The following is a 288,358-nucleotide window of genomic DNA, read 5'->3' on the forward strand; positions in this document are numbered from 1 at the left end:
ATCTGGACAACACAGTGCAACTCAACCCTGAAAAATATTTAATGGATGTAAATTGACAAAGTATAGACATAGTTAATAAAAATGACAGAAATAAGAGATTTGACTTTATTTAATGCCATTTGTACAAACAATAGCAAATATAAAACATTATATTAATATAATATAGCTAATATATGTTACCAGTAATTATTATCTGCTGTGCTATCTCTGTGTGATGAGTCTGGTAACGGGGTTATAATAGTTTAGCATTTTAGTTTTTAATTCATTTTTACCTTCAGTTTGAAAGTTCAGTTAATTTTAAATGCTTTTCGAGCAGGTTTGTTAATTTTTATTAGTTGTATTTGGGTTTTTTTTCAGAATATGTGTTGTTTTGGTATATTTTTATTAGCTTCAGTATTATTTTTATTTTTTATTTTTTTATATATGGAGTATTTGTTGGGTGCAAAAGCATTTTAGTTTTTATTTCATTTTGTTATTTTATTTTGCTAACAAAAATGTTTTTTCAATTTTAGTTTTAGTAATTTTGTTAGTTTTCGTTAACTATGATAACCTTGTCGGGTAATAAGGTGCACACATGTGTACCTTCAGGCCAAATTGTTATGTGTGTTTTGGGATGATTATATGTGAAGGCTTTTTTGTTCTGTCATGTGGAATTGTGCATAGGCCAAACAAGAGTTACAGAATGACACTTTTGTTAGTACGTTGAGGTTCCTATCCCTTCTCTTCCATGCAAGTTGTGTTCCATGTTTTGTGGATCTAGCCAGAGGTTTCTCTACATCCAGTCCGATCAAGGTTCTTAGTCAAGTTTTCTCCATCAATTATTTTCAAGTTCAAGTTTCATCGAGGCCATCAGAATCCAGCCCTGCTCTCTGTTGCTACTTTGATATTTTTGTATATGAAGACAATTTTTTCAGTATTTGGGTACTAAACACACGCGCACAGCAGCAACAATTCATGAGCAGAATTAATTATATTTTGTTATCATTGTGTTGTATTATTATTGTTGTTACCACGTCATAATCTCACTGACTTGCAAATCAATATCCATGCATTCCTTTTCCACTGCTATCCCAGGAAGGCTGAAGCCTATCCCACGTGACCTTGGACAAGCAGCAGGTCACTCTCTATCCCGAGACGGGTCGCCTGCCAATCATGTGGCTGATACTTCATTTATATCCTCATCAAGCTGCAATTAAAGGTGTTCAGTTTATCTTACACCCACGTTTTCAGACGGAGGGAACAAGAGATATGATTTACAGTACTAATCTGACTGTAACACAGTTGGGTCAAAAGTAACCCAATTATAGATCAAAAATGGACCGATCAACTTTGTGGGTCACTTTGACCCAACTTTCTGGGTTGTTTTATACAAAATGACCCAAATTTTTGACTCAAGTAGAGGATCGATCCATTTTTGACCCATAGTTGGGTTATTTTTGACCCAGCTGTTTTTAGAGTGTAGAGTTCAATTTGAATGGGAAACCTGACTTTAAGTGGAGTCTAGTCCAGTTTTCAAACCAACCTTGGGAGAAAAAGACTCAGTCGTCAGTTAGAAGGACACAGAGGAAGGAACTAGGGGAATAATGAAGGGTAACTTCTTACTTTTAGTTAACGCACACGCCTTCATACGCAGACACACAAACATGCAGAGAGAGCACTTGGTTGCCCCTGGTGAGATGCAGGAAGGTGGTGTGGGGGTGAGGGGCACCTCCCAGGGCCATATGGCAAAGACACAGAAATTTACATAATGTCATATTTTATTTAATTAACCATTCTAAATGCAATCAAAAGCTGATGTGGGCTTTGAGCGGCCTGGCTGATTGGCAACATGATAGCGCTCTGACCCCAAAACACAATCTTTATGCATCCCAATGATACACAATTGGAAACTACTCAATTCAATTCCCACATGTAGCTTGTGTGTAGTGTATGCAGGAGAGAGAACGAGAAAGATGCTCACGGGTGTCCATTGTTTTGTTGTATATGCATGGCAGAGGAAAGTAACTGTCAAATAAAGTCTCCAAAGACAGACACATACTTGCCATCCATGTAAAAAAAAAAAAAAAGACTCATACACTTTGTAAGATAGTGTAGTGACCAAAATGATTAGAGACAGCCAATAAGCATGGCTCGTGGTTCCTGGTTGAGGGTAGAGAAGTCTGGTTCCACATTAACTCATTTGATCCCAAAAATATATTAAAACGTTTAGATATAGCCATGGTATTTATACGTTTTAATGTTTTTTTTTTATGCTAGAGCATACAGAAAGCTGTGATGCAGCCTCTGACAGTGTATACAACATGTTGCAACAAGCTCTTTTCCCCAGTGTTTTCAAAAGATTTGTGATTAATGATGAAACTTGGCTATATTCTAATGCTAATTGCTGCAAACCGGAAACAGACACTTTTTTTTCTGATAAAAGAAGAGACTCTAATCTTTCTTTTGGTAGGTTCCATGTTTATAGCAATAGAACACAATATTCTGTGAGGCTTGCAAAATCTGTCCAAATCCAGTAAACCAGCTGGGAGCGAAGGGGGTTGCTTCAGTTAAAACGGCAGGGAGTGAATGAGTTTTAAGTGGTATTACTCTGGTTGCTCGGTTAGTAGCAAAAATATATACACTAATCAAGCTGTATTCAGTTGTCATTCTCATAAAGTGCTAATTAACGTGTGATATAAGTGGCTATTCAGCTGTTGACTCCTCTCGAGTCCTGTCTCAACAACCACAGCACTACAATATCATAGCTACTATGTAAAAAATATCTATTTTAGTTTACTGTGTGTAGTGATCGTCCTTCAATAATATATTTGTAATACTTCTGTAATAAGACTGTAATAACACAAAGAGGCGAATTACACGTTTCTAATATCACTATAAATCAACTGTATATAACATGGTTTGGATCATATTTGGCTGCAGCGGAGAATGTGTTTCTGAAAATCAGGAACTTCAATAATAGAGTAGTCCTTTAGGAGCACTGTATCAGTAACATAGGCACACACACAATAACACACACAAACTGAAAGTTCCCTCCCTGAGGAGAGGAGCGTTGGTCGGTCAAGGGACCAGATCCCCTTCATCAGGAAGGAAGGAAGCAATGGCTGCAAACCATACCCACACATGCACACGCACATGCACATGTAGGAACCATTGGAAGGTAATACACACAAATAAGAGTTCATGGGTATGTCAACACACTCACTTACACACACACTTGTTTTTTTCCCTTAATAGGCCAAAATGTCAAGCAGTTCGTGATCCAGACATACTCTATCAACTAGTCCTGCTTTTACATAAAATGTAATGATTCATTTTGATGGACACTGTCAAAATGGTATTTTACAGAAGGTAAGAAAAATCTTACAGCATTATTGATTGTACTTGGAATTTTGAGTGTTTTGACTTTGAATTAATTCACATTCTTCTCAAGTCCAGAGATTTAAAAACAATCCACTTATCCTTTTCCTGACAATCGATATACAATTACATTGTCGAAGCAGCAGGGAATATGTGAGTGGCAGTGAGTAGACTAGCAATAACTGGTGTGGAGAGGACTTAAAATCCAGATTCATCATTGAATATGCCATCAAAGTACAACTTAACTGCCCTGGTCTAAAGAATGAAATCTTCACATTCTCCCTTTCGTTTTAGCTTCAGCACATGTAAACAAAATACAAATACTTTTGTTTAAAACTACAGAGACATTTACATAAATACTTTTTGTGCAGCCCCACTAGTCTAAACACGATATTCTGATTAATATTGTGTATGTAGAATATGAATTATGCAACAAAATCCATACCTTTTTTTTTCCCATCAATGGCATTTTGACACTTGCCGTTGCCTGAAAATGACATCAGTGTCAAAAGGCTCAGCTTGTGACTGTCACATGACCAAATGATGAGCCGTGATTGGTCATTTGAGAACTGCATGTTATGCAAAAAGTACTGAAACGTGCTTTCAAAAGTTCAGAGAAGGTCAAATTAGGTTCACCTGTAAAGGTTTAATGCATTGTATACGTTGCAAAAGCTGTCTGGGTGGCTGGTCCCAGGCAACCTTTGGAGGTAAAGATGTTGGATTTGAAGATCCTGAAGCCCATTATTGTGTCATTATTTCACACCCATCACCTCATGTTGCAGCATGAGAAGGCACGGCCGCATGTTCCAAGGATCTGTACACAATTCCTGGAAGCTGAAAACTTTCCAGTTCTTGCATGTCGAGTATACTCACCGGACATATCACCCATTGAGAATGTTTGGGATCCTTTGCATCATCTTATTACGACAGTGTGTTCCATTACCCAGAAACTTCAAACAGTCATCAAAGAGGAGTGGACCAGCATTCCATGTGCCACAATCAACAACATAATCAACTGTGAATAAAGGAGATGTGTTGCACTGTGTGAGGCAAATGGTGTTGATACCAAATACTGACTGTTTTTCTCTCCCCCCCCAGGTGATGCACCAGGTGGAAACACTAGAAAATGACTGGATTTCTTAACTACCTGGTCCACCTTACAGTAAAAAAAAAGAAAGAAAAAAGAATGCGATAATCATGCTGTCGAATCAGCATCTCGATTTTCTGCATGTGAGGTGGATAGATTATTTCAGAGGAGAAGCGCTCACTAGCTCAATATTTTAGAGAGCTCTGCCTATATATATATATATATATATATATATATATATATATATATATATATATATCAAGTTACGGCGGGTTCCGTTCCTACGCTGGCGCTGTAACACGAATTTCGACTTAAGTTGAATTTTCCCGCTAAAGTCGATATTCAAATCAAAATACTTTGTACAGTAATTTAAAAAAACATATTTGTGCGACCCGGAAGAGCCGGAACCAATATTTCGTGTTTTTCCACACGATGACGCGCCTGATGGCGAGCCGACCTGCTAATTGACGCCCGTTGCTGGAGGTAACAACAACACAACTTTAAATTACTTTAAAATGGCGTGAATACTGTGGGAAATTAACGAAAAAGACGGTGCTACGGATGAGTCACGGGCGCTGCAAAGTCAAAATGATGTATATATATATATATATATATATATATATATATATATATATATGTGTGTGTGTGCTGTCAAAGTTAAAGTGTTAACTAATTGATTATTCTTCTTTTTTTTTTAATAAATGTATATAAAATCACATAAAACTCGGGCCAGTGTTGCAAACAGCTGTTTGACAAATGACTTGATAAATGGCTTTCATCTTTCCTGGCTCAATCATCAATCCAACATATGTAAACACACATAATCTCTAAGGTTGGCTGTGTTTTATATTGTTTGTGAAGTCGTCTTGCTCTGGTCATTGTACTCAGAAAGGGGGGTGGAGGTATTTAGGGTCGGAGGATTGTCTGGTTAGGAATTGATTCAGTCTGGGACTGAGACAGGGGTGGAAGGTCACAGCCTTGATCATATATCCTTCAAGAGAGTGATCCACCTGGTATACACAGTTTATTTATCTGCCAGTTCCTAGACACAATTATATCAAGTAAACATATTGATATATTGAATGTGAAATTATACGAAATGAACTTGCAAAATATTTATTGTATTCTTGTTTTGTGAGAATGTGCGCATGTGTCGGTCCCATAACGAGGCGTGTCTCGTTAAGCCAAGGAGGAGGTGTAGGGTCACTCCGAAGGGAGACGGGAGATCGATCAGGAAGTATAACCCCCGCCTGGACCTTCGCCAACGTTCGTCACATGCCATACACAGACACACACACACACAAGCAGTGTGTGTGTGTGTCTGTGTATGGCATGCAACCTGCAAACCTAAATCACATACAAACTTATAACTAATTATAAATAACTCTCAAACAAGGTAGTTAAGTAGTTCATCAATTTTGATCAGAAATATAAATTACATTTGTAAATGACACAACGTCCTTAGTTTTGCAATACCTCTGTAATATGATAGACAGGCACAGTAAAAAGTAAATGAATACACAGTACAGTATTACAGATATAGGCATACGCTGAAGGACAAACTGTGCAAAATGACCTCAACATTCACTCACACACACCTCAATCTAAATTAGGGGTGCAAATTGGGTGAAGGGGGAGTCGCAGAAGGGGGTGAGGAGTGACTGAAATGGAAGAACCGAACTGATCAATACTCCCAGAGATTTGCCTCCCTCCACTCTCCTCTCAATTGTCATGCTACCTCCATGCAATTAAAGGCTCCCATTCTCTCCTCCTCACTCTATCCTCTTCTCTTTCGTCTTTTTTTTTTTTTAGTTTACACTGCCCCTTGTTCTATCCAGGTTTACAGAACTAGCTCTCCTTGATGCTCTAGTATTGCCTAAGCTATTTCTTTCTCTATTGTCCAGTTTGCCGTTATTTTAAATGAAAAGTGTTGAAGTAATTGGTGTACATTTCTATACTCACAATATTGCAAATATGTTCATGACGTGTATTGTGTGCCAGCAATTATTTTGGCTCAGATTGCGCTTGATGGTCACCTGAAATTTGAGTCATAGTCAAGATTAATTTGTTATTCAGTTTAGTTTTATGCCATTGGTTGTGTCGTGGTTCACATTCCACTTTGATACAGCTTGAGTGGGATCATTAACCACTTAAAGGCACTCTCACAATCGCCTTGAGATCGTCATAACCTTAACCCCATTAAAATGTGTAATTTTCTAATACAAGCATCCAGTACAGGGGACATTGGTTAAATGAATGATTACTACTGTGTTTCTACACAAACCGATCTAATATGAGAATATTTTTTTTTTCATAATGAATGCTAAGTATTGTGTCATGATGAAGTGTAATAGTTATTGCAGAGTGGACTGGCAACTTAATTGCATGGATTTCAAGGGCCGAGCATCAGCATTTATGCCTTACATGGTCAAGTACAATACCAAATGTCAGATGCAGTGGTGTGAAGGTGTTGTTACTGGACTCTGGTGTTATCCAAACCTTATGAAATCTACATTTGGTAAACACTACATAAATATTGCCCTGCTGACTGTGATGTGGAGAAGGGATAGTTTTTCTTCTGGGTTTGTCCAGCTGGAGGGTCCTTTTTGCAGTTTAGAAAATGGGGTTACTAACAACAACTGCAAAACACATTGTTGGCTTGTTACAGAAAATAACACGAAAAGATGGAGTCTGACTCTTACTGTATTTGACAGCTCATTATTTTCAAAGGAAACAATTAATCTTTTATATTCTGTGAATTCCTTCTAATTCCACCAATTGAATAGTTTTCACTCTTGTCACGCTGCCATTATCTATACTGCTTGTATCAAAGGCTGAACTGTTCCAACACACTATAAATCAATGCTGTTTATTCGGAGAAGAGTAAAATATATTTACCCAGCAGTGCCAATTTTACAAACATGAATTTTATCTCATAAGAGCAAGTAATTGGCTCTGTCTGTATGTTCAACAAAAGATAATAGTTTGTGCAAAATAAAATGATGTTTTAGAAAAGAGCTCTTCCACTGTAGCCTGCTAAATTGCTTCACATATGGAGTAAAGTATGCCAAAGAAATTCCTATTGATTACTCAGAAAAGTAATGTATACCCCCCTTTAAAAATTTTTTTTTAAAATTCACATGCACATGGTAGGCCCGGATATACGCGGCAGGTAAGTGATGACTTGTCGCAAGTCAGCTCAGGTAATCTATCCCTCCATTTTCTAGAACCTTCTATCCTGTTCAGGGTCACAGGGAGCTGGAGCCAATCCCAACTGATTTAGGGCAAAAGGCAGAGTACGCCTAAGACTGGTTGTCAGTCAATCACAGGGATTTGGTAGGTTACATGAAATGAAACTCATGCATGAACACTCGTGATTTCTCACAATGCCAGGCTTTTTAGCTAATAGTAAATATAATGTACAATATTTAACAGAGGGCAAGCAATATTTGATATTTAAATGGCTAACTATCTTGAGCAAATCATGCACCATATAATACATTGTTGAAACGGTTATGTGTGCATTAGTACATTTCATGCAGCTTCTGTGGCTAGCGTGCTTATTAAATGTGAAACGTAAATAATTTATTCTCCCATGAACAGAGATCAAAAAGATAGTTAACTCTAAATATAAGTAAAAATTACAAAGTTTTTATAATTTACAGAAATATGTGGAATCATCATTATAGCCGTTTAAATACTCCAAATGTGGTCAACTTTGGTCAAGTGGTTAACATCAGCACCAGACAATAGGTGTGTTTCTATTACGCTCAGATTTGGGAAAAATGCAAACTGGATTTACCAAAAACTCTCAAATGTTGCAAAAAAGGTTTTGCACTCTCATGAGGTGGTTGTTGAGCAAGATCTACGAAAATTTGGAAGTATATGAAGATCTACAAAAAACTCTCTTGGACCTGTATGCTAAAATGAACAGGAAGTGAGCTACACATTTTTGAATGTCCGATTTTTGCACATTTACAGTATACAATACTATACAATGTAGTATCAGGGTGGTTGTTAGCTGGCATGTTTTTACCTTAAATTACTGACACATACTTATGCATACTCACAATAAAGATCACCCTTCTCCGTCTGGGGATTATGTGAATATTCATGAATAATACATGAGTCTCTCCCCTCCCCCTACCTCCCACTGCTGCCTCTTATTGGCTTTGGCAGACCGCCACTCATTCAGTGATTTGGGCAGACCAGTCTGTCTGTCTGTCTGTCTGTCTGTCTGTCTGTCTGTCTGTCTGTCTAACTATGAGACCTTAACACAAAATGTGTCTCCAAGAATCAGGGCTAATTTCCCCCCCTTCCCAAAAAAAAAGACAAAGATCAGTGAAGACCCCTGACAACAGCAATCACATTAACAAAGACCTTTTTTTTCTTTTCTTTTTTTCTTTTTTAATGGAAATGCCAAGTTCAGGGGGAGGGTGAAATTTGGGGGAATATTCAGTCACTCAAACTGAATGTGGTTTCTTGTTATAGATATTTTACCCTGAGATTCATGAGTTACTGGATCTTACATTTTACCATAAGTGGGTCGAAAATGAACGTGTTTTATGTCATTTTTCTATGAATCATCACATATACTGTATTATACAGTATGCTGCATTACAGTACATTACAGTACAGTCTGTTCTTATGTTTAAAATGTTTGTTTTTTTACATTCTTAAATATTTGTAACCTAGTAATAAATACATGCGCTCAACATTTTGAAAGTTGAAAAAGAGCCATATCCAGTCGAACCGTTGTTATGTTGTGGCTTAAGTGTTTTGCCCTGGCTGTGAGTTAACTCCCTCCATGACCCATTATGGTGGGCTTGTTTTAGACTTGACTTTGTTCTTCAGACTCAGAAGACTTAGAAAAATGTATCTTATGTGTCCATAGTATCCTGTTGAATTAAGTTTGCAGGTGCATATCAACGCCTCCACCTTGGACCAATGTCTGGGTTCTTATTGTCCAATATATCTTCTTTAGAGTTCAGTCGGTGGCTCTTCAAACAGCGTCTGTTTAACAATTTCTTTGCTGTAAACTGTACCTAGCAGCCACGATATCCTGTGAGACTGAAGAAAATGATGTCAGTTAAAAAAAAATTAAGATCATAATTGAAAGTAATACTTACATGTATTGTTTTTATGTGAATAATAGAGGTGGTGTAAAAGCTGATAATTCTCAAACAATTCAAAGATACCTGCCAAATTCCATAGAAAATGAATGCGGGTCAGATCAGCTGATTTATAATAAATCCAAGAAAGACCACGCCCCCTATCACCATATGACAGTTGAGTACAGTACCTCATGTCTACATGGAAGATTTGAGGCCAAATCACCACTGTGGTACTGTAATAGGTGAGTTAGGGTCACTGTGTATGGGTCTTGTGTGCATCTAGACTCGGGGGGGTCGAGAGGATAACACAAGCCAAGCTTGTGTACCATACAAGAATGCACACACCCAGACTATTTGCCCGTTATCTGAGGCTGCAGAAGTTAAATCAGGTCACCTGTGTGACTGGGGTTGGACCAAAGTCTGGCATCTGAAACAAACACATACAACTCTCTCTCTCTCGTTTTCTCTCTCTCGTTTTCTCTCTCTTGTTTTCTCTCTCTCGTTTTCTCTCTCTCATTTTCTCTCTCTCTCTCTCTCTCTCTCTCTCTCTCTCTCTCTCTCTCTCTCTCTCTCTCTCTCTCTCTCACTCACTCACTAACTCACTCTCTCTCTCTCTCTCTCTCTCTCTCTCTCTCTCTATATATATATATATATATATATATATATATATATATATATATATATATATATGTGTGTGTGTGTGTGTGTGTGTGTGTGTGTGTGTGTGTGTGTGTGTGTGTGTGTGTGTGTAAAACCTATTTGCCTACTAAGCGGACATAATTATGCCACAGGATCCATTTTCTGTTGACAGAATCATGTAAAATACATGGCGCTTGTCTTGGCTTAATATATTGCTGTGGAAGGAGACCAGCCTAATGACCACACGGATTCATTATTTCAAATATTCATGCAACGTCCCTCCTTTTTGTCTCCTGCACATTACAGAGCAGTGCACTATCATGGCTCCCCCGCTGTTCAACTACCGGCATTATACCGTCTACTCTATGAATACACTTTAACGTTCTTTATGCGGGTCAATAGAACCAATGCGATCATTTTAAAAAGGGTAAACAAAACTAGAAGAGCCTGTTAACACACAACACTTGCACCATCCTGTAGGACCTGTTGCCAATGAACAACTCATAGCCTGATTTGCTAAAGGTTTGCAAATAGATGTGGAAGCGGGAGAGTAACTAAGCACACCCTGGATTGTACTGTATTCTTCATTTCAGACTCAGAGGAATCCATATGATTGTGTTTACCAAACAGGCAATATTACCACAGCCCCCTGGACAACTGGTGTAAGAATTTGGTCCATATTGCAAGCAAAACATATTTGTCTCCAGTGCAAGTTGTACTCCGCCAAACCTACTTTCAATGCACATAACTTTATCAACTTTATCTTCCTCTTACTCTAGGGCCTGGAAGCTCCATCATCATCACACTTCTACCAATATACTCGCTGGACATGCCCTAAGTCTACTTTTCTCTAACTTGGTCCCCAAAACATCTAACCTTGCCAAGATTACCTTGGCTGTCCTTCTGATGAGCTCATTTCTCATTTCATCATCCTAATCAATCCCGGTAAATCCTAAAGAGTACCTCAACGTCTTTGTTTCCGTTACCTCAAGCTCTGCTTCATGTTGTCTTAACTTATATAACTTGTTGTATAAACTTACCCTTTCATCCTAGCAGTGACTCTTGTATCACCCAACAAATCTGACACTTTCCTCCAACCATTCCAGCCTGCTTGGAACTGGTTCCTCACCTCCTAGCAGTATAATTGTGCGCATGGGTGCAGTTTTCGTCTTTTTTTTTTTTTTTTTCATGGACACAGTTAGAAATTGACGTTAGTGCCGTTGTGGGAGTGAACACAGCCTACTTGATTCACGGTCAATCGAAGCCACTACTCTTATACCCTTTAACTTCAGGAGAGGTACACCCTCTGCAGGGCAGACAAATAGTGGACTCACTGGAGTTCATACAGTCGATCGGCATGGGCAAAAGTACCTTTATAAGGAACTGCAAGAAAATATCCACTTCGGATGACATACAGTTCGCTGCTCTGAAGTGGGCACTTGGAGATTGCTTCCACCACTGATTGTGAGCCCTTAGTATTTAAAGTCCCTGTTCATAACCTTTAATGACTGAATTTCTATGCATAGCTGGGGCTGAGGAGGTGGCTTGGGGATCTCAGGATCTCACTGGATGAAGTGGCTGTGGGGATGGAAGTATGGACACAGGCCGCTGTCCCAATGACCCGACAGTGTGGAAGAAGATGGATGGATAGGTATGTACTTTAAACATTCTTTGTATTAGTAATTTCTACTATTTAATCAGATATATTACACTACTATTTAATTATATATAATGAATATATTTATATTACTATATAATTTCTAATAACTTTTTTTGCTATTCTTTCTTGCATTTCTCTCACTGCATGAGATTATTTTCTCTTTTCATTTCCTTGCCTGCAATACAGATTCATCACATTCTGTGCTGCCACACATTCATTTGCACATGGATGCCATGTGCATGTGAATGCACGTTTTTTTTTGCAAACATGAGCTCACACTCTGTCACTGCACTTGGTACGGTCAGGAGACTGTGAGTGACCTTTTCACCCTATCCCATTATTAGAGAAACTCACATTCAAATATTCACAGCCTGCAGGTCACTGATACCCCTCTAAAAATGTGCTCCTCCGAATGCACTCTGAATGACGCACATAGTGTTTCTGTACATGTGCATATTTTAAATGTGTGTAACTTTCTGCCTATAATGTGGTTATCATTCATGACATATCCTTGCATATAATGTGCACGTGGGGACTTGGTGGTATAAGATGCCAAGATTAAAGTCATGAATCATGTAAAAACTCGATGAGTTCAACACACAAACCAGTCTTGGAATGATAGGCACACTTGTACTTGTATGACCCTTATTTTGTGCAGTTGAGCTGCACAAATATCAGTTCTCCTTTGATGCACCTGAGTGTGTGTGCTTGCTGAAACAAAGAGCCTTCTAGAAGGTTCGTAACACTTCTTGCATTTGAGTGTAGATTAGTCGATAACAGGTGTGTGTGTGTGCGGGCGTGTGGGGGTGTGCGTGTGTGTTGGCTTTTTGTTGGCCAGTAAAACAGGTCAGCCATATGACCGTGTGTGCGTGTACATCTCTGTGGACACGCACAACACCATGTAAACACTTTGTTTTACTCTGACAATAGGCCACAAGATTAGGGTTCGTATGAGAATAAAAAGTCAACCTTTTTTTAAAGGTCAATATGTAAACATTTGCCTATCATCAGTGTTCGAACATAGCACTGCATGCATATGTTTTGCATGTACCACAATAATTTTGACAAAATACAACTGCAATATGGACATGAAAGGAAAGTATGCAAAAATTAACGAAGCTCAACAAACTTCAGCCTAAGGGCTTTAAATAACGCAAATGTGTCATTATTCCCTCTCTTTTCCACTGCCACTTCATCGGGTTCTCTGTAATGTAAATCATAAATACACTGTTGAAACGGCAGGCCTCATATATGTTAGCCATTTTGAACAGACAATTGCATTTGACCTTGTTTCGCAGCAGAGAAAGCAGTTTCAATGAAAGAAAAATACCAAAGTTCACAAAATGCACACATGAATTTCAGTCATAGAGTAATCTGTTTCCACTTGACATAGTAAATCTATATTTTGCTAAATCAGTGATATTAAGATAAAAAAAAATTTTTATTTAATGTGTTGGAGTCAGTTAATTTCAAGACCCCACCCCCCCCCCCCCAAAAAAAATGATTTTTCATTTGAAGTTACTAGTGAAGAGTGGTTCAACTACCGGTAACTATTTCTAACCAGTATTTGTTTTTTTTATAATAATAAAAAAAAAAACATGACAATTCTGCTATGAAATTAATTATCAAATCTATCTGATATTTATATTTGTGTTAGTAGAACCCATGTCAAAATTTGTTAAATTTAATATATTTTCACAAATCTACATTACTGGTCAGTTCACACATTTGGGTTCTATTTTTTACAAGTGATTGACGAAGCTAAAGTGTTGAAAATGGCTTGCTGTCTTTGATGATGCAACGTTATTTGTATTTATTTTTTGGATCTCCTGAAAAATGATGATATTGGAGGTATTACAGGATTCCGCCCTACACCAGTGATATGCAAAAGCATGCTTTTAAATCTAACTTAAGTTAAATCCTTAATGCATAATAACCTAGAGGGCAGTTTTTATAGCAAAACAATAGGATTTGACAATAGGCGATGAGTAAAACTGACTTAGAGACAACATGCAAATCACACCCATACTTTATCTCACATACACACTTAAGCTTCCCCTATATCCTGGGGTGAGCAATAAAGGTGTTCAGCCATGTGAAACCCAACTCTCAACTGCACATTGACCTTTGAACTATCACCGACAAATATATGCACAAAGCAAGTGTTGAGGGGAAGATGAAATGAGAGGATGAAAGCAGTGCTTGCATGTGTCTGTATTGTAAAAGGTTTGAAGGCAGGAAGGTCACAGCAACACTTTGCTATCAGACATAACAAAACACACAATGTCCCATAGCCCACGTTTGTCTATCGTTCCTTCCCACATGCACACAAAAATGCTCATAAACACAGGCACCTCAGCACGTCTGGAGTTTTTTGCAATGTGCCTTCTGCTATCTTTTCCCTCACTCTTTCAATAAAATAGACCCATATCCCTCATCTGTCTAGCTGAAATTAACATCCCTGACCTCTGTGAGTGGGTATGTGCTTGTATCCGAGACTTTTGAACTTGGTAACACAAGTCAGGCAAGACACACATACATGCACACGCACGCACCCCCCCCCCCCCCCCCCCACACACACACACACACAGATAATCCATGTCTTTCCTGGACATCCTTTTATCCAGCTCAGGCCTGAGGGATTTTCGGTTCACCCAGCCCGCCACGAGGCCTCTTTTTGGGGTCAGAGATCAGAGTGATGCCCTTCATGACCCTGGAGGTTCGAAACAAGACACAGCCCGCACAACCTCCTGTCTTTGTTGAGTTATGAGGTCACAGGGTGAGCAGAGTCACAGCGGCTGATATAACACAGGATCGTCTTGTACAGTAACTTGTGCTTGTTTCGTTCTTCAGCTACATTGTAGAAAAGGAAATAATGGACTGTATAGTGTACCAGCACAACAAACAACAACAATAACAAACACATATTTTGATTTAGAATCAACATCCTTATAATACTTGGTCTGACTTAATGGAGTTATTATTACTCAAGGGGCATTTTATTAAATAAACAATGATACTGATAGGGTAAGACTACAACAAAGAATTACAGTAATTACATTTATGTGTGTGTGTGTGTGTGTGTGTGTGTGTGTGTGTGTGCGTGCGTGTGTGCGTGCGTGCGTGCGTGCGTGTGTGTGTGTGCGAATCCATGAATGAATCCATGCGATGAGTTGCTCAAATCCTTCCCTTTCTCTCCCCCATTACCCCATTCATTCAGTCTGTCTATTATTCATTCACGTTCACTCTGACAATGAATTTGAACTTCAGACTTGAACCAGGATTGGAGTTCAATAATGAGATGGGAAGAAAAGGCGGTTCTATGATGTTTTTCTTATTGTACGTTCACATTTGACCCCAAACGGGGCCTGTTCCGCCTGTTAAGTCAACTATTCACATTTTTAGTTCCCTAATTACCGAGAACTCTAAGACGCTTTGGAAACGCAAATTATAAATTCCCTGCGGAACTCTTACAACCAAGAACTCCCTTTGCTCAGAACTCAAAGATCCTGGGCTTGTTGGTGGAAAAGCAGCTATTTTCTTGAACTCAGTCCTCTCTCATATTATTGCACTTCATAATTACCTATTTTATTATTCCCTCTTTACTTACTTTACTTCATTTGTTTCTCTATTTTTACTGGATGGTCTCAATTCTTCTTCTACATTATAATTCTTGAATGGTTATAAGACCCCTCGAATTCCATTTCTTTATGAGACTGTAATTCTATTTTGTTACTTCTTTTCCAATTGACCTTTCACCTCTTTAGTTACTTAGGCTATCTATTGACTTTATAACAACAATTACCTCTTCTCCACATATGCTTCATTTTCCTTTTTTTCCACACTGTTCCTTATTTTTAAACATGATCAACATTCCCATCTCGTTCGGGAATACCAACAAAAACGCGGACATCCATTTCCATGAACGTTGTGTGATTGTCAACTTTCTACTAGTGAAAATACTAACGAAAATGTTTATGATTAAAACTGGTAAATTAATTGCTATGATGACTTTGTGGAGGCATGTAGTTTACTTTGCTATTTAAAGTACACATTACAAATTACAAATCTGCATTATCAGCACTTACATATTCGACATTGGCAGCAGTCTGTGTTTTCTTTGTGCTCGTTATGATTATCTGGTAATTGCAGCTTCATGGAATGTCCACTATAGTATCAATCATTTACTTTCCAGTGAGTTCCCACATACCGCAGTGGTCAGCCACTATGTATTCAATTATAGAACTACTCAATAGGTTGTCTCAGACTAAATGAATTGTTGTGGCATTGAACACTATAGGCACATAATATACTGTAGGTCACATACGAGGAAAAAAAAGATGGACAAAGTACATACATATTTCTCTCGGATTCTATTAGAACTGTGTTGCATCAAGGCCATACACAAAAGCAGTGTGAAAATATAGTTTCTACTGTAAGTTCAGAACCTCCTTTAGTAAACCCTGCAAGCCAAAGACAAATGCACAGGCAGTTACTGGAGACTGCAGGTCATGGTTGTATACATTTTATTACAGTGACAAATGCATTACGCTTCTCATATAAAACCACAAAAGGATCGCCTCGATGAAAAGCCTGAATGCTTTGGAGGTTTATAACAATGAGCGTGTCGCAAAGTCAACTCGAAAAATGTACAGAGAGAGGCAGAGAGAGAGAAGGGAAAGTGAAAAAAAAATGTGGTGCTGATTTGTTTTATTTGCCCAGGTGGTGCAGCCAGTGGCTAGTTTCATTGTTTAACGCAGAGCAAAGCGGAAACTGTTGACAATTTTAGGTCCCGAGGTGACAAATAAAGCTTTATTATATATTATATGTTCATGTCCAGCACACCTGAACCTCAAAACCATTGGCTCTTAGGGCTTCAACTGTGTTTGCTAGACTGATGAAAGACAAAGTAGTTAGTCAACTGGAGCGTATTATATGTTCTATGTGACATTTTCTGGTTTATGTATAAGAAGTGTTACATCACCATCTTTATTGTCAAATCCACTTCCACTACGGTACTGTTTATGCGAACAGATTAAAACATCCTGGTTGTTTTGGAGGCTTGCTTCACACTGAATTTGATATTAAAGAACAATTTGGGCCGCTAATTAGCAACCCGCCAGGCTTCCCGTTTAAACAAGTTGTAACCATTTAAGTGACTTTTGTTGCTGTGTATTCCTGTGTTGTGCAATGACAACACATATTCATTCATGTCAATTCAATTTGATATCAAGTTCAATGTTGTTCATTACCTCCGCGATTGTTTGCTGACTAGTCCAGGGCGAAAATATATAAATTGATGGATGTTGTTCAGTATTACTCTGTTTGATTGGTTCAATATAGAATTCTAATTTAGTACTTAATAGTCGAAACTGTTACAGTTTGAGTAGTATATAGTCCACGGTTTGCTTATTAGGACCAGGTAAAAAAGTGGTTATCAAGGGGAAGGGCCAAAGTCAGGGCAAAAACATAAACCCTGTCCAGTGGCAAGTTGAATGTGAGTTCAAAATGTAGTTGCTCTTTTCATGCTTGTTTTTGTTCATTTTATTTTACTGTCATCACTCCTTAAAGCAAGTGAGACAAACAAGTTAAGTCTAAGGCAGCAATTATAACCACAGAGGACAGACACATTAAAATAATTAAATGTAGTATTTTCACATTTGGACCAATTCATCTACATCTTTGGGGGGTATCGCATATCAGTTAGTCCAATATAAGCCCCACTATCCATTGACACACATAAAATTTGAAGATGTATTTTGGACCATCAGCATATTTATTCACATATGTACATGATGCAAATATAGAGGGGGGAATTTGCCTATACCAGAAATTAGAATAAGTAGAGAAATCTTTATAGTCTACAACAAAATTGTGCTGGATTGGGATATAGGGGCATAAAGAAATTTTTGTTTTGGATCTGTATGAAGGTGCATGATTTCCTTGTTAAAGAAGCATTGGTCATGTTTTTACTCGTGACTGCCACCTCTGGCCTAAAACATCACTGCAACCTCTGTGTAAAGCTCGTGCATGGCGCCACTCCACCCCTTTAAGAAACTGACGTGTCGGAGGTGAACACTCCACATTAAAGGAAAGATACAAGCTGACAGGCTTTTGTTGAAAGGCAGGGGTTTTTTTGTACTCATCTGGGCATTAGTGAAGCATGCATGATGTAAAAAAAAATCTTTAATATTACCTTTTTGAACTGCACAATGCACCTTTAACCTTATGAGGCTTCTTTTTTTTTTTGCAATCTCAGTTACTCCTCATCAATCTTGACGAATTGAGATGAGCGTGCGTAAAGAAGTTGAAGTTAATCTTTATCCAATATTGAGATCTTACAGCCTTGGCAGAGGTCTGTGATCGACAACGTCCTATACTATTTTGTCGAATCTTCAGTGAAGGTTTTCTCTGAGTGGTCCAGTATCTATTCACGTCTTTGCTAAAGAGGCTGAAGAGTGTGTAAGATGAGTCGAAGGGTGCGGTGACTGGAGGACATGGTGCTGATTGATCCTGACAGCTTTATGATGCTTTGTGACTACTGAGCAAACTGAGGGACATAATTATATTTGCTTAAGGACATACTGTGAGAGCAGGCCATTTATATGTGTACTCATACTGTTAGTATGTCAAGTGAATGTCGGTGCACATGTGACTATGAGTATAGACGTTATCAGCAGCATAGTGTATTGGACTTTAGAGTGACGTTTACGTCTACTTGCATATATAAAATTAGCTGTACATGTGTGAAGAGTACTGTGTCTCTGTTTTGCAATAATTTTGGGATCCAGAACAAAGGGTAGGATTAGAGTTTTTCTACTTCTTCTTACTCCCTGTGATCTAAGACACCTAGAGATGATCTTTTTCTTTTTCTTTTTAACCAATTTGTATACATTTGTTTAGTGTTTATATCTTCAATAAATCAATCATCAGTTAATACACAGGCAATCACGCCCTCACACAGAACAATAACAAGGTCTAAAAGACAGCAAACAAATACATTTTTACATGACTATATCCATAATTTAAAAATGTGCACGTCATTCTCTTTATATTGATTTAGTATGTAAATATTCAATACGCAGCTGTAGTCGTCAGAAGTATAACAATTAAATATGAGAACATGTATAGTGTGGTAATGTTTGTTGTGAAGGTGAGTGCTACGGACATAGCAAGAAGGGAAAAAATTGAGATGGTACAAACACAGTGAAGATAATGGACAAGTGTCAATATACTTTCATTTTTTTTATTAACTGTTTTTTTGATAAAGGGACAAAATGGGTGTGTGAACAGGATTATGCAGACATCTGTCAGAAAACACAGACAGTGGTTTTCTTAATACAACTGAACAGGTACTACATATACAACAAAAATTGATAAAGAGCTTGATTTGTCAAATGACCATTGGCCACAAATACAAAATAACTGATATTATACTCTGACAAAAAAAATATAAAATAAAATTAAATCAAAACAAGGATCCATCCCATGTCTCTGTTTTGAACAGAGCATATAGGTGATAATAAATAGCAACTCCCATTGTAAAAGATAAAGTTCAAGTTCAAGTTACAACAAACAGCTCTCAGAACAGGAATAGAAAAGGCTGATAACAAAATATTCCGCATTGCCATTTACAAAAATTCTTAACTTAAGCAGGCTTCTCCACGTCTCCCAGGTCAATTTTAAATATGCTTGGCATATGAATGTGTACCGAATTCTAAATAGAAAGCACCATTTTGTATTTGGCAATGAAAAATAAAACTGCAAAACATTGAATTATTTTTTAAACATTTTTATTTTGACACTTTTTTTTGTACTGCTTGTACTGCATATGATTAATTTTTTTTCTCTCTAGTTGTTGGAATGTTGTCAGGTAGGGTCAGAGAGACAGAAGCGCACAACAGAACAGGCCAATGTCAGCTTGTATTACTGCATACAAGAATGGCAGCAGGATGGAAGGAGGGTCGGAACCAAAAACCAAAGAAGATATGTACAACGACCTCTGTGGACAGGGAAAAGAGCAGCGGCCATCATATGACCTACAATGCCTCCCAATGCCACACGCTTTAGCTGATTTTTTGTATTAGGTTTTTCATTTTATCTCTTTAAACATACAAATAATTTGCACTATATTATCCTGCCAAATTAAAAAAATATACCGTGGCAGCTTGGGATTTTTTCCACTACCAAAAAGGTATGGTACCTTTAGAGAGAACAAGCAACAGTTAAAAATACGAGCCTCAATATAAATACTATAGTGCCTACTCTAAGTGAACATTGAATTCAAATACAGTTCTAGAAATACAGAAAAATCAACCATAAATGTGTTTAAGCATAGGAATTGACATGTATGTGCATTTTCCTATATTTTAAGTTCTTTATATATTCATATATAATCTTAGTCATTTCCCCAATGCAAATTGTATTTCAACCTGAAGAGTTGTGAAGAGCCAAGGCAAAATAAAATACAAAACCATCACAGATTTTTTTGTTTTTGTTTTTTTCTTTTCTATTTCATCATTTCATATATACTGTGATCGGAGTCTTGAACATTACCAAGACACTGAGGAAAAGAGAAACGACAACAAACTCAACAGCTTCCCCTAAAAGACAGTGAAATGTTATTTCCGAAAAAATTGTATTTCCATACCAATAATTAATGGAACATTTATACAAAAATGTGAACAACAAGTTTTGTGTGTTTATCGTCCAGCCGACAAAGTCAGAGATTATCCAAGACAAAGATGGCAAGAATGAAACAATGCAGCTCTTCTCCAAAGTCATCATTCAGGACTACAGTGCGCCAGTGGGCCCAGAGTCCTGTAGTGCTGTACATTAAATGTACAGACCTTGATGAAACACGGATTTTTCTTAGCCCAGTAGACACGTGGACAAAATATCAAATGTAAAATGGCAAGGGGGTGAAGATCAATTATTATTAAATTGCTGTCAGCAGACTATTTGACTGTTTTTACAAGTGGGACCCTCTCCCCCCTTTTGCGTAAACTTTTAAACTTGCAATTTGAAACCGTGCACTTTCATGTCTTTTAGCTAACAATGTAGCATTTAGACTCAAGCCTGACCACTACTGCAAATGTGTGGAACAATGCAAGAGAGATGATGGTACTTCCAGGTTGAATGACAAGTGCTTGACTGGAAACAGTTTATAAAAGACCTCTCCTCTTTGTTGCAAAGCAACAAAACGTGTGCTCTCCATTAGCCTATGCGTACTGATTAAATTATCACATTTCACTCTTTTTAAGAGCCGGTGTGTACTGATGGATTTCTTCTTACAGTTCGTTTTGCTGGAGATCATTGTTACAGACCCTGTTTTGAAGAAATGAAGAAATAATTGCCTCTAATCCCAATCAATCACACACACTGTATGTACTGTATATTCAAGTTTGCTGTAGCTTTCTTTCTGTCTAGCTTCAAGGTATTTCAATGCTCTCAAGTCTCTTTTGGAGGTCACATATTACTTACTGTGTCGTTCCAAACAACACAAATGAAAGCAGCGTTGTAGGTTTGTGCTAACTCAGACAAATATCACTGGTATCCCTCAAGTTCAGGATTGTACATTACAGATGACCAATTTTTTCCTTAAAAGTAGCTCCTGATCAGAAACAGAACTACACATATTCAGATATCCACAACACTGGTCGTACCATGCTCCTTATAAAATCCACATATGAAGATAAGCCCATTGAACATGTACTAGGTAGCTAAATGGTAATTGACTAGAAAGTGAATCTTTGATTATGAGGTGTCACAGTTCAGTGGGGCAGGCAGGTGCTTGATGCAAGGACCTTTTCTTGGTGGTTTCTTGGTGCCTAGTGTGGCCCCCAAACTTATTCCAGATAAGATTATGGCCAATGTAGTCTTAAAATATCAAAGGCACTCTTTCTTACTTTACCAAATGATAGTACAATTTTAAGTCTTTGCACACCCTTGTGTTATTGAAATTTGACCGTCATTACTATTTATTTTTACTCTTCAAAGCTATGAAGTATTTTTTTCAACCCTGTGTGAACATGGCATCTTTTACAAAGATCCGGATAAGTGCATTTCCAGGGATTCCAGAAGTGAGTCATTTTCCATGTAACAACACAAAACTGTACATGATATGTGTTACAGGGTATATGCAGCATGGGTATACTGTATCTTTCTTGTCTTTTCTCTTTTTGAAGAATAAAAAGAAAAAAAACATAACAAGAGAAAAAACAGCAACACATTTACTAAACAAGTAACCAACCAGGGACAAGTTCTTTTCTTTTTTCATTTCTTTTTTTGTTTTGTTTTTGATTAACAAAAACATACTATGCATGCTGACAAATTCTTAAAAATGAAAACGTAAAATTCCCAAAATAAAATAGTACGCAACATGTAATTTATTGCACAAGAAAAAGGCTCGAAGTTTTGCCTCAATGCAAGAATATTGCCCCGATACAGATCATGCATTCAATGGGTAATGAACACGGGGTGTGCTGGTGCAGAGCACATGGTCTTCTTAACTTTCCACCAGCCTGATGAAAGTGGAGTTTTGGGGCCGGGGCAAAAAACTGCAAGAGTCTTGGAATAAACAGGGAGCTAATGGCAGACAGCTGCAGAGAAAAGGTCCCATTGTTCGGCCTTCTACTCTGACTTTATTTCGGTACTCAAAGGACGGTCACTGTGCCATTTTTTCATGTGTTTCTCCAAGGTGCTATAGACACTGAAGGGCATCTGACAGATTTCACACTTGTACACATCCTTGCCCAATTGACCGTGGGTCTTCATGTGACGAGTAAGTTTGGAGCTCTGGGCACAAGCGTAATTGCACAGGTCACACTTGTATGGCCTCTCCCCTGTATGGCTGCGCCGATGCACAGTCAGATTACTACAGTTCTTGAATATCTTGCCACAGTACTCGCAAGTGTCACTCCTTCGACCGTCCTTGGAGCTGGGCCGCCCATGACCGCCGAGATGAGGTGTGCTGCCCCCACTTCCCGTCCCACTACGACCTGACATCCCACCGTCGAGTTCCCCCGGGGGAGTTGAGAATCGCAGACTGCCGTTCTCTGAGGAATGCTCGGACGAAGAGGCGAAGGGCGATTGTCTGGAGTCCCCAAAGTTCAGAAAAGGATCCTTGAGCTGTCTAGATGCAGCATAGCCGGCAAGCCACTGCGAATAGACATTTTCCGTGTTGGGGATTGTGGGAGTGGGCAGGTCAAATTCTTTTTCCAGCTTGATGCGTTTGGAAAAAGGACTGAGTGGACTTGGGCTACCCAAAAGCAGTTTTTTAGAAAGGCAGGCAGAGGCGGATTCATTAGGGGATGCTCCGCGTCCGTTGACAGTTAAGAGTGAGCCCTCCTCGCCACGATTTGATTCCGGCACTGAGTTAGAATCGCACATCTCCCGATTTTGTGAATGTCCTCTGTTAAGGTGGTGGTGGAGGTGGTTCTCCTGGGCGATTGCGTTTCTTTTGTGTGCACTGAGGGCTTCGCTGAAATGCTGCATGCTGGCGGCAAGGCCCATTCCCTGCATTACCTCTGGGAGTGAACGAGGAATGGACCCCTCATCAGTCATCCCTCCCAGTCGGGTTCCGATACCGCCATTGTTTTCATGCTGACGTGCGGCTTCAAGGTTCAAGCCAAAGTGGTAGCTGTTGTTTCGCCGAGCAGCCCTCTCTCCATTCTGCACTTCCTCCTCCTCTCCTTCTTCTTCCTCCTCCTCCTCCTCTTCCTCCTCCTCCTCTTCTTCTTCTTCTTCCTCCTCCTCTTCCTCTCCATTCTCACGTAGCATTCTGTTGTTTTCACATTTGAGCTTGGCCACCACCGACTTAAGGGCATTGCTGGCACTGCCCATGTGTTCACTGGTGCCAGGCTCTGGAGAGGAGGCAGTTGAAAGTCCGTCTTCTGACTTGCCTGTGTTTGGCGAGGAGGATTTGTGCATGTGAGTTTTCATATGGCGCTTCAATTTACTTGCCTGCGTGCAGGCATGGTCACACAAATGGCATTTGTACGGCTTTTCTCCTGTGTGGCTGCGCCGGTGCACTATTAGATTACTCTGAAACTTGAAGGCTTTGCCACAAAACTCGCAACACTTGGATTTCAGCGGCGTGTTGGAGGAGGGTGTTGCCCCTGTGGAGGGAAGAGGAGTGGTAGGAGTGGTCTGGGAGCCCACAGGGGACTGCATGGAGCCTGGCAGGGGCGGTGGGGTTGCAAGAAACGGAGTTTTGTTGCCACCTCCACCTCCCGTTCCTATGCTTCCCACACTTGTTTGGAATGGCTGGAGTAAGCGCTGCATGGGGCCAGGCCGGCTGGGGGATAGAGGAGGAGTGGACCCTGAGGTGTTACCCGCCAGCTCCCGTAACCGCCGTGAGAAGTCCATTGTCGGAGGGGGCTCCATGGGAAGAGGAGGATTGAGGCGCAGCACCCTGTCAAAGGCACTCGGGTGGTGGGCTGCCAGCGCCAGTTCCTCTGGGCTCAGGTGGTGGGGGTCCAGGTGGTTCCTTGGAGGGGGGCTGAAGATAGGTGGGGTGGGAGGAAAACGCTGATGATGGAGCCCACCACCAATCCCAAGTGTACTTCCTGCTCCCACACTGTCCCTTCCCCCTGAGCCTGAGCCTGGGATTCGGAGGAGATTGAAAGGGCTTGCATCAGGAGGCAGATGGAGGCCGTGGAGGGGAGGGTGCGAAGGACAATTTGCGCCCCCGCCCAGGGAGGAAGGCCCGCCCATTCGTGGGGTGAGAGGACAGCCATGTTCACTCTCCAGGTAGATACGGAAACCATGGGAGTTCTGGGCGTGCTGCAGCAGGAACCAGGCACTGCCGTATGACTGCTTACAAGTAGTGCATGTGTAGGTTGTCGGTTCTTCTTTGCCTATAGTGACAGAAAAAAGAACATGTCAGATTTGAACTTCAATTAAAGTATATTTACATTTATTGACTCCGTAGAGAAAACTATGGTTTTAAACCTCCAGTTCTGTTGGTTCTTCACCATCAAGGCTATCACTGTATAGAGACGGTCATTATTTTGTCCAGAATAACAGGCATGAATAACTAAGACTTGGCTGAACCAATCAGTTTTTGAAACCTTAGGCTTAAATGTTACAGCTATTAAGAGCAGTTGGCACATGGTGTTGCAGACTTTGCAAATACAACAGTACCTCTTATTGAGGTCATGCCCCACATGAGTTACATGTGAGAATATACTGTGCATGTTTTTTTCAGTGTGTGTTGTTCTTCTCCCAGACTTTTCTGGAACAAAATGTTTCCCTTTGGAATAAATGTTAGTCCTCTGATGTCAGCAGCAGAACAAAGAAAGCGCTATCCTGGCGGACCACCTCTTTCTCTTCCCATTGAGCCACCAAAACAGTGTGTTGTTCACAAACACTCATAGCCAACAATAATTACACCAACATATGCATGAGGGGGAAATGTAGCATTATTCATGATATTAATGAAATGCTAAAGATATCTGTGTGCATCTTGCCATTGAAATGAGATATTTCAGATGACAAACAATTGAAAATACTGAAAAGTTAACTGGTACGTAACACAGTTATGTTACATTTTCAGACTGACTCAATTATAAATACAGCATGCTATAGCAAAAAAGTTTGCCCCTATAATCCCCATGGTATGTTTCCATACAGAGTTATTCTAATTTAATATTCACTATGTGCACATGTTTACATTATATGGGAGCGCCTCAATAAATTCAAATATCTTACAACAATGTATGCATTTCAATACAGAAGTTCAATTTAAAAAATGAAACTCTTTATATAGATTTATCAAACAGATAAGAAAATAATGGAAAGCCAATTGCAATCAAATATCTACAGTGACAATCATTCAAACCTAATTTTCTTGACAGTGAATTGTGAGTTTTCATTCACTGTAAGCTTTAATCACGGAAATATATATATATTTTTTTTAAATGGTGGACTGAATTGCTCAATTAAATGACATTTTCTACAATTATAATGTATTCCGATGCAATGCACCTGTACTGCACTTTCCATGTTCACATTGCAAAGAAACTAGATAACCCAGGATTCAACTGGATAAAAGTACTTTTGTTGACCACAATTTATGTTCCTGCAGCAGAAATTACTTAATAATAGTGAGACAGGATGAGATGAACATGCAACAAAAACATTGACTTTAATTTGCCTCATCAATAATAACCTTTTGTGCCACCTACGGTATCATGCACATATAATCTAATTACGGACACGGTCGGACAGACATCAGTTTTATTAAAAATGTTGGCAACAAACAAGACCAGGTACTGCCATTTAGATGATTTTAAATATAAATCAATGTGACTAAACAACTAAGTTATATTCTTCTTAACTAACTACAAGTCAGAATTCTAATCTTAAATTATTTAAAATAGGGATCCAATTCGCGGAGATAAACTGTGCATTACTCCTTAATAGCATAAAAGTTCATATTATATTTTATTTTGTGTCTTCCAACCTTTATTGAGTCAGAGCACTTTTTTTTTTTTTACATTAGAATCATCATGCAGTGAAGACAAACCTATTATGCTGTTGTATGCAACAACTGTCTGCACAGGTTAATGGTAGCTTCAGCCATCTAGTGGAAGAGCCTTAACAGTTCCGCCTGTCACTATATGTCGCTGGCATGGATAGCTGAACAGAGATTTCAGATGAATTCATAATTTAAATTGGATCATTTCCCATGGTGTACACACACTACTGTTCCATGGCACAGTAGTTGGGAACACTGGCTTTACGACACATTCAATAACTGTTACACGTTGTGCAGACTTAAGTCTGGGATTGATAACGATATTAATCGTAATCAATGTATATGACTGATGCGTATAGTAAGAATCGATGGGGATGGGTTACTAATAAGCCATGGCTTCTACCCGTCAGCATTTCTTTCGAATGTCAATGTTGCAAATTATATTATGTGATCGATGTAACCTGTAATAATGTGTCCGAAAGGAAAAAAATGAATAAAACAAAACAAAACAAACAAAACACACTTTGCAAAAAACTGCTTAGAAAACAGTGTAATAATCAGCTTTTAGACATTATGCTAATAACCTTATTTTAAAAGATACAAAGACCACAAATACAAATGCAAAGACAACATGTATGTATTGTAAACAATTGCTGTGTGCAGTTGTAAAATATGTGTTAAATGATGTGTACAGAGTGGCACATTCTGTCTTTTTGTTTCACTGAAATGCATCTCCTTTTTGCCAGTCTCTCCTTTCCAACACACAGTTGTCCCACATGACCAGAACAGGGGCTGCTAAATTATGGATCATTAAAATCGGCACAAATTACCACTAATGTGGCCACCTGCATCAGATTTAACCTCTGAATATAATTTGCATTATCAAGACTAGGGATGGTTAATTTTATTCAATCATTCATTTTTCCTCTTGATGAACCGGTCAGTCCATTTATTAATTTAGTCAATTCTATTTTGGTGATGCAGGAATTGGATGATGTGGCGGTCTGACTCCTGCGGGTTAGATTTGATGCATTTTTCAACAACATAAGTGTTACTGCCAAGAATAATAAAAAAATAAATAAAAATAAAAATCTGGCTGCAAAACATTCAACAAACAGATTTGCTCCATTTAAAATGCTATATTTGCCCTCAAAACCATTTTGCCTTATAACTTCCATTAATAATAATAATAATAATAATAATAATAATAAAAGAAAAGTTTATAAAGCATCAGAGAAATCAGGGTTTGTTTGTTTGTTTGTTTGTTTGTTTTTGTAATTACGGGGCAATAGTTGTAATCTGAAATCATGAGTGTGTGCAGCACCATGGTTGCATAAGATTAATTTCCAACGTGTTAACAAAATATAATACTAATACAAATTAAGTGAACAGAGTTTTTCTCTCTAACTCATATATTCCTTATACACTGCTAGGTACGACTTGTTCATGCACAGAGTGAAACTGTAAGGTTAATGGATTTTAGAGTAGGCGACTGCTCCACTCTGTCTCTCTGTAATATACTCCCATCAACCACTTCATTAGGAAAACTCTCTGCCACTCTGAGGTAGAAAAATTAAGTGAGAAAGTGGAATGGAGACAGAAAGATGAAGGCAAGGGGATCGAGGTGAGAAAGGTGAAGTAATACTTTCATTTAATATGAATGTAGAGACGACAAACATTCTATAACTAGTTAGCTGGAGTGCAGCAGGTGTATTAGCGGTTGAAAGAGGAAGGAGAGGGAAGATGTGCACGGGGATGATTGTGTGGGATTCTTTACTCGAAGCTAAATGTCAAAAGCTCCTGGTGAGACTCTGGAGAACAGACACTCTCAGTTTCACAAATGTCCTAACACTCAATACCAGCCATGCTACAGTGACCAGCTCAGGCATTACACTCTATTAAACCAAGGGCATTGCCTGGGCACTTAAGTGGTGCTGCATGGGAGAGGGAGGAAAAGTGGGAGATCAAGGCGGCTTCGCTTGTGTTACCCCCTCTCTGTGTGAGGAGAGAGCGAGAGAGAGAGCGAGAGAGAGAGCGAGAGAGAGAGAGAGAGAGAGAGAGAGAGAGAGAGAGAGAGAGAGAGAGAGAGAGAGAGACTTAATACCTGACTGACAGTGTCAGTACAAATGTTTTTATTGTTAATATTTGTGTACTTCAATCGACGCAAAATAAAGCCAACATTGTTATTTCAAATGATCTTTGGACTGTACCACAGAATGCCCGTTCTTTGAAATGGCTGACTTCAGTCATCCTGTCCTATAAATTAGCTGGATTGCCATCATTAAATCTTATTAAGAACATCCTTCAGAGAAATACTGATGCCAAGTGTTTGCCACCTCTTAAATTATACTGTCCATCTTCTTTTTTTTTGACTGACACAAATTTGATCAATTTCTACAAATTTGTCTTCTCTTTGTTTACGAGATCTTTTTGTGGAGTCTTTTCATTCTGTCTTCCATCTAAACCCTTTGCTCCTCCTCTTTCAACCCGTCAGTGTTCTTTGCAGGTTGTCCTTGGCTGAGTCCACCTCTAGGTGAGACGGTAGTAACTGACATGATGGAACATCACTAAAACAGGATTAAGAACATATACTGGGAGTGAGGGACAAGGACTCTTGTAAAATTTGGGATTTAAATCTGAGCCTCAGCATTTTTTACTGCTTATACGAGGATTACTAGTAACCTTTCATCACCTCATTTTTGACCTTAAAGAAATTTTAAGACATCGAATTTATTGCTGGTAATGAACAGTCAAGTTATTGTATTCTCCTTTTGATCAATGATTCCCATTTAGTAGTTACTTAACTTTATCACTGCAATTTTGTGAAGAGCCTGTCAAAATGATTATGTGTGCTTCTTTACCCCTATTTAAAAACAATAAAAGTGTTGATTAAACTTAAAAATGTATTTTGGTCAAGTTCAAATCAGTTCTGTTACAAAAGTGTGAACAACAAAGTTATTGAGAAAAACATTTGAGCATGTTGATGTGGCTTTCTGTTAATTTATGGCATCTGTTCCTCAAAATCGGAGACATTTTTCTCATTTCAAGCCAAATTCCAGCAATGATTTATCCAGCAAACATATTCCTCATTTTTCGTCACTTAGTCAAGAGCAAACAATTGCGACGAAAAAATAGTCGGTCGGTGTCATCTCAGCAGTCAACTGACTTATATGAAGAAAGGCCCCATGCAGATTTTTATTTTCTAGAGCCCAGCACCAAAGTTTAAATCCATAAAGAAAAGCAAGTTAGATACTGTAAGGTCTTGAATACATATCAATTTGTCCGACAGCAACAAACCTTGGCCTTAAATTACTTTCAGTCCTCTCTCGCCTTGTGAGCAAAAAATATCAATATCGTCTGTCCGTGTGTATGTGTGTTTGTGGAATATATCAATACCTTCTGTCTCTGTGTTTGGAACCCCTGCCGGGCTACAGACTGTGGCATCCGCAACTCTCTCACTTGTAATCGAGTGTGTGTGTGTGTGTGTGTTTTTTTGTTGTTTTTTTCCCCTTGATGTCACACACATGCAAACTATGTCACCCATACAGTAATGCATCTTGTAAAGGCTGTTCTAATGACAAAGCCTGCACCTTTAAACTGTGTTTATACACGTAATTAAATGGAGGTGACCTTTGGAGAAGCATCCAAGTGCGCTGTGGCAGTATGCTTGTCGTTGTGTACAAGTGAGTGCGCGTGTCCATGTGGAAGGCCGGCACCCCTGATCGCAGCGACAGCCTCCACTTAACCCGAAACCACCATAGTGAAATTACAGAGCAGCCAAATTACAGCACTTATGTGAGCACAGAGAGGGAGAGAGAGAGAGAGAGAGACGGGAGGGAGGGATTGAAAGACAGAAGGTGGTCCTCAATGTGTCTGTGCTTGTGTTGGAAGCTTCTGAACTTGGTTACACAAGAGTCAGTCTTGAGTCGACGGCGCGCACGCGCACACACACAAAACTGGGCCTGCATGTGTGGCCCCATCCCAGGATGCAAACTCTCGCTTTCAACTCTTGATCTCTTGCCGTTTCATCAGATTTAATTCGATCGGTCCGAGTTGGTTTGGATTTTACTGGGGCTGAATAATTTAGGCTTTTGATTGATTGCACACAGCTGACTCTGTTTGACATGCAGGACTTGTACTTGGAGAAGGAAAATGAACAGGGGGTAGTTAGGTGTTTAGTTATGTCTCCACTACTGCATATATAAATGATAAATACACATCTATGCACAACTTCTGTCAATGGGATTCTTATTTGTAAAAACTAGCGAGGGGTGTCAAAATAGTGTGTTAATTTTGAGTTAAAGTTCCTTTAACGTCACTCATTTTTTAACGCTTTAAAAAAAAATATATATATAATTAATTGTAATTAACTACAATTTATTTCTGTACAATTACTTGAAAAGCCTGTAGTGTAGGAATTCCAGTAGCATACACGTCCACGTCAAAACATAAGCAGGAATACATTTCATAATAATGCATATATTTGTGGAGTTGTATATTAACGTTTTAAAAATGTGCAGAATCTCACATGTTATTTCATGTTAAAGAATAGATAGCTCTTAATATGAAAAGAAAAATGCACTGAGCTGTCACCAACATCTTACAAATGTAATTATGCCATCTGGTAGCAGAAAAATGACCTCAACACAAATCAATAGAGTTAATATTTTTAATTTTAGCTCAATTTGATGAATTATTATGGAATGATTGTATAAATGACTAAAAGATGCAGCCATATTTCTATTAGTTTAACATTATTTTCCACTTCTGTGTCAACAAGAGAATGAAAACTAAAATCGTTGTACATTTTATTGTACATTTATATATAGAAATATATATATATATATATATATATATACAGATATAAAATGTGTGATTAATCGTGAGTTAACTATTGAAGTGATGCGATTAATTACGATTAAAAAAAAATTGAATCACCTGCCACCCCTAGTTATAACATTCTTCTTTTTTATTTTTTTATTTTTTGAAAGATCCGTAGCCAAAATGCACTTGCACTAGGAGCGCGCTGAGATTTTCATTACTTGCCATAAGTGGGAGAAGAAATGAGATGGTCACAAATGACACACATGCACGGGCTAGTATTGAACGATCTGCAGAGACCTGCAACAGCTGCCAAGCACGGCAATTCAGTCATCAGTGCGAATGTGTGTGTCTGTCTTTGTATGCGTGTGTGCTTTGTGCGTGCTGCAGTGACCGCGCTAGGAGATCACTCTGAGCCGAGCAAACACCTCAGCTGGACGGAGGCCCACACACAAACACGCACAGCACTTTGCTTCCTCTCCTCATCTAATCCCTCCTCCGCCCACTTGACTTCATCCCTCCATCTGTCCGTCAACACTGCATACAGGTGGCTGTCTTCTCACTCGCTGTAGTCTCACACTGAATTCAGTTGTCCGTGCCGTTGTTCTCATCCATGCCCTCCCCGGCCTTTAATCCATTAACAAGTTTAACTTCTTATTGCCTTGATGTTATGATTTCACAGCAATGCAAAGGAAAAGAAGAATCATAAAAATCCAAAAGTGCTAGTCTTACATATTGTAACCACCCAATGTTTATTGTAACTTCAGGACAAGTTGCAATCTACGGAAGCATGGAAATGCCAATGTGGACTAAACATTTGTATATTCATGTTTAAATGTACTTGCAAAATGTGTTTAAAAATATTTGCAAATAGGTTTGAATGTAATTGCAAATTCAATGTACTTGCAAATATGTTTAAACGTGTTTAAATACTTTCAAACGTACTTGTAGGCTAAATGCTAAAACAATTACATTTTATATGATTTATTATTTGGTCTGCGGTGCATGATTTTCATTTGGCATTTTCTCCCCACGATGAGACAGGGTATTGATTTGGTATTGGTATTGTTTTTTTTATTTATTTATATATATTTTTTAGATTTTGCCTACAGTATACCAATGCATTAAAACATGTAAAAATTTCAAATTTAAATAAATTAAATGAAAAAAAATAAAATAATAAAATGTAAGTAAGCAAACATTGTTTATTCCTCAGTTTTGTGATTTGATCATTTTTACGATGACTTGTGCATGTGCATACTCAGTGGCATTATGGGAAAAAATGTCAAATGGCACTCATGCACTGCAGATATAATAATGATTAAAAAAAATATGAATAAACAATGTTTATTTACTTAATTTTTTAACGTACTGATATAATGTGGGCCAAATGGTCAAAAAACTTTTGGTTTTGTTTTTTCACTTGCGCATGTGCAAGTCAATGACATTATGAAAAAATGAGCCTACAAATACGTTTAAACATATTTAAATGTGTGGAAACATATTTGCAAATATGTTCTAACATGTTTGCCGGACAAAAATGTTTTCTCCACATTGGCACTTCTGTAGCAATCCACCTCTCAAAATTGCACAAATATATCAACAAAAGGCCACTATATTTAGAATTTGCATTAGTACAAGACTTAGCATGAAGACTTTCTAAACGGTTTTGGTGTCTGTGGGGATTTGTGACCATTCATCCAGAAAAACATTTGTAAGAGCAGAGGTCAGTGATGTTGGTTAATGGAGCCTGGCTCACAACCTCTGTGAAATTAAATGCTTGATAACGTTGGGGTGAGGGCTCCAAAGCTTTCCTCACCAAACTTCTCCAATCACATCTCTTACGAAAATTGCTTTGTGCTTTGGACATAGAATTGTCCAAACGGTCTTTATAGAACAATGAATGAATACATTTTTCTCAATACTTAACTCCATCCAGCGTTTTGATTGCGTGAATACAGAAAATCAATCCCATCTTTCTTTTTCTGTCTATTTGCTTACTCGTTTTCTTCCGGTCATCCCTCCATTCTCCCAGGTGGGAAGCACTCAGTGCCGATCTCTTTAATTGTGTTCATTTAAGGCCAATCGATGGGGGGCATATTTAATACAAATTTATGACTGCATGCCATCAGCAATAAAAAGCCTTTGCCTTGCAACACAGCTCAAGCTTGTGGTGACAGAGTGAATGAGAAGAGAGGGGGAGGAAGGAGAGGAAATATGTGCCATCCTGCTTTTAACACAAACAGCCTCCCACAGTCTCACTGTCGACCTTGGAGAGATAGAGTTTAGGTTGCAGCAAAAACATTCACATTCAAGATACCCTCCCGCACCCTGCCCCGCTACTTTCAGATGGGGCCACAACTGCAAGTGGGTTTCAGGTGTATTTTGAAAAAAAATAAAAATAAATAAGCATTTTATTTTAGCAATCATTTTCCAAATGGGCTTCAAGTTGCACTCTGAGAATAATTCATTAGAAATGATGATGTTATGTTAAGGATATAGAGTGATTTTAAGGGGGTGAGGTACGACTTCCTGATCATTTTAATCAGACTTGGCTTGGAAAATCAATGGTCATGCTGACCCCAACAATCAGCCAATAAGCATGGACACATCTCATGTTATAAGATTGATTTAGATTGTGATTTTTCTGTTTGTATTTAGCACTTACAGTACGTCATCTGTGTTAATACGCCTGAGACTCAGTCATTTTAATTTCACATGCATTAAAACATGTTTGATTACACTTTCATATTCCTGCGCACAAGGTGTGTGCACGTTACACGGGGTAAAAAATGAAAAAAAGGAATTGGATCCACAGAGAAAACTGCAAGCAGAGTCTGTGTCCGCTGTGTTCCTGCAAAGACGGCAAATTAGTGCTGAAGCCCATTTCTGACTTGAGCTTTCAAGAGTTCCCCTGCGATCCTGACTATGGTTTGGAGCTACAACCAGAACGTCGAACACATGGATCAAGTTTACAAAAGGTCATTTAAATGCTTGAAGATAGCCAGCATGAAGAGAGTTTATGACTAATTCATATAAAAGGATGTTAGAGGTTGTGACAAGTTTGCCTGATAACATATTCACATATTTGCTCTCTTATGTCTTTTTGGCACTTTTCTGCTTTTCTTAGAGATGTTCGATACCACTTTTTTCGCCCAGACCATACGAGTACGAGTACACTGTTCCCTCGCTATAATGCGGTTCACTTTTAGCGGTCTCACTGTTTCTCAGATTTTTTGGGTGCAATTTTGCATGTTTTTTTTTTTTTTTTTTTTTAATAATGTACCTATTTTACAAAAAAGTATGAAGGTTTGAACATTGGGAATGTTTAAAGAGAGAGAAATGAGAGAAAATGTAAATGCCTTGATGAGAAAAGTGGATAAACGGCCTTAAAACATTTATAATAGATAAAAAACATAAAGCTAACTACTTCGCGGATTTCATTTATTGCGAGTATTTTTTTTAAAGCTAACCCCAGAGAAAAACGAGGGAACACTGTACTCAACTCTTGAATATTCACCAATACCACTACATAAAAAATCCCCCAAAATACCATCCATCCATCCATCCATGACAGATCATTCTGAAGAAAGACCTTTATATCCCAATATAGTATTTTTCCTTAAAATCACATTTAAGTTTACATGAAAAGTGTTTAGTCATGTATTGTACCATAATAATTTGCTTTTGATTATGTAACATATAGTTAGATATAAACATGCAATTACAGAGTCCCACCTCTGGTATTTATGTATCCGTTTCCTGTTGGAAATGCACATACATCGCCTTTTGTATTGTATGTATTCAGATTATAGTATATAAGTATATTTTATTTTATTTTTTATTTCTATGGAACAAAGCAACTGTGTGATATAATTTCAGTGACTTGCTGCCTTTCCAGATAATATTTATTGCCACCAAGTTGTCCGAGGCAAGCCTATATGTTCTTTAGCAGACTCACATCAACATCAAGCATTGTCGTGATGAGATGAAGCTCGAAGACCAACTCCCCTCCGGCACTCCTTCCCTACCTTGTCTACTTAATAAACACCGTAGGCTTCATTCATTAGAGCTGCAGTCGCTACACCCTGAGAGCCCGATCGATCCCCCAGACGTTTTATATAGAGCGGGGAAAAACTGAGAGTAGGCGGGGCAGGTAAAAGCAAGCAAGACAGGCAGAATATATGGCTGTGTTAATATGAAATGAACAGCAGTTTACCTGCCTCTTTAACTGCGTACGCATGTGTGTGCGTGTGCGAGGAGACTGGGACGGCTCTCGCAGAGTAAAGCCCAGCGCTCGCTGCCAAAAGAAATCTCTTTTCCTCCAAGAGAAACAGGGTGTGCAACATTAGAGCCGCAGCCAAGATGATGGAGACAGGTTTTTGGTTTGTGTGAAATTTCTAGAGTAGACAGATGTATTTGGCAGACATCAAGCGATAATCCTGCAGAACTTCTTTTTTTTCTTATTTTGCTTCACGATTAATTTGATCATATAGGGGATATACTTTGTAAAATCCGTTTTACGGTCCGTGTGTGTGTGCGTTACAGCCTGCTACTGCTTTAAAAGTATGTGACACTCTTTTATTGGATGAGGGGAAGAAAAACTGATCATCACTTCAAACCCAGCGGCAACAGTTGTTCCATGTGGCATAACAAAACTGAAAACACATGGTCCTTTGTGATGTTATGTAATTTCCTTTTTCAAATATCACTTCAGGAGCTCAATCTTCATTTTCTGATTCCGTACTGTAGTCCATATGGACTCTCCGAGGAGGTTGTTAGTTCTACTTGTCCGGATAACAGAGAATAGTCAAATGAAATAATCAGTTTTGCATTCTCACGATTGTGAATGCTTGATTTACTTTGACGTGTGTCCAAAAACAAATCAATGAACGTCTTATATAAGTGAGCAATTTCTTTGAGTGTAGAATTTCTGCCTGGCATGAATAAGTCTCGATACATCAAGCGGCACACATTTTCAACATACATTCACCAGTAAAAAGTCTGACGTAGAGCGAAATGAACTTTGTGTTTGTGGTGAGGAGAAATTGTTTTCTGTGCTTTTGAAGGGCTGACGTCTCGCAGAGCATATGGTATAGACGGTTTGGGAGTGACAAAAAGGCTCGTGATGGATGTGAAAGGCTCTTCTGTTGGTGTGTGAAGCCGCATTCAGTTCTGCACACACACTGAACCATACGCCTGGACACCAGCAGGGAACAAAAAGGCTCGTAAATAATTTAGAAGTGAGAACAGCAATAAGACGAAAAAAACTGAGAATGATAGATATTTTAACAGCTGTACGGATATCTTCAATATCCAGGTAAAATAATGTAGCATGTCAAATACTTGTGTCTGCAGGCATGTGGTAAGGTGTGTGTGCGCGTGCGTGTGCGTGTGCGAGCGTGTGTGTCCAAAGATGCTCCATTAGTGATTTTGGGAAGTGGTGTGGGGGGCCTGGCATTCCCATCAGGCCCAGTATGGCTTAAGTGCTGCACCACATACTTCTAAACCCCAACTAACCCCACCCTCATGGGTACTGCATGCATTCGGCCTCTCCCCACCCCTCAATCCCACCTAAGACGACCTTACAGCGCATCTGTCAGCTGGTTTCCAAAATGCCTCTCACACACACACACACACGTGCGCACACACTCATGGTCCACTAATGACCAAACCCAAACAGCTCCCAAACAACTCTGAAAAGCTATTAGGAGAGGGCTTTTTGACAAGGAAGTGATTTTTTTTTATACGCCATTAAAAGCCATGGATAAAATGTGTGTTCGCGTAAATACAGCCACAGGTCAGAAGTAGCGCCAAACAGAGATAATTGAGAAACCAGACTTCCCCCTGAGATAAAGGTAGAGCAGTATCCACGTCTGGCTTTATCAAACTGTAGCACATGTAGAATACATTTCCAAGGAATGTGCTTTCTTTTGCTGTGAGTTACATCTTTTTAATGTTTTCTTTTTTTTTCTGTGGCTTGTAAGTCAAAACTTTGAATTAATCCAAATGAATACAGTTGAGTGTCCATTTTGTTTGTTGGTCAAAATGCTGAAGATGTTTTACAGATTTTTGGTGCAGTGTCAGAAAAAGTAGAATAGATGACATGTCGGAATTATTGCAATGAAACAGAAAAAAAAGTCAGTTGTGTCCTAGAACTTTACAACAGTATGTAACAGATACTACAGTAGATACATTTTCAATTTCAGTAGTTCCTGATTGTAAAGCAGCCCCAAGAGGTCGACCGATACTGATATTGTGCGTCGTCGCGAATACTGATACCGTGAAATAAGGCCCGATACTGATACCTTTTTAACATTTTGACGAAGGTTCCATGTCCAAAATGATTCATACTCTCTCAAAATTCTTAAAATAATCGTAAATTTTTTAGTTTTTTTGGGGAGGAAACACAAAAATTGTTTACCATTTGCATCATGATTTAGGCAAAAAAATATTTTGCAAAAAAATGACTTAGGCTATTATTTTAAGAGGGTAACGATAATGAATATGAATAATGTATAATAGAAGTCTGTGCTCAGAGCTAACAAGATCCTTTAGATTTACGCAAAAGCTTATGTTAACGTTAACTCACATGAATATTAGGCATATGAAAAACGATCCAAATGGAGAAAACAATGTAAATGAATGGTACTACACGCATATTTCCAACCAAACTTCTTGAAGTCAGTTCTCACTTCCTTGTGAAATTTCCATCTCAAACATCCTCATTCGACACGGCATTGGTGTGTTTGGTACTTTTTTTCCCCCCTGACAAAGCCTTCTTCACAGGTTTTTGCCTTTTCAAATTATGTGATAGTAAAACTCTTTTGTCACATTTCAACTATTTTGTTGAATGCTGCGCTGTGATAAAATGCAATGACGACTGTAAAATCGCTTGAACGCAGTTCTGAATAAGCTGTACGTGTGGAATTTTAAATCCTGAGACATGCGGCATGAGCGCACAAGGGGCTCTTGACACGGAGAACATACTGTAGCTCTGGTTCCAGGGTAAACAGGATCCATTCCTTGCAAGTGAAGAGTCACTAAGATTACCGTCAGGTCAGGTTCAGGCACGAATACACACTGAGGCAATATTTTCCTCGAAAGGGACGGTGGCTTCTAAACCTGCTTATTATCACTTTTTTTTGTTACAATATTCCCCTCTTTACCTGTTTTATATATCTGTCTTAAGGCAGGTAATGTATGAGAGACAAACCCTAAAGCTATTCTTCAATACATGCGCTCACACACTCACAACACACCTGGCTTGCTGTTACTCATCGTGAAGAGCAAGTCAATCAGCACTGTGGCATGTCTGTTAAAAAGGAAAGTAGAAACACAAAAGGAAACCAATACTATAGAGGCCCCACACAGACACCACACCTTAAGTTTAGCTTAAGACTTTAAAATGACTGTGTGTAATAAGTGACCACTAGATGCTATATCATAGAATTTCAAAACACGCACACTACGGTGGCTAAGAGAGACCACACTTCAAGTCTACCACCAATTCTTATTTTGCGTGAGCGAACGAGCATCTCGGCGAATGTGGCAGCCGGTGTGAAGCCAAGCAAGTGACGCAGAAAGATCAAGTGATCTGGAATTAGCCGGAGCGGCTAGCGGGAGAAGATAGTAAAACATAGAAAGCTAGTAAAAGCTTGCGAGAGCAAAGCAGAAGGTGACAAACGACGGGAGCCCGAATCACGGGACTCAGCAATGACCACCTGCAGGCCCCAACTGTGGAAAGTAAGCGACGGTCGACCCATTGGGGCCGACGCTCGATGCAAGCGTCACCAGAGCCAACTACGTTTGCGAAGTTGTCCTTTGGACATCAGTTGGCAGGAAGATGGCGGCGAAATTTAATGAATTATTAGTTCACCACTAGAGATTATTCACTGTCACTTTTAGGCTCTTTCGAAAACACAATATTTGTAACTGCTCTTAGACAATCTTGAGAAAATTATTTCTGATGAGGTCACTCAGCTAATTGGACAAGCATGGCCATGGGAGGCGGGGAACAAAACAAGTGTTTATGCGCTGATAGATTAGGTGGCGACATGCAAAACAAGTGAATTCACTCAAGCAGATTAAATGTAGTCGTGTACTGATAATGAAACCAAAGATCTAAGAATGTATTGAGGAAAGTGACGCATAGTGCACTATTCATTTCAAATAAAAAATGTTAGATGACTTTGTACCTTTTTTTTTTTTAGGCCTGAGAGGTTGTTGGACAACTTTGTGATGAAGTGATAAAAGCACAGACACCATCGCATTCATGTGTATCCATTTATGGATCTGCATTGGCTTTCAGATGAGCTTTTATTCTCTCCGTTTGTGGAATATCATTCTCTGCCATCCCCAAAACCCTCTGAGTCACATCATTAAAAGCACACACATGCATGTCTCTCCAAAATCATCATCCCAGTCATTCGGAATGATCTACAAAGAACATTATTGGAGTGGATTTCCAAGGGAGAAAAAGTCCCTATAAAATAGCTGACAAAGCCGTTTGGGACGGTACGCTCTCAAATGTCTTCTATGGAATGTATGTTGCAGTGTGTCAGATGCACAGATTAATTCCCACAAAGCACACTTCTCCTTACAGGGCAGCGACTACTGGACCTCATAAAAACCGGCAACATTTCTGTTTTAAACAGTTATACGGTCACTATATTTCTTCTACTCCAGACCGACTACTTGTAAACTACACTGCCCCATTTCTCTCAGTCCATCTATGTCTCCTGCCCTTTTTTTTCTTTTCTTTTTTTCACTCCTATTCCCTGCAGCTGAGCCCTCTAAATCAAGTTGAAACATAGCATAGCTGCTTTTCTGTGTATGAGTGCATGTTTGTGTATGTGTGCACGTGTCCCTGTGTGTATGCGTAGGTTCTATATAACCATTACCAAATAACATGTCCCAATTGTAACCTTCCCACACGACCTTTCTTTCCCTATACGTCTACCTATGTATATAAGGGTATCGCGTGTGTATGCATGTGTGTGAGTGTGCTTAATATGGAATTTAGTGGTATCTGTCCTGCAGGCTTATCTCATGTGGTACGGAGCAGAAAAGTTCTTCACGCATGACTTTCTTTTTATACACTAACAGTGTATGTATTTAACACTGTAACACGTTTGCAAAGCTTTGCATTATTTTATTAAGTTTATTATTAATTATTACCCATTAAAGCAATCCTACTTTGGCAAACATAGTGAGCAGAGTTATTCATTTATACATTTGAAGGTTTTCTTACCTACGCATTGAATCTGAATTAGGTGGCCATCTGTGAGTGTGAGACTAAGCAATTTTTTTTTTTTTTTTTTTTTACAAATCAGTAAATATAAAATAATAAAGAATCGGGATGGGCGAGTACAGATACCAGTATCGGTATCGAGCCAATGCCCGGCCCTACAGGTACTTCAAGTTATCAATTTTCACAACGATTGGCACTCGTACTCTTGTGGACATTTTACGGTCAGGAACTGGAAATTAGAAAAATATAAAATTGCAATTAAATAATTTCATGCATTTTTTTAAGGAAACAGGCTTTATTGGGATACATAGGTTTTTCTTTCAAATTTTCTGTCACTGTACTTTTTAAAAAAAATTATGTAGGGGTGGGGCTGATTTTTTAAAATATATTTATACCAAAAGTAATAGTGGTATCGGGACTTTGTATCGACACCGGTGACAACTCAAGAGTTGAGTACTCATATTGGTATTGATCTGGAAAAAAAAAAGTGGTATTGAACATCCCTAAGAACAATTACTAGGACACAATGTGACAATATTGTGTTCAAACGTGCAGTTATTTTTTGTATACAGTACAAATAGTTTATGCATGGGTCCAAACAGTGTTTCCAATTATTAAAAAAAAAAAAAACACTGAAGAAGCTAGTTAAATCCATACAATATATTTATGTAACATAGGTTGCGAAAAAGTTTACATTTGAATATGTTGAAAAATAAACACTGAAGAATAGTGTAACGCTAGATTTGTAGTGCAAGACTGATATGTCATTTTTAAATGTTCCAAACCTCAGAGACTAAACAAAGTTTTGCTTTGGTCATCATTTATCAAATGCCAGTAATAACAGTGCCAATAACCATTTATTTTCATACAGTCACCAGTATAAGAGACGTGAGTCACAGTTAGTTTTTCCGTTACTGTAATTCAATACAAATGTACTCCTCAGAGAAAGCAGACGAGTGATCTGATTTATTGCCACTATGTTGGACCACAGTATGAAACAGAACTTTTGTTGTGAACAGCATTTATGCCGACGATTTTCCCCCCTCTTGTTTTCCAGAAGCCGCGTGAGAAGGGGCTGTGTGAGTGAGGGTGGCAAAGTGTGCCATATTTACTCCAGACTGGCAAAGACAAGGACTTCCTGTTGCTTTTCACACATGCACAAGTTTTACCATCTGCCCTCGTCTTCCTCACCGAGCGTCTTCTCTGTCATTGCTTCCTTCAGCGTGGCTCATACTTACTCTGATATAACCTCCCGTCACCTCCTCTCTGCCTTTTCTCGCCATTAAACGTGCCTCAACTTCTCAAGCCGACAGTAGCACGCCTCACACGTCTTGCCAAAACCCCCGGCGGCCATCACAGCTCTGCACTTGCCGTTTGCGCCTTGAAATGGCTACCATTTAACTCTTTATCACATTTTAATATTAGAGGCTGTAAATCTTTGTGGCAATATGTGGGCTGGCGAGTCACGACAAGAACTACCGTGAATCACAAATGTAGAGGACACGCAAATATACACATGGGGTAGAATCACACTTAAATTAAAAAAAAAGAAGAAGAAAAAAAGAGGACATATACAGTAGTTGAACATTGTAGACATTTGTAGCAGTACAGGCATTGGAGCGTGCACTTTTCAAAACTTTCTTTCCAATTTCATAATGCATCGTTTGAATTTGTGTTTGGGATGTCAAAGGTTGCAAGAGTGTGTTGTAGTTATCTCCAAAAGTATTTGATTGGTTGAGGTTAGATACATTCTTCCACACTGAACTCATCCAAAAATTTCTTTCACACACTTTTTCCACAAAGTTGAGAGCATACACTTGTCCGAAATGTCTTGGCATGATTAAGAAAAAACAAATATTTAGCCATGATTTATATTAAGGTGACCAAACATCCAGTTTTGTCCCAAACATGTCCACTTTTTTTACATCCAGGCGTCCAGGTGGGGTTTTATAAATTCATGAAAATGTCCGGTTTTCATTTTCATGGGACCAACGCACCATGTTGCTGCTGTAATATGTGATCTACATGTGTGACATCGAAACCGGAAGAGAAGGCTTATTAATATAATAATAATAATAATAATAATAATATTAATAATAATAATAATAATAATAATAAAATTAATAATAGATAATAATAGATAATAATAATAATAATAATAGATTTATTTATGTAGCACCTTTCAAGCAATGTATTTCTATTTGTTTGCTATAAAAGCAATCAAACAGGCATAAGGAAGTTGGACATAAAAAAACAAAGATTAATAGAATTAAAAAACATACATAAATGTAAATATAGTAATAACATAGAAGAATTTCAACTGTAAAATCAGTAAAAGAAGCCTAAAAAATTATTTCTTTAAATGTCACTTAAAAGATGTTAAAGGCTCTGCATTTCTAATGTTTGGGAGGCTATTCCAGAGTCTAGCTAGCCTGGCAAGACCCACTTTCTTGAAAGAAAAAGTGGGTCTGGACAGGCGTCCATAGAAAGCAATTCGGCACCGACCGAAAACAGACCGGCCAATCAAATTCGTCATTTCACTCTCCGGCAAAACCACGAGTGAGTCTGGATTTAAAGGCTAGAGTCTAGGCGCCTTAAGAAAAGCCTCGATCACCCCTTATTTTTAACCTTGACTGTAAAACAGCCAATAAAGTTTTGGTTAGCAGATCCGTAGAGTGCTTTGAATGTTATTAATATTGTGGAAGTTAAGACAGCCACAATAGATGTTTCGATACGTGAGTGCTAGAGAAAACAGTTTTGCTGCTGAAATGGGATGTAATATAATAATAATAATAATAATAATAATAATATGACATCTCGCCAAGAGGTGAGTTATGTTACCAGTTGAACAAGCCAAATACAACTGCAGTCAGTTTGCCCCTGACAGCTCAAATAAGGTGCTGAGCAACATCTCAGGCCAGATTATTATTATTTTTTATTTTTTTGTAATGTTTTTTTTTGTATATATATTTTTTTAATTTCTTTAAAGAGCTCAGTATTGTTCATTCGGTAATGTCATCATCATTGCCCAGGCCAGATTTTTTAGCTCACTGGTAGCATTCTGTGCTCCCAAACATGACATGGTCACAGCGTGGGTTTGATCCCGAGTTAAGTGGTCGAATGCTTGAAAAGTAGATCTTGGGGCAAAACAAGTTGGGCACATTGTGATTATGTATTCATTTTTCAAGTAAGACTTCAAAGAGAGTTGTTGTTGTTTTTTCTACCCATACAGAGAAGTTAAAAATAGTTATGATGTATGACTTATTCGAGTAAACTTTAAGTATCATTTAAATATCTCGAGGTCAGGCCAAGTGTCCTCTTTTTTGGAAATCACCTTAATTTATATTATTTAATAACCCCTAACCCTACAGTCTAGTACATCACAACATATAAACACCAGTGACAAAAAAAATATGTATATACTATTTATCAATCATGATTGTGTAATACGTACCGACGCGTTTGACTACTGGTTGTACTGTAACCCCGGCCGGAGCTCATCGTCCCTCCACAGTGGGAAAGTCAAGCACCATGTTGCGGTAATTAGCCCTGTTAATCTAAGTGGCCACTGCTTAAGTGTGTGCGCTTGTGTGTGTGTGTGTGGCTGTAGCTGGCTAACCCCGGCAGATGAGCCCTCACCCCATCACAGCCCCCTTATTTGCTGGCAGTCTGCCGTCTGACTTGGCAGACACACACTCGCAAGGGGTCTGGCGTGCACGTGCGCGTTAGTGGCTGTGTGCGCACACGCATGTTCGTTTGAGCTTGTGTGTGATTTCGCAAGAGAGGGAGGATTATAGATGTTGAACATACACAGGCAAATGAGCACAGGGCTCGACTGGTGTGCATGGTCCGTGTGTCTGCGAGTTGTAATAAAGCCAACAGCGCTTTACTAGCCCGCTGACACTACGCACAAAAAGATCAGTGGGCCAAATCCATTAGTGGTATAATTGCATTACATGGTAAATATTCCTAAAAGGTCAATATCTCCATCATCGGAGAGCATTGCAGTAAAAACAAGAACTCTGGGATTGCTCTCAGGCATCTACTGTAGCAATAGTTCTTTTTCAACCTTGTCCACTTTCATATTTCAAATTAATATGATCAAAACCTGAAAGGGTAACAAAAATTATGCCTATAGTGTAATTTCCAAAGGTTAGAGCTGGACATTCAAGTTAATGATAGATCTTTGTTTTTATAGAATAACCACTCTGAAATAAAAAGAACACAAAATACAACTTTTCTCAAACATATAGTAAACAAACAACTAATATATAATGCCTAATTGTTATCTAACAATGTAGCACGACTATTATGTCATCACAATTTACATTGACAGTTATCAGGTATAGGTTAATATTTAGGTAGGGGGGAAAACATGCTCAGGATTTACTAATGTGGCTGTTAAATAATACGATTAAACTAAGCAGGAAATTTAATAAATAGGTGCAGTTTAGATATCATGGAAGACAAACTACAAACTTTTAAATAAGGGACAAGATGCAAGATTAAAATAAGATAAGCGGGGATGTTTGGATCACATATGTATTTTTTATTTTGTTTTTTAAGATGCCCAGCCTTCATCCACAATTTTTTTCTGTTCTTCTCAATCTTGTGTTAGAGTCAACCGAACATGATAATTAAAGTAATAATAATAATAAATAATAAAAATAACATAATAATTACCAATAAGGAGGCTAATTTCATGAAATGTGTAAAATCAGAAATAGAAGACTACATTAAGGAGGGGACGTGGAATCTCCTTATATACAGTAAATGAATTGTGTACAATTATTTGCCGTTTAATTAGCACAAAGCTGTGTCCCATTGAGTAACATGGTGCATACACTCAGAATTTACAGAATTAGGAAGTAAAAACATTTTATAGGGTACTAAAATTGTTTGACGTGCGGAAACCTAAAGGGGGTTTTCATCTTGACTGCTCAAACATGCTGCCTCATTTTACTGTGATATCAACCCAGGCACTCGTTTTATTCCAGGTTGTTTGGCTCCGGCCATACTGTATGTAATGGAAGGGATGTTTTTGCAATACAGAGAAATCACTTCAAGTAAGCGTTGTTGGACGGCTTGTTCTGCATAGATGCGTTAGATGTTAGACATTCATAAATGTCTGGGCCCTTGTAATTCACTCCAATTTCAAGCAGCATTTAGTCTAAAATTGGTTGTATAAAATGTCCAATTTGTTGTTTTTCAGTGTGGGTGGAATAAAGAATTGAAAGCAGGGGCATATTGCTTTTCTCAATTGATGTGAACGATCATGTGGCATACCAGTGGTTGCAGCTGAGCATATAAAGAAGCAAATATCTAATACACGGTAGTTGTATCGCTCAAGAAAAAGATTGAGGCTAAAAGCATTGAGGGAAACCAAAGAGCGGAAACACTCAAACACAAGAGAGATACACAACCATAAACACACACACACACACACACACAGCCTCCAGGCTATTGTCCTCCAAATTTAGGTCAGAGTGAATCTAACGGTTACATACACACCCCAGGAGGCTCTCCTCACCTGCAAAGAGGCCAGTTTGGACACAGTGTCAAAGATTAAACCTGTTTTATGTCAGAGATGGGAGCCTGCTCGGGGGAGAGTGAGTAAGAGGGTGCGTTCACTCAGTCCTTTAAACCGGGGGGCAGAGGGTCACTGGGGAATACACTTTTCTTCACACGTCTGCGCACCCACACACACACACACACACACACACAGCTGACCCTCTCTATGTGCCCGGTCAAGTAGAAAGGTGGATCTGTGTCAGGTAGCAAGGGTATTTACTGTTACTGAGACAAGCGGGCTATGGAAACACAAACACAGCAAAGGGAGGGTTAGAAGAGACACAAAAAAAAAAAACCAGACAAAACAAGAAGGATGTGAGACAGCAACCCAGCAAGTGTTGTGAGACCTTGCCGGTCGTCAGAATGCACACGTGATGTCAGGTAACCCATAGAGTTTCTTTTAAAAGGCACACGCTTTAAGACAACAGGAAAATAATGACGAGAACGACCACCAAGTGTTAATCGAACAGCTTTCAAGCCCTACTCTCAAAATTCAAAAACTGGGACTACCGCACTAATTCCACTGTTTTGACCTGCTTTTGCTTTACGCCTAACATGATTGTCACCACAAAAGATCATCAAAGTCCAAACACGGCTACTGGCTAGGGTTGAATTTGTGCTTTGCACCGGAGCTTAAGCAGATAAATTCAAAAGATGGTCTTTGACATTGTCGGCATGTCTACGTAGTGGCTAGACACAGAAAGAGCTAATTAAACAACACTGGTAAAACTGTAAAGATAAACTGTTGATTTCAACTGACCTCAAGCATTTTTGAAAGAAAAAAAGAAAGAAATAAAGAAAGAAAGAAAGAAAGAAAGAAGAAGAAGAGTAAACAATGTCTCACTCACCGTCTGCCATCTCCGTTTGCACCAGTCAAACAACAAACCGGTTCAAAAGGTTCAATCGGCTCTTAATAAAGTTCATAAGCAACTAACAAAAGCAGCAGAAAGATAAATTGATCCTGAATGTTAAGACGGGCGGGCGTCTTATTAGTGTAAAGGATTAACAACCCAGAGAGACGCTAAAGTGTAGACAGAGCAAAAGAGAGACACGGACATTACAGCAGAAGATGAAAAGCTTGTTTGATTCCTTCTTACCTACTTTAATAAATTTATTTTTGGGGGTAAATTTGAGAATTATTTATCATCAGATTAAAAAGGTGATCAATTAGCAATGATGATGATTATTATTAATGTGCAAATATAGCCTTGTGAATGAAGATAATTCTATTTCTAAGGTTAATAATTTCCTGTTATGAATGTTTTCATTTAGAATGCAATGGATTTAGAATAGTTTGTATGCTTTTGTTTTTGTTTTCCCTCCCATTCTTACAACTACAATTTACAATTAAAAAGTAAATATATTGAAGTAAATGCAATGAACGCAGTTACGAAAATGTTGTTGTTTTTGTTTTTTTTGTATGACCATAATATGAACACTGGGGCATTTGTTCCATTCTGGGGAAAAAAAACGCAATTTATATAAAAAAGTAAAGTAAATCTGAATAAATATGAAATATCACATGAGGGGATAAAATGCATACAGGAATAATTCCCAGAGAGGCATGAACGCAATAGCCTGAGAATGTCGTTCTATAGAGCAGTCCTTTTCAAACAGATACACGGGGATACACGGTGTGATGCCGGGGGGTGACGTGTGGCCCTACGAGCATCCTTTTTTTTTTTTTTTTGCCATAGCAGAATAAAGTGTAATTGCATAACCACTACACTAGGTGGCAGTGACGCTCTCGTTGTCAAAATGCGCACTGGCATTATAACCAAAACACAAAATGTTATACAGAAGTGTATTTACGACAAATTTATAGACAATTGATACCATTTCGAATTGCAGTGGAGATTTTTTTTTGGGGGGGTGGGCAATTTTTTTCTTCTTCCTTCGGGGCATTACAGATAACTCAGAAAGAAGCACTACTATAGACACCTGCTATTTATCCATTAGGTCTGATTTATTTTTTCTTGACAAAATTAGCTTTTTAAGTAGTATGCCCACCATATATTTTTGTTTCTTGAGTTCTGTACACCAAAAACATTCGACATATATAACGCAGAGCATACGTGTGTTCATAATTTCATACTGGATGCTATTATTTAGTCCAAATTTCATTCGACGATGACAGATGCAACTAACTCAAAATAACTCAAGTTGTTTTGCACAAATAGTTTGTTGATCTTGAAAAGTAGACATCAGTAAATTGCAATGTTTCCACAAAGAAAAAAAGAGGGACCTCAGGTGCTTTGGTGAATCCGATGGACATCCGCAATTTATCATTCATACGCCAGTGATGGAAAGCCCGGACAAAATATGGCCTGGTAAACACAAACCATAGATCATTCACAGACACACTCAAACATCCTCTGAATCTCATGACACACACACACACACACATGCACATACAGGCATACATAAAAATGTATCTTGGAAGACAGACACTGATGCGTACACGGGTCTGGACATGGGTCATGTCACAACATGTCTCTTTCAACATGGTGAAGACATTTTTGCTTTCTTTCAACTCCACTTCATCTTTGTCTTGCTTTTGTATGCCTCCTGCGCTTTTCCTCGTCATCATGTCAATTTCTATCAGAATAGACACCAGAAACCAGCCACCGCCTTTTATTAATGGAGGAAATATGTTTGTGTTTTTTTTTACACAATAGCAAAATATTTGTTTAAATCCTCTCAAAGCTTGCTTTTTTTGTTTTGGATGCACACTGCCCTGTATTTCCTTCTCCTAGGTATACATATGATAAAGAGACTATAGACAACCTTCTCCCTCCTACATAAAGTAACCTCCCCAAAATGTGAAGTACCTCTAAACTTTAAATCCGGGCTTTAGAGGGCCGTATCGCAGCGGGACATCATTGCTGGCCCTCATCTGCCAGAGTAAGCTGGAAGCTGATTTCTGTGTTTACATAAGATTAGAGAGCAGGGACGCAAGAAGCGAGCAGATATGGTAGCTTCAAGCCAAGAAGCTCCTAATTTCAAATGCAGCCAACGATGCCACAAATAGCCAGGAGGAAGTGGGGGCGAGGTGAGGTATAGCCAGAGGTAGAAACAGTAAGTTGTACCACAACACTGCCTCTCTGTTTTGCGCATGTGTGCGTCAATGACTTCCTCGATGCAAAACTGGCAGTGGCAATTTAGAGATTAAAAAGAATATATACAATTAGTACATACTGCAGGGAACAAAATGAGAAGGACTGACTGTTTCCCTCTGAGACAAGTGGATAACGACAAAAGCTTTGTCTAAAACCCCTCATTTAAACAAACGAAGACAGCTGGTAAAGTCAGAGAATTCAGAAGATCCAAAGTATATGTAAAATGTAAATGTGAATGATATGCTCTACGTAAAATGTTCAAGTGACACTTTTAGATGTTCTGCCGCACACTGGCACAATTTGGATATTCGACATGGCAGCGTAAAGACGCTGATCATTAAATAAGAAAAATAAATGCTGATGGGGATACCCTCATTTTAAAAGTTGTTGTGGAATTGTAGATAACATTTAATATATTTTCTAATTAAATGTTGTGTATTTTGTGTTGTTGCTGGCCTGTGTTGAAGAATTAAATCTGAATTAAGCAACTGGACCTATGTGACTCCCGTTCTACGTTAAAGCACAATTGTTTGCCCATGTAAATACAAGTCACAAGATTAGGTACACTCCCATTATCCAATACAAGAGCTGTGTAAAACGTAATTTTGTTTGGCATTGTAAAATTAAGTATTGAATCATAGTCCTACAGAAAACTGATTCTATTAAAATATTGGCGTATTATTAATATTTGGTAGGATTTTATTAAATCCTCGTAATGAAATTAGATTGTTGGGAAGGAACACATTGTCATTTGTGTTTGTGTATACAGTATTATATTTAGGCTTGTTTTGTGTTAGCATGTTTTCTTGTGTCCTGTCTTGCTCGTCTTTTGTTTCCACCCGTGCCCATCAACCCAATCCCGTGTGTCTTTTCTAGGTGTCTCTCGTTGTTTTGTCAGTTTGCTTGTATTCAGTTTCCTGCTTCCTGCTCATTGTCACCTTCCTCGTGTGTTTTGTTGCTACTTTGAGTTTTGGTCTTTTCAGAACTTCGTTGGGTTTTATTTAGAGTTTAAGCAGTACCCCCCCTGTTTGTGTTTCTGTTAATAAATTATCCGCTTCCCTGCATTTGGTTCCTCAACCCCACGCACATTGTGACACACACACGCGCAATAAACGTATACTGTATGTTGGTTCTGTGTCATTTCAACACATACAACAGTAGGTGTCAACATGTCTAGTTCATGGTTCATATTACATGCAACAAAGACCCATGATGCAATGTAGGTCCTGGGCTGGGTCGGGGGAAATCCTTTTCCGTCAATGACCCATTAACCTTAGGCATCCATTAATCCATTTTCTATAGTGCATTTCCTCATTTGGGTTCAGGTGAGCTGCAGTCTGCCTCTGCTGACTTTGCGTGAGAGGCGGGGCACACCCTGGACTATCGTTGGCAGCCAATCGAACGGCACACATCAACACATATGAGCACGACATACAACTACACACATTAGTTTATAATGGCAAAAAAGAAGTCTGAAAATGTTTCTACTGGCAAAATACTGCCTACAGTATGAGAGTTGTTGTGTTATAGGATCCTTTTAAAAGAGACAACAAAATCAAATGGTTAATGTTGCCTGCCAACACACCAAAAAAATGCATCAAATCAGCTTTCCAATGCAGGAGAAAGCAGAAAACTGTTGCGTGTAGGCTGAAAATCCTCGAGAGATTTGTGACTGACATTGCAAAAAATAAAAAATAAAAATTTTGCAAAATAGTTTTTCTTCTTATTTTTTGTAATTTTTTTTGTTTACAGTGTTGTTGGTATTTACGGTAATGTTTCTATAAATGAGACAAAATGAGACAACGAAAGGTTGATTTGTATACACGCCAGAATACTTCGACTCAACCACTCTTATATGGATAAGCGTAAATTGTGCCATTCTCACCTCTAGCAGCCGCCATGTTCCATTTGTCATCGGCGGATGTAGATCAATGAAATTGGGATAGTTTTGCTAAACTAGGACTAAACAGTCCATCAAAAATAGTGATGTCAGTAACAGCTCTGCAGAACATCGCTAAAACTTTACGTCCACCAGTTCGGGTTGTCACTGCTTGGATTTAGTAGTTTTGGGTTGGTGAATACTGAGGCACTGGCTTAGAACATAGCACGAGATGGCGGCAATTATAATCCCTTTTTTAGGAAGCGTGAATAATTTGCGAAAGTTCAAGAATAGCGTGGAATAGATATACTTTTATTGAAATGAGCCATAGGCATCAATTTATTATGCAGTTCTAATGCACATCAGCATGGAAGTGCAGAAGAATACAGTTATTTAACATTTTGTTCCAAACAATTCAACAATATGACATAATAGAGGTACAAACCGAGACATGACATGTATAGTAAGTATAATTGACTTTAAATATAAATTGACTGGGGTAAATTTGGAATTTGTTTAAAAAAAAAAAATCTGATTAAGAAGTTACAATCGTACTAAATAAAAACTCAGTAGCATATATTTATAGTGTGTAGTTCGTATCTAATTCTTGCTGTGCATATATTTATAGTGTGTAGTTCGTATCTAATTCTTCTTGTTATGTTTATGTCTCAAGTCTTTGACACTATATGGGCAAAACCTAAACAACCCTTTTTAGTTCCCTTTTCTTTTCCAGATTGAGCAAGATACCTTACAATTAATGCTTCCAACTTTATGAGAGCACATTGGAGAAGGCACTGTATCAGCCCTAGCGTGACTATCCAAGTGCTGAAAGCAAGGTCCATAAACGCAGAGTTATTTTTTATTTTTATTTTTGTTGCAGGGGAACGAACAAGTGTACCTCATCAAACATCTTGGAATTAGGCTCTCCCATCTTACGTCCAACATCCAAAATATTGGAGGTCTTCCCAGAACACATTGAAGTTATATGGTTGTGCACGGGAGATTGAGTCCATATTTTTGGTTAATTTCCCTTTCAGGGCTAACGGCTAGGGACCTCGCAAGTGGACGAATGCCAAGCAATCAAGTCAATAATACATTTCAATAATACAATTGTTAATAATGTGGTCATTCTAAGTCAAATGTGATATATATTTTTTGCCCTATGTATGATTTTAAAAGATAACCAGCATTGTTCTTCAAGCCAGCATTAATCAATCTGTGTATATATGTGAGTGTATGATGAAGAACGCAAAGGGAGCCAAATGACAAACAAGGCAGAGCCAGAGCAAATGTATGCAATGCTGTGGGACGAGGCGGGGGTGGGGGGGGGGGGCTAAACACACGCAAACGCACACATCTACACACAACCACACAACACCAGTCTCATCAAACAATTGGACGTTGGCCAAGTTCATCTGTTAATGGACAGTCACTGTCAGAGTCAGGCTACCCCTCTTCACTTTACACCCTCCCCCCTTCTCTCCTTCCCTCACGTCCCCTATCCCATCTCCATCCATATCCGAACCCTCCGCCCGAGCCCCCTCAAGGCACTCTACCCCTATGCCCTTGCTTCCTCATCTCTCAGTCCCTCTCTTTCAACCTTTCACAGTTCCATTCCCCAATTTCTCTCATCACCTAACTTTGTGGATTGAGGCCGGCATTTCTTTTGTACACCAAAGATAAACAGTGCGTGCGCGCATGTGTGCTTCTTTGTCCGTCTGTCTGTCAGCAGACAGTCTAGGGATATACTTTACAGTATGCCACAAAGCAAACTGAAATTAATCATGGATTATACAATGGGTGCAATAAGTACATTTCAAGACAATAGGAAAAAATGTGAAACTGCGTTCATTGTTTACTGCAGTCCAGACTACATTGTGGAAAAATCGAACAAAGATGGATATGTGGGACAAAGACAGAAAAATGAGAGAAGGTTCAAAAAACATACAAGATTTGTAGGTAATGTGTCTTTTCTTATCAATGCACACACACACACACGTGTACACACGGGCGGATGTCTTCTTCCAAGCTTATTTGTTGCAGGGCAACAGTTCAAGGAAGATCTCATTTTATTATTTATTTAACTAGAAATACGTGGTAAGTAGTATGTATGCTTTTTGTGTGCATGCGTGTGTGTGTGTGACTAAAAATATGTAAGGTTGTAAACTGTTGTAAAATGTGAAGATCATTTTTAACACTATGGCTAAAGAGATGAAAATTGTTAAAGCTTTATGGTTGGCAAAAAAAAAAAACACGGTTGATCTAATCTTCAAATCTTTCTTCATATTGTTTTGATTTTACACATTCCTGTATTCTTTGCAAAACAGACTTTTTTAAAAAATAAATAAAATAAAAGATTTTCAGCCTTGCAGTCAGCATGAGCATCTTCTTCCATTTCGACCACACACATGCATGCGTACAAAACGCACATGCGTGCAAGAACACCCACAGGGGAAAAAGAGAGAAAAACGGCGAAAAAGTACATTTTAGCCGTTCCATTTTGGGCGGATAAATTATCCATTAGATTTCATCATATCTTACAGGGCAATTACATCAAGAAAATGATAGCGGGCACGGAATCAATTATGCATGCTCTTGGCCTAAGACCAAGCACCGGGCATACACACACACACACACACACATGAGAAAATTGCCCATCAGTTCATCTGACTACCTAAAAAAGTTCATTCACTAAATAATTTAGCTGTACTCTGGATACAGTTTCCCAGCTGAATATTAACAACTTTGAAGTGAGTAACAGCAGCCAGAGGTATATACAGTACTGTACGTGTGTTGGTGTGTGCGTGTGCATGTGTGAATAGACACCTCAGGAAACAGGCCTCTCGAGTCCCTATGGAGACCACCCCTCAAAACACACATACAAACACTTCGTCCATCATGTTGCTCATTTCTGAGCAATTAAGAATTCCTTTTCATCGCCGTGTACTTTCACAGATTTCCCCTAACAGCATTTGTACACAAACTCGGAGCAGGACGGAAGAGGAGGATGAGTGTAAGTGGAAATTAGGGCTAAATAAGTGATCTAAAAAAAAAAATGAAGCAACAAAGGGAATAGGAGAAGGAAAATCTCAAGATTAGTGCTAGTTGTTGATCCTGGTGCCCATCTTTGTTCTCATCGTCTGAATATTGCATCCTCATTATTCAATGACTCAATCAATGTGCTTTATTGACTTATTTTGCTTTGTCTTTCTTCACAAAGAGCTTTTTACACCGCAAAAAGCATTTTTCATCATCAAGTCCAGCCATGTTGTACGTACACTAAGTGCTTACGAGCATTTTGTTGTGTTCGTGCACAGGAAAGAAAGCCATTATTTTATTTTCTTTTAACCTATTCTCATTAACGACTTTACTTGTTATAGGGAGTGAAACTGCAAGTACAAAGTCAACCGCCTTTGGCCAAATTGATTCTAAATATGTTGTTGAGGAGGAGCAAAGGAGAGCTCCATTATTATTTTTTTTTATCAAGAAAAAAAGAGTTGACACTCAAATTGAACAGAGAGAGAAAGAAAGAGAGAGAGTGAAAGAGAGATGGGCGTTGAGAAATCATTTTACCATGTCAGCTGACCCATATAGAACCTAGCCAGATGGTTTGTTGACTATATTTTGTGTGTGTGTGTGCGTGTGTGTGTGTGTGTATGCGTGTATAGGACAAGCACTGTAATGAGGAAACAGGCAAGACATCATGTAAATTAAATATGTCCAATATCTGGCTAGGCTGTAAATCTTCACAATTAAGAATAATGTAACTTTCATTTATATTAGCCAAAAATCAAAACAACAAAAACACCCATCTATCACACACGCGCACACACAATTACCCACGGCACAAATGTGAAAACACACACAGCACACATACACAAGCATGAAAACACCCCCTGACATGAGGGCTCTGACAAGCGTGGCGGATGTGCACCGCGAATGTGCATGGTAATAGGCCAATCAAAAATGCAAAACAATTGGCAATTACTGTGAGGAACTAATGGTCATTAGAATTTACAACTAGGTAATGAACTAAAGTCTGCCCACTGCATGCATATTCATAAAGCTATTTGAGCTTTGAAGATTAAAGTAGCGCTTAAAATTCAAATGAGCGTCCACAAATTATCTGGAAAAGTCAGCGTTGCTGCTGGTGGCGGTGTGTGTGTGCGTGTGTGGGTTTGGGGTCCCTTATGCATGCATGTTTATGTGAATTTTTTTTAACATTCCAATGACTATTCGTTGCCATTTTTCTGACAATGTGCCCGTTTTGTACATTAGGAAAATGGATTTGAAATGTTTCAACTGCAAGTAGGATAAGAACCATTCACATACATTTGTCATAATTCGTCCATGCATTTTAAACAAGGGATAGTTAGCTCTTGTGATTGAACTAACCAACTATCAAATTGCCATTTTATAGATATATACAGTACAGGCAAAAAATGTGGACATGCCCTCTCATTCAATACATGCTTTAATTTCATGATTATGTACATTGTAGATTCTCACTGAAGGCATCATTCAAAACTATGACGACAACTATTACAAATAACGAACACATTTGGAGTTATGTACTTAACAAAAACAAAAGGTGAAAATAATTTTTAAAAAAGAGCAAAGGATGGCTATTTTGAAGAATCTATAATATAAAACATGTTTTCAGTTATTTCACTTTTTTTTGTTGAATACATAGTTCATTAGTTTTGATGCCCTCAATGAGAATATATATATATATATATATATATATATATATATATATATATATATATATATATATATATATATATATATATATATATATATATATATATATATATATGAGAGAGAGAGAGAGAGAGAGAGAGAGAGAGAGAGAGAGAGAGAGAGAGATTAGGACCCAGACGATTTTATATGCTGATCCAGAACTATTATTTGATTAATGTAACAGTTTTATATGGTCATCTTTTCAAGGGGTGGGAATCTTTGAATGTCTCACGATTCGATTCGATTTGATTCCAATTTTTCGATTAAGAACGCTTTTTGATTCAAAATGATTTGATTGACAATGATTTTTGATTCAATTTATAGATGTGCAAGGAATCGTAACGATCTACTCCAGTCTGACTCGCTAATGCTAATTAGTGCTCTACTTGCAGCACTTTTAGCACTCAAATGAAAAAAATAACTTTTATTGCAATAACTTGATCGTGACTTTTTCCTTCTACTCTCTAATGTGGCTACAACTTAACAGTGTATCAGACCGCATGGAACCACACTGCCCCTTAGTGGCCAAACCGGGTACAACATAAACAGCGCTTCCAATAGAGGCACACACAAACAAAGGAAAGACAGTATAAAATAATTTAAATAAAATCGATTTTGGGACATTTAAAATCAATTCTGAATCGTACTAAATGAGAACCGCAATTCTTATGATAATTTATTTTTTTGGCACACCCCTAATCTTTTCCTTTAATTCTAATCTGCATAGCTTCATGGCTGTGTTTTGATGATTTTCCCTTCAAAGGCACTATAATCCGCTGTATTTAACTCTTACGCAAGTGTCTAAAAAAACAACAACGTGAAGAATTATTTATGATTATTTATGTTATAACAACATATAATAAGACATAATCATATATTCTTGCTTTGGGAAGAACTGCAGGCTAGTGGTTAGCGCGTCTTCCTCACAGTTTAGAGGTTCACGGTTCCAATCTCGGGACAAGTGTGCATGTTCTCAACGTGCTTTTGTGGGGTTTCTTCCTCCCACAATCCAGAAACATGTTTCTTAAAGTAAGTGAAGATGCTAAATTGTCCATAGGTGTGATTGTGAATAATTGTTTGTCTTACTGGATGGCTGAGGACCAGTCCAGGGCATATTCTGTCAAGATGTTATAGATAAAGAATGGATGTATTTTTATTTCATTTGAAATGTGATTGGTGCTGATATTTGCCGTATTGGTGACTGAGTAGCAACACATCCTCTGCACTCTGATGTTCCGAGCCTCATCTGGAAGAAATGTACCAGAACTGAACCCCTTCAAATGTTAACTGAATTTGATGCATTTACAGGATTCTACAAGTAGAATCCGTAGCATTGCTTTGAATTATCGCCATCTGCGGCACTTGAGTTTCATTCAGTGAGTCGTGCTAGTTAAAGGACATCTCATAACAGCCGTCGATTGTACAAATTACATATGTTATCCTGCTTGCGGGATGCATCCCATTTTGTATGGCAATCAACACCCTTTTCATTTACTGAAGAGAAGGATGTCAAGTGGGGAAGGTGGTGGGAGAGAGTGAGACAAACAGACACACTCACAATGCCAATATAAAAGATTAGACCCACTCACACACAGCTGGAAGATGTAAGCATCTCGTGACGCCTCACACACACACACACACACACACTCACACAAACTACCACCGAATCCCCTACATTCATTTTTGCCAAGTCCCACACACACTTTCCAGGCTTGGGACCAGCACTGGAGAGCTCCGGTAGCTGTGTTTTAGGACATTGGCCAAGAATTGAACCCACACCGGTTGCATGAAAGGCAGAAGTCCGGACTGTATGTAGACAGACCGTAAAGGTCTTAATAAGCACACAAAAGGAGCCATTGATACAGTAAATATTTGTGCATGCGTGTGTGTTGAGAAAAGGTCTGTAATCCAATAGCATATATAAATAAACGTTGCAGCATATAAACAGGTTTATGAACCCTTCAACATCATAAGAGAGTAACATGTACGATGCCTGCGAAGTTTCAACAGTGTGTGCGTGTGCGTGTGTGCGTGCGTGTGCGCGCGTGCAAACGAACAAAAATAAACACACCCAGTGAGCAGCAAGTGAGCCAAAAGCAGAAGCTTTTCCCTCATGCTACCAAGGAGTAAATGTAGCGTGGACGCTGAATTGCTTAGATAAACACAAAAGAATCCGATCAATAAACAATCCTCCACCATCAGTGAGCGTGCAGTACTACACTAGAGTAGTCGCACATGTCAGGGACACCACGCCATACTACAAACAAGGAAATCGTTGAAATTGGTTGTATTTTAGTTTGTTTTGGGTGAACTGGTGTGTTCTACCAAGCAGTCTCCATCTGGGGATCAGCTGTCAATCAAAGAATGTGGGCAATTTGATGACGTCTTTCAGTCAATACACTCAACATTATGCCAGCGGTCTGTCACCTGCGGCTCTGGAGCCACATGTGGCTCTTTAGTCCCTCTCCTGTGGATCTCAAAAAATAAATAAATAGAAATTATATATTTTTTTATATTTATTTTTATATTTTAGATAAAATATTCTTTAAATGAATTAACTCTTTTGATTAAAAAAAAGAATACTTAGATTTAAAAAAGGAATACTTAAATGTTAGAGTCCAAATTTTTAGGTTGTCAGAAAAGGAAGGTAGATAAAAAAAAATGTAAATTAAAATGTCCAAAAAAGAAGAGGAAAAGCAGAAAATTACCACAAAATGTCCATAAAATTGCTAAAAATGTCAGAGAAATTAATTTAAAAAAGGCATCAAAGAAAGTGTTCAAAAAGTAACCATACAATGTCCAAAAACAAAAGAAGGCAGAAAACTACCATAAAATGTCCACAAATATGACAGAAAGGCAGAATAGTCTCAAATGTATCTGAGAAATTACACACAAAAAAAAGCTAAAAAAAAAAAAAACAGAAGAGGAAAGGTAGAAGAAAATGAATGTCTACATAATGGATGCTGCTCACCTATTTTTGTCTTTTGGTGCAGCTTTAATTAGTTCTTGGGCCCTAATGTTTCCTTCATTACAATCTTCAAATGCTGTGCGGCTCCAGACAGATTTTCTGTTATTTATTTGGCCTAAAATGGCTCTTTTACTACTATACCAATACATTAATGCACAAGAACAATGGTCACCAATCACTTGGGCCATGGACTGGTACCAGTCCATGTGACATTTGGTCGCAGAGCGGGACTGAACTAAAAATGTTTTATTTATCGTCAGAGTATGAAAGGAGTTTGGATAAACCCACAAGCTATAGTTTAAAAAAAAAAAAAGTAATCAAAATGTCTTTGAAGAGGCAAGTGGGAAAGGTCAGAGAGACAAAAGATGCTAAGAGACAAAAGGAAAAAAATCAACAACTTCCAAGAAAAATACAGTTGAATTTAAGAGGCAATATCAACAGTCCCACATGACATGCGGGTTTTATGGCTCCAAGAGATTCCCACTCACAAATGAGCCAATGAAGCCTTCAAAAATTCCACACACAAAAATCCCACAGAATATATTACCATCCTGTCTATGTGAAATGAGATTTCTGCAATGACAGTGATCAAAACAAAATTATTCTTTTTATTTTTGTTTTTTTTGTTACTCCTAGATACTGCTTAGGAACTACTAAACATCGTTCAGAACAATGTGGGGGAAAATCGCTTCTTATAAGAACCCTGTATAATACACCCCCCTCAATTTGATATTTTTTGCTTTGTTTGTTTGTTTGTTTGCAAGACAAATGTAAAACGTTGTGTAATTCACATGATTTTACAGTATGTCCATTTTTTTTGGATGAATAAAGTACTGCATGTAGTAGTTTAGGGGTGAATAAATATGTGGCATGTGTCTACTTGGCAGCTTCTGCATATTACGTCCACTTAGACATAAAAAAATAAAAAATACAATATTAAGTGATGACTTTGTAACTATTTACATTGCGCTATATCATTCTAATAACAGTCAATTGTAATGGCTTTTTTAAGTAACACACTGAATTGAAATATGTGTTATATTGTCTGTTTAAGTACTGTATTATGAAATAAAGGATTGCACCTTTTTGCTTGTAGGTGCTTTTCTTCATATCGATGGCCACAAAATCTCTGAATTATAGGCAAAATATATACGAATACATTGTATAATAAGTTGCACACGCGACAATTTCCATCCCTAACTAACACATTTGTAGCAACAACAAAATTGTAAATAACCACCGAATATAAACCACAATACAATGTGTTGTCGCCACCAGCAAATTATTCGCTATGCTGCCAATCAGGTTGCCTGTGTTGTCCCTCTGCTGCTATTCTATGCCTCCAGAAAGATATTTACATTTTGTAAGCACATTCCAATCCCAAGAAGCGAAGTTCAAAAAGGCTGCACTTGAGTCCACTAATAAATCTTGTGTTGGAAAAGGACGAAAGAGCGGCTATCAATAGATTAGTGATGGCAGCCTGTGTGTGAAATCTCTTTGTAGGCTCGCTGTAGCGTGAGAGACACACACTAAACACATCCAAAGTGGTTCAGTTACACTCTGCACTCTTGGATTTGCATTAACTGTTAAATGTTGCAAGGAAGAGAAAAGAGAAAATGAAATGGTTGAAAATAAAAAATAAATAAAAATCAGAACAGAGAGAGAGACAGAAAGAGAGGAATGAGGCCGAGAATGGGATCTGACACCATGCAAGAAAATAAATGGACCTTGGAGATGAACTAATATGTATTGAGGTAAGTTGCATTAGCAGCGATGATGAGATAATTACTAAACAATAAATCATATACAACAATCATCATGTTAGCTGCCTTCAAATGGGAATATCACCAGTAGCAGGCTAATGGCTTTTATAAAGACTTTGAAGTGGGTCTCCATACATTTTAGGGTTCATCTGAGCATGTACGAATAATGGCCGTGCTAATGAGCTAATATTGATAGGGCGGCACCGTTTATCAGCCGATAACGCCATTGGTCAATAAGATGAACAGTTGTTTCTTCTGGCTCAATTTCAGATCATTAACTGAGGAGGTTTTTTTTTTTTTTTCATTCTCTAATTTGTTATAACAAATGGACTCCAAATGACATTTCCTAAAACAAAATAGCACATTATAAACCGAGACTGCTAAAATCCATCAAAACCATGCAGAGATGAGGTGAGAGATGTGGTCATTGACACACACACACACATGCAAAGCCCTCTCTTTTGAGACATTAGCAATGCTTTTTTTTTTTTTGAATGAACTGCCTCGGGGATTATATCACAATTTTCATCTCAGTCAGGGATTAATAGAATAAATGGGCAAGAGAGAGCACATATTGTGTGTGTGTGTGTGTGTGTGTGTGTGTGTGTGTGTGTGGGTGTGTGTGTGTGTGGTGGGGAGGTATGCTGTTTTTTTGCATCGCTGATTTGCTTATACAATCCTCTAACACACACACATATATAAACACACCCCCCCACACACACACACACACAGGTAATGCATCATCTCCACAGCCGGATCTCTTTGATATGCAAATAGCGGCGGCCAAGCACAAGTCCGGAGCTTTGTGCTCTTCGGAGCGTTGCAGCTGGAGCATCATTGTCGCACTCTGACCACAGATACACATTTCACAACAAGCCGCTCTGCAGTCATCACATCATCGGTACACACACACACACACAAATGCCTTATGCGAAAAGATGCATGAGTTCCATCCAGGTTAAGCTGTTATTCCAATAAATCATCACAGATGATATTTGGACCATGCTTCACTTGCAACGGTGATTAAACACCTAGCATACTCTGTAAGGTGACTGCTAAGTTTTAAAAACGCACCACTGGGGCTAATTTTAAAAGAAGATGCATCTGTGTGAGTTTTCTCAAAAGCGCTGTTAATTTGTCACGTGTGACTGTTTTGATTTACTGTAAGGAAAAATCAAATATATAATTCGAGATGTCGCCAGAACACAACAAGTCAGCATTAATAAATAAGAAACGCACTAAGTGTCCGCTCTCGTCGTTGTTTTGTCATTAGCAATGCTAGGCAGATATAATCAAGGCTGAAGCTCCGCTAGGATTTTTATCTGACGTATTTACTTTGCCATGACAGTTTGGGGTCAATTAGGATGAAAGCAATGGGGCAGGATGGGGAATACTGGCTTTTATTATCAGAGTAGATGTGTTCTTTTTTTTTTTTTCTAACAGAAAGCTGGAGTGAAAAAAAAAATGTCTAAGTATTTTCTATGGCGTTGTATAGTTGAAACTCGGACATGACATTATAGCACAGCCATCCTGTTTTCTCCACCGGTTTGAGTGTACAGCTGTTCATACCAAGACGTTCCCACACAGAATGCTATTGAAGCAACCAGGCGCCTGCATTATGATGTAAATCGCTCTAATAACCCAATTGAGCTGGTAACTGTGTGTGTGCGTGTTGAAATATAGTCACTGCTTAGACAAGCAGGTTTGCCTGCAAAAAAAGACACACCCACTCTCGCACTGACATAGATTTGTCTATCCGCAAAAAAAAAAGGTCAAATGCATGTATGTGTGTCAATAATCTTCAACACTTTTGAGTGCATGATACAACAATGACTTCATTTCCACACAAATGGGAAACAAACTATGGAGCATTTTAGATGCCTGAGATGCATTCAAGAAACAAAATGATAACGTGTTTGTTTGTATTGTGTCTCTCCACTGCTCGATTTCATCTGCATCCCCGTTTGACTCTTTCTCTTTCTGCACTGGCTAATTTGGTACAGACAGGCGGCCACTAAAAAACTACTGCTAATTAAAATGCATGGGAAGGAAAAGATGGCAGCGCAACAAATAATTAGCGGTGTTAAGATGCTTTATATAAATGACTTTCCTTTTCAGAGCTTAACTAATGCAGGCTTTTCCCTCTCGACGCATGCCTGCTATTTGATTGCTTGGCGAGGGAGAAGATGAGCGTGAGGACAAATCTCATCTTTTACCTATGAAGCACATGGCTGCGAAAAGAAAAGACGTTTGAAGTACGAACGCAGGGTGCAGAGCTGGGCCGCATTTAGTCGGGCTCGATGTGGCAATGAAAGAGGGGAAACCGCACCGAGCGGACACATCTGCTCAGGCCACATGAGAGAAGCGAGCACACACACACATTAAAAAAGAACACACATTCTGCGAGACCAAACTCAGGAAGAGGCTGCACTTAGTGCTAAGAATTTAAGTCCGAGTCATAAAGTGCGTGTGCGTGCTAAATAAACTGACCAAGAGAGTCTGGATTTTTCCTCAAGGGCCACCATAAGTATATGTATAAGTATTTTTTTTTTTGCTGTTTTTTTTAATCAAATTAAAACAAACACAAAAAACAAACAAATAAAACAAAACAACCCCCCCCCCCAAAAAAAAGTATAGAACCAGAATGTTCCAGGTGTCATTCCTACTTCTTATCTGTAGAAAAGCAAAACTCGAAGGCTTGTCTTAACATGTTTGTGACTACACTGGCCTCTCTACAGTTGATTTGGCGCACTTGCAGGCTTGCGTCTTACAATGCTATAAAACATGTACCAAAGTCCACACAAGTACAATTGCCATTTTCCTTTTCCCGCCATTTTCCTTTTGGACGGACAAACCATTTGCTCCAAAGGCTTGTTTTCATATTCCGAGCCCCCGATGTGTACGCCCGAAGCGAAACAATGCATGATGGGAGTTGTGAAAGCAGTTACCTGGGAGGAGCTCCTGTTTGGGGCAGATTCCACGAGGTGACGAGAATCGATCGTCGTCGTCGTCGGCCAGCGTGGCCTGGATGCCAACTTCCACGGGCCTCCGGCTGCGCAGGGAGCTCAAGGCGGGAGACGGGGTCAGGGCCAGGCCCGGGGAGGGGGACGGGGGCTTGTCCAGGCCCCGGCCCACGGTCAGACAAGGGGGGCCGTGGCATCGCTTCCGCTTGTGCTCGATGAAGAGCAGGATGTCCGCCAAGGGGAACGTGGCTTGGCATTGGCCGCAGGTCAGCAGGTCCTGTTCCGGCAAGTGGTGCGGGCCGTGACCCGGTCGCGATAGCCGGCCTAAGGTTGAGGCCGGGCGATGGCCGTTGAGGCTGCTGCTCCCCTCCGAGTGCTCCGAGCAGCGCTCCGACAACTCCTCGGATGAGACGACTGCCGTGGAAAGGGGATCGGCTGCTGGAAAGAAAGAGAAAGGCCAAAGAAAAAGAGAAAGAGTGGGAGGAAGGAAGGAAGGAAGAATGAGTGAAAAGAGGAAATTAGGAGATCAGTCTAACTTGCAGGAAATCAAGGGCCATATTTATACAGTCTGTCTTTTTTTGTCATTCTTTTTGCTGCAGTTATTTGTGTAAATTGAGGAGGGAACAAACATAACAGTTGTACTTTAACATACAACATAAACATGTTGCTTTTCCAAACCTGGCTTGAAAAAGTTTTGTTCCAGTAACCAGCAGACATAAAAAGCATAACAAACATGTCCAATGTGTGCAGGGCCCAGGACAAAAAGTGTACATCACAGACTTCTGACATATAACAACTCATCCTCAAAATGAGCCATTCAACGCCATTGCTCACTCTTTCCATGTCGGATTAACTCCAGACTACTTTTTAAGAAGGGATTGTCAAAGGCGCACCCTCCCGCCGTGGAGAAGAGCCATGCGAACAGAGCAAACGCTGAATTAAAGAAGCGTAATTCAGTGTCCTTCTTTTAAAGAAGATCTTCCAGTCGAAGGTGAGGAGTGTGACTCGGCGCTCGCCGGATAATGCTCGTTGACCTTCTTTACTCCGCCACCCAATTTCACATTTTAATGAACTTAAAACCACTGAGGATCAAAAAATAGATTTTAATTTTCATCGTCTGAGTGATTGGTACAGATTTTGTCTGATAAAAGGGAGAGCAGAGCGTGTGTTGGAATGCAAGCCAGTGTGTGTGTGTGTGTATGTGTGTGTGTGTGTGTGTGTGTCCTTTTTTATGTTATATGGACTACACTCCCCTCCACAAATTCTCATTTGAACGCTGCACTCCTGCACACATCTGCGTGCAAACTGGGACACGGAGATAACATGATAAATTTTCCAACACCACCACAACCCCTTCCCTGCGTCCACCCCCCCTGCATCCTACTCATTTAACTTGAGGTCAGCGCAGCCTTGCAGTAAAAAGAGGATAGATGGCATCGCACTGACAAAATAAGACAGAAATGTTGAAATGTCAATAAAAAGTCTTCAATTACAACGATTAAATTAGAGCCGGTATGTTGGTGGAAACACATTTAAGGCAGTGTGAGAAGTGAGAAAAAAAGGGCCATTATTTGAAGGAAAAAGATCAATGTAGTTGCAAGACAGCGCTAGAAATACGCGGAACACACTTCAACATTTTTTTTAAGTTTCCTGTACATGTTGTATTATTTCATTTGTTTTGTTTTGGACAGTTTAAAAAGTGGTTTGGCGATGATACAAATGTACAAACAATAAAATTGTATATTTACATGTAACTATAATATGTATATAGCAAAATGTCATTCTTCATGTTGTGAATAAATTCCCTTCATGCTGTTTGCAAATGATGTGTAAACAAATTGATGCTTAAAAAAAAAAAGTGTAAGTTCAAAGTGTGGCGGTTTGATGACGTGAGGAATTTAGTGTGTGCGTGTGTGACTGAATATTTATGTGTAGTGGTAGCACCCCATTACACCCCCCCCCCCCCCCCCAGCACACACACTCCTTCCCTCCCAATAGTCCACACATCGTAGCAGTGAGCATGTAGAGCAGTAGCAGCGAAAGTGATCAGGTTCAAGCACTGAGCTGGATTTTCTGATCGTGCTCTGCCTCCTAGCGACAGTTTCTCGTCATGGTCACTGTCATCAAGAATGCCCCCCCCCCCCCCAAAAAAAAAATACTGCACGGGCCACAGCATACCAACACATAACTAAGCATTCTTGTGTAAGTATACAAATCTTGTTATTGTTGTTGTTATTGTTTTCCTAACTACAATTAAATGACCAGTTTAAATACCGCGAGGATTCAATTCAATATGAAACATGACATGGACATTCTTTCTGCAGTTTAATAACAAACATGTTCGGTTTTCCCTCGCATATTTGACTATACAGTGTCAATGCAGGAGCAATAAAGACGACAAATGACAGTTTAAGCGATCAATACGTCGTGCGTAATGGGTCGTTTTATGTAAAACGGTGTTGAAATCTTATCTCGTTCCGATGTTACAACAACCTTAGATTGTCAATACGATAGACGTATATCTACTGCTTACAAATGTTTGTGTAGCTTCAAATTGTTAGTAGAATAAATAAATAAAAATATTTGAACGGGACAAGACGAGTAGTTCCTGTTGCTGTCTCGCAACTCCGGGCTGCACAAACTCTGTTGCGTGCAGTTTCAGTGAGAAAGTTCCTCAACTAGGATGAAGACCAAAACATTTACATAACAGGCGTTTCGATTTTAAAAGCGAGTAAAGGAAATCGATCAGTGCTGTCTGCGCCAAGCGCGGTGCTGCTGAGACAGAGGCAGTTTGTAAACACGAGGTGATGTCTTCCTGCTGGTTCCGGTCATTTCGACACCCAAGTGTTTCTGTTTTTTAGAAAATAATCCAAAAATAGAAGGAGAGAGGGAAGGTGAAACTTCCTCACGAGACAGTAAGTGAGGTTCCGAGGGGAATTTCTCCCCAAGCGCTGCTAAGAGCGCGCACTGCAGCCGCTCACATGAGCCGTGTGTGCGCCTCCACTGACCAGCAGATCGTGGGGGCACCGGAGCAGGAGCCAATTGGACCCGGTTACCACCGAATGTCTTGTTTTTGGATCTCGTTGCTGTTTTGCAACAAGGCTAACAAACTTATTTTGGTCTCGTAATTGTCGCACTTGGGTGACCGCGCTGCTGCGAGTCCAGTTGGCCGCGGGTCCGAGCGGTCCTTCCCGGTGTCCTCACGGCTGACGTTCCGCTGACTCCCCACCCACCAATAACACCCGCTTCCCCGATTTAACTGAACGAGACCAATGCGTGGACATGTATCTTCCCGTTTCTGGTTTGTACTTACGCGAGAAATCCCGTTTACTTAAGTGCTGAGGTTTGCCTTGCTTGCGGCGAGACATGGTGGCTGGCGGCGGCGCTCAGTGCGGATCACATCGGGAAGAGCCGGGGTTACACATTGGAGACTCCGGTGGGGCAAAAGAATGTCTTCATCCGGCGCCTTCGTCATCCACACACAACAACAACAAAAATAATTTAGGAAAAAAATTAAAAACTAATTAGAAATTATACAAAGATGGCGCGGAGGCGAAGATGGATCGCGGGATCGCCTTCATGGCTTTTTTGAGAAAGAAGAGCGGAGAAAAGAGAGAGAGTGTGTGTGTGTATGAGGATGGAGAGAGAGGAGAGGAGAGAGGGGAGAGCGATGGAAAAAAATGGCAAAAGCCCCCCTCCGCCCCCACCGCTACCACCACCCCTCCCTCCCCCCAACCCTCCCCCCCACCCCCGTGGTTGGGGGTTCAAGTGCACGGACGTGACGTTCCCGGCGAACTTGAACGTCAGGCGGTGGACGGACACCCGACATACAAAAACATGGGCAGGGCCGAGGCACCCGAGTGGGAGTGGGAGTGGGAGGAGGGACGGATGGGACGCGAAATAACAACACCAATGGACGATCATTGGAGAGGGGAGGTGGAGGAGGAGGCTGAGGAGGGGGAGGACCGCACATGAGAAGTAGACCCGGTGGAAACCAATGGACACAGAGATCAGGGGGGGCCGGACAAGACACACTTGGAGAGAGAGAGAGAGAGAGAGAGAGAGAGAGAGAGAGAGAGAGAGAGAGAGAGAGAGAGAGAGAGAGAGAGAGAGAGAGAGAGAGAGAGAGAGAGAGAGAGAGAGAGAGAGAGAGAGAGAGAGAGAGAGACGTAATGAAAGCAATATGCAAAGAGAGAAAGGGACGCGGACGTGAAACAGGGCAAGCGGAGCCGCGCCGAGTGGGGCGAGAATGATCCTCCAACACATACTAGACAAATACCGCGCGACTCGCGTGGTGGACTTGCGTCCTGTGCGTATAGCCACAGGCACAAGACGCTTGGAAAACTTAAATTGAGACGTGTGCTGAACCTCCAAACCAAATAAACGGGCTGATAACCATGTTATGATGACCATTCGCATGTCAATCTTCTTTTTTTTTTTTTTGTAATGTTACAATTTCATTGTTCGGTCTTATCACCTGCACCAAATCCACAAAAGCAGTGACTCAATGATCAACCAGATGGGAAAAAAAAACAATAATAAGTTTCCACTTGAAAATGACTTTATTGCCATATCATGTCTAGGTCACAGCCATCACTCACTTTTTTTTTTTTTTTTGCCGATTCCAATATGTGCACATCTTTGGAAGCGGTGAGTGAGTTCGCGACCACTTTTCACCAAGTGTCCAAAGAGCCCTTGCCTGTCTGTGTGTTGTGACTTCGGGCTGGGGTGAAACCCAAGCTGCTGACCTTGGTAGGAAGAAGTGCGGAGCTGGCCCATAATAACTTTCAGATGTGATTCAGGTTCGAGCTGGAACGGGGGAGGGTTCGTCGGTAGTGGGGGTGGTGTATATAGGAGAAGGAGGAGGAAGAGTGAAGAAGAAGAAGAGGAGGGGGAAGAGATTGTAAATACTCTGTAATAAAAGGGGGTTTGGTAATATAAGACGACAGGCTTTATATCGGCAAAGTCGCAAGCGTACAGCGCGCAGCCGGCGCGGCCAAGCGAGGAGACACAAAGGTTGGAAAGACGCCGTCGTCGCTCGGAAGCGACAAAAGAGACTGATGAGAGATCGGGAGGAGACATGGTGGCTCATTGTGACTACAGGAGATGACGGCGCGGGGAGCGAGCGAGCGAGCGGGCGTTTGAGGGAGCTTGGAGTGGCGCTTCTTGCAAGAGCCCGGAGATTCGCTCACTGACCGAAGAGGACGCGCACTTAATACGGAGGGGGCGGCGGTGGTGGTGTGGGGAGGCAGGCCAGGAGGATGAGGAGGAGGGGGGGGTTGGGGGTGATGGCAGAGAGACAGAGAGAAAGAGATGGAGAGAGAAAGAGAGAGAGAAAGCGAGTCGCCGGAGGAGTGGCGGAGGAGGTCCAACGTCAAGGGGGAAAAAATGCATGACCAGTGAGTGAAATATTTTGCCAGTTGCAACTTGCTCGCATGGCTTGTACGGGACAGGTCGGCGCACGCGCGTGCATGTGCGGACGTATAGTACTCGTGTATAGCTGCGGCGTTTCTCCGGATGAAGACATTTGGCCAAAAAGTGACCATAATGTGATCCTACTGCGGTTTGTATTTTATTCATCGGTTCTCATGAATGCATCAGTGAGGGTAAATAAAAGTGATTAATTGATAACTTTAGCGCTACTTCACACAAGCAAACAAAACGAATGAGCACAGGAATGCAGTTCATTTGGATGCGCACAACTGGTTGCAACTGGTCCACTTCATATGACAACAAAGTGGATAAAAAAAAAAGAAGGGTACAATTATTGTTTCCTTTTTGCCTCATTTAAAGACTATTTCATATGTATGTGTGTTATACGTGATTGCAATGTAGAGGGCTTTGGTTTTATTTCAACATTATTATTATTTTTCACTAGTAGTTGTAGTTTTCCCATCGAGCGCATTGCCATTAGAAGCCACCACCCCACAGCGACTTAAGAAATGCGAGCGTGTCGACTTTCAATTATGCAATTTTTTTTTAACTTGTAACGTATCGTGTTATTTATATTACTACATGCATGTCAACCCTGGTTTCATTGCACTATGATGCAAATGAGTGCAAGCCCTTACATATATCCAGACCTTTAAACGCGGGGCCAACAAGTTTAAGGGACCCCATACCATATAATCCTAATTGTCATCCACTGTTAAAGGGGGCGTCAATTTACAACTCCCCAAATCCAAACTGCGATAACCTTGACCTCCATCTGTTTTGCTGCAAATGTCTTCTTTTCTCTTCCTCCCATCTCCATCCTCATCCTCACCTGCCACTTACACACTCTCCGTCACACGCAGGGTATTGCTCAGAGAGCCCACATTGCTCCGGCGCACGCAGAGCGCACTGGGCTGTCTCCGTATGGAAATTGGAAGCGCGCCGCTCGTCATAAATCAGACTTTACAGTAGTGGCGTGTAAGGAAATGCAAGAACGCATGTTTGCATGTTGATTTCAATGCACGATATTTTACTTTGTTGGGGGGGAAAAAGAAAATCTTTTTTTTTTCCAGGTGGTAATTAATATCTAAAACAATGTTTTAAGCACTTTTATACTCAAGATCAACTCGTTACCGTATGTATAAATTCAGGAGTGCACAGTGGCGTTGGTTGTTGTTTCGAGAATAAGAACGTGTGTGGGGGTGCGGGGGGGGGGTTCGTGGAAAGAGCGGAGAGACAACAGAGCATCAGACCGATGACGGTCACATGGGCGCCTTCCTCTGCACGCACGACAGCTCCGGGGAAATTGAGTAACTGGGGGCGCATTTCAATATATGGAAATGACCAGGGGGCCCCTGAGATAAATCAGCTCCACATAGACACCCCCATCCCCATCCACCCCCCTCTATGCTCTTCTTTACACCTTCATTTCTCTCCCATGGTCTCTCGGGTCGCTGACTATATTGTTTTGAAATCTCCCCCAAAACCTGAGCTGGATGATGCTTTAAAAACAGACTTAAATCAATGTGTTAAAATAGTTTTACCATGAACTCCAGACAAAATCTTGTGATTAATAGAACCCAGTTTCGAATGCGCGTGTTAAATGTTGATGTATACACAGAACTAGACTTCAGATTTCGTGATGTATAGCCACAACTCCAATATTACAGTGATTTTATCGTGTCCAATGTTCTGCACATGCAAGAAATCAGCCTCAAGCAATGGGTTAAAGACTTTTTTTCCCTCTTTTTTTCCCCCCAGGTGTCGTCTTAATTTCTATGCGGACCCTCAAATCCCTGTCACATCCAGTCTTGCGTTTTGGCAGTGGAATTTCATGTTCACACACACGCACGGACACGCGCGCGCCATCAATTTTCAGCCATCCTAAAAGATTTGCAAAAAACGGGGGCAGGCTGGATTTTACAGAGAACTATTATCACGTCGCAGGATGTGCGCACACGTCGCCGCGTCTGCCGGGTGGTATTAGATGAAATCAGGCGGGATTACGCAGCTATAGACCAAATTACCAGACCCCCACCTCCTCCATCACACACACACACACACACGCACGCACATGCACACTTCCCAGCGCACGTGATGCGATATCTGAGTTCAGGACAACCACACAGGTTGCAATGAATGCTATTTATCGTTTCATCTCATTTTTTGACACAATTGAAATTCACTTGATCGCAAAAGGGGCAGCATGAAAGAGCGTCTCGTTATCTTGCATCAGGGCCCCACAACACCACCCGCAAAGAGCTGGAGCAACCAACTCTCCTTATTAAGTCCCAGGCCAGCCGCCATCACCACCATCCATCTGCCTCTAATGCACGGGCACATTTATGGCCACCGTTAGTTAAGTCGTTGTTAATTTTACACTAACTGGTTGTTATGAAGATGAATGACGAGCGGGAATGACACGCCTGGGACCTTTGTGTTGCAAGTATAGAGCCCAGCACTGGAGCATATATGCTACCTAAAGACATCTATAAAGGCAGTAAAGTGTTTGCATACGGTTCGGATAATATGGGATTATAGGAAGCAGTTTAAAGCATTTTGATAGTATTTTATTTTGTTCTATGTAATCCAGTGACTGACCGCACTTTGCAAACGGTGCATTTAATCGAATGTATTTATTTTAATGGTCACGTTACCTCTGCTCTGTATACATAAAAAAAAATATTTGAGGAGGACTTGCAAGTGTTGATAAAATAACGATGGCTTGTGCTGTTAAAGAATAAACTGCATGGGTTGACTATACTGGAGGTGGCTTTTAACAGCAGCAAACACGGACTAGAGTTCCCTCTAGTGGCCACATCCCACTAGTATAAGAGAAAAGGGCCATTAACGAGCTCCAGCTCCGGGCCCGAACCATCAACCCAGCTCAAGGGCGCTAATGTTACGTTCAATATTTCAATGAAGTGGCCATAAAGTGATTACATTGTATTTTAATCACTTTATAACGTGTGTAGTTGTCCAACACAAGAAATACAATGTCTGCAGAGGTAAATTGTCACTGAAGGAAGTTCATGGAAGACATACACGTGAATCTGATTTCACTGTAAAGAATTATATGATATGTATTTTATGTTGGGAAAATGGTTGTTCGGAGCATGTTGGGGGGTAGACTGTAGTGTAGGTGATGTTTTGTTTTTATTGCAACCTCGACTAAACCAAAACCCCAGTGTAAGTCATGTAAAAGGGGTATACCGTTATAAGGGAAAAAGGAAAGAAAATAAATACTGCATGAATAAATAAACACACCTACATCGACTTTATATAGCACGGACAAAATACACATATAGCTCTCGTTTGTCGGCTGTAAAATGTTTTATTTCAATTGCCTTATTATTATTATTATTATTATTATTATTATTAGTTCCGATGCCGTGTTCGAATGTTAAAATCTGATTAAACATGAATTTGCGGCGGAATCCATCCGCAGCAGTCCAATGTTTCTACCTTGGAACGGCTGCGCGTAGTTCGTACCTCAGAGAGCTTAGTGATAAATCATGTATTTTTAATGAATATCAATAGAAAGACTCCCCCCCTCCCCAAAAGGCAGGAGCCGGGCTATCTAATTAGATTAAGCGGCGGTGCGGGGGAACAGCGCGGTAATGACGGCTGTATCACGGCCGCCACTTTCTAATGGGCTCTGAAGCAAACTAGGGGGCCTTTCAAACCATTAACACCGAGGGGGGAAATAACAAATCTAATCTGACATGACACCCTTCTGTTTCAGTCTGCCTCTTAACCAGAAAGCCTCCATTACTGGCAAAGTCCCTGCGTCTAATGCCATCTGACTCCCCGACTTGTGTGTTCATGTAGCGCATCTCTGGAGACCAAGAGAAGCTATTATTATCATAATTGACCAATTATAGGTTACACTCTTAATGTTTGTTTACAGATGCGTGTCCGCCGTAAAACAACAAAACGATAAGCAGTGGATTGTATTTTATTATCTTTTTTTTATTTTTATGGAAAAGTGTGCATGCGATCATTTAAATAATGGCATTATGTCAAAGACTCATACTCATATTCAAAATTATTAGAAGGGAACATTTAAGTTTGGTGAGCTTCAGAAAGTTTTATTGCATGATGCCTGTTCATCTCATGCAAAAAGACAAATCAACACTCACATTTTATCACAATCTGTTTCTATACACACTCGCTGTAATATAATGCACTGGACCTGTGTATATATATATATATATATATATATATATATATATATATATATATATATATATATATATATATATATATATATATATATATATATATATATATATATATATATTCAAGATAATAACGCTTCGTTTTAATTAGAAATAAGTAGGGTAATCTTTGTTCCAAAAAGTCAACACCGCATCATAATTGCCCACCTGCAAATGTGATGCGGTGTATTTCACGTGATGCATGCAGTGTATTTCTACACTACCTTTCTGACAGAGACAACCAAAACTATTCTAAACTACTATAAATTTAAAGGCAAATTATTGATGCCATCCACATGACTGTTAATATATTCTGCTTGAATGTCTTGCACGGCATTTTCTCAAAGTAAATGGGAATCTTCTCCAAGTTAATATATCAAATTTCTCATCAACGTAAACGAAAAAAATATAAACCATGCAAGTTTCATATACTGTGGAATAAATCCGCCACATACTTATTATAAACAGTATTTCATAGCCTATGTGCGATCATATGAAGCACTGCAGCACGCATAACATCACTGATGTTGGCTACACACACACACACACACACACACACACACACACCGATGCGAGCAGGTGAAACACAAAAGTGAACGACGAGGCAGGAAAACATCAAACGGGTAACCAGGCCTGGAAATTCATTGCCCAAAAGATAAATTAACTAATAAAAGATGTGTTGCAGTGGTTGCAAATAAAAAAATCTGAAAATGTTTAATATGTTGACGGCACGGCAGGGATGGATTGATGCCACGCGTGTTTTCCAATGATATTTCATATTTAAAAAAAATGATTAGAAGCAACTTATGCGACTTGATGGGTTTCAGTTTTAAGTGAATACTACCAAATATAAAACAAAAGGAGAAAGAATACACAATTTGAACGCTTTTTTTTTGTTTTTTGGAGGGTTAAGTGGTCGACTTTTGCCCATTGTTACTCAGTCAAGCATTCATATGGACGTCACATTACGCAATAAAAACACACACAAAAACATTTTGTTGCCATCACCTTTATGTTCTTCTCCATCTCCTAAGCCTTTTATTTCTTTAAAAAAAAGAAAATAGATGTACACAAGCATTCGTCATTGTCATCTAATACTGTTTCCAAATCACGCCACGAGGTGGCAATAAAGAGCTTTTCAGCATCTCTTCAGTGTGCAGCCTTGGAGGATGGCGGTCCAGAGTGGCAGAGAGCATCAGAGTGAGACAATCTGTCATCTCAAAAGCATCAGGCTGTTACACTCGACGAGACTGATGATTACTATGCCATAAAACTCCTGGCGATGATGCTCGCTATATAGTCACACGGATGGTGACGATCTTGAACTCAAGCTGCTCTGCATTGGCTTTTAAGTTGCTGCATGCTTACTGAAGTTTCACACGTTCTTATGTGTCTAACATTTTAATAACTGTAACCATCCAGTTCAGTATGCTGTACAGTTTATGATTTTTATCTTCTACTACAGTGGTTGTCAAACTTTTTAGATCACGCACTATCTAAAAAAAATATTTATCTTTATCTATATTTATCTAATATTTATCACAGGCCCCTTTACCCTGCACCCGCAAAATCTTAGTTTACGGGCTATTGAAGTCCTAATAAGAATAATAATAATTCAGGAGCCCTGACCAAAATACTGATTCAATTAAAACGTCTTGCACATAAAAGTTAAAGGAAACTACCTGAGTCGATGTTTGAAAACAAACATTTGTAATTGACTGCAGTGCAAATGTAAGTTAAATACAACTAAACCAATCACAGTTGATCCCTGCAACACTTTCTAAAAAAAAAACCTGGAACAGAGCCATTACATTAATGACACGCAATAAGCGTCTGGAATCTTTACTTACTCAAGAGTCCGGTGTCTCCAATGTTGTGCTTTGCGCTTCATGATGTGCCACATTTTCAATAGCAGACAGGTCTGGACTGCTGGCAGGTCAGTCTAATACTCTTTTACAATGAAGCCACACTTGTTGGACTTGAAACACATGGAGAAAATTTAATGTGCAACTTACCCATGCCGTGACTGCTAACCCCCATCTCCAATACCATGGATATTGGAGCACCACACGTCCACTTATCAACGCAAAAAAATAAAACCATGCATCTCTCCAAAACAAGATTTACCCACTGTTGTCAACATTGTGTTGCATACAAAGTATGGAGTCCATAATGAAATCAACAAAACCTTTACTGGATGTTTATAAGAATCATCACTACCTTGATTAGGATGCCAAAGTGACACTGTGATAGTTGCTACGTTTTCCACGTTAGGATATAGTTTACATTTTCATGCACTCAAAGTCACCTGCTTTCAATCAATTGCAGTGAAGACCTACTGGCTTTGTAATCACACCAAGGCAGAGGCTCCGAATCATAATCACAGTGATGACTGATTATATAAACGGTAGTATTTTTTATTTTTAGAGTTGACTTTAATGCAGTGACAACCCCTTAAATGCAAAGAGTCAACCTTAAACTGAACACTCAAAATTGTGTTTGGGTAAATTAGTCTTGTAAATACAGTAGGCTATTTTAGGTCTGGCATTTGAGAGAAGGAAAAGGCAAGAGAGCGAGAGAGAGAGATTGTAATGAAAGAGTAGGGAGACCGGGGCTAGTTGTATCACTTTTTGTACTTTTATATATTTCTTAGTTAGCATCAATACATTAAATATAAAAAAAATGTGTACTAGATGAAAGACCGAAGTCTTAGGTTATATTTTTTGTATTCGTGTCCTTTTCATACTTTCTGTTAGTGCAAAGTTATAAGCCATCAAATAGAGGTAGTGAACATGTGACATGTTGCCCCACCAATGGGTAAGTTGTCACACTGGATTTTACAACTAATAAAACAAGGACAAATTTATCCTTAGTCTCCTGTTTTTTTGTTTGTTTGTTTTTACAGCCAGAAATGTTTTATATCTTTGATCTAGAAAATTTAGGCATAGTCATTGAGCAAACTTTTAACATAAAATATTACAGAATGGATTAAAGTCCGTAGGAACTGCTGGCATGTTTGAGCTCTCAGCCTCAATTGGCTTTTTTTTCATACTCGCAATGCATTGTGGTCTATATCAACCCAGTTGAGTGAGTGTTGATAGTCACTACTTTTCAGAGTGCATTGTGGGTAATTTTGAGTGCCCTGGACATTCGGACACCCCTACAAAATGGTGTGACCCCTCAATAGGGTACTATATAGGGAGTAGGGAGGGTGCACATTCGCACACAGCCACTGTGTTACTAGTTGCTTTGAATGTTAATCAATTGAGGTTTGCGTAACTAATATATTTGTTTATTTTTTTGTCTTTGAACCCTTATTGAAGGCGATCTTTGGAAATGAGTGTAACATAAAAAAACAAAAAACAAAATGAAACACTAAAAGCCAAGAAAAAGCAAAGCACAGTGCAGTTAATCCGTTGATGTTGAAGACAAGAGAAATAATCCGACTTCCCACGTCCCTCTAATGCAGCATTAGTGTTGCTTCCTTGCGTTTACCCCGGACAAAGCTGAACGGAAGTTGTACATTTGAGTAGCCCACAAAGGTCTTTCTTTGCATTGTAGCACATCCACCCTCTACAAAAGTCCCAGTCACAACGGCTGCTTCACCGTAATAATGAGGCCACATCCTTTGAAAGAGCAGGTATCTTCTTCCGCAGTCTTTTATTTGTAAATAATAAAAATGAACTCTTGAATATAAAACATACACGTCAGTAGAGCCACATCTGTTATACAAACAAGAACCATTGCAGTGAATACTTCTTCGTCTTTCATCTAGCATCGTTGTTTGGGTTTGGGGAGCCGTGGGCTGTAAACAATCAGTATTCATGGGATAATACTGACAAAGGAAAGGGCAGTCGGCCACACTGCCAACATTTTCAACACAAACATTTGCAACATAGGTCTGTAAAATCAGATTCTTCATTGGCTTTAGAAGTCCAGTCCCAACCAATAGTAATACACAGGAGGGGAGTTCTTGAAAACAAATCCAAAATAATATTTCAACTGTTTCTATACTTTTGCTTGAACAACTTGGGAGAGTGGGAAAAGAAAGGCCTTTTAGTGCGCCCCCCTGTGGCTCAGTACCGCTCAGCAGCTTTTGAGCAAACAGCAAAGGGTGCACATTCCTCTCTCTAAAAAATCAAAAAAAAAAAAAAAAACAGGAATGTTTGCGTGTCACTGACATTTCTTTTGTTAATAACTTCTCATTATTTTCTATGTACAAGGTGTGCACGTGTGTTTTGGAGACAGGCAGATACACTTTTTTTTCTATATTCATATATATCTCTATCTTTATAATTTCTCTCAAACTCTTAAAAGTACTTCATATACATGTAGCTGTTTTTCACACATTCTCTATTGGTCTGGAGCCCGACAAACTGACATTACAGTTACATCGTCATCATCACCAGGATCTCAGCTATGCTCCGTACTACAGAACAGCAATGTCGTTCAAAGGCTTAAAGAAAAACAGAAACAATGACATTTTACGGTGGATAATTCCTGATATGGATATTTCGACCCAGAGAGGAAGATGTGGCCTGGGTGGCGTCGATCCTCCCTCATTGGTCCGCTCCTGTTATTGGATCGGGGGATGGCTTGGCTTTTCTTGGTTTGTATTCATATTCAGTACAAGCAAACTGTACAAGAACATGCAACATACAAGCTGGCCTAAAATTATGTGAAACTAACACACGTCTTATCTTTTTTTTGTTTTTTTTACTTTTTTTCAAGAATCTGAAAATTCCTCATGTATTTTACTTTTCTAAAAAAAAAAAAAAAAAAAAAAAAGAGACTAAAACAAAAATGAAATGAAAGTAACAAAACAACCATGCATGCAGCTGGGCATACGGACAGGGCATCCCGAGATCATGCTGCTCTCCCTTTTACAGTGGAAATCGAAAAGGTGGGTGGGAAACGGGGGTAGCGGGTGCTAGGGTTAGGTTGTTCAGACAAATGTCACCTGATAGTGGCTTTTGCTCAAAAGCAAAGCATTGCTCTACAACTGAAAAGTAAGAAGAACGAAACGAGTTTGTACCAAATAGTACTATTTTGAACTCTAGGCTAAAGAAAGACAAACAAATACAGTATTCAAAATAAAATATACAAAGCACATAATAAATTTGGCCTCTTATTCTTTTGTTCAGACAAAGAGTGAAAACTTTTTGTCTCTATCATAATAAAGCACTCAAGCTTTTCTTGTGCTTGCATTCATGTCTCACAAGGCAAGGGATGAGTGTTTGTGTGAGTGTGTGTTTGTGTGTGTGTGTAGGCTCCTTTAACTGAAAAGGTTTACAATGACTACACCATGCCAAACAGCAGCCCTCGTGCTCAGCTACACTTCCACTATCACCTTAGCAATTCCAATGCACGTCTCATGCAGCCATTGGTCTGCATGAAGGTGTGTGACTTTGAAATGTTACCAACTCCGCCACAGTGTTTTCAGGACTCCCGTCTAGTGAATGATTTTGATCGGGTGCACAAAAATAACGTTCGACGAAAGACAATTGATAATCAAAGTGGAAAGAAAATCCCCATCTTGGAGGAACAAAGGAAGGCAAAGGTTTGCAAAGAAAAGGCTCAAGTAGATAAAGAAGTAAAGTTGTGAGAAATGATTGTCAGACTCCGACTAAGCTTTGATTGGCTAGTTCTTTCTCGCCTGCTTTCTCTCTCTCTCTATCACGCTTATTCCCTGTCTCTCCGTCTGGCTTTTTATTGGTAGACCGAGGTCTTGTTGTCCTGATGCCACCTTCTTGCTCCATTGTTGTCCAATAGTTATATTCCTCTATTTTGTCATTGAAGGGATTTTAGACGCTTGACGTCATCGCGGTCACTAGGACCGAACACCCGGGGGTGGTCCTGAGCTGTCCAATGATGTCTGGGACGCCAGTCGCGTGAGTGGAGCTAGAGTGGGATCTACCAACGAGGACGGTGGAAAGAGTTTGAACCATCCAATCACCGTGCTTGATAGGTCCAAATCTTCCAGTAAGATCTGTGCTACACCCATAAAACATTTGTGGTCCAATCGTCCATAGTCCCCCCACACTATCACCTAGAAGAGAGAATAGCAGAGTCACCACAGTGGAGTTTGGTGGATGGGAAAGGACACAAATGCATAAACATGAATTCTAAACCACTATATGCAGTGGTACCTTGACTTAAGAGTTGAAAAAATAAAAATGTTTTGTCTGAAAATGTGCGTGCCTGAGATAAGTGGGCATTGTCATTGATTCAAGTGTGTTCCATTTTAATTGTGTTTTCAATTTTGCTATTCAGTTTTCTGTATATGTTCAGCCGAAAGCTTATTCAATAAATGGTATGGGTATGTCATGTGAAAATATAGTTGTGTTTTCCAAATATATTCCGTTTTGTGAACATGTTTAGAGATTTGATGGCAAAGAGTTGTTTGGCGAATGAATGCCAGGGTTTAGCAATTTCTGTTTTGCGTGTGCAGTTTTGAAAAAAACACAAATAAAATGTGCACTTTTGAAAAACGTGTTTTAGTAATCGAATACAACTGTAATATGCTGCTGGCTTAGATAGAAAAAAAAATAAATAATAATAATAATAATAATAATGTTGTGAACATACTTTCCATTTGAACCTAACTATACAAGACATAATTGATTTTTTGCAAGAGTCAACGCGTACCGAACCGAAAACCGTGAGCACAAAACTATTTACATGCATACACACGATATATCTTTTACCAGGGCTTCTAATTGCACAATCGCTCGCACTTTTCATTGTCTTAGGAACCACACTGAGGGCTAATTTACAGAGAGAGAGAGAAAAAAAGAAAATATATTTGAAATTCGGGGCACTCATAAGTCAAGGTAACACTGTAATTTCGACAAAATTAAACAAACCAAAACAGAACAAGTTCATGAATCAGTCACGCACAGAGACAATCACAGAACAAAAAAAGGGAGCGACAAAACAACAACTAATCAAACAGAAGGACCAAATTGACCAGATGATCTCAACCGGTGGCAATAAAAAAATATATATATTGAAAAACCAAATTTTTAAACAGAAATATTTTTCTGTCCTGAACTTTTATTTACTTGTTTATTTATTTAATTAAAAAAAATTGAATATGACATTTAATATTTTTCCTTAATCATATTTAATCTGTTTACAACAAATAGATGAAGGTACTACTGAAAAAGAATACATATTTAGGACAAAATTGTAATGCAAGCATTATATTATAATTTTCTGGACTTCCACTAAAACTAGTTTCCTGGACTCTTTAATGTGAATGTACCTGAAATTACTATTTACAAAGAGGTGGTGGCACACAGGGCAGGCACGGAGTTGAGGGGCGAGAGGGGCAGTGCTAACGAGACACAAATCTGACTGTACACAAGGGACAAGGTAAAACAAAAAACACAAACCACAGCACTTAGTCCAAAAGAAAATCTTAGTGATTGTTGGGGAGCGGGGGAAAAAGAAGAAGAAATGATTTTAAAAATCTTCACTCCACACAAATAAATACAAATATTAACGCCTTTCTTAAATTTGCAATAATAAGGTATTTTTGATGGTTGACTCAGTAGCAGATACACACACGCTGACTCACGCACGAGAGATTACCTGAAGCACCTTGCCCTGGGGACTCTCATCAAATAGCAGATGCTGCTGGTACAGAGGCTCCAGGGTCTTTCGTGCAATCTTAGTTTTCTTTTTGGCTTTACAAGTTCCATTATCCAGCAGGTACACCTTAACGTAGGGAGCTGTTGATGCAGCAATAGAGTTCAGGGATTAAGAAAATGAGGCATAGAGAGGTGACGAAATTGAAAAAAAAACTGAAATTATGGAGAGGTAGCGAAAGCAGAAAGCAATGTACGAAGGAAGAACTAAATGTTGGTAACCTGGGAGGGATTTGGAGCCTGGTTTGGGGGTAAGGCCTCGTGCCCTGATCACCTCCACCTCCAACTGTCCTTTCTTATCCATCAAACCAATTTGAACATCACCTGCATATATGGGAAATGCAACAATAACACATACATCGATGTAATGCTAATGCTAATGCTAACCAAACAGTATAAGATCCTTAGCATGTAATACACCACGTTAGCCACATTCATTTTCTCAAAAATAGTCTCATACATGTTTCTAAATGTACACAGAAAATAAAACAAAGCAAAACCCTGTAATGAGTCAAATAAACGGTGTAATGCTCACCCATTGCAGGTGTTGCCAGTGTTTGCCGGCCAACCAGCTGACCAGGTCCTAAACCATCTAGGAAGTCACTGAACTGGCTGTCAGCACCCAACCTCATTCCTGAGAAGATAAGACTGAAATACACACACACACACAGACAGACAGACACAGTGTATTTGTTAGCAGTAGAGTTAGTACTAGTTAGTAGATTGTATATAGAATCCGATACGGAGATTGCAACATTTTTCTTCACATCATGCTTACATTTAGTGTGTATGTTTTAATTAAGCTAATCTTATTATTAGAACGTGATGGTATTGTTGATAGTATTGTTCCGATACTGTTTTTCGGCCCCCGATACCAATTCTTATACCCAGTTTTGCAGTATCGGCCGATGCCGATTCTGTACCGATACAACGCTGTTTGAAAAAAAAGTTTTTGGGGAAAAATTTTAATTCTAAACGACTGAAATATTTCCAAGTCGCCGACATTTTCTCTCCTGAGGCACGCTAGACGCAGAAGTGTATTTAGTTTGTGGGGTTTGTTCAGTCAGTGTGGGTGCATTGCTTTTTTTTTTTTTAAGAGCTCAGTATTGTTCATTCGGAAATGTCATCATCATTGCTCTTTTTTTTTTTTTTTTTTTTTTTAATATATATATATATATATATATACATATATATACACATATATACATATATATATATATATATATATATATATATATATATATATATATATACATATATATATATATATATTTTTTTTTTTTGTGTGTGTGGGTGAGTATGTGTATGTGCGTGCGTGCGTGCGTGCGTGCGTGTGTGTATTTGTTAGCTCACCAGAAAACCTATTAGAAAAAAATCTCATACCGTTCACCTAAATCGAACACCAGGAGACCCGAGGGGACCGAAGAAAACCAAGGAAGGTGAAATCCAGCACCGACCAGACACCCCCCACCAGAACTCCTCCCCAGCCCAAGAAACATCCAGACCCCAACAAATCCAAAAAACATAAAATCAGGGAGGCCTCAAGAGACCAAAGGAGAGACCGAGAAAAGGAAGGAAGGACAGACGAAGCCGCGTGAGTGTGTGTGCATTGCTGATGTTATGTACGGAAGTCCGTGTGTCTCGTCGCAGCCAAGTCATATCCACAGCCGCAGCAAGTCATAGCCACGTCACAGCTAGTCAAGTCAAGTCAAGTCAAGTCAAGTCAAGTCAAGTCAAGTCAAGTCAAGTCAAGTCCTGTCACGGCGACCAGCCCAGTCACGCCCTGTCCTGTCACAGCGACCTGCCAGTCACGTCCTGACCTGACACGGCGACCAGCCCAATCACGTCCTGACCTGTCACGGCGACCAGTCCAGTCACGTCGTGTCCTGTCACGGTGACCAACCCAGTCATGTCCTGTGAAGGCGACCAGCCCAGTCACGGCGATCAGCCCAGTCACGTCCTGTCCTGTCACGGCGACAAGTCCAGTCACATCCTGTCACGGTGACCAGTCTAGTCACATCCTGTCACTTCACGATATCTTGTCCAGTCACGGCGACCAGTCCAGTTACGTCCTGTCCACGCCCGTCAAATCATGGTTGTATGCTCACCTTTTGTCCTGCGCTTCATTAAAGTTCCACGTATTGCACTTGATTCCTGTCTCACTGCCTTACTTCCCTGCATTTGGGTCCACCATCCCTCAACCACTCACATCCACTTTGACATGAAGGTTATGAACAGAATAGGTGACAAAGGGCAACCTTGGCGGAGTCCAACCCTCACTGGAAATTAATTTAACTTATTGTTGGCAATGCGGACCGACCTCTGACACTGGTTGTACAAGGACCAAACAGCCCGTATGAAGGGGTTAGGTACTCCATACTCCCGAAGCACCCTCCACTGGACTCCCCGAGGGACACGGTCGAACGCCTTCTCCAAGTCCACAAAGCACGTGGGTATTCTGAGAGCTCTGTTGCGCAAGGCATAGTTCATATTGCGCAATGATTCCTTGAGAACTGCAAACTCAAGAATGGTCTGTGTTTTTATGGGGCAGGGCAGCTTTAACCAAAACCTTCTATTTTTTCACACTGATTAGACTTTATGTTGACTGACTACTGACTAATTATGTCTTGGTCTCCAAGTCATTAGTCAAAGAGTTTACATACTTTTTCCACCCTAGACTGTGAATGTTAACATAATGTGCCCAATACAAATGTGGTTGGTTGTGAGGCATGAGTTTAAACAGACTGTGTTTGTCTATTGTGACTCAGATGATAATTAGATCATTAAATATGACCAATTTACGCATCAATCCAAGTCATTCCACAGAGTTCCAATTATTTTTCTGGCAAACTTACTTTCCCTCAGAGCTGTAGCTGTTCATGCTGCCATCAGTGGATTCTCTACTGGCCTGACGGTTCATGGCTGACCCTCCTCGTGGGTACTCCACAGCCATGCCCGTCTCCACGCTCCTTTGGATACTGCTGCTGCCAGCCTTAGCCACCTTCTTACTTGCTGACGTCTCTGCACCACACCAAAAAAAAAAAAAAAAAGTTTTTATCTTTTATTATTGTTTGCATGGGCCTTTTTAAGTGTGTAATATTTTATCTCAACTTTCATGTTGTGCATTCATACAGTCATATAGAGTAGTAATGTATTTATATATAAGATTTTTGCTTTTCAAGGTAAGTCTGATAAGTTTGATAACAACAGGATATAGATAACACAGGGCAACATATCCTTCATGGTGACCTCAACAATATAGCGTATTTACCAATTTGCACACCTTGTGACTTGGAAACATCATAAGCCACGAGGTCACTACTATAAGTGGTAACGCATAATTAGTTCACTCATGTTTAAAAAAAAAAATGATACTTCAAAATAAAAGGAAATCATGCAATCAACAAACTGTGCATCCAAAAAGGATTGGGTTCAGCCCTTTCTAAAAAGCCGTCTGTTTAGGACATTCAGGTTATTTTTTTCTTTTTTGACGTCTTCAAGAACTGAACCACACTTAAAACCTTTTTCTGCATTTAAGATCTCCAGGAAGTTGGAAATATCTCACTTGGCTGTCATCAAAATATACCAGTCAAACACAAAGAAAAACGTAATATTTAAAAAATGATGTAGTAATTAATGAATTGCTAATCATTTTAATTAGCAATCAAGGAAATATAACCAAATGGCAAAGATTACGTATAATATTTTTGTGCATTTCTCATCATAAATTGGAGATTTCCGACTTCCCGGCTTCTTGGAATGCCGCAGTAATGTTGATGAAGAGGATGGAGTAAGGAAGCGTGCCGAAGACAGAGGTCAGGAAGGGCTGGGAGGATTGACAAAACTAAGCTCCGGTAAACTTCTTTTCATCTCTTTCTGACAATTTCTTTCTGGATTACATTTTATGCATGATATATTCAGAAAGAAAAACATCAAATTTTAAGCACTGGTAGCATAGTGGTACATGCTGTTGCTTTCGTGCACATCGTGCTGGTTCGCTTCTACGCAGTCACTGCTGGTTCAGGAAAAAAATGGGTGAGTTGTGCAGTATGGGAATCTGGCATTAAAAAAAAACGGTGCCAAACAAATCATGCCAGTAACTTTCTGTGACAACTCCTGATGTGACAAGCTGGAAGTTGCATCACAGCCTTTTCTTTAAAAACACATGTTATTTTTCTCCATTCTAATAGCTGAGCTAGCTGGTTCATAATTTTTTTATGCTGTGTAGCTCAATGGTAAATAATGTAAACTAAAGTACAACAATCGTCTTAAATCTGATTTGAAGAAGAACTCTATTGTTCTTCTTATTGTAACTTTCTTTCCATTCTACACTGTCTTTCTAATTCGTTTACCTTTCTGTCTGTCCGCCACCTTACCAGCCGCCTCTGAAATAACACATAACAAAACCAATGAACAACAGCTAAAACCAAAGTACTGGAAAGACAGATAAATGTATTAGCATGTGTGATAGTCTTATACTATCAAGACAACAGATAGAGTACAAACAGAGAATAAAGAAGAGGCCCCTGTCACTGACTGAGGTGCTCTATTGATGCATTCTTGAACCATACATTGAACCTGCATGCATCATCGGTGTGTTCTTTCCAGGAAAGTATACACTTTTAATAATGTGTGGATGAAAAAACACTGCACACCAATTATATATATGGGAAATAGCATCCAATGTAAATGATAGAACACAGAACCGCTAAACCCCTATAGTTGCTTTTTCACTGTTGGACCCACTTCTGCTCAACATTTAGAATCAAAAGACTTTTCTCATTGAAGCTACGCCGGCATAACGATCATGTTGTGATGCCGCAAAAAATAAAATAAAAAAATACGCGACCGTCACACGGGCCTGTATGTTAACCTCACGTTGCTATCTTCAGCTAGCCCGTCCAATAATACACGAGCAACAACGTTGCGCTAAAGATGAGTCGTAGCTGGTCTGAGGACAACGGGGATGCGGCATCCCAAGTCACGTTCAAGTAGTGAGTGATATATTTTTAATCTGGCAAACTATGTCTTCACATGATCAGTGGCACCGTTTGGGGACGGCAATAAGTAAACAAAACATTCTATACTGGGCTAGTACATTGCATGAATGGAAGTACAGTAGATATATTGTAACATTTTTGTTATTTTTTAAAGCATTAATATTAATGTGTTCAAATAAATCTGCTAATTTTAATGGTTTTAGTATGATGTACAGTATAAAAATGCTTAATATGAAATCATTACAAAACTTATGTGCCGCCACTGAAAATTATTTTGTTGAAACCCACAAACATGTGCAGAGTGACATTTTCTGATAATACTTGCACTTCTGGTCTAAACATCAACTTGACATTTTTGGTATTTAAGATGTAAATGTATATTTATGGTGTATGATGTGTAGACACTTGTACAAAAAAATATGAATTAAAAACATTGTAGTATTTGTCAGTAACACAATGAAAATGCTGTGAAATGTGAATACCAATATTTACTTTGCAAGTCAATTCACGTGTTCACCCCTAAATTTTCTTCCTATGCTCTAGGGGTGTGAATTGCCTAGTATTTGGCGATTCGATTCGTATCACGATTCTTAGGTCACGATTCGATACCGATTAATCCCAATACAAATCTATAATTTTTTTATAAATAAGATTTTTTTTTTAACTCAAATTTAGAAAATACTAATCAGTAAACTTGTACATGTAAATCGATTTGGCCGCATATTGAATCGATTCGAGAATTGCGCGCTGTAATATCGCGATATATTGCCGAATCGATTTTTTCTAACACCCCTACTATGCTCCTAAGATTTTAAGTTAAGGGTTACCGCGGTCCTCGCAAGAAATGTTAGTCTGCAGCCCTGATATATGTGCTAGAAATGGGTAAACCACCATCAGCGAGTCTGCCCAAGGGGAGGTGCCGCCGCTTTGCTGAGGAGTGTCCCACATTGTCCCTCAGAAATGGCCGATAATGGTATCGGTCACCGCCGCGAGAACCGATACCTTAAGATAAGACTAGTATTGGTACCGAAACCTGGTATCAGTAGTCACCCATCATAGTCAGGATGGTACCACCTCTGCCTCAATTTGAGCCTGGAAAAACCCTGGTAGTGGATCTATTCAACTACATGAGTGAGTCAAAATATTAGAAACAGCTCTCAGTATGATGAAATAATGACTTCAATTTATAAACTATACAGTATATTCCATTATTCAATTCTATTATTATTCTAATATTACATTTGAATAAAGTTATCACTTCAGAATCATTTATACAGATTCCTCTAAATGTTTACTATGTTGCTCTTTTCTGGTATGCCACAGTGATTGGCGCCCCATGACTTTACTGAGGCACGATTTTTTGGGTGTTCTCTGACCTGTCTGGCTGAGCTGCGAGGTACTCCGACTACGCCTTGACGGCAGGATGGCAACCACACGTTGGCTGAGGCTTGAGCGGCGCTTTTTGATCCCATTTCCCAAGCTCCCGAGGGCGGTGTCCGATTGGCTGCCATCTGCATGCTCCATGCCATAGATTTCGCCACTCACACTGGTGCTCTTCATCATGTGTCGGCCCGTCGCACGCATGGCTCGACTGATCATTGATTTTTTTTTACAAAATCAATCACATCATGTCATTGGAATACAAACGTATCCGCATAAAAATGGCATCTAATGTATGTACCTGAAGCGTCCTCTGGGTCTCTCTGACTGGATGGATATGTAGCTGGTGCTACTAATCCGAGAGGCACTGCTGGTTCGAGAGATGGCTGATACGTCGCTGACATCACTGTCTGAGGACTTATGGGAAGCGTTTTCACTGCTCGTCCTGTGGTCCTTGAAGAGCTGCAAGAAACAATCATTGTGGAAATGATGATAGTGTAGTGGTTCACGTGACATAAACAGACATAAGCAGGTTCATAACAGCTATGTGTGTTGCACAATTTACATGCGTTGCCCTTCAAACAAGTAACTAAATTACCCTACCTGCTCAGTAAAGTCAGTATACTCTTGTCTTTGTACATTCATAATAACGGTAAAGACATGCAATTTTTTCCTGGCACGTTCACAAATTCATGCATATCTCAGAAATGACACCATCTAATCTGTATGCTGCTGTGTGAATGCAAAATGACTATCGCATCCTGGCAGTTCAGATCACAGATCCCGCTGGTGTATTGCAAAAACATTAGGTGGCTCTCTTTAGTGACCAATTGTAAAATAACCGAACCGTTTTAGTTAGGACAATCATTTTACCCCTGTATTTTTTTGTAAGCAGATTATGTTGAACATTTCGGATATAAAACTATTTCATATAAAACATTCTCTCATCTTTTTGATGAAAAACAACTTCACACACAAATACAGTATATCAACAACATGGAACATTATAGCCATTGAATAAATGTTAGATTATAATTATAATGTACTTTTTTTTTTTAACCTTTCACTCCGAATCCTCTTACTGTCTGTCCCATATATTTGTGCATTTTGCACTTGCTAGTTGCAGATTTGAAAGGGGGGGGGGGGGGGGGGGTGTCACAGTGACAAATAAGCAGAGACAAGATTTTACAAAATCATTAGATTTTTTCTCATTTTTGTACATTTATTAAAATGTTCATAGATTTTAGTCCAGTTTTCATTAAGTGAGGTACATTTTCATCTCGTCTTCATTAGTCAACGGAAATGCATACTGATTTAGCCCCAGTTATTGTTTATTAATGAGGGTTTTAGTCTGGTTTAGTCTCGTTTTAGTCTGGTGAAAATTTAGTGTTGACAAAAGGATTTTTGTTTAGTTTTCGTTGATGAAATTAACACTAGTACATATATACATAGTAAATACACTGCTCAAAACAATTAAGGGAACATTATGTTCCTTTAATTTTTTTACAGTATATTTTGACATTTGAGATGATTTATAATAAACTTTAAAACGTATCTGCAAATTATGGTTCGACTTCGCATGATTTCCTACTAACTTATTTTGGAACTGTGCAAGTGAAAGAGAACCCACCTCCCGTTTGTTCTTGAGTGCTCGGTCCAGGTCCTGCTGGCTGGAGTTACTGGCAGCTGACATACGGTTCGAATGAACTCTCATTTGGAGTTGACGGACGCGCTCTTCTGCTACCAGGGCTGGACAAAAACACAAAATAAAACAAAGATTTTGTAGAAAAGACTTCTGCAATAACATCTGGTATTCTCGAAGATATATGATTTTGGATTATTTTTTTTTGCCATCTGTGGTGTTGTTTTCATAAACGCAACTGATCAGATATACTTCAAAATAGTATGACAATAAAAATGAGTAGTACTGGTGACTTCTCTTTTTGTTCTGTGCTAGTCTAAACTCAACCATGTACCACAACATTAACCTGTTAATGTTTACCTTGTTCTACACTGTTGCTCTTGGGGGGAAGCTGGGGGAGCTGCCTCACTTTGCGAGATGATGATGATGTCACTGAAGAGGAAAGAGGTGTACCACCTTGGTGGTGGCCCCTATTATTAAGTAACAACGAAAAAGGGAACAGATGGAGAGATCATTTGAGAAGAGACAGAAGAAAAAACAGAGAGAGAAAATAAATGAAATCCAAATATTCATGTACAGTAAATCAGTACGTTCCGTGAAATATTTTAATAACAACAACAACAATCAGGGAAAAGGTGGCAAAAACATATCAGCCATAGGAGAAGCAAGGTGTAGATTGGTCAGCAAATGAAGCAAAAAAAGTTCTTTGGAATTCGACGCACGCACACACACGTACACAAAGAAACATATGCCCGTGAGGTGGAAGTGGGTTAAAGTGGAAATATCCAACTCAACTTGCAAGTACAGTAATGAGCAAAATCTTGCACATACTGTACATTTAAAACAAAACAAAAATAGTTTCAAATATTCAATAAATACTGTTTTCATAAATCCCCTGGGCGACAGGGTGGCATGTTAGGGTGTGATTTGTGTATTTGTTTGTTGATGTTGTCTTGTTTTCTCTGCCTTGGTATGTATTGTAATGTCTTGAGCCTCCACCCAACAAGCCTTATGTATCTTCAATGGGCGTGTCTCTTTCACGTGTGATTGTATGCTCAGGTTGCCCTCATGATGATAAATATCTAATTAATATCTAACGTCCAGCCAAGAAAGAGCTTCCTGCCATGTGTCTGACATTGAGGTGTATTGAGAGTCTGAGGCTGCCTGATGATGGCGGTTGAAGCAGGGAGGACACCAGAACAAAAAAAAAAATAATGGATGCATGGAACAGGAAAGGATAGAAGAGAGCAAGATGGAGGACGAAAGTTAAGGGATAAATAAGTTTAGGGATCTGTCACTGATCTCACATGTTCATGACACGGAAATAAGAGAATTAGTGATGTTATGAGTGTCATGAGGTTGACATACCTGTGTATATACAGTATAAAGAAACTCGGTCACAAGTGTGTGTGTGTGCGCGCGCGTGTTTGTGTGTTTGAATAAAATAATGCATTTCACTGAGGGGAATTTCAGGCGCCACAGAGCAAAATGGATTTCATACATACAAACATACAAACGTGATCCCGTTGAGAGTTCTAAGCCATTGCTGAGGACTAAGTCTTGGGGAAAAAAAAATTGTTGAGCACATAGAAGCTGCAAATGCGATTCCCAGAACACCAACAACAACAACAACGCCGCACCCCTTCATGTCAATGCAAGAAGCAAACACAACTGCGCAGGATTTCACACCAAAAGCAGTCCAAGGTACCGCAAGTTGAAAATGAGCACAAACTGAAGTTTATCAAGGGGAGGAAACGATATGAAACCAACAAGACAAAACAATGTTAACACTATCAACAACCAGGAACACAAACCATTGCAACCACTCTTGATAAAAAGACCGGAAAGATGCACAAAAGTAAAACCTTTACACAATGTGAGTGACAAACTGTGTAGAATTTGTCTGTATATTGATTTGTTGTTCTGACAAGTTCTACTTTGTATGCCACAGTCACTGTGTCAAAGTCAAAACCACAGAGTACCAGAGATTTAGGAGAAGAGAGCTCGCCAGCAAAAGGATAGTTTGTGATTTTATCCTGTATTTGTTCAAACAAAGGTCACTATTTATTGTAGCTATACTGCTGTTGTAGGAAGTGTCAATTCAAAAGTAAAAGAAACTTCACGCTGGTCAGGATTTGCTGGCGTGAAGATTTAAATGCGCAAGAATAAGGCAAACTATTCAATCGAAAAACAATTCAGAATTTCACACAAGATAAAATCACTTTCTACTGATAAATCTTTTACGTAAAAGTTAGGTTAGGATATTCATACTAGCTTATAAATATAAAAACAATTGGTGTTACACGCACACAGAAGGTACAGCTTAACCTCTGTTTGCACCTAGAATAAAACAAAATGTGAAAACAAAAGTTGTAGTTTAAGAAGTGAAAGCAGGGTGGGGTGATAATTAACACTGGGGAACAATTAGAAAAAAAAAATCTGCTGATTAAAAATAAAATTGGCATGCTAATTCCAAAATTGCAGTCAGATTTTGTCTAGCACATCAAGTTTTTTTTTCCTCCACAGCTTCAGATCAGTACAATTTTGCTGATTAGCTGTAGTAAGAAGTGCTGATTATGATTGGAATTGTGTGCAGCTTCCATTAGGTCAGTACTATTGATATCTGCAAACAAAAACCAAGCACAGCAGGCATTAGTGCTGGCTTTTTCATTTAAATTTATAACCATGGGCATGCTGTTGTAAAATGCATAAAAAAAAATTCAGTTTATTATGCTTTTTTTTTTTTTTAAAGATTGTAACTATTTCATCGTTGTGTTTTATTTACATACGAACACACTTGTTTCAAATTTTGTAAGAAAATAGGGATCCTGTAGCTCAAAAACTTGACATGATAGAGAAAAACTCATCTTAGTTTTGGATTCCAAAACCCATAAATTTCTTAAAAACTGCTGTCAGACCTAACTCAACAAAAATTGTGTTCCCAAGTGTAATTGATGGAAAGTGTTCCTCAAGATCCAAAATCAAGGTTTTAAGTTGGTACTCAGTGGTGTCACAAGTCAAGCTCAAGAGCGTTGAGAGCAAGGCCACGGGTCCACAAAAGGGTACCTGTCATCTTCAGGGGAAGCATGCTGGATAAAAATCCTGGGGCTCGGAGGGCGTCTCCGGGGCAACGAATGGTACAATGATTTTCTATGTGTGCACAGGGGAAAAAATAACCACTGAAAAAACTGAATTTTCCACTAATATTTTTAGGTCCAACAGACAGTATGTCAAATAACATGATTTTACCAGTTACCACACCATCAGTATTTAAAAATCAATATGATAGAAATGAAGTCTTGTTTAATGCTCATAATGGGAAATGATGCTTTCATAAGTCTCAAGGTAAAAGTTTGACACATTTACATTATGTAAGCATAAAATTGCACTGCATCATCCAAAAACAAAGTTAATTCTATAATTTACTTTATCAATTGTACATTAAAAAAATATTAAATAAAGCTGCATGGTTTTATTTCTACCACTTGGTGGCAGCAGAGACAATCCTATTCCCAACGTTCTCCTTGCTTCAGGCTAAATTGTACAGTAGCATTTAGCCATAACATAACCTCCTCAATATTTTATTTTGCTGAATCATATTTTATTTAAAGATCATTTCAGCTTTAGAAATATTAGTATTTTAGTAACAACTGTAAAACAACACCAGTAAACTACTTTATTCATCTTTCGCTACACTATAAGCACTACTACATGGGTACGATGACATAAACAAGCAACACATTCAAGTTTCACGCTATGAATACCAGACACAAAGAACAACAATTGTTTAGGAGAGCAATACAAGATAGTGACACAACTCAGTCTCACCAAGCAGATACATTAGACTGACTAGAACGATGGAGTGTATATAATCTGACAAATTACTGAAGGTCATTCACTGGATTAAGAGCACGTAAACAGGATAGAGAATTAGGAATGTGTGACTGGGGAAGTGAATCACAGCAGAAGAGCTTGAGGTGTACAAAACGAAATGCAATTGTCTTTCAACCAGTTGCAAGTATAACTATTAACGGATAAATGAAATCTTACTGTCCAAATAATTGGAATGAAAAAAGTGTCAATTTGAACACACGCAAACACAAAGGAAAATTGGTCTACAGTGAATGAATGTGGTGTTTTGAGGGTGAAAATATATTCAAAGTGCAAGAGTGCAACACCAAAGGCTAATAGAGGACTACAGCATGACTACAGGAGGGTGGTGGATACAAAGCATGGTACCTTTCCAACTCAGGTGAAGGGACATGATTATCTGGAGTCAGACAGTTGGTGCTAGCACTCCTAACCCTGTCCAGAGAAGGCTGAAGATCACTAGAGGCATCACAGCACAACATGCCATCCAATGGTGGAAGAGGAGGATGGAGAGGAGAGACAGGGCAAGAGGTCAACAACAAAGAGAAAAACAATGGACCAAAAAAACAAAACAAAAAAAAACAAAAAAACTTACTTCAAAAGAAAATTTGGCTGGATTCACAAATAAATTATAAATTTGAAAACTAAGCCATGCCTGGCTGCAGGGCACAATGATGTTGCTGGATATGTCTTTAGGGTGGAATTGCCCGAGTTAGCAAACTCACAGTGCGATGAAGGTACATTTTACCAGGGCGAGGATTCCAGAACAGAGCTTAGCTTTTGACATGCAGGCACGCTACACTGCTAATGATCACAGAAGAGTTCTAAAAACAGCATGCGTTGCAAACATAGTTTGAACAGATTGAATCGAATAGGAAACCAAAACAAGTGAGAATCTCTCATTCCAAATAAGTTACTCAAATTTTTCATGAACCATAGTAACAGTAGTTAATCAGTATTAGTATTGCAAAGGTACAAAATAGTAATGATTTGAGAAAATCATGAGTGTAACACCACAAAAATTGGCCATATGCTTCAAACAAAGAAATTAAATAAATTTTGTACAATATAGTGTCATCACTGCGAATGTGGCCAGACCTGCTGGCATCTAGTAAAAGGCATGGGGCCCTATTTTCATAAACAAGTGCCAGAGCACATCTAGCAATTTGGTGACAGAAAGTAGACTAGGAGCAAGTCTAGTTTAACGAATTTTTGAATTTGGTGGATGTGCTGTGCCTCGCTGAGCATTTCGGCTGCCGCTCTTCTAGCTCAGTGCATTTTACAATTTATTGACAAAAAGTAGACAAAACTTTAGACTCTGTAAAACCAAGTCTATCTAGTGGCACAGGTGGTGTAATGCAATTCCGGTGGATGTATCTAAATCATAAATCTGACAACAGCGTGGGACAATCCCTCTGAATCATTGTAGAAACCAATTCATTTGACAAATTATTATCATTATAATCTTGAAAAATATTTTAATAGCACCCCCTTGACGTGGCTGGCTATGTGGGGGGAGAGTGGGGTGTCACACTCAGACCACGTTTAGATGCAGTAAATACCATGTCAAAATACACAAAAACCCAAATATGCTCTTTTTCGGATTTTTTGAAAACTTTTCTGACTCAAATTTGTTGTCATGTAAATAACAAGGCAAGGCACAAGGCATTGGCTTGTGTACTGCACATGCTCTATTCGCAAGGAAACTTCGTCTTTTGAGAACAGTAATTAAAAAAAAAAAGTACATAAAGTACATGTATGCGTGGCCGTCTGACGTGCACGTGTACGCTACTCACCGGAAATAAACAAGAGGTAAATAAACACAAACATGGCACAAAGTTTGATGCAGCGACACAATATGGAGCGTGGACGAAACTTCTTTGGTGAGTGATATAAAATAATGTCTAATCGATGATGCAAAATAAGAAGTGGAAATTATGTCTATTTGCGGCATTACGCTGTCCGTGCGTTGCGGTTTAGACGGGTGCCGTCATATGACCATATATCGAGTTACTCTGTCTACTCACCGGAATTTTGACCTTAATCCAAATATTGACGGCATGTAAACATAGTCACGGATGCACGCACAATTGGGGGTGCAAGATGGTCTTCAATTGCCCACGTCACATACGCAACTGACTACATCATCCGCAAGGGCAGAGTTTGCGTGTGGCAATCTCATGCATGGACCCCAACAAATCCATTTTTGCTTCTGCAATGTCAAGGACTATGTGCACTTCGACTGCTCGGATTATTTTAACGGGAATGAGGGGAGCTGCTTCGATTGGCCGGGAGTTGGCTTCGTTCCATCCCACAACAGCACACAATGGAGCAAAACGCCCTATTTTTATCAGAGCTATTCAATCAAAATGCCAAAAGAAAGAAAAATCCACCAATGCGCACAGTTAGACTATATCTGCACTGGGCACGAAAATAGGGCACTTAGCCTTCAAGTTTCTAGCAAGTCTTAAGTTACTGTGGCAAACAACAAGCAAGTTTTGAGTCAAATCATTACTTGGGTTAGGCAAGTCATGAATCAAGTCATACAACCTTTCTCAGTCACAGCATTTATTCATTAGTCATTTTGCACTCACAATCTCTAGTAGGCTATGTGCATTAGCTGGCATTGTGCAATGGTCCCAAACCGGTCTCTATAACTATCTATGACATTATTGACTTCTTAAATAGATGCCATGAAGCTTAGTTGATGTTTGACAAGCTATCAATGAGCTAAACTGTGTACTTTTTTAACATAGTTGACCTTTCTTTGCAATTTTGATTGTCAAGTCAAAGTTAAGTCGAGTCATATGTTTAGAAGTCCAAGTCCTAAAATTGTCAATGGGTCAAAGTCACGTGACTCAAGCCGCGCACACTCCTCTGCTATGAATACATTTGAATACTTGACGTTTGTTTGAAGCATATCAAACCCTTATACTTACCTCCTCGTGCGATAATTTGAATAAAAGTGTTTTCCTGTGCATACATGACCTCCTAATTTAGCATGCATGCTAGCAAAAGAAGCAGCAAAATGGACACAATTTTAACAGAGGGGAAGGAAAAAAAGACTTGTGTACGGCTGTTTGGCCAACAGATTTTATGCAGTCGAGTGTGTCATAACGACACGCGTGATGAAAGATGATTTCTTCAGTTAGAAATATAGTGCACTATGGCAGGTTTTATGGTTTAATTCTGCCAGTTATTGTACAACTACTGTATATCCATTAATCATGATAAATTGTTTTCAGTCTAGTCTTTTCAAAGGCGTACTGTAAGTTAGCATTTTTTATTGGAAGAGGATATAATACCAGAAAAGACCGATAGTTGATGTCCTTATGTAATCAAGCAGTTGTTACCAACAAATTATTTCAAGAATTTCAAGAATTTTACTATTGATGAGACAAGGTGTTCTCAGAGAGCGCAATTTACCACTTTGACTGTGAGCATAGGCATGACTGCAATGGGAAAAAGCATGCTTATCACTACACTCTTGACTAAAAGTTTCGGTAATGACCCCCATTTTGTGTACTGCTGCAGGTTTAATGTTTTTGAATCGGTGCTTTATTATTGTAATTTTTATTTTATTTTTCCCCATTACCCCAAAAACTTTGGTATGCCTGATCAAATTTTTAAAGTTCTGAAGAACGGTTAACATTTTATATATTGACTTTGTTCATTCTAAATTATATTTGTCCAGTATAAAAGAGAAATGTGAAGAAAAAAAAAAAACGTAAAAAATGTGTAAACATGAAAACTAGTAAAACAAAAAATCAGAGCCAATCTCGACTGGATATGATGATTAAACATTGTCCTGTAGTGTCCTCTTGTGGATTACAGGCAGCATTACAAGTAAATTACATGTATGTGGTCAACTATGTTGTTTTGAACCTTTACTCATATACTGTATGCACAACTTAGCAATAAACTTTACTGCTTTACTAATTACTGACTTTTACAGCTGTTTTAGCTATTACCAATGTGTAACATGTAATGTTATATCTGTAATTCCCTATTGATGTATTATTATTATTATTTAGGTTTAATATTGTATTGAAAATTACAATTGTCTTTTTAAATCGGTTAAATTCTACCTCTTCCCATAATAGGATATTGTTTTCCAACATGTAACTAAAAAGGCACGTTCACAGAAATACTATGCAAGCGCCAGAAATTCACACCCAGAAGCACATAGTATGGAATATGACATGATTGACCAAGTTACCTTAAGTGGATGCACTCAGCACTTTTGCCTCGCATTGATTGGTGGATCATGATGACCTCACTGTGGTAACCATGGGGATGGATGACACATGAGGAAATCAACAACAATTCCCCAAAACATGAGAGCAAAGGGAAAAGAGAGTGAATTGGAACGAGAGGACGATATGCACAAACACAAATGCCCAGACATGAACATAGACTCGCACCCCAAATCATTACAAACTACTAATCAGTAAGCTACAGCACCGAACTCTGTTCAGTGTCCAAACAAACCATGAAAAGGAGACATTTGGTTATCAAAAGTGCAAATAAAATGAAATAATAACCAAGCATTTTACTTGACTCATAGAATGAGGATTCACCATCAATGACATTCACACGCTCCATACATTCAAATGTTTTGCCACTTCCCAGCATTCCTACAATAAAGCCGTCGGCATCGCTCTAAAATACAAGTAAGTCAATAAAGTGAACATGTTATTAGTATTTATTTTTTTAAGACAGGTGCAAATTCAAGGAAACTACCTGTCATCCAGGTATTCCTGATCCTTGTGGTGAGCAGATTCGTAGTAGCGGGTCGGAGACCGAGAACGCCTGGAGTGTGAAAGCTCATCGTCTAGACTCCTGCAAAAGAAAGACAATAAATATATAATTAAAGACAGAATTGACTTATATCACTGTAGTGGTCAAGCAATATGGCAAGACAATTCTTGGCTGGACTTATTTGGCTCAGACTGTAAAAAGCAGAGCTGGCAGCACAATGAGTTCCGCAGTAGTTGGCCATTTCATTAGAAGATGGCCTCAGTTTGTTGCTTCCCAACATTGCTCCTCTCTCGCACACTTATCATGTACCAGACAATTTGCCTTTCCTATATAATGAATTAAAATGCAGCACCAGATGGAAATGTGGCTGCATAGCACCATTCTTCAGGATATATTGCTGAACAAAAACACTTTTTCAAAGTACACAGAGAATTTATTGGAGGAAACATGAAGATAATCTTAGTACTTCCACGAAGAGAAAAATGTTACAAAAAGTTTGGCAAATACATTGTCACTTGGGGAATATCACTTTAAAGCATTCATGTTCACAGTAAATTCTGTGGAGTAAATTTGACTCTATTTAGAGTGGGACCAAATAGACTCCGTTTTGGAGTAGGCTAATATTTACACTAGGAAGAGAGTAAAAGAAAGAAGTGAAAAATAAAAAAATAAAATAAAAGTCACACAAGGGTTGAGGAATGAACTCACGAGCTTCAGCTTGGGAGACGGCCACACTACCACCTGAGCTATGCCACTCCTACTGTTTGCTTACCTCCAAGAGGAACCTGTTTTTGCTCTTGGAGTTAGAAATATTCCAGTTGACACAAACGATATACTAGCACACAGCAGGAGCTGCGTGGCTCAGGATTGTTCGTTCCTCAACCCTTGAGTGACTTTTATTTAAAAAAAAATCAATTATTTATTTTACTCTCTTCCAAGTGTAAATATTACTCTAAATTGAGTTTATTTGGTCCCACTCTAAATAGAGTAAAATTTACACAACAGAATTTAATGTGTAGCCCATTATCTTTTAAATGATCAGATTAAAACACATTAAAAGTCACAGCATTGCTCCTTTCAATGCAACAATACGTTATTTTTAAGTCATGTGACTTCTCACCTCTGTGCAGGGACATTGGCTGGCCGAGACCGCATACATCCCTGCTCCTCGCGGTGGGGGGATACTGAGCGGGAACGTATATGATGCGACGGCGTTCTCTGGCGCTCTGGTACCTCAAGGGTGGACGTGGGTTCCCGTTGTCGCTCCCTTCCACGTCCCTCTGCTGTTGGGTGCCAGTGATGGTGCATGTAAACGCATATATGGATACACATAAACCATCATTCGCAAGTAAAGTAAATGTGTGTGAAGCAGACCAATCAGACCATATACACAAACACTTTTGTAATCAATGTCTCATCTTTCTACTGCAAACTACACAATATGGACAGCCATATTGGGACACCTGACCATTATACCAACAGGAACTGGAAATGTTGTAGACTGTTTCTTGTGACATCAACATCAATTAAGTACAAAATCACCTGGCTATTTATTAATCTATTCTCAGTATCTAGGTAATTTCCTTCTCGATGATGACAATTGGACTCCTCTGTTTGTCTTAGAAGACGTTTCGCCTCTTATCCGAGAAGGCTTTATCAGCCTGAGTTGGCATGGTGCTCCAAGTTAGAGGCACCCCCCACCACGGGAAAATCGTATCATTCTTTTGGGATGCAAACGACCATCGTCGATATGCCTTGCAGAGAGGTCAATAAGTCGTTGTGCAACGACAACTCGGATGAGAGGAGAAATGTCTACTAAGACACACAGTGCAGTCCAATTGCGAACTACTCCGATGCCATATATACACTCAAAGTATTAAAACGGTGGGGCTAATTCCTTTAATTGTTCTGTAGACTAAATCATTTGGTTAAGACATCAAAAGATGAAGATGAGGCAAGATATCAACATTTTTTTTTTTATTTCCAGGTATGTGTAGGTCTGACATTAGAAAATTGGAAGATAGCATCCTGTGTTTGAATCCACACACTTTTGATGTAAGCAAAAGTGGTGGACCATGTCGAGTTTAATAGAAACTTTAGTTTTTTATTAAATTGATTATTCAAAAAAATAAATTACGTTTAATGTCTACTCTCAGTTTCAGACTTGGGTTAAAGCAAAGCCCATGAATATCAACAACAACAACAACAACAACAAATAATAATAATATTTGACGCATTGGGGGGAGAAAAATATCCCCCCCCTCCCGAAAAAAAATCTTCAAAAAACACTAATAAACATTCAATATGTGCTTTCCACCCAAAACAGGAGGCCGAAATAAGCCACTGGAGTACGTGTTACATTATTACAACAAAATTTGAACATCTAGACCAAAGAAAATGACAGCTATTGATGACCCAAAACATTTTAAAGCTGTAAAGAGTGCCCTTAAAACAAGGTAGCAACATTGGAAACAACTTCCAAAGAATGAACAATAGTACTGAGTGATGAAGAAAAATGCAAGAACATGATGGAATTTGCCAAAAAATTACAGATATGAGTCAAAAAATGCTGGTAAAAAGTTTTAAAGAATGATGAAATCAAGTTTACCCTTTACCAAAGTGATTGAAGGGCAAAAGCTTTGTGAGTAAAAACGAAGATGCTCATGATGCCAAATATGCAAGCTCATCTGTGTAACACTGGCTTGGCTTGGCTTGGGCTTGCCTGGCTTCTTCTGGGAAAGGTTCTCTAATCTGCTTGATGACGTACAAGAGTCATTGCTTTACGATGCCAATATGTTTCGAGGTTACGAATGACATGCTATGAACTGGACTGAGTAGTAGCATAATATGGATCCGGGTCACGGCACCAGCTGAAAAGTTTGGAGGGAACTTTCATCGGTCCTTTTATCTTTAATGATTGCAATATTATACTAAAAGTAATTACCAGAATACTGTATAATCTCTTTTGAATGACTATATTTAATGGGTGCCAGAAAAAATCTGTACACAGCTGTGGAGCCTTTTTCTGCTAGATGCGGAAGAAAGTCTAATCTGTCCAAAACGGTTCCTAATCGTATATCGTCTTGGCCGCTCCCACACGGGAGGAACGGCTCTGCCTAGCCCATGTGACACAACTGTCTTAACTGGCTCCAACTGGTAAGTGTGCAGTGCAAGGGTGCAGATAGATAGGAAGATGCAGATCCAGGAAAAAGGTCAGAGCGTTCACAACAGCCTACCTCAAGTCACCTACTTATGTGCCAAAGAGGCCTAGCTAACAAATACTTTGTCAAGCTGCACAAGAAGACACACTCAGTTACCACCTTACTTACTGTTTTTCTTTTGATTGTTTTATATTTATGTGCTCGAAGTGCTTTTCCTCCAAGTATTTACTGCAATTATGACTTCATTACTGCATTAGTGTATGGATGTGATGCATACAATTTGACGCAGTAAGCAAATGCAGCTGAATAGTCACTATAGCCTAAATATATCATGTGTTACAATACTCTCACCAAATGAAGATGTAAGTTGTGAATCATATCCAAATGCAAATACCTGGGACTAAAATCGGAACTCTTGAGCTCTTGTCTCGTGTTCATCTTTTCATGTCAAATCTAAACGTGTTTAGCCTACAGCAGAACCAAAGAAATCAACCACTGAGCTCCAATACTTTTGGAGGGGAGTGCATATGAAAATATGTTTTATGTAAGCACTTAAGAATGGTATTTATTTAGTTTTTATATAACCGTGTTTTGTATTTTAAAATAATAAAACAAATCATTCTTTGTTGCAGCAGAACGTCATCTAAAGATAAAAATAGACATAAAGAGAATGATCAGCCTTGAAGGCATATGTGCATCCTTGCTGGGCTTTGTTTTGATCCCAAGGTCCCTGGCTTCATTTCCAACAGTGCAATACCTCAAAGCTTGCAATGGCCCACTAGTTTCTCTTTGAGTGGGTCTACCATTTTTCCATCCCATTTATACCTAACCAGACACACCAGATGGTTTGTTTTACAAAACAGTTTGTTTCTCAAAAGCCCATCTGTGAAAGAGTTGATCTAAGAACAGGAACTTTTCAGAAAAAGTTGGAAGGTGACTGGATGATGGTAAGATTTTTCATCACGAAAAGCCTTCAGTGTGGTTGGTCCTTTGCGTTTTTTTTTTGTTTCAATCAAAAAATGCTCTCTTGGTCTGATCTTACTGCTGCCATAAAAAATACTGTATTCACACCGATCTTAGTGTTGCCTTTGTTTATAAGCTTCTCTTAGCAAGATGAGTTTTTAAGATTTCATACCACTATTTTTGTGAATTTTCCCAACCAACAAGGTTCATTAAAGTATTAGTTCAATTCATAACCATTCAAAGATGAGCTGATTCATTTTTCAGTCAGCTACTCAAACACATTTTGAGTGATGCAAAGGAATATTCTGAAATAGCCAATAACTGATAATTATTATTTAGCCTTTGTACACCAGCATAGTGGTGTGAATGTTAATCAAACAGTCAATAAGTGTAGAATAATTTAAGAGATGTATTAAATGCAGTATATGGCAATTAGTAAATTACAGCAATTTAATGCAGTCATTTTGAGGGGAATAAATAACATTCTAACAAACATTCTGTCAGGAGTCACTTCAGTGTGTCTACAACATTGTAGCTTATACCTCACCCAGGTGAAAGTGTTAGATGGTCACTTGTTGAGTGTCTGCATTTTATGTTCAATATTAATTTCCCTTGACATTTCATTGCATTTATAAGCATAGAAAAATCACTACACAGAAACAAATGTTGGAAACATTGCATAGTACAAAAACAATCCCCACCCACCTTTCGAAACTACTGCTGTACCCTCAAATTCAGGCTCTGTTACACGCTGTGAACCTACATACACACAAGCACACACACAGACACACACGCGCAGGCATGGACGCATTCCAGTACACATGAAGTATTAGGGGAGGGAAGTAAAAGCAGACATTAAACAGTGACGTACAGTACATGTTATATAAAGGCTATGATTGGTTAAAAAAAAAAAAAAAAAAAAAAGATTGCCTATTTCCCAGAGCACGCAAACACACACAGAACATGACAGAGCTTAAAAACAAACACTCATTAAGTACAAGTACAGACATGCAATACTTACGCTGCAGCTTCCTGCCAGGGTTGTCCGCGTGTATATGGCGACGAGACAGATATGGGGAAGGTCGGGGGAGCGGTATGGATGAGACATCATGCGTTTGGAGGGGATACCAGTGTGGCTTGTCATCCAACAAGGCTGTCTCCAGCTCTATAAGGATCTGTCAAGTCAAAGATTGTATTAAATAACTGATTCTTAGCAACTTAAAAAAAAAAAAAACATGCAGCGTGTGTGTATATTACTTCTCCCATAAAAATGCTGTCCTCCTCTGGTGACCTGGGCTGGTCCCACACAGTCAGTTCCAGCATGTGGTTACGGAAATCCCGACGATGGATGTGAGGGTAGAGGAATGTTTGGTTCCACTTGGGTTCACACGTCTTCTTCACTGCTTTCGTCCTGCGTTTACTCTTGTCACTATTTTAAACACATCCAGATACAAATATTAAGATTGTGTGTGCGTGCGTGTGTGTGTGTGTGTGGTCGGTCTTGGTTTTGTTACATAGTGGGGCCAACATTTCGTGATTTTACAGAGTTGTGGAGCCCACCCGTCCATGTGGGGCCATTTTGCTGGGCCTCACAAGTTTAGACCTCTTTTTGAGGGTCGAGACTTGGTTTTAGAGTTTAGGTTTGAATTGGGTTATGGTTGAGGTTAGGGTAAGGAATAGGGGTAGGCAATCATTTTTGATGGTTGATGTTAGGGGAAGGGGCTAGGAAATGCATAATGTCAATGAGTGTGTGCGTGTGTGTGTGTGTGTGCGTCTTTGCTACATTATGGAGGCCATACTCAATTTTTATCCCGGTTTAACTACCGTTGTGGGGACCGACTTGTCCTTGTGGGGACATTTTGGTGGGCCCCACAAGTTCAGACCTCTTTTTGAGGGTCAAGACTTGGTTTTAGAGTGTAGGTTTAATTTGGATTTTGTTTGGGGTTAGGTTAAGGGTTATGGTTGGCCAATCAGTTGTGATGGTTAAGGTTAGGGTAAGGGTATACGAAATGCATTATGTCAATAAGATGCCCCTGACATCCAAAGACAGACATGTGTATGTGGAGCATCGTATTGAGTTATGTAATTCATTACAAGGACTTGGGCAAACCCCAAACTTGTAATATTTAAAAACATAATTGTTGTGGCCACTTCATAATCGTAACCTTGTTGGAGGTACTGAACCCCGCCATTTTCCTATGCACATTCTCGTAACCCTTCTATAATGAAAAATAGAATGTTTTTTATTTTTTATTCAAGACATAGATATAGGGCAGGGTTTACCAATTCTGGTCCTCGAGGTCCGGAGTCCTGCAGGTTTGAGATGTTTCCGCCTACCAACACACCTGATACTAAAGATCAGGATCATTATTTGGCATGCTGATGAGCTGATTATATGAATCAGGTGTGCTAGTGGCACAGACATCTAAAACCTGCAGGACTCCGGACCTCGAGGACAGGAATTGGTGAACCCCGGTATAAGGTTTACTAGTGAACAAAATGAATAGGGAGAGTAGTCTTTTCATCAAATCTGGTTCTCTTCACCTTGAATTCAGAAAGCATTGTGACCTGCAGCTTAAGGAAGTGTTCCTTTAGTTTTGCCAGAATGACAGTTTGTGCTAGGCTAAAATTGCGCAACTTCGCATTACAAATCTTACAGTTAGGATGCTGACTATCATCACTCAACTCAACTCAACTATATTTATAGAGCACTTTAAAACAACCACGGCCCCAGAGGTGAACCCTGTGGAACACCTTATGCTCCGTTATACATATGAATTCATATTGCACATATTTGTCTGATCGCTTTAATTTTTGCTCAACATAGTTAATATGAAGGGATTACATCAAAGAAATCACACAACATATCATCACAACAGTCACAAGCCGACTACTGAGCGCACCAAACTCCCTGCAGCACAGATAGGCCAAGCAATGTAGCGTGATCACCTGCATCCAATGATCGCCAAGCGGGGCGTGTCATCATGAATTTTTTAAGTCAGGTGTGTGTCTTGACCTCTGCTGAGACTGACTCACAGAACCCCTGGGATTCGATCCAACCCCAGGTTAAGAACCACTGATATTGAACAAGAACACATGACAGCTGTACCTGCGATCAGGAAGAAAGTACATTTTGACGTATGGGCTTCTGGGTCGTCCATCAGGCCGGAGAGGAAGCTCTACCGCCTGAAGCACATTGACTATTAGCTGGTGACCTGCTTTGTCGTACCACAGCTTCACCTGCAGGACAAATACATATAAACAAATTCGGTCCAGAGACTTCAGCATGTGAGACAGAATAACAGTGCATATACACTCACAGAAAGTTTTCCTGGCATTAGCTGTGGAGCGTCGAGAATCATTCTGGGACTGTTGGGAGATAAAAGATTCATAGATGGTCTCTCCATCTTCTGGGACTCAAATGAACTTGAACCTGCTATGAAGCAAAAAGAAAAAAAGGATTTGCAAATCTCAAGAATTGTAGGTGGAGCCTATTGCAATGGGAAACTAATACATGAAAAATATGGCATATTTAGAGTTTCTGCAATGCTTGGAGTATGTTTTAGATCTTTTTTCCTACAAAAAAAAAATTGCAATGGTTTTTCATGACTGTTGTGGTGACTTGAAATTTCAAGTTTGCTTTCTGATCTTGGTAGTTTGTCAGAGCCAATTATTTCTCTCTTGCAGATTTTATGGCAACACTAGAAGTGAGTAGAACACCTAATCACCAATATATCAAAATTTAAGTATTGTGTGAGAATGCAGTTACAGATTGGAATAATTCTTCATAAACATTTTGTCTTAGTCACTTCCCTTGTGTAGTTTTGGAGCGCTATCCCAATGTTCACAAACCAGCTATATTTGGTGACAACACAGCAGACTTTAAAGGCTGGAACATGGAATAACACACAGAAAGTGAAACGATCAATTCAAACAGTTCTGTTCTTGTTGGACAAATCAAAATGACAACAAAAAAAAAAGGCCAAAGAAGCTGCAGAGATGTACCGGTCTTTGGCATTACACATTGTGTGCATAGCATCTTGAGTGTTTGGGCTTTTAATGGCCAGTACAGCACTTTCTCTATTTGGAGGAAGTTGCTGTCAGATGGCTGCTGTGTTATTTCAGGCCTATCCATAATAAATACACTGTGACTGGGGCAGATGAGCTGGTTGGAGAGTCAAAGAAAATATATATACATATATGAAATATACCAGTAATTGGAAAACATGTTGTTTCATGTGTTCACATATTATTATTCAGTTTGGTCACAGTGCTTGATATATAGTTACACAGGTAAAAACCTAAAACGTAACTTGGAAAATTGCCTGTTCACTTTATGAGGCAGTGTTTTGACTACGGTAGAGTATTAAATTTGAACTGATCTCAATGGGATTTTTTTTGCCCCACATTTTAAAAACATGAAGTTGATGAGCCTCATAGAATGGACTGTGTTCAACTTTAGAGCTTCTACTCTATAACTTAAGAGATACCTACTAGATTCTAATGGCGGGTGGGATGTATCTGGGATTCTTGGGATGTCACTGAAAAAGAAAAAAAGAAAATACATGATTTGTCATGTTTACAACTAGCTGGATTGAATGCAGTAAAGTTAGTAGTTTTACGGACGCACAGGCTTACATGCTTGATTCGGAAATACGGTAGTATTCAAACTAAGCTAAAATAACACATTGTTAGGAAACATGGCAAAGCAAATGATTGTGGAATGGGGAAGTTTCTTAATTCAGACTCATTACTTGTATGGTCCACTCATTACTAAATGATGAGCATCAAGCTAAAACTACAAATGCTAAAAAAAACAAAAACCACTATCTTTACAAAACCAAACAAAGCATGATGATGTGAAGATCTTTGCATATGATGTTATTTTGTAACATTTCGTTAACTATGTTCCCGATGTTAAATCCAGGATTCTTTGTTGCATGAACTTTTGTATTTGTGTGATTATATTATTTAGTTTGATATATTGATATATATGTTACTGGTAACTGTAAGTGGTGTGTGATGGAAACTAAATACATACAATATATAAGTACATATGTAGTTGATACTACCTCTGCTGTTACTACTACTATTACTACTATTACTACTACTACTACTACTAATAATAATAATAATAGTAATAATAATAATAATAATAATAATAATAATAATAATAATAATAATAATAATAATAATAATAATAATAACAACAATAATAATAATAATAATGATAAGAAGAAGAAGAAGAAGAAGAAAAAAAAGACGCATACAGATAAGATCAATAAAGCAAGCACCATTAAAATGAACTAAAATCGTGCATCATCAATTCCAGCAGCCAAAATTCAAAACAGCAGGGTTAGCAAAGTTTGGAGCATGTTAAGCATCAAATGATTTCTTCTTGGAATGCTGGCTAATTTGGCTTGTGGAAAACAATTCTACTTTGATAATCAACTCCCATTTTGCATCCCTTCGAGTAAGAAAATATAACTGAAGAAACAATTGCAACGATTTTCAAAGAAGCCAATTTGCGCATGTGCTCATCTAAAGGAAAGATCTGCACTTTGAGGGATGCAAAATGTCACCAGCAATATGGAACTATTTTTCCAAAAGCATGAAGGATAAAAAGGTCCTAATAAAATGGTAAGATTACTTACTGATATTTTCTATACACCCTTTGTGAGTGTTTGGAGAGAAATTAATACATTCAATTTGTGTTCCAAAACAATGCAAATATTTATGTAAATGTTAAAAATAAACAATATCAATAATGTTGAAAATGACTTTTCAAATTTATAATATAGTATCAATAAAAAAATAATACCAATGATGTTGAAAATAGCTTATTTGAATTTGAATGTCTTGCTATTAAAGTAGATGCTAATGTTGCCATGAATTCCGACACCCTCCGAAAATAATGGCCTAAGTCATTTTTTTTATTTTTTCCCCCAAAACAGAACCTGAATCAAATACTGATATTGCATATATTAATAATTTCATTCAATGGGTAGAATTGAATGATCTGTATGATCAGAATGTAGCCAGTTTTAGCAGAGGTGGCCAGCATCTTGAGATGTTTAAAGCAAATAAATATTATGTTTTTCGAAGAAAAAAAAAAGCCATTGTTTTAAGGAAATTGCAATTTTCAATGTCACTATTTCATAAGTTATGTAAGTTATTGGTTAATAAAAAGTCTTACAAAAATAGTAACACACTCAATTATTTCTTGACTAAGAATGTTAGCTATTGACTTTTGCAAACAGAAAATCAATAGTTCTAGGGGTTTAATGTTATTCCTTGTTCCAGTTCAAAATATAAAGTGTCACTGAAATTGAAAGACTCTGCATTAAAGAACATATTACTGGATAATCTCTTATGGTTTTCATGACAGGTGGTTTCATAATTGTGTTAAGTATGATCATTTTTGAGAAAATTTGTACATTTAAACTATATTTCAAACACAAATAAATTACAGAATGATATTGACTATTTGTTATCTGTGAAAAATCTATCTACACACACATGTGAAATGAAATGGATATGTTTCATTTCCAGACTTTCCAATAGCACAAATATTGTGGCACAATCTGATGGGAACACATAAAATATATATATATATTTTAATTGTCTTCACAAAGGCAATAGGCAAGTAAACAATCAAATTTCAAACAAATTTCATCAATCAAAACTGGACATTGTCTTTTTAAAAGGTAGAATTTTTCATAACGTTTTTGTACATTGACGGTCAAGTGTATCTAATGAAGTGGCCAGTGAGTGATTATGTCTGAATTGAGCCTATGTGTGTACATATTCAATCACATGAGTTGTCAATAGTTTAGAAACAATTTACCCAATAGGACGGGACACAACTAGCTCAACTTGGGGCTCCGCTTGAGATTCCAGGATAATGTTGTAAACTTCCTTCATGGTGGCACCTGGTAACAGTTTTCCATTCCACTGCAAGACTTCGTCCCCTGAAATGATATGTTGTGTAATAGCTAGTGTCAAAGGGATTTTATGTGATTAGCAATACAGCATTGCCGTTGGATTGCTAGTCTCGCTAACATCCAGGCATGTTTCTCTAAATAAAGATGGACATGTCTAAGATGGCTAAGTTGAGCCGTGCGCTGTATATTATGAACACTGTTTTTCCAGTTTAACTAAATTATTAGTTTGTTTTTGCAAAAACAACTTACGTGGGTTTTTTCAGGTTAATAATACATTTTTACTCCTGTAAACCGTCTCGCAGGATTTATATGTTTGTTTTTGTTTCAGACTTTATGGGGAACTGTGTCCTGCAAAAAAATCTTCAACATAAATCCGAAATGACACTACAAATCCCTTATAGAACAAAACGACATGGAATCCTAACCGTTTATTTGCTAAATTGCACTTTTCTTCTGAAATTATGTGTAAATACTGACAGATGCAGTTCTAGTGCATTATAGTATTAACTTATGTTATACTGTAGTGCATTTCCAATTAGTTGAGGCTTTCCAAATAAGAGGCGGTCGTTAATCGAGCGTTAAAAAAATGAGTGCCATTAAAGACACTTTAAGTTAATGAGAAATTAACGCGATAATTTTGACACCCATAGCTAAGTGACATGAATACAATGTCTTTTAGATCAAATAAATAAATACTACATTTTTTTGTAGACTGTTGAAGACATGATTATTTGGGCTTCTTCTGTGTTTTTGAGCACTCGAAAGTTCAGTGTACCTGCTCTCAAATGCCCAACCACATCAGCCAGGCTGCCCTTCTTGACCTTGGTAATGAAGGCACCTAATCTCCCCGACTCTGTTATTCTACCTCCAACCACCTACAAAGAGAAAGAGGAATGCCATGAGGAACATGAAACCATATATTTTGTCTTGCATCAGTGTGTAGGCTGTATTTGTCCAATACCACCCTCACTTTCAATCCCAACAGAGCCCCAGCTTCTTTTGACATGGTTGTGCTCTTCTTACTAAGGGTGATTCTGCCAATCAGATGGTCACCTTCCTTGGATGGCTGCCAGGTTACAGGATGCTGCAACAAAAAACATATGCTTAACACCACCATGTATCTTTTTCATGTAAATATAAATATTAATTTCAAAATTAAAGGATAGTTGGTGCTTGCATAATTGCCTGTTAAAAATAGTAGTAGAAAAAATATATAATGATAATACAAATGTTTTTGTCTACAATGATAAAACCACGAGGAGCTCCGTCCGCCCCGCATGAAGTCAGCCGGCTGACGTCCACTTGGCGAAAAAATGCCCCGAATAAGATGTGGAGAGGAACGGGAGCAAAAATTAAGTTACAATGCTTACAAATAGATGGACTATTAGGTGTTAACTGAAAACTGCAGTTGTTTATTTACATTCAAACTCAGCTTGTTTGCATTCAAATGCAGCTTGGAGCAAATGTGAGTGGTATACATGCTGTGATCGCAAGATTACAATTACAGTATCCTGCCCATAGATATCTATTGTCCTATTGGTCTCAGAGTGGTCATTGTAGTCATCAAACTTGCACCATTATTTCATCTACAAACAGCTTCACACAACATGTGTAACAAAAGGGAACAAAACTATCTATCCACCTCCTGGAGGCTAAATTGAAATGTAAAGGAAGATCTTGTATATTTTAATTAGCAAATTATGTTTTTATTTTTCTACAATTGCATAGTTAATTATTTTAATTATTGTCATTTATGTATTATGTACATCACTTGGTTACAGTTGTGGCTGGTATATTGCTGTACAAATAAAGTTGAGTTGGGTAGAAAAATACTTACATGCCACACAGTGGGGTCATGAGGGTAGCATTCCCAGTCACCTGCAAGACAAAGATGGAAATCGATAAAGTAAAGGTGAGGTAACCTTTTCAATATACACCACAACTATAGACTTGACTGTGTAAGTCCTTCTTGCTAAATTCAGAACAATACCTTAATACCTTAACAATGTGATTACAATTTATTGAATATTCAGTCTTAGATATGTATATTTTTGCACTGGAAGCAGTATGAGAAAGACAAATGTACATATTGTCTTAGGACCTGCTTGTTACTAAATTAAACACACGCACACAAACACACATACAAACACTGATAGATAATGTACATTAACATGGGTCAAGGAAAACAGTGGAGAAATTGTAATTAATGGGTTACTTGATTAATCGACTTCCCTTTTATGTATCCACGTAAAAAAAGAAGACTACCGGTAATTAAGAAATGTAACCTCTCCATAGAGTAGTGGGACCTCTCCAATTCAGAATTTGACCAAAAATGTCAAGACAAAGTCACACGAGGCGACAAAATAGTCAGAATATTGTGCTTCATCATCTGTACTCAGTTTCTCAAATATGATAAAATCTACGTTTTGTGTTTTATTTTGTCTTTTTGTGCTATTTTGCAACACGTTTTTTTTTTCTAAAAATGGACCAGACTCAACAAAGGGTGTAAAGAAAAACACAGAAGATAAGAAGAATATACTCCAGAAGCCACTGAAACTAAAATAACTGTCCTTGTTTTCAGCAAAGTATGGTAGAGTCTATTATTATTTGTTTATGAAGCCATTTTTCATTTGTGAGTGGAAATCTTCACTCCGCTGTGTGTTCTGCACAATGTTCTGTTGTCTGGCTGAGTCTACAGTTGCATTTATTGCCTTGCTCAAGGGCACACTGATAGTCATCAGGACAGAGACTCACATCCCTTCAATACTTGGCTGCAATTATTTTCATCTGCAGTTCGAACCATCTCTTTCTGGTGCCATTTTACACTTTTGTCACATGTCATTAAACATTAGACAAACTTTTTTTTTTTTTTTGTTAAACTAGGAACTGTCAGGCAACCAATAAGTTCAATAAGCAGAACAGCTAAACTGTCTTGTGCTCAGTAAAAGTAGTAAATATCAAATCATGAGAGTTGTGGCACTCACAAGTCAATACATGAAAAGTGAGATCATATTGTCACTGTCATCAGTTGTCACTGATTCAATCATCCTTGATTTTATTGTCAACTGTCATGAGAAGCTCTGAACAAAATATATAATTTTTATTCAATGATGGAAAATATTATTCGGGGGGTTCTCCCAACTGTACTTTCTTCTGTACACATGTGCAGGGGGGTGCTGTTAAAATGTGTGCACCACTGCCACGCCATTGTTATGACATAAAATAAAATAAGAGTAAAACAGAAGCAATAGTCCCTAGGAGCAGGCAGACTATGAGGAGAATGGGTTGTGACAACTTATAGTGATATTATGTAATCTTAAAGCAAACTGAGTTCTCAGTTTCATAACTCATGCATGAATATAATTCTGTGCAGTGTTGGGCCACGTGGTTGAAAATTTTATGTTTGCAGTCATAAAAACGCCTAGCCATAGAGTCAGGACCCCGTGGATGGATTTAATTACATATTTGAGCATGTTACTAATACATGCAAACATATATAATATACAGTCTGGTCACAAGTGATTATCCAATCTGTAAACTGTCACAGGTTGCATTCAACACAATGCTGATGTTAGAGCAGTGGTTCTTAACCATGTTGGAGTTACTGCACGCCACCAGTTTCCTACGTGCATTCACCGAACCTGTCTTTATTGAAAAATAAAAATATTGAAAAATAAAATTGGACCCCCCCCACCCCCTCTTTTTTCCTGAAAACATAGGTATAGGATTTACTAGTGAACAAATCAAACTGGGAGAGTAATCAAATCTGGCTCTCTTCACCTTGAATTCAACAAGTGTTGTGTTCTTGTATTCCCCATTTCCATGCAGCTTAAAGGCACTGTCCGGAGTTTTGACTATTTTTTATTGTAATCAAACCGTTTCTGTTTGTAAACTAACAATTCAAAATGGACCCCTCCCATGGTTCAACCCATGCGAGCTCAATGCTCACCATTACCATGCTCCCAAAGCTGTTTTTTTAATTTTATTTTTTATGCTAGAGCATGCCGAAGGCTTTGATGACTGATGAGAATGCATGAAGCAACGGTAGTTATAACAAAAACGGCCAGCAGGTGGCAGCAGATATAAGAAATCAACCAGGGCCATGTTGCAAAAAGCTGTTTCCCCCACTGTTTTAAACAAATTTATAAATAATGATGAAACTTATATAGCTCTATTCTAATGCTAATTGCTGCAAAATGGAAACATAGAAATATATATTTTTCCTGATGAAAGAAGAGACTCTAATCTTTATTTTGGTAGGTTCCATGTTTTTATAGCAATAGAACACAATATTCTGTGGGCCTTGCAAAATCAGTCAAAATCCAGTAAAACAGCCGGGAGCGAACGGGATTGCTTCAGGGAAAATGGCTGGGAGTGAATGAGTTAAGGAAGTATTCCTTTAGTTTTACTAGATAGCTAGCTGTGCTGGACTGGAATTGCTAAACTTGGCATTGCAAATTATGCAGTTCAGACGCTGACTCCCATCACTTAACTCAACTCAACTATATTCATAGAGCACTTTAAAACAAACACCAGTGTTTTCTGAAGTTGGAACCCAGGGGCATTAGATACAAAAAAAACAGCAGAGGCCGCAGAAATGAACCCTGTGGAACACCATATGTTCCGTTATACATATGAAATCATATTGCACATATTTATATGTCCGGCCACTTGGTTATTTTGGTCAACAAAGTAGGAAGCGAATAAAATAATAAAGAAATCACATGACGTACCATTACAACAGTCACAAATTGAATACTGAGCACACCAATTTCTCTCCAATCAATGATAGCCAAGCGGGGCATGTCATCATGAATGACATGACTCGGGTGTGGACATTGACCTTGACCGAACCCCTGAGACTGTCTCGCCGAACCCCTGGGGTTTGATCGAACCCATGTTAAGAACCACTGTCTTAGAGACACTACTTTTCTATTTGTTTGACTTCAATAAAATTACAATTTCCGAGCCAAGCTATATTCATGTTAATTTAACATCTTTTAAAAATCGAAGCAAATGTCTATATTTGTCTATAATTGTGTGTGTGCTGTAGCGTGTTTATATATGACTCAAGACCACAATGGCAGATTGCAGTACACTCCTATGATTTCCAATCTGGTCAAGAATTCAACTTCTTACCTCCACAGATATAGCTTGAAACTTTTTTGTTGCACATCAGAAGAAACACAAACATTTGAACGGCCTTATGAAAAACAAAAACAAAAAAAACTACACCCATACATAGTAGATGGTAACATAAAATCTAATACAAGACAATAAAAGTAACAGAAAATGATGTAAAAGCATTGTGTGGAAATATCAATCAATCCTTCCATTTTCCGAGCCACTTTTTCCTCACAATAACGCATTAAATTTACTGCGGCAATATTTGCTTTTCAGTGTTTGACCTGGTAGTGTTTAAGAGGATGTTTTTACATAGCAGGCGCTATACTGTACATATAAGACTGACAGCATATTTGAGTGTGTGTGAGTGAGTGTTTCCATTGTGATCTCACAATGATTTTAAAAAGTCAAATGATTTAAAAGCCTGCATGCCTCTCGGCTGCCAGCAACCACATCTCATAATTGATCCTGTCTTAGACTCAAGCAAAAAAAAAAAAGAAGAAGCAGTGTCTCTCTGCCATGCTGGAGTGTAGACAGTAAAACCTGCTCTGACAAGAACTGCTCATTCTAAAGCTCCACTTGCTCAATGTCATAATGCTTGGTGTTGTATCTAAGTTTGACTTTTGCAGAATGCAGCAACAATCAGATACCGCAGGCTTGTGTAAGTTGGCACTGTTATTATTAAGTGTGACCTGAAATAATGGATCTGTCTGGTAAATGAATGCACTTTCTTGAATATACAGTGGAACCTCTGATATCAAAATTCCCTCAATTTCTAAAATATACAATTTGAAAATAATTGGGAATTTGAAGGCTATATATTGTGCATGTTTCTCCATATGTGCCTTTGTGTGACAGACACTCGCCACTAGTGTTGGAGTAGCATGGAATTGACCGTTTTATGAAAGAAATACAGGTTGTTTCATCTCAATATGTCACTTTATAACATATCTCAATAACTGTTGAAGATACGAAAACCCAATTTTTTTTTAGAAAACTAATCATCTTAAGTTTACGCTGCAAAAATGTGAACATAGTAATCCAAGAAATAATCATTTTATTAAACTTTTCAAAAATAATAATAATACTTGCGAACTTCTGCACATTTTTAAATTGTAAAATACAACTTGACGCCAGTCTCCACAAATATATGCAGTATAATTTGACTTATTAATGCTGAATTGTGTTATGGTGACTCCTTTTCACGTCGTTGAATGCTTTTATTTTGTTAAGTTCTTGGATGCACTGACGCCTCTCTACTAAAAGTTGCTGTGTAAAACATGCTTCACATCTAATGGTCAAGTGGCTTGGGGTCACTCCGAGTGACAAGACGGCGTCCATTCGGCTCTTGGCTCTCACAGGGGCGAAAGCCCATGGACACCTCTTGGAGCAACGGTTAGCTCGTTGCTAACAGCTAACCGAGTGCGTTCTTTCAAAGCAGAGAACGGGTGGAAGTGCTACACAGTCCAAATGGCTCCTTAGTTGAGGCTTTCCAAATAAGTTAAATGAGATATTAACGTGATCATTTTGACACCCATAGCCGAGTGACATGAATACAATGTATTTTTATTGTCCGTAGAAGTTAAACGCAGAATTGACATTTATTTGTCCGTGCGTCGTGATTTAGATCTGGATTTTCCAACTGATAATAATTACCATGTACAGAGGAGTAACTCTTCTTCAAAAACCGGAATTTGAACCTTAGCCCAAAAATTAACAGCATGGGAATGTATTGACGGCTAGGTTGCACGAGCAGTAACAAACTCAGTTCTTGCAAGCGTAATAAAATTAGTAATACTTTAATATGGCTCCATTTAGTTCTATTGCTGCTAGACGCTCAGCAATGAGCTCTAGTTCTAAAGAATGGTGAGCAATAGTGATGTGACATCACCCCACTTGGAAATAACAACGTTAGATCGTAAACAGCCGTGTCTTCTCGGGCTTGAGGACATAGTTTGCTATGTGAGGCCACACAAGGTCAACATTGAAATCAAATGGGGTCAAATGGACCTATCACAAACACACAAACATGCACACACATGTACACTCTCAGCGCAACTGTCACCACCAACTCACTCCCTCAGGGCCAAGCTGAAAACAATATAATATGACACTCAGCAAAGCATTTAGACACACACAAAAACGCACACAGTCTAACACACAGTTAACATGCACGCTGGTCACAATGACAGTCAGGCTGCTGGCTCTGGCCTGAAGCAAACATTCTGTATTAAAACCAACAAATGTGGTAAGCGCTGAAGTTCTTCTACAAGCAAGATGGACAGAGAACAAATGCTGCACTTAAAATCATTTACAAATTGAGCATGCTATTGAGAATCATGTGTTACTTGTGCATATTTAAAAGAAAATACAACAATAACTTCTCTGTTTTTGCAATATTACTGAAGGCAGATCAAGGTTATTTTAGCTAATGAAAACTGACAAAATCAACAAAAATTAAATAAAAAGAAACATGTTATGTTTATAAAACTAATTGTAACTGTAAATATAGTAGAAATGTTCTTTGTTTTTGGCTTTGTCGATTAATTTCATACGTGAGTTTTCGTAGTTTATTAAGAATTTATCAATTTTGGTATTAGGGCACTGTCATTCAGAAGAAGGAAAGTGAAACAGTCGTTTAGGAATTGCAGTTTAATTTTACTTTATTACACAATACTTAGTGACTTTTTTTTTAAAATCATGTGATCAACAAATACTCTGTTCCCAGTACTTGAATTTCTATGAATCCTTTGTTTGCTTGCCTGATGATTACACTAATTTTGGTTCTGAACTTTTCTAACTTGGTGTCGAGGCAGACACACTAAAGTTTGGCTATATTCCAATCAAACAGATGTTATTGGAATATCGGGGCTACAACACTTACAAAGCTTTACATTTTTGGGGAGAATGCTTCCAATATCAAAAATAGAGCTGTGTGATATAACAATATATATTGTAGTGCAATATAAAAATATCCACCGTACGTTATAACCCTTTATCGTTTAGATTGGCACATTAATGTGTGGGGTATTGGGTTAGCTCTGTTGCTACACTAATGTAGCATCTGAGACGGTAACAGTCATCCTTGTGCTTCACTCTCCAGGCATGACTAACTGATTACGCCCAATCTCAAACTGTTCTATTCATGTAACAGTTGGATTAAGCGTGGGTTGATTGGTCATGCCTGGAGAGCGGGTGCAGGATGACTGGCTAAAAAGGCTGTTGTGTCTTGCTGATCGCTTGTGAGCGGAGTTCAATATACAGAGTCTATGCAGTGTGCATGCGCTCCAAGAGAGAATACGAGTTTTTGTGTGACGAGGGAGATGTATGAAATATGAACAATGGTTTACATCACCCAGAAATACTCCACCGTTGACGGTACTACTAGAGGAGCTAGGATATAAAGATTGTTTATTGCACTACATTACAAAGTAAACTACAACAGTGTACACTCCTTGAAAACTAGTTGGGCGACTAGCAATTTTGGATGGTATTTTTCTGTGTATCTGTGAATCCATTTAATTTAAGTGTTTCATAACATACTAATTATTACTTTCTGATAGTGTTTGCAATGTTTAAGCGTCCTTTCAATGACAGATATGTTATCTCACGTCTGGGTGTCACACACACATGCCAGATGAGTGTGACAGTTTTTTTTATAAGGTGGATGGAAAATAGCACCGATTAAGAAGTCTTACCTCTCTCGCTCACACTTTCAATCTCAGCATCCTCACAACTGCTGTATTCAGGTGTGGTCCCTCCCTCCTCTTCTGAACTGCTGACACTGGTCTGCCTTTTGCCTCCAGCCCCCAACCCTCGCTTCGATTTGTAGGGTCTGGGTGGTGGTGGACGCAAAGATTCCGATTGATCTGAGCTGAGTGAATCATTGCGTAGCATGCTTTCAGCCTTGTTCCTTTTTGTTCGTCTCACTACATGCCCCGGCCCAGGGGCTGATCCGGGCCCTGAACTCAGAGGTTCTCTGAGTTGAGGGGGGTGGTCCTGTTGCGCAAGGGTGTGTTCACACAGTCCACCGACAGTCCTCTGTCCAGAAACAATACCATCCCTCACCTCCCCCGTACTTCCTGTTGCACTGCCTTGTACTGGTACAGGATGGCCCCGGCCTCCAGAAGGGACTGGCCCTGCTTGACGAGGGGGGCCACCACTGTGGCCCATGTGTTGGTAGCCCCCCTCTTGTGTCCGTTTCAACCCACCACTTTCACCAACTGGATCAATCTCCAAAGAACGTCCTTTTGTGAGCCGCCGACTTTCCCTGTGTTCCCTGGATTCACCCAGGAGGTCTCGGTCCATGGAAACCTGGGTTTGCAGCATGGGGTGGCCTGACCTGCGCTCGCCTCGTCCAGTTCCTCCTCCACCTCCTCCATTTCTCCTAGAAGAATGAATATGTAAATGGGGATCAAAAGAATAAAAAAAAAAACACATTCAAATTCAAATTATTTTTGGGTATGTTTTGGTAGATGCTTATCTAACTGCTATATCTTCTGTAGACCTAGTTTTCCTTTATACACATGAGAATTGAGGTCAGGTCATCAACTGTTCAAGCATTGTTCCATGATTTTATAACAAAAAGCATTGCCATCAATTTGGAAACATCCCAGAGATCCTCAGAGTTGATAGTAAGAGAATCTGTCTAAAGTCCAGATGAAAATCTCAACCAAATTGAAACCAAAATGTATCACATTACATTTAGTTAAATACTGTATATGAGTGGTGTAACGATTTGAATCAGAAAATCAATTTTGATTTAAAAGATGTGAGTGCATCAAATGGAACCGAATTGTTCCAGTTTAAAATTAATCAAGATATGTATCTAATTGTTTTTTTATTGGAGAGATATCTTGAATGAAAGAAATGTTTTCATTATACTGAACTGATATTGGATCAAATCATAATCCCGTGATGAATCAAACTGAATTGTTCCACTTTAAAATGAAACGTCATTGAATTGCATTGCACCCGATGTATCAAGATATGCATCGAATCGTCTTTTGCACACCCCTTTTATACAGTATCAAATACAATGCTACTTCGAGAGCAGAGGTTTGCAAAACCATCAATACAACGGCCCGTCATTGACGGATGCCCACCTTTCGGCGAGTGCTTTATGACGTGGCGCCGCATAAAAATATACGGACTGAGCACTGACTGAAGCAGGTTTATGTCCGTTGATCGGAGACGGTCCTTCACAGTCTGTGAAGTTTATTCAAGCCTTCGCGTCATAAAGCACTCGCCGAAAACACAGGAGCACTCACCAAAAAGTGGGCATTTGTCAATGACGGCTGTTGTGTTGACGGTTTTGCCCATCTCTGTTAGAGATGAGTTAAAAACATCAATTCAAAAAGTAAAGCTCTTTTCTTCTCAAAGCTTTAAAAAGGATTCTCAGGTGATTGTTATTGGTTTTAAATGCAGTTTGCTTACAAAACGTACGTGTCTCGTGGTGGTTCACTTCGTGAGCGGATGTCTGTTCCTGCTGTGCTCCCAGGTGCACTGGCTGAGTTGGGGTCTAAGGATGTTGTAGAGCCCGGAGGGGCTTGGGAGTGGGATCGGAGCTTCTTATCACCAAGGGTTTGGCACACAGATGGCTCACTGATGGCGGAACCGAGACCAGTGGGCTTTCCTGACGGACCGGTGAACCATTCGCCTGGCTTGGTCAGTATCTCCTGTTGTTTTCGGCAGTTATTACAAACCCAGATGACCTACAAAAATAACAGTCTTGATTCAGAGATTATACACAAACACTGACAAACGACTGTATTTTCTTTAACATGGGGCCCTATTGTCGTGCCCAGCCCAAGTCTAGCGCAAAGTGCAGTTTAACTATGCGCATGGGAAGAGTTTTTCTTTTGACAGGCACAGCTAGAAAAGGGGTGTTTGCATGTGCCGTTATTGGATGGAACGTTGTCAACTCCCGGACAATCGTAGCGGAATCCTTCATTTGCATTAAAATGAAGGGGTCCGTTTGGAACACACACCGTGCTTGACATTGCAGAAGCAAATTGACTCGCTTGTCTCTGAGGGATGAGATTGGCACGAACAAAGTGCAGGAAGGAAAACTGCTCGGCCGTGCAGGTGCCGTGGGCAATTCGAGACTGCCTTGCACCCCATTCAATCGTGCGTCCATGTGAGACCCGCACCCTAAATCTCACCCCAAGTTGTGACGTGCGGTCAGGGGGTGTCATTAAAATATTTTTAAGATGATAGTGATAATAATGTGTTCAATGAATTGATTTCTTCAATGATTCAGAGGGATTGTCCCACGTTGTTATATTTATGAAGGAAATACTACGACACACATCCGATCTGTCTGCCTACACCTCAATCAAGTCGAATGCACCAAAATCGTATTACACCACACAATAGACCTCCTTGGTCACCAAATTGCAAAATGTGCCGTAGGCCTGGTAGCTCGGAGCGTCAAAATGCCCAGGGAGGCGTAGCTCTTCTACCAAATTTACAAACACACCAGACTAGAGTAGCCCCAGCGTGAAAATTAAGATGCACTACTTTCTGCTACCAAATGCCAGATATACTGGGGGTACAGCAGCTGTGTCCGTCAGGACACCCAGAAAGGCGCAACACGGCCACAAACAAGGCAGACACCATTCTTGCGACGGCATTAAAATTGACAGAGGTGGGCACTTCCGTCTCCGTTCTCGTCGTTTCCGTCAAGAAGGACCGTCTGTACTGACCGGCATCGACGGACGAAAATCTGCTTCAGTCAGTTCTCAGTCCGTGTATTTTTTTTACAGGCTTCGGGTTATTAAGTACTCACCGAAAATGTGGGCATCCATCAACAATGGGGCTGACGGAGAGAAGGAATTGTCCACCTCTGAAAATTAAGATGTGACAGTTTTTACGCCAAATGTTCCTGTCTAGGAAAATAGAGTCCTCCTCAATGTACTGTATGTACTGTATAACTTTTCAAAAATGAACGTCAATACTGAACTGCAATAGATATCGACATTACAAACCACCATTTATAGAAGCTTCAGATGCTCTTAACATCAAAGAGGAAATGCCATATTGTATTTCTGGAGATCGGCACTGCAGCCAATGAGACGTTGAGAGAAAGGCTTTTATAAGATATTTCAGATCATGAACAAAGCAAAGCATGCTGGGAAGTGTGCGGTTTCACCGTCGGTAGAATAATTTCTGTATTCATTCTTTCACTTTTGAACTAACGAGACGAGGCACAATTGATTTTCTTTACAGTGAACGTATATCAAAATGAAAACTGTGACCACAAAACCGAGACACAAATGTGTGTGTAAATGATTTGTGCCCTGTGTCTGCATCTGCATCTACTCAATTGCAGGCCTGTTTTCATCAACTAGAACTATTTCCTGCTTTTGTGTCTAAGAATAATGGGAAATGTAGTCCTACTATCGTAATACTGCAGTCACAGGTGTTGGACCTAAGCTGAGCTTTCTAGCGGCATATTTTGTTACAAATGGGAGTGGTGCAATGTAAACGGAACAGCCAGCTCCCAATAGCTGCCGGGACAGAGCAAAAAAGGTTGGATAATTTTGAGTGCATAGTTTTGTTTAGCGCTGTTGAACTGACAATTAAGACAGCAAAACTGTCAACCAAGATAGTATTTTGGATTAGCTATAGTAACACAACACGACAAGATTGATCTAAGATTTAAAAGTCTGGTCAGTGGTCACCCAAACTGTAATGTAACTGGCTATAACACCATTCATTTAGCTTACATTTTATTTTTGCTATGTAATACCTTACTATGTAACGATGAAAATTGTCATTTGTTTCACTATAAACCAACTAAGTAGCCACATAAATTTTGTGATTGAATGAAAGGACAAAGGAGAGATGCAGATTTTGGTTAACTTGCCTTCCTTTCAGTAGTTTTAGCGACTTGCATACAGTATGATCTACAATTGTAAATTGCATGTTGAAATATGTCAGCTTTGGGAGATTATTCAGGCATGTTTCATTAATGACTGACGTTATAGAGTGTACACCACTTAATTCATTTAGAAAACAAATGGTGACAGATCAATAACTATTAGTTACAGCATTGACGGTTGATATTGATGACAGACGTGATTCCATCCCAGAATAGATATGATGAATCATTGTGTAAAAGAGGAAGCGCTGCACGAAGGCCCTGCAGCATGAGCGCAGTCGTAGTCATAAGCCCGGGTTTATATCAGATTCAGTGACGGAGGAAGTGTGGCTGGCCGGGAAATACAGACACACGGAGGATGGAGGAGGAGAGAGATGCGAGGTTAGAGTCAGTCCGTCTTCTCCAGCCACCAGGGTTCTCATTACTCCTGAACACTCCCCAATGACTATTTAAAGAGAGCTAAAATAAAACACTCTGCCGTCTGCCATACCCACCACCCCTTTTCCCCATCCTCTCCCTCCACTCACGCTCTCCCTCACCCCCTTCTCTTTCACTTCTCCCTCCTCCAGATTGCTTTTGATTAAAGCTACAAAAGCTGAGGAGAAAACAGCTTTACACCGACGCCGCAGCTATATTTATCCTGCCAAACAGCCCAGCACCACCAGGGAAAGCGGGAGAATGTGTTCAAATACACACACACACGCACACACACACAGAGACTCACGTGGGACATTATATATTTGTTGAAAACATCCTCCATGTGATTTATGATGTGTATTGGGGTCATATCGAAATATTTTAAATAAGTTTGAATTACAAGGGAGGGTATCATGAATTGATCAATAAAAACATTTAAAAAAACATATTCAGCGAACCACCGTTCATCACAGAAGATATGTTCCAGACCTAACTACAATATATCTGCAATTTAAAAAATAATGTAAAAAGTGTATTGGCAAGAAAGGTTGTCACATTCCTGGCCATTACTGTACGTAAATGCACTATAGCCAGGATGTGTGCAATAAAACCTGCTATGTATGTTATGTTAGGTGAATTGCGATATAGCGGGGGAACCTGTACGAAAGCACAATAGGGTGAGGAAGCACAGTAATACAACTACAGGAATATAAATGTGCATTATTACTCATTTCTGCAAAATGTAAAGCTTTTCAAGCATTCTGTTGTACAAGCGTTCAGATTTGAACTATTCAACTGCTTTCGCCTCTATCAATTATAGTGTACTTCACACCATCAGAGAAAATGTAGGTTACAGAAAAGACTTTTACACTTCAAGACGAAAAATAATTATTATGTTGTTGTTGTTTTTTAAATAATGCTGATGATTTTTAATAGCCAATCAGTTGCAGGGCACATATACACAAATAACCAGTCACTCGCATTCACAGCAGGATTTTGGAATGCAGGATGAAGCCGCAGTGCTACGAGAAAACTCGGGCAAGGGGCAAAAAAATTTGCAAACTCCACAAAGAGAGCCTGGATGCTTTGACTGTGAGGTTAGTATGTGAGTCTTCAGGTATGTATGCTGTGTACCTTTATTTAGCGATGTAGTGAGCTTTTCACACATCAAAAAGATCAGAATGCTGGAGATATGGTGTCATGAGCTACAACCCCTATAATCTCTAATATTAGACTACATTCCTGGTGAGGAACAGGCGAGGAAGTACTGTATAAGCACATAAATAGAAACAGATACACAAAAACAATGGTGACAATATCAAATACATACACGGCAACAATGAGCATATGCCGTTTGTGATCCACATACACACAATGCTGCAACAACTGCAGCAGCAGCGTGTCACATCACCGTAGTAAGATCCCCCTGAGATCAGTTTGTGAGTGAAGGCAAACTACAGAGAGAATAGCTTCTCCATAGATGGAAACTAGGACACAAAACCCGTGTGTGTTTGTTTGGCGTCCTGCAGCATCTGTGCCCGTGTGCGCCCATGTGTGTGTGTATATGTGTGTGTGCATGTAGTGGGGGGGTAAAGGAGGTCTGCACCCACATACAGTATGTGCATCACTGGTCATGTGTACTGTATATGAAATGTGTGGTGCTTGTGGATGGATTTCTTGGAGAGAACATGCAGTTTTCACCCACAATATATGGTTTAATTTTAAAAATCAATGACTTGATAAAATATTTTCGACATTGTTGAAGTGTATGTGCATGTGTATGAAATAAGATTCTGAGTATCTAATGCATGTTTAAAAAAAAAATCTAATCAGCAAATTAAATGACAGGATGCAAAAAAGCACACAAACACACAGTTCATTGCAGTAGCAAATTTCCACCCCTCTTCTGTAATTATATTCTATGGTGGCATCCTCATTAGAACAAAAGTGTATCTATTTTAGGGCTGAACAATGTATTGAAAATATATTGATATTGCAATATTGGCACATGAAATATGCATATCGCAAAGACATGCAATACGTTTCAAATGCTTTTATCTGAATTTGACTGGACAGACGCAAACTTAAATGTGCATTGCCATCCAATAGTTGAACATTATCTAGGGGAATTACAATTAATTAACTAAGAATACATTGAGCTTGCTTATTTTGTCACATGAAAAAAAATATATATATTTTATTAGATAATAAAAATGTAATTTATTTAGGTACATGTTAAATATCTATCTATCTATCTATCTATCTAGCTATCAACTTGCATATTGTTGTACTACTAGAATATCGTTGTAAGATGTTTTGCAGAAAGATTACTTTAATTTCCTTACTTTAATATGTCTCTTGCTCGCTACTCAAGTGAAGTTGCATAAAGGCTGTTAATGCCTTTTTTTTAATGTCTTGTGTTTTTTATAAAAGAAATGCTAAGTTAAAATGGAAATGTAAGTTTTTGTTTGAAATTGCCCCACAGAAAATGTTTTTACATCAGAAAATAGTTTGTTGCTATGCACAATGTGAATTTAAGAAATAGGAACTACATTTTTTTTTTTATGAATTAATTAGTCATTTAATATTAAGTAATATGATTTATTGTCTTTTTCGTATTTATAATTGCTCTTTAATCAAGTAAAAATATATTGTATTCGACTCATTGTAAAGCGTTTTGAGCATAATGGTGAAGAAGCACTATAAACTCAGACCATTTACCGTTTTTCCAAATATTTGATTATTTGATAGAATTTTCAGTAGAATACTCAAATACTAAAATATTCAATAGCTGCACCCCTAAAACTCTATTATATTGTCAAATTTGTATTGTTAAATTAAACCTTTGTTATGGTAACTGGGATTAACCTACAAAAAAAAACTGCTCCTCAATATTACAAAATTTGTAATCTCTAAATGGCCCCATCCTTACCTCTCCGAGCTCCTCCATCCCTATGCACCTGCCCGGTACCTGAGGTCAACGGACCAGACATTACTGGAGGTACCAAGGACTAAGCGGAGGCTCAGAAGGGACCGAGCCTTTTCGGTTGCCGGTCCCTTCCATTGGAACAACCTTCTGTTAAATATTACGCAATCCCCCTCTCTATCCACTTTTTAAACTCATCTTTTTCTTTGGCTTTTGACTCAGCATGAGACTCGGCATTGATTCAGTGTTTTGTGATGCCTGCTGTATTTTGTTAACTTATTGATATTTATTTTATTTACTTATATAGGATAAGGAAAGGGAAGGAAAGGAGACGGAGGCGGAGGTCGGAGACGGAGACGGAGGAGACGGGGAGAGGGGAGAGGGGAGAGGGGGTTATTTACTTACCTACTTCTTGGGTTATTAATTCATTACTATTTATTAAATTTACTGATTTACTTACCTACTATGATGTTTATTATTTTGTGTTACTTTGTTTTAGCTGTCATTTTCATGACAAATTTTTGCTCCATGTACAACACTTTACATGCAACAATGATCGTTTTAAAGTGCTTTATAAAAAAAAAAAACAGAGTTGAGTTGAGTTAACTTGTGTATACAAAAAAATAAGATTAATAAAACATTCAGATTAACAATCTCCTAATACTTTAATCAACTGATATTGTAAATATGGTCAAATTTCTATCCTAGTGCTTTGCTACCTTCTTTTAAGCTAACCAAACCAAAACAGTTGTGTACCATAAAGCTATGACAGTCCTGTTTTACCACCACAGTTTAACACAACCATGTTGTTACTAAGTATGAACGATCAAGTTGCAAGTTCCTATCACATAAAGTCACAATCTGCCTCTTACTGTATCGATCACCACAGTCATCAACAACATCCAGTGTGCACTCAAGCAGACATACTGTCATGTAACACTGCCAGGGTACATTACACTTTCTGCTAATGCTTCTGATCCAGCTAAAACACACCAAATACGTGCACTTACTTATCAGGTGATAAAAACACACACACACACATTTGGCCAAAAGAAAGAAAGGTAGGTGGAGGAGGAGGAGGTTGAGGGGTGGGAACAGGAAGTAGTAGCAGCCAATGACAGCTTGACGTATGGCACCGGCAGCATGCGACTGTGGGCGTCTATAAATCCTGAGCTAAAGATGAAAGACTGCCACAAAGGAGATTAGTGTCCACAGCAGCTAATGAGGTACTACATCAGCACACCGCAGCTCTCCCGCAACACAATCACACACACATACAGTGCATGTACAGTACATGTACAGTACACTTGCGCATACAGATAGATGGCTAATACACAGGAACGTTCGGTTAACGTGCAAGTCAAACAAATCATTCCCATAATTACTGTAGATCGTATAGTTTGCACGCTCCCATGAAAAAGTTACTTAGTAACTTTACTGGTTACTTGCTTTTAAAAGTAACACAGTTACTTTACTAATTACATTATTTTAAAAGTAACTAAATTAGATTATAACTTGCTTTAATAGTTACATTCAAGAAGATATCGACAAACCTGCTTCGCAAAAATAATACGCAGTTTTGCCCAAAAAATGGCATTTAAGTTAATCGGAATTGGGGCAGTGTAAATCTAACCGGAGTCCCTGTTGGTCAAGGTGTCACGAAAGTATCAAAAAAATGCATCATAAATAAGAAGAAAAAAGTCACATTTGGGGGGGGGGGGGGTTGTTTTAGAAAAACCAGCACATTACCATATTACTCCCACCTTCTTTAGCATGCTAAAGAAATTGGATAAACGGCAGTCATGCACCAAAAGTATAGAAGTAGCAGTCAGACAACTAATGTGTGAAGTACCGGTAGTACTAGTACTAGCATGCTGCTCCAAAACAAAACGCGGAGTTCCTTGCCTCTAACGTCACTTCACAAATGATTTATATAAACACTATATAACACAATATAAATAGCACCCAATAAAATTCAAAATAAACCATAATGTGATTGTGTAGTCCAACAGAAGACGAACGTATATGCCTGTGTCGACAGCAGGCTTACCTTATACGTAGCAGTGTGAATGTCATTATACTGCCGAATGTTTGTAATCCAGACAAAGAGATCATCTTCGCTTGCAGGATCTTTCTTTAACAAGTCCATTTGCCCTTTCAATTTAATATATTCGTGCACTAAAGCAAAGTAAGTCGCAAAACAAATCACAAGGGAATTAAACGCTCTTACATGCACACAACAGTAAGTCAAGTTGTGGAAGTGGAATAAAATATTGAATGAATGAATGAATGAATGAACGAAATGTAATAATCCAATGTTTTAATCACTCCGGTGTGATCATACTGTATGTTTCCCAGTGCATATGTGTACTTATGCTATCTTATGGTAATGGACAGCAAAAAGCAGAAGAAAGATGGCCCCCTTATGACCAGTCAATGAGAGACGCACGTGGAGGCGGACACAACTCGTGAGACTGGCAATCAATAGTAATCATGAGCCGCTGTGGCATTAACAGGAGATGGCACATCGCTCAGGCTTTTTCTACTGTGTTGTGCCGCGACACAAAGCAGCACATCATTTCTGAGTTGGATCAATAGACATTTGCAACACATTTTTGAGATATTTCAACCTTAATAGCACATTCCTGTCATCACTAGATTAATTTTTGTCAAGGGGTTAGCCATCCAAAGTTTTCAGTGTGGTAGTTTACTTGCATCGGGTTCAGAGGCTTTCAATGAAACGGATTTAACAGATCAGCTCTGTAGCAGTAGGAGAGTGAGACACTCTGAGGTCTTCTGAGAAAATCTGTGAAAGCTTGAGACAGACTAGTTTCTGAGCCCACAACACCTCCCCAGGGGCAGCAGCACACATCATGGCAGCCATTTACAATACCTCACAATACAGTAGAGCAATGGAATTAATATATAAAGAAACTCAGAGGATTCATTTCTAAATACAAAACTAACATATGGTGCTCTGCAACCTTTGAATACATTTTAGAAACGCCCAATGATTTATGTTTCTATGGTTTTGTTAACAGACCAACAACGTACTCCCCAGAAACATTTGACACTTCACTAACAAATACAGTTTCAACACTTATGTACTGTACATTCTAATGTACAGTACACTGTTGTTTCATATTTGACTTAGTTCTGTTTTCATTATATTACCCATCCAGTAGTGTCTTTTTTTTAAGCTGAGGTCTCCTTGACCCCGCAAAGTGAACTTTCTAAAGCGAATGTTCAGTGAGAGAGTGAGTGCTCTTTGCTAATTACATTCACAATGTGTGTGCATGGCTATATCTCTGTCCATTACTCATCAAATTAAAGTCTTGATTCAGTTTGTCCTATAGAGATTTTCTACAATGCACACACAAAAGCCTCCTGAATCTATCGTTATGCCGTAAGATATAGGTCATAGGTATAAATCAGAGGTGGGGATTCCGTCAATATTCACGGAAAGTAAATATACACTTAGCAGGTGTGCTAACTTCCTCTCTCTTCTGGATGTGTCCAAATACTGACAGCTGACAGTTGGAAGTGCTCAGGTGACTACAGACCGGGATAATGTTTTCCTCCTGTTGTAATTTCCTCATTATTGCTGCATTCATGTAAGCATTAGGTTAGTGCTCAGTTTGCTTATTTGACATCAGGCGCATTGTTAGACAGCTAAGGGGTCCTTCGGTGAGCCATTTTACCTCAGGCGGGTTATTGAATAGCTAAGGGATCCTAAAAATGGTAAGTAATGAGTATGTTGGTCGTGCGTGCCAAATGACCAAATATACTGCAACAAGGCTGGAGTCCTTCTGCTTTCTTGAACCCGAACCCAGTTCTTCGTGGTAATTGGTGAATATTAATCGTCTTCTCTTGTTCTACATCCGTAGGTCATGTAAATTTGTCATGATCTGTGTTTTGTTTTGGTTGTTTTTTGTTGTTTTCCTTGTGTCTCCCTTTGTCAATGTCTCATCAAGTTTTATCATGTCCACCTGTGCTTGTCATCCCGGGGCTGTCGTTGTCTCATCAGTTGGTGTGTATTCCGTTCCCTGCTGTCCTTTATTCCTGGTCGGTTCATTGTACATGTCATGTTCTTGCTACGTTGTGTTCCTTGTGTGCTTGTTACTTTGAATTTGGACTCTGCTGATTTAGGTTCTTTACGATACTCAAGTAGCCTAACTTGTTTGCTTTTTTTGTTCAATTAAATTTCTTTTTTGAAACCCATACCCGCCTCTATGCCTTTGGGTCCACATCAACAATGAAACCTGACATAAAATAGTCTTCAATCACTTCAATGTTCACAAAAAAAACAGTAAACTACACAAAAACTGCATTGTTCTTGAGTCAGTGTATTGTTGAAGTCAAGCATTACCGGTATTTATTTTAATTGCTTCAACAAGCCTACGATCAACCAAAACCGTGTCGCCATTGCAAGAGTGTGGACGGTTCTTTACAGAGGACGACAACAAAGCACTCTTGGGCAAGTGCTGGTTTGGCTGTTTTCCCAAGGGAAGGTTGCCAAGTAAGGTCCTCAACCTGCCTCAACTGTACAAGCAGATGATGCTGCTAAGTGCATGTCTGCCACCGGTCAGTGGTATCATACAAGGTCATTCAGTATAACTATGTACACTAAACCAAGGAAATTACAAGAATAAGTAGTGTTTCAAATATTAAATGATTTTTAATGTCTATGTATGCTTAGTTAAGGATTTGGGTTGTTCCTTTGCAGACGACATCTATAGCTAGACGGAAAGCTATACTATACTAAAACCAGAGAGCTGTCTATGAGGTAAAAAGACAAGCAATTGGTTAAGACACAAACATTGTAGAGCAGAGTAGAGCCGGGTGGATTTGTTGGTGGAGACGGGGCTAAAGAGTATAGTAAAGTAAAGTAGAGTAGAGTAGAGCAGAGTAGGGTAGATATCGTCGGTGAAAACGAGGTTTAAGAGTCCTAGTGGTTCAAAACTTCCTCCATTTATGGATGATGGCAGCCACTGCGCTCAGTGAGACCCTCAAAGCAGCAGAAATTTGTCTGTACCTTTCTCCATATCAGATATGGGCCTCAAGACATTCTTATCTTAGAGAAAAACTGTCAGTTGCTTCTAATTTATGATTGGTCTGTGTGCTGTAATGAACTTTTATCTGTGGGACTTTTTACATTTAAGTGTGTGTGTGTGTCGTTCCAAATCACATCCGACCCAATGGATTTACCACATGTGGACACCAATTAATCTGTAGAAACATTTTAATGATGGTCAGTGGAAACGAGACTGTGATTATGTGCAAACGTGTAATTTCTTGTTTTTTTGTTTTTTTTTATAATTTTGCTAAAATCTTGAAAAAAAAATGTTTTTCAATATGTCATTAAGGTGTGTGCTAGTGAAAAAAGATATTAATCCATTTTGGAATATGGCCGAAAAATTTTTTTTGGAAGAACAGATATATTAATACAATCCTATGTCCTACTTAAAAATATTTGTCACACATGGGTTTCTTTTTCAAAAACAAAAAATCAGTACTCACCACTTTGTCCTCCTTCAGCCCAGTCAGCCATACATGTATAATGAAAAAAAGTGAGAAACACAGTCAGGGTTAATGTTGCACATAGAAAGTTGGTTTACGTTTAAAAAAAAAACTGAAAAACTAAACAACTTCTTTAAACAAGTAACAAAATAGGGTACAAGCCACCTCTGTGATACTGTTCATATTTCTTACCAATCTCCAAGTGAAATGTGTGTAACAGTGAACTTTCCACCAATGAATAAAACTGCCACCCACCCAATCATACCACCTGGGACCCCATGGCAGGCAATAATTATAGTACACTTTTGGGTGTGTGTTTAAGTCTGTGTGGGATCATTAAATGCCTCACCGGGAGCATAGGAGGGACCGAGAGGACACACCACTTATTTCAGTGGAAGTTGTAACGCCTTTTACTAACACACACCTCTCCCCTGCTGTGTGTTTATAGGGCACCTCTGCACCCCTGGGAGACCCAGACAGAGTGGGAGACTACCCCCTCCATCCACAGCTCAGTGTAATGCCCAATTAACCTTTTGCAGCTTCTGCCTGGGTCTGAGTATTGACACTGTGGTGGGATCACACATAAACAAACAGTATGACTATATCAAATATACTGTAAGAAATACAGTATAACAGCAATAAACACAAATGTTATGGCACATGGGTGAGGTCAGGTGGATTGACGCTGCGATGGAGACTATGACCTGTGATTACTCATACATACCCATTCAACATTCAAGTTATTGTGACTTTTAAATTGCACATTGCACCTTACCTGCCACAAAATTGTGGACAGTTACAAAAAAAGATCTAAGAAAAGTGTTGGATCAAAATTAGGGATGAGCAAATACTGATACCAGCCCACGGTATGAAGCCGATGCCAGAGGAGATTGGCGGCATGGCTCAGTGGTAGAATGGAGGTCTCCCATCTGTGAGGTTGTGGCTTTGATCCTCACTCTGCAGATACTGCAGGCGCAGTATCCGACTATTGGTGTGTGAATGGGTGAATGTGAGGCATTGTAAAGCGCCTTGGGCACCAAATGGTGCAGCTAAAGCGTTATATAAAAAGCAGTCCATTTACCAGCCTTATTTCAAGGTATCGGGTACTCTAGAAGGATGCTGACGCCAGATGCTTAAAACAAAAAAAAATCTGACATACAATAAGTCTTCCTTTCCAATAGTTGGTGCTCCACTGCGGTTGTTGTTTAACAAATTGGTGAATCATCATATCCGCCAGAATAACAGAAAGGTCTTTGCCCAGAATTATCTGCCATTATGTTACCAGTAATTTTAATTTTATGTATCATAAATAAAACAAAAACATATTGTGCAATATTTTAAAACGTGTATCTTTATAGCAAAAGAGGCATCATTGTCGATTTTCATCCGCATTTTTTTTCCACCGGGTATTTGTTTATTTATTCTAAATAAAGGTTTCCTTCACAGAAGCAGATCTTGAAAATGTCAATTTAATGGATGCATGCAATGTCGCTGGCCACTTCATTGGGTACAATGACACAATCTACTGAAATCCAATATAACTACAACAAACTGCCGTAATAAAGATACTTAGTTTGATTAATACTGTCAGAAAACATAATGACATTGGTAATCATATGTCACTACTCGTGGTGTTGATGTAGCCTTAACCATACTGTATGTTGTTATTAATCTCTATAGCTCGATAAAGCTGTTCAATATTTCGTAAGAATTTGGGCTGGTTTTAATATATTGACAGCATCAGGAAGGGTGACCACTTTATTAAGATTTGGTTGAGCTTCTGTGCACATTTATTGAGCTGACTATTTCATACAAGGAGTCTCAACTGAAAGTTAATTGCTTTGTAGATTTGAAGATTATAGTACAACATGGACACACACACACACATGACTCAAAACAGAAGCAACAAAATGGTTTGCCCCTATCTCACCGTATTGGATCGAAGCGAGACCCTCCCTCCGCAGCGGGCACAAAACTTGGTCTGGCAGTACGAGCACAAGTTCCCACAACCATCTGCAAACTTGGTCTTCTGGCAGATGCCGCAGGTTGGAGCATCGTCTCGGTGAACTGCTGAGCCTGCTGCAGCTGTGGCCTGCCTGATCACCGTCTCCCTGTAGCTGGAAAGCTGCTGCTGGATGCCCCTGGGACATATAAAATGTTTAGTGAGTGCTGGATGAAATGTAGAAATATGTCAAAGGGAGCTTAGGGAAACGTTTATAGACACGCATTCAGCTGGAAACCAGAAGATGCCACTCTGGTTGATGTAACACAATTGCTACTTTTATGAAATAAATTAATGATTTTTCAGTCAGACAGGACACTTCAACAACCCTTGACATAAAACGAGCAGTGATTGACAGCAGAGGTTCCCACTTAGAAAAGAAAAACTAGTTTGGTTGAGAAAGACGTAAAAAGATGTTTCACGTAAAGTTTCCTGCACTCAAGACATTTTTTGTGTACATTGCACACTGCATCTATCTCAGATAGGCATGGGCCAATATTCAATTCTGATAGTATGAAAACCGTAAGCAAAATTATAGCGGTATCCCAGTATTAAAATTACAGCTCTAAAAACACTTTTTTTTTTTTTATATATTTGGGTAATTAAAAACTGTTTGTTTTTTCCCCATTGAAAACCTTCTATTATTCATTCATTCGTGCATTCAAACAAACAATATGTAGAACAGAAGAAACAGGTACCATGTTACGTTTAAATAAATTAAATAAACATTGTTCTTCTGTGTAAGTCACAGTGCCCCGTTACTGGTGAGCTATTTTAAGAAACAGACCCATGGGCTACTCATGTTGTTCTTGGGGCGAACCGTTATCCGCTGGCATCATTTAATTATTTAAGAAGAATCCAACAGAACAAAAAGGCATCCATGTTTGGAGTGACTCTTTTTCCTTGCTTCTTCCCTCCTCCTCCTTACCTAACTAACCCCTTCCTTCTCTGTTGGCCGAGAAGAAGAGGGGGGAAAACTTAATTGGAAACAATTAACTTCAAAGAGGCAGCTCTTCACTGATCTCTGCAAGAAACCAATCATATTGTGCCCTACTCTGACAAAAAAAGAAAAAAGAAGAGCTCATTATCGGTGACAGCGAGTATTAGCGGTTATTGAAACCTAGACTTTTTAAAACCAATCATTGGCCAATGCCTAATCTGAAGGACTCAATAATTAATTTTTGCAACACATTATTGGTGGGCAATGCTGGAAAAATAATCAGTGGCAGCAAGAAAAACTCAACTGAAACTGTTCTGCTCAGGAAAAAACACTGCATTAAAGCCAACCAATACAACAGCATTCTGTTTTAATTGTCTGTTTTGAAACAATCTAATATATGTCCACGCAGTTCAAGATGCTTTGTAGACAACAAATCTCTTCTGATAAATAAAGGAAAAGACCATCATTTTATCAAAGGTGTTATGGGTAGATTCATCGAATTTCACCTTGTGCAAACTGAGATATCTGGGAAGATAACGGAAAACAGACAGAATAGGAGTGAAATGATAAAAGAATGATGTCAACAACAAATACATCCATGTTAGTGTATTTTATTCAGTTGATTGTATGTAGGTGAAAGGGCAGTGACGGGGAGGTCAAATGAGGAAAAATAACTATGGGATGGCAGGTGGGAGAATTTGTGAAGAAGAAAAAAAAGGACATTGGGTGAGAGAAGAAGTCTAGAAAGAAGGAAATGAGATGAATAAAAATAACAATAAACAGCTAAGGGCTTCAGGGTCGAAAGAAATGTAAAAGAAAAACACTTAACAAAAACTAAGAAAAAGAGGGAACAAAGATTGAACAAGAGAAATAAAAATGTTGCTGTAACCTCATTGCCCCGTGTCTGTTCTATTTCGAGATCTGAAAGGACAATCTGATTTTCATTTTTATTTGACTGCCACATCTATATATAGTTTTATACATTTTACAGGTTGTTACACGAAAGCTAACTGACTTACACAAATGTATTGTATCAACTTCAAGAAGGCCCGTTCAGTCACCGCAGTACATTTTTCCATTTGATTGTTTTATATTTAAGGCCTTGAAGTGTTTTTCATCCAAATATTTACTGTACGTTAATTCACCTTGCGTGCCTGAACCCCACACTTGCAATCTTTTTGGATTAAACTCCCCTAGCTCAACGGAATACAGTGAACCTCCCTCTTTGGAAAAAACAGAATTTGTTTACTGTAAAACTATTTACGGTACATACAAATTGGGGACCCTGTGGTCCTACACCCTCCCATTAAAACAGCTGTTGCTGCACTGCAGGATTTACTACCAGATCTATCGCTTTCTCACGGTGCATGAAAGTCTGAAGATGGTGGAGGCATGACAACAACGAATAATATGTGCTGTGCTCTCTGTGAAAACTTTATAACCATTATCTCGTCAAACTCTCTCCCAACTTTTGACTACCATCTCTGTTAAGCTTTTCCACATCTCTGTTAGTTGTCTATGAAAAGGTAACAAAAGATTTAACAAACAACTCATTTGTTTCCAACAATGGTTTTGGATGAGAATCTGGATCGTCACTTTAAGCACAATCATGATAAAACACATTCGGAAAAGACCTTCTGCTTAACATTCGGTACTTGTGTCCAAAATAAGGCAAATAAAAAGACAAAGCCCCACAGTCCTTGCGGTTCATTAGCGCTACAAAGCCAAATATTGGCACATTGTGTCTACACTCCTGAGCTTTTAGAAAGGCAGGTTGGCATGTCGTTGGGATTCAGAGCCGGCTTCAGCTATTCCCTGTTCGGTTTTGGTCCTCTGTGGCCTATATCAGTCATTCCCCTTGTACTTGGATCAACATTCAAATAGGAAGTAGACGCAAATCACAAAATGAAAATTTGGTGAAACAGGAATTCACCTAATAGACATTTACAACCTAGAAATCCTAAAAGTGAAATTTGATGATTTGAATCACATCACTTGATGCCACATCTGATGTGAGTCGTTCACAACGCTTCCATTATGTCTAACAATTTGTCTTTCTCTGGGAGTTTTGTTTTTTTGTGCATGTAAATCACATCCACCCACACTCATTTTAGCACATTGTTATTTGCAGCAAATACTTTAGCACCTTTTTTGAAACAGTATCTGAACTTTTGAAACTTGCATTGTGCTATGATGCACCACAATTCACACATTCCACATTCTTTTGCACCAGAGGGGTATGTTTAAAACAAATATTATGCTGTAATCTTACAGTATTATTTGTCTGACATTTTGAAACATTATTCCCAATCCCTACATGAAAAGAATGTCCATTTCATTTAAACAGACAAAGCATAATTATAAAATAATGTGGAAAAAACAGCCATGTTATGTCTGTATTCACAATTCAAAACAAGTCCCATGTGTCTATAACATGTACAAGACCTACTTTAGTTTTTGTCAAGTCAAGAATTGCAGCCAAGTTTCGCCCTTTTTCTTTAGCCTTGCTGAAATCAGCCTGTTTGATGGAGCAACTTTTCTCACTCAATTCACCTCCTGCTCAACCTGCCCCCTCTTGCAAGTGGCCAATTCCGCAGAAATGCAGCACAGTCTGAAGAAAAAAGCAAGCGCACAAAAGCGTCCATTGTCGGGCTGTAACTAATGATTATTTTAATAATAATTAGTACCAGTGGTTAGGACCTGAGTCAGCCAAATGACATTGACATTTGTTGAAGTTCAGGCAGAGTGCTTTATTTTGTTTCACTAAGAACAGGGGTTTACTTCTTTTTACACTTCTTTGACAATTTCCAATCAGAATTTTCTGTGATGTGACTCACCTTTAGAAATGTGTCATTGCAATGTTTTTGTATTTTAAAATTAAACAGAGTTCACTTTTTTTTTTAGAGATACTTGTTTGACTATTAAATCATTTGCTCCCAAAAACAAAACAAAAAACTTCTATTTTAAACATTGTCATGGTTCCAAAAACATATTTGTGTTTTTTATGTTAGAGCATACAGAAGGATTTGATGCAGCCTCTGACCTGAAGAGATTGCTTAAAGCAATGGTAGTTATTACAAAAAACGGCCAGCAGTTGGCAGCAGAGTATAAGAGTGCAGTGTTTTCAACAGATTTGTGAATAATGATGAAACTTAGCTATATTCTAGTGTTAATTGCTGCAAAACGGAAAAAGATGCAAACATACTTTTTTTTCCTGATGAAAGAAGAGACTTTCTTTTAATAGGTTCCATCTTTTTATAGCAATAGAACACAATATTCTGTGGGCCTTGCAAAATCAATCAAAATCCACTAAAACAGCCGGGGGGCGAAGGGGGTTGCTTCAGTGAAAATGGCTGGGAGTGAATGAGTTAAAAGTGATACATTACAGTAAAAGTGTGTCCTACAGTGCAATTAAAAAAAATGTTTTATGGTGATTCCATTTCTGTTTTATATAGAAAATCGTTTTCAAAATGTTACCAAATCTCAGGTCGACCAACGGCTCAGAACAGATTGTATTGGACCTTATAGGTTTCACTGTACATATACTGTATAATACATGCTGTGGCCATATGGAGGCTGGCACATGCAGACTCTCTCGCCTGCTCTATCAAGCGGAGACGAGTGTTGCTGCTCCAACTTCCCTCACTTCCGTTACAGAACTTACCCTGCTGGGTTGCGTGTGTGTAGTCCCTGCTACTCACGACAGCCGACCCACCTTTCCAACCTCTCTTCAATGTTTACTACTCTCACTTTTTAATTGGATGGTCACTCTATAAAGTGTGTGTTTGTCTCGGGAAATGTTGTCTACGAGATCGAAGGGAGGCGAGAAAGTGTGTACATTGGACACTTTTACACCACCCAGTGTGTTGTCTTTTATACACAGATTTGCGTTTCTCTGCTTCTCTCACCACCCATCATCGTTCGTGGCCATTCCACCATTTATAGTTTGTTATGTGAAGTACTTATTTTGCACTCTTGCTGACATTAGTTGTCAGTTCTCAAAACTGAAACCTAATTGGCCACACTGGACTCTCCAAAGTTGAAAACAATACATTCTGTGAGTGACACTGGGCGACCTAAGACCTGTTAAGATCATGTACAACGGCATATTGTGGAGAACAAAAAATCCAAATCCAAATAAAATAAACATGAGCAAATAAACAATGCTAATTAGCTGAGGTGATAGCCATACATATAGTTCAAACAGGACAGGCAACATTAACCTCAATGTTCATAATTGACCTACAATCACTAATAACACTTTATATTGAGGCACTTACCTGCTGCTAATGCAGATACACATTGTGAATCAAGTCAATTTGGGGAGGAACTCAAACGTGTTACTTTCCCTTCATGTGGCAATTAGCGTGGGTCTTAAACCTAGGTGGCCAAAACATGCCTAATGAAAAATAAACTGCACTAATAAACTAACCACCAGAGAGTGCAGGAGCTGCACAAATGGAAACAACCTGTCTTTTTAACAGATGCTGCTTTTAATATCGTAACCTGACGACGACAATATTGTGGCAATTTTAATATTGTGATATTGCCGTTATCGTTACATCCTGAAAGGATCTTTGTGCGGTTTGTCACTTTTTTACTTGCGACTGCCACCTCCAAAGCGTAACTGCAACATCTGTGTCAGGCTTGTTCATGACGCGCGCACTTGCACGATCTTAAAGTGACAGCCACAGATGACAAACGAAGACATGACTTCAAATGAGGAAAGAAAAACTCCGCCTTTAATATTACCTTAAACTGCACAATGCACATTTAATTAGTAGCTGACTAAAAATAAAAAAAATACTATGGTTAATGGAAGGCCTTAATTGTCACAGGTAGTGTATTAATAAATATATTTAGAAAGGCATGCATGCCTATTTTGGGATCTGAATTTAAGATTAGATGCATCTCTAACAATAAACAACTAGAAAAAGAAGAATCTGAGGGAAGAAAGATTTAAGAGAAAAGTAGAGGAGAGGAGAGAAAAAGAGAGCAGAAGATAGGAGCGGAGAAGAGAGGAGAGAAGAGGCAGATGGAGGAAGCACCAGAGCCAACAGCAGAGTTAAGTGGGCAGTGTGCTCCCTAGACAGTGCTCCATATGGCCTGGTAATGCCATACACAGCCAGACATAGACACAGCATGTATACACGTAAAGATGGCAACTTGGTAGAGCTATAACGCCAATGGACCTCAAGGAGATGTTAGGGCCACTCCCCTTCATTCTCTTCAAGGTTGACTTTATTCAAAAGGTTAAACAGTATTATAAATCATCAGACATTATTCTGCCAAGGCCAAACAATTCTAATTTGGACAAGCACCAAACTGTGACAAATTCCTGATACGATTAGATAACATGTCCTGCATACTGTATGGCTCAATGTTGTCATAAAGATTCATGCAATTTACTGAAATATGAGAAATGGTTAAGGCTAACAGAAATTTTGTAACCTTTGTTTGCTTGTTTGTTTCTTTGTTTGTTGAACTTATGAACAAGTAACAGAAGATATTGTAATAGAAAGTTAAAAGAAAAAACATTTTAAAGAAGGGAAATCACATCAATAGCCATCGTTACTTTTCATGTTCAAAAGAGAGTATGAAGTTACAAAAAAATCTAGTCTCACCTCTTGTGTTTATATTATATACACAGGTTGTTTCATCTCAATATGTCACTTTATGACATCTTTTATCTCAATAACTGTTTAAGATATGAAAACCAAACTTTTTTTCCCTGAAAACGAAGTATCTTAAGTTTACGCAGCAGAAATTTTAACACAAAAATCAAAGAAATAAACGTTTTGTTAAACTTTTCACAAATGTTCAATATGCGAGCCTTTGGTTACACGGCACACATCGAAACGGAATTCCATTTCTTGCCAAACTCGAACAAGCAAATCGGGATCGATGGTTATCAAGGCCTCGGTTATCCGAGTCTTAAGATCATCCACTGATGTTGGAACGCTTTCTCGTTTACAGTAACAGTCATGTTAAGCGGCAAATCGGTGGAAATGGCATTTCACGTAAAAAGCCGAAAACCTTGATAGTGGCGTAACAATGGTTTGGCATAACCGCCGCAGGAAAAATTTTGGGGGAGATTTTACCTTTCCAACGAAAACAATTGTATCCTGCTACGTTCACCAGTTACCAAGATATGACAGTTAGTAAAGTGACATATTGAGATAAAATTTCCCACCTTTCCCTGAGCGCATCCACATATTCGGCGAATGCTTTATGACGCGAAGCCTCACCGAAAGTTAGTAAAGTGACATATTGTAAACACAATTTGAGCCGGTTGGTGGCAGAGCGACTATGTCATACTTTACAAGTGACGTAGTAAATAACTTCTCCTCTAACAGCCAAATTGTCTCGCACATGCCTCCTTAAACACTTCACATTGAAACCTTTGACTGCTGTCACTTATTGGTACAAGTCCACAGTTGTATCGCACAACTCGTCACGACTACACCACACCCCTAGATGCTGCCACAAAGAACACTAGCCATGGACACATTTAATCGGAATAAAAGCTTGATCTGATTCAAAATAATTAACGCCATTCAGAGTATTCTGATCCGATAAGACTCAATCGGCTCAAACTTTGCTTCCGATTGACGGAGGTGGGCTATGCCGGTTCTTATTCCGTTCACCGTGCATGAAAACAATTTAAAACAAAAGGTATGCGCATGCTCTTGATATAAATGTGTCGTCATCGTTTCCGTCCATTAAAATGACGGCGTCCTGCCAAGAGCTCGTCTGCGAGGGGAGAACTTGTTTTAAAGTACTTGGAACTTGTTTTTATCAAGTTTTTGCTACAGTAAAAGTGTGAAAACGATCCCATCTACTGTGCGAAATGATGAATGAAATCCATCTAGATCAGGGGTGCTCAAGTTCGGTCCTCAAGAGCCCCTATCCAGTCTGTTTTCCATGTTTCTCTCCACTAACACACCTGATTCATGATCAGGATTGTTATCAGGCTTCTGGAAAGCTTGCTGATCATTAGATTTAGCCGTGCTGCAGGAGGGAAACATGGAAAACAGGCTGGATAGGGGCTCTCGAGGACTGAACTTGAGTACCCCTGATTTAGATAAATCACATGATCAATGTCTGCGCGTCTGGCGGGGCTGATCTGATTAAAGGAGGAGAGCATGTAAACGGATGTAAACGGATAAAAAAGGTGACCACAGGTTTTCATTCAGAATTATTTCGGAATAACTACAAAGTCCCCATGTAACCTGGCTAATGATGGACCTGCTCATTTTTTTGACTAACCACAAGCGCACCAGCTTTAAGCTTGGCAAAATCCAACAGCCCAGCGAGGTTAAAGTAAAGAAGGGACTCTCTCAGACATCTAGATGTGAAACAGAGATCGAGTTAAACGTATCCCTGGTCACTGCTTGGGCAGAAGCTCATGGGAAGACCGGGATAACAGCCAATCCCTGAAGGAACTCAGGAAATGACTCCTCGCCAATCTCAGGGCTCACAGCACAGCACACTACAGGGCTGCTGGGCCATCGCCATGGTACCATGCTATCAGGGGAGATTTCATTTCCACGTTTAGTGATGTAAAGCATCCTTACATTTTACGCTACATCTGCATTGCCTTCACAGAAGCATGATATGACAAACAAGTTGGTTTTGAGTCGGGGGGGGGGGACTAAAATAAGGACCTAATTGTTAGGTAAATGGGGCTGCAGAAATTTAATCCAGATGCCTTCCAATTCATCAATACAAACTTGACCTGGATGAGTGAGAATCTAAATAAACAGTGACCTTTGACATTTCTGTATTTTTTTTAGATGTCTTTTGCTCTTTGCTTTTGAATATCTATATAATCACATAAAGCACATTGAATTACATTTTGCATAAAATGTGCAATATAAATAAACCTGCCTTGCTTTGTTTTTTAATCCAATTAGCCTTTTAAATACATAAATGAAACCCTAACCCTTATATTGTGACCCCATTTTTTAAAAGTTATTTAAGCCTGAGCTAAAAAACTAGAGAGAAGTTGTACATGAACAGCATGATGTTTTGACTGCCTATAACAAAAAAGCACCTGCAGAAAGACACAAATTGCATAATGATATAAATGACGGCTGTACTGTACTTCAGCGGAGCAGATGTGCTCCAGCTGACTCCATATTTCCATATAAATTTCTGCCTCAACAACACACATACTCCACACATAGAGTGCAGAAAGAAAAAACATAGACAAGTGTTATCCTTTGATCATTGTATGGCGAAAAGAAAGAAATTACTGACTGTAGAGAAGTCATGCCGAATTATAGGGTACCTGAATATCAGAACACAAATAAGCCGAAAGGGATGGAGACGCTCATATTACTTCAAAGCGAGATGACAGTCTGTTTCAAGTAACACTGGCAATTCACGACTGTATTAATGATTAAAAAAAAAAATCATACAAGCACACACAAAGGGGGAAAAATCCACCACTCAAATGTGTCTGGAGTGAAATACAATCCATAACGTGAATAAGTTGTGAACCAACCAAATGGCTTGTATGTGCTTTATTTGAAATGAACAGATCAAATAGATCTCTCAACAGAGCTTCCACCACCAGTCATTTCCAAGGATGAACCTTACAACTAGGGGTGTTCATCTCTCCACAAATATGAGGTGTGTGAAATTGATTCAATTTGAAAGTGGGATGGTCTCAATTCGATTCTGTTCAACTCAGTGGTATTACGATTAGATTTGGTATGGAAGGCTATTGATCAGTTTGACAGGGTATGATGCAATGACTTTTTGTTACTGACATTTTACATACATTTGAATGAACTTGTTAATACTGTAGATGTGCCATTTGATGCATATCTTGATATATTTCAAAGTGGGATGATTCGATTTGGTTAAATTTGATGCACTTAAAAAAAAATAATAATAAAAAGATGTATTGCAAATAATATTATGCTTTACACTTTTCGGATTTTGTGCAATCTGACGAGTAAACAGCCGCCCATGATTTTAAAAAGATTGATATTTTTTCTAAAAACAACAAAAACAATATCTAGAATAGTGTTGTGTTCATTGTATACAAAATCAACAGTGTTTTAAGATAATATGGATTTCCCAGCAATGTTAAACTCACACATGATTATGTGCATTGCTCCATCCCAGGACATGCTTTACGGACACTGCAGTGCTGAAAAGGTTTACATAAAAGACGAAAGAGATCCAGGAACTAAAAATGAACTCTAAATTAGGAGTACAAAGATTCGCAGGATCCGGTGACAACATACGAAAGAAAGCAAGATGGGGAAAAATTGCCCAAAACACCAATTAGCCGTGTGAGGTTTTTTTTGTGTATCTTTCATGATTCTGAAGCAGAAAGCCCGGCCACTTGCCCTGTTGGTCCATCACGTATGCATATTTTCTGTTTAAATCACTGAAATGTTCATAATAACATGAATACGTTACCACACACATTTTATATCATTACTTATCATTACCTATATCTAATGTAACCACTAAATTGGGAAGAATATTGACTTATTGTTTATTTCCGTGGATGTAAAAAGGGGCATACATCTTAAAGCCCTTCTATAGATTGTTACTTGTTGCTTTAGAAAAAAAAGACGATGTGATGGTTAATTTGGAGTCGTCGAGGGCCGGGGTCCTGCAGGTTTTGATTGTTATCAGGCAAATGCAGAGCTTGCTGATGAGCTGATCATATATCAGCTGTGTTGGAGAAGGGAAACATGCAAAACCCGAAGGACTCCGACCCTCGAGGACCGAGTTTGCACACCCCTGGTCTAGAATAATGCAATTTTGCCAATGTCTGGAGTGACCGTAGCCTGGCTTCATGTCTCCACATATTTTACAATTTATATCTGACCTTACAGTATAGTGATACATATGATGAAATTATAAATTTCATTCACATTTGAAGGGATAATTGCACACACACAATCTCACACAAAGCTGTCGTAGGAGTCACCCGACAAACAAACATACTGTATATTTACTGTAAAATACATCAAATAAATGTAATAGTCAATCTCAACACTGACAGGTTTCCTATGAAATGCAGTTCTTACAGCTGCAGTTGTTATCCTAGTGACTCATCCAAGGTGCAAGATCGATCTCACAACAAAACAACGAACATGAAGCAAAAGAACAGACAATATTATGACTAATGGAGGGCCCAATCTATACTCACTTTTTAAATTCCAATTTCAAAGTCCCATCAACTGGGTAAGACACTCACCGGACATCATTTTGCTGCGGAGGTTTTTTCTGCCCAACCAAGTTTACTGTTCTCGCTTGGATAGGCTTCTCTTCTCTGAAATACACAAAATAAAAAAAGATTGTCACTTTGGCTGTATTGTATGACAGTTTATATTATTTTTTATAATAGTCTACTATTTCACATCCTGTAAAAACATATGTGTATCTCATTGATGATCTAATCTGATTTTCAGACTAAATAATTTATGATTGTGTGCATAATCCAGCAGGTTTTCCTGCATCAAATTATTTGTAATTATATGCTCAAGTACATGACATAATAGCAGGACTACAAACATTTCATTGAAACTAACAATTATCTGATGTATCCACGCGCCAAAGATATAAAACGTCTTGTTGTCAATAAATATCATTTTATGTTTGAGAAACCTTGCATATACACGGTAAAATTAAATCATGTTTTTCATATTTAACAGTTAGTTACATAATCCAGTCTTTCATGAAACATGTCACCTGAAAATTATATTTGTATATTGTTACTGTCCTGTGAAAAACACTTGTGAATATTTTAAGTCTTTTTCACAGAACAGCGACGATATGTGGGTTCAAATAAGAGACTGTTGTCCAAAGACAACCTGATTAAAGCACAAGGATTGAGTTTACAATTTGAGCCCTTTACCCCATCGTAATGGTTTTGTAGATACTTTTCCCAATTAATGTGTAATTTAAATATTCAATTAATGGATGTGTGACAAACCTTGTAATCGCATTAGATTTTTCTCACATGCATACTGCTATATAATTGGCAATGCTAAAAATACATGACACATAATGTGCTCAAAATATGCAGCCCTTGCATATTATTGTAGAAAAAAATATACAGCTCAAGCATGCATAGATCACAGGCTTGCTACAAATTACTGCATACTCGATTCTTATGCTTTGACATATGTGTGTCCTTGTGAACATGAAAAGAAACGCAAGTGTTGCATCCAGTGGAGACATTGATATGTTTCTGTAAAATTGAAATAAAGAAACATTTGGACATCATTATTCTGTGTATTCACTGACCATGTACACTAACGAGTTCCGGACCTTGACGTCACTTATTCCACAATGCACTGCAGCAAACGTAACCAATGCCACTTTGGCAGGATAGAAAATGTATTACTCTACTTTGAGAAAACTCAAACACCACACTTTTACAATATTAGACAGCGATTGTGCCCCAACGTGGCACAACAAGAGGAGGTAAAAGAAGGAGCGCGCATTCCACAGGATACCAAAAGAGGAACCAATAGCAGCCTTAAAAAGGACCTGCAAGACGGAGAAGTGAGAGCCTCCTCATAGTTGCGGTCAGGGGTGTTAGAAAAAATCGATTCGGCAATATATCGCGATATTACAGCGCGCAATCCTCGAATTGATTCGATATGCGGCCGAATCGATTTTTAAACATCAATTTTTTATGAGAATGTTCAACAAAACGTCTTACTTAGAGTTAGGATTCACAGGATTCATTAAGCATGGAAGAATGTTATATTAATGGAACATTAGGCCTTAATATTTTATTTCAGTGCTGTATTTAACTAACAGACTGCAACCTGTTGGTTAAATGCAGTGGCTCAGTTATAAGCCTGAATTTTCAGATAAATAAATAAATGTTCATACAAATCTTACAGTGTACATGCACAAGTTTACTGATTAGTATATTCAAAATTTGAGTTAAAAAAAAATTGCAATAATCAATTTCTAAATTTGCATCGGGATTAATCGGTGTCGAATCGTGATCTATGAATCGTGATAGGAATCGCCAGGTACTAGGCAATTCACACCCCTAGTTGCGGTTATCGCCTGTAAAGTGATCACTTCATATCAGGTGAGTCAATGAGTGGATCAATTGGTAATGTAGATGTGGCTTGATTTTAATTGTAGTTATTTATTACTAAATTATGGCGAAAGACGTGGCGGCGCATGGTGGCTGAGCCAGCAGATGCTAACCGGATGTTAACATATGCTGATTTACTATCAGATGCTTCCCACCACATGCAAAATTTGGGGGGAATAATCTGTTTTATTTATATCATAAAAACTTTGGTTCACGCTGCTACGGCTTTAAAGATATTGCAGTTGAATTGAATAACTTATCAACAGTGGTAGCATAAACAAAAAAAATTACGGCACAAACCAAAGTGGCAGCAGTGACCAAATCAGCAGATGCTGACATACCTAATAACATAAGTGCAAGACTTGCGTTAAGTTCATATCTAAGATGGCATACTGACAACACAGAAAGGAAAATGGCAAATCCGGATCGTACAAACTTGTAACCTTCCAAGCCTTTGTATGATCGCAAGCACTCACCATTAGTGAGAGGGAAATTCATTGCGGAGCTGAAACACTCTCCCTTTTTTCAGTGGCCGATAAATAAGCACCCCTGATGCTTCACTGGGATCTGTAGTATCCAACCTGTCCACCTTGTGCATCTCATTATGTCCTTTTTTATCAAAGTGAGATGTAAATTCACTTGTTGACGTATTCTTCCAATTTTGACAGTACCATTGTGTTCCAGTGTGACAAAGCAAAATCCATAAAGGAATGCTTGGACAACTTTGGCGTGCAGAACTCGACTGGCTCGAACAGAGCCTTGTTCTGTAATTGTGATCAAGGCCCTCTAAAATCAGATACGTCTTACCTCGCAAACTCACATCGCCAAATGTCTTCCCAGGAGACGGTTTCCTTATATCTGCAAATGGTAGACCATCCATCCATTTGCTGCACTACTATTCTCATGTCTGGGTAATTCCACAGCATGTCGAAAATAACACAACAAACTCTCAAAGATATTTTTAGACTGTTGGAGGACGCATGATTACATGAATAGAATCCAAACAAGAACATGTTAAATATGCACACAATACAGAAAGACCGTGAACTAATTATATCTACAGTACAGTAGCAACATAGACTATGAGATGTGTGTCCAACATGTTTTGTTCCTGGAGGTGCAACGATAATACTGTCCAATACTTTTGTGAACAATCTGAATTTTTCAACCAACCAGTGAGACACAATCAGAAAGAAAAGGTGGCTTTTGGTGTGTCAATCTACATCCCAAACACTGATAAGAAAGAACAGTGCTGTGGCCGGTTGAACTTAAGACATAGGTGCTGACAGTCTTATTTGCACCCTCTACAATATGACATGTCTGAAATGAATCCTTGGCTTCTGAAACATTACTAAAAAGGATGCATGGCCACTTAGAGCTGGGGCTATATATTGGACATTTCCTACTTTAGATGCAGTGAATCGATCCTCCATTCCAGTGCTGGGCTATCTGTCCACGCAGAGTGCTTAAAATAGAACAGAATCGTACAGCTTGAGGAGCGTGTAGCTTAGGTGGGTCATCCTATCTGTCTATCTGCTCGGCTATGTGTGCAGTGTTGTGCAGATACTATGAAAAAAAAAAGGCTTAACCTTGATGGATTATGTGGTATTGGCGAAAGGGGGCTGATTTGGGTTCATTTCCGTACTGATCTCAATGATAAACATTGAACCTTTCTTCATAGATGCATGTGTGGAAACAATACAAAGCAAGACAGAGGAAGTGGATGCACACAAGTCGGTCCTGATTCAAAATGACATTAAACAGGCACCTTCTCCCCACTCTGTTATATTGGCCTACTGGTTCTATAACAGCCTATCTGTTTGCAAGAGCTCTGGCCTACATATCGTGCATAAGGATGGGAAAGGCTCAACCGCACCCCAGAGCTGGGAACAGCAGCTGTTGAGATGGATGCTGCACAGATAAAAGCCAACAGGGAGAGTTTTACTTTTACTATGTGCCGTGTCAGGCATCAGTGAGCTTTCTGCTATTCCATTGCCCTCTTCCCGCTGCATCTGTCAATGAAATACTTCAGGTTAAAAGCAAATACAGTCCCCTTGACTGAAGCATAAGCATGACTCATGGTGGTGGTGCTAATGAGACAAGTGCAAATGAGAAATTTGTTTCTATTTCGCAGAGAAGGGAGTAAGTGGGATGTCATGCTGCTGATGAGCCGTAAAGTGACACACCAACATGCAACCATCATCCTCAAGTTACCCATAACCTAACATCAGTATCACAACCTGATCCGCGCCTGGTTTCACTTTTTTGTCATTCTTATATTGCAGCCTGTGTGTGGGGAGGAGAGAGAGAGAGATAGAGAAAGAGAGGGAGAGAGGGAGAGAGAGAGAGAAGCAGTCACACTCACACACAAATATAAACACATGCATGGTCAGATACGGAAGAAAAGAGCGCTAACGTGGTACTGATGCTGAAGCACTAGTTACACAATTGAGGAAGAGGAGTTCTCTCACACACACGCGCGCACGCGCGCACACACACACACTCACACGGCAATCTTTCTTTAGCTTACTTTAGCATGGCCTCCTCCTTTGCTTCTTCCTCCCGTTGCCGAGCCAGTACGGCCATGATGATCTTCCTCTCCTCCTCAGTCAAGTGGCTCAAGTCGGGCTCTGGGATGGCCTGAGCGACGGGTGGACCCCGAGGGCCTACTGAGGCGAACATCTTGCCCACCACCACCCTCCTCTTCCTTCCCCTCGATTGGGATCACGGATCACGAAAACCCGCTGGCGGAGCCCACGGATCACGACATGGCCCGCGGATGAAGCAGTTTAAGGAGCGACTGATGCGGAGTTCCCATGGCGGTTGGGGGGAGGCACCCGGCGCGGCAGCGGCGAGGGCGGCGGCGGCGGCGGCGGTGTGATAGTAGCTGTGACAGCGATGGTGGTTGTGGTGGCGCCAATGTTCCGGATTGCCGTTATTGCCTCTCCTTTTCCCTCTTGCAGCTCCGGTGTCGAACCCCCACCCCCCTCCCACCCGCCCGCCTCTCCCCTCCACCACCTCTGTTTCACGGGGAGCCCATTTCTCCGGCGGTCGGTGCGGACGCTGGCACACGGGGATGATCCGGGTTCCGGCCGAGCAGAGCTGAGGAGAGGGAGGCGGCGACGGAAGGCGGTCTGGTCTCCGCTCGACCACTGGCCTGGCTGCGTCGCTGCAAGGCGAGGCAGACACTTCTTGCTGATGCTGATGCTGCTGTCAAGGAGACAGAGCCGTCAATGGGACCGCAGCCCCTCAAGCGCGTTCACTTCTCTTGCAGCAGGAACGCGCCGCCCTAATTTGAGAATGGGGGGCTCCACTCGCCGGGAAAATGCGCGCTCACGGCAGCCTGTCGCACGTATCAAAATAAAGGGTTTCCTCAGGGGCGAGATATCAGGTTTTCCCGCCCCCAACTGACTCTATGTTACAGCTTCAGTTAGTATATTTACTTCACGATAACATTCAAGTGTTTCGTTTTTTATTTGAGGCTCCGCATAAGGCAAAGCATGTCTGCAATATAAAGTCAATCAAATAATAACCTTTTTTCTTTTTAAATTATTAACTTATTGTAGGCTACTCAATCATCTAACGCTCTCTTGGTTCCTGTCTCTTTAAGGCTTAAACGTCCCCAGCAATATAACACCTTTGTCTGATTGGTCAACTTTAGGAATCCTGTAAAGTGGCATCACTGACAATTCCTGTCATTTGCATGCAAACTACCACAACATACATTGGCAAAGTCCACAGGAGCATAAGTAAACCCTGACCATGCACTCCTGCAATAAGTGAAATCCGAGATATAGACATATCCCATTTTAATACTCCCTAGGCATGTTTTTATAACACTATGGCACTGAGTTTTTAAATAATACAATCACATTAAAACGCATACAGTAATGTACTCACAGAGATCAGGAGCAACAGCTAAGACAAAAAATGTAGCTACAAACAGTGAACATCTGTATTGACAAAACCCTTTTTTATCAAACTAACAAACTTAATATTTCATCTCACAATATCATTAATAATGCCCAAAGATGACATTATTTAAAAAAACTAAAAAACATAAAATAAAATGAAAAAGTACAGACCAGGAGCCTCATCCTGCCCACCCACAGTCTTTGACTGGCACTCAAAGAGGCCATGAAGTCAAGATAAAACGTTAAATATGTGGCGCTTTTATTTATTTTTTATTATTATTTTGCTTTGTATCTATTTGAGCAACATTATCTCTATACTGTATTTGGGGACTTTTCCGACCCCTCCAGCAACAACAACAAAAACAATTATAGAACAAAGCGGAGGCTAGCATGTTGGCTTGGCCCTCGTCAAACATTCCAGTTTCTCATGTGGCCCCTTTGCAAAATTAATTACTCAACCACGTTTATAAAGTGAAGTTACATCCATTGTTTTTCATAGGCCTAAAACATAGGATTGAGATCTGATGTTCTATAATCTTAAAAGAAAATTAGGCTGCTCTTGAAACAGGCCTACTTTCAGTGTTCACTATTCTTCGTTCAAATTCAGTGTTAAACGAAATAGTGTGCCTCTATCTAGTGGCCGGCAGTGGAAATACACCCAAAATAAATAGGAGGCAGAACAAAATTGAGTTGTAATTGGACAAAAAAAAAAAACAGCTAAAGAGGGAACTCAAAACTGCATGTTCCACCGGCGGGAGGCCCCGGGGACGACCCAGGAAACACTGGAGAGACTATGTCTCTCGGCTGGCCTGGAAACGCCTTGGGATCCCGTCGGAGGAGCTGGTTGAAGTGGCTGGGGACATGAAAGTCTGGGTTTCCCTGCTAAAGCTGCTGCCGCCGCAACCCGACCCCGGATAAGCGGAAGATGATGGATGGATGGTAAAATACAATGACCTGTCGTTCAAACCCATAATATTGATCCATCCACATGAAAACATGTTACATACAAGGCAGACAAGGTTTTGAGGCGCTATCAAAAATATCATATTGGTCCCTTTATGACATCCTTCATCAGAAATTTTAAGCCACTGCAGTTACTTTTGTAATGTAGCCTAATGATTATTTTCCTCAATATGAAAAGGGATCAGCTATTAGCATTCCTTTCTCTGTATGAGCTATATAGCTCAGATCAAAACAAAATTACAATTGTAAATTACAGTTTTAAAAACCTAACAAGTAATCTATCAAATGTAAACACTAAGAAATGTTTTTTCATGCAAGCTAAGTCATTGGAACATGTGCCTGCAAGTGTGTTTTGTTTTCCAGTTGTGTCCTATTAAAGGTACTCTGTGGAGTTTGTCACATGCTTACTTGTGACTGCCACCTCTGGGGTAAAATGTTACTGCAGCCTCTGTGTCAAGTCCGCTCGTAGTGCGCGTGTGAGTGTGAATGAACTCTTCGTTTGTGTGTGTGCGCGTGTGTGTTTTTTTCTTGCAGTCTAAGCCGGCCTCTTGCTTTTTTTTTTTCAATTTTCATCTCAATTGAGTCCAACACTAAATGTCCATGTGGACCTGCATGACGCCACCCTCCACCACTCCAGCCCTCGCCACCCCCAGAAACTGTGGAGTGTTCGCCCCAAACACTCCACACTGAAGGGAAGATTCAGTTTCATTATGTAACAGTTTTGTTATGTTACAGTATAGCCTATTCTACGTTGTGTAACAGAAACCGTTACAAATGCCTGGGAAAATTATAATCATCTCTTTAAAGCAATAAGTGACAATGAATGAATTGTTCTGTATAGGGAATATAGTTCATATTTCAGCAACATTATGCAAATATTATCTCTCTGTTAAACTTGAAAAGTCTAAACACTTCCCACACAAGATTGAGAAAAAAGCAGGCAGGTTATACAAAGCTGTTGCCTACAAAAAGGCCAAATCATTGTTATCCTATATTCTTAATGCTCATGGATCTAAGTAGCCTTGTAAAAATGTGTGACAATCAATTCCCTTATTTTCATTTCAGTAACATTCACATTTTGCTTTGGCGCTTTGGAAAGTGTTTGGCATTTGGTAAATTTCGGAGATGGTGTTTGTTGTACAGAATTTCACCACTTTCAGCAGCTATTCAAGATAAGGAGGGGACAGTGCAACTATTTGATATCGCTATGATGCCAATTAGAAAACACAACTTCCATAGTAATGATATGCCTTTAATGCACGTATTTCATTTAAATACTGAAATTAGATTTTCACACCAGATTTATAATGCTGTAAACACCAAAGTCAAACTTCATTGAATAAAGTGGGCTCTTTTTACAAGACTACACTCTATTACAGTATCCCATTTTGCATATCAAACAGAGCATTAAAATCATCAAAGGTTTTCCAGTGTTGATATTATCTCAGTTGACTTCAGGTGGGGTACACACCGAGGACTTGTCAGCAGTCAATCACAGTGCACATATAGACAAACAACCATCTATTGCTCACATTCTCATGTCTAGGGTCAACTTCTTCAAATTGAAGACTTCAATTAACTTAGCATGATTATTCTTGGAAACCAGTAGGAAGCCGAAGTACGCGGAGATCACTCATCCAAACTCATCCAAACTCTGAATCTCAATAAAGTCTGCTATGTATATGAGAGATCATCAGGGGTGCGGCGGGAAACTATTTAATTTAAGATATGCGCCCCCCCCCCTCAAAAAATGTATTTATTAATTCTAAATATAGCTTTTTTTTCCCATCTGCCAGTAATGTACTGCCGATACAGAAAGAGCAATGAAATGCTCCTCCATTACATGGCAAAAGGTAGAATAAATCTGTTGCTATTCATACAACAGAATAAGTTACGGTTTCCAATCAGCGTTGTATCCAATGAAACAAGCCCAGATTTCACGTAGAATAGACAATTTGAAAGTAAATATTGCAAGTAAAAGTAAAATATTGCAAGATCACCCTTACTTCATTATTGTGTTGTAACATTTTTACAATGACTTAAATAAAAATAAATAAAAAAATAAAAAAATATATATATATAACAATTATTTAAAAAAAGACGAGATAGAGACGGGGAAAGACGATAATTTATACTGTAAGCTTCTGGAGGGTGTACTATGTCTTCCATTAGGGGGCGCCATGCACCTTTTATGTTGGTTTTTATTCGACCTGTGCGTCAAAGTGATATTTGTTTTCTTATTTGCTGAGCAAGGAGGAACAACACAGATCAAGAAAAGCAAGCGGTGCAAGTTTTCACACGAGTATCCATATTGTCAGGATACCTTTCTGTAAGTATAGTTGCTTAATTCCTTTACAACATGGTATGGTTTATAAATAAGACATTCTGGTCACATGACCTTTTTGATGCAATCGTATTCGTACCTATAATGCTTTCAATGTCTGCATGTTTGCCCCTCCCTTCCTTTTCTGCCTGAAAAGCAATACTTTTCTACATTAGTCTATTTAAATTTAGATTCACAAATTATTGTAGCCGTACAATATATATATACTTTTGCTCTAATAACAACATTGTTAGCTAGTTCGTATGCTATATTTTATTTATTTCCCAGTTTGTGGTATATTTTTAAGGTGAAGACTTTTAAACGTGGCATTTGAAAAAAAGGGGAAAAAAGTCGAAGTAGTAGCTATCACAGGTTGCAGGTAGCCTGTTATAACCTCCAACCTGCGGTCTCTCTGACTCAGTTTTTCACTCCTTTGTACGTGAATCGGTGAACCTAATGTGAGCTTTGTCAAGCGCTTTGGACGCCATGGTGTAGAATAAAGCGCTGCTGCACTCTATTTACCATTCTAATGAGTTTTCTTTTCTCGTGTTCGGAAATGCTCCTGCTTTAACTTGCTTTTTTTTCTGGCTTCTGTTTAAGGGGATTTCTGGTTGTTGTCATAATTCAACAGTTTTGTCTTGATCAGTGTGACCATGTTCGTTTCGTCACAAGAACATTATGTTTCCACTACATTTCTACTTTATAATTACATTGGTTTCAGTTTCAGCAAAAAGTTCAAAATTTAAAGTTCTATTATTTGATGATGCATGTCAGCAGTTGAACTTTCTGAAAGAGAGAAACCTGTTGCACACGACTCAGGGATGTCTTTCAAAATGCGAAGCTATTTGCAGTACCATCCATCCTCTGTATCAAAAAATGTACTGCCTAATCCAGGGGAACAAAATATGAAAAAAGATCATGATATTTCATCTAACAGATACTCTCAGTGCCTTTGTAATATGTCGATGGAGAAAATATTCCCTTTTTTATTAATACAAATTGTGCTATGAATTAGATTATGTTATACTTGTTCTCTCCCCAGCTTTTGCAGAGGTGGTTGACATGCTTCCTGTAGTGGTGGTCCAAGGAGGGGCTGGCTATGTGCCAAGTGAGAAATCAAAGGAGTCCAAGGCTGGGGTTTGCGCAGCTGCTCGATCCGGGTATGTTATCCTCCAGAGTGGGGGAAGCAGCATGGATGCTGTGGTTGAGGCTGTGACCAAGCTGGAGAATAACCCCAGCTTCAATGCAGGTGAAGTCACTGACATTTTTGTTTCCCTCAGCGAGACAAAGGGGACTCAAAAGTTGTGTGCCCTGCAAATAATTTGTTCAAAATGTTCTTTGAAAAATACGCCATTACGCCACTTTTAGCCCAACTTGAAACAAATTTCAAACAACAAACACATTCCAGCAGGGGTAAAGTTTACCCCAGGATTACACCGCATGCGTGTGCGTTTTTTTAGTCTACTTTCAGCTATCAAATTGTCAGGAGCCCGCAGAGCATATAAAACAGAACGCTCTCGGTCCGCTGGAACATCCAGCATGGCGCAGTATGGTTTGCCATTGAAGAGCAGAGAACAAATAATAGGCATTAATTGTATTAACTTTGTTTTATTTTTATTTTATACCAAATTGATTATTTGCCTGTTTGGTGTTTACAACGAATTTGAAATTAGATCAGTTACTAACTTCTTCAACTATCATTTTGGATTAATTAATTTATGTTGAGAAAATTATAGCTACTTATATCGATTAACTCCATTATCAGAAGTTAGGTAATTGGAAGAACATATACTTTACATCCACTTTTAATGAAGCCACCCTCCCATTTTTGCAAAGTTGCCTAGATTCTGTTTATTTATCGAGGGTTGTTTTTTTAGGGTGTGGGTCAGTGCTAACCACCAGTGGGAACGTGGAGATGGATGCCATTGTGATGGATGGGAAAACATTGGCCAGTGGTGCTGTCTCTGCTGTACGCAATATAGCCAACCCTGTGCAGCTAGCAAGGCTTGTAATGGACAAGGTAAATAAACAATGTGATTCTTTACACTTTATGAACATGATGATTTTTTTTTCTTCCAGTGTCATTACAGAATCTAATTTTCGGTTTCACCCCTCACTTATTAACCAATCAGACAAGCTCTTAGTAGATCGAACTTAAGATTCAGTTACTTTTTTTTAATATATATACATTTCATCGATCTCACAGGCTTCTATGAGAGGTAAAAACTAATACAGTACAATTAAAAATACCATGAAATATATAAATTGGTTCTTAAAGAATTTATTTAGGTTGATTACACATATTATCGTCACCTTCCTTTAACTCATTTGCACCCCAAAACATATAAATACTATAAATAATAAATAAATGTTTAATGTTTTAAGTGTCTCAAAGACGTATTTATAGTTTTTTTTGTTTTGTTTTTCATGCTAGAGCGCATACAGAATGCTTTGATTGCAGCCACTCAAGTGCAAAGAACGGTTGAAGAAATGGTAGTTATTACACAAACGGCCAGCATGTAGCAGCAGAGTATAAGAGATCAACCAGGGCCATGTTGAAAAACCCGTAGTTACTCAGAATTCTAAATAGATTTGTGAATAAAGATGAAACTTAGCTATATTTTAATGCTAATTGCTGCAAAACGAAAACAGATAGAAATATACTTTTTTTTCCTGATGAAAGAAGAGACTTTAATCTTTGTTTTGGTAGGTTTCATGTTTTTATAGCAATACAACACAATATTCTGTGGGTCTTGCAAAATCAGTCAAAATCCAGCAAAACAGCCGGGAGTGAAGGGGATTGATTCTGTGAAAATGGCTGGGGTGATTGAGTTAAATAATGTCGGGTTTTTTTTCTTCAGAAAACAAAAATGAACCAAAACTGATTATATTACATTTATTACTAATTTCATTTCAGGGGTTGTATTGAAAGATGTGTTTCATTAAGGATTTGGCCAATTTTAGCAGAGCTGGTCTGCATCATGATGAGATTGTTGTTTTTTTTGTCAAAATATAACATAGGCCATTGTTTTAACAAGGTGATAAGTCAACATTGAATTGATTAATGGACTGGCTGATTGAATTAATGGCTGATTGTGTATTTACTGGTAATTAATGGACAAAGATTAATTATCAATTTAATATTATCAATACATATTAAATTTTTGGTAACTTACGTTCTTACTTTCCAAACTCCTGAGCTCATTTCAGTCGGAATGTTGTGGACCCATCTCATGTGGGCTCATGAAAATATCAACCACATTTCAATGACATGTACCATAAGTAATTTTAACTCTTTGACTGCCAGACGTTTTCAGAAAAGGGATGCCGCCAGTGCCAGCCGATTTAAGCATTTTGACTGATTTTCAAGGTCCACAGAAAATGTTCTGTTTGGACTATGGAAACACACGTACTACCAAATGAAAGATTGGACTTTCATCTTTCATCAGAAAAAAAGAGTTTGTTTCTACCTTATTCCGTTCTTTAGTAATCAACAATAGAAAATGGTTAGTTTGACCCAATTTCGCCTGTGTTGGACCAAAATACGGAGAAATCAAGCTTTTAGTGAAACGATATTATTTCATGCATTCTAGTGAATTTGACACTTCTTTTTGTCCATGAATGATGCCACAAACACCTAAATAGTGCTTTACTTCTATAAAACACTACCACCAAGAATGAAAAAGTGTTTTTTGATAGCAAAATACGTTTATTTACATTCAACAGTGTAACAATTTGACAACAATTTGGCAAACTATTTACAAATGTGTGCAACTGTGGTGCTATTTACAAATATGTGGATGTTTCAACGACAGTTTTTCTTTTTGTAACACTCTCCTGCGTGCAAGGAGACGCAACAGCATTTGCACAAGATTGCCTCTTCGCGTGCGCCACTTTCTTGCCGGCCGTTTTTTTCCGGGGAATAGCAAGTATATACTGCAGTGTGTCATCAAGTCTAATATCAGGATCATGCTACGGTTACGTTACGGTGGTGTTACGTCTCGCTTCCCCGTGTCCTTCAGTTGCTATACCGGGTTGGTAGGAGATGTTCTGATCCATTTTATCCACTCCATTCATGGTGGCATCGTAGTCCAGAAACAGTGTCTTCTCCGTGATCAGACTGTACCCGCTCCTCCGATGAATATGCATTGGACTCGGGGTACTCTTCATTGTCCGATCGAATGTCCGCTTGTGCAGCTCCGCGTTTTCCGGCCTTAGCAGCGCTAGCCGCGCTAGCCGCGCTTTGCCGGTGGGGCTTACTACGTGTTCATAACAGTCACGTTGGCGTAGAGCTCGGAGTCATCTTCATCATCATCATCAATCTGCATTGGTCGATGCCAACTCTCCATCGCCCGATCGAATGTCCGATTGTGTAGAAGTACCCGGCCGGCTATTGTGCGCGTTTTCCGGCCTTAGCAGCGCTAGCCGCGCTAGCCGCGCTTAGCCGTGAGGCTTACTACGTGTTCATAACAGTCACGCCAAAGCTTCCAACTTTGGCGTAGAGCTCGTTGTCATCATCATCGTTGACATCAATGCGCTTTTTAGTATTGATTGATGCTTTCCGTCTTTGAAAAAAATGCTCAAGCTGAGCTGCTTGTAACCGGTTGCTTGGTCAAGCCATTGTGGCTTGGATCAGCCATTGTCTCCTCAACACTCTAGCTCCGCCTCACGTCTTCTACTGACGCCCACGGTGGGCGGCCCATCCAACCTTGTGCAAAGAGAGTCATCGCTGCCCTCTAGGGGCCAAAACGAGTCTTTGACTAATCAGATCAGCCTGATACTTTCAGCACAGCTGCCCAAGGCTTTCCTGCACCCGTTTTTGAAAAAAAAAAAAAAAAACATAGGGGACGTCTTTTAACGTCCTCGGCGCCCTTCCCTAGGTTTATGCTAAACGTTTTATAACGTTTATGGCAGTCAAAGAGTTAATGATGCAAAAAATTAAATGTGTAATCTCTTTCAATATTTGATCTTTATCCTAGACCACTCATAATTGTCTGACAGCACATGGTGCTAATCAGTTTGCTCGGGCCATGGGCGTCCCTGAGGTGCCCCAAGAATCTCTCATCACTGAATACTCCCGAATACGTTGGGAAAAAAAACTGGCGCATGATGCCAACCCTGTGGAGTGCCAAATGTAAGTTAGGTCATAATGCTTGTGTAATGCTCCGTGTTTGTTGCTTTTGGTTTTGGTTATATTTTAGTTGTCATGTGTTCCTTGAGTCCCTGCTGTCATTGTCTGACTCGTCAAGTTTTATTGTGTCCACCTGTGCTTGTCATCCCGGTCACTTGTGTCATCCAATCAGCTACCTCAGTCATGTCTTGTCGAGGTGTTTCGTCAGTTTGTGTGTTTTTTTTCCTGCTTTTTTTCAGGACTCGTCGGTTTATTGTCTATGTCATGTTCGTGTCACATTGTGTTGCTATCGTGTGAGTATTTGTTTGTTACTTTGAATCTTGTTTTTGGACATTGGTGATTTTTGTGATTTTTCAGATTAGTCAAGTACATTGTTTGCCTTTTCTTTTCTTCTTTAAAAAAATAATTAAACAACTTTTTTTTTAGCTCCCCTGCCTCGCCACCTTCCATGTGTTTGGGTCCTCATCCCTGCTAATTCCTCACAGCCAGTTGTAACCCCTAAACATTCTTCCTTTCAAAAACGAAGAAATGACAATGATACATTTTCCTCTATTTTGACTCTAATTTAGTCTCACAATTAAAATGTAGAAATAGCCTATACCTTAGCAATAGTTCTATGCTTGAGTGGCGACCGGTCCAGAGTCCATAGTGTCTCTAGGTCCAAGTTAAGTATAACTGTTGTTTATTGATGATGTTTCTGCTGACACAATTAACAAAAAGAATTTGGGCCATACAGCTTTACTCTCTACAAAACAGACATGCAATTGCAATTAAAATGTTGCATTTCAACTGTATGGTTATACATTTTTCTAGTTTGCTAAAAAAAGCATATGAAGGGAAAAACTAACTAAAAGCAACTAATTAATAATGTATTAGGTTTTAGGGATGCGGGGATTCAATTTAGGGGTGCTTGAGCACCCCCAAAAATGATCTAGAAACGCTCATTGCCACTTCCTCTTTTGTATTCTATGATGCAGTTAGTGTTGATTGCAGCAATGCAACATTATCGATGGCATTGCCAAATAACAAGATGAAACGAGGTATTATTGATAGCGCCAACCTTCTCAATCTTTATGTACACAGATTACACTGTTGGTGTAACTGACATGTCTTGGGTTTAGCATATTTGCACTTTGTTCCCACATACGTGATCAATATTTGCTGCCTCGTGTTTTTTAGGTGTCTGATAGTTACACATCTTTTGGCACCATGCCAATGAGGATAATGCTCAAGTTGTGCTTTTTAAGTGCATTCAGTTATTTGTTGGTATTTTGCAGCCAGGCTAGAGTATCTGGATAAAAATTTTAGCATTTAATAAACGTCAAATTTTCTCCATTTTGTGTTTATTTGTGCTACATTATTCACTTACTACTCACTATTCCAGGGGTCACAAAGTCCGGTCCTCTGTTTTCCCCCATGTTTCCCTCCTCCAACACACCTGAATTAAATGATCAGCTCAGAAAGCTCAGCAGAAGCCTGATAAGTTAACGATCCTGATTATTTGATTCAGGTGTGTTAGAGGAGGGAGACATAGAAAACAGGCCGGATAGGGTTCTTGAGTACTGGACTTTGAGACCCTGCACTAGTCCATACAACAACTTCCTAATTATATTCTTGTGGCCAATAAGTGAAGAATGTAACCTCACATGATTTGTTCTAATGCATTGTGATGCTTGGAAGTTTTACCAAGTGAGCACATACCACTCGATGGGGGACACGGACATTATGTATACCCATCAACCAGTGTTGGGTGGTCTGGGCATACCGTGGGGACTTAAGTGACCTAATCCACCCCTTTAAATCATGAGACCCTGCATACTCATGCGAGTGTGTTTTGGACAGCCTGCACCTGGGATTCTGTCTTGAGTGACAGCATGCCTCTTCTGACCACAGGTGAAAAATTATGTTCAGGATCTTGTCCTGCCACAATGTTTCCTTTTCCTTCTACACTTCATCATGTGGATTCTGAGGTCAAAGGCATTAACTTATCAGTTGATCACTGGGTGTCATTTTCCTCATGTACACTTAGAACTGTTAGCTCTTCCCTCCACCCCTCCCTTTTTGAGATACTTCTTAGTCTTGACGTCAATGGCGTCTATCTGCTCCTTTTGGCAGACCTTATTTTACCTGACCTACCCTTTAATAAACACTAGCAGGTCATCTGATGATTGGCAAGGCAGGGTCAGAAGTTTACGTTTCACGGTCATCGGGCGGAAACCTTGTACCTCTAAAATCCTAATTTAAAAAATAAATAAATAAGTACGCGCTGTCATGGTTTGGGTTGGGCTTGGGATCGTTTTGTTGTTTGCTTCCATCATGGTGGTTTGGGTTTAGTTTGTTTTTTGTTTGAGTTTGTTCTCAAATTACTGTCTGTCATGATCTGTGTTTTGTTATGTTGTCCTTGTGTGCCTATTCTGTAGAGTAAATTTGACTATTTAGAGTGGGACCAAGTAGACTCAGTTTTAGAGCAGACTAATATTTACACTTGGAAGAGAGTAAAATAAAGAATTGGGGAAAACAATTCTCAAGGGTTGAGGAATGAACTCCAGCATATATATATAATGAAGCATCCTGAGATCATGTTTTGTTGTGTAGGGGAAAGATGGGCACCGTTGGAGCTGTGGCAGTTGACATCGAAGGCAATGTAGCATGTGCTACTTCCACTGGTGGAATTCTGAACAAGATGGAAGGACGTGTGGGTGATACAGCCTGCATAGGTTAGTTTTTAGTTTTTTTGCTCATGAGGCATAACTGGTGCAACCTATCTTACAATTGTTGGACAAGTGTTTAAGTGTTGAAGCATAGGTTTTCATTAACTAAGTTAAGCAAAGAACAAAGGAAGTAAATAATTTAAATCTCCTACATATATATTTATATTTTTATATGTATTTATGTTAATAAGAAACCCTAGTCCTAGTTTTAAACCCTAATTTGAAAAACCCTAGCCCTAGTTTTAAACCCTAATATGAAACCCTAGCCTTAGTTTGAAACCCTAATTTAAAACCCTAGCCCTAGTTTGAAACCCTAATTTGAAACACTAGCCCTAGTTTAAAACCCTAATTTTGAACCCTAGCCCTAGTTTGTTACCTTAATATGAAACCCTAGCCCTAGTTTTAAACCCTAATATGAAACCCTACCCTTAGTTTGAAACCCTAATATGAAACCCTAGCCTTAGTTTGAAACCCTAGCTCTAGTTTTAAACCCTAATTTGAAACCCTATCCCTAGTTTTAAACCCTAATCTGAAACCCTAGCCCTAGTTTGAAACCCTAATATGAAACCCTAGCCCTAGTTTGAAACCCTAATTTTAAATGCTACCCCTTGTTTAAAACCCTAATTTTGAACCCTAGCCCTCGTTTGAAACCCTAGCCCTAGTTTTAAACCCTAATTTGAAACCCTAGCCCTAGTTTGAAACCCTAATATGAAACCATAGCCCTAAACCCTAGCCCTAGTTTGAAACCCTAATTTGAAACCTTCGTCCTAGTTTGAAACCCTAATATGAAACCCCAGCCCTAGTTTAAACCCCTAATTTGAAACCCTAGCCCTAGTTTGAAACCCTAATTTGAAACCCTAGCCCTAGTTTGAAACCCTAATTTAGAACCCTAACCCTAGTTTGAAACCCTTTTTTTAAACCCTAGCCCTAGTTTGAAACCCTAATTTGAAACCTTAGCCCTAGTTTGAAACCCTAATTTGAAACCCTAGCCCTTGTTTAAAACCCTAATTTGAAACCCTAGCCCTAGTTTGAAACCCTAATTTGAAACACTAGCCCTAGTTTGTAACCCTAATTTGAAACCCTAGCACTAGTTTGTTACCTTAATATTTACAGTCACATAAATGCAGTGTTGATACATTTCTATGTCAATGTACAATGTACAAAGTCCTATAATAAAGCCTATGATGAATTAAGTTCAGTCCTGGGGTGTAAGGAAATAATAGATAGATTTTCAGTTTAAAGATTTTCTAAAATGGATACAACAGCCAGTTATTTACCATTTAATGTATCACTGAAGTTAGGTGGAGACAACTTTACTTGCTTAATCAGTGATTTGTGGTGCTCTGTTTTCTTTCAACATACTCTCCCAAAAATGGTGCATTTTCACTTGCGGAAGTGAAAGTAAGGAGAAATTAGATTAATTTATTATTATTAATATTTATATATATTTATTAATATTGAATATTATCATTATTTAATATCATGCTGAGGTTTGGGATGCACGAGTGCTGCCATACAGACTTTTACAACTGTGTTTTACACATGCAATTAAATAATAATAAGTGTGAACAAAACAATTGTTTATTTTTGACTTATTTGTATGTATGTATGAACAAAGAGAAAACTGCAAGCTCGCACTTTAGAAGTTATTTTTATGCGAATGCTATGCAAAAGAAACTACTGTACGTGGCTTAATTTTTAAACGAGACTTCTTTAGCCAAAAATTTAATAGTACTGAAGCGATAAGAAGTATGAGTTGTATAAATGTTTATATGTGTGCCAGGATGTGGAGGCTTTGCTGATAATCAGGTGGGAGCCGTGTCAACCACAGGCCATGGAGAGGCCATTATGAAGGTTACCCTGGCCAGACTCATCCTGTTTCACATGGAGCAAGGTACTGACACACATGCACACACACACATCCATATCTACAAAAACAATTATTTAAAAAACTATATATTTGTGTCGACATGAGAACCGGCCACGAAATATTGGCTATAGGAAAACAACATTTTCCAAACTGAAAGCTCAGCATGTTTAAAGGAAAAGTTTTATACTCAACCCTGCCAGCATGAACAATAACAACAACGATACTTAATGGCAAATGTGATATATAATAATAATAGCACAGCAACTATTGTTTTTCAATTCTTTGTTTCTCCAGGCTTTACCTACACTCATGCGGTGTCATTGTTGCTTGCACCACATTTGGCAAAGATATACGGGATGAAATATATGCCACTAGAAACTGAATTTGAGTCCGTTATTTTGCTAACCTTGAATAATTGCATTGAAAACGGAATTTGAATTACATAAATTGAATTTGTATTGTTTAATTGAAATGATTGCATTGAAAATCTGAAACTGAATTGTACAATTCAAATTTGCATGTATTAATTTGGAACTGAAGTCCAATCAACTTAAAACTGAATTTAAAATTATTAAATGTATTTCAGTTTCTCTGAAACTGTATTTGATTACAAATGATATTCTCAATACAATGTCATGTCATATGTCATCTGGCCACCTGTCAACTAACCATCATGTTCATGTTTTGTGTGATGATGAACCATTCTGTCACCAGGTCAGTCAGTAGAGGCGGCGTCTGATTTGGGCCTGGCTTACATGAAGACTAGAGTGCAGGGACTGGCTGGTGTGGTGACAGTTGATCCACAGGGTCATTGGGCCGCTCGCTTCAACAGTAGTCAAATGGCCTGGGCTGCAGCCCAAAAAGACACCCTACACCACGGCTTTTACACCGGGGAACACTTTACCCAAGGCATTGATGAATCTTAATGAGAGAAAACACAACACTCAGGGTTATTTGCCATATTAATTTCTTTGTTTGAAATTGTTATTCACAAAAGTTTATCTATCCTTCCATCCCCAGTTCTATCCAAAGGGTTTCACGCATGGACTATTTTCTTGGAACAATATCAAATCACATTTAAAGGTTTTCATTAACACCACAATCTCAGTGATTTTTAATGAAATAGTTAACTACCGGTAGATTGAAATTGAAGGCAATCTCACATTTGCGTTGGTGATAAATTTAGCAGATAATCACATTGATGGTGGTTACAGTTTGCGACCACTAGAGGGTGCTGCTGTAAACAAAACTGCAGAATAGAGAGTAGTTTGACAATACAGTACAGTATTTATTTAGATGTAAATCTTGTAGATGTATGTATATTGTTGACATTAAACATGTTATTACATCAGACTACAAATAATAAACGATAAGATTACGGGTCACCTTGAACTGGTCGTCAGTCAGTCACAATTACAATCTGTCTTGTCAACTAACTGCATCCCAGATATTAGCTACTATACTCAACCAGACAGTCAACATCCATCCATTTTCTTTACCGCTTGCCCTCATTTGGGTCTTGGATGAGCTAGAGCCTATGCAAATTGCATATTTTTGGCGATTGGATGACTACACACTGGACTGATCAGCAGTCAACCTTTGGGCATATAACATTGGCTAATAATCAATTTACCAACTTTCTTACTGGTGTTCTTAATGTGCATTGATTGCATGTTGAAATGTAGGCGTCTCTATTAAACATTGTGATTGTGGTGGCGTAGACGCACACATTTTTCTTCATTTTGTAATAAGTAAGCTAGTATAATATTTGGCTGACCTACCATGTTGACTTTTTTTTTTTAATCATATATACGGCAATGGGTTTCCATTTGTTCATCACAAATAAAACTATATAAAAGAAATGGTTGCTCAATAATATTAATTCATCCAATTTATATAGCGCTTTTCTGTACCCTCAAATATGCTTTACAAATGAATACATTAATCATACACTCACACATTCGAACTGTGGTAGCGGCACATAACTAGCCACAGCTGCCCTGAGGGAGACAGACAGAAGCGCGGCTGCCAATGTGCACCGACAGCTGCCAAACATCACCAAACATTTGCATCATTCATACACCAGTGTGAATTGCACTGGAAGCAAAGTGTGTGAAGTGACTTGCCCAAGGACACGACACACGATTTGGAGAGAGCGGGAATCGAACAGTAGACCTTCCGGTTACTGCACAACCAGCTCTAGCTCCTGAGCCACGGCCTCCACACTAAATCAATATAGTCCTATTGACATTTTCGAACATCCAGGCATTTCTGATATTTCCGCAATGCAACACTGCAAATGTTTACTTTACACGGTGAAAACAAATGGCGTTTTGTATTGCTTTTGCCTGTTACTAGGATGCAAACTAGGCAGATTGCTATAGCAGTCACACGGCATTTCATCACATCAAAATAATCCTCACAAATCAAATTACAATGATTCTCAGTCCATTGCTTTTCAATGAGCGGAGAGCTTCCTTTCATCGAGTTGACCACCATTTTGACTTGTGACCGACCTTAATACAATAAAACCTTAATCAATAGGCCCACATGCTACAGTGGGATTTTTCCACTAGGCTACCCTCTTATTTCTGCTATTTATTTTTTTGTTTTGAGTAGCAACTGCAAAGCTACAGGTATCAGGAACTAAAAGCAGATAAACTACAATAAACCGCTGGTTGGACAACTGAAGTGTTTACACTGAAAGCATCAGTCAGTGGGGAGAAGTTGACACTCACAGCACTGGTGACCTACAGAGACTATCCTATTCACTTCAAGTGGATCATGTAAAATAAAAGATGACACACTTATTTAACCCAATGACATTAACTGACACTTATTCAAGACAAATCATTCATTTTTAAAAAATGTCAGATCGAGCACATAATAAATTACAGTCTTTAGTCATAAGACATTAAGAATATTGTTTTTTATGGTTCCTGATTTATAACACTGACTCAAATGTATCCACTAAAATGTCTTGAAATTATGTCATTCAGTTCTAAAAACACTAATACTATTTAGATTGAATCGTCATTATTATTATTATTATTTTAAATGATTATGACGAGAGTATTACCATTTTTTGTTGCGTTCATTTTGTGTTGCGAGACAGCCCTGCAGGAAGTAGTATCAAGTTTAATATAACTCGTCATCGGAAACTGTAACGGCACATTGATTTAAAAATAAAAGTGATATGTATAAGAACTTTTATCACATATGCCTGCTGTATTACATTTTAAGAGCTGGTTATAATCATGGCGATTTGATAATTGAATGAAGTTCCCTTGATTCACATCGTTTTGTCGTCCAATTTATAAAAGCAAATATACTTTATTTTGACAACCGGAAAATGAATAGCTTTGAGGCTAATGTGCTAATTGTGCAAAGAACGATAGACACCGGTAGAAAAGAAGAAGGGGCAGGACTCTGTCCACTCTTGCTTCAACATAAACCTTTGGCCGTTTAGACGACACGATTTCTTACAAGAAGTTGGCTTAGGGTAAGTCGTGATGTAAACATCGTTTTAAAGTAGTAGTAATAGTCGACGATTCAATTTAAATACGCGACGATTAACACTCAGTTCATCATTTTACAGAGGAGTCGTGAAGGACAAGTGACCGACAGCTTTGACAGAAGGCTGAAGTTTGCTTTTGAACCGTCAAAGGCGTCTTTACGTTAGTATACCTTTCAAATCACCATTTTAAAGAAATGGGAAATACCCGTTATGTGCACTGAAGGAAAGCTGCTCCATTGTCCTAACTGTTGTCGGTGGTGAAGTAGTCATGGTGAGTTAACGTTACCTCCGCAATTGATACTTGACATTGTTTCATTGCTTGTTGAGAAACAAAACAGAAGTTTGATTTCACGTCTTTGTTCATGTTATGTACACTGTCATGTTGTATGTACAGTATTCAACTATTTTTTAGAGTCCCCTTAGATTCATTTTAAAGACACGAGTGATAGGGCGAATTGTACATACATTTTGCAAAGTACATTCGTAATTTCTTTGTTATTGGGGTTTCTGTGTGTTAATTTGAAGAACCAAATCAGTAAACGCTGCCTCTTCTCTTGCCTCCCATGGGACGATGACCGCTTTGGTTCCCAGCCGAATAAGCGCTTGGAAGTAGCATTGAGGGAAGTCTAGTATAATCCCCAAAAGACCTGACTTTAGCCCAGTCAAGAAAACTAATGATTTGCCTCCTTGGAACAGTTACACAATTTCAGATTTTGTTCATCTGAACAACGTAATTCATAACCATCATTTCTGAAGTTCTGTTAGTCACATTGCTTCCAATCTTCATGTGGTGTACTGGTAATGCTCACTGGCACTTCTTAACTTCACTGCAATCTGCAAATTACAGATAGACTTCGTGTGTGTGTGTGTGTGTGTGTGTGTGCGCACGCGCTGAGTTGTTTGTGTTGATCCAGTGCTCAGGGGCCTCTATGTTTGAGGAGGGGTCTCCGGCCTTGCTGAGTTGACCTCAGCGTTGCCATGGAGATGACAAGAGTCACTTCCTGAATTCTCAGCCCATCCCAGAGTTTATTTGCCAGGGAGAATGAAAAGGGTAACACGGTGATTTGTATTTCAGTTGCATTATTTACAGCCTAAAAATATAATGAATAAGCACAGCTAATTATTGCACATTGGAGACAAGTTGAAAGATGCAAAAGACATTCAGTGCCATGATTCCATCCACATTTTTGTGTGTGTGAAAGCCTCTGTATGGGAAGAGAAGATTGTCACATTTAATCTCTCAGAGGTGCATACTGTACATATTACGTATGTTTGTAACGTTTACTTTGAGCATTGATAAAAATGGGTAAAATAGTTAAAATGTAAAACATTTATCTTCATATTGGACAGCCAATAGTCGGCAGTGATGCTATCAGGTACAGTAAGTTGGAGGTTATCTGGAGCTCAATAAACAGATCTCACAAATGAAATAAAGGATTGATCTGGATTGTAATGGTGCACGTGAACATTAGCTCAGAAAGGGGCAGTTTAACTGAAATTAAATGGATGTGTCATTTATAGTCTCATTTTTCTAACCTGTTTTTTGGGTTCAGTTTTAAGCTTGGTTTATGCTTGACGCATCCGCAAAGTCCGCACTGCTCCAAGTGGGGAAATGAGTTCATTTCAGCAACCCCGCCCTTCCATGCGGCGTCCGCATTGCCCCCTTTTTCCGCACTGTGCACCTATGAGAATTGTTAAGCTACGCGGATGGTCTGCACGGAAAAATATGGCGGATGAGCAAACGCTGTTGTAAACAACAGTGTTTTCTACTTTCCAATTCTTTGATTTCCTTTATTTTGTTGAAAGTATGTAGACAATTCACCCCAGTTGATGTCGCTAATTTTATTGAAAAAGAATAATCTAAAATTATTTTCTACTTGTGTTTTGGTGAAGTGTTGTTCATATGCCGTAGACACTCTTCACTGCCCCCTATAGTCTTGGAGAATATCAACCACAGCGGTGGACAAGGCTACAAACGGTCTGCTCGCTGGATTCTGCATGTCTCATTTCCGCGAGGAGCGTTCACGCATTAAGCATAACCTGATCTAAAAGCAGCAAATCACCTTTTCGTTCCAGTATCGCTTTTAATGTACAGGCATGTTTCCTTTTGCGTTAAAAAGGTCAAACCTAAATTAAAAACAAAGATTACTGTTTTACTTTACTATACTAACCTCACTTTATAATATTGAATGTTCAGGGAGACACAGGAAGCTTTTTCTGCAAGCTCCCCATAGGTTGTCAAGGAAGTTCAGGAACATTAACCTGCTTTGCAATACTTTATGAGTTAACAATGTTAATAATCAAAGTTTTGGTTTCACAGACCAGCAGCTCTGTTAGTATTCAGGAAGCTGTTCGGAATATCCGGTGGTCTGTTAAATTGCTGATATGGACTGATGTACAAGGTCAACTTGTCATGGATAGAAAGCTGAGTGAAGGAAGAAAGGAGGCTTCTCGCTGATAAAGAATGGAAACTTTGAAGAAATCTTACAAAGGTCAATGCTAGTTGCAGGATTTGTATTTATTTTATCACATTGGGAGTTTGGACAGCTGCTGTTATTTTGCTGTTCTTATTTGGAGTAATAAATTAACAATATCAACCCACAATTAGTGAAAAGACCATTAAATAACTAAGGAAAGTAAAAAAAAAATAATAGATGAAAGCGCTGTAACTGAGTTTTTTCTTTCTCACCTTTTAAACATAAGTAGAAGTGTATGGGGACTCATAATGCTCTTGCATACCCTCAGGCTTAATTGTGGAAAGTCATGCTGTTGACATCAAGGCCTTTCCCGGAAGCCTGTAAATGTAAAACCCACTAAGCTGAGCTGTAACCAGCAGAATGGAGGTTCTGCGTGACTCTAAAAGAATCCACGTACTCAAGTTACCAATTACTGCTTAGTAAAAAGCAAAGTGCCAGTGTTTATGACATAGGTGACGGTGTGTTGATGGTGTTGTTGTAGAAAGTCTTGCAATGTTCAGTAATTAGTAGACAATCCACTTCCAAACTTATTCCAAAATATTGCTTTCCATGCAGCCTGTCCTCTATATTTGTTAAGTGCGAAAACAAATTGCATGATCTTTACGTTTGATAGTCCATTGAAAGTTGGGATGTTGTGTAAAATAAAAAAAAGTAAAAAAAAAAAAAAAAAAAAGCAACACTGCTGTAACATAAAATATGTTAAAAGTCAGGATTTTTTTATTGCATTACTTGTGAAATTATGACATTAAAATGTTTGATTATATTTTTGATCAAGTTAAGTGCAAAATATATTGAAAGTGTACTCGATCAACCAAGCAATTAGCATGGCTTCTCCGTCTTGTGAGAACTTTTTTTTTGTCAGAAGTGTAGCTTATTCGCAGCCACCGAGGTGATGATTATTGACTTAGGACGAAGCTCGTTACTAGCAAGCTGGAGCGACGTGAGTTTGCCTCGACCTCTGACTACCCGCGGTAGGTGACGTGAGTGACGCGTGAGCGTTCAGCTTCAGCCCAGGGAATCTTTTTGGCATGTCTCGGGTTGATTCTCAGTGCTTTCGCAAATTGAAGCGTGAAACATTGAAGTCCAATATAAAAACAGACCTTGTTTTCTCATTTCATGTGATTGTTTAGTGTTGCGTAATCTATCTTTGTCACTGGAAATTGTTTGCAGAAAGTGTTTTGCAAGTTGGGATAGTTAACGGGAACGCCAAGCCATGTGTTAGTGGGACTGCCGTTAATGACTGTCAATCAAATCCAGGCAGCATAATTCATTATACTGTCTTTAGGTGACTGACCGGGAAAAAAAGGTGTGAGATTTCAAAGGTTTTTCTGGTGCATAAACACAGCTACAGGTCATGTGATATTCCGCCCCATTAATGGAATTCAACTGGCTTGCTTGCCCTCTTAATTATGTCGATGTAGTATTCATGTAAGAGAGGACGATGCACGAACAAACATATCTCTGTGGTAATTTTTAACATTAGCATAGCAAGAGTGAATTCCCCCAGCCTTGGTAGCTACGTAATGTCATAAATACTGCAACCTTGCTAAAAGAAGACAGTGGTCTCTTTTACAGAGACGCAAGTACAGTGGGTCCACCATCATTCAGTTCCTCTTGTTTGAACAGTTTCTTTACATGTCTGCGCAGTTTATACTGAACTGTGAGGTGTCGCAGCTGTGTGTAAAAGAAACTAGTGTTATTTGACATTCAAAAGTTAGCGTGTCTGACAGCTAAGCTTGTGGATAAAATGTCTGGTTCTGGCCATGTCTCGGCATAAGGCCGGAGATGGCCGTCCAATGGTATGTTTTCAGACACAACAAGTGAAATTGCCTCTTAACAGGAAGTATTTGCTTTTCACATTTCAATTGTTGAGCTTTGAAACATACATATTTATATATAATTGACAGTAAGGAGTAGTTATTGCTTTATTGAACCAGTTTAAGAAACTTAAAAGGCTGCCCCTCTCACACAGCGTCTTTAGTTTCCTTACATTATGAGAGTGCTGTACTGTAATCGCTTTTAACGCTTTGATGCTCTGATGTAAGTTCCTTTCATATTTGTAAATAGTAATGTACTTAGTGAATATTCCCCTGAAGCTTGAGTTGGGGCGGGTGATTGTGAATCAAATCGAAATGGTAATTTCTGTCAGATAAATTAAATATTTTTCTGAAATCGTTCAGCCCACCAGCCTAGTGCACTTTAATTTACCATACAGCAAGAATGTTTTCCATTTATTCTTTTTTTTTTTCTGTGGTTGCTGGGGCTTTTTCCTGGCACAATGGCTTCTTCCCATAATGCAAAAACATGTATTCATTGATGACTAAATTCACCTTTTGGGCAAGTGAATGGCAACTGTGCAAGACAGAAATCGCATTGACACCTACAGTGTGTTTCTGTTTCGTGACGGTTACGCAAAAGCTCTCGTGTTTACCAAGTTATCATAAAGACGTTATCACAATATTGGGCAACATCAAATATTGCACCGTCTACAATACTTCTGAAGAACAATAGCAACAATGTACAACGTATGAAATGCGTGAACTGTAAAGTGCCACTTTGTCATGCATGATCCAGCATGAATGTTGGTTGATAAGCCATGCTCTTAGTATTTCACGTTTCCCATACAAAAGGAAACAAACATAGTGCGGGTCATTCATTGCATACGTGTGTTCATGAAGGGCACTGAACTTTACAATATTTAAACTAGCTAAAGGGTAAGTTTATTGTATCTGTAAGTGTAATTCTTTTTATTAACTCATTCACTGCCATTGACGGCCATAAACGTAAAAAATTCATTTGAACTATTTCTATAGTTTAATTTTTTTCCCCACTTTTATTTACAAAAGTATGAAAACCAAGAATGTTTTTATTGTACATTTAGAACAGATACAAAATGTGTGATTAATTGTTAGTTAACTAGTGAAGTCATGCGATTAATTATGATTACGAATTTTAATCACCTGACGCCCCAAATGTTTAATGTTTTATTTTATTTTTTAATTAATTCACAGCCATTGACGTCTATAAACGTCAAGAATTCATTTGAACTATTTCTATTAGTTTAAAAAATTTTCCACTAACCTAACCTTTTTTTTTATTGTACATTTAGAACAGATATAAAAATGTGTGATTAATCGTGAGTTAAGTAGTGAAGTCATGCGATTAATTACAATTAAAAAATGTAATCGCCTGTCGCCCCCTAATTTTTAATAATCTTTTTTTGAAATGAATTTATGGCAGTGAATAAGTTAATATCACCAAATTGTACTTTTAAAAATAATCTATTGACAGCCTTGCACCTCATTTACTTTTGATGCAAGAAAATTACAAAACTTGATCTATCACCAGTAAATGACGTCATACAGTAGATTGCATTGAATTCTTCAAATACTGCGAGGGAAAGAGAAGTTAGTGCATAAACCCCATTTTTTTACTCCTGCTTTCTTCCTCGTTAGGCCCTCTGCTTGCTTGCGCTCTCTTTCCTTCCCCTCTCACACACTCTCTCTCTGTCTCTCTTCCTCTCTCGCTCTCCCTTTCTCCCTCCCTACTGCATTCTCCATGAGCTGGTTGCCAAGAATCTGAGGAATGTAAGAATCCAATGTTCTGATAAAGTTTGCTTTGTTCCCCAAGACACCTTAGTGTGTGTGTCTGTGTGTGAGCGATAGAGTAATCTGTATCCCGAAGTGTTCTACGGAGTCCAGTCCTATGCATGTGAAAGCAAACCGACGACGTGCTGCGAACACCGCACATACACAGCACATGCTGTCCTGTTCATGCAATTCGATTTAAATAACATATTTTTGAATAAGTATGAGCGTTCTTGAGGCATGTTTGCACTGCATTGTCAAGCACCTATTAGGACTTTTCACAGAGGCCTGCTTGGAGTTAAGAGCATTCAGACCATCAGGGACAAAAAAAGTTGAGTGCCCCCGAGTTCCCAAAGGGGAGGGACAGGGCAGCCGCTGTCTTAAAAACGTGCAAAATCTTTCTACCGCATTAAATGGCATCTTCTGATGTTTGTTCATGGAGTTGTAGAATTAAAGAGCATGATAAATACTACTACTTAACAAGAATTTAAAAGCAGCATTTGGCAATGTTATAATCATGAATCCGCCTACTGCCCGAAGCCAGCTGGGATAGGCTCCAGCAACCCCCGCGACCCTTGTGAGGACAAGCGGTACAGAAAATGGATGGATGGATAATCATGAATCCCATGACCTCAGGATTTCTTGTTGTTTGACAGAGAGGTCTCCGGTTTAGGTGAAAGACCAGTTGAGACAAACTGTTCTTAATGGCGACCTAACCAAGTGGTCAGCAGCGATGATGTGTCAGTCATGAAAGAAACACCTTAAGAGAGCCTCCTGATTGGGAGCAGCTTTTTGTCATTCACTTGAAAAGAGCCTGCACGGGATTGGTCAATCTGTGTGGCGTCTTCTCTGACTGCAAGGAGCAGAGTGGGGAGGGATGGCAGTTACACAGCACAGCACAGCACACAGAGGAGGGAGTGAGAAGAGTCTTAACATTTAACAGCTAGACAGTATATGCATCTGAAATTCGATTTTTGCTTCGTCAAAAAGAATATGGGTGTAACTTTGTTCCTTTTATCCACACATGATGTCATTCTGGTGATTCTTGTGTATGAGGTTTGTCACTAGAAGATAGACGTAGACCATCCTTAAAAGCTTTCACAGTCTAGAATAGAGACAGAAACTGCAATGTGTGTGCGTGGTTCTGCGTGTTCATGTGGAGGTCAAAAAGGGCACAATGGGAGTTCTTCACAATCATTTGCGTGTGAAATGTAATTGTACTTCTTTTGTGTGCGTTTATGTGCGCGTGCTTGCTGAGCTGTCGTAGTGTGCATGATGGCTAAACAGACGCTGGGAAGTGTTTACATGGTAAATATGTGTACGTGTGTGGGATGGGAGTTAAGGCTGTGGAATGTCACATGCTGACAGGATGCTTACTGGACAACAGTGTGAAGGGAAGAAGAACTTTCGTGGAAATCAACAACTGTGCTGGTCTTTTACTGTATTTTTTTTATTTTTGTCTTTATAATAATTTCACCGGTCTTCACCGTATAACACGGCACATATTTTTATGTAACTTTTTTTAGGCTGTTTGTTTAAAGGACTAAAAGGGTCTGGGGCTTCACTACTGGAGACACGCATTGCCTCCCAGAATCTTAAAAGGGACATTTTATCTGAAGATTTGACTTTGATTACCTTAGTATCAGTGGTCGTCAACCTTTTTGAAAGTGAGAGCTACTTCTTAGGCATTGTTTAATGTGAAGGGCTCCCAGTGTGTTATACACTTCTGAAATAATTTGCTCAAATATGTTATTAATAATTCATGATATTCATTCATGAGAAGACAATGATCATGTTGATGTGATAGTAGGATTTTGTCAGCAGTGTCCTTCCAACTTTTGTGCAAAGTAGCGACCCGATATATTGTTTCTATTTTCCGCGTAGATTATAAGTCACTGCTATGAGTCTCGTTATTACTGTCCATAGAGTGCATGTACGTTCATTGAAAGTGGGTGTAACATTTTATGTAATGCGGCGGTTTTAAGTGCTTTGTTCTCTGCTCATCAAGACAAACTATCACAAAGTCTCTTGTTTCTTTTCAGACCCAGGCCAGTGGAATCGAGGAATACCTGCTATAATATTGGTACGTTTGTTGTACTGTATAAAGATATTCTTCTCCGCTTCACCAGGTTGTTTGGCAGTCAGGGCTACTGTAAACATCCTTGACTGGAAGCTGGTGTTGGGTCTTGGGGCTTTCAGTCGGATGTTTGCAGCAGCCACCTGCTAGTACCATCTTGTGGACGTTGGACACTTCCATACCACACTTGATTGTGGAAGGGGGGGCTAACTGGACATATGCAAATGCCGGTGGATCCTGATTTTAGGCTTGCTGTGAGTGAGTGACAATTTGCAGACCGGTCTCGGTCAAGCTGGGCATGCCGGTGCAGCATGGAGATTATTGTTGGACAATTTAGTGGAGGACAATTGATCTAAACGTATGCCTGCTCAGACCATGTCTAAGTGGCAGACAGTTGTTTTTTTTGTTTTTTTACGTGACATATTTTATTCCTGATTATGTTAACAGTGGCTAGTGCTGGGCGGCTATCATGAGGATGATGAAAAGGTTTTTATCGTGCCACTTTCTTCCTATTGTGTTTATTATCATTTGTCATTTTTAGCAAGCAATGAACATTAAGGTCAACATCTTACCTGACTACTCTACTCTAGAAATTGTCATTCATGCATATTATTATTTTTCCTGTCTTTTCCTTTTTCCTTTCAAAACTTGTATTGCCTTGTCTTGAGCACAAATGCACCAAAGGGATGAGTTTTTCTGCAAAGAAGGATAGGTCCACCCCGAGGCCACCTGCTGTTTTATTTTGTAAATATCAAGCCGTCAAAGCAAGCAAAAGTGAATTTCAAAAGTAAAATCCAAGACAAACTGGTAAGCGGAATCTTGTAAATTGCATGCAGCGATACACGTCTGTTCCTAGTGGATGGGAGCGGCCGCATCCTCTTGAGACACAAGGACACAGATGAAACAAAAACAGCGGTGAAAGTTTGAATATTGATTGATGTCTGCACCCATTAGTCGCGACGTGTAACACACCACAGGACCACAGATGTGGAAGGAAGGACGGAAGGAAGTAGGTGTGCCATTATTACAAACGACCTTACCGCCAGCATCCATCATACCGTGCTTCCTGCAGGTTTTGTTTAAACAGTTCTCCTCTTTTTCAGTGCTCATGGAAAAAAAAGGAAACAGTTTGTGCAGACACTATTGTACATATCAGCTAATGCCTCATTAAACTATTTGCACATTGCCAAAAAGAGGGACTAAATCAGGCACGACTTCCTGGATGTTTGTTCCTAAATTTCTTTGGATGGAAATGAGTTCACCTCCCAGTCAAATGAATGCAATGACCTCTGAGTTGCAGGAAGTGTAAACATCCTACACTCTCGGCATCCACCCCCTAGTGGCCGGGAGTGGGCCTGTTTGCACTGCATGGCTCAGGAATTCAGCTGTTGGGACCAGAAATATCCTATCAGTGGTTGTTTATCTCGATGGCTGTGGCAAGTCTCACAATAGACCCGTACTGTAGTGTATTTACATTGAATGTCATATTCTCTCACTTTGCAGTCAATGTATTCACTTCAGTTGTTGCTGTTTATAATTGTTTATGTAAAAAAAAAAGTATATTGTTTTGTCTTCCAAATAAAATGGTTTGTTATTATTATTGGAGCCTGTATTTCTTTTTTTTCATTCAACAATATTGTGATCATATAATTGTGATAATTTTGTTATTAACTCATTCACTACCATTGACGGCTATAGACGTAAAAAAAAACAATTTAAACTTTCTATTAGTTTAACATTTTTTTCCATTTTTGTTAACAGTATGAAAACCTATAATTTTTTATTGTACATTTAGAACAGATATAAAATTTGTGATTAATGGTGAGTTAACTACTGAAGAAGTCATACGATTAATTATGATAAAAAAAAGTTTAATCTTTTTTTTCTTTTTTTTACCGCGTCAGGTGATTAAATTGTAATGTAATTGTAATTAATTGCATGACTTCAATAGTTAACTCACAATTAATCACAAATTTTACATCTGTTCTAAATGTACGATAATTTCTTCTAGGTTTTCATACTCTTGTTAACAAAAGTAGAAGAAATGTTAAACTAATAGAAATAGTTCAAATTAATTTTTGACGTCTATAGCCGTCAATGGCAGTGAAGGAGTTAATTGTGACCTGAAAATCCCATACAGTTTAAACATCAATGGGACACCAAAGCAAAGTTTAATTTGGGGCCCTCTATTTCTGCTTATAGTATCAATTATTGATCATATGTGAATTTCCCTTGAGTGTAATAAAAACATAAATATTATACATAACAGCAGATTGGGGTATATTTACACAACATTCCAAGTGATAAAATAGTAAGTAGCTACAGGGAAGACCGAAAATCATAGGCCTAAAAAAAAATAAAAAAAATAGCAAGATCATGTAAAAAGTGCAAGAGCAAATAAGATCACAGATACATTACCAAGTTTGAACATGGTTTCTCATTCAGCAGCTTGAAAAAGTGTAAGTGTATAACCGGTCATGTATAAAAAATCACAGAAAATGTAAATAATTATGTCAATCAACAAAGGAACCAGAAACGCTGTGATAGTTATAAATAGTTAGAAATTAAATTGGAATAATTAGGTTTTAAATCTGTAGAGAAATGTGCATAATTATTATTTATGTTTTAAAGGGTATTTTTCAGTACTATGCCAAAAAAAGACAACAACATTATTTGAATGTAAATTGCTATATATGGCCCCCTAGTGGTCACACGTCCCTAAGCAGTTTAGATCGCAACCACTGAATCTGAGCTATGGCGGCTGTTGTTGTTTTCCCCCTCCACGATTGTGCATCTTTCAGTGTAATGTAGGCTTTAACAAACAAAAAGCTGTGTCAGTCCTGTATCAGCAAACGGCTTTGTGAAATTCCTCTGACATCCTTGCGAGTGCTGCGGAATGCTCACCATTCAGCACAGGAAACAGGGAGCGGTTCGTCACTCCTGACCCAGCAACCTGGGTCATGACTGTCCCGCTAGAGCAGGAACTGACACATGCACACACTTCAGAGCATATGACGGGAGTCTCGAGAGTCCTATTACAAGAGAAAAAAAAAGGAATATTTGAGGAAATGGGGACGCGTTACTGTATATGTTGGTTAAATCAAATGATATTGCACCACTTCTCTCAGAATATTGTAGCAATTAGAAATTCTGTGTTTACAGGGTTATCTCTTTAGTTGGACTGATTATTCCACATAGATTAGATTAGAGAATTATTGGCACTTTATGAAAATTCAAACATGGTAAATAAGAGTGCAATATCTTATTTAATTTGCTCACTCCAGTATTATATAACCAAACGACAAATGTGCTGATATACAGTGACCACAAGGTGGTGACAATTTATACAACCAAGCTACTAAATGATAGGGTAGCTTTATTTTGCTCAGTAACAATAAAGTTAAAAAAGACAAGAAGTCCCATCGTACCACTTCGGGCATTTATTTTTATGGGTGTACAATATAAATGTTTTGTGTTTAAGTTGTAACAAATGACCCCGAACGGATTAATGTTCAATGTTCATGCAATGATCCTTATTTGAATTATTGTTATTATTGTTTTGTTTTTTTCTACATGATGGGACATATGGAAAAGCCAAAAAAAAAAAAAAAAACTTTAATCACAAAAATTCCATAGACCTGCATCACAGGACATATTGACATTTTTATTTTTCACTCATAGACGTATACTACGATGTTGTGTAGTACAAGACCGCGAAAATTAGTAATTGATTAACTTTAAATTATCTTAATTGACCACAGGGTCACAAGGCAATAGTGGGTTCAGGACAACTGTGTCGTGTATTCAGTATTTGTTCATTTCTGAATTCTGCAGATGACAACTAACTGAACACACACAAGCACACATCCAACCATCCATTTATTATTGGAATTGGGCTTGTAGTTGCGGTTGTGCTGCGGATGGATCGAATGCAGAATGCATGGTGAGACGAAAGCTTAATGCCAGTCAAATCCAAAATAATGTGGCAATTGTTTTGATATTTTCAGAGGTTGAAGTTGACATGAGTAGGAGTGCGCGTGTGAATTTTGGTGACATGACGTTTTAGCTTTTGTATATTTGCAGTTGTGTACAAAAGATGGAAAATAATTATTTAGCACGTATTAACATTAACAATTGGCTTTTCACTTCTTGTACATGAAGCAATATCGAAGTGACCATGACTGATAAGTCTGCTCGGAACAGACTGCTTGCTTTCCTGTCTAGCTGGCCCTCCCCTTCTCCTCCCAAATCCTAACCAGGCTGCATAAAAAAAAAATTCCATGATAATTTACTGCACACTCTGTCACAGATCATTTTTCCTTGTAGATTGCGCTGTAAGACTAAACCAAAAGACAAATTGTTTTCCAGACTTTTTTTTATCATCTCGCCTAATTACTGAAAATTCCACAACAACATACCTCAAGCCCAAGGGTATGTAAACTTTCAAGCACAACTGTGTCTTGAGCTTGTGTCGGCATATGGTTAACGTGATGGCCAAGCTAACTTATGCTATAGCTAACTTTCCAGCCAACATGCCAGTTTTGACACCACTGAAATAAACAAAAACAATAAAAATAAAAACAATCATAATTCCATCCACACACTTAAAAAATATATATTTTATACTAATACAATATCAACATATAATACTTAGACATATTTTTTCATTTTCAATGTACTTATTTTTTGCCTTAAAACGCTTATTTTTTTATTTTTATTTAATTTCTCCTGATCTACCATAAGGGACTAAGAGAGTAAAAAAAAAAAAAAGAAGGAAAAAAAAAGAATATTGTGTGGAGCACACTGTGCTGGCAGGAAATGAAAGACAAGAAGACAGGAAGCACATGGAGATGCCATCTGTTGTTGGGCAACAATTCAGAGGGAAGTGTCAATTTAGAGAGACATGGCATTTTCTCACACAAACACACACATAAACCTATAGTATATTCAATGCTGTGAATCGCAAATAACATGAAATCATTCTAATGCACCGACTGGTCTGGAATCAAAGGAGTTTGGGTAATTACGGAATTTTCATGGTTTTAACTTAATAAACAACCACAATGGACTTGAAATAAAACAATCCAAAATGTGATTGAAGTGTAGATTTTCATCTTTTTTATTAGATGTATGGAATTTACGATGCAGGAATGGGTTTATTCCTGTATCCATAACGAGATAAAAGCGATCTTGCCATGATGTTCGTCATTCTGAACACATTCTGTTAATTATTATTTGTAAATTATTGTTGAACATGCTCAGACTGAGGAAATTAATTGTTTAAGAGGAGGGAAATCACATTTGTAAAATTTTTAGGTATGGATAAATGACATTATTCTTAAAATAATGCGTAAACATTTTCAAATTATAATTTTAAGGTTATTAAGTTTGGCCAAAAGTCACTTAGCGCTAAATATAGTTTTGTGAAACCTCTTCAGGACTACATTTCTGTAAACAATGAACACATTTTAAACCTTTATCCCCAAGCCCAATTTTTATTTGATATTGTGTGCATTCATTTTGATTCATTGTGCCCTACATCAGCACTGTAAAGTCCAGCAATAAGTAACTAATATAACAATAGTGATACATGGAACAATATTAAATGAGTCCAATACAAACTACTCCAAGATGTTTTCTTCAATCTTCCACAAAGTTTGATATATATTCCTGTATTTTATCCAAATAATTAACTCACACTGAATATCCATGCACGCGCACAGTATATATTTAAATTCTATACCAAAAAAAAAGCACAGTAAGTAATTGGCAAATGCTATCATTTCAGACACCAATAATATACAAAAGAGGCACTTAATAGTATCCGTTACACACACTAACAATACAGTATGTTAAAAAGTCAAATAGTTATAGCCCACGTGAACACATATTTCACCTGAAAAGTCAATTTTACAATTTTATCAAATGGATGGCTGTGGTGTACGACCTTGTCAGCCTGCAGGAAGAACACGAGTGGGGAAGACGGTGAAGGCGTGTGTCACCTTTACAAACACAAGCATCTGCCAAATTTGATTTGAAAACGGCACGATGCTAAGGCCTGTCTGGCGGAGTAAAAGCACTCGGCTCATATTTATCATAAAACCCAAAAATTGTGATGACGCCAACCTTATACAGAATCTGCATTTAGATACTCAAAAGAGGATAAGATACAACACAATTATTGTCATTCTAGTATAAGGCGATGCTTAAACAAAAAAAATAATGATGTCCGTTTTTATTTATCTATTTTTTGTGTGCATGTTAATTCCCTTAACTCATAGTTCACACACAATTCACGATCACAGTCAGTTTGTCGTATAGCTTTGGGTACAAACTTCCCATTTGTATCCATTGTTGAAATGTACGCAACTCTAAATATGACTGTGAATCCTAAAACTTACATATATGTTGCACTTGTACTCACAGCTAAAAGTATATCAGCAATTTGACATAACCTTACTGAGCGGAAGACAAAGATTGTCAAAAAAAAAGAAAAAAGTTGAGCACACCACACGTGACTCGATTGTGGCCTGTTCTTTGAAGCCATTTAGGTACTGAAGGCGTTCAGGTGATACAGGAAGCCATATTTGAATGTCACATGTTCTGCAAACCTTCATTCCTACTTTAAGCGCCACAATTGTGCTGATGATTGAAGAATTTCATCGAAAGAGGTGATTTTGAGTGAGTCAAGAATTTTTTTAACAATCACGTTTTGTTGATGTACTCGGGACGGTTCTCAACAGTTCTCCATAGTCGTGATGGACAAGTGAAGTTTTGCGGAGCACTTGTGATATTTTCTGACTCCTCGAGATGGCACTCTTGGTTTAAAGGCCGTGGAAATTTCCATTACACTAGCTGTTATCTTTAAACCAAGTGCAGCATCTAGAGGATAAAAAAAAAAGATTGCAAGTGCTTCATGAAGCTTTATATTCCTATCACTATCTCATTTTCAAACTTCCATTCTTGGAAATCTGACACATGAAGGATTGTCGATTTTAAATGTACAATGGCAGCTCCCCCAAAACCAGATTTCACTTTTCTATTCAGACATAAAGGCTATATGATGTATACTTTTAACATTTGTAATTACTGTACAGCACACTTTACAAGTGCCATTATTAAGGATCCATACGTTGTTTATGCATATAAATTTGATGGTTAACACGTAAATAGTTGATTAGGATTTACGAATAGTTTATTATGTGTATAATAGTCATTTGTGACACATTTATCTACCTACTATTTTCAATCACAATCACTACAGTAGATCCTGTAAGCCAGGCACTAAAAAATTAGTTTTAGCTTAATCAAAACCTATTGACCTGCATTTTTTTATTTTTTTTATTGCATTTATCTTTTCAGAAAGATAGTCACAAAAAAATCACGGCCCATCTTAAAAGTCTATAAATACCAGTGAGTCACATTAATGTCAGCATAATTTGTGCAATGTCGTTAAAAGGAGTATTTAAATATATGTTTCACCTTGCACCTACTTAACAGTGTTCAGGGACAAAACCTGAATGTCTCATTACTCTAAAATATATATAATTCATAAAGTATTGCTGTGTTCTAAATCTACTCTGTCTCATCCTGTGTGTTGTTTTGCTGAGTTTGAAAAGTAATAATAGAAAGGTTCTCCCTGAAATCTGGCTTCACATCGTTATACAAAGTAGGCTTCGTCCTGGTTCCTACCCTGGATCTGCTTTCAGGGTTTGAATAATTTTATCAGTAGGTCAACATAGCAAGCACCTGCTTCTCAAGTAGCCCAAAAAAATCACTAACCATGTTGGCTAAAGCTCCCTCCAAACTCTTAAAAATATACAGTAAGGCCGTATTTAGTCTTGTGTTCAAATGTCCCTGATTTGGGCCTCGAGCGTTTCACATGTTCGGGTATTTAATCCAGTTTTTTTGTCCTGTCCTAGCCAACGTTCTCAAAATTAGTCGACAGCTAATATATGTTTATCAAAAGCCCTTAATATATTTCTACACTAACAATGAATAATACTTTCCTATTGTAGGATCCTAAAAACCTACACAACTAGCAGATTTATCTTCACATGACTCAGACTAATTCACTTTTAAAAGCCAGTATCAGTCAAAGCAGACAACTAGTGATGGCAAAATGAAGCTTCATGAAGCATTTGCGATACTTTTTGACTCCTCTAGATGGTGCTCTTGGTTTAAAGATAAAGGCAAGTGCAATGAAAATGGATTACATTTGCATTGCATCTTTGAATCATGAGTGCCATCTTGAGGAGTCAAAAAGTATCGCAAGTGCTTCATGAAGCTTCATTTTGCCATCACTACAGACAACTAGCACCTTACAAAGAAACAGCCTCACTACAGTCATTCCTGTCCAGCATCATAATAAATGCTCCCTCCAGGCCAACCATGCCGGAGGCCAGTGGCGCGTATCCGTCCAAGCTCTCGCCAACCACGTCCTGGCATCCACTGGCATCAGGGTAAGACACGAGTGTCCCGCTACATGCAGAGGCAGGGATGAAGCTCATCTCCCCCCTCCTCTGCGTTTCAGGTGTGGGAGCGGGTGCTCGGATCCCGCTGCTCCCAGCCCCCACACTAGCACCAGCGTCTCCACTTCTAGGTTTGGATCTCTTAGGTGGAGGACCCCAGAGGAAGGCGTGAGCGGGCCGGTAGTGCTGGCGGGCGTAGCGCAGCAGCTGCCTGCGGACGGCTGGCCGGCGGATGGTGTACACAAAATATTCCAGGATGCTGTGTTGCATGTTGGGAAGCGTGTTGCAATGCAGCGACTCCTCCAGGAACAGGCGGACCAGCGGAGCTTTGAAGGCCTCGTAGCCGAGCTCGCCCAGCGACTTGAGAATGCGAGTGATGCGCAGGTAGTTGTGCTGTGACCTTGACAAAAGTGACACATTACAGACAATTGCTTGATGCTACATGACAACAGTTCCGCCTAATATTTGTTGAATATTACAAAAACTCCCTAGAAATGAAAGAAAAGCAAAACTTTCGTGTGCTTACTCATTAAGGTGATGGAAGCGCTCCTGCCAGTTGGAAGAACGAGCGACATTTCCGCTCTTATCAAGTAGTTTGATGCCATAGAAGTCCAACATTAGGGAATAAGCTGCCAAGAACCTCCGCTTGGCTTCTCGAGTGCTTTGGAATTCCTGGAAGAGTCAGTAATGCCACTTATAAAGGGTCATTTGCATTTAGCTGTCTGCTGTAGTAATACTCATGGTCGTCATTAACCCTATAAAGCAAAATGTATCATATCGTATACAAGACATTTTGAACCCTCTATTTCAAGAGTATAATATTATTTTACCATTAAAACCCTCACGTTTATGATCTGACACATGTATTGCAGAGATAAGCCATTAGTGGGCAGTATCACCCATCTGATGGCTTTTCCAGCGACCTTGCAAGATCACTCCAATTGAGAAAGGAGAGACACCTAGACTTATTCACTCATTCACTGCCATTGACGGCTATAGACGTCAACTAATTATTTTAACTATTTCTATTAGTTTAACATTTTTTTCCACTTTTGTTAACAAGAGTATAAAAACCCAATTTTTTTTAATTGTACATTTAGAACAGATATAAAATTTGTGATTAATCGTGAGTTAACTAGTGAAACCATGCGATTAATTACAATTACAAATTCTAATCGCCTGAAGCCCATAATTATCTTTTTTTTTAAATATTTTCTTTTAAAAAAAGAAGAAGAAGAAGAAGAAAAGATTATTATAAATTAGGGCCGTCGGGTGATTAAAATTAATTGTAATTAATCGCGTGACTTCACTCGTTAACTCACGAATAAAAAAAACAACAAAAGATTATTAAAAATTAGGCGTCAATGGCAGTGAATGAGTTAATAGCGGGAAATGTTCGTTCTGATTTTTGAATATGTCTGTTTATTATTATATTTTTGACAGTTATAAATGTGCCAATTTAAAGCATTGTGACCGGATGTATCAAATATGACACAAATCAAAAGTCATATGTGGAAGTTGATTAAAAAATATATATATATTTATGCAAAACAAAACGGTTGACATACTGCTCATATGTATCGCGTTAGTGTGTCTTACTTTAATCTCATCCTGAGTCAGTTCATGTGCGTAGAAGTTTAGCCCTTGTTCTCGTAATGGGAACAGCCTCCCATCCAGCAGGTGAAGAAAAAACAAAACGTGTTCATAAAGTACAAAATATCAGGATGGCTGTCATCGTTCAAACCTTTTGTGGAGTTAGAATTTCAATGGTGCTACACACATGCACAATATCGTGTCTTACCACTGAATGTAGGTATGATTGTGCTCCAGCTTGTCATAATCACCTCTCCACCTTGTCAAAATCTCTTCTATATAGATACCTAACAAGACAGCGTACATTAGAAACTCACATGGATATTTAGCTATATGTGTGGAATCACATCACTCATTTGTTGGTCTTTCCAAATCAAATTCAAAATGAAACACAGTCTTTTACACATAATATATGCGCGTATGTGTCCGGCTCACCATCAGGTACAAGTGGGATCTTGTTAAGGTAGAAACGCAGGTTACGGTACTCCTTGGGTTGCCGGGACTTTTTGTAATTCTGCACACATGCATACACAACATAAAAAAAAAAAAAGCAACATTATTATATTATCACACTGCACACCGAGTGCGCACCTTCTTCCTGTTATGCTGTATAGTCACCGGTAGATATGAAATTCTAAACATAGTTAAGTATTATTGTTACACATCATGCTTTTTGTTGTGATTGGGTTAATGATTGAGTTACATTTGCATTTCAAAGTTTCGAAAACACTACTGTATGCATGCTAAAAGTGTGTTGTGGCAGATCGGCGTTTCTACATTCATTTACCGGATAGCAGTGGCGGTATTTGTACAAGTCTCTGGCAGCGTAAAAACTCCTCTTCATCTTTGGAAGAAACTCTGGAGAGTCAGTCAGCTGCAGGTGGAAGAAAGAGAGAAATGCAATAGAATCATATAAAACAAGACCATATTGTTCATAAGGTGCAATGTGTTACTCAAGTGTCAACCAGGTGCAATAAAAGCAGTCTCCTATACTTTAGATTCAGAATTCCATATTTAGGGGAAGACCATACTTATCTTGTTATATTCTCATGTGTCAATTTTCAAGCCTGGAAAGCAGTTTAGGCTAGTCTACCTTTCACCCCAAGTCAGACGGGATAGGCTCTCGCTCTCGTTCCCAGCTTCCGGTTAAAATCTCGGTTACCTTTTTTGGAATGAGAAAAACTGATGTATTCTTTAAATTTTGGTAACAATGAGTCGTCTTTTTTTTTTTTTACATAAAGTGACGTAACGGTTTGTGCCTACTGCCTACGAGGCGTTAATAGAATAAAAAAAACACCGCAAGTTTCGCTCTAATACTTTTAGTTTCGCTCTAATATTCGTGTGGATGTGGTTTTATAGCCTTGATCTAATCTTTTTCACACCATCACATGAACCTGAAACGTTGCATTTTTATTTCCAATAAAATTTCAGCATCACTGTTAGCTTCATTCGGAATGACAATAATTAACAAGCAACACTATCACCAAGTAAAATTGCTCAGCTGATGTTAAAGAAAAACGGCAATGGGCCAAACAGTAGAAATTACATTTCCTCAGCTCTTGTATTTATGGGGGTACAGTAAGTGTAGCTTTAATACATCGAACAGCAGCAACATTATTGCTTGTGCAATAAAGCAGCATTATGATAACAATACCTTGTATCTTAAGAATGACCTTTGTAAAGGTAATAAGCAGTCAGTTTTGGTACTGAGCATTGTCAAAGTAATATTATTGTGGTCCTAGTTTGCAGCGGTGTAAAACTGTAATGTACCGGAGACCCTGGCCTTCCCAAGTCATGCTTTACTTTGTCATATAACGTGAGGTCACAAATACTGTATGCCGCATCTACAGTTCTAGAGAGCAAACTGTACTGTATATTGTTGAATTCAATCCTCTCTGATAATGTCGATCAAAACTGAGAATTACTACCTTTGCAAATATTTTTTTTTTTTTTGTTTGTTTTACCAAATGCTACGTTACGATCCAGTACCGACCTGCAGTAGAGTAATGTAATGTGAACAATGGAGATGGTTCTTGTTTAGGTTTACATCCGCTGCAAGGAAATGCTGCTGGCTTTTATTTGATGTCAGGTGAAGCGAATATAATGTAGGAATACGTTGCGGGTTAAAGTTCACAACCTGTCAGTACCGGTGCAAAGAAAAAGAAAAACCTTCGAATTACGTCATACTGTGAGTGTGAATTCAAAGATAATTTGCACTTTCTGTTTGTGTCCTGGTCCGCTTTTTTCACTCCTCCGCTTTCCCCCCGTGGGCGAAACCTATAAAGCTGCACCGTTCCGTACCTTCGGGGACGAGTCTCCATTGTTTCCGGCGGGCCACTCGCTCTCCGCCGGGCTGACGCTCTCGGAGATGCCGCTGTCCTCTTCCGCTGCCGGTTCGTCGCTCTCCGAGTCCGACCCCCACGTCGAGTCGCATTCCTCCACCGTGCTTGGCTCCTTGAATCGCCAGTTGTCCAACAAATTTCCCATTTAAGAACACGCGGCGCCCGCTCCCCTCAGAGCGTTATTTTCCCTCACCTGACAATATTACATTCTTAATATTGTAATGTTGCAAACTGGCATTTGTTTGCGGCTGTCGAGCTTTCCGCTCCTCCCTTCAGCGTGTAAAATGACAGGGACAAAAGATTTCAAGCCTAGCAACGAGGATGCGTGTTGATGTATGAGGGCTGGTTAGTGCTTCATTGCCCAATAGGAATAGGATTCCAAGAACTACAATAAATGAATTTATACTTGACGTGTGGCTACCATAATCAAATACCGCTTACCTTAGTATTTAATATTTCCATGGCGATTAATTATATGTAGTTCTCATCGTCAGCCTTTTATTTATTTTTTTATTGGCACTACTGTATATACACAAATTAAAATTGAATAGTTCAGATATGTTCATTTGCCTTAAATTCTGAAATATTTATAAATCATGTGAAGATAATGGTACAAATGCGAAACCTACTGTATAAAAAAAAGGCATACCGTATTTTACTTTTATGCTGACTGTCATGTGATTATTATTCTCGTCTTTTTTTTTTCTACAAGAGGATGACGTGATTTCCAATCCAGTTTCTTCTCCATCACCCAGCCTGCTCTTGTGTGTGTGGCATTAATCACCCCCTGTGTACAGTAGCTTTCCAGTAACATCAGCATCAGGACCGAAGCTCATGTGCCACGTGACTGACTGTACAGTCAGACAGCACAGTCACAGAAAGCTACTACAGTACTACCCAACCCCCACGCCACAATTGAGAGATTTTAGCATTCAACCAGATAGGGGTAAATTTAATCATCATGCAGTGTTTGCTCTCTCTCTCTCTCTCTCTCTCTCTCTCTCTCTCTCTCTCTCTCTCTCTCTCTCTCTCTCTCTCTCTCTCTCTCTCTCTCTCTCTCTCCCTCTCTCTCTCTCCTAATTGACTTAAAATCCCTGCAAAGCCCTATTGAGCCAAAATGTTCTCCCAGTCTTTTTCACTAGGGAATAGTGCTGACGTGCGGTTATTAACACACTTCATTAGGAAAGTACCTCACTCAAGGTTATTGCTAAAGACTAAATAGCCATACGCTGTGCTTGATTGGCCAACAAACTCACCAGACCTGAACCACATGGACATGAACCACATACAGAATTGATGGCATATTGTCAAGAAAAAAAGTTGAGAGACACTAGACCCAATAATGCAGATGACACATCTCAAAAGATAATTTATTTTATTTATGTATTTAATTATTTTTTTGAGCCATTCACTTGCAGGTATGTTTCAGGTCATTATCCTACTGCATAACCCAAGGATGCTTGTGCTTGAAGGAGCAAACTGATGGCTCAGAAATCTGATTGCATTAAATTCTGGCTGCATAATTTGTTTTCCCATTGGTTACAAAAAGTTGTCCAGGTCCTGCAAAAGCCAGACCATTGCACTTCCGCCACCATGTTTGACTGCTGTAATTATAGTTAGCCAGAAAGATAAGATAAGAAAGATACACACTGTTCTCAGTCTTTTCTATTCCTTGATAACCATAGTTTTGCTGGAGTCCCAAATCCTTGGGAATTTCTTTGTAGCCTGTTGCAGACTGATATGTTTCAATTTCTTTATACATTTTGCTTTAAATGTAATGTTTATTTCAAACATGCAGCAGGCCTAAAAATAAAAATAAAAAATGCAACGGAAAAAATGGTTGCAATATAGGCTACTGTAAATGTTATCCAAAACCGAATCACCATGCACTGCTTCTGATTCGAAAAAGGAGTATAATAAATCAGTCTTATTTAAATCCATTAAGAAGAGCTAATTAAAATACAGTATATAAACATATAGGCCTACTGTACAGATAACACAATTTCCAGATACATGCATATCCAAATAAATTCCTACACGGAACTTATTTTCAATGTCATGTACCCTTTCACATTATTTTGGAATTTCATCTAAAGTGGCATTATATTTAAATTTAAATATAGTGTGTTTTATTGTAATACAAAAGTGTATCCCATTGTATAGCAATTGCACCATGACTTTTGTAATAAAGTGCATTCCAAAGAGGAAATGTCGCTTTTGTTTTACACACTGTACAATACAAGCACCTTCATTGGAAACGAAAGCAAAATGTCTAGTACAAAAATAAAAATAAACCAGCAACAGTAGCCTTGTGTCAAATGAAACTGGGAAGTTATGCAATGAGAGTGTCCACATCCACCAAAGCACTCTTCTAAAGAGGAACTCAAGCGAGATTATTCAACTCAAACGAGAAATTACCAGGTGTGTATGTCAGTATGACTATATTGTAGTGATGGGAAAATGAAGCTTCATGAACCACTTGTGATTTGTTTAAAAAAAATTTTTTTACTCCTCATAAATCTAGATAGTGCTCTTGGTTTAAAGATAAAGGCTAGTGCAACGGAAATTGATTACATTTTCAGAGCATTATCTATCTATTTAGAGGAGTAAAAAAAAAAAATTGCAAGCGGTTCATGAAGCTTCATTTTGGGTAGTACACAGTATGTATCCTGCAATTGTTGGTGACCAGTGCAAGGTGCACCCTGCATCTTGCCCAGAGTCAACTGGGATGTGCTGAGGCCAAACATTATAGAAAATGGATGGATATGGGGCATCACTGCAAATGCATACATCTCCACTGTCCAATATGTGTATTGACTAAGAAATTATAATGTAAATAAAATATAATAAAATAATATGATATGAACAATATAAAAATAGACCTTATTTAGCTATGAATTTTAGAACGGCTGCAAAAGTAAGAAAAACAAACAAACAAACAACAACCCACCAAACAATGTTTGCTAAAGGTTTTTTTATTTTTATTTTTTATTGTGGTACAATTCAACCAAACAAAACCTTTGAATGTACCATCGTTGCGGAGCTTCTTTTAAACCACTAGAGAGCAGTGTTTTCTTAGATAATACAGTACAACTTGCCATTTGGAGGGAGGGAGAGCATTTTCATAACCCAGACATTTTGTGCAGTCGAGAATCATCATTCATACAAAATTCCAAATGTGGAAACACATTCTATTTCTAATCTCTACATATACATTGCTGTAAGAGTAAACAAAAACCTATAACCATGAAGTCATGCAATAAATAGGTCATACTGTTTTAAATATACATAAGAAGAAAATACTTCAGTAATACATTTTACTGGTCAAATAAAAAATAATAATAATCCAGACCTGAGATGTTTTCAAGCAAGAGTATCATCGTATTGCTGTTACAGATGTTCTTCCCATATTGGCCACGAAATTCAATTAAATGAGTAGATAATCGGAACATCTGTAGTTTGCAGGCTACAATACAAGAGGTGGTTTGTATTATATTGATATGCTGAGCACATCGTGAATACGAAAATGTGAGTGTTCAGGGCACTATGTTATCAGAAGATCATTATAATTGAAGGTTCTTCAAGGTAGAATGATTGAGAGGACAATCCTTTCAGGGATATTAAAATTCTCTGATGGTTTTTAAAAATAGGACTATCAGTAATTTGGCTTCGTTACAACGTACAATAGTAGCAGATTGAATACCCATTGTTGTATCTGTTCTTCATCCTCTGTTAACCGAAAAGCAGCCAGCTAACTAATTACTAATGGACAAACAAACCAGAATACAAAATTGAAGTTATATACTGTATATGTACTGTATGTGTATATGTATGTATTATGTATGTAATCAAAATGTAATTGAAAGTTTCATTGCATCATCATCATCATCATCATCATCATCATCATCATCATCATCGTCATCATCATATATGTACACAACACCTTGATGGGTAACTAGTTATGAAATCAGAAGTTAAATTAGTTACTGTAAAAATGAATTTATTAGCACAAAAAAAATGCTTACAATATCTCAACATGATTATTTTTTTACATGTAAAGATTGTACATTTTTGTAAATATTCTAGCAAAATTCTAGAAGGTGTCGTACATGATTTACTTTCACGGGCAACATGAAGTGATGTAGCTGGCCAGATGTGCCACCCAGGCCTTGAGTTTGACACCTGTGGTCTATATGGTTTAGACGCCAAACCATTTGGGCTTGGATCAACTGATCTTTATTAAAGCCTGCAGCGCCCCAAGTGGGCAAATTTATTAATTGCAGGACAGTTTGTCCTCAATAACCTGATTTTTATTTAATTAATTTTTTTGTATTTACCGTTAGAAAAACACTCTATAAAGACAAAGTCCATTTCCTGCAGACTCTTAATGATGGTCTTTGTCACACCTAAATATATTTTGTTGAATTTCACCTCAAATTTCCTCTTGCCCAGAGCTTTAAAGCAGCAATGCACAAGAAGCTAATCTCTCAGCCCGACAGTCTAGCTAATGGTAAGTGTCAGTGTAAGTGATGAGGCTGCTGTCCACATTGACCTGTTTACAGACACTAAACGCTACAGGCGTGCATGGTGCCCATGATAAACAACTCATCCGCAATAACTAAAATAATAGCTGCAGTGAAAATGAATCATCAGCATATACGGTAGCATGTGAAATGTCAGCTTCCTCATTAGTCAGACAAATCCTATTGTGTTTAATTTGTTTTATCTGAAGTCAAGTTGATCTACTGAATCACTTGTTGCCGGCAGCTGAAGCCATGACACACGGTTCGATCGCTTCAGCATTAGTTTGGGTTCAGCCCGGCAGATATGGTATTTCTGCACTACAATATTAAAATGGATAAGATGAATGTTCTGTCAGAAGTCAGATAAGCAGAAGACTTGCTTCATCCACAAGACAGTGAGAGAACATCAGTGAACCATACAAAGGGACAAACAGAAACCATTTAAGGCAAGGTTCAAGAGGCCTGCAGTGGATTGTTGTGAAGATGCTTGAGGAAGCTCACTGGCATTTGCAATAGTCATGCCAAGTTCGGCTTTTTCCGGTACCGGTTGGGCTGGCCTCCTGAAAAAGGGCCGTCTTTTTTCGGTTCCCATGTGACACCCCTATTTTTTTTTTCTGTTGCTTTAATTCATTTACAACCAAATGATGTGTAAAACAAATCGATAATTTAAAAAGCAGATAATGTTAAAAACAAATCGATAATTCTATCTATCTATCTATCTATCTATCTATCTATCTATCTATCTATCTATCTATCTATCTATCTATCTATCTATCTATCTATCTATCTATCTATCTATCTATCTATCTATCTATCTATCTATCTATCTATCTATCTATCTATCTATCTATCTATCTATCTATCTATCTATCTATCTATCTATCTATCTATCTATCTATCTATCTGTTGCTTTATTAATTCACATAGTCAGTGATAACAGTTGCTAGTACAGTACCCAAATGTCAATTTCGACATGGTCAGAGCAGTATACGGTATATTTATGTATATATGAGTGGGATGCTCCAATCTATTCAAAAAGGTATCCTGCCAATGATTCACTATTAGCTTGGTTGTTTGTTTGCTGAGGACCCGCGACAGGCCTTCCTATTCTGCCTGCTCAACAAGCTGCCAGAGGCATAACCATCAATGTCAACAAGAGCATTTGTTTCCCAGGCTCTCTTGTGTAATGCAGAAAGAGAGAAGAAGACAGGCCACGAGCCAGCAGAGGATGCCACTGACAAAAGCGTGTGTGCGTGTGTGTGTGCGCGCGACAACTTATAAGGTAATGCCATGGCCATTTTCGTGTCGAGATTTCAACACACGCATCTCTGTTCCACACGCTAAAGGAGCCTCGTTTGAATACATTGACTTCCCTGCGGCGTCTTCACATTTTTTTGGTCTCAATTTGTGCCTATTATAATATAAGTGTATAAGTCCGTGCTTCTGGCGTGTAACCCACCAGAAATACTCAAGCCGGTGTCAACAAACATGGCGCTACGCCAAGCAAAGAACCACACTTCTGCAGCGAGGAGGAAACTTTTTTTAGCGTGGCGAGTGACATAAATATCATGTTTTTTATTGAACGCAGTAAGTTAAAAGCGGAAATGACGTTATTTACGTAATTACGTCGTCCGCTCATCGCGGTTTGAACGGAATATTCCAATCGAGCACAAATGAGCATGTAAACAGGAGTAACTTAGTCCGCCATGTATGTAAACATGTTACCTCGATTGTTCCACAAACCGGAATTCTGACCTTAACACAAATATTGACTGCATGTAAATCTAGTCATTGTAGTTTCTCCTAAATAGCCACCCTTTGCTCTCTTGGCATTCTCACCTCTGGGAACTCCTTCAATACTGTTGGGAACATTTTCAGATGACTACTCTTGAAACTCACTGAGGGAATGGCAAGAGTGTGCAAAAAAAAAAAAAAAGGAAAAAAAAGTAATCAGAGCAGAGTGACTATTTTGAAGAAACTAGAATTCAAAACATGTTTAAATTTTTTTTTTTTTTAATGTATATAACTCCAGGTGTTCATTGATAGTTTTGATGCTTTCAGTGAGAATCCTCAATGTAAAAGTCATGAGAAGGTATGTCCAAACTTTTGGACTCTACTGTACTTCTGCTCTTTTTATTCATAATGTAATAGTTGTGATAACGCGTAGCTAGTTTTAATGTGTTTTTTTTTTTAAGTTTACAATTTTGATCCTTAAGTCAATGTGCCTTTGAAGAGTCTTAATTAATACTCACCTCAAAAGTCTTACTTATGTACCTGTTTGATCACTGCAGCAAACGCAGCATGTTGACTGCGATCAGAGAGGCTAAGCCACCTATTCTGCTCTTCAAGCTCGGTACATGGACTTAAAAATGCAAACCTCCTTGTGAAACTGTAATGGCACCTCAGATTTTCTGCCCCATATAATTTGAGACAAATATGTTCATAATTCATGATGCAAGCCTTCATAGGGCTCTTGGAAAATTCCGACTTTAAATCCTAAACAAACAAGAATTATATTTAAATTGGTAGACATAATGGATGAATGGATAATATGGATATATGGTCACTATATTAATTATAATTAATGCTTTTTTATTAATTATTATAATTATTAATAATAATTATTAATAACTAGCAGCGATGACAACATTGTTTACAGGATTTATTTGGAAATCACTCAAAATAAGGTGTTCCAAATTATTGAAAAATCTAATCTAAAAAAAAACTGTCGTAATTTATTATCTGAAACTCTTGTATATATATATATATATATATATATATATATATATATATATATATATATATATATATATATATCAAATAAAACAACAACACTGGGCCCCATTCTTGGTGGGGTTGTAGCTATTCAATCTAATCAAACTAGAATGAACAGTTCAACGAGAAGTGGAGCAGTCAAATTAAACTTCTTAACCTTTATCATCATAATGTCATCAAACAGCGGTCGATTCTCCCTCACAACAAGCGAAGAAAGTACTGGAAAGAAATGTATTCCGTTACTAATAGTGTTGACAAATGCGGTGTGACGAGATCACCATTTTAGAGCACAATCAAATTGTCCCACAGAATTGCATTATAGGCTACTGTGAGTTATCATATAATTGCATTTTCATGTGCACATCGGGTCAGCGTGCCCCACTTAGCTGTATTTCTAGACACAATTTAAATGCCTCGTGTGATCTCTCTTTTTGTGCTTTTTACCCTCATTCATTCCTTTATTGTTGGCTTTTCCCCCGCCACCAGTTTCCTGCAGGCGACAGTTGCACTTGCACTTTCATATTTCCCTTCATCTTTAAACTATGCCAGCTGTATTTGAAGGGATGACAGTGAGCTATTCACAGCTGCTGTGCCTCCCTGGATGAGCCCCGCATGCGCGCTCTAATCTCCGACATTGTGGTTTGGTCCACGCAGTTTTGGGGTTCTTTTATGTTTAAGGAAGCGTCAAACTACTGTGTTGTATGGTGTTTTATGTGAAACCATAATTTGGCAGACAAAAAAAAATGCCATAGAGTTCCATAATAAAAAAGTAATCTGGTGATTTTTGACTGCAATTAGATAGTTGCCAACAAAACTGACAGTGAGTCATAGTTACATTGAGTTCTAGTTCAAAAGTAGATACATTATTTGAAAAGATATGCACGAAACAAGTTATGGAGTTTGCCGTATCACAGAAGCCATCATAGGCCTTGTTTTAGCCAGCAAAAAAGGATTGTGTTTCATGTTATCTTTTCCTGTTCTGAGCAGAAAAGATGGCCACGGCATTCAAATACTTAGCCTTGCTGAATGTTTCAGTTTCCGCACACCATTACTACTAAAGTAAGAAACACAGATGCCTTTATCTTTCCTGAACATAGCCTCCAAACAACTCAAAACCGCTACACTACAATATAGCAGTTCACAAGCAATATTTTTCAATAAAAAAATGATGTATACATGATGTATGTATAAAATACATCATAGCCACCAGAGATACAGATGCAGCAGTTGACCTCAATTCTTTGCTCCTGCCAGTCTGTGGGTAACCCGGTAAAGTCTGAACCATGAAATATATGAGAGAAACACTTTTGCTTTGTATTCTGCGCATGCGCTATTTGCAAGGGATCATGGTCTTTTGAGTATACAAAGCAGCCATCTTGCGTTGCCTACTTGCTTGCACATGCCTCAATTGAATGTGTTGATTTCTCCGTGGCATTTTCTGTCTCTATGGTGAAAATGCCACAGTGTGTACAAACAGATGATTTTATTATTGTGGTGAGTGACATGAATATAACGTTTATTATTTGTACAAGGCCCTCAAAGCACTTTACATTCAACTACTCATTCACCTTCTGATGACGCAGCATCAGGAGCAACTGGGGGTTCAGTATCTTGCTCAAGGATACTTCAACATGGTCATTAATGACATGGAATCGAACCCACAACCTCTGGGTTGGGAGGCGAGCGCTCTACCACTAAATCATTATTAATTGTAGAAAGCAGAAATGACGTGTATTTGCATAATGACGAGCCGCAGTTCATACGGGAGTAACTCTGTCCGCTCACGCATGTAACAGGTTATCCTGAATGTTTCCGAAACTGGAATTTTGACCTTAACCCGAATAGTGACTGTATTTAAACATAGTCACTGTGCGGATTTGTGAGGGCACAGAGCGATGAATCTAAAATCTGATTGGGTACAAAAAATAAACAGATTTGATCATTGTATGTATCGACAAATGTATTCTCAAGGTGTTGGGCAAATAATCGTTCATGGCAACAACTTGCCGAAGATGAAATCTGATTGGACAAAAACGCACACACTCACAAAGACACACGCTATGAAATAAAGACACACTGTTGGAAATAAATTAGCATTTCATGTAAGGTACCACATCTCACTTACAGCTGTAATTGTGTGATAATTAATATTAAAATGTGCATTCAGATGAGCAAATACAATTAACTTTTGATGTTCCAGGAGTCCAGTAAATTGCTGCCTCACCTTGAAGACTATCTTTCTGAACTGAGTTCTCTCCTTCTACCTTTGTAGATTGTGTGTGTCCTCCCACAGTGCAGAAAACATGCATGTTAAGTGGAGAATCACCCAGGTGTGAATGATAGCACGGAATAAGCTCCAGTGCAGGATAAGTAGAATAAGTGGAAAATTGATTCAAAGATCCGTTCCATACAGTTAACTCCTCTTTCAATCTAAACCTTGTGCGAGTACACAATTTATATGGTAAGGACACGTGATGCTGGCCTGCTATTAGCCTGGTTTCTTTTTTTTTGCCTGGTTTCTCTGTCCGAGAGTGAAGTCAATTTTGATCTGCAATAGTGCAAACACTAGTTTTATTCATCTGTGGGAGTCCGATGTTGCGATGGACATGAGAGATCAAGATGAAGAATTCTGTTAGTGAAACATTTTGTCCTGAAGTAACCCAATGAAACGATGTGGTGGTACAGATGTGGCCGCCTGGCCTTGAGCTTGACGTGCAGATTATATAGATACTACTTTATTGGGGGACGGGGGGGGGGGTGAGGGGGCAGTCCCCCTGTAGCGCATACTATACATACACTTGAACTATATCCACCAGCAACCCATTTCACTCTAAAAACACCCGAATTTTACCTGAAGTGGGTAAAAAATGGACCAAATCAACTTTTTGGGTTATTTAATTAACCCAAAAAGTTGCGTCAAATGACAACCCAAACATTGGGTTGCCTTTTGGGTTATTAATTCAATTTTACCCAACCTTTTAGGTTACTTAACCCAAAAAGTTGGGTCGGTTCATTTTTTACCCAATTCAGTTCACTCAAATAAATAACCCACAAACAACCCAAACATTGGGTTGCCTTTTGGGTTATTAATTTAATTTGACCCAACCTTTTAAGTTACTAAACCCAAAAAGTTTGATCGGTTCATTTTTTACCCAGTTCAGTTGGGTTATTCAATTAATCCCCAAAAAGTTGGGTCATTTAAATAACCCACAAAACAACACAAAAATGTGGGTTACTTTGTGGGCTATTATTTAATACGACCCAACATTTTGGATTAAATAACTCAACACTAGGTAAATTCATTTTTGAGCAAATTCAATTGGGTTATTCAATTAAACAAATAAACCACAACAACATAAAATAAAAGTAGATTGCTTTGTGGATTATGAACTTAATGTGTTTAATAACTCAAAGAGTTGTGTCTGTTCATGTTTGACCCATTTTGGGTTATTTTTGACCCACTAATTTTGAGAGAGAATGAGGAATTGCGCAATCGTAGGTAAAGTGAGGCAAATTAAGCAATTTTACTATGACTATCATTGTCATTACTGGATTAAAAACAGACAATCAATGGAAGCACAAACCAGGCAACTAAAATGACATTTTTAAATATTTATTATTTATGTTTTTATTTTTGTATTCTTCATGATGCAGGTAAACCTCTGCCTCCAATGCCTCTCTTGACTGCATGCACGCAGGAACATTATTTGTCATCATAGCACATCAAAAAAATGAAGAGCATAGCTTTCTTTGTGTGTTGTTTCCTTTTTAGACAGCAATGCCCCTGGATTGACTCATAATCATTAATAAAAAAATAAAAAAACGGTATATATTTGTATAGCAGTATTTACCTGCTTGTGATGCTCTGACCAACAGCACTCATGGCTGCCCTCTCACAGACTGACATTGGACGTGATGTCACATAATAGCCAAAGCAGCTCGGGCAAATCAACAGCAATTGCGACTCTCCACTGGTGACAGTCTGCACCCTCAAGACCACTGTGAAAGGTAATCCAGATTGACTGGACTAGGAGTTACTCGTTTCAGTCCATCAGTACCAGAGACTGGCTGAAGGTTCACACGTGCCAACAGTGAACTAAATCGTCTTAACTGTATGTTCCCTCCCTTACTTGGGAGTGGACAAACAGAATTGCAGTCTTGCTTGGTCTCTGACCGAAGTCTGATACAAGATGAACATTTCTGCAGCTTCTTCTTCGCTTTCCTCAATGTGTGAATACATTTGTAATGCGTCTATAACGTTCTAGCCGCTTTTAGTGACTTCCACGATATCATTTTCAGTCTGAAATAAAGCCATGTGGTGGTCTTCTTCCTCTCTGACAATCAGGTCTGTCTTTCTGTGCTACTTACCGTGTGTGTATATTACTGGCCGGGTCACGCTGGCTGAGCCGACTTGTTTATGGGGCGCAGCCGAGTCACGTGGTGGGCAATACAACAAAACAGAAGGGGGGGGAAGTGGCGCAAAGTGTGTGTACTCTGCGCTTTGACTGCCCGGAGCTGCACTTGAGTTGTCGATTGTGAGTAGCGGCACTCGGACGTAGAGAGCTCAGGCCCACCACACACCATCTGTCGTGGCCGAAGCTGAAATTATATATCGTTAAGCGTCGTTGCAAAAATTTTGTATCCTGTGCAAATGTGTCAATTTCCCCTTTGTGGGACTAATAAAAAAGTGTCTTATACTGTTTCTATGTGCCTTGCATGCATGAATCTTAGATAACGCTCTCCGCTGTCTTACTGAAGAGTGCGTACATTCACTTTCCTTGGGATTATCAGTGAGCCTGTGTCTCGCAGCAACAATATTTAATATGTAATAAATATGAAAGTGGTTTAACGTTTAGAAAAATCACTCTCAACACACTGTTTTAGGCATAATATGCAAAAACATTTGTAAAATAAAATGTCAAGTCAGATGTGTCTGGATCTCTCAGCTTGGTTGCTTTGAGTTAAATGACCACTAAATATGTAACTTTTTATATGAGTCTGTACAATATAAGTATGTATTCTGTTTATGAAGGTATCATTTCTCCAGATTTGTTTCCCTTCTAGCACATCCACAAATGCTTACAAATCATCTGTCCATTTTTCAGTACGCAATAACAACATTGCTGAGTGGTTGCCAGCAACTCTATCTGGAGATTAATTGCTGTGACAGGACATTAAAACCAAATGTATTTAACACACCATCCTGCGGAGGAAGTGTTAAATGTGTTAGCTACTGATAATAAGCTATTTTAAATCAAAGTGTTGCTATTTGGAAGTACTTTATGCTCGATGATTTTTTTATTTCTGAACTGCACATTGTGTGAACAGCTGGAGGAACACGCCATCGAGGTTGATCAAGCCGAACAATTTAGTATTGGAATGGAGCCTATTAAACCATTTGCTGTCATCCCATCAGTCTTACAAGTGATTTATCCCTGGGTGAACTCATTAAATGGGTTTCATCCAAATCACTAAGCATGGGATTGATTTTAGTCTCCAAAAGCCACTTTTTTTCTGAGGACTGTGTAACATCCAATAATTTTCAGAGTACTATCTTCTAAAATAATATTATTTTCATGTTCCCAATCTCATTCAAATGCAAACGATAAAAGGCCCTTTGCTTTTGTGAAATTATTTTCTATTTATGTTTGCCTGCAATGAGTTTGGCCTGAACAAGAGCTATGCAATATAATGAGGACATGCTTTCCGTTCCGTTCCGTCTTCAATTCCGCTTATCCGGGGTCGGGTCGCGGGGGCAGCAGCTTTAGCAGGGAAGCCCAGACTTCCCTCTCCCTAGCCACTTCAGCCAGCTCCTCCGATGGGATCCCAAGGCGTTCCCAGGCCAGCCGTGAGACGTAGTCTCTCCAGCGTGTCCTGGGTCGTCCCCGGGGCCTCCTGCCGGTAGGACATGCCCGGAACACCTCCCCAGGGAGGCGCCCAGGAGGCATCCGAACCAGATGCCCCAGCCACCTCAACTGGTTCCTCTCAACGTGGAGGAGTAGCGGCTCGACACTGAGTCCCTCCCGAATGACCGAGCTTCTCGCCCTATCTCTAAGGGAGAGCCCGGCTACCCTGCGGAGGAAACTCATTTCGGCCGCTTGTATCCGGGATCTCGTTCTTTCGGTCACGACCCACAGCTCGTGACCATAGGTGAGGACAGGAACGTAGATCGACCGGTAAATCGAGAGCTTTGCCTTTCGGCTCAGCTCCTTCTTCACCACAACGGACCGATACAGCGTCCGCATCACTGCAGACGCTGCACCGATCCGTCTGTCGATCTCCCGCTCTAACCTGCCCTCACTCGTGAACAAGACCCCAAGATACTTGAACTCCTCCACTTGGGGCAGGACCTCATCCCCGACCCACAGAGAGCACTCCACCCTTTTCCGACTGAGGACCATGGTCTCGGATTTGGAGGTGCTGATCCTCATCCCAACCGCTTCACACTCGGCTGCAAACCGCTCCAGCGAGAGCTGGAGATCACGGCTTGAAGAAGCCAGCAGCACCACATCATCTGCAAAAAGCAGAGATGCAATGTTGAGGCCACCAAACCGTACCCCCTCGACACTCCGGCTGCGCCTAGAAATTCTGTCCATAAAAATTACGAACAGAATCGGTGACAAAGGGCAACCTTGGCGGAGTCCGACCCTCACAGGAAACGAATTCGACTTACTGCCGGCAATGCGGACCAAACTCTGACATCGGTCGTACAGGGACCGAATAGCCCGTATCAGGGGGCCCGGTACCACATACTCCCGAAGCACCCCCCACAGGACTCCCCGAGGGACACGGTCAAACGCCTTCTCCAAGTCCACAAAACACATGTGGACTGGTTGGGCGAACTCCCACGCACCCTCAAGGATCCTGCTGAGGGTGTAGAGCTGGTCCACTGTTCCACGGCCGGGACGAAAACCACACTGCTCCTCCTGAATCCGAGATTCAACTTCCCGACGGATCCTCCTCTGCAGCACCCCCGAATAGACCTTACCTGGGAGGCTGAGGAGTGTGATCCCTCTAAAGTTGGAACACACCCTCCGGTCCCCCTTCTTAAAAAGAGGACATGCGCTAAATCCTATTCGGCGACAAGGTGGGTGACGCCAGCTGACATCCAGCGATTGCTATTCGTCGTTTGTCGACGGGAGAAGGGAGTGCGCATGGCGGCCGGACGGCCATTAATATTTAATGAAGGGGAGAGGGCGTTTTGGGGTTGGGGACCAGCCCGAAAGCGGACCCGGAAAAAAATCACAATGTTTTATTTCCATTCATGTGTTTTCTACTGCAAACATGGTTTATAAAATATCTTATTTCAGAAAATTACCATTTGTCCGGAAGAGGATTAAGGCCAGTGAAGAGAATAAAAAGAAAAAAAAGCTTGGCAGGATTTGGACTTTATTCTCAGCATTTCTTAGAATTCTGACTTTATTCTCAGAATTCTGACTTCCTCCCACAATCCATAGCTCTGTGCCACAAAGTCAGAATTCTCACTTTAAAGTCAGAATTTTGAGATTAAACTCAGAATCCTGCCAACCCTTTTCTTCCTCTTCATTGGCCTTAATCCTCTTCCGTACAATGTGACTGTAAGGGAAAATACTATATTGGGATATCAGGATATATTGGGACATAACATTTAATCCATATGGAACAGCACTTGTGTGAAACAACTACACTGGATAAAGGCTCAGTAATTTCCCTTTGTTTTCCTCATGACAAATCTCTTGATCAGTGTTGTGTGCATGTAGTTGACTATCAATGATTAGCTTCTTGGCTGGGGTGTGAAATACCAGCAAACTGTGGAAAAGCTCCGCCATCCGTTACAGCAATAAAACAAATTGTCAACCTCTTGAAATAATTGCTTAAGTCATTTTTTTTTTGTCTCAATCATCTCCTCATGATGCAAATGATTTAATTATTTGTGTTTCCTGGAAAATCGGGGGGGGGGGGGTGACTTAGGCTATATAAGGTATCGAAATACACCCTTGATTAGTGATCCTGCTGAAAACCTTGTTTATGTCATTCTTCGTCAAGTTTAAGTGCCTCCTCTGCGGATTGCACGGATGCGCAATGACATTTAGTTGAATGTGGAGTAGGCCTACAAGTCAGCACGTTCTTATACAGAACTTCTAAAACTATTCCAGAGAGATGTTACACAACACATGACATACGCATCGAAAACTCATGAAGTGAGGAATTCGTTCCACTCTGGCGAGGATGTGATTACAGGTACGGTTACAAAAATCTAGTTTCCCTGTTTGAGTCACTACAGCAGCAATGGAACACCAGTCTACCACCCAGAATCATGTGGACACCGATATGTTGGTTATCCTTCATGAATTAATTTGTTTTTTTACAAACTGAGTATTAGATCTCATTGTGTGTTTTCCTGTGTGCTTTTTTTTTTTTTTTTTTTTGCCTCTGGGGTGGATCATGAGTTGTGAAAGATTTCAGAGACATCATATAGTGAAGATGCACTAATTTGTAGAATGTTATTAACATAGAAAAATTCAAACATTTGCAGGATGAAAAATCTGAGCCCTGGAGAATTACTTGGATTCTGCACCACTTGATCATAAAATGTGTAGTTTATTGTGAACAAGAAACATTCAGAGTGCATTGTTAGAAAAACATGTGAACCCTATTTACATAATTGTTATAACAACATATGTAAAACCTGCATTAATTTTCTCTCTCTCTCTCTCTCTCTCTCTCTCTCTCTCTCTCTCTCTCTCTCTCTCTCTCTCTCTCTCTCTCTCCCTCTCTCTCCTGCTCCTCCTCCACTGCACCTGCTCCTCCCCATCCTGCCTTATTATCCTCATGTCCTCTCCAAGTGATGCTTCTCAGCTACGGCGGCGAGTGGTGTATAGACTCCCCCTCGCAGGACCGATCTCTTGGGATATATTTTCGACCCGCGAGAGGCACGGTATTGGCGGACGGAGGATTCTAGACATGTGGGCTTCTCGTGAGAGTCAGCTGGAAGTGGACAGGACAACAGGGAGCATATTGTAAAAGAGGGAAGGAGAGTGACTTCGGGGAAACGGGACTGCCCGGAGCGTGGAGATCAGCGGATGGTGGTATTTCTACATGGCACAGAAAGAACGAGTATCAATGTTAACATGATCTTTTAATTAAAAAAAAAAAAAAAAAAAGAGAGAGAGAGAGAGGAGAGAGAGGGTCGCGTTTGTCAGTTTGCAATGAAGTGAGTAGCAGAGTGCAAGCTCGGTAACTTCGCCATGAAATCAGTGTTCTTCAGCCGATTCTTCATCCTGCTGCCTTGGGTTCTAATAGTCATCATCATGATCGATATCGACAGCAAAAGAACGATCTGGACTCCGATCGGCGTTCCGCGCAGCAGGACGCAGCGCGCGCCCGGAATACCGCGGCCCGGTGGTCCAAAGAACCATTCTACCCTGCCGGTCATCTACGCCATCACTCCCACTTACACGCGACCGGTGCAGAAAGCCGAGCTGACCCGGCTGGCCCACGCTTTCCGCCAGGTCCCCCAGTTCCATTGGATCGTGGTGGAGGACTCCACGGTGCGTACGGATCTGGTGAGCCGCTTCTTGGCTCGGTGCGGTGTGCCTTACACGCACTTGCACGTCTTCACACCGCGCAGGTTCAAGCGCGCCGGGATGCCCCGTGCCACCGAGCAGAGAAACTTGGCCCTGGGGTGGCTCAGGCAACATCGGACACGCCGGGACGCTGGGGTGGTCTATTTTGCGGACGATGACAACACTTACAGCCTGGAGCTGTTTCAAGAGGTGACCCTTTTCCCCATTCTCATCACTGAATAAATAGACATTCGCTGGGTTGGTTTTGCACGCATTTGAGCTGTGTTAATACACTGTAACGAATTGCCTGTAGAGTTTACAGGAAATAACTGGCAACAAAAAGTTGCCAGCTAATTCTTGTAAAATCTCAGTACATAACTGTATATAATTTTTTTTTTACTGTATATAAATTACAGTTACTTACTGGGTTTACTTTTACAGATATTCACTGTAAATCTAGTTTACAAGCATTTCTTGTATTCTACATAATTTACTTTGACTTAAGTATAACATACTTATATAGTATAACATGTTCGGACACATAGCCAGGGTGGCGACGTGCATCCCCCGTTTCTTATTATTATTATTTTTAAAGATGGCGGAGAGCGGATGGGTCGTTGGCACGTTAAGGTGTTTTAACTGACATGATTTTTGTTTTTACACTGGGTGGCGGATCCCTTTGCTGACACCACCATCCCGTTTTCCTGACTTGGAAAAAGCACTGGGCATCTTGAGTAGTTGAAGTAGTTGCCAGGAACCACAAGTTAGCTGCGTGAAAATATAAAAAGCGTAGTTGCGCACCTCTCACAACTGTGCCTCAACTCAGTTTAAAAATAGAATACACATTGGCAAGAAAGAATCATCATGCCTACTGAAGAGCAACTCCCGCAGACAGAGCTGCATTTAAGTCGTAGAAGCGATTCAGGGTTCAAGGTTTTTGCTGGTGCTTGAAATCCCCCAAAAGGAACGCTGTATGAATTCATTTACTCTTTGTAAAATCTCTACACGATATAAACTTCCTCTTTCGTGCTCTTCCATATAGCACCATTTTGAATTCGCCTTCTTCAGATGCTGAAAGCTCATTTCCATATAAGTGTTGGCATTGGTCTTACTGACAGATGCCCTTCCTCATTCCAGCCCCTCCTTATTTAACCGGGATTGGGAGTGACACTGAATTGGGCTAGCCTTGGTTACTGCTACAGTACCAACATCAGTTATAGTAAGCATAAGAAAATGAAAAAGAATACGAATTCCTTACTCATTTTGTTTGTCAAGCATACTGTATGTCATGTGAAGCATCTTTAGTTTTTCAAATAGTAAAGTAGCACAAAAGGGTATGATAGAAATAGGCATATTACTTTAAATCCAATAGGTACTATTCCAAGGCTATTAACTCATTCACTGCCATTGACGATTATAGACGTCAAAAATTAATGTGAACTATTTCTGTTAGTTTAACTTTTTTTTTCATTTCATTAAATTTTTTATGAAAACCTAGATTTTTTTTAATTGTACATTTATAACAGATATAAAATTTGCGATTAATCGTAAGTCAACTATTGAAGTATGTGATTAATTACGAATACAAATTTTAATCATCTGACGCCCCTTATTTTTAATTTTTTTTTTAAAAATTAGGGGCGTCAGGCGATTATTGTTTTTTTAAATTGTAATTAATCACATGACTTCACTAGTTAATTAACAATTAATCACACATTTTATATCTGTTCTGAATGTACAATAAAAAAATCTAGGTTTCCATACTCTTGTTAGCAAAAGTGAAAAAAAATGTTAAACTAATAGAAATAGTTGGCAGTGAATGAGTTAATATGGGACTGATGATGATACAACAATAAGAGCTAAGCTGTTTAGTTACAGCATCAACACTGTGAGGATGAAGGACGTGATTGAACCTGTGCCAGGATGTGACTGCAGAGAAAAGTCATTTGAAGGTATTCCCAAAATGGGACAAATTGAAAGAAATACAGGGAGAACCAGTTTATTTTTGTTGACGGGGGCCCTGATTTCCCCAGGGAGGCTGACACCGTATTTCACCAGGGAAGCCTTTATTAAACCCATGCATTATGCTCGTAAGTCTGTCATATTAAATGATACGGATATGCACCTAGGAGAAAACGAGAGTTATGCGAATGCTGCCATGAAGATTAAACAAGCGCATGGGTTTGCAGCTTGTGCTTTGGTTGTTCTTACCGGTTCATTCCTATCAGACCCGCATACCCTCACAGAATTAATAGTCAGGATTGCGATCGGTTCAGCTGCAGCAGCTTGCAAGTGTCAAAAGGTGGCAGTGATCTTGAAAGATAAAGCTGGTCTCACCTGCATTTTTCATCCATCCATCTGTTTATCTTGTGCAGGGTGGCAGTGGAACTGGCAAGTGCCTCTGCTTGGTGGATCGCTCACCGTCACATCCACATTTCACCGTCTTCACTTAACCTCACTGACACGATTTTGGGAGCACACATGCAAATTCTACACAGAGAGCCATGATGAAGACTTTATTGCTTATTGCAGCCTGCTAAGTTCAATAGAGTAGTTGATATATATATATATTTTTTTTTTTTTAACTTATGGGTTAAGGTTAATCCTTGCCCACTAAGTGATGGAAACAATCACATGGATGTGTTACATCAAAAGTCTTCCACTACACGTATAAAAACAAAGGGATAATGATCATACTTTTTTTCAGACTGATACCTGTACAAGTAGGCAAATCTTGAGTAGCCACCGATACCAAGTACCAATACCAATAATACTTTTGCTACATAATGGTTTATGTAAAAAAACAAAACAAAAAAAACAATGGCAGATAATAATAATAAAAAAAATATATTTAAAAAAATAAAAAATATATAAAAAAAAATTAAAAAATAAAACTAAAATAAATAAAGACATTTATATCCCGATATAGCATTTTCCCTTAAAGGGGAAGTCAACCCCACCCCCATTTTTTGTTTATGTTTTTGTTTTGACAATAATATGTTCTGTGCAGCCCCAGTGGTCTAAATATGGTATTCTGATTAATCTTGCGTTTGAGTTAAGCAGCAAAATCCAGCCATTTTGCCACTTGCTGTCAACTGAAGATGACATCACAGTTGCACAGGGAGGGCCTATGCAACGACCAATCACAGCTCACCTGTTTCCTGAAGCTGAGCTGTGACCTGAGACCTGAGAAACTGTGATGTCATCTTCAGTTGACAGCAAGTGGCAAAATGGCCGCCCCCTAAGATGGATAAAAACGGCTGGATTTTGTTTCATAACTCATATTCCACAAATGTAATATTAATCAGAATGTCATGCTTATCTAACATATTGTCAAGAAATGTTTAAGGTTGACTTCCACTTTCAAATGGCATGAAACGACTGGCAATTTTTAGATCCTGATTGTAAAAAGGCCACAAGAGAGCGGCTACGTCGCGAGTACCGATATCTTGAAATAAGGCCAGGTATCAGCCCTGGTATCGATACTCGCCCACCCTTAATACTTTGTATTTGTGCAATATTTTGGTCACATTTGCCAATTCTAAGCCACCCTGAACAGGTTAAATGCTTATGAAACACATGACTGGATGCACAAGGTACTTTCAGTGGCAACAAATTGCCAATGTTGTTCTGTTATGTATATGTTTCATTTCTCTAGGCTTCCCCTACAGTTTGGAAGTGTACTAAAACCAAATCCACACTCAGTGTTTGCCAACCTAGAGTCGGGTGCGCTTAATGTCGAATGTGCCACTGGAGTTCTCTAAAAGAGCATCTGTTTTATTGGTTCTGATAGAAGCCTGTCCTCCCTCTCACTTGCTTCCTATTTCATTAGCAGCACTGCTGTGCCAGTAATGGTCTGTCATGGAGAGACAATGGGCTGTCATGCAGCAGGAATAACCTGGAGCGAACCACATCAGGCTCTGGGCTGGATGATGACAAAAATAGTTTAAAACATAGAAGACGATTTGGACTAGAAATTAAATGCTATTTGAGAGAGAAAAAAAAACATACACTAAGTGTTTTTCACATAGCAGTATATTTATCCTGTCTCGGTAACCTGATTATTACGCAATTCAAACAATCTATGTCTTTTAAATAAATACCCATAATATTATGAATTTAAAGTAATTATACTTTATTAACACTAAATAACATAAACCTAAGGATTGTGCATTTCAAATGAATAGGTTTTATTAGACTAATGAATATGTATCATATATGGTTTATTTGGTAGGTTTGTGTTAAAATAATGCAAAAATAAAATAAATGGGAATTTGTCATGTAAAAAAAATACATAGATCTTAAATTAGGGTTGAAACACTTCTGTAATTGCATTCAGACATACATAAGACACATTAATTTCATATAAAGTCTTTGAGCTTGTTTACTTTTCTATTTATTTACCTATAACCCATCCCCCCACCCCCCACCACCACCACCACCACCCGCCTCCCCCCTTCCCCTTCCTCTGTAGACATGTGGAGAAAATTGATGGTACTTTTCCGTGGTCACCGAAATAATTTGGGACTAATGAGATTTGATTCCGTCATTTGACAAAATCCAGATTGACACTTCACAAAACCCGTCCTTTAGACACATGAGATAAAACTGGAGTTTTTTTTCACCCCCCGTGCCGAATCACATCTTTATATTTAGAGTTACAAAAGTGACGGTACCTACTGTGAAACATAAATCTTTCTATTGTTTCTGTTTTGCAGCAGGCCAATTATATAGCATAATTTTGATCAGTAGCTTTTTATACTGAATGAATGTGCAGTTGGCCAATTATATAGAAACCCTGCCGAGGACAAAATCCATCTCACTACTGACTCTACCCTGACCACTACTACTCTGTTTTGTTGTTGATTACACATAAAAGAGACTGCCCAGTCTGTTATGCCCTAAGAGACTACAGCAGAATAATGAGCTAAATGTGTTACAGACAACCTCTTCTTCCCTCTTATGGAAAAAAAAAACATTGGTACGTAGCAAATGTTTAACAAGGTTCCTCACTCTCTGACTGGAGACAAATCAGGTGGAAAGGCAATTTGCATTGGGACAAGAGTAAAGAGGTGTAATTTTCAGCTCGTGGATGTTGGCAAGGTCATTGTTTTGCACGCTTTATTATGCTCATTATATGTTCTTAAGTCTCCCAGGAACCAAAGGGAAGTCAAAAATGCATGTTTGCTAATAGAAAGTCATACATGCGAGTCTTCAGCCTAATACTGTGTGTGCAGTTTGCTCACTCCAGCATTTAAAAAACACTCTAAATTTTTCGTAGGTGTTCTGTACATGATTGACCGTCTGACATTTTCTTGCGCATGGAACACTTTTATCTGGATTGTGTTTAAATTTTGGGTTTCTGACAGTCTACTTGACTTCAGCATGAGCCAAAATAGTATTCTTTCTTCAGTTTAAGAGCTGGACAAAGTCTCCGGGAAGGAAGAAGGAGAGTCAGATCTGGAAAGTGTGAGCCTCAAATGAAAGGAAATTGGATGTTCAGTGACAAGCCAGCAAGCTTTGAATCGCCATTGGCTGAGGAAGTCCCTGCTTCAAAATCAACACCCTCAAGCCCGACTGACATTTGCAGCTGATCATGGATAAGCCAAAAATGTCTTCTGAGCTAAATATCTCTGGTTGGACAAGACAAAGATTGAGCTATCTGGATACAAGGACAAAACATACTTCTTTCTTCTTCTTTTTTTCTTCTTATAGTCCGATTTATTCTTTTACTTTCATTACCGGTAATGCACCACCAAATGGAAATCAACACAATTAGGGAATTTTGGGTGCCAGTCCAAGCTCTAATACAAAAAAAAACAAAAATGCAGTCAATAAAAGTCGCACCTGAGTATAAGTCACCATGCCAGCCAAACTATGAAACAAAGTGCACCTTTAGTCTTTATAAGATTAAATAAACAACTGTAGGATAAACGTCAAGGCAATGTTCACTGTTATATTACTGCCAAATAAAAAGACAGAAATGAACACTGTCAGAACTTGGGGAGGAGACAAAAAACAAGTGTTTTAACGTTATTTTGTCTCGTCACTTCTCTCCAGACACGTTATTCTTGTTTATTACACTTTTTATAGAATGCATTGTTTTAATAATATAACAGTAGGAGAATGTTAAATTTGTTATGGAATGACAGTCAGGCAAGTGGTGGTGGAGAAAATGCTAAATAAATGTCAATTTTTCATGTTATGTTATTTCGGCATTTTAAACTTCCCACATGATATGTTGTTTTTGCAAACACAGCATCAATGTAAGATTTTCTTTTTTTTTAAAGCCACCCCTGACGCCTCAGTGAAATACTTTAAATCCTCAAAAGTTGTCAAACTTGGCAGACCGTTTGAACATTCGAAACAGATCAACCACAAATAAACGACAGGTTACTCGACTGTCCATGGTTGGTTACAGGTCAAATGCACTTGACTTTTCCTAAGCAGTGGACAAGAGTGCACGTTGACGGTTACAAAAAGGTGGTAGCATAACGCTTGCTAGGCAGTTAAATATGAGGGGGGGGGGGGGGTATATGGTAGGTATATAAGTAGTTGGAATGCCCGATGCCCCATCCGTCAGTGAAAGTAGCCTTGGCTAGCGCATAAGCTAACTGGTAGCTAGCGCCTCGCCGTGACAAGGAAAGCCCCACAACGGCTCGGATATATTTCACCGCCAGAGCCTTTAAGCGGTTATACTATCGCAGTTCAGACATAGGGATGTGTACTAACCATTCAAACGGCATAACAATTCTATAGTTAATATCGGAAAGCACTACTGATTCTGAAGGGCCTTGGGAAGATTCGACTGACATGGCAACACATGGAGGATGAATTATGATTGCTCAAAAGAACACTACAAAATGAGTAAATATAGAACGTTTTTCCGATAGTGTTTATCACTCACGTTACAGTATTTTTGGGTAACAAATGGCGATGACCGTTTGTAGCCACTTGCGCGTGCTTTGCCATTTAAGTCTCCTTTCAAACAGTCAGAGCATTGAAGACGTGGATGGTTGTGGGCACTTCCCTCCCTTGTTCCTGAAAAGCTGACTGTGGGAATGGGGCGGCTTTCAGCTGACGGCAGCATAGCAAAAAAAAAAACGTTTGATGCAGCTGCAGAAGCCTGTCATCGAGGCAAGACTTTCGTCAGACCTTTTTTGAATAATTTAACTCCACTAAGCAAAGACAGCTTCACAGCACGCGTTGCTTATTTTAGGGAGCAGGTAGCCTATGGTGGTGAATATACTAAGTGGAGATGGGACTTGGGACACCTAATGTAGAATGGAGGTTCCAAGGTGTTATCATTGCCATCTAATTAGAACGTGTATTAATCAAATCTGATTAAAAAAAATTTTTGAATGATCTGCCAAAAGTTGCTAGAATTATTGCTTGTTGCCTTTTTTCGCTTGCTGAAAAATGCTGAGTTTGGAGCATGTCAGTCATTCAATTTGTACGCATCAGTAGTGCCACTGGCATTAGATAGCCTATCAAATTTTTTCCCCACACTTCTCTGTGTAGTCCGAGTTTACATGCACACACACACACAGTTCCGAGGTTGAAGGTTCGAATCCAGTTCCCAGCCGAGGGAGTACCCTGAGGTTATGCAAACTTATGAAAGCACTGTATGGTTGTGCCCATTCAAGCACAACTGTATAAAGGATGTTTGATACCACTAGTACTTTTAATAATAAATAAAAATAAATAGCAATAATAATAATAATAATTATTATTATTATTAAAATAATATATATATTTTTGAAACATTACCATTATATTTGCTTCAACAATTTGCTTTAAGTGTACAGGCAGAGAAATCCAAGACCTGGCCTTGACCAGTCTTTCATGATTAAAATAAGACACAAAGAGAAACTGTTGGGATCAAGGAACCAGCGGCATATGAGAAATTCAATTTTCCCAAGTCCCTATGAGCAATTATCATAATTACATAGTATAGTGGGAGAAATGAAAGCGGGGTGGTAATGTCAGAGAAGCGAAGTGGAAAGGAGACGAACCTCGCTGGCGAAAATCATCCGTTGTGAGGCGGGCGGTCGAATAAGAATGGAGATGAGGGGATGGTGAGAGGAAGGCAGAAGGCTTTTAAGGGCCAATGTAAATGTAAAAAAGGTGTTATGTATCAGCTCCATGCTCATTCGCAAGGGCTTTTTTTTTTTTCCTGATCTGGCAATTTAACTAGGTATGCTCTCTATGGTACGAGCTCTCTTGATTTATCATTTTGTACGTCAAGCCCCACTATAAACACTAGAAGCTTAGATTGATACTGGCTTTTTTATTCAATAGAAACATTGTTTAAAGGCTCTATAAAATGTGACAGTTTTAACCCTTCCATCCGTGGGGTCAGTTTGATCCCATTCAATTTTTAACATCTCTAATTATAAAATTGCTTTTTTTTTTTTTTTGCTTGATATTTTATGACTTTTCCCAATTTAACGGGGACAACTGAGACATCAAATTGACTTGATAGTGTTTTTATTGCAATGGGGCTCTTTGTGTCAATTTGACCCTAGGCTGTTTCAGCTGTATGAAACAAATTATCATAAATAACATTTTACAGACATTTGGTCTGGTTGTTTTGGGGGATTCTGGATTTAGGTCAATGTAACATACAATTTTATAATCTTCAAAAAGCTTTGTGGCCTTGATCAAACTATAACAATAAATGTAATAGCACAGGAATCATTGATAGTTAACCGATTTGAAAGCTTTTCTTTTGATGCCCTTTCACAAACATTTTACATTAACGGGGTTGTTTTAACCTCTTTTTGACAATGAAAGTGACACTGAGGAGAATGTGTCAGATTTTTACAGCATTCTTTGATTGACCCCACTATTAGTTATTGCTGCTGCCACACAAATGTTTCCAGATAGGCTCGGCTCATCAAGCTTAGCTCATTGGAAATACTCTGCACTCCCAAACCAGAGCTGTGGGCATGGTGTGGGTTTGATATCAAGTTGGGTACCCCTAATTTAGAACATTGTTTATTCACTTGTCAAGTAAGACTTCAAAAGAGAGTTGTTTTTGTTTTATTTTCCATTAATGCAAAGGAGGCATATATTTAAATAGTTAAAATGTATGGCATCTTTGGTTGTCTTTTTTGGGGGGGGATCAAAATGGCAGTCACCCTACGATAAGCAAAACAAGTGAATGGCTGGCCGGACAAAAACAAACATGTTGCTGTAATCATGACAAAAACTTGTGCTGTTGTTGCTAGATGTTGTGGCCAGTGAGGATATTTACCCTGAAATTAAAAATGGTGAGCGAGATTGTGGAGCCAGCATGCAATCCTCAACCGCGTGTTCTACAACGTAGCTGTGCTTATGTGCTGCATCACAAAGCTGGCACAAAGAATGAGCTGCCAAACTGTTCTGCCTGTCCCTGACATCAATTTGGCATGGTCGCTACCTCCACTGCTGGATTATCAGCATAACATTTACTTTCCATCTGTGTAGTTTCGACAGAATGGTAAAACAATTTTTAAAAATGCAGCAGGAATACTGCAGAGAAACAGCTGCGTAAAAACTGCAAGTTAATCCACATTCATCATTGTTCTTATGCAAATGAATTGTGGTACATGTGGCCATTCAGTTATAGTATCCCATAAAAGTGAGCGCACCCCTCACATTTCTGATTAATTATATCTTTTCATGGGACAACACTGAAGAAGCTTATATAGCAAAATGTATTGTTCCCTCAAAATACAGCCATTAATAGCTAAACCCCTGGCAACCAAAGTGAGTACACCCCTTAGTGAAAATGTCAAAATGGAGCACAATTAGTCATTTCCATTTTTGTCACAAAGTGTCATTTCTTCAGTGTTGTCCCATTAACTCATTCGCTGCCATTGACGGCTATAGTCGTCAAAAATTCATTTTAACTATTTCTTTTAGTTTCACTTTTTTCCCCACTTTTGTTAACAAGAGTATGAAAACTTAGAAGTTTTTTTATTGTACATTTAGAACAAATATCAAATTTGTGATTAATCGTGAGTTAACTAATGAAGTCATGTGATTAATTGCAATTTAAAAAAAATCGTCTGACACCCCTAATTTTTAATAATATTTTCTTCTTTTTTATATTAGGGGCATCAGGCGATTAATTTTTTTTAATTGTAATTAATCACATGACTTCACTCGTTAACTAACAACTAATCACAAATGCATCTGTTCTAAATGTACAGTAAAAAAAAATTCTAGGTTTTCATACTCTTAACAAAAGTGGGAAAAAATGTGAAACTAATAAATAGTTAAAATTATTTTTTTACATTTATAGCCGTCAATGGCAATGAATGAGTTAAAATATATAATTAATCAGAAATGTGAGGGGTGCACTCACTTTTGTCAGATACTTTATGTGAAACACCGCCTATGAACATCATACACTAATCAAGACTATTTGGAGTCATTGAAATACATTCTTAAAAAAAAATGAAAAATCGTCTTTCAGAAAAAAACTGCTGATTTTCCTCACAAAATCAAAATTTAAATGGCGCTTTCACTTTATGAAGCACGCCCAGTCGGAGCACACAGTATGAAATCACCTTCATCTATTTTGTTTCAACGCATAAACGCATGAGGCATTCAACCTTTACACATATAACGCACCATTGCGTCCCGGTTTCATAGCTCATCCTCATCCCCACTTAATTTGATTCATTCATTTTCTCCTCCCTCAGTTCTTCCCCACTCAGTCCTCTGACTGCCTCTTCCATGCATATTAATAACACTAAGATAAAAATACACATGATTAAAATCACATCCGAACCATTACGGTGCACAAACAACACAAGGAAGGCTCTCTCTTCAGGGTCGGAACGAAGGAATTGATGGATTTGATTTCATAGGCAGCTTAACTAAGAGTATGCACAATTCATTTCTCACCTACCGTCTTCGTTTGCTGGCAAGAAGTCAGATATGATTATCTGATGCACCTGAACTGCTCCGAGACGTGTCCCGGTTGCGGGTCCGATGAATGTTATTCGGCACCCTCTTTTGTTACCTGTGTGTCTCATGTGTTTACGGACTCAGCCGGCGTCATTTGTCACAACTCACTGCTTGTCATTTAATGTGCAGGAAAGATGAATGATTTGCCCTCAGGTGAAGTGATAATGAGATGGGAGCTACTGAGAATTTTTTTTTTTAATACACATCAGATTGGCTGCCGTAGGCTCCCAGCTGTAAAAGCGAAATTGATGTTTAGCAGAAACCTTTACAGATTCATCAGTGATGTTAAAACACAGATCAGAGTCAGCTCTCAAAAGTGCAAGTAGACAAAGTGGTCATAAAGTATGTGTCATTTCATTCATTCAGTTCTATTATAAGGCTATAAATATAACGAGAGTAATTGAAGTAACCTGCCTCCTGTTAATACAGTAATATATTTAGTTCCCGTCTGTTTAAAACTTCCATTTAAATTGATGGAACTAATTGCCTGTGCTGTATTTAACGGTTGCATTTCAAGTACACGTGCCACAAACGCTCAGCGGACTCGATTTTATTCCCACAAAGGCTAATGTTTTTAAATGCAGTTTATCGCCATATATGTGGGGATTGGCAATCCTCGGTTTAAAAATGACTTTCGTTCCTAAGGCGATGACGTAACCCAAATCTGTATGTAAAACCTTAGTTGGTTTTATGATCGATCCGTTTCAAATATGAATCGGCAGTTTTCAGCGTTGAGATTCAATACATCATTTTTACCATTGAATATGTGAAACATTTCCGAGCAGATCAGGAAGAAATATGTCATCTTTACCACATGACAATATTTCGGGATTATCGTATCAAACATCCGATAAATGAAGTCGATAGAATTATACTCTCAACCGCCAAGGCCTTTTGTGTGGGGAAAGTTTTATCAGGGGCCGTTTTATCCAAGGCTGTTTTGTCGTTTTTTTGATAGCTAATGCTACAATTCCAAAAACCTGACAGGTGTTTTCCCAATGCTGTTTTTGTCTGACAGTGCAATTTGATAAACATGACACATTTATTTTCCTGACATCTGTGATTCCATAAGCTTTCAAATGTAACCATCACTTAAAATGGTTGCCTTGTAATCTCACAACTGACAACAACTGAATCCGGCATGTGATGATGCCCTAAAGTGTACAATGTACCACTGGCTGACAGCTGAAACGTCACAAGGATTTAGTAGCACACAACGACAGGGCCATGACAACGAGCATGGGGGGGTCATTCCATTTTTTTGTCAATAGTAACGCCTAACAGATATGAGTAAATCCTTTTGAGTCTGTGTCCTTGGCAGATCAATATACACTGACATAACTTATTTTGTGAATCCGCATTATTTTGTTTGCGGCAGCAAGTATCGCCCATGCTACTGACATGCACACATGTAAACTGTAAAACTATCAAATATTGCCGCCAAAAGATATTTATTTTTAAACTAGTGATTTTTGTTATAATCAGCTGATTAAATGCCGGGGAAACTGGTACCAAATTGCAAATTGGCAGAAATACGGCAAAACAACAGCATAAACTCCGCTATTGGCATCAACTGTTATGATTTATGTTCAAGTCTTGGTTGTATTTGGTTTTGTTTCGTGTTGTCTCGTTATGGTTTTGTGTCCACCTGTTCTTGTCAACCCCCATCCTTTGTCTACCAATCAGCTCTCACAGCCACATGTGTCGTGTCCAGGTGTTTCACGTGGTGTCGTTAGAAGTCGGGTTTATCCCCATTGGCTTCTCCCAGTTCCGAACTGAAAGCGTTGGAGGAGAAAGTAAACAACCGAAATGGCGGATAGTGATAAATTGTTTTGTAATTTTGACCTCCAGCAAACATGCCTTCTCGCAATTTTGCTTAATTTATGTATTTGTCTTTTTTTCCATAAGCATTCCATACAGTTCAGTAGTTCACCGTATCATTTCATGCAAGTATGTTGTGTTACATGAAGCCATGTCGAATATCAATATAATATATTATGACGAAAGCTATCTAATTTTATACTCGAGTAAATTGTGTTTTACCATTCATTCACGGCGTGTGTTTCCAAAGGGGTCCGACGCCATTGTAGAGTGACGTCACATCGAAGTTGGTCGGTGAAGTCTGGGTACTTTTTTCGCAATTGGGATTCCCGAGTTCAAGGAGGCGTTCCCATACACACTTCCTGGTTTGAAGTCGGAAAAAGTCCGACTTCCAACTTTCCTCGAACGTTCAGTTTTTGTTAGGTTATTTGTTTGCTTTGTCTGTTGCCACATTCCGACTCTGTTTGCTACTCTGATGTGGGAGTTCTTGGGACAAAAGCTTCACATAACTAATTGATAGAAAATAAATGCGTTGCTCACCAGACGTAACTTAACTAATGATCACACATTTTATAGCCGATGCCAAGAATAAATAATGAGAAGACTCTGAGTTTTCATTTCAAGCTAGAATTAAGTTTGTTTCTTCCCGCATTCCCGAGTTGCTGTCCTTGAAGCCTGCGAGTTTGTTGTTGATGACAAACGTGATGAAAGAGTTCCCGCTTTCTCGCCTCCTCGGAGATGTTTGTGTTCTCAGATTGAGTCTGGATTTACTGCTCTCTATACAATTGTACGGAAGCCTTCAATAGCGAAAGCATCATTATCCCTCAGAAAATAGATCCTCACACACATCTCACAACACAAGCACTTCAGATGAAAACTGTCCACATACATCACAAACAAATCAAAAAGTCATTTATGAGGTGCTGATTTAAAAAAAAAAAAGTTAATATTTTCATGGCCGGGTAAAATTTAATTTGTTGATCAGCGGTTTGCTTCCAGTCAATTTCTGAGAGCATATTGAAAAACCAAAAATGAGTCATTTAAAAAAAAAAAAAATTTACAGAACAATGCAGTTTTTGTGTGTATTTGTAAGTGTAGCAAAGACTGAATTTATAATTAGCTCTTTATGTGTCTTTCAGAGGTCTGAAATGCCAAGATTAAAAGTCCCATTGTGTGTTTTTAGACTGTCAGAACTCTGTTAGCATGTGCCGTCTCCTTTTCAATCATTTCATTGTTAGTTTGCTGTCGCTGAATTTCTGCGAACCGCTGAGCTGCAGAAATGCACTGTGCAATGTTTCATTTCTCAGTCAGCAGCATTTATGACGCAGTAAAAGAAAACTGTCCACTCAAACATTATTAGAACTGCATAAATGCCATTACAGATTAAAATCGCTTTTGTTTCAAAACACAGATGGCAAGTAATTAAGTGAATTTTACCGGAGCATAGTGTGAAGAATCATGAATCGTGCTTTAAATTAAACATTACATTTTTGATGACTTTAAAGTGTTTTTGGGGGCAAAATTACTCCAAAATGGTATCACAATGTTTGCTCTCGATGTTCATCCAGTTACAAATTCTGTCTTTTCCTGTGGCTACGTTTTGTCAGTGTCTTACTATTTCTCCATTATCACCATAGTTTTGTGCCCGGCAATATCCTTTGATGAATTTCCTATTAAACAGCTATGCTGTACATATAACAGCATGAAGTATATGCGCAGCTAAGCCTATTTGTATAAACACAGGCTTAAGTTGAAGTTTGTGTTGTAAAATATCCCAGTGACAGCAGTAATGTGCAGATGGGAGTGTGTGTAAAGCTGTTGCCAGAGTGAAAAAATAATGCACCATCTGTTGAAGTACTCTCAGTTCACAGCTATCCGCCCATTTTTGCTAAATAATGTCACCTTTACAGGACGGCGGGGATGCGTAAAGCATGTCCGTGGTGTGACATTGCCCTCATTGCGGAGGACTTCATAACTAATCGTGCGCTTCCTACAAGTACAGGGCATTCTTTTGAGCCCTTAACTGTAGGACGTATGAGCTGCTGCAAGATAGTAAATAGTGTGACCTCGTATCACAGCATTAAATTCAAAGTGGGGCAGAGCAAACAAAAGACAGCCACATGAATATTTCATGCTGTCATCTTGACATGACTGTTGAGCATAGGAAGGAACTTTGTACAAGAAAGTGTGTGTTCTTTTTATTTATTTATTTATTTATTTATTTATTTATTTATTTATTTATTTATTTATTTATTTATTTATTTATTTATGTATTTATTTATTTATTTGTATTTATTCATTTATTTTTTAAAGTGTGTGTTCTTTTCATTCCCACTGTTTACTTTTTTTTTTTTTTTTTACAATGGGCAGGAACGCATCTAGTGCCACCCTCAATATGAGGGTGCCCAATAGTGGAGGCGAAACAAACCGGTAACCAATCACCACTTTCAACAATGCAACAGCAAATGTTGTCCATAAGGTGAAACTAAACTGAATTCGGTTGCTTTGCAAAACAAAACAAAAAACAACTGTATTCTCGAGACTGCCCATGGGTCAAGCAGCGCAATCGCTATTCTGGTCTGCCTGTGTGGAGTTTGTATGTTGTCCACTAAATGGTTGTTTGTCTATATGCATGTTCCAGTTCAGTGGGTACCCGGACTCGTCAGTTTGGATCGACGCCAGCCCTAATAAGGACAAGCAGAGTAGAACATGCAGATTTGCCTTTCAATGACGCTTTGTCACGGCCCCGCCTCCTAAAGGCCAAGAAGAAGCAAGCAAGGTCCAGCGAGCTCTGCTTGTGTAAAAAAAAAAAAACGGTTTTTTTTTCAACTTTTCTTGACAAACCATATTATACTTTAACTGCCAACCACTCATGCTGAATTGCTGAATTCCAACATATCAAAGTAGACCGTGCTTTGAAGTAATATATTCAAAGTAGTCGCTTATCAGCAGTCAAACCAGGACCTCCATCACTAAGCCAAATAACAACCATGCTCCAGGATGATCGCCGAATGAGCGTCAGCCTCTCTTCTCTTTCCGAGCCTTCTTTTCATCCTTGAATCCACAAGGTGAAAGAGCTGGAGTCTTTTGAGAATGACCTGAGAGAGGGCGGCCGGGCAGCAGCTACAGAGAAAGCAGCGGAGAAGGTTTAAGTCTGATAAGGTTGAACTCAGGGGGGGCAGTCAGAAGAGGGAAAGAGCTTCAAAGCAGTTGCCATCGCTGTTATGGCTGTTATGGTGGAGAGCGAAATAGCAGAAAAGAGCAAATACAAATTAAGGAGAAGAAAAGGGCAAAGTGAAGCCGAGCTCCATAATTGCTGAGGCAAGAGCGCGAGGAGGTTATGTTTTCATCACCATTTGGTGAATAGATATTGTACGTGTGAGCCAGCTCGTGAGTTTTTGCCAAATGCGAGTCATCATTTTGCAGATTTAAAAAAAAATGTTTTTTTGCTTTGACTTGTGAGCACAATAAGTGGCAATAGACATTTACTAAAAATAAAATAAAAAAAGATGCAGCTTCTAGCTCTTAATGTCACTCCCATCTGAAGTCTGTATTTACTACCAAATGGATATTTGAACACAACAATGCTATCCAGACTAAAAATGACATTTTGTGTCTTGCGTGACTGTATTATCGTTGCACCCAATAGCCAAGGTGGATATACTTTTTTCTCGCTTTCAAAGATGGAACAATGGCGCAATAATGCGACGCGTGAGCAAGTAGCAGTGGGTGGCCAGGGTTAGACATTAGAATAAGACACACAAACTCACTCACACAGTCACAGTAGGGTGGACTACAAGCTGTGTTAGATGAAGGTAGCGTGAGTTTTGTATGGATTGACTAAATGTTTGTGTATATCCACCTTTTCTTTAAGTCATGCTATGCTATGCTATCATATTCGTCACGTGCTGCTCAATTAGTACAAAATAAGTCTATTATATTAACAGACCTGCGATGTTAAAACTGATTCTATTATTCTATTATTTACATGCAACTTTGTTTTTCTTTTCTAGATGCGGAACACTCGAGGTGTGTCTGTGTGGCCAGTAGGGTTTGTAGGTGGCAGAGCATATGAGCGCCCTCTAGTGTCAGGGGGCAAAGTCGTGGGCTGGTACACTGGCTGGAGACCGGACCGTACATTTGCAACTGACATGGCAGGTAAGAAGCAATTGTATTTTTTTTCTCTATATATGTTGTCTAATAAACACCAATGTTAGTATTTTTTTTTTATTTCCTCTAATTTAAAAGCTTTATTAGTAAAATCATTAGGATTGGTTGACCAATAAAATTAGCATAGCACTAGCATCTGTGCTAATTTGGTAACGTTCAGAGTTGTGTATAGTGCATGAGCACACTAAAATGATCAGACTATTTAATGTCATTTACACTCTAAAAACAGTTGGGTCAAAAGTAACCCGATTATGAATCAAAAATGGACCGATCCACTTTATTTGTCTATTTAACCCAACTTTCTGGGTTGTTTTATACAAAATTAAAACAAATTTTGACCCAAGGAAAGGATCTGACCAATATTTATGAGTTGTTTTACGCTAAAGGATCGGTCCATTTTTTTACTTAATGTTGGGTTATTTTTGACCCAACTGTTTTTTAAGTGTACCATGACTTGTTTAGCTTGAAATATCAAGGAAGTTATGGATATTCAACAGACATATCCTACTACATTAATCATTACTGACGGAAAACTAATAGTGTATGCAAGATGAATAAATAGTTTGCCTGTCTTCTTCCTCAAAATAATTTGAAACAATTCATCACAAGGCATGTTTTTCTTCAGTGCTTAGTATTAAAGGAACTATTTTGCCAGATGGCCCAATTTTCATTCAATAACTAATATATGTGTGACTATTTGAAATTAGTTTGCACTTTCAATTTGATCAATTTGTTTTGAAGAAATCAGTACATAACTACTCTGGTATCACCTCTTTCTGCTCTGCAATATGGACATGCTTGAATAATTATTTGAGTGACTACTTTTACTTTTACCAAAGTTGTTTTTTACACAAGTAATTGTACTTTTACTCAAGTAGAGTACGTTTCCCATCTCTGATTATGAATACTAGCATGCTGGTATCTCTCATTATGGAGAACCTGGATGAAATCAATTGTCAGAAATATTCACCAGAAACCTTCCTTAAAAATTTTTTTTTTTTACTTTTCCTTGGTTGACTTTTATTTTTTATTTTTATTCTTTTTAATCCGATTTTTAAATGACGTTTTTTTTTTTTTAATCGACGATGTGCTTTCATTACTCTTATTGTTGCATGTACTTCTAGGTTTATTTTATAAATATAAAGTGTGTTTTAAATAATAATAATTATTTTATTTTTTTTACCAGAAATCAAAGAAAACTTTTGTTTCTCATACTGAGCATAGTAACACTGCCGTGCTCTCTTCAATGACGAGCAGAAACCCCACCAATAAAAGATTACTCCAAATGACTAATTACTATGAAATATGAACATACACAGATTGATTTATGATATAGGTGAAATAAAAGCAATAATTTACAGCTGATTTAAAGCAATTATTACACACAGGGAATACTAAATAAAAAATATCTTCTTTTTTTTTTTAACAACTATTACTATTACTTCACATATTACAAAACAAAGCTGTGATAATAATGTCACTCAGGCTGCACTTGGAGGTTCCGCTGTAAAAAAAACCCCAGCATTTCACCTCACCCACACGTTTACTTGATGTCGGTAACCAGGAACAAAAGCGTAATTAGTGTTGATTGCACAAATGCTTTCAAAACACATATGTCTACAGAGCTGAGTGCACTGTGGCCGACCAAACATGCACTCACATTATCTCAAATATGCACATGTCCACCCCCGGGATTATTGTTAATTAAACCCTCGTAACAACAGCGAGCATCACTTTGTCATTCTATTACCTTGCTCCTTCGCAACATTCACTGCCAGTATGCTCGTCTCTTTTGCCGAATCTCCCTCTTAGACGCTCACGTTCGGTGCTGTGTAAAAAAATGTTTGCCCTCTTCTCAAATTTGTACTTTTTTGGGGGACTACTCAAAGCTACTTGGCCCTTATTACCCTTTAAAAATCCAAGTGTTTTCTATAATGGCTAATGAGTCTTTCACATCTCTCATCCTTGCATAATTGTTTTAATTCAGCAAGATTTCAAGCATGAACATCCTTTTTAATGAATTCCACAGCATTTCCATCAGATTAGAATCCGGGTTTTGACTAGGCCCCTCCAAAACCTTTTGTTTCTCTTAAGCCATTCAGAAGTGGACATGCTGGTGTGTTTTGATCGTCTTGCTGCAGAGGCTAAATGTGTTTTTTTAGCTTTGAGGTCATGAAATGATGGCCAAACATTCTCCATCAGAGAGTATCATTCATATTAATCATTGTTGCATTAATCACAGAAAGTCATCCAAGTCCTGAATTAGCAAATCATCCCCAGACCATCAAACTACCACCACCGATTTTGATGCAATTATGATTCCCCCCTAAAAAAAAAATACAAAATGAGGACGGGGGAATGGGGTGGGGCTGGTGGGTGTTGCAGATGAAATATTTCCAAAATATGCCCATTGATTACAGCTGGATACCCCTTTAATCATCGCGACCATGCCCCAGATTAATTTTGTTGACACGTGTGGTGATGTGGAAGGAATGTGTACAATTTCCATAAAGTACATTTGAATAAACTTGCCAGTAATGTAAATATAGCATTTCTTTCAAAGCTATATCTCATCAATCTGTCTATCTGTCAAATCTTGATATACGTTAAAGTGGAATGATTCAATTTGGTCAATTCAATGCAATCGAATCTTTTAAATCAAAACGGGATTTTCAAATTCAAATCAAAGCAGCAAACAGAGACCCAATCTAGCAAATCTTATTTACATATTGAATATTTTCTTAATATTAATGAGAAAATAGCTATTTCTGACCAATGAAAATAGCTTCAAAAAGCATCCTGCTCAATTCCACACAGTAAATTTGACTCTATTTAGAGTGAGACCGAATAGACTCAATTTTAGAGTAATATTTACGCTTGGAAGAGAGCAATATAAAGAATTTAAGGAAAATAATGATAAAAGTCACTCAAGGGTTGAGGAACAAACTCAGCTCGGGAGACTGCCACACTACCACCTGAGCTATGCCCCTCCTACTGTTTGTTTATATCCAAGAGGAGACCTAACACAATTTTTGATCTTGGAGTTACGAAGATTCTAGCTGACACGAGTGATATACTAAGATGCATCAGGATTAAAAAAAATTGTTTTCAATTCTTTATTTTGCTCTCTTACAAGTGTAAATATTACTTTTTTTTGGTCTCACTCTAAAAAGTCAAATTGACTGTGCCACGCAAATTATCTTGCAAACCCGATAAAAGGATATCAAATCTAATGGCATGGCACTTTTAACAAGTAAATATTCAAACAGGGTCAATTAGGTGTGAACAGTTTTTCTCTTTTCCTCACTAAATAAAACAACCATTTAAAAAAGGGCATTTCATGCTTACTCTGTGATGCTCTTAAACATTAGTGGGAAAACAACATAAAAAGTAAGAACTTGACAAGTTGGCAAATACTTTTTCATGACACTGTACACACACACACACACACACACACACACACACCCACACACTACCTAATTGTCATCCTCACATGTTTCACTGCGCTACACAATTTCACTCGAACTACGTCGATTTACTGCAGTAGCAGCATAATTGAGCATGTTTTGCATGAAATCGTGCAAGAACAACAAAAGATGTTCTGAACCAGTGGACCAAACTTTATTCCCTTTTAACCGATTATTCATCGGGATAACAATGGGCTGATTGTTGACCCCTGAGTTTGTGCCAGTGCTCGTCCTCATAGTTTTGTGTTACAACAGTGCTGCATTGTTACCACAACACTAAAGCCGCACGTCCACAATGTGACCTCATTGAGCTGTACACAAAGGAGCCAGGACCAATTTTGTGCATTTGTGTACATATAATGCATATGAACACACGCAATGCACACTCAATTTTAATCATAACACGCCTGCCGGCGCATGAATTAATACGAGCAGCCTTGTGTACATTTTCCAGAGAACTGACAAACGTGCAATTGTCTAAGCACGCACGGGAGTAGCATCTCTGCAAAGCGAGGCGACAGTGCACCTGTGCACACACACGCACACACACGCGGCAAACACCAAAACACACACAAACGCGACACGCCGGCACCGAAATGGCCGCCGTGCCTTCGCTCAAGTGCTGCTCGCTGCTGGAGAAGAGCTCGCCGAGAAGGGGACATGAGAGCGTTTAACCCGGAGTGACCTTGTCGGTTCGATGCTGCTGCTCCCGCGGCAGTGAGATGCGAGGAGGACGCACGAGCGGTTAGAAAATCCTCTCACATATAAAATTGCTCCGGTAGGCAAATGAAGCGATAAAGTATAGTTTATGTGAGGTCTACTGTAACACGTCGAGTGCTGTGTCCTTGTCACCTTTCTTGTCACTGCTTGAGATACAATCCTAAGCAATGATCTACAAACCCCATAAATTATTGTTTGTGTATTTATTTTTCAAAACCTCTACTACATAGGGCTGAACAATTTGGCAATTTTTTTTTATCTGTTATTTAAATTTTAAAGTCTATGTTTTATTTGTACAACTCATAATTATTATTATTATTATTATTATTATTATTATTATTATTATTATTATTATTTTACAAAACACCTTCATTCGCCCGTAGATGAAATCAATCTTCCCCATCGAAAGTAATTGAAATGCCATCAATCGGTTCCAGCCCCTTCAAATGAACAATGTTTTAATTACATGTTTTCAATAGAGAAAAATAACATTACAATGTCAAATATAATATTTTTCCAGACTGATAACAGTACAAGTACTCAACTTTTGAGCAGTCACCAATACCAATACCAAATACCAAAAACACTACTTTTGATATATAAAATTTCTTCAAAAAACAAAGATAGGTAATTTCAAAGAAAGATATTTTACTTAAAAATGTTTTTGAATGAAATTAATGGTAATTTTCTATTGTTCTTTTCTTCTCATTCCTAGTCCCTGATTGTAAAACCGTCATGAGTACCGATACCTTGAGAAAAAAAAAAGCCTGGAATCGCACTGATACCGATAACTGGTATCGGTACTACTACTCGCCCATCCCTAGTTCTTATACTAAAAGAAGAATTAATGTACATTTATTTTCAGATGTCCAAAGTTAACATATGTTGGACTTTTATAGCCTCGCTGACAACTACCAATTTGAAAAAATAATTATAATCCCAAGCCTTAATGTTGTGATTTTAATTTTAGATTCTCTCTTTTTGCAATAATATAATGATTTTGTTACAAAACACATTTTACCTCAATTTACTTCAGTCTCCCCCATCGAAAGTAATTGAAATGTCATCAATCTGTTCCAGACCCCTAAAAAAAAACATGTTTCCATTAAAAATAGCACTGCAATGTAAAATTTTAAAATCAAATGTAATAAAAAGAGAGTGTAAAGAAACTTGGATAGCAGGTGAATTGAATACCCAAAAATGTGTGAATGCTTTTCCATGATGTGACCAAAAAGAGCTGGGATGGTCCCCCCCCCCAGCTCACCCGGGACACTCATGAGGGAAACCACTGTAGAATATCGGTGGATGGATTTTCTCATAGGATGCTTATTTGTAAGAATTAATTAATTGTTTGACTTCAAAATAAGTAACATTTGAATGATATTAAATATTTTATGTTTCACCGTTTTTGAATGTGATAACTTGAAAAATAAGCAATAGTGTGTCTTAGTAAGTTCAGCCGAGCATAGTTTGCTCTGCACAAGAACTTAATGCCGCACACAGTCCACAATAGCTTATTTAATATTAATAATAATAATAATTCAACACAACTGCCATGTGAACATCTAGCAATAGTTTTTGGTGATGGAGGGAGGGGGGGGTGGCTAGCTGAAAGTATTTGCGTGGCCACACTTTCTCTCTGTGAGATGCATGCTGACACATATCTCCGAGGATTGCTGTCTGCGAGCCCCGCGTTTCATTAATTCAACACCGCTGCAGTCAACAACATTCTGCTCAGACGGGAGGAGAGGGAAATGAGAGGTGGTCAGGATGCTGAATTACTCAAGGTGAATTACCCGACTCGAGCCTTGATTGCTAAGGCGTGCTGCCCGCTAACCATTTGCATAAACAAATATTCAGTCATTACGTATAGACCTCGCATGAGGACTGCCGCAGGTTCTGAAAGGATCTGATCCCGCTGAGCAATTCTGTTCGGCTAAGCTAAAGCACACCAACGCTTTCGTTTGTCACTTTGGCATTTATGGCCATGTTATTATTGCCTTTATGGAAAAGTTATTTACACTATGGCCGACAAATAAAACAGAGCGTACTGACATGGGGTAACAGTACTAGCTTAGAGCCCCTTCATGTTTTCTGTAAGTAAATCGCCGTAAGTGCTATCAGGACATAAAGAGCAATACGAATCGAGTGGGTGAAAATGAAAAAAGTCAGATTGTAAATTATATAATGACGTCTGATTTCGCGAGCACCACAACTTCCTCTGTGCAGTCAAGTCAGGGTTCCGCTATGCTCAACACAAAAAAACGTTCCGTCTCCCGTGGACGTTAACCTTAAACATTTCTTGACAATAATATTAATATGTTACATGTGACCTCACTAGTCTAAATATGTCATTCTGATTAATATTTCATTTGTGGAATATAAGTTATGAAGCAAAATGCAGCCGTTTTTATCCATCTCAGGGGTGCGGCCATTTTGCCTCTTGCTGTCAACTGAAGATGACATCACAGCTGCTCAGGGCTCAGGCAATGACCAATCACAGCTCACCTGTTTTCTGAAGCTTTGCTGTGATTGGTTGTTACCCGAGACCTGAGCAACATTGATGTCATCTTCAGTTGACAGCAAGTGGCAAAATGGCTGCTCCCTGAGACGGATAAAAACGGCTGGATTTTGCTTCTTAACTCATATTCCACTAACGCAATATTAACCAGAATGCCATATTTAGACAAGCGGGGCTACATAGAACATATTATTGTCCAAAAGAAAATTGGTGGGGTTGACTTCTATTTTAAAATTGGCAGTTTTCGTGGGCCAACTATCTCTCTTCATGGCAGGTTTTGGAAAATAAATGACTAGGACTGGGCGACGGGATATATTTTCCTTTCACATGGTGTCACTTCATAATTACGTTTTGCCAAAAGCTGTCATTAGCCTGAGCAATGGTAGCCCATAAGTGGTTGAAACACACACACACACACACACACAAAGCAATAAATGCAAGTAGGGGCCCGCACAATATCATCCTGTGGACCACAAATGGCCCCCGGGCCACAAGTTGAGACCCCTGGCCCTTGTATATGAAATAATTAATAATAAAGCTGTACAACTATTAAGGCACAATATATTAGGTTTGAGTTGTAGAAAACTATATTATCGAACAATAAAATACTTGAGGTTAGCCAAAAATGAGACCTGTGAAAATCCGAAGCGCTATTGGTTAGAATTATTATTATTATTATTTTTAATACAACAGTAATGGCAATTAAATGCTATAGACAAACCACATTTTGAAATATGTCACTGAATGAATGGCACTGATTATAGTTATAGCTTTACTTGTCACCTTTAACTTTTAATTTGGTGTGTGGTTCCGTGTAAGGTATATAACGTGAGAGACCAAGAACTAAAGTGCCATTGGAGAAGAAGGTCTGTGAGCATTAAGAGATTTCAAGGTTGTCGGTGGGGTATTAAAATGGGATTCTAAAATGAAGAGAAGCCAAAGTGGACGTGTGTATATTTTAATGCCTGTCAACAAGGAGCTGCATTTTCGGAGTGTCTGCAAATAAACTGTGTGTCTACTTAATCGAGCATCCACACTAATGTTACCAAAAAAAAAAAAAAAAAAAAACGGACCACGCTACAATGTCTCAATTGATTAGCGTTTTGGCCCTTTTTCCTGTTACAGATGGTGGGTGGTTGGAAACTAGACAAGGACAAGGACATTTGATTTGTACTCAGAGCCAGGATTCAAACCAAGAACAGAACTGTGAGGCAGACCACGTTAACCATGATGCATAACAAATACTTCGAAAAAAATGGAATGGAGAGTGTTAGAGCAAAAAAACAACAACAACAGCAGTAACTAGTGCAGGGTAAGCTTGAAGATGAAGAGTCACGAAAGACGACCCTCTGGAGTGGCGTCAACTCCCCAAACAACAAACAAGCTATAAACAAGTTGATCTTTCTGAGCTGTGGGCCAATTAGCTGCATTAGCCAGCTTTCATTGAGGTCTGACGATGGTAGATTTTTTATGTGTTGAAAACAACTCCAGGCAGTCCGATATCCAGAGGCCCGGGTCTTGAATTTTAACAGCTCCTGTCAATAAAAATGACTTCATACGCTCATAAAAGTCCTGGCAAACACAGACTAACTACAGGCGGAGGCAGACGGAATAGTTTTGTCATCCAAGCGGAGGGTAACAATGGTCCTCGTTAACGACCTTTCTTAATTTCACGATTAAAAAAAATGTGTCTATAAATCGGATTTATACATTGAACTGCCGACCTGAAGAAGAAGCCACTGAACCAACGAGAAAATGCGCGTCGAGCATTTGGCATATGCACACCAGCGGTGGTATTGATTTTGGTATTGATTCCACACCAATGAATACACTATCGCCGATACAGATTTCAATGTTTAAGCTTTAAACATCATCAAATTGCTCCATCCCAATTCATTTTCATGACAAACTGTTTTTGTGACATTTCCTTTGTTGTTGTTGTCATACTGTCCATTTTTTTAATCAACTTTTACGCATATTGATTAAATCACATCGCAGACAGGCAGCCCATTCTAAAGCTCTATTAAAGCCCACCTCTGCATTGTCAACATTCTTCTGAAGCTTTCCAAACCGTTCCATCTCCATAATGCAATTACCGCAGAGGAATTGCACACCCCTAGTGGTAAATGAATTTCTTATCAGCCATATCATAGTCATTAGATACACGAACGCGTGCTATCATCATTACCTGGTGTGATTATAATAGCCTCATAATAGGCTTTTAATGCATGCTGGCTAACCTCGTCACGCCTTCCCGCTGTCCTTATTCCACCTCGGCTCCCTCTCTCATTTCTTCCCCACGCAGGTTTCGCAGTGAACCTCCAAGTGATCCTATCCAATCCAAGGGCACAGTTCAAGAGGCGGGGCTCCCAACCAGGAATGCAGGAGTCTGACTTCCTCAAGCAGATCACCAAGGTGACGGAGTTGGAGCCCAAGGCCAACAACTGCACTCGGGTTAGTGAGAAGGCAACACTGTTTGGATGGAGAGTGAATGGAAATTAATTTGGTTGGGTATTTTCCAAATCTGTAATGCGCCTGCCTGCACCTTCATCAAATTCAGCAAAATCCCATTAAACTACCTGTGCCAATAGTTAGACATGGTTCCAGCATTTGTAAAGTTTAGTCTACTTTCAGCCATCAAATTGTGAGGTGCGCCAGGTGCATGCCAAATAAAATGCCCTTGGTAGATGAAACAAATTCCCAAACAAGCGCATTGAGTCTTGCAAACAGTCAACCTTAAACATTTCTTGACAATAATACGTTATATATGTGACCTCACTAGTCTAAACATGACATTCTGATTAATATTACGTTTGTGGAATAAGAGTTATGAAGCAAAAATCCAGCCATTTTTATCCATCTCAGGGGGGGGCGGCCATTTTGCCACTTGCTGTCGACTGAAGATGACATCACGATTGCTCAGGACTTTTTTTCTCCATTTTTTTTTATCTTTTATTGGCTTGGAATAAGGTCCGATCTAATCATTGTAAATGTTAAACCTGTTCAATAGTTCCGATCACAAATCCTGCTTTGTTTACAGACACAAGCGGTCGTGTTGCTGCTATTCTCTCCATTTTCTCTGACAAAATGGAGTCATGTGCAGGAGGTGAAGGTGCACAATTAGTTGCTGATCCAAATCCCGATTGTTTGTGCTGTTGATTGTCTGCGCAGCATTAGTCGACTGATGAGCGATTACAACTTGTCGTTACAAGAGTTTCTTTTGTTTCGTTCCCAAAACTCGTTTTTCTTCTCGTCAGACGATTTATGACCGGAGCATTCTGAGCAGTCAGTTCTCACAGATGCTTGCGGCTTTCAAGACATTACTGGTATGATAAATGATGATGATGACGATGATGAAGGAATTAATCTGTGGGCGTATTTGTGTTAATTAAGCAGGCCTGTTTTGTCGGTGCGAAAGCTCTTGGCTGAAAACGGTTCGCACGCTGCCTTCCTTGACTGCAGGAAGGAAAGTTGGTGTTGTTGTTTTGATATTCTTGTTATCCAACTTAAATTCCCAATCAAAATTCGGCCCTGTCTTACTATAAAAACACTTTTCCCACTACTCGTACTACTTTTAGCCTACAGGTATTCAATTAAACCTTAACTAGTAAACTTCTGTGCTGCACTAGTAAGACTACTAGGCATGTGGGCTTTCTTGAAAGGACAAAGCTGTTCATACACTCTAAAAAGTGTTGGGTCAAAATGTTGGTCATTTTGTATGAAACAACCCAGAAAGTTGAGTCAAATTAACCCATAAAGTGGATCAGTGCATTTTTTTTATCCATAATTGTTACTTTTGACCCAACTGTTTTTAGACCGAACTTATAGCTACCTAGCTAGCGATTTGAAAGAAAACATCGCAATGAGAGAAAGAGGGAGGGAGAGACAGAGAGAGAGAGAGAAAAGAATTGCATTAACTTGTTATGGCTATTCTCTCTACTGTATTGGCAGCATGAGTCATGCATAAAGCCGGTGGCCTGCTCTAAACTTAGACGTCCGTAGCTTGAATAGACTAGAAACGTTTTTTATGTGACGCAGTCAATTGTAGTTCTGTGCTTGCTTAGACAGCTTAGATCGATGCAGCTCATCTTAAATCACCGCAGCCCCTTTTGGCGCTCGGTTTTATGAAGCTACTCATCGTCTTGACAACCATCACTGAGGTGCCTTCAAAGACCTGCTGAGAAATGGATTCTATTACCCGCTTTCAAGGGAATCATCAACTAAAAGTATTACAGTCCAGTCTGGTGTTTCCAGGCTAAACGGCTTATATTTATTTGTCGCCCCCCCCCCCCCCCCAATCCCTCCCCCCCTCCCTCCCCCCTTGTTATTTGGGCAGTGTTGGCATTTGTTACTGAACAGAATATAACATTAAGACCAAAAAGGCAATTCCCTTGCAACATCACAAGTGCTCCATTGCACCATTATTCGTTCGGAATTACATATTGTTCAGTGCTTGGAAACAAAGGTTCACATTTCAAGTTATTTCATGCCAGATAATTAACAGTGTGTATTCATATAATGATCCATTTCACTAATTATACTACACATTAAACTGTATTTTGTTATTTATTAGTTTTTCATTTTTGTTTCAATACATTTATGCTTCGTGTTAATTACCGTAATACCTTTCTGATTTTATCAGTCAAAATTGAGCATTATCAATGCAAAAGTAGAATTTTGAATACGGCTTTGTATCAAGAAATGTACGTATATGCCCAACTTGAACAGTGTTTCTTCTCTGACCTTGGCTCACACGACTTAACAAACTCGATGACAGTTTGAGCTCTGCTTGATCATATTCTGATATATCGTTGTGAAAGGTTGCAGCCACCAAAAAGTAGAAGCGCATTTTCATTTCTGGCTCTGACTACATTAAAAATGTGATAATACCATCTTCGGCCTCTCAGTCCCAGATTCTGTTTGCATAATTTACATTTTCTCATTGCATTTTGTGCCAATTGAATGATAATGAAATTCTTTGTGATCTGGTTTTGCTTTACTATCGGCTTAATATATGCAGGCTTAATATATGCATGAACCGTAGAATAGCTGGGAAGCAAAGGTCAAAGAGGTCCCCAACTTTATGTCGCTTCTACGTCTGGTGACGTCATGACGTGGGGCACGATAAATTCGGAATCATATTGAAACATTTAAACCAACAGGCCAGATCCTTCTTGTGTCCGGTGTAAAAATGAAAATAAAAATGCAACATTGGTTTTATTTGATGTGTGCGTGTGTGGCACTGCAGCATGTCCCTGGAGGATTATTGGTTAATGTCTCCTGCAGGGAAGAGGATAAATATTCAGACCTGCTGGCTCATCATTTACAGTCGAGTGCTGCTGCAGCTGCTGCTGACAGCTCTGTGTTGAAACTATCGCTACGATTATCAGCCCCATTACCTTTAATGGGGCTGATATGAATGTTGGCCTTTAACAGGCTGTGACATCATCAGTCATTTCAATGGCAGCGCTCAAAAGAATGAGAAAATATGTCGCAAAGTGACATCGTTACTCAGTAAAAGGCTGATTGCAGTCACAATGTGACGCCAGTCAGATCATTAATTAGCTTTAGGTTGCGTCCTACGACGGACGGCGCATTTTTGGGGCACGCCTAAATATATATATTTTTTCGAGGGGGGAAGGGGGTAATATTCAGAGAAAATTTCGCAAATTTGGGGCTTTATAAAGTGGCAAATTTGTGAGAGAAAAAAACACATAAATTTACGTGAAAAAAACTTTCGATACTTTATAAAATGTCAAATTTGCGACTTTATAAAGTGGCAGATTTGTGGTAAAAAAAATAAAAATTCTGAAACTTGCCAGAAATACACATAGCGTAGCTATAGTCTGGACGAGGTGCTGACTTTTGTCCATCGGGAGGAAACGCAAGGATTCGTTGGTGGTTAACGGAACACTCTTTATAAAATAAAAAGGCGCTACGAGTAGGACGCTACGTGTATTTCTCGTGGGTTTTTTTCTCGCAAATCTACCACTTTATAAAGTTGCAAATTTGTGAGTTTATTTCTCGTAAATTTACAAGTTTTTTCTCGGGATATTAGCACCCCCCTCTAAAAAAAAAAACAATTATACATGGGCCATATGCCATAGGAAAATGTAAGTATGTGTTCATTTTAGGCATGTGTATTCTCAATTTTGAGCAGGGGAAGATTTACTGTTCAATCGGTTTTCAACAGCAGCTTCCAAAATGCAGTTGAGTAGTAGCGCACACATAAAGCTTTGCAGGGAATCGATAGTAATGTAATCCCCCTCCGGTTGTTGCAGTTGGAAAGATCTCCTTTATTAGGGAGAGCAACAATCATGGCTTGCTTCCATCCTCCAAGGCGAGTTTCATTGCACCAAACTTGGCTGCAGATCCTTCGGAGCTGTTATGAAAGCTCGCTTTTTAGCTGCAGTGGCCATCTCGAGTCCAGCGACACATGGTCTTTCTTTAGTTGGGCGCAAAACGGTCAAACGAGAATGTTAAATCCTCCATCCTAGCAGCTGTACCGATGAAGAAGTCTAAATAAAGTCGAATTTAATGTTCAAATTCATCAGCACTTTTTCCTCAATATTTGAGATACAATAAGTGAAAGTCTGAACATTGGTAGAAAATGAAAAGTGGTTGATTGAAGGTGGCGTTCCTTTTTTTGTTTTTTTTTCTCCCTCGCCTTCCTGATGATATGGTGGTTCACTTGTCGACTGGGAATGGTTGTCTGTCTCGAAGTGTGACCACTTTGCTGGGAAAGTGTCAAGCTTCTCGCGACCCTAAACTGGATAAGCGGTGTAGAAAATGGATGACACAAGGAGATGTGTCTCAAAAAGGACTGCAAAATGACACTTTTGTTTATTTCATTTGCATTGACTCGTAGGTTTTATTCTATTATTGCGGGCTTAATGTGTTAGTGGCAGCCAGCTGAGCTGGTTCGCTTTCTTGAGTGGTTCTACATATAGATTGTGTACTTTGTGATCCATTTGTTTATTAGGTTTATTGCAAGAGTGCTATTAAACTTAATTGGAGAAAAAATATATTTTTTTTACATACTTCTACAGGTTTACATTTAAGATGAGCCTCGGAGATAAAATGTGTAAATGAACTGGAGATGTATTGTGTTATTTTTATGGTAAATATAAATGAGCAGCATACATTTTATTAACAATAGCTTATATAGCTGTAGTCTCGTTTAGTGGATCGTAAAAAAACGGAACATAAGTGGAGCGACGTCAAGTAAGTGGAAAACGGACAAACTAATTATAAAGTAGTTCTATTGTTCATAAAAGTTAGACGTAAAAAGCCCCAGCCTGCTTGTTAATGTGTGTATCTGCCCCTTCAACAAAAATGGAATCACTCTTCAAAAGGGTATCAGAAAAATCTTTTTATGGATTTGTATTTTTATATCAATTTGTATGTGCCCTGCGATTAGCTGGCAACCAGTACAGGGTGTACCCCGCCTACTGCCCGAAGCCAGCTGGGATAGGCTCCAGCAACCCCCGCAACCCTTGTGAGGACAAGCGGTACAGAAAATGGATGGATGGATATCAATTTGTATGCATTTATATTTTAGCATATTTTTGGACTACGGTACACCAGGGTTATTTTTTTAATAGCACATTTTAAAAATTAAAACAATATCACATGTTGGTAATTTTACTTTTGGCAAATTTTATCTTCATTCAAACGTCTAATCCTGCTGGGGAGCCGGCTTTTCTCGCTCTCCCGCTCTGTATGCTATTAAGCGGAATAAAACGTCCAGGTAAAGCTTTTTGTCTCCAAGTCGCCTCAGGGAAGAAGAGAGAGCAAGAGACAGTTTAAACTTAAGAAAAATAAAAAGAGAGAGAGCACACAAAGCCATAAGAGAAAAAGTCAGACATGCCAAATGTGATCTAAAAGATATTCCAGAGCCACACGGAGGCTGCTCCTAGTGCATGTGGGGACACACACACATATACATACTGTACATACACACACTCACAGTCCCCACAGCTCTGGCATAGTTCTTGGTGGATGTCGCATTAGTCTGGTTAAGTATGCAAAGTGGAGCAATTAGCGGCACAGTGGGCAGGAAGTGACATATTCCAAGTGAAGAAGCTGACACGCACGCACATGTGGTATTTTCAGCCTGCTATAAATCAAACCCCTGCGAATCTCACGGTGCAAAATGCTGCTTTGGAGTCGCAAATGTCTCACACACATCTGAATTATAAGCCCATTAGCTTCAGGCAGATGATAATAAAAAAAAATAATTAAAAAATAATAATAATAATAATAATAAATAAATAAATAAATAATAATAATAATAATAATAATGATAATAATAATAATAATAATAATAATAATAATAATAATAATAATAATAATAATAATAATAATAATAATAATAATAATAATAATGGAAACTGATGAAATTACTCTTGTTGAATGTTTGCGTGTGTTGCAGTGTTTTCTGCCGCTGACTGCAAAGTGTGTTCAAGAGCTGCATGACGCGTGCTTTTGCTTGGAGACATGATGTGAAGTGTCAGACTGTTGAATCCCTCCTACACCAGCAAGAAGCAAAAAAAACGCAATGGAATATGTGCCCAGTAGTTGCCTAACAGCATTTGAAAGGAAGATAATAGTAATAAATTAATCATGAAAGTCCAAATTTCTTCTCTTTCCTTACACACTTTACTCTCGTCAGACCGCAGCTGCTAGCCTTTTTCAGTTTTAAATATTTAATATCAATATTTGAGGTTGTCAGAGGTTTTCATGTCATTACCGGGTGTTTATTTTTATTTTTTTTATTTTGAAATAAGGCTCCAAAAAAAAACTGAATGCATTTTGGACGGATCTCCTGCAGTCATTTAATTAGTTTTTGTTTGCTTTTTCCTCCCTGCAGGTGCTGGTGTGGCATACACGCACTGAGAAACCACACCTCGGGAATGAGTCGAAACATCCTAACGACACGGTGCTCATCGAGGTGTGAGCTATGTCTTTAAAAAAAAAAAAAAAAAGGGATTCAGGATTGTCAACATATCTCAGCTGGAACTTGCTGCTTGCAAACAGCTCGCTGCTCTCCTTCAAGGAAGAACAATGAAACACGGAGGAAGTGCGTCAGTCAAGACTTGTCAACATGAACAGTGAAACTGGGACAGCACTGAACAATGTCCTTCCGTCTATTTTCAACACTTGAAGGAATACTTTGGGGTTAACAGGGGGGCTGAACTTAGTCCCGGACTGGTCATCTATAAATTAAAGAGCAGCAATGGGAAGTCTGCAGTCCCCAACAAGAAAATAAAAACTGTACATTTGTTCTGTCCTTATTTGTAACACAAACAAGAAAAAAAACGACAACATTGTGTTCAAGTCCAAACGTGATTTTTTTTTAAAGCATTACTGTTGGAGTGCAATACTGTGATGTAACACACAAAAAAATCAAGACTTGTGGTCTGTTAAAAAGTTGTTGCCAACACTGTCTGACATGTACTACTGTAACATTTCTCAGTAAATGAGAATGAGAATTTGGAATATGCATGAACTCACTTTCAAATCTATTTGATAATGGTGTGTTTCTTCATCTTCATCGTCAGACAACAAGTTTAGGAAGATTTGGGTCAACCAGAGTGAAGATTTCCATACAGCAATTGTTAATTCATTGTATCTTGAATCAATGGATTTAGACTGTGGGTTTGGTCTCAACAAGTTTGCAATCTAAAGAATGTACCAACAAATGACGAGGATTTGAGCAAAAGCCATGGAAACACTTCCGGGCAACATTATTTTGCTGAATACAAGCATTGGAATGTAAGTATGAGTTAGGATATTGTAGGAGAGATTGGTAGTAGTGATGCACCGAATATTCGGCCACCGAAAATGTGGCTATTTTCGGCTGAAATAAAATGAAAGTCGTAAGAATATGGCCGAAATAGGATGTTGTGGTGACGCAAGCAAAAAAAACGCTGGAAGCGAGCGTCTGTTTGAATTAAACAGCGAACGCGGGGGTGAGTGTCCGCCTCGCTTCTCACCGTGTGAGTTTGCACCGGTCGGTCGCAGCAGCTCCCGGGGTCATTGCGCACACCGGAGGAGAGGGGCGTGGCTTGGTGTACAACAATTAACAATTCTCCTGCAGCGTCTTCCCCCTTTTTTTTTTTTTTTTTTTTTTTAAATAAGAGCCCCTCTAACACTTCCACTTTTTCACCGGCATCCTGGTGGCCGTGCTAAATACTTTAGCTAATGCTAGCACTATTGCTATCAACAGTTTTAAACACGGAAACACTTACCGCCTTCTTCGGGTGGCGACAGGACGCTGTGTGTGACTTTGCAGTTCGTTCCCAAAGCCGATTAGCTGGTGCGAACAAATGTATTTATTTATTTTTAAACGTTGGTTAACATGTGAATGTGCCGATTTTAAGTGCGCCGCACCTCGTCCGTGCCTGCCCGTGCAAACTAACACGTTTGGTGTTTAATGTACCATTAGCCAACATGTCTGCGGTGTTTAATTTAATTTAAAATGCCAGTGCTAAATAAATATTTTATAATAATATTATAATTTTAATTAAATATAATAAATGCAATTATAGTAAAAATTGGCATAATTTTTCGGCCAATCATTTTTTCATTTTCGGTTTCCTGTTTCGGCCAAACATTTTCCTTTTGGTGCATCCCTAATTGGTAGTCAAGGGAACATTGTCAAATGCTCATCCTTCATCTCGGGCAAAGACCAACACTGCCATCAAAAATGTGTCCTCTTCTCAAATTATTTTTTTGCATTCATTCCCCAATATTAATGTTTAAGATCATCAAACAAATGTAACTATCAGACAAAGATAACGCAAGTAAACATGAAATGCAGTTTGATTGATTTAATGATTTAAATCTACCTGGCAATGTGCGAAACGTATTTGTCCTCTAAATCTAATAAGTGCTTGAGTCACCCTCAGCAGCAACAAGCCAAATCAAGTGTTTTCTCTTTTCTCTGGCAATGAGTCTTTCACGGCTCTGCGGAGATATTTTGGATCACTCTCACTTGCCGAATTGCTTTACTTCAAGGGTAAGTCAGTAAATAATAATAATAATATAATAAATAGTAATTATTGACAATAATATGTTCTACGCAGCCCCACTAGTCTACATACATAAAGGTGACATTACAAAAATGTCAACTTTTGCCTCATATAGATAAAGAAAAATATTCACAGAAATTTCTTGGAAATCATTTAGGTTTTTTTTGTTTTTTTTCTTCAAACAAAAGATGAGCCTTTATTTTTTTAGGTTTTTTTTTTGTCAGCAGTCGCATCTGTCTTGGAACTCTACCATGAATGACATTGTTGCCCAGTCTCTTCCTTATTGTTGAGTAGGGATGTAACGATATCCAAACATCACGATACGATATTATCACGAGATGAAGGCCACAATACGATGATTATCAAGATATTGAGGGGAGGTTGGCGATATAAAAAAAGGTTTCCAATATTGTAAAAAAAAGAGCTTATACAAAAAAAAAAAAAAAACGCCCACAATATTTTGCTTTTGTAGATAACAGCAATGCATATAAACAATCTAAAATCTTTAATAACACTTAATATTGATGCACTTACCTGCTAATGCACGCACACATTGATTTCCTCCACATATTGACCCGGTTCACAAGCATATTACGTTCCCCTTCATCTGACTATTACCGTGGATTTTAAACATAGAAGTTCCAAAACATGCCTTGTGAAAATTAAACTGCACAAAAAATATTGCCACCAGAGGGTGCTATAACTGCACAAATGGAAATCAACCTGACTTTTTTAACGGATGTGCTGATTTTTTTATCGTGACATGGCGACGACGATATTGTGGCAGTTTTAATATCGCGATATCACGATACTGCCATTATCGTTCCATCCCTTTTGTTGAGGCGTGAACACTTACCTTAACTGAGGTGAGGGAGTCCTGCAGTTCTTTTGATGCTGTCCTGGGTTCCTTTGTGACCTTTGTGCCCTAAATGACTTGTTGCTGTGCTGGGATAATTTTTGTGGGCCGGCTGTTTTTCATTGTTTGCTCCATTTGTGGATAATGGCTCTCATTGTGGTTCGCTGGAGTCCTAAAGATTTAGGAATGGCTTTTAACTCTTTCCAGACTGTAAATAAAAAAAATAAGAATTTGAGAAGAGTGCAAATACTTTTTGATATATTGAATGTGTTTTCTAGTACGTAATATACAAAGCAAAAGAAGAGGATGAGTTGATGTAGGACTTGCCCACGCAGTGAACCTTGAGGTGCCCTTCTGAAGAGGTCATGGAATAAAACTGCACATATTAGGCTGCTTGCTTGACAAAGCAGCCAGAAGGGCAGCATTCAATTAAAGACTGACCCTTGACACTCACTCATATGCAGATATTCTGAACTGGTTCATTGTCTGCTGATGTCCACCAAGATATATATTTCCATTTGTGAATGTAAACCAAACAAAACCACGGAATCAAATTTGTCAGTGCACTTGTCCTGAATACAGAGCAACAAAAATACACTTCACAGTTTTGAAGCTTCATGCTAAGCTACGACGCTCCGTGCATAATACACCAAATAAATTTGTAATGCCTCACAGAAGACAACAATGATTATTTGAGTAGCCTGGTTTTCACCGGGTCTTCCAGATTATGTGATGTCATTACAGTATTCATAATCAATAAAAATGTTGATGTGGCAAACATTTAGTGACGCCTAAATTATTTGTTGTTACACTCTAAAATGACCCAAAGTGAACCCTCTCGTTATAAACGTGACGTGACAGCTGAAATCATCGTTGTGGATCAAACAGAAAAAGATCATCAATAAAGAGGAACAATTACATCCAGGATTCATCATCCTTTATTGGAAATGTTCTGCTGGTAAATGCTGGGACCAATACAAATAGAATGGAATTCCCAAACAACAAAACAAGTACTTCCACAACGGAATTCTACTCTTTGGACAATAATGAACATGGATACATTTACGATGTGAATGCACAGAAATATGTTTTGTATTAGGCACCAGAAAATGTAAACACAAATGCAAATAAACCTGAAGGACATGTTATGTGTTGATGTGTCATCCACACTAATCACATATTTAATGCTTAACATGAATATTTATTACGTGGCAGAGTTACCCTGTTACAAGTGAATGCGATTCTCTGCATTGCTGTGGCGGTGAATTTTTTTTCTCTTTTTTTTTCTCCGTACTACTCTCAACATGAACTCAACAGCAACGATGGGACCGATCCAGCATTTTCATACAGGTCGCCATCATCTGATTGATCATCCAGGTTTATTTGCTTCACACTAATTGTGCTTCCCTTGTACGGCACACAACACGCACAAAAAAAACCCCCAAAAAAACGGATGGCAGAACACAAGGAAAAGACTCAAGGATGGATTTGAAATTGCATCGTTATGGATGGGAGGAGATTTGGTAGAAAGTAAATACACATTTCACTTATCTGTTCCCTGATGACAATCTTGAGATACAGAACCGCAATACACTGAGATCCAGTGCTCACTCTGCGGTATTTAAAGTGCACCGAGATGAATCGCTGTGATTCTGCGGTGGTTTAATTTGCCTCCAGGAATGCAGGAGAGGCTTCCAAACAAAAGGAATGACTTTACTGGCTCAGAGCCCAATAGCTGGATCAGGCTGGATAAAGCTCCGAGGAGACCTCATCTTAGGACGACCCAACAGTGAGTAGGGTAAGCACCTGGTTTACTAAGATCGCAAATCGTGTGTGCAAAATTGCATGTTCACACTAACAAACTGCACACACTGTTTTAAACATAACCAGACAATTGTTAAGAGTGCACTGACTGAAATGACCCCGAGGAGACTTTAAAAGAGCTTTGTCATGGGTGATATGGCATGACTCCTTGTTGTGATTGGCCACGTCAGCCCGTACATCCTTCAGGAGCTCCAAAACTGCATTGCTGAATAGCCGATATGCTGTGCTAATTTTTGGTTGTGGCATTAAAAAAAAACATTTTTTTTTACATAAGTGGAAAAGATCAGTTCTCCTGTCGCCTCTCATTTTTCACCATGCCTCATCACCATGGTTACACACAGTGGTGGAATTTGCACCTGTCTTTTAGATACGCTTTTAAAAAATGCAAAATCAGACATTGCAATTTGCCTTGAGTTTGATCAATCACACAGATGGGCCTAACTCATCTATTTACAGATACTTATTATTTGCCGATTTTGACGAGGATTGGTTTGTTAAGACACATCAGACATGCAGTTATGATACTAGACGTGTGGATGCTTTTTTATAATCAGTGCATTCATAACATATTCAAATTTAAATGATTTTCAATTTTAAAAAAATGTGATCAGAAAATGAAATTATGTTTTGTTTTTCTTGCTAGCACATTGTTGAATAGTATGGAATTGACTGACGCATAATTAACTCATTCACTGCCTTTGACGAAGGAATTCGTCAAAAGACAAATGTTTCAATTAAGGCCAGTCATGAATCTCACCACATGTCACTTTTTTGTGGATCAGCTTCCACATCTGTTTGCATGAGCAAGCAAGTTTTTGCACATGAAATGATAGTAAATGGTAAAAACAGTGGAAATATATGATTTATATCATAGTGGGAAATGATTATAACTGGTACCAGGACTGATTTTTGGTTTACCACCCTAAATAACATCAAACAAAATATGTCTCAGAATTATTCAGGGTGGATCCTTGATATACTTAAATTGACTGAATTAAATAATTTCTCGGAACATATTTTCATATTGTAAATGTGTTTTATAATTGGCTTACTATGCTACTAGTATCTACGTTTCCAAGATGATAAGACCATAAAACAATAAGAAAATTCTAATTTGAATTGTTAACTAAACAATACACCCGTAAAAGTTGTACCTTGGTCTTATTTGACTTTGCACAGCTAGTTCTCAGGGCAATGGCTCCTCACATGGCAGAGCGCAGTCCCGTGTGACGTCTCTCGATTTGACGTTTGAGGATTTTTGCTGTTGAGAAATTGATGGTGTGATATCCAAAGACAATTTCCACTGTATTTCAGGTGTATCTCAAGAAAAAAAAAAAAAAAAAGGACACAAGAACGTTCCTATAGTGACTTCAAGTTTTGATTTACCATATGAGCATCACTATAGAACTGATACATTTCATTTCTTCTATAGTCCAAATGTATGTCATGTCATTTTGCATGTTTAACAAACGATTACGCAAGAAGTGTCTGGGAGATGAATCACTGACCTGACCACCGGCTATGGCTCTGGGGTTCACACATCGTTACCACACAATTACAGCACCGGTCAGACTATTACCAGCCCACGAGGCTCCGCTGGCTGGAAAGAAAGTGAGGGCCGGCGTGGGAGGAGTTGAACACACACACCACAACGGAAGCATATCTACTGCACGCACTCAATGACTATTAACTATCTATTCATTTTTATAACGATATTATCGAACTATGCTATCGCGGATACTCTGTCCAGCAGTGTTCTCTATTTATTGTGCTCTAACTGTACCTACTCTTTACACAACACTAACAGGAAATCAAAATGAGATCCAATTAAGACAAAACATGACCGCCGCCGCGTCCACACCGTCTTGTCTTGTCTTTTGAAAGGAAAATCTTGGGGGTGCCGTGGAGGGAGCTTGTTAAGTAGGAGCCACAGGCCGCACCAACTCATTTTCCGGGCTGCCCGCTCGTCACTTCCACAGCTGAGTGCCGAGGGTCTGTCCGGAGGCTGCTGGCGCTGCGGACCAACTGGCTGCAGGGGCACCTGATGTTGCTGCGCTGCCATTTGTGGCCATGCCTGACATCTGTTGGGATAACTGAGGGAGGAAAGAGAAAAGATTATTAGAATACATATCACTTTATTCATTTTTTTTGCAGAGAAATAGGAAGCAAAACACACTTGAGCTGACTTTTCTCCTTGATTACTGCAAAATCGCCAAATCACCTCCTGACACTTCCCCTCAAGCTCCCCCCCATTCAGCACCTCATCTGCTTCTCTCTGCCTGCCCTCGGTCTTCCATTTTGTCTTATCTATTATGAATGTGCCTTGGTGCTGCACCACTCTCTTATCTGGTCATCTGAGAGCTTTGTGCAGGTATGTGTGTATGCAGACGCGCGCACACAGACACACAAAGAGCCAAAGCGATCTCAAATGTGCACCGGCTTTCAGTCGCTGTACCTCAACTGTCCAGATATGTCTATCAGTCTGTCTCTCTCTATACTGTGTGTGTGTGTGTGTGTGTGTGTGTGTGTGTGTGTGTGTGTGTGTGTGTGTGTGTGTGTGTGTGTGTGTGTGTGTGTGTGTGTGTGTGTGTGTGTGTGTGTGTGTGTGTGTGTGTGTGTGTGTGTGTGTGTGTGTGTGTGTTTATATTAGGGACATACAAAATTAAAATTGGTTTTGATTTAACCCTATGAAGCCAAATGTATCATATTATAAATACAAGACATTTTGAACCCTCTATTTCATGAGTATAATATTTTTTCCCCCCATTAAAACCCTGACGTATATGATCTGACACATGCATTGCACGGATGATCCATTAGAGGGAAGTATCACCCAGCTGATGGCTATTCCAGCGATCCTGGAAGATTGCCCCAATTGAGAAAGGAGAGACACCTATACATATTCATAGTGAGAAATGTACTTTCAGATTTTTGGAAATACAAATATGTTTGATATGTCTGTTTATTATTATATTTTTGACAGTTATAAATGTACGAATTTAAAGCAACACTAAGGAACTTTCAGTTTATGTTTATTATGGCGGCGTCATATGGACAAGAGTGTTTAATTACAATAAAAATTGAATAAAAATACATTGTTTTTGAATTGTGGTTCAACAGAATGAAGAAAAAAAAAGACCCTGACAGAGGAAAAGGTAGTTCATAATTTTCATCAACAACCCAGGTTAGCTCTTCCCCAAAATACAAATATCTCAATTTGGCAGTCGAGATGCGTCATCATCATATTTATAAGATGCAGGTGGATTTTTCAGCAAATAGATGTGGAAATAGCCCCAGGAAAACACCACTAGCCACCACTGATTCCTGTTCCAGCACTTTTGTACGGCAGTGTATATGGAACCTCTAATAACAACATCAACAGTAGTTTTGCAATCTGTTTAAAAGTCTTGGCAAGCATATTCACATGGATCTTCATATGAAGATTTTGTCTTCAGTCGAATTCCATTTTGCTACTTTCTGAATTAAAATGACTAATTAATTTCTTTTTTTGTGTGTTTTTTTTCTTTTTTTTTCTTTCTTTTTTTCCCCTGGAGAGCTCAGTTCATTCGGTAATTTTACCGATTTGACATGTCATCATCATTGCTCTTTTTTAATTTTTGTATTATTATTATTTTTGTATTATTATTTTTTTTTTTATAAATTTTTATTTTGTATGTGGGTGTGTATGTGCATGTGCGTGTGTGCGTGCGTGTGAATGTGACTAATTAATTTCAATGGATCACCAGTGAGTGTAAATAGAGTATTGTAATTGTCCTGTATTACCTGTCCCACACTCCATTGTCCTTGCTGAGCGCCGTGCATGTTCTGCTGCATGTCCACGTAGCTGCCGTTAGGTAGAGTCATGCCTGACATCATGGCCCCTCCTCCCATCATGGCGCTGTTTTGAGGCTGGCCCGTGTGTATTCCTATAGCACAAAACACACACACACAAGCCCAGTGATTGAGAACATTAGCCCATTGATCTCCATCAACGTTTATTTAGATTCCAGGCAGACAACGGAGGTAACTGAATGTCCTTTTATCCTTATTTTCATTTTTAATCCTCTAGATAAGTCAATATAATCACACAGCAAGATAATCAACGCACACATGTAAATTCTACGCAAATCTACTGCCTGCTGCTCTCAACAAACGAATGTCACAGTTGCTTCCCACACTTGACGCTAAGAATACTCTCACGCGCGTGCACACGCGAATAGGAACCCACACAATCAACTCAATTGTTTCCTTCAAATAATAAAAGGAGGGAAGGAGTGCGAGTCTGCTTTCACTTCTCTGCTTAAGTTGGACAGCAGAAAATGGACCTGGCTGCTTTTCATCACACTGACCTTTCATCCGCCTTCACTAGGAACTGTTATTATGATTCTTGTGTGTGGGCACTTTAAGTATGTGTGTGCATTAGGCTAACAATGCATGCATTCATCTCTCAGATACAAAGTACATGACACTCTACAAAAACTCTACCTCAATGATTTATACTACAGATATTCTTATACTGTATATACAGTATCTCACAAAAGTGAGGATATTTATTGTACCCTCAAAATAACTGAAAATAAAGCCATTAATAACTAAACCCCTGGCAACAAAAGTGAGTACACCCCAAAGTGAAAATGGCCCAAGTGTCAATATTTTCGGTGTCATTTCTTCAGTGTTGTCCCAATGAAATGATATAATTAAATATCAGCAGAAATGTGAGCGGTATACTCGCTTTTGTGAGATAAAATGCAAGATTCTCAAGGATGCTTATCAATAACTTCTTGGTGTAATTAAAAAGTTGAGCATGCTAGACGTGCCATTTTAGCGGAGGAGTAGCTAGCATTGGCTACCAGCTAACAACCAACAAAAGCATGATGAAAGTTTCCAATAAAGTTCTAATAGGCAGGCAAGCAACTTGAAGTGTGGTAAACTTCTCAAGATGATGCAAAGAAAGGTACAGATCGCTATCAGCTGTGGTGGAAGTTAAGAGCTGATTAGCTAGTAATGGCTAGCTGCTCAACATAATGCACAGTGAATGCAGAAGAACTGATGATGACCCTCTAAAACAGAGGTGGGCATCGAGGGCAGAAATTCTGCAGGTTTTGCATGTTGCCCTTCTCCAACACAGATAAATAATCAGCTCATCAGCAAGCTCTGCATAAGCCTGATAACGATCCTGTTGATTGGAATCAGCTTGTGTTGGAAGTGAGAAACCTCCAAAACCTGCAGGACTCCGGCCCTCGAGGACCGAGATTGCCCACCTGTGCTCCAGGGCTGGATGTACGCAAAACTGTAATTTATCCAACAATAGTCTGTCTAGTTCAGGGGGTCTGCAACCTGCAGCTCTGGAGCCACATGTGGCTTTAGTCCCTCTGCTGTGGCTGGCTGTGGATCTAAAAAAAAATAATAATTAAAAAAAAAAATAATAATAATAATAATAATAATCAAAAAAAAATTATTACCTAAAAATGTCCAAAAAGTGACCATAAAATTTCTAAAAAGAAAGACGAAAAGTAGAAACATACCATAAAATGTCCATGAAATTGCCAAGAAAAAAAATGTCAGAGAATTTAATAAAAAAAATAATAAAAGCAGAAAAGAAAATGCTCAAAAGGTAACCTAAAATGTCCAAAAACAAAAGAAAGGCAGAAAATTACAATAAAACATTTTTGGAATTACCAAAAAAGTTGGAATAATAATAATGATAATAATAATAATAATAAAATATTTAAAAAAAAATGTAAGCAGAAAAGAACATGTTCAAAAAGTAACTAGGAAATGCCCAATAACAAAAGAAGTCAGAAAATGTAATTTTTAAAAAGCCGAATAGAAAATGTTTAAAAAGTAATTATAAAATATCCAAAAACAAATGAAGAATTCCCGAAAATTAACATAAAGTGTCCACAAAATTGCCAAAAATGTCAGAAGATGTCTGGCAATAAAGGCCGCAAAAAATGTTTAGAAAAAATTTAAATAAACATAAAATGTCCAAAAAAGGAAGAAGAAGAGCAGTAGAATACAACCATAATATGTCTATAAAATTGCCAATAAGAAATGTAACAGAAAGTCAGAAAAGTCTAAAAATATATAAAAAATTACCCCAACAAATCCAAAAACGGAAGAGGAAAGGTAGAAGAAAATAAATGTCAAAGTATTGGATGCTGCATATTTTTGTGCAGCTCTAATTAGCACTTGGGCTCTAAGTACATTGGACTAACACTAACACGTTTCCTTCATCACAATCTTCACGTTTTGTGGCTCCATACTGATTTTTGGTCATTTATTTGGCCTAAAATGGCTCTTTTGACAGGAAAGTTTGCAGATCCCTACTACGAAAGTATGATGAGGGGATGATGGGCGGCGTGACGAGACGGGTGAGGTTGCCGCTGGCAACTTACTTACTTAATTAAGTAACCGTTCCAAAATTTGATTATTACCGCTGTCAAGCATGAAACTGTAAAGCCAATATTTTGATTGTAGTAATGTGTGTGCGCATGTTTTGCATATTACCTTGCCCAGTAGCAGGCTGTTGCTGGCTGTGTGGCTGACTGCCCACTGAGCTGGTGGCGTACAGAGACAGGATGGAGTCTTTAGATAAGAGCTTTTTCTCCTCTGCCCTTGTAGTGGTGCAGGTGGAGGTAGAGGAGGAAGATGAAGAGGTGGAGGGATCTGGTGGCTGAGGCGCTGTCTTGGAACCAGGCTGTTGAAGTGAAGAGAAACGGATGGAATTTCTCCATCAAGAAAATGTACATGGCTTGCACATTTTCATCCCTTTCCAATGAAAACCGGATTGACTGGCCAGTGCGTTGGTAGCTGTGCATTTTCTGAGGAGGATGACTGTAATTGAATAGTAACCCCACAAGATAAGAAAATAATAGTAATAAAGAGCTGCATTTTTTAGAACAATATAAAAAAAAAACATGAGACATTCTGTCTAAAATGATCTGAAAGGATCTGCTGTGTGTGTGCGTGTGCACGCATGAGTGAAGTAAAAGGGGAAGCAGAAGTGACTTCATGGGTACCATAAGAGGAGACTGTGAGAAATAGTGGCCACTGAGAAACACACAAACACACACCACTTTGAAAGTATGTTGCGCTCAACTACTTAGCAGGCAGTGCTGCGCTCATCTGTCTCACTCAGCTGACTCTCTTTGACCAGAAGCGGGGGAGACGGGTTAAAAAGGAATGGGGAGAAAGCAAATTTGGGGAGGGGGCAACATTTACTTGGGAGAAAGAGAGGTGGGGGTGTTGGGCGTGATGGAGGAAGCACCAAACAAACAAGAGAAGGAGAGAGGGGAAGAAAGGAAGGGGAGGGCGGGGGGGGGGGTTGTTGGGGAGAGACAAGTAGGGCAATGGTGAGGGGATCACAAGAATGATGAGGAAAAAATAAAGTGCAGAGGTTGAGAAGGGTGGAGAAAAATATAATTTGAAGCAAAAGGAGGACAGGCTGGGATAATGCTGAGCAGAAGGTTAAAAAAGATGGATACGAATCGGCTATAGACATATAAATAGGCTATAAACAGACAAAATGTAACGTGCGTCAGGTAATCACCATTCACACGATGCTATTAATAGATGCCGCACATACTTGCTCTTAAATTAAGGAGTAAACGGAAGGAACTCCATGTCAGGCAATAGAACATAACTCAAAAACAGAGCGAAACCCGTTTGCTCTAAGGATAATTCACAAATTTAGAAGACTTCAAATTAAACTCGATTCTTTCCTGGAAGTAATATTTTTCAAATTGCAAATCATCTTGCTCTGAAATTGTGTGACAAAGCCATCTTTGGGGATGGCGCGGTTGAGGCCTGATGGAACATGTTCCGCAATAAACACTGCTTGGAGGAATGACAATCTTAATTAAGATATGGCAAATGACTGTTTGGCATGCATAGTTTGGATTATAACAGTTAATTAGGATTTTGGTGAGGAAAATGTGTGAGATTTGCCAGCTTGGAAGGCAAACTAAAATGCAGAGCGAATAACTTCATTATTAAAAAAAACACATTTTCCCCACTTCGACTGAAGATGACATCACCTGCGCTGAGGAAACCGGTAACGACCAATAAGGCTCACCAGTTTTATAAATTTGGTTTAGCAAACTGAGCCATGATTTTTAAAGGTATTAATTGTTAAAAAAGTTATCACATTAATTGTTGTTGAAAATGTCGCAATGTGTCAAGTATCCCTTTTAGAAGACTGTGAAAAAATGTACTGAGCCTACACTAGCAAACAATTGTTGGTGTTTTATTAGAAATAAATAATCCTCTTAATCTATGATAATCTAAGGTGTGTATCATACCAAACAACTATTATTCTCTTGAGACAGGTCGACCCCCTCAAAACAGAATAGTGATGTGTAAAGATCCTTCTTTATCCTTTGTGTATATTGACTGAATCATTTCAGTGCCCCTTTTCTAAAGACGCCTGTGAACTGATTTGAATTCTCCACAGTCAAAACCTCTACAATATTCCTCCTTTAAGAAAGCTGTTGGGGCACACGAGAAATCCTGCTGATACTTTTGAACGGGAACAAAACCGAACGGGGCCCAGTCGGGTTCAAAATGTTACTAGCTCTTAACACAACGACTTTTCTGAATCAAGACCGTATAGGATGTGCACTGTGTATATGTGTTAATCAGACATCTTATATTACATGGGTGAACGAGAGGAGAATTTCCCTTTGACTTGACATTCTTCAACACGCACATGCACACCCACATAGCGTGTGATATGTTGGGGGCTCCTAGCAGCACATTGTGCGACCGAAAAGCCTCTACAACAAGGCTCCATTCTTTTCAACCAATGCTGTGCTGTACGGTGAATTAGCATCTCTCACAGCATTGTCCTCGCTGTTCGCTAGTCGCACACGCGCACATGTGCGGATGCACGTATGCACACACCAACCTTTTTCCTGGATGGTTTTCCATCACTGCTTGAAACAGCCGTATACTCCCCCCTCTGCTCGGCCATCTGTGTCTTAAAAGCCACAGTAAGATTGTTTTTTGCGCATGTGTAAAAGCGAAAGAGATCTGAACAAAGAAACGAGTACACTCGAAAAGGACAGAAAAGTGGAGGGGAATCAATCATCAGTCACCAGTTCATTTCATCACTTGTGTGCCCCGTTCCATTTCTTCAATCAACGGCAATTAACTGCATGTGCCTCTTTTTCGCTTCTAGTGTGTCTCCACTTTTCTTCACACTTTGAATCCTGTTTAGCACTGAAATTGAGCGCCTGAATAGGTCACCTGCCAATTTACTTCTTGTTCACTTTGCTCACAAACTACTGAGCAGTCTTGCCTGTTTTTGTATTTGCGGTAGTTGGTATGCTCTCAAGCCTGAAAATCAGTTTTGCACAAATTCATGTTTGTCATTTATCTGCTAGAGACAACAACAACAACAACACTTCCAGGAGAAATGCTCCGCTTACGATTTATTACAGCAACAAAGTGGCTGTTACGGTTTCATGGTTTTAATTAGTGTAGCCTTGCCAAGGACATTTTTAACAGCAGTAGAAATGTAATATTAATGGCGGAATCAATAGCAGATTGCCTTGTTTAGGGGCAATTGTTTGACATTTTGCTGATTTTATACTCTGCTGCCTTCAAAATTCATTTCTGTAAATAATTAATTCATAATCCACTCCTCAAAGTGTGAAATGAAATCAAAATTAAACTGTCAGCAGGAGTTGAAAAATACTCTGTATAATAACTATACTACTTTCAAGATTACCAATTACATAAATAAAAACAAAAATGTTTGATTACAGGTCCGATAACAGGTCTTGCTCACACTTGAAAAACTGCACCAATTGTCACCCTGAACTGAAATAACAAATACACAAGGAAATGCACATTTGGAAGTTGTGTTTGTTTTGCCGTGGTTGATATGGCATGACCCCTTCTTCTGACTGCCTCTATTGTCTGTCCTTACATTAAATCATTCAGAAGCTACAAAATTGCCTTGCGAAATATTATGTTGGAAAATTTTTGCTTATGGCATTTCAAAAATTTTTGCACAAGTGTAAAGGTTATTTCCCCCATGTTGCCTCTCATTTGCCATGTGCCGCCTCCTCTCTGCAGTAACCACAGTTTGTGCCTGCCTATTAGACACTGACAGAAAATTAGGAATCAGTTTTACACAAATCTTTTGTTTCTCAGTCAAGACATTTCAACACAATTCCATGACACGAATTACTATTTTAATAGTTATAGCTAAATTTGGGGAATACTCGAGTTTGTTACACATATAAGCCGCACCCGACTATAAGCCGCATGTGTTTTAATGTTACCGCACCGGATTCCCGCTACTTTCTTTTTCATAATGAGGGCTCAAATTGTCTCGCTCTCGTTCTGTTTCTCCTACTGTATTTGGACTCACTTGGTTTGACGCTCTTGCGCCCCCTTGTGATCTGATGGATAAGCCGCACCTTTGTATTAGCCGAAGGGTCGAATGCAAGTGAAAAAAGTAGCGGCTTGTCATCCAGAAATTACTGTAATCATATTTATATGTACCTGTAGATTAAACACATGAAGCGTGTCATAAAAACGATCACAAGCAATGTTCACTGCACAATGTCGGTTAAGAAACACACAGGTTGCAACAGAAAGACGATGCGGTCTACAAGAAAGACAAAACTAGGCAATATATTTAAACGCGGGTCTCACTCTCATCCAATTGAATAGCCCCGGCGATTTTTTTTTTTACCACAAGCTACACTTTTTTTTTTATCCACAAGAACATATGAAATTGTAAATTTGGCTAAGTATTGTTGTAAACCACAATATATGTTTACTGTGTATACTGTATTTTCATGTCTTGGCAGGGGCGGGCGGGCAGGCGTCTGGCTGTCTCTCTCTCTCTCGCTTAAACCCAGAAATGCATTTTTCGTCTGTGTAAAAGCTTCTGTGTATTTGATGGGCTATAATATGAGACATCGTGGAATCATGATTCATATTTTGAATCGCCGCACAATTCGTGGTTGAGACTCGGCTGCTTGTGATATTTGCGTCAGAACCCCACACGCTCCAAATGTGCAGTGGAGGTTAGCGCAGTTCAGCTGATCCCGCCTCAATTGATTGGTGTCTGTTGTAATTGAGAAGCAAAGAAAGCCAGGCCAAGCGGGGCCGGGCCATTCTGGAACCGGGAATGGAAAAGTGCCTTTAGAGTGCTATAAGTGTCCCAATTTCTGTTTTGAACTGAAACTCATACACACAGACACAAATACCATTTCCACTTAATGTGCACATAAAATTGCTGAGATCTTCAAAGTGATAATATATACTTTAGCTGGTAGCCAAGTTCTGTTCCCATTACCATTAGGTAGGATATATGTAAATGCATCTCATTCATATGTCATGTCGTTCATTCAATTTCAGCTGAATATTTATCATCCCCATCCACCATCTACGTATTTTTGTAAATGGGTTTACTGGGCACTGTGGTTTTCTGCCAACAATGTTAGGTTAATTGAAGACTTTAATTTGGTCAAAGATGAATATGAGCCGCCATGGATGTTTGTCTACCTATGCCCTGTAATTTCCTGGCGACCAATCAGGTGTATTCGACTCACCCCACAAACTCAGTTGAGAAAGGCTGCAGCTTACCCGTGGCCTTGAACAAGATAAGCTGTAGAAAATGAACTAACCTATTTAAAATTAGGATAAGGCTTACACACACATAAGACACGCAGGAAATATGTTCGCAAGGGACCGAGAGAAGAAACACAAATCCTCTCCCTCCCACAAGGCTGTAATCACAATTTAGTAATTGACATTCACAGATAAGCAAGCACTCCCAGATGCCAGTTAATAGCTGCAAGAATCAGCAAGCTCCAGCTTCCCCTTTTTTCATGCACCTGGATAATCACTGCCATAAAGCAAAATCCGTCTGCAAAATCCCAAAGCAATGCTGCCGTGGTTCTGTAAGTATATGTCAAATTTGAGTCCATCACATGCACAGTGCATTCATCCACCTTCAATGAACTTATTAACTGCCAGACGTTTTCAGAGCATTTTCACTAATCCTCCAAGACCACACAGAATAGTGTGTTCTATGACTATGTAAATACCATTTCTCTCAAAATAAAGAATACTCTCTCTTCATTCACCTGGAAAAAATGACATATACCTGTTTTTTTAGTAATCATCAGCACTACAGAATAGAGGTTGGTTTCACCAAACACAGCTGTTTCTGAGAAAATGACTAGTTAAGCAGAACAGAACCTTCCAAAAAAAAAAATAATAATCCTGAGTAAAGGGCTTTTAATGACAAAATAATTTATTTGCAGATATACAACAATGAACTGTGCCATCAGTGACACTGACTTACTACCATAAATCTAAATATCATTCGTTGTTGTTGTTGCATGTTTGACGTCTTGATTATTGCTATCCCATGATCTGGATTGGCTTCGTGAGATAGGCCCCACAGTCCTTTCAAGGACAGGACAGATTTTATTTGAGAATATCAAATGTATGGCACTTAGCTTTGATACGGTATCATTTGCGGTGTGTCTGCATGTTCGTATGACATACATAACTGAAGAGATGTTGCGTTTTTAGACCATGCCAGGGTGTGTTTGTGTGCCATTGCTTCATTGGTCCCAGAAGATTCTTTCAAAAGCAGCAGCCAATGCACTGATGAGCGGACGATGACAGACATTGTGTGTCTGTGTATATTACCTTAGCCTGCTGTGTCTTGTTGGAGGAGGGAAGAGGGTTGGAGACCATTGGTCCAAAGATGTCCACTTGATCACCTTTTCCGAGACCATCTGGAGTATCTTGAGAGAGGGAAGAAAATGGTTTTTTATACATTTACCTATGAAAAACACCGATAGATTTCATTCTAAAATCAAATTCAAGTCCTGAATTTTTGGGGTTGAATACAATAAGGTGGCTATTTGCATGTGATCACAAAATCTTAAAAGAAAAGAGGTATTCCAAAACAATTTACAAACTAAATAATCAGAACTTTTCTGGCATGTGCTATGCTACTTTCTTTGTGCACAACAAGAGACAATCTCTAGTAGGGATGCACGATAATGCTATTTTCAACAGATACCGATAAACCAATAATTTAGAAAGTGCTGATGTCGATAACCTATAAGTAAGTCGATAATTGTTTGCAAGAAAACTTGAATAGAAATATACTTTGGAGTCTAACATGGACAAATATATGTAAACATTGTGTAAAACACCATGAAGCTGAATTTTATTGATATCTCTGCTTCAAAGAAAACCAGTAACTCATTTTGAGTTTGCCAAAACAAAACAATCATGTTTAAAAAATGCAAAAATTTCTTTATTATCTGGTTTATCTGTAGATGACAAATTGGTCGATAATTGCCGATAATTATCGGCCACCGATATTATCGTGCATCCCTAATCTCTAATATCTCAAAACAAGACCCCCCCCCCCAAAAAAAAGGCAAAAAAAAGTGATAAACGTAGACCAGTACTTTAATCATTTGAGCAGAATATGCCATAATCAAACAGTTTCCATCCTGAAAATATTAAGCTATTATAAAATCAAAACATTAGGAAAGTAGTATTTCACTGGTGTATTGAAATATTTTTGCTTTTATTTCTAAAAAGATGAATCCAAGTTCATATTTCATTTTGGTATTGGCCCCTTTTTGCCTCACACACTGAGGCACCTTGAAGGCAGGAGTTGATGTCATTTTCACTGAAGAGGTGATTTATGTTGACACCTGAGTGGAATATTAAAATACAGACTTCCATTGACTAAAATAGGGTATACTGATGATTTTACAGCCCTGGTAAGGGTTGAATTAATTGATTATGATAATTGTCTTCCTCGTGGCATGATTATAAGATTAGAACTCACTCATGAACTGTCTGTAATTGCAGAGTTGGAGGGGAACACAAGGTACAACACTCCCATTCTTCCAGACATTGGCCTACAATTAAGTTATACATGCAAAATAGAAGCTATGATCTCTTCATATTAATTCATTCACTGTCGGCCCGGTTAAAATGGATCTTTGTCGTCTATAGTCGTCATTGGCACTGAATGAGTTAATCTAATAGCTAAAAGTGAAGGCTTGGGGGAGGGGCGTGATCTTTCAAAGAATGCATCCTTGTAGAAGAAACGTGTAACAATCATGCAACAATCAGTGGCCAAATCTCAAAAGTTTTTTTTGTTTTTTTTTTTAAATACATCTTCAAACCTTATCGTAAAAGAAGTGTTTCAAAATGACTTTAGTTCTCAGAGTGATTACTTAAACTAACATGATTGCTGGGCTTCTAATAAGAGTGCATTTCTAAGCAGCAAAAGACTTATTGATTATGTGTGAAATCGCATACTCTCAACATGGCTGTGAAACACGTTCACGTTCCACATTTTACTATATCGCTAACACTACTTGTGAATGGAACTTTCTGTATGCTTTCTGGTTGGCATTTATTTTTTTTTGCTTGGCTTTAAGGTCAACAAACACGGAGCAAGAAATTCTTAGCTTAACTGAGATGAAGCTCGAATGTGTGCTCAAAATGTCACAGGCTTGAATTGAACATGTGACACACACTGAATGTCATCTCCTCTGAGCATTGTATCGCTACAGATATTCTGGTATTCTGATATTTTCACATGCATTACAAAATAGGCGGTCTCTAAAAAACATCGTTGAGGAACCAGTAATACTTTTTCCCTTGTACGTAGTCCTCAAATCATCTTGATTTGAACATTTACTTTAGCGATGTCAGAAATGGGTGAAGAGCAATAGATGTATCGTAATCAATATTTTTAAAAACGTTATCTCTGCTAGATAGTAGCATAAAGCCAGACCAACAGTAGAACATTATATATATCAACAATCGTATATTGTCAAAACCAAAATGCGTCATGCCACTTATTTTCATCTGGTGGGTGGGTATCTTTAAACAGGAAATTACGGAGAAAATGAATCTATAAATTTGGTCAGTTTGCTATGATTTTTTTTCCTTCTTCTTAAACTTATAGCGTATGTAAAGTGTAAACTGCAACAATACTAAATGTACATTAACACCTTTATCAATCAAGCAAACCATGTTGTTTTCCAATCCGATTTGTGGAACAGACTTCTCTGACATACTTGGTCATAATGAAATATAGCTACTTGAGCTTAGCTGTATTGCCACCTGTAGCTAATATTATTATGTTTACGGGGGGGGGGGGTAGTGGAGTAGCAGAAAATGGTGTAGAATTATAATTAAATACTTGCCTGGTCAGTGACTAATCCACTCATTGGTATGGGACCATCAAACTTGAAAGGTTCGCATGGTGCGCACCTCCTTAGATATTATTGAGGCACGTTTGGGTTAATCATCAATCATGAACAAGAGCTCTCGACAGTACACGACTCATGTATCCTGACTGCATTCAAATGTTCTCGAATGGCAGACATGAATCAGCGACAAATGACAGCAATCTTAATCGAGAACTGTAATTACTTCTTTTGACATATAGGGTTCAATTAGCATATCTGTTTGTCCCAATATTATAATATGGAAATGTACTCGTGAAAGAGTGAGAGGGTTTCTCATGTCTTACCCAGGCCCAAAAGGTCCACAGCTGCCTCTTGACTTTTCTTGGGACTGGCTCTAGACTCCGACTGCGTACAACAACAACAACAAAAAAGCCTATAAAAGAATGCCTAACATCTACAATTACATTAAATATTGTTTGATAGCACAGCACAGAAAAAGAGAAAAGCAGATTCAACGTGGGAAAAGTGGAAAAACACATGAATAAGGAAGAAACCAAAGGTAAGACATTGATACAGTTATCACAGAGAAAACTGATGTGGGAGAGTGTAACAAGCGTAACAAGGTGACTGCATGGGATTTAAGAGCTCTACAGTGCTGCTAACAAACCCAATTTCCCCTCCAACTAAAGATCAATGGGTTACATTACACTCAATACCTTCCCAATTCCAGGCAATGAAAACAATTACAGTGTCTACGCCTGATCAGTAATGCTTTGGCTGGGAATTGAGTGAAGGGACTGCAGAAGCACACAAAATCACAGCTGGAAGCCACCTGGCTAAATGCAGAAAATGGTTGTTTTGCAGGCTCAAATTAGTTCATAATTATAGTAACTTAAGTTGCCCAACCCAAACTGAAATTCATATTATCACATTCATAGAACAGCAAATGGTACAGCAACTTAACAACCAAGATGCAATTTTCAGTGGTTTTTTGGGGGGGGGGGGTGGTTGTGTGTTACGATATCTGGTATACTGTTAGACTTAAACGATTACAATGCCTAATGCTACTTTTATATATATATATATATATATATATATATATATATATATATATATATATATATATATATATATATATATATATATATATATATATATATATATATATATATATATATAATTAAATTAAATTAACAAATATTTAAAAAATAAAATAAAAAATGCCTAATGCTACTGAATGTAAAATGGATTAATAATTACAACATCTTAACATAAATATTGATTAAGAGTTTCGTTTGGAAAAAAAAAAGTACTCTGTGAGCAGGATGTAACCCAAGACTGCTTCTTAGCTTTTAAGTCAACATTCACTCTGCTTTCTTGATTCCTTTGGTTTGGCAAGTACTGTCCATCAGCAATGCAGTCAAAGGTCAGCATTTAATTTGGGATATGAACTAAAACAAGTGTTCTCCCTACAAATCATTATAAAAGATATAATATATGATTTTCGGATTCATGTACTGGTTACGGAATAGCTTACTATAAAAAGACAGGAAAAGTACATAAGGAAGGAAATACATCGAATGTCTACATAGCCATTAGGCACCATATAGTGATACTAAACTGAAAACTGTAGCTATTGTAAGGCAGAAACAGGAAAATCAACACTTTACTATGCATACAAAGATGCATTTCCTGCTGTAAAACCTGCAGCATTTGCATAGATTGGGCTGCAAATCTGTCTACAAGACCACACTGTCTCGTTAGTGTGACACGTTGGGTTTTCCTGCCCCAGAAAGAGTTTTAGAGACACAAACCTCTTGTAATTAGTTATCTGGGGTGACACTGAGTGATGTCGCCAGGAGAAAGTCACTAAGGGACTGCGAGAGGCTGTCAAGGATTTTCTTGGAAGTGGTGAAAAAGGAATTGGAAGGGAGGTGAGAAATCGATAGCGCTTCACCTGAACATGTGAATCGAGTCTTATTTGATGGTGAGGTGCTGCATGCTGGCTTTAGAGTGGAAAGCAATCCTTGAAATATCGTCTGTCACATCTGATTGTTATAACATCCACACCAGACAAACATGTTCACACATCTGTCACACTTAACAGGGTAGGGTGTTTTTATGCCTGAGTTACACAACAGGAGTTTCAAATTCGTTTTTTTGTTTTTTTGTTTTGCTTCAATAATTAGGATGGGGTTTTCGAAAACATTCCAGGAATGGTAATGTGGCTCATAAATATTTATAAAGCACACAAAACTGGACCTAAGATCCACAGGGTTCCTGTGGCATCCCAATTCCATCAAACTAAGAGATGGTACTTTTATATAACAAGGGCTCTCAGAGAGCATAGACCATTCGCCAAAGCTTAATCTTTTTTCTCCTGCGAAATCAGTGAGGGAACAGATGTTATCTAGGATACGAATATCTTAAAAACAAGGTTTTATCCAGCTATTGAAATTAACTATCATGTGTTAAAATTCGTTATTAGCTCTATTGCATTGTTGTCTAATGTGTAATCTCTATGAAACTAAATTTAAGATGAAAGTGGACATAACATGGAAAATTGGAATATTATTAAATAGGCAGCGGTGGCCGATTTAAGTTGTGTTAGATTGATAATTAGTTTAGCTAGCAGTGAAAGCTTCCGATAAGCAGCACATACTTGCTTAGTCAAGTTGTTGAACCATGTGGAGGTGTGGGTGCGGTGAGTGTTTGTATTTGTGGATGAGTCCATGCGCTACAGAAACATGACATGCTGCCGCAATGAGTTTAAAAAATGTCATGATGTAATGAAAGCTGGATTTGCCATTGGCCCTGCAGTATATGGGGAAGGGTAAAGGCTGGTATTTTGACCAGTTCTCAACTGTGAAAAATACCTCTTTCAAAACTTCACAACAATATCAATTTTGGTTTGCCACGAATTATATCTGTTTGGGGATTCTTTGTAAAAACTGTCCGGGGCCGCAAGCTCGCAAATAAACCAACCAAAAAACTGACAAAATCACATAGGTGATATATGTACCTGTAAACTAAGAAGAGGCACGGGGGGGCTGATGGCAAAAATGACAGGAGATCATGCTCACACATGAAACTAAATTACATAAAGAGGAAAGCACACGTCAAAAGGAAAATGGCAGACTAAGTGCAGACTGGGAAATGGCATTTGGAACTTGTGGATCCCTGGCAGCCACTGCAGCTGCTAAAAAGCTTCAATAAGGGAAAGTGGATGTAATGGCACGTAAAATTGTAATGAAAAATACCCAATTGTTTGGTTTTCATTATAAAATTCAAAGGGCAAAACTGTCATACCTCCTACTATACAACAACCTGCTGTCACCACCTTCCAGGCGCGTGTTTGTTAAATAATTTATACTCTAATATTCCGGCCTGATTACAATCTGATTCATCTCAGCATATCAGACTCCATCAGGGTTTGTTTTTTTCTCCTTTTGCCCTACCACAATGCATAACCAAATTCTTCATCTCAGGAAAGACGTGACACCATAGGATACACGAAATGGCAACGTATTAAAATTAATTCACTCTTAGGACCCGGTTTTCATAAACGATTGCATCTGGACTCCCAAAACACTGATTCCGTGTGGACTAAAGTATAGAAATGATAAAAATCGGAATCATAATTATTTGCCAAGTATGTAAAAATACATAAGGAATTTGTCAGTCACAAATTGTCAGAAAAAAAAAACACAGCAATGACCAACAGAGGGAGACAAAACGGGAAGCCTGGTGGTTCACTAAATAGCGCCGTGAGTTTCTTAGATGGGGGGATAAGACATGATGAAGGAGGGAGGGGAAAAATAAACAAGCAAACAAAAACCTTTTTGCATACACTTAAGCTAATTTCAATGTACACATGGTTTAAGAAATTATTATTATTTTTTTTTATTTAATTACAAAGAGAGAAAAATGTTTTATTAAGATGAGAAGATGCAGCTTTTTCACAAATAGCTGCATGTGTGACCCCCCACCACCCCCCTCCCATACACACACACACACACACAAACAAATATGTATTGAACTCAAATGAGTAACACTGTCCTTCGTGTATAAAGTACAAGGAGAAGATGAAACAACGGTCTGATTGTTGGAGGAAAACAATGACTCGGGGAAGAGCAAACAACAATGAGTGGGGGTAGAAAAACAAATAATAATAGGAGAGGAGTGGGAGAGGAGGGTTGCCAATTGGCGAGAAGGGAGAGCAAGTGGCCAAAGGGAGATGAATACAAAAGGGGCAGGAAATAGAGGAAGTAAAAGAGGGGGGGTACGAGGGCATTTGAGGGACATAAAACAGAGAATGCAGCAAATGTGTAAGTGGGCACTGTCCCCATTAGGTATTCTGTAAGGGCTTGCAACTATGTGAACAGTCCTTACACAGTGTGTCGCACCATCCTTTAAGGTAGCATGCTCTTGACACTTTGGGAGAATGCCACATTCACATGCTGGAGGGACAATTTCCCTGCTTTTCCAAAAGCTGTATAATCCATTCAGAGGGAATGCGACTACACTCCATTAACTCACTCACTCCCAATCATTTTCACTGAAGCAAGCCCCTTCGCTCATGTCTGTTTTACTGGATTTTGGCTGATTTTGCAAAGCCCACAGAATATTGTATTCTATTGCTATAAAAACATGGAACCTACCAAAAGAAAGATTAAAGTCTCTTCTTTCATCAGGAAAAAAAAGTATATTTCTATCTGCTTCCGCTTTGCAGCAATTAGTATTAGAATATAGCTAAGTTTGATCATTATTCACAAATCTGTTGAAAACAGTTTGGAAAATAGCTCTTTGGCCCTGGTTGAGCTCTTATACTCTCCTACTGGCCGTTTTTGTAATAACTACCATTGTTTCAAGCATTCTCTTCAGTTCTGAGGCTGCATCAAAGCCTTCTGTATGCTCTAGCATAAAATAACACAACAAAACGTATGAATACGTCTTTGGGAGCATGGTAATATTTAAAATAGAACATGTTTACACGTATTTGGGAGCAAATGAGTTAACAGCAATATTGTGCAATCTTAATCTCTGCGAAAGGAGCCTTTTTATGACCTTACATGTATTTTTGTAGACAGTTCTGGGAGACAGTAAACTGATCATAGGTATTGTATGAATGGATTATCAGCTCCTTGGATGGACTGATTTGAGCAGTACAATAGTATAGATCGCAACTAATGCTGTATTCGCCATGACAAAGTCTTGATCTGGTGGTCCTTCATACACACATTTATAGGCCGAGATGTGTGGCAAGCGCCATTGACCTCAGATTTGAAAAACATTGTCAGTGCAGAAGGCAGCCATATTTTTACTGGGATAAGTGGATAACCTTGTACGTGGCCTTATTTTATGCGTCCTTTGCAAAGATCAATCTGCCCGACTCCAGCCTTGTTGAAGCAAATTTCACAGTGGCACTGGGTATGAGTAATTGCGGCTCATAAGCCTCTCAAAATCTCTTTCTAACCATTAGATGACCAGGTTATGGACAAAGCTGAAAATTTGACTCATCAGCGAAGAATACTTTACCCTATGGTCTAATCCTTAAGGTCTATTATAAAATCTTAGCCAGGCTGTTTTTTTGCTTCTTATTGACAAAGGTTTTGTTTTTTCCCTAGCTTTACATGACTTGAGTCAAGGCTGAAAAACAAGCCAAACTATGAGGAATGTTTTTTTTTTCCTGCAGCACAATGCTCTACACTATGCTAGGTTGATCAATATGTGAGTGAAGGACTACCAGATCAAGATGTTGTCATTATCACCCCAGTTTCCAGCCCTGAATGATCACAAGCCATTACAAAAAAAAAAAAGATGAGCTATTTTGAATTCATGTACCAGAAAGGCATTAAATCAGCCAACAGAAAAATGGGAGACAGGTGAAGGGCATGTATAGATATGATCGCAAATCAGTGATATTCCAAGTTTAATCAATTCCATGACCACACTCATAACTCAAACTATTTGTATCTCAAATCATCTTTCCAATGTGAAATGAATGGAAATGCCATTAGTCTGTTCCAGTCCTCCACACAAAACATTAAAAATAAAACTTAGATTTTTATAAGGAAAAATAACACTATATTGTGCTTTATATAAACTGATTTTACTCTTTGAGAGTGGTTCTCGCTTTTGTCTTCTTTTTTTTAAACCATCATTTGAAGGCAAATCGTGCAAGCTACAATAAATGTACCTCTCTGACAGCGTCAAACGTTTGCAGTAGTTTTTGTAAAAGTGGGGTTTCTGATACTTGTCATGTATCTCATTAGATTGAGCAAGTATATAAAGAGTCTATTGCCATGTCTTCATGTGTATGCTGTGTATATAACGTGACTTTGTTGAGATTTGGTGATTGATATTGGACTTTTACTGGTATTTATAGGGGTTGCAGCGTTGACAGCAACAGCACAGCGTTACAATCTGGATGAGAGGCTGCAGAGAGCGGATCACCTTTGTTTGCTGACAGCTGCCGTACTAACACCATGAAAGAGAATAATAAATCTGCCACTGGCTAGATGAGTCAATAATATTAAAGACAGACAGCTATAGTGAAGTTTGAAACAAAATGGCAGGGAAATGAAATCGTGACTGGAGAAGGAAAAGACAAAAGGTGATGCAGGGTTATAGGAGAAGAAAGTTGCTTATCAAGTGACATTGATGAGAGATGGACATTGAGTGCGGAGAGGGGGAGGGGATAAACAATGAGGATGACAAGCAAGAAAAAAATGAAAGAAAATCGATATAGCAGGTGGAGATGATGACAAAAGGGTGAGGTGGAAGGAAGTAATGACAAAAGCAATGCTGATGAAATTAAGACATGGAAAAATGTGTGCTGGATTGTTGCTGTTCGACACCATTCGCCGTTGACTCAGACTCAGCTGGGCAATCTCATGCACGCACGCACACACACACACAATATCTGAGTTGCCACATGATGCAAGCATAATTCGTATTTTCACATACCTGTACATATACTCACAGACATACAAATCGAATTTGTTCAGATTTTTCAAAATAGGTTATCCCACATGGAAATAATGGAAATTGAAAGTAAAAAAAAAATATATATATATATCTTTAAAATATGTTCTATGCACCCCCACTAGTCTAAACATGGCATTTTGATTAATATTGTGCTTGAGAAATATGAATTAAGTGGCTATATCCACCCAATTTTATCCAGCCGTTTTAAATGCAGCAAGTGGCAAAATGGCCACCCCCCCCCCGAGATGAATAAAAATGTGTGGATTTCGCTGCAGACTAGTAGGGCCGCAAGTAACATATTATTGTCAAGAAATTGTTTGAGTTGACGTCCCTTTTAATGTTACATGATCATCATCATCATCACTCAGTGCTGCTTCTGCCCACCCATCCCGATGTCGACTGGTGGTCGACTTGGGGCTCGGTGTTGTTATTGTTGGAGAGAAGATGCAAACTCTACGCAGAAACGTCAAAGACTGAAATCAAACTTAGAACCACCTTGCTGAGCACCAGCTGTTCTCACCACATGCTCCATCGTGCTGCCCGGGCTCCGAAATGATGAAATGTGTGTGTGGGGGGGGGGCATACAGCCATATGAAGAAAGTTGTAAAAATATGTGTTAAACATGGTGAATGAAAAATAATCAAATTCAGAGGTGTCTCTTAAAAATATCTGTAATGCAAAATAATTGGGGAAATGTCTTCATGGTAGAACTTCCTATAAAATTCATCATGCTGTCAAAGGCACTCACTCCCTTCTTACTTGGATTCACCACCATCTCTCATCCTTCATTTGTCCCACCTATCTCTGTCATTATCTTCTTTTCTTTCCCTCCTCTCCTCTCTTTACAGACACTAAATCACTGTCATCCCATTAGACTGATGGCATATGTTGTCTTTTTCTTTCAGATCATGAATAAATTACCGAAAGAGAACCAGACACTGTTCCACTTCATGAAAGGCACTTGTTTTTGTTAGATACGAAGGAGAGTGATTGTGGATGAGATTGAGGGTATTGTGAGTCTCTGTTCATTCAACACATGAGGATGACGGCAGTGTTTTTAGGGGTGCAATGGCCAAATACATTTTTGACCGGCCAGTGCTAGATTGATGGTGCAAGCAGCAATCTGTGACTCCTAACATCGCACAGCCCCCCCCCCCCCCCCCCCCACAGCAGTGCTCTTTGAGGTCTAGCAGTCAGGGGGATCGATAGCTTCGCCACAATGAGGCTAATCAATACAATGGATTTGTACTGCTGAAGGAGGAGAGCCAATCACGCCTCCCAGGAAAGAGACACAAGCACAACGCAGACACAATCATAAATACACATATGCACCCTCCAACAGGCACGATCCCCTGCTGTTATGTGGGAGAGCATACATGCCATTGAGAATGTTAAATCTCAGCATTTTAAACGGAAGAAACCATATCCAGATTGTATTGTATTTGTTACAAAACAGATACATAATAATATGATAGATTGATGATGTTTTTGATTGGTTTGAGTCTGTCAGTCCACGTGACAACTGAACAATTCAACATTTTGATACCTATTTGTGATTCTTATATACTATTACTTCGAATATTTAATGTAGTATGTCAAAAGTTGGAAATCTAAAATAAAGAAAGGTTTAGCAAATGTATTGTTAACATTTGTCCAAATATGTTTTAACAGACCATACATCATCTTACTGGTGCACAACATGTCAAGGAGTAATGACATCGAATCCCAGCAGCTCAGTCCAAAGTCTTACTTTAACTTGAAAACAACCCACGGCAGCATAATACCAGAGAAGTGAGTCAAGAGATATTTAGTTTGTGGGGAACAGTTGACATAAAATTTCACCCAGGCATCAAGAAATGTCTGGGTACATAAAACGTTTTATTAGAAATGCTGGATTGGAAGTGAGAGAAGGATCGCAAAGATTGTTTATTTATTTTCATTGTTTTACAACTACAGTCAGGTTGATGAATATGGTTAACATGGATGCAAAATCAAATAAGAATGGATTTTTTCACATCTTTTTAACAAATCAAAAAGCCTGAATGGGTAATTTTGTATTTGGTTCTGCTATGTGAATTGATTGGAGGACTTAGCTTATGAATATTTCATTTAAAATGGCTCAGTAGTCAGTATTATTTGCTAATGTTTTCCATTGAAATTGCTTTCATGCTTCAGCAAATTGCTTGTTTCAATGAGGAGGCATACCATAATATGAATGTCCTTGCGATGAAAAACTCTAAAATTACTTAAGACAGACCCTTTAGGAAACATGTAAAAATGGTTTTGTAATGAAAAGAAAAATATATCACAAAGTTTATTAAAAAAGCATATGTGTCTGTCCCACAAAAAAAAAAGAAACAAATAATTAAAGCCATTTAGAGGCCATATGCTCTGCTGGACAACAGTCAAACTAGTTGTACAATGCCAGAAATGCTGACTAAAGTGCTTATGAATAACACATAAGCCAAAGAATAGTTTGCATTCATCGAAAATAATAATTTACTTGATGACATTTATGTTTTTTTTTGTATGTTTCTGAAATATTTTGCAGTCATTTAACAGTAAAGTCTGTCTAAAGTGAAGGCTGACAGTAATTCGACTCCTCAATTAAATTGACATCAGTATTACAGTATTTACATTGATGGGTTTATTCCTCCAAGAACAACGAAATACGAGCACGTACGGCCATAAAGAATTTTGGAAGTATGGTCAGAGATACTGTACTAAAGTCAGCAGCACTGAGCTTCCAATATCTGTTCAATCTAAAATAAGTTTTTTGTCATGGGGATGAAAGAGAAAAAAAAATGAGGAAGGTTCCATCACATACAGTTAAAGTTGAGCAAAATGATCTTTTGGGCAATATAAGCAGAGCTATGATGACTGATTTTTCAAATGAAAGCATACTGTACATGAAAGTAGTTAGAGAACTATTTTGCAAGCCATCAACAGTAATTATAATCATTACTGTGAACATCTGGCCGGATGCCTGTGATGGGATTCACAACTGGGAAAAAATTTATATTTCTGTTTGTTCAGTTGAAAAGTGAATACAATACAGGGCTGTGGGAATTGTCCTGCATCATGCTAATGAGAGCAAAGCACACAAGAGCTCTCCACTTCACCTGTTTGTGTCAACTAGAATAAAGCCAGGCAGGTGCCACTTTACCACTGAGATGGGAAAGTCCAGGACTTGACTTGGATTTAAGGGTCTGACTCGGAGCAATTTCACAACTTTAAAACCTTCAAAGAAGTCTAAGAAAAGCCCAACCACAGATGAGGTAAGTAATAGTAAACAAGACCTTGTTTGTATTTGTCATCATGAAATTAATACATAACATTAGCATTTGCATATCATTTGATTAGTTGCAGGGGCTCATCAAAAGCACAGTACCTGAACAAGACAAATGCCAACAAACAAATGTGTAAAATATGTCAGCGAGGCAACATCTCTTGGGATTCAAATATAAATAAATAAAATGCAGCTAGTATATGAAATGAATGCTAAGGAGTTGGATTGGCATAGCCTACGTTTCTGCAAGCTGCAGTATCTGATCATACAACACCACACATGAAGATACTGTGTAACAGTTACACAATATGCAGCAGCACCCACACAACTGAGAGCTGCATTGCTCCCTTGTTGCTTTCCCCACCATAGAAATATGCCCATGACCTAGAAACACATATTCGCTCCTTAATCTACATCTTAAGACTTGCTTGTGAGGAAAAACAATATTGTTGTAATAAAGACCAAAGATAACCCAAGTAAACATAAAATGCAGTTTATAAATAGTAATTAGATTTATTGAGCGGGGAAAAAAAGCTATTCAAAGCTACATGATCCTGAGTGGAAAAAGTAGTAGCCGGCGCCCCTTTTGTTAAATCATGAATTTACTGTGGCTAATCACATTTTTCTGTTTATTTTCACTGACCCCCACTCAAGCCTCTAGACTTGAACAATCAACAAATAACCCAAATAGAACCTTGTGTGACAAAATGAAGTCAGCCAAAAGATCTCAAAAAGCTGCAAGGAAATGCTGTGATCCAAAGAAATTCAAGAACATTGAAAAGAGCAGAAGTAAAGTAATTGAAAACAATCAATCTAAAGGGGGGTCAATCCTACTGCGAATCATGTTGAGTGCCATTACCCACAAATTGAGAAAGCATGGAGCCGTGGTGAACCTTCCCAGGAGTGGCAAGCCTACAGAAATTACCCCAAGAGCACAAAGACGACTCATCCAGGAAGTCACAAAAGAACCCAGGACAACATACAAAGAACTGCTGGCCTCGCTCGCCTCAATTAAGGTCAGTGTTTGTGATTCAACAAACAGGAAGACACTGGGCAAAAATGACATCCTTGGAAGAGCTCCAAGATGAAAACCACTCCTGACCAAAAACAACATCAATGCCCAAAAAAAAAAAAAAAAAAAACTTGCATAAATATTTTAATACCAATTTTTTTCTGACATGATGACATCACAAGATTAATAGAATAGAATTATAGAGGCCAAAGACAAGCCTCGACAATGACAAGAGGTGCTCAAAGTGGTGGCCATTACCTTCCAGACATTTACGTGTACGATGAACGACTGCTTTGGGTAATGTTGCCTTAAGTGTCCAATGGCATTGCTGCACATGCGTCTTCAATTTCATGTCCACCAAAGGTACCCTAAAGGATCTTGTATGTCGCAGGAAACCAATGACTTTGATAGCCCTTAACGAGAAATTGAAAATGCGTGTGCAGCAATCCCGCTGGACATGTACAGTATAACAACTCTGAATGATATATATGCATGTTGAAAAATGGGGGAAACGATGGCAAGATTGTACGTATTGTATTTAAACAGTTAATAAATATGAGTGCAGAGAAATGTAGAGTTTAAATGACTGAGCTTTACAGAAATGTTGCATATGGCTTACAAATGATCACAGGGGTAGACCAAAGTCTCTCTGTGCGACAGTGTTTACCAGCAGATTCCCTTGAGGATCTAGCTTTTGCAGCACAGCGGCAAAATGAGTACACAAGCGTTCATCCTCACTGTTGTCACACATACATTATGTAGAAAAGATCGTCCTGTACAGACACAAAAAGAGCGCTGCTTCATGTTGTTGTGTTTTTGCTACACTTGACAAATTGCACTGTATAAGAAGTATCAGAATTGATCAATTTGCTCTCTACCTCGTCAGTAATTTTCTTAACTTTCTGTCTGTTCGGCAATTTTAATTATCAGAATAAATGAATGAATTCAACTTAAGTTTAAAAGACTAATCCAACAATCATGAATGAAAATGTTAAAATTCTTAAATCTAGGTCACTACAAATTAAGAGGCTGCACGCATTCAGATTTTTTTTTTAGGTTGACACTAATGTGATGAAAGTCGAGTCGGCGTCAAATAGCCACTGATGATGCTGAGAGCTGTAATTAAAAAAAAAAACATCTCACAGGAGGATGGAATGTTTTGAACTAATCTACATTCACTGACAATGGACATCTCATACATCGATTTTACACAGCACATAACCAAGTTAGAACACACGAGCACGGACATGTGTTGTGTCATGTGAATGTATTTCCAGCCAGAGAAAAAAAATAATTTCACTCAGCGTGGATAGCCAGGTAACATATTTGGAAAACTTGCCAGGGAAATCTGTCCTCGTTCTGGGCCGACCACAACGGCGAGGTCAACATTGTGGGAATTTGCGGTCTATGTAAATAATCATGGACTTCTCTGCTGGAATAATTCTTAGCACTTAACTTATTTCACAGAACTGAATTCAAACAAAGACAAAAATGGGCATTTGAAACATTTAACTGGGAGTGTATTTTGGCAGTAGCTGTTGATAATGGGTTTGAATAAGGCTTCTGGGACAGGCAGCCCACCAGGCCCAGCTAGCCCACCCATTAAGAACAAACTCCTTTCTCCCTGTAATAACTTGTATAGTGGTTTTATGTCACAGTTTGGTCTTTGGCCCACATTTAATGTCTGTGTTATCCTCTTTTTTTATTCTTTGCATATTATTTTCAAACTCACTCCATCCAATCATCTCATTTTTGCGATTAATTTATCTCTGTTTTTTGTGCCACTTTGTTTGCTTTTTCATTATTTATGAGATCATATACTTTTCTTTGTGGGTTGCTTATTTTTTGGTTTCTTTCATTCCTCTTACTGACCATTGCCTTGCATTAGTGTCTATAGGCCTGTCCTGTTCAGTTCGCCACTGTACATTTTGGAAGAGTAAACCCCAATCTTCCATGTGCTTCAAAAGTAGGCCCATGGAGACAAGATGTTCATCACTTAATGAGCGATATGACATATTGATCAAAGTGAATTAATGTAAACAATAAAAAAATGCAACAAATAAAAATAATGTGACACACAGCAAGTCTGAAACACATAAGAAACAAAAGTATCTTTGGATGTAGCATTCCATGCTCTATAATGGCATACTGAATTTAAGTACTTCAGTCATAAAATGTTATCAAATGTGGCATTCTGAACCAGTTATCTATAACTGTTACGTTAAAATGAAAATAAACAAACAATTACACTTAAATTCTTTACATTCAACTATAGACAATTTCGAGCAGGGGTCACCAACTCCAATCTGCAAGGGTCCGTATCCTGCATGTTTCAGATGTTTCCCACACTTATATTCAACACACTGAATTTAAATTCAGCTCATCAGCAAGCTCCGCAGAAGCCTTAACGATCCTGGCAGCAAACTAATGACATATAGTATGTCGTTAGTTTGCTGCCGCAACAAGGATTTACTATTTGCAGCACCAAAAGGCGCATTCTACCTTTGGCCACAATGTGACGCGGGATTCTAGTTTAGGTAAGCCATTTTAAACTAAAAATATAAACTTTTCTTAGTTAGTAGAAGCGATAGTTTAGAATTTTTGAACTTGTTCTGCTGCTGTCAACACATTTAGGGAAGGGGAATTTGGGGTACCAGCACGAGCTGTTTTTGTTCTCGGGTTTTGTTAAAAACAATTCCTCCAAGAAATGTGACCTATACCCTTATTGCTGATCTACATATGTATTTTTCTTCCTACGTGATGCATTTTATGACTGGTGGGACTTTTACTCTGGAGCGACGTATAGTCCGAAAAATACGGTAGATGCTAAATATGAAATAATCATTAAAATGTCATGAACATATGGGACATACCAGACCCAAAACCATGTCTGACAAGTTCACCGCAACTTGGCTCATCGGTGGCCATCCACAAACTAATGCAGATCACCTTGGAACTCTATAAATCTCGACCATCCAATAATAATAATAATATTAATAATAATAATAATAATAATAATACATTTTATTGTAAGCCTTTAACCCTTTCTAGACACCCAAGGACACTACATCAATCAAAATCAATAAAACATAATTTACACAAATAAGAATAAAAATGGCATGTAGCATGGCATTCATTGAAATTAGTTTGCACGTGCTGTGCTTCTGAGCTCACTGCAGGCCAAAATACAGCTTTATGCATGACTGCAAACCTCTGGAGGACCTAGTATTGAGCGCTTCTTGGGACTCCAGAGACACCGCAAGCTTCAAAATACCTGCTTGCTACTCATCAGTGGCTTTTTGACAGCTGCTCTCTATATGATGTATATGTCTGACAGAAACTTTTACTTAATACTCCTTTATTTGAGAGAAAAAAATGCTGTCCAAATTAAAGACAGTTTTTTTTTTTTAACAGTTTAAATGATTTTCTTGAAAGTTTTCACCTCTTTTGCAAAGCACTGCAGTATTTTACACACCATTCATTAGCAAAAATATACTTTTTCCACAGTTATGCATGAAAACTGTGACTTGCTTAATAATGTGTGTGTGGGGGGGGGGGGTTATTTTAATTAGGCTCAGCTGGAAAACAATCATCAAAATCTGTCCAAATTCATATCAGTAATCTAAAACACACAAAAAACAACATGTTGGGGGGAAACTAAATTTACAAAAAATGTATTCCACATAAATTCTACATGCATAATAATTTTATAATAATAGTGCGATTATAAGAAATAAGCTGATATTCACATGATTGTCATGCAGATTTGAATATGCGAACAATCGTTGCATACAAATCGTAGGAATTGAATTTTACTCAGAATTAATAATCTATCTATCCATCTATCCATCCATCCATCCATAAATAGTATTGCAGTTAATGTTAATGAAAATGTTCTATTAACTGTCAGAAGTTCAGAAAGAAAAGCTGTAGCCCAGTAAATAAATTAGGCATGGCCATGTGAGAAATGGCAGCCTGTCTGTAATGTTTGATAACAATCTCATTGTCTGTTCAGACTCACACTTAGCTTGGTTGTCTTCGCAAAACAAAAAAGAACACTTTGTAATTGAAATTGTACTTCCGTTTTTTCTTTTAGCACAAGCTAAATAACAGTAGCTGGTCAGCTGAAAAGAAATGTTACACATCCTACACATCGTTAAAAGATTAATTTTAGTATTCTGAAGGTTGCTCCATATAAAAATGTAATGAAAGAGGATGCAGTTTACATATATGTTAGTGTTTAGTGTGATTATGCCTGTTCATTTAGCTTAATCAAATAGGCAGTAATGAGACTAGAATTTTCACTCAAGCAGCATGGCCCGGCTGATATATTCGCATTTTATCGTCACTAAAACAGAAGATATCATCCACCCTAAATTAAGCACATATTATATACACACTGTCCACCCTCTTTACAAATTACGTAGTGTTTAAAAACACTTAACTCATTAACTATGTTATGTTATCGTAATGGAACACACATTTGTTAGTATTAAAGAGGACAATATTTTAGAGCTACACAGCATCAAACTCTACAGCAAATTGTCTGCAATTTAAGGTACAAGGCAGCAACAGTGATATGATGGACATTCACTTCCTAAAAACCCCTGGTAGCTTGTTCTTGATTAAAAAAAAAAAAAAAAGTTTGATACTGTTGAAATTATGTTTTCGTGCATAAGTATTGTGCGATAAGCTGATGTTTTGTCATTGTAAATGATATGGCCTAAGGAATTTATGGGAATAATGTTACGCATTATTATTCACAAACGGGCCATTTGTTTGGCCTACAGGTGCAGATAGAAAAGTTGTTTACTATCCCAGTACACAATCCGGTATAATCACAAGTGTTGCAGTACTGTTATTATTATACCCAATTGCCAATCTGCACCGCACCACTTAACACAAGGAACAACTGTACCTCTTGTTTGCTCCGGTCAGCCTGGGAGGACGGTGAGTTGGAGTGAGAAGCAGCTTCAGCTGACTTCTGCAAGAAAAATTTCAGAAACAGCACAAAAAAGGGGGGTTGAGGGGAAAATAAAATACAAATATATAGAATTTCACTATTGGGGTGAAGTGCTGTTGTTTTTTTCTGAAATAATAGGTTATATTCAGCATCTCGACTGCAAAGGAGAAATGATGTTGAAAGAGGGTCTCACATACACACACACACACACTCAAGACTGCACAGATGACCGCTATTAACCTGCCACTGACCCAAGAGTTGGACAGAGGGCAAGACTTGAATTAAAATGATGACTGCAACTGTTTGGTCTATGGCACAAAAGAGGTGTTGCGAGTTTTTTTATTTTTTTAACCGTAAAATAACATCCATCCATTCATCCATTATCTGCCGCTTATCAGGTGTCAGGATTATACTATACAATTGTGTGTATTTGATTTGTGGGATATGAATGGTGAGTATTACTGTAGCCCACCGCACAACAAACCGGCAAATGCGCTTATATACACAATACAACGCTGACCTTGTCTGAAAACCACCAAGTTTCAACGCACACAGTGCATTACACCTTCATACATTGATGGGGAATGCTGTCATGCCAAGTGACAAGCTTCTATCAGTCTTGCTGTTATCACTTTGGCACACGGAGAAGTTGAGGATCAGGTCAAGAACCACAAACTTCAATTACAAGTTATACCTTCCATTGACAGCCACGCCAATTTAAAAAAATTCTACACACAAATGTCAACACAAAATAAATGACAGCAAACAGTCAAGGCGGCCTCAACGCAACAATGAAACAATAATTCAATAGAATGACCTTGTGCTAAATGTATTTTTCCAATAATTGTGCTTTTATGCATTTTTTTTTAAATACAAATGAACTGCGATGATTTTGTTTTATCATTCAGATTGTTCCACAAACTTTTGCACCAGAGTTTTGTTTTGTTCTATATTAAGGTTTGGAAAAAATATATGTTCCTCTTAATTTGTATTCACTTTCCTTATTTATTTATTTTGATTTGCATGTTAATTGGTAAGATTTCATGATGGGCTTTACACATTATTTTAAGGCGGTTAAACTCCATCAATTCATTAAATTTAAAAAATGTTGAGTTGTATGAATATTAGATTAGTGTGATCTCTGTATCCACAACCGAAAACGACACGAACAGCACATTTCTGTAAAAGAAAAAAGGGTTCAGTGTAGGTTCAAAACCCAAGTGTAATTTCCTCAACTCTAATGAAGAACTATGTTGCACTCATAATGCAATAGTAGTGCTGATTCCCGGCTAGCCACTGGCGGTCCCAAAAACTAATGAAGCACCCGTAATGGGTTTTTTTTGTAGAATGAATGAAAAAAAGGCAAGGCTTGTCATACAATTGCCATACAGATTTCAACCTCTCTTATTTAGTAAAGAACTGATTTCAACCAATTAGATCGCTAAATGAATACAAACAGGGAGCTTATCATGCTGCACTACCTACAGTTTACTATTTTATGTTTGAAGGTCATAAGAATCAATATTTCTGCATTGGCAAAGTCTGCTATAACAAATGAAAATGATTCTTATTCTCACACAAAATTGATAATATTGGTGAAATATTGGGGTACTGCTAACAAATTGAGAAGCATGAGCATGTCGCCGCTGAAAAGGCAAGCATACACAAATTGTTTCACTTAAGAAAGAAATCTGTAGCTCTTACACCAAAGCCTGGCTGGGGGTTATCCTAGCCTGCCTCTCCTCTTCTTGTCTCCATCTACACCCTAGTGCTTAAAGTGATAATGACTTGTTTTTAATAATTAATTTGCATATAAAAGCCAGGCATATAAGTGGGTGGCAGAAACAGATCCGAGATCACAGTCTGGCTGCTGGCAGTGCTTAAGAGAAAGCCAAAGAAAACAGAGAGGGATGCAAAGTGTGAGAAATCAAAGAAGTGAGGAGTGAAGGCTACAAAACAGAAAACACGGTATGATGAAAATATATGATATATTCATAGATCAAAAAGATAAAATGAGAAGGAAGCCATGGCCAGATTGCTTCGAATTAAAGACATTTAAATAAGTGTAGGATTTATATTTGAAGTTTTTTAGAAGCACTTTGACAACTAATTACGTGCAGCTTCCATGTAGTGTGATAGTGACGTTTGAGCACTCGTGGCACCCTGGTACTAACTTTGTGTTTTTGGTGGGGACTTTTTTTTTTGTTGTTGTTGCAGGCGCATGTGTGTGAAAGCCTGTATGTGGCTTTTCAACGGTAAAATGTTATGTAATACCACCTAAAATATGTTCACTTAAAACTTGATAAGGAATCAAAGTTGTAAGCGTTTGTCGAGTGTGTGAATGAGACAGGGGACGGCAGCATCAGCATGAGCTGTGCAACGGGTCAGAAGCGCCGCAAAAGGGCAAGCAAATAAGGCAGTAGCAAACAAGTCACCATGCATTTCTGACCTGCTCCTGAACGCATCATTCACTATGACGGGCACACGGGCTGTCACACACAGAGCAGGTGATTCAATGTTAAGCCATGGCCGAGCGGTTAAGGTTGTCACCTACCACCGTGACACAGCTGTGGTGCCCTTGAGCAAGACACCAATACCCCCAAACTGCTTCACTGGAGCCCCCTGGTTGAATCTGTTCCACTAACAATGTGTGTTCACTGTGATGGGTCAAATGCAGAGGTCAAATTGTGCGTACGTGACAAAAATTATGATTTCATCATTTTCATTTCCTTTCATCCTTTCAATGGCGCTGGTTGTGGCGGTACAGCTGATGTAAAGTTCAACAAACGGGCCACATTAACTGAGTCTAAACTGTTGCATGTTCATAATGGGATTCATGACTAATGAATTAGTATTGTTAGGGGATAGTGACTGGAATGAGTTGTTCATTATTGTGAAAAGTCCACCGACAGAGAGACGGACTCTGTGGTCCAACCATTTCACATAAAATGTTAAGGGCCTTTTTATATAGTGTGTCATCAAGTCAATTCAGAGTCAGAGCCCTTACCTTCCTACTTGCTCGCTATTTTAATGAAGCAAACTGACCAAAAAGCTTTCCTTATTTTCTGCTGACAAAATGTGCTCAATGCTTTGCAAATACAATAGGCCTAGGTATGGAACACAGTTATGAAAAGTGTACATAGAATATTTGGTCATTATTGATAGCAGTCTCATGTGCTGATCAGAGTAGTGATTTGAAGATGAGGTGGGCCTCAGAGGATTTCAAATTGGGCCCCACCAAAAACACATCTAAGTTTGAGAATGGCTGCATGCTTTGGGTTTGACTCAGAACAGGACAGAATATGGACAAAAATGCTGCTCTTTTGCATTGCAGCCTTGTTTTGCTTACAGAAAGATTAAAAATAATTCACTTTTCTTTTTTCTTTTTTGCGATGGCGGCACATTGGCTGTGGCTCTTCTTTCTGACGGAAGATTATTATTTATTTATTTATTTATGTTGTTGTTGTTGTTTGTGTTGTTCCCCACGCCTGCGCATGTATTTTCCAGGTACCAATGCTCCCCACCTTGCAAAAAAACAAGTTATATTAATTGAAGACTAAATTGTCCATACATTCATTCATTCATCCATTCATTCATTCATTCCAAAACATCTTATCTTCACTAGGGTCGCAGGCTAAATTGGCCATATGTCCGCAAATATATTTGATTCATCTCTCAAACAGGACCCAGACACCTTTGCAGACTGAATTTATTGCACCAAACATGCACCAAAAGACCCTTTAACAAAGACACGCTGCTTCGAAAGCAATACAACACGTTCAACAGTTTTGATGAGGTCTGTGTCTTAAAAAGAAAAGCTTTCAAATTTGGATAAGTGAGTGGGTGCTGGAAGTCAACCAAGAGCCTCACACAAAAGTGGAAAATTATCTTGTTAAGGAAAATGCTACTAAATAACTTAAAATGATGGGATTGTGATATACTGATCTGTAATAATAATTTTTAAAAAACGACTGATGCACATATAAAATATAGAACATTTTATGATTTTTTTTTGAGTCACTTGTGGTACAACACTTTCCACAAATATGGGTTGTTTGGCATTTAATGGTTTGGGAATTGGGTCAGATATTGCAACATGCATTAATGGTGTGGGCTCACCTCATGGCAGCTGTAAATAGATTTGTCAACAATAACAACAAGTAAGATTTTTGATACTCACCACAGCTGTAGCCAGAGCTTCCTTGTCATAGTATTTTTTCCTCTCATATTTGTCACGGATGAATAACTCCACAGCCCTAACAATTTCAGTTCAGGACTGCAAGTCGTTGCTCAGTTGTACAATGTATTACATGAATATGAAATTCAACATTGAAAGATTATCATAGATTTTATACCACTTTAATGAAGTTAAACATTTCACACAGGATGTAATTCAGGTAAATATACTAAAAATGTACTGTATACTTGAGTATGATTATAAAACTCCAGATGCTTTTAATGTTGGTCAATATGTTCGAACAACTAGTGAAAGAACATGCCAAAAAATTAACCATCAGTCTAATAGCAGAAAATAGTTGTAGAAAATTGGCCCCAAATCCCCACAAACTGAAGCTCCTTAGTTTTGATCCCCTCCAGTGAGTTTATGACATTGAAGGTTAAAGCCACTGGCGTGGAGTCATTGTTTTCCAAGGAAAAGAGGGATTGGATTTAAAATTGATTTATTTTCCTGAGCCACTGGCACTATGTGTCTCCACTGGGAGCTTCAAGTGTCAGAGCCAAACTGAAGTGCTCCTCAGCAAATTCTTTGCCAAGAGGGCCTTTGGCTTTGTTGGCATGTAAAGTGTTGGCGGGATCAAAATCATGAATTTATATTTATATCAATAAAATCAAACACACAATTATCGGTGAAGAACTTATTTGCAAATGGATAAATGTAAAATGTCTTGTAAATTAATGGCAGAAAATGTAAAGCTTTTTAGTCGTAGTATGGTGTAGAATTGATTCCCACAGTTTTTTGTGTCTGTGATCTTTGTGGCAATTTAATATAAACATGATTTTTTATTTTTTTTGTCACTTAAGTACAAGTGATGGGACTGTGACTGCCACAAACATGCACAAAGTGCAAGATGCGAGTGAGTGTTGATCACCCGTTGCCCTAGCAACCAACGCATCACAGATTTTGACCGGCTACATCAAATTAAAATGACTTATTCCAAATCTAACTCATGGTGCCATTACAATGTTTGTAATGGTCGCTTTCAAACTGAAATGCTCCTTGCATATGGAGAAAAAAAAATAGTCACCAGGTGCTAAATTCTTCTTCTTCACCAATTAATATATGATACGTCGACATTCGGGTGTCGGCGTAATATAGTAGGGACGCATTGCGGCCTTTGGGCAGTCGCTGAGCCCCTTTGGAACTTCAGCACAAGTCGTGATACTTCAGCAACTGCTCAAGTCATTCCACCCACTTCAGCACAAGTCATTCCACCCAGTGTGCGTACATTCCATGCAGGTGTATAAGTGACACATTCAGGTCGATGTGAGGATCTGCACAGCCCAAAAATTGTGCAGCTGCGCACCTTTTCTGACTTAAGCACATGGGAGGATATGCTCCAAGGTGCATCCGTAACGGATGCTTAAATCACGTTAAACCGCTCCTCTTGATGCAAAGTAGCAGCTCTGCTCTGAGGGGTGTGCGAACACTTTACAGGTTTGATCAGTTCAAATGAACTCTGGTGCAATTACGCTGATAGGGTGGCTCGAATGAGTATGCGTGAATGTTGCATTCCAAACCCTGGAACTTAGCAAACACATCGTCGGATCAAGAACATAGAAGTAGCTCGCTGTTCATTTCCAATAAAACTGGTACAGCTCTACTGAAATATAGATTATGCACAGACATGAACCGAAGTTCAAATGACAGTGGAAAACTATAAGTCAGTAAAGGCATCAGAAGAGCAAAGTGCCTGAGAGTATTTTTTGTTTGTGTGAAAAGCAAAACACCTGAAAGTCGATATATATATATATATAAAAATAAAAATAAATACAAATACACGTATGTAACCTAGCAGCCAGCACTACCTCATTCAATACTAAACAGAGGACTAAGTTTGGCTTTCATCACACATTCCAATACCAAAGGGCTATCAAATTGCACACTTTATCCATAGGCTGCTCAATGGACAACTTTAACAGAGCCATTTTCAATGCTATGTGAATCAGGACCAAAAGTATGACTTTCTGCTTTGGAGCACGAGAGAAACAAATTGGAAGTGATGACCGAGTTCCTCATCGTATCTCTAAGGGTGAGCCCAGACACCCTGCAGAGGAAACCAATTTCTGCAGCTTGTTTCCATGACCTTGTCCTTTCGGTCAGTACCCCGCAGCTTGGCCATTAAATTGAGAACTTCGCCTTTAAGCTTAACTCTTATTGCTAACGCCATCAATCTCACACTTCAACTCTCCACCTCTCATGAACATGACGCGCTCGTGATTCACTCCTAAACCTGAGGGCTCAGTCTACCCTCTTCCGTGAACCCTGGCCTCAGATTTGGATGTGCGGATTCTCATGCCTGCGGCTAAACAGTCAGCAGTGAAACATAGGAGCAGACTCAGAAGGTCACAGCCGGACCGTGTCATCTGCAAATGGGAGAGGTGAGATCCTCAGGCCTCTCTCCACACCTTGGTAGCGCCGAGACGTTCAGACAAAGAGCATCCTTGGTAACGTATAACAATACAGATCAGGTATTCTGTTCTGTGAGATTGATGAGTACATACACTAGCCTGCCGCCTAAAAGCTACGTTATTAGAGCGCCATTTCCAACTGTGTAACTATTTATTTTAGTCTGCTGATGGAAATATGAAGATCTGCTGCTGTGTTAACCGCACAAATGTCTCATCTTGTACAGCAGAAAAGGGCAAACTTGTAAGACGGGTACACACAGTCTGCGCGAGCAGTGCATTAATGCCTCAACCGTAGTGATTTTTTTACTCTCTGATGTGTGGAGGTTGCTAAAAGGACAAGGATCTGTATGCAGTCCAATTGACTTTAAATGTCTGAATGTGCGAGACCAAGCACAAGCCGTTTGCATTAGAGGATACTGGTCAGTCTGTGGCCGACTGAAGTCCTCCGGAAGGTGGGCTTCATACAGCTGTTTGGCCCGACCATTGCCCATGTCCACCATACTCTGAGAAGAAAAAACAATAATGAAATATTACTCATAAGGTACAAGAGAGCAAGGCAAACAAAATAAGAGTTAAATACACATTGATTCGACATATCAAGGTCAGATTGGGACATGGGTACGAGAGCGGTGATGGTGATGATAGCTTAAGTCGAGACGGAATAATCAGCAATCCACAATTAATTAGTCATTGAAATTAACAATCAGACAGTGATGTTCTCCTCTGACCCAGCAGATAGTTAGGGGCCATAAACACACACACACTGATCTCAGAACGCACTTGCTAAACAAAACAATTGGATGCATTAATCACCATGATTAAATGAATTGAGCTTCAGATACGTTTGCTTGTCTGGTGTGTGGTTAAATTAATGTGACATGCCGGTTATATACATTTCAACAATCACTTCACTAGCTTAACATTCATCATTCATTTGTGTTTTAAAATCACAGCTGGATTTGCCTTTACGATATCACTTCTCCTATTAAATGATTATCACCGACAGAAGATGCTCTTAATTATGTGGTCATATCCCGAGAGGTCATTGTGTTTTTGTGTGTCTGTGTGTGTTTACCTGTATCTGCTCTGGGGTCCACTGGTCCAGATTGACAGATTTGACCCTGGAGATGTGGACGCCCAGGTTGCGATGAATGCCAGCACAGCGGATGCACATGAACACCCCGAGGTTCCATGAGGCCCACCGAGGACCTGGAATAGAAAATGGGAAGGGGAAAAAATATCATTTTAAAGGTGCACTTATAATAGTTTGTAGGAAGGTGTTTGCTGTGTTAATTGCGTAATTGATGCCAGTGTAACAATTGTACAGAATGCAGTTCATCCCGGTTGAAATATTAAGCATTTGTAATTCACCCAATTTATATTCTCTTCAAAGCAAGGATAGACCGATTATCAGCCAGACCGATTATTAGCATTTTTATATTTGAGTCACCTCTCACTCCCCTAAAAATAATCTGGAGGAGAAACTGATTTGCTGGAGTCCATGCAGGATGTTTATAAAGAACTGCAAGCAGACTTCCATGGGCGGATGGTATAAAGTTGGCTCGGGAGATCACAGATCTGGGAAGTGCACCACCTTCCACCTCGCTTGTCCGTGTGTGACAGCCTCTTCCCCCCCAGAAGATGAAGTTACATAACAATCTTAGCAGAGAAGAAGAAAGAACGCCACAAGCAAGCTGCACAGCTCAAGCAAGTCCAGGTGTCAAGCTGGATTTTTATTTTTCTTGACATACATTTGGAAGAGGAGGGATGGACATTTTAAATTATCCCACAAGATGCCGCAGCACGAGCTTGAAGGTTTGAATATTTGAAGTAAAGTGCTAATGTTTATTTTATAACCCCAGATAAATAATAATCCAATTTTTTTTAAGTACTTCCTTCTGCATATTAAATAAGCGCTGTGTCTAAATGTAATGTAAGAATGTAATGGGGAGCACAGTACTGTGTCACGTTTTTCTTCTTTGTAAAATAGACCAGATGCCTTACGGCACCGTGCTGCAGTCACTTGCTTGCTCTTGTGAAACACCTGTCCACAAACTACAGGCAGGCCTCAAGCCATCATGAAATGGTGGCTTTCCAAAAGTCAGAATTAGAAAAGAAAGAATTCATTAATGAACATAGCACAAAAAAAAGAAGAGGCGTAAGTGCTCTGCCTCCAGCTGTGAAATGGGGCTCAAGACAATATTCAACTACCATTTAACAGAGCCACAGTTAGCCTAGTTGAAGTTGATTATTACTAATATATTTTATTTAATATGGATCAAGGTTCCTGCATTGTATTTGGTATGTTTGCAAAATATATTATTATGAGCCCTAAAAGTGTCTGGAAACCATTTCAGGTTGTACCCCGAACCCTTGTGAAAATAAGCTGTGGAGAAAATGAATGGATGAATATAATTAAGAAAAATAAAATGCTAAAGACACGAGCCAGGAAAAAAGCTGCTTTACAATTCCAAACTAAACAATCGTGCGTGAGCTGAGCTGGAGATCGCTTCCGACAAGCGCCTGAGTTTTACCCTCATCTTTTTTTTTTTTTAGCTGTTCTGTATCAGGGTTGGGGAATCCAGGTCCAGAAAGTAAAAACCTTGCCACAAATTGGCTTCAGCCACAGGTGCTTCTACTCAACTAGCAGGTATACGAGCTCGTCTCCACTTATTGAGTAGACCACACAACGCAAGAGAAACCGGCACTTTTAAGTTGCCATCCAACAAAATGCTTTTCGAGAACTCAGCAGGGCTGTGGGGTGCTTGAATCCCCACCGTGTACCAAAATATGGATGTTGGCACTGGAGACATGCCTATAATGTCCTCAGCACTGTTGAGGCGCCCCCGTGCCCTTGTTTGCAAAAATGTTCAGGAAATTCTACCACTCCAATTATCATCAGAACTAATAGCATTAGGCAGTTAAATGAGAAACAAATGATTTGAATGGGCTGCTGGCTGAAGACCCTCAGTGCTGTATCCAGGCCAATCAGATTATATCTAGAAGCCTGACAAATTGAAGTGACTTTTATAGATCCAGGATACAAAATATTATAAAGCAGGGCCTGCTGGAAGGGGGCATAGTTGGGCACAGAGCAGTAGTGGGCTTGCCGGTCTCGGGGAAGAGCATCTGAGTGTTAATTCAGTGGCGCTAATACGCTTGACGGCCTAAATGGGCATTAAAGCAGGGATGACTGAGTGTTAAGCCTAAATCAACAAGCTGAGTCCCCGTAAGAAGGACTCTATCTGTTGGTTTGCTTTCTCAACAACAAAAAAAATAAAAAGACACCATGTGCATGAAATTATCTCTGCAGCACACTGATGCAGGGCTCTTCAAAGTCATCTTTGAAGTGTGCGAAAGTCCATTCAAAACACAGCAAACTATTGATATTAAAATGTATCAGATGGAGCGTGATATCAGAAAAATAGGATCCTAAAAAAGAGGAACATAAGAGCCGCCAATAAACTTACATATTTTCTTTCAAAGTACAAAATAAATGATCTTATTTCCCAGAAAAAAAAATAAGTATCTTAAATAAACACTACATCGTATTGGGGGGTTTTTCAGCAATGTTTAATGAAGTAAGGCGGCATTCGCTAGGCGAAGTGGCGACCAGAGTCCCGAGTAAAACAGCTCAGATGATTACAGGCAGTCCAAAATTCACAACGGTTGTTACTGACACGATGGGGTTATTTGTCAGGTCTGACACTTGGACATCTGCTGTAAAGTGGCCGTCAGTGGACCAGGCCAAGAGGCACAACACTACAAGGGCTGCATGAGGACATTTTCGAAAAAATGAGAAATGAGACTGAAATGTTTGGCCTGTGTCTGTGAAATAGTTAAGTGAAAAGTGTTCAACTACCATTGTTAATACGATGCACTTTTGTTCTTATTTATCACATACTTTAATAACAAAAAGGGTTCCAATGTTTATTTTGTGTTTGTTTAAAATTAATTAATTACACAACAATAAATAACTTAAATTAATCTGAGTACACTGCAGAGTGGAGGTGGGGAGACGACATCATGCGCAATGCAAGTCCATCATCTGGACTAAGGCAATGTCCAAACAAGCAGATATTTTCAAAATGACTCAAAAAAATTAATCTTGTCTACAAATCTATATCGTCCTGTGGTTTTTCTTTTTGAAGACAAAAAAAACTGCTTTACCTTGACTAGTTTCAGCAAACGTCCTCAGACCTTTTTTTGTCTTAAAAAAAAAAAAAAACAGGACGAGATATTTTCAAAAACGTACATTTTATTCTGTTTGGAGCTTTTCGTCTTTCAGAACAAGCTTTAAGAAAACTCCACCAAGGGTTCAAGACTTTCTAAAATAAACTTTCTGCATTTGTCCATGCACAGCTGTCTGCAGCCATTAGGACAAAGACGTTTGATTAAATCTTGCGCGTGAGGATGGAGATTATTTTGAAACCATCTGTGTTCGCATGGACATACTGTAGCTTGTGTGCAAATCGCAAACCAGAGATACGCTCCGGTGAGATATTACAAAGTTTCAGGAAACGTTCCAGGTATATTTCTCACAATTGTTTTTGCTTCAGTTTTTGGTTGACCTTTGACATTTAACTTTACTGGTTCAAATACATAGCTTGTGTACTGTTTTTGGAGTTAATCATGACAGCACTTACCATTATTTAGTTTAGTTATTAGTTCTTACATTTAATGACAGACACAAATAATGAACAGTAAAAGTGCTGATTCAGCTTATTATAACATGTAGACTCCCAACTCCAACTTGTGGTTACTTCTGACTGGTGCAATCCTAACCATGACTTTGTGCAAATCATGAAAAGTGACAAAACAAGGGCATACGTGTGCTCTCGCTGACAGGAAAACTGTCAGCTGAGTGCTCCAAGTTATACTTGAGTATGAATGCACACAGGAGACACTAACAAGACACAAGCAGACACATGGCACCGGCATTTAAAAGCACACACGCGATCACGAACCAAGTCATCAGAGCTGAGAGAAGCACAAGCACACCCTAGAGCCTTGATGAGGGTCAGTGGAATTCTACTACAACACAGAGGAGAGAGGCAGCCAGCAGAGCTTGAAATTAAAGCCCTGTGTGAGTGTGAGTGTGAGTGTGTGTGCGTGTTTGTAATGAGCTATGACACCGTTTCTGAAGCAACCAATCAGAAACTAAAAGCGTTGCACTGACAAAACTGCCATTGAACATATGTTAACATACTTTTGGCTGATCATGTAAATAAGTCCTTCTCAAATGGCGTGTGACCCCAATTAAAATGTTGGGTTTTGTTTGTTTTTTGTCATACTAGAAGAAAGTGTAATTGCACATCCACTACAGTAGATGGCAGTGGTGCTTGTCAGAGAGTGCTAATGGAATACTAACTCTGTGTACTTACAACAATGTTATAGAATAAATGATACTATTTATAGATGCGGCAGAGAGTTTGGGGGGTCACAAAATATTTTTGCTTCCTAGGGGGCGTGGCAAAAAATAATTGAGAAGCACTGGTGTACTGTAAAGTAAAGTACACGGTATCATAAACAATTGGGGGAAGCTTGGTGCGATACAATAGGGTTTTTTTTTATTTTGAAGGTGTAGGAAATTATTGCATTTCCTTTTTATTTCAACAGCAGAAATCCCTGCACTTTCAGTATGAGTGTTTTTTTTTTTATTATTATTACTGTAATTGTTACATTATGTTTTATTGCATGAGCAATTATCTGTTAGAATTTTGTATGGCAATTCTATGAGATAATCATAGATTAGGATTGCGTCCATCATGTCGTTTTTAGCCGCTTATCTGCGATGCGTGATCTGAAGCCTATCCCAGCTGACTTTTGGCTGGTTACACCTTGGATTGGTGGCTAGTCATTCACAGGACAAATATTCGCAGATAAAGATTCACACTCACAATCACATCTATTAGCATAATATGAATATGCAACATCCACAATAAAAAAAAGTCAGAGCCTTAATTTTGGCTCTGAACCCACTTACTTACTTTTAGACAGACAGACATGCCAATCAAATGCACCACCACGCTGCCTCGTTTAGGATTATAATACGCATATCTAGACAAAACAAAAAAATGATCGTGTCTAGACAATTCATACTGTCAAAAGTCAAAAGCAAGATAGCTGGGAAAGGCAATTCTCAAGACCCTACATAACATTCAGATGACTGAGTCTTGACTTTTAGTTATCTCCCACATGGAGAGGGAGAACATTTTGTAAAATGGTGAATCCATTTAGACTTGCCAAATAAATAACTCATGAGCAAAACATATTTGGAACTCTAGTACAACCTCATTCCAAGCATAATGAGAAAGATGAGTCATCCTCGTTACAAAAATGACATGTCAACATAACTGCCTCAAGTTAAGTCGAGACTCAAATATTTGGAGTACTCCGGTTGATTAAACTGCAACAATTTATTTCAATTGTATAATCACTGAAATTCACTCAGATTTAAGTACACTAATGTAGAGGAAATTTTTTTCCACAGAGAATGCCATAAATTGCATAGTTAGGTAACACAAACGCCACAGTCTGAACGGATGCTGAAGACGAGGCTGCCCCCTACTGGTCGTTTAGTGTGATTCAGTGTCACTATCTACAAGCAAACAATATTAATGAGGTTAGACTAAGAAAGACAAATAATACATCTCCACTACTGCAGTGTGTAATAGGGTTTGTTTGGCATGTTTTGCTCAGTAGGAATCTAAATTCACAATTGTCCTGAAATGCATAAACGCAAAACACAACAACAGAAAGACCCTGAAAAAATAATCAATAGTGCTAAAAGGTGTTCAGTCCTAATTTGTTCAGTAACACGATGCCGTCCATTGGATGAAATCTGAATGCTGACCAGTGGGCCATGTTAACCATGTTGCCATAATCAACAGCATTGTTGTAAGACTTGTCAGTTACAGTTAAACATTTTTCGAACTGAGACAGTTAATTCAATAACATAAAAGTAATATTTGTACAATGTAATTTAGCTCAGAATAATCAGACAGATATACATGTATATAGCATTTTGTAAACCAGCTTTTTACACACGCACAAACAAGCACACACTATAATTTCAAAAACAAGTAATTTGTCTTCAAAAAGCTTGTTTTCATAAACATGTAACAACATTATTATGTACATAAACTAAAATAAATATCACCATGACACTTAACAACTCTATCTTCTTATCTTCTCAACAGTTCCACTTTTATAGGTTTGTAAAAGTGGGGTTTGTTTTTGTTTGTCTAATAGTATTTAAATTACCGTAATTTCGCTACATGACAGGACAGCAGATTTTATTTTATTAAGGTAGAAGGACGTTTTGTTTGTTTGTTTGTTTTCCCTCTATAGTCTGCTTTTTGACGTTTTCCGCTCATAAATAAAGCAGCCAAGGACGTGACATCGATATATCATCGCCCGCTACTGTAAAGTTAACAGCAGTTTTAAATAGCAAAAAAGCGGAAGTACTGAAACTTTACATTTCGAACTAAAACGAAATTCCAATCAAGTATACATTAGTACTTATCAGAATCAATATTTTAATTAATATATAGACATAGGCTACTAGATAAACGATTCGTTGTGTTCAAAGTCACCCGAGAGTAACCTGTGTGAAAAACTATTTTATTTTCGTTAGACGTCAGAACCGCTATGCTTTTACTTTTAAAACCCTTAGCGGAAAAGGGAGTATTAAATGATGTTGTGAACATTTGTAGTTTGGTAATTTCCTATTTAAAATATTTATATCTGCCAATAGTTAGTTCAGTACCGGTTACAAGACATAACATAAAGCAGTTGATGATGGTCATATTATTTCTATTGTCATGGTGACGTTTACCACGTAGGACAGGAAAGAGGGGCACATAAGTGACTCCCTTAGAAACGGTATATTATTGTGTTGCTGCAGCGTTTACACTTATCAAGCAAGCAAACGCACACAACATTTTGACATTTCGCACAGGCATTTGTCATTTGAACTTGCCCACGTTACCTTTTGCTTCGCAGTCGGCACATAATTTGTTCTCGACCTCTCTCAGCAGTTTCGATAGAATGGCCTGATGCTGCTCATTCAATTTCTGGGCTTTTTCTCTTTCAGAACGCGTCGTCATGTCTGCTCAAGTGTGGATGTTAGTCCGTTAGCGTGGACAGCCGAGATATATGATAATGACAACAGGTTGATATTAAAACGGTTGTGTCATTCCCGTGAAGCTCAGCCACACTGTGTATGCACTGCTAGCATCCAACCTGCTAACAAGGTAATATGGATACAGACTCCAGAGCGGCAGCATCCCTGCTGCGTTCAAGAATATCGGATATTTCACTTGTGCACACATCAATTCGGCTTGCATTTAGTTTGTGAGAGCGAAAGGGGAAATATTTCATCAAGACAGAGTCTGTTTTTCCAAAAATCTATATTAAAACGTGCTACACGTTTACTTAAACAATATAATGACCTGTCAAGTGATAAGGTCAGGTATAAATATGCTGGTTAAGGTGCTTGTCTTTTTTAACTCACACTTTCGGTAGGTTGCATTTTCGTATGCTATACAATATGGTAAAGGTAGTTTATATGCTGTGATGTACAACACTGATTTCACAATCACATTTTAAATAGACATGCTTACAATAGTTAGAATAGCTTTAAAAAAAAAACACTGAAAATCACTGGATTATCTGCAGTGCACTGGTCTGCTTAACAGGCTTCAATTCTTCTTGCATTACTATGTGGAGTATGTCCTCCCCATTTCCCCCAAAAAAATAACTTTAAGTGACGACTCTAAATTGTCCACATGGTGCATGGAAATGTTTGTAATATATGTACTATGCATTGGTTTTGTCCGAAGTACTCCGATTTAGATTAGATTAATTGAAGCCTCGTGTTGAATGGCTGCTTGTTCCTTGCGATTGGCTGGTTGCCCATTATAGTGTGGTTGCCGACTTTTTGCCCAAAAGTCAGACGGAATGGCCTCAAACTCAGCCAAGACCATAATGAGGACAACAGGCGTGCATATTAATTACATGAAAGAAACAGCCAGTTGGGTCTCCCAAGTGGATTACAGTAAAATTAAACTTTTAATGGTGACAGACAGCAGAATCAAATGTAAAAGCACAGCCACACATAGTACAGGCAAAGAACTAACACTCACAAGTTCTAACAGCAGAGGTTCGCCAGCGCAGGATTTTATTTTCCGAAAGTAGATAATAGTATAATAACCAGTAGTAAGTTTGCGCGTCACATCAGCTAAAAAGATAGAAAATTCAAACTTTATAAGACAAAAGTGGTTAAAATAGAATAGTAAGGTCAAAATGATGTTATACATTATACAGCATACTAATTCACACCCTGCTTAAAAACTATTGTTAACAAAACATGATTCAACACCGTCACATTGAGCATCTTCAAAATGGCAGCAAAATTAGATTTCTCGCTCACACACGTAGATGCTTGTGGCAGACCTCATCACAAAATGCCCATGGATGACAATGCAGATCAAATAAAATGTACATATTGTCACATGTGGAAGATGGAGCTCATCAAACGATCCGACAACTAGTGATTAATCCCGCTGATCGCCACCAGAGGGCAGTCAGTGATCATTCTGGGTCGACAGTCTCGACCGCAATTAATTTGCTATTAGTGATTTAAAAAAAATCAATTTAAAACAACTTGAGGGGCGGGGGTAACTCTTCTGGCC

At 38.8% G+C, this 288,358-nt stretch overlaps 7 protein-coding genes and 1 long non-coding RNA gene across 18 annotated transcripts in view; 3 read left to right on the plus strand and 5 right to left on the minus strand.

The window, feature by feature from the left end:
• Window positions 1–19,089: 19,089 nt before the first annotated feature.
• On the minus strand, window positions 19,090–67,123 carry bcl11aa (BCL11 transcription factor A a). Of its 2 annotated transcripts, none has more exons than XM_086093395.1 (3): window positions 66,733–67,123; window positions 63,405–63,854; window positions 19,090–24,717 (listed from the first exon to the last, which is right to left on the minus strand). In XM_086093395.1, exons 1-3 carry the CDS (start codon window positions 66,785–66,787, stop codon window positions 22,490–22,492), a joined length of 2,733 nt encoding a protein of 910 aa, XP_085949521.1. In that variant the 5' UTR covers window positions 66,788–67,123; the 3' UTR covers window positions 19,090–22,489. The 2 variants fall into 2 exon arrangements, with proteins under 2 accessions (XP_085949521.1, XP_085949520.1); XM_086093394.1 differs by having other exon boundaries at window positions 63,405–63,857.
• A 9,576-nt stretch (window positions 67,124–76,699) lies between these two features.
• rims1a (regulating synaptic membrane exocytosis 1a) lies at window positions 76,700–148,705 on the minus strand. 8 transcript variants are annotated; one of them, XM_086093449.1, is made up of 33 exons: window positions 147,884–148,704; window positions 143,488–143,562; window positions 132,248–132,458; window positions 130,318–130,329; window positions 119,015–119,283; window positions 117,268–117,956; window positions 110,283–110,323; window positions 109,416–109,529; window positions 109,221–109,320; window positions 108,349–108,472; window positions 107,156–107,173; window positions 105,996–106,042; window positions 104,822–104,937; window positions 104,611–104,741; window positions 102,759–102,930; window positions 102,523–102,676; window positions 102,207–102,260; window positions 98,498–98,660; window positions 97,360–97,458; window positions 96,836–96,895; window positions 92,986–93,075; window positions 91,813–91,896; window positions 89,107–89,216; window positions 88,735–88,853; window positions 87,406–87,566; window positions 87,101–87,315; window positions 85,077–85,109; window positions 83,580–83,745; window positions 81,260–81,372; window positions 80,947–81,048; window positions 80,669–80,808; window positions 80,470–80,494; window positions 76,700–79,121 (listed from the first exon to the last, which is right to left on the minus strand). In XM_086093449.1, the coding sequence occupies exons 1-33, from the start codon at window positions 148,033–148,035 to the stop codon at window positions 78,877–78,879; spliced, it is 4,404 nt and encodes a 1,467-aa protein (XP_085949575.1). In that variant the 5' UTR covers window positions 148,036–148,704; the 3' UTR covers window positions 76,700–78,876. The 8 variants fall into 8 exon arrangements, with proteins under 8 accessions (XP_085949575.1, XP_085949577.1, XP_085949576.1 ...); XM_086093451.1 differs by lacking the exon at window positions 85,077–85,109 and having other exon boundaries at window positions 147,884–148,705; XM_086093450.1 differs by lacking the exon at window positions 107,156–107,173.
• Window positions 148,706–152,399: 3,694 nt separating this feature from the next.
• Window positions 152,400–163,657, plus strand: asrgl1 (asparaginase and isoaspartyl peptidase 1). 2 transcript variants are annotated; one of them, XM_086093458.1, is made up of 7 exons: window positions 152,400–152,559; window positions 153,596–153,802; window positions 154,431–154,573; window positions 157,533–157,687; window positions 160,280–160,401; window positions 162,179–162,289; window positions 162,980–163,657. In XM_086093458.1, exons 2-7 carry the CDS (start codon window positions 153,616–153,618, stop codon window positions 163,189–163,191), a joined length of 930 nt encoding a protein of 309 aa, XP_085949584.1. In that variant the 5' UTR covers window positions 152,400–152,559; window positions 153,596–153,615; the 3' UTR covers window positions 163,192–163,657. The 2 variants fall into 2 exon arrangements, with proteins under 2 accessions (XP_085949584.1, XP_085949585.1); XM_086093459.1 differs by having other exon boundaries at window positions 153,596–153,713.
• Window positions 163,658–165,666: 2,009 nt separating this feature from the next.
• LOC147163721 (uncharacterized) lies at window positions 165,667–175,523 on the plus strand. Its single transcript, XR_015096938.1, has 3 exons — window positions 165,667–165,767; window positions 165,864–166,053; window positions 173,889–175,523. It is a non-coding gene; the product is annotated as an uncharacterized LOC147163721 (long non-coding RNA).
• Window positions 175,524–182,159: 6,636 nt separating this feature from the next.
• LOC147163722 (opioid growth factor receptor-like protein 1) lies at window positions 182,160–186,654 on the minus strand. The gene is made up of 7 exons (XM_086093755.1): window positions 186,289–186,654; window positions 184,775–184,861; window positions 184,423–184,501; window positions 184,196–184,274; window positions 183,994–184,060; window positions 182,921–183,066; window positions 182,160–182,794 (listed from the first exon to the last, which is right to left on the minus strand). The coding sequence occupies exons 1-7, from the start codon at window positions 186,472–186,474 to the stop codon at window positions 182,245–182,247; spliced, it is 1,194 nt and encodes a 397-aa protein (XP_085949881.1). The 5' UTR covers window positions 186,475–186,654; the 3' UTR covers window positions 182,160–182,244.
• Window positions 186,655–202,446: 15,792 nt separating this feature from the next.
• Window positions 202,447–238,320, plus strand: b3gat2 (beta-1,3-glucuronyltransferase 2 (glucuronosyltransferase S)). Its single transcript, XM_086093508.1, has 4 exons — window positions 202,447–203,382; window positions 219,969–220,113; window positions 229,139–229,287; window positions 235,706–238,320. Exons 1-4 carry the CDS (start codon window positions 202,855–202,857, stop codon window positions 235,790–235,792), a joined length of 909 nt encoding a protein of 302 aa, XP_085949634.1. The 5' UTR covers window positions 202,447–202,854; the 3' UTR covers window positions 235,793–238,320.
• Window positions 238,321–239,645: 1,325 nt separating this feature from the next.
• On the minus strand, window positions 239,646–286,914 carry LOC147163724 (stromal membrane-associated protein 1-like). Of its 2 annotated transcripts, XM_086093506.1 has the most exons (10): window positions 286,654–286,914; window positions 279,736–279,869; window positions 279,078–279,163; window positions 276,193–276,268; window positions 271,968–272,033; window positions 256,103–256,163; window positions 253,234–253,331; window positions 247,060–247,249; window positions 244,333–244,475; window positions 239,646–242,642 (listed from the first exon to the last, which is right to left on the minus strand). In XM_086093506.1, exons 1-10 carry the CDS (start codon window positions 286,769–286,771, stop codon window positions 242,517–242,519), a joined length of 1,098 nt encoding a protein of 365 aa, XP_085949632.1. In that variant the 5' UTR covers window positions 286,772–286,914; the 3' UTR covers window positions 239,646–242,516. The 2 variants fall into 2 exon arrangements, with proteins under 2 accessions (XP_085949632.1, XP_085949633.1); XM_086093507.1 differs by lacking the exon at window positions 271,968–272,033.
• Window positions 286,915–287,712: 798 nt separating this feature from the next.
• slc1a4 (solute carrier family 1 member 4) overlaps window positions 287,713–288,358 on the minus strand; it is a 16,465-nt gene continuing 15,819 nt past the window's right edge. The window contains exon 8 of the mRNA XM_086093503.1: window positions 287,713–288,358. This exon is cut by the window's right edge and continues 1,597 nt beyond it. The gene's annotated coding sequence lies outside the window, so the exon portion shown is untranslated.

This window comes from Leptonotus elevatus, chromosome 13, assembly GCF_054856555.1.
Source record: "Leptonotus elevatus isolate MCC_2025b chromosome 13, RoL_Lele_1.0, whole genome shotgun sequence".
In the NCBI taxonomy this organism is placed as follows: domain Eukaryota; kingdom Metazoa; phylum Chordata; class Actinopteri; order Syngnathiformes; family Syngnathidae; genus Leptonotus; species Leptonotus elevatus.

Excerpts from the sequence above, each read along its gene's own strand:
- LOC147163724 (XM_086093506.1), bottom strand. The coding sequence starts at position 286,771 with ATGACGACGCGTTCTGAAAGAGAAAAAGCCCAGAAATTGAATGAGCAG. Across the intron at positions 276,269-279,077 it reads AGTCGGCCACAGACTGACCA|GGCTGTGGAGTTATTCATCC; the intron begins GTATCCTCTAAT and ends TGAAATTGTTAG. Across the intron at positions 247,250-253,233 it reads ACAAGACACAGCAGGCTAAG|CCTGGTTCCAAGACAGCGCC; the intron begins GTAATATACACA and ends TCACTTCAACAG.
- asrgl1 (XM_086093458.1), top strand. The coding sequence starts at position 153,616 with ATGCTTCCTGTAGTGGTGGTCCAAGGAGGGGCTGGCTATGTGCCAAGT. Across the intron at positions 153,803-154,430 it reads TAACCCCAGCTTCAATGCAG|GGTGTGGGTCAGTGCTAACC; the intron begins GTGAAGTCACTG and ends TTGTTTTTTTAG. Across the intron at positions 160,402-162,178 it reads GGGTGATACAGCCTGCATAG|GATGTGGAGGCTTTGCTGAT; the intron begins GTTAGTTTTTAG and ends TATGTGTGCCAG.
- b3gat2 (XM_086093508.1), top strand. The coding sequence starts at position 202,855 with ATGAAATCAGTGTTCTTCAGCCGATTCTTCATCCTGCTGCCTTGGGTT. Across the intron at positions 203,383-219,968 it reads GCCTGGAGCTGTTTCAAGAG|ATGCGGAACACTCGAGGTGT; the intron begins GTGACCCTTTTC and ends TTTCTTTTCTAG. Across the intron at positions 220,114-229,138 it reads ATTTGCAACTGACATGGCAG|GTTTCGCAGTGAACCTCCAA; the intron begins GTAAGAAGCAAT and ends TTCCCCACGCAG.
- LOC147163722 (XM_086093755.1), bottom strand. The coding sequence starts at position 186,474 with ATGGGAAATTTGTTGGACAACTGGCGATTCAAGGAGCCAAGCACGGTG. Across the intron at positions 184,862-186,288 it reads ATGGAGACTCGTCCCCGAAG|CTGACTGACTCTCCAGAGTT; the intron begins GTACGGAACGGT and ends TTCCACCTGCAG. Across the intron at positions 184,275-184,422 it reads GATCCCACTTGTACCTGATG|GTATCTATATAGAAGAGATT; the intron begins GTGAGCCGGACA and ends CTGTCTTGTTAG.
- rims1a (XM_086093449.1), bottom strand. The coding sequence starts at position 148,035 with ATGTTCGCCTCAGTAGGCCCTCGGGGTCCACCCGTCGCTCAGGCCATC. Across the intron at positions 104,938-105,995 it reads CCACCCGCCATTAGAATCTA|CAGGTTCAAGTTCATTTGAG; the intron begins GTAGGTATCTCT and ends TTTGCTTCATAG. Across the intron at positions 91,897-92,985 it reads CCTTCACCTGAGTTGGAAAG|AAAATCATTGTACCATTCGT; the intron begins GTACCATGCTTT and ends GTGCACACATAG.
- bcl11aa (XM_086093394.1), bottom strand. The coding sequence starts at position 66,787 with ATGTCTCGCCGCAAGCAAGGCAAACCTCAGCACTTAAGTAAACGGGAT. Across the intron at positions 63,858-66,732 it reads AAGTAAACGGGATTTCTCGC|CAGCCGATCCCCTTTCCACG; the intron begins GTAAGTACAAAC and ends CTTTCTTTCCAG. Across the intron at positions 24,718-63,404 it reads CAAACAGGAGCTCCTCCCAG|GCAAAGAAGAACCGACAACC; the intron begins GTAACTGCTTTC and ends CTGTCACTATAG.